Here is a 288,358-nt window from a genome sequence, read left to right on the forward strand (position 1 = left end):
AGAGGGGTGAGACAAGGCTGCCCACTATCCCCCCTACTTTATATCTTGTCCATTGATCCCTTATTGTGAAAAATCAATGATCACCCCGACATTCATGGCTTCAAGAGAGGAGGGATGGCCTTTAAAACAGCGGCTTTTGCTGACGACGTCTTAGTCTTCCATACACAGCCGCTTTTGTCACTACCGACTCTTGGACATTCAATCCCACTTTGGAGCTTCTGCCGGCTTAAAAATCAACAGGGCCAAGTCGGAAGCTCTGGACATCTGCGACTCGGTGCGACCCACATGGCACGACTCTTTCCCCCCTGAAATGGGCAGCAGGTCAATTGAAATATTTAGGTATTTTCATTCCATCAGACCTAGATAACTTATATCGCCTTAATGTTCACCCGAAGATAAAACAAATGACAGCCTTGCTAGCAAAATGGGCTTCCCTGCCCTTATTATGGGGGCGGGTCCACTTATATCAAATGGTACTCTTACCAAAATGGATGTATACCCTCCAAATGCTTCCTGTGTGGCTAAAGAGGCAGGACCGTCAGGTGATTGATAAATCTCTATCCAGCTTTTTGTGGGGAGGGAAAAAAGCTAGAATATCGCTATGTTCTCTACAATTGCCAGAGAGAGAGGGTGGTCTTGGTTGCCCTAACATTTTCTCTTACAATGTAGCATGCAACCTCCGATTTATCAAAGACTGTCTATTTGGAACGACATTTTTCACTCCTTATGCTTATCTTAAGGAATGGTATGGGGTTTCATCTTTAAATGGACTGTTACATGCACAATCGGACGCGTTACCTAGAGAACTTAGATCACACCTATTTTTACAGACCTGCCGGAGCACATGGAAATACATATGTAAGAATGCAGGATTTAGACATACAACTACACCCCTGCTAAGTATTGCCTATAACACCCAGTTTACACCAGGTCAGGGACCTCGATATTCACCAGATGGCAGGAAAAAGGCTTAGTCTATCTCTTTCATATGGCACATAGAGACACGGGCATAGTTCATAGCTTCCAAGAACTTCAGGCCATGTATAAACTCCACAATTCTGACTTCTTTGCATACCTGCAACTACGACATTTCATAGATTCCGTTAGCAAAGACTTGCCACATTGGCTTAAAAATCAAACGCTCACTAATCTCCTGACCTCTACATCTAAGAAAGGTCCGACTATCTCTGCCTTCTACAAAGAAATAATGGAGAACTCTGACGTCACTGCTCTTACTACACTTTACCAGAACTGGAAAACCTGGCCGGCGTTACAACTGTCCTTTCAGGAATTCAAAGTTACCTTTGCAAACATTCGTAACCTTACTACTAACAAACTTCTACGAGAAACCCAATACAAGTTTCTGTGGAGAGGGTATATATCTCCGGCTCTGGCATTTAAGTATAAATTGTGTTCCTCTCCAATTTGTTTGAAATGTGGCGCCAATCCAGGGTCTCTTACTCACTGTTTCTGGGACTGCCCTGAGGTCACGACATTTTGGCAGGAGCTTATACAAGTTTGTGAGAAACTTTGGGGCCACTCCATACCTCCTAACCCTAATATATGGCTATTTGGCTCAACCCCAGCGGATTTCACGGTTGATGATGACCAGCTACCATTCATATCAAAAGCTGCACTAGTCAGTAAAAAGATAATTTTAACAGAATGGATGTCTGAGCGCACTCCACACCTAGATCATTGGTTCCTGAGAATGCTAAATTTAGGAACACATGAGTATCAAATTGCCAACAACTCAACAACTAAGTGTAGAGCATCAATGCACAAGATCTGGGACCCTTTTTTTTCATATCTAAGGCCTAAAACGAATGGGATGTAATTCCTTCCAGTATCTTACTTCCGTAACGAATCACTGCGATGGTATTTCTTTCCTTCTAGTTAAGGCGTTAGACCCTGTTGGGGGGAGGGAGGGGAAGAGGGGAGGGAAAGAATTTGGGTGTAGGGAATAGATGCTGATAATATGTTTGTTTGTTAGCCGGTGTATTAACAAATAGAAATACTAGGGTTATAGTACAAAATTGTATTTGTGAAGTATCCACTGGACTTGCTAGCTGCTTAATCTAATCTTCAGTGGCACTCAGTAACCACGTTTTTATGTTTTTCTTGTTCATACTTGTTGAAATATATAGAGTGTGTACTACTCTGTTTCGCCATGTAATAATATTACTGTTCTTGTTGGGTTATCCTGCTGTACTATTATTTCACAATAAAAACATATAAAAAAAACCCAAAAACTTAAAATTCTGCATACTTTATATTGGTCAAAATAACACAATATACATGACAGTCTTTTGAATAAATAATTTAAAATGTAATACAGAGAAAAGTTATCACTTAAAGATGCAGAGTTTTAAATATTTTGCGCAGAATTTCCCTAGAAGTTCACTGTAAAAATGTCTCTTCTACTCTCTCTCCCTACTCTCCTGGCCAAACTCCTTTCACTTTGCCCTCTCAGGCCCCAACTCCTCCACCTGCCACTATTTCTCCCCTCCCCCTCTAGGCTCAAACCGTTCCACTTTATCTCCACTCCCAGAGTTTGACCCCTTTCTCAGTACTGCCCCCACACAGACTTCCTCTGTCACTCCCTCTAGTGTACATACAGACCCCTCATACAGGCTCTCTCTCTCTCTCTTGCGCACGCACACACACACACCTTCATTCAGACTCCCACTCCCTCTCCCGCACACACCTCCTCCTCCTCATAAAGGCTCCCTTTCTCTCTTGCACACACACCCACCAGGCTTGCTATGTCTCTTACACACCTCTGTACACTAGATCCCTCTCTCACTCACACATCCCCTATACATTCTCTCTCTCTCACACACACACATCTCTTCACAAAGGGTCTCTCACACATACACACATCCCTTCACAGAGGCTGCCTTTCTTACACATACATACCCCCTCACAAGGCTCCATCTTTCACAAACAAGAACCCTCAAATGCACACAATCCCTTTTTCACACACACCAGCTCCCAATCCCTCACACATGTTCAACTCCTTCACAATCTCCTCACATAGGCTCCCACTCTCTGGCACCCACACCTACGCACCCTCACACATGATCTCTCTCACCTCGCAGGCTTGTGGTCTTTCGCGCGCACACACATACAAACATAGACTCACTCTCACCAGGGCCTGCTCCATCTTTGCCACAAGCGGGATGGCCTTCACTTGCGGCACACCTGAGTCTGCCAAATTCTGCACAGAAAACAGAATTTCTGTGCAGCTGCGCAGGAGGGGAATTCCATGCTCCACAGTAGCACGGAATACCCCCCAGGATTAAACCTGCAGGGTGAAGCTCTGCAGGTCCTCACCATCATCTGGCAGAAATGAATGAGGTAGAGGCCCAGCTGGTGCTTGTCCTATCCCAACCCTCATAGGTTGAGCCTTCCGGTGCCAGGGCTGGCAGGCCTTAGGTTGGGGCCTCTGCTGAGGAACTGGAGATCCATAAAGATGGTCGGTTTTCAGGCCAGGGTCTGAGACAGGCAGAGATCAGACATGGTTGAAGAGCAGGCAGTGGTCAGTGGCAGGTGGAGTTCAAACGTGGTCGGAGAGCAGACAGTGGTTAGTGGCAAGCAGAGTTCAAACAGAGTTCAAGGCAAGCTGAAATCAGAATTGGAGATTCATCCAAGTGAATGAAGGACGAGTAGGCAGGCAGGGAGGCATGGAACAGCACAGGCAGACAGACAAGGCAACAGAAAACACTGAAGCACTGAAAACTGACCACAGAAGAAAGACAAGGAACACAAAACACCAGGGATCAGGAACTGTAGAGACTAAGATAAGAAACTGAAGAAACAAAGACCAGGAATACTGAGGCAACTCGCTCTACTAAACAGTAGTGGACCTATTGCCGAGACAAGGAGGAGCTGTTGCAATGGTCTTTTATAGGCCTTTGATAGTGAAGCCATCAACGGGGGCCCCTGGTCTTTTCCCATCACAGGCCCTTTAAATGAGTCAATATATTATAATGACATATAAAGCAATTATTCAAAAATTCTTTATTAAATACAAAACATCGATTCATCAGATATACATAGAATTAGTTCAGGAACAATATATACCCCACATTATACATAAAACAAACATTCATACATCCATTCATACAAAATTTAAAAAGAGAAATTACAACACTTCTTTGTTAAATATCCTTTGCTTTTCTACAACACTCCCAACATGTTTCACTGTAAAGGCTTCTTCAGGGGAGTATACATCCAGTTCACACAGTTAATGTTCCCGAATGTTTAAATAAGGCATTTCCATGTCACTTCTTCTTCAAAACTTATAGTTCTTCTAATTATAAATCATACATGTGTATCCTTTCTACAAAATATTCACATTTAAATAAATTTTTCATTAAACTTACTTCTCAAAAAAACATTATCTATATCTATATATAAAAAAGAGTAGCTATATATATATTTATTTTAATTATTTTATTTTAACATGTTTTATATACTGTATATTCAGTTTTGCCATCATAACGGTTTACATTAGGAGAGTGACATTAGAGATTTAACAAATACAATTTAAAGATAAAGTTGGGTAGCATTGGGGAGGTAATGGAGGGGTTAGATTATAAGGGACAAAAGTTCTTTGAGCTCTGTTGTTGTTATGAACACTGCCCGCGGAGCTAACCCCTGCGAGCAGGCACTCACCTTCCCCCCATGCTGCTCCCGACGCGGCCGGACGCTGCCGAAGTTGGGCCTTCCCATGCGGCTGGAGCCGCAGACTTGCCTTCATCACGCGGCCCGGAGGCCGCTCACCTTGCCTTCTTCACCGCAGCTGAAGCCGCGGATTTCTTTGCGTTTCTTTGCGGCTGGAAGCCGCCGCCATTATCATCTTCGCGGCAGGAGGACACATCCCCAAGCTTGATTGGCAGCTGGAGCCGCCCTTGGGGCTTGCCTCCAGGCCCAGCTCTGCATCTGCGTCCTCATCGTCGGTGCAGGACCGCTGTCCACGGTCCTGCACAGCACTGCTTCCTTCCTCCTAGGCGCGCGGCCGCGCCTCTCTTCTGAATTTAAAGGGCCCACGGCCGGATATGCCCTGGGCCCCACCTTTATGACTGTTTCCTGCTTCAGCCCTATTGAAGGGCTGTTCCTGTATTTCCTCGTTGCCCTGCATCGGAGTGACTTCAGTCCTGGAGGCTCCTGCCTGCCAGAGCTCCGTCAGGTCTTCTTCGTGGAGCTCCTCGTCTCGTCTCATCTTGTCGTCTCGTCATGCCATGTCTTGATTGCCTGAGGTCTCCGTCCAGGTGTCCTGGTGTCTCATCTCCTGATGACTTGCTTCCTGTTCGTTCTTGCTCTGGAGCCTTCTGTTCTGCCGGCCGTGGATCTCTGGGTGACGCAGCTTCGTCATGGGAGATGCCGGCAGTGGACTGGTGTCCTGTGCTCCTGAGCCATCTTGTCCTGCCAGCCTTTGTGGTGCTTCGGATGACATCTGGCTCTGTCGAAGTTCTGCCTCGGCTGGATTCTTCCCTGCACTTGTCCTGCTCTCCTCGTGTTCCGTGACCAATCTCCTTGGGCTGTGTAGGGAGCATAGTGGGACAGGGTGGTCCGCGACCAGCCCATTGGGTCCAGCCGTGAAGGTGGGCTGAGTAGGGCGCCCTGAGAAACAGTGCCAATGTCTACCTGCCCAGCTTCTTGTCTCGTCTGGACTTTGTCAAGTTCCTCGTCTTGCCTCTGATGCCGTTGCATCAGCCCTGGTGTCATGTCTTCAACAGCCCTGGTGTCATGTCTTCGCTTCAACCCTCGTCTGTGATGCAGTCGCATCAACCTTGTTGTCATGTCTTCGTGTCAAGGCCTCCGTCTGCCCTCATCCTCAGGCTGGCCTGCTGCTCCATGCCGATCCAAGCGACAGGTCTGAAAGGGCTTTGAACCGTCGGAGGACCGTTCTCCTACCAACATCATCTTGTTGTTGGCACTAGGAGCTTGCAGGCCCAGCAGAGGGTAAGACTGTGTCTCTGCCATCCTGGGACACGACACCAACCCTCGGTTCTGTCCTGGATCCGTCTGTGGTCGGGCTGAGGCCCATGGGCACACTAAAACAACCCGTTGTAACAGTTGTAGAGTTCATGGTTTTATTGGTCCAATCTAAGTTGATAGGGTGGTGTCTCTGTTTTCTTTGGAGTTGTCTGGTTGGGAGTTTGTTGATGTTGGTAGTTAAGATAATCTGAGAAAGCTCTGGTAAAAAGCCATGTTTTTTAAGTCTTTCTTGAAAGTTTTGGTGTCAAATTGAGTTCTTAGATTTAGGGGTAAGGAGTTCCATATATATAAATATAACTACAAACCTCAACTCCTGATCCTGAGATTTTAGGTACGTACACGGAGAAAATACTGTCCTTCAATTTTCACATATTTCGATTCTGAAAATAGTTAGATTTTACCCACAAAATTAATGTACTACACAGACCACTAAAACATACAATATACTTCATAAAACTTTGAGGGAGAAGTTTAAAACTTACCACAAATGTATAAGAACAACCCGCATACTTTACACGTACATTACGTCAAACCTTTCAGCTGTTCAAATCAAACCACCACATAGACTTCCCAAGTTAGCCTTAAAGGGCAAAAGAGCCAATCAAATGGCACCAATTCAAAAACACGCCACCCAATCAACTCTCTCATTTAAACCTACCGGTGCCAAAGTTTTTAGAAAAAATATCCATTGTTGTTCTGCCCGTAATAGAATCTTATTAATGTCCACATCTCCTATTATTTATTTGTTGAACCACAAAAAAATCGCAAATCCTCCACCAAGTGCTGATACCGATGCCAATGTTCTAGCAGCGGAGCTTTTTCCACTACATTCTGATTTCGACTACAATGTTCGGCAATACGTGTTTTAATTTTTCTAGAGGCCTTCCCCACATAAAACAAACCGCATGGGCATCAAACAATATAGACAACTGACATTGACTGGCATGTTGTTTTTGATTTCAAAAAAATTTTTGGTCCGGATATCAGGTGAGCAAAATGCTCTACTGATAAAAGAAAGTTTACATACTCCACAGTTGTTTCACGGACCATGTCCTTTAAATGAGTCAGCACTGGGCACGTGTGTGTCCTAGGAGGGTCCAGGACGAGTGGCGGCAGCAGAAGTAAGCTAAGCACAGCAGCCTGCCACGTGTCCATACGTGGGCCTACCCCAGCATTGCAGTTTGTTCCCTCAGGCTCTGAGCTGGAGGTAAGTGTGGCAGCAAGCCCGCAGACTGCCAAACACAACAGCAAGGACAACCTAAGCATGAGCACCGTGGAGAAAGAAAACATAAAGCAATTGAGAAACTGTTTTGGTCCCTATCCCTGTGAGCTTAAGGCCCTGGAGGTTGAATCCTCCTCCCTGCAGGATAGAACCCTGGTACCACGGAGCCTTCAGTGGACTGAATGGATTGGGAGTGGAGAGACAGTGAGTTGGGTGAAAAGAGGTCCCGGGGACAACAGTGTGCGCCTGCTTTCTGGGAGATCTCTGAAGAGGGAGTTACAGATGTTACACAATGGGGTAACAACGCTTAGGTACTCAGGCAGACTTGCCAAAAGAAATTTACTCTAGTCTCTCCCCTCAGAAATGCACTGTAATTGTTAATCACGGACACTGCTGCTGCTTTTTCAGGTTGCTAAAATCCAGACGGGCATGTCTAAGTAGAAACTAAGGGCTAGATGTATTAAAGATTTCTTTTGTTCCATTTGGGCCTGATTCATTAAGTCTTTTCTACCATTCTGTGTCTATGGAGAACACAGTTTAGTTCATCTGGCCCTAGGTAAGAATTAGTGTTAGGATTCGTAGGTTCGTGGGCCCTTGGCCCGAGGTGAGGGTTGGTACCACCTGTGAGGAGGAGCCCCACAGGTCCCCACTGTCGGGAGGCGAGATCAGCTGTGATAGGAGATTCAGTAGTGTAGAGGAATGGAGCAGCCTGCGTCACTGCCACGTGATCGTACGTGCAGTAAAGGGAGTACTGTGGGGGATCCCGAGGAGCGGAATGAGAGACACAGTATACTCGCTGAACTGGAGAGGCATGTACCAGAGCAGGAACCTCTGAGAGAGAGAGAAGCACTGGGCAGGCTCCGAGGAGCGGGGAGCGTGAGACAGGAACTTCTGGAGGTCTGCAGCGGAGAGTGACCTGCGGGGTGAGTCTCTGCAGCAAGAAAGGCTCTGGCATGGTGATGTAGGCCAAGCCGCGGAGCGAGGAAGCTCGGGTGAATCTCTGCAGTACTGACGAAAGCAACCCCGGGGAGCGGGGCTGCGCACGATGGAAACTCTGGCAGAGAAACGAGAGCACTGCCCTGAGTAACGGGGGTGCTGAGTTGAGTCACTGAAGCAGAACTGAAGCGCTGCCCTGAGGAGCAGGGAAGGGCAGGCACAGTCTCTGTGGAGATCGTAGGTGCTACCTGAGAAGCAGGGAGGTGCAGGTTCCGTCGTTGTAGAACGTAGGCACTGCCCCGAGGAGCAGGAAGCCCGGGTCCAGACTCCAAGCAGAAGGTGGTTCCAAGGGGCGACCCTGGGGAGCAGGGAGGCCGGTAGGCAGGAGCTCTGGGAGGCGCAGGGTTAGCCCAAGGAGTGGGGGAAGCCAGGAGAACACCGCAGGGCCCCCGAGGAGCGGGTACCCGAGCAGAGTCCAGAGGCAGGTAGGACCGATAGAGGAACCAGGGGTCCAAGAAGCCAGGAGTAAGTATCAGTAGCGAAGGAACTCATTGCCAAGTCAGCTAGCAAGGGGCGAAGGTGGTGCTTAAGAATCCCGGCCTGTTGACGTCATCAGCCGGAGTCGCCCCTGAAGTTCCCGCCCTTGGGTCTTCAAAGGAGAGGTTGGTGGCGCGCTGTGCGCCTAGGAAGGCCCGGAGCCGGCGTGGGTGGTGGTGGCATCCCGGACGGCATGAGAGGTCCTGGGAACCCACAGGAATGTGGCGGTTTCGGCTAGCCTCAGCCAAGAGTAGGCCCGGAGACGAGAGCAGAGCAGTACATGAAGTGAGTTGCATCGTGCGCAACTGTCTACAACCAATGGTCATAACAATTAGTACCTTAATGTAATCCACTTTGAAATGCCTGAAAAGCAGAATATAACTTAAATAAATAAGTAAATAATCTGAGGCAGAAAAAAATTATGAAGTCCATATTCAAAACTAAGCATTTAAATGGATAACCTGGAGTTAGATGGATAACTCACAAGTTATCCATCTAAATAGCTTGAATATTAACCTCGATGTGACTTTGGGAAAAACATTCAGAGGTCCATGTTTAAATGGGTTTGTCTGAGTAACTTTTCAGTTATTTGGACAATAAAAAACTTTAATTGAACATTCCTCCCCCCCCCCCCTCCCAGCAGCTACACTTTTACCCTAGTAACGTTTTACCTGGGTAAAATTTCATCCGATAAAAAGAGGACGAATGGGGGACAGGGCTTAATTTTAGCAGGGTAGCACTGAGATTGAGCACCATCCAGCTATGCAGTTAAGCCTGGTTGGAAAAACTGTGGCCTATTCAGCAGCAGAATTACCCTCCTGATTTCTCACCTAACTCCCCAATCCCTGCACTGCTGAATATGGGCCTCTCCTAGTTCTGGGATTTTAGGACACTTCAGTAACAGGTAGAATGCCCTCCATTTCAGGATTTTGACAATTCTAAACAGCATGGCAACATGCAAGAGACGAGCATCAACCAAAACATGCAGCAAGTTAATCCCAGACGGTATAAAAATGAACTCTTTTGGAGTCTGAGCCCAGTGACAGAATTGTTACAAAGAATGGGGTCTGATTTATATATATAAAAAATAAAATAAAAATACCATTCACATTGGAACAAAGTGGGAAGGAGTTTCTTTCTTTAAAGAACTTACAGTCTAAATGGGTGGAAAGGGTATGAAATGATATGCTAGGAAGGGGTATGTTGTGTGAGCACTTTGATGATAAACCACAATTAGAAAGGCAAGGATCACACGAAATGGGAATTCTGACTCAGTGTGATGAGATAATTGGAGATGAACAGCTGGCGTGCTGTAAAGAAAAGGGAGTTCCAAAGCAAGGGTACAGCAAGTTTTAGAAGTGACTGTGCATACGGATGACAAAAACAAAAGTGGGAGAGAGGATGAATAGAGAGAACCAAGGACTGAGAAAGAACATAAGAACATGCCATACTGGGTCAGACCAAGGGTCCATCAAGCCCAGCATCCTGTTTCCAACAGTGGCCAATCCAGGCCATAAGAACCTGGCAAGTACCCAAGAACTAAGTCTATTCCATGTTACTGTTGCTACTAATAGCGGTGATTATTATATAAGTCAACTTAATTAATAGCAAGTAATGGACTTTTCGTCCAAGAACTTATCCAATCCTTTTTTAAACACAGCTATACTAACTGCACTAACCACATCCTCTGGCAACAAATTCCAGAGTTTAATTGTGCGTCAAGTGAAAAAGAACTTTCTCCGATTAGTTTTAAATGTGCCACATGCTAACTTCAAGGAGTGACCCCCTAGTCTTTCTATTATCCGAAAGAGTAAAAAACCAATTCACATCTACCCGTTCTAGACCTCTCATGATTTTAAACACCTCTATCATATCCCCCCTCAGCCGTCTCTTCTCCAAGCTGAAAAGTCCTAACCTCTTTAGTCTTTCCTCATAGGGGAGCTGTTCCATTCCCTTTTCTCTTTCTTGGGTAGTAGAGATCTAGGCGTCATAGTGGATAACACATTGAAATTGTCAGTTCAGTGTGCTGCGGCAGTCATAAAAGCAAACAGAATGTTGGGAATTATTAGAAAGGGAATGGTGAATAAAACGGAAAATGTCATAATGCCTCTGTATCGCTCCATGGTGAGACCGCACCTTGAATATTGTGTACAATTCTGGTCGCCGCATCTCAAAAAAGATATAATTGCGATGGAGAAGGTACCGAGAAGGGCTACCAAAATGATAAAGGGAATGGAACAGCTCCCCTATGAGGAAAGACTAAAGAGGTTAGGACTTTTCAGCTTGGAGAAGAGACGGCTGAGGGGAGTTATGATAGAGGTGTTTAAAATCATGAGAGGTCAAGAACGGGTAGATGTGAATCAGTTTTTTACTCTTTCGGATAATAGAAAGACTAGGGGGCACTCCATGAAGTTAGCATGTGGCACATTTAAAACTAATCGGAGAAAGTTCTTTTTCACTCAACGCACAATTAAACTCTGGAATTTGTTGGTTGAAAAGTGCAAAGACTCTGGAATTTGTTGGTTGAAAAGTGCAAAGACCTGGGAGGAAAGAAAGAGAAACCTGAATTTAATGCAGACCCCCCCTCAAAGGAAACCAACAGATGAATTTAATAAGAAGTTGCACTTATTTATTTTTATTTATTTTTAATTTTTATATACCGACATTCTTACATCCGATGTAAATCACACCGGTTTACATTAAACAGAATAGCAGGAAATAAATTTCCATAGTCTAATACAATGAACATTTCTAATTAAAATTGTTAACAAGCGAAAAGAAAAGGTAAAGAATTGGAATAAAGGTTAAATTACAGAAAAATATAAAAGATTTTCTTTTTTTTTTTTTTTAGAAGCACAAGGGTTGCACGAAGGGGTGCACAAAGGGGAGAGCCCCTTTGTCACGCCCCTTCGGTGCGCGACGCACGGCGCGAGGTGCCTGATGGTGAGGCGCTCTTCAACCGTCGCCATGGCTCCCAGTGATGTCAGGGGGGGCGTGGTCACACATCGCATCGCAGTCATTCATTTTCCTCACCTCCTGCTGTTGGTTCCGTATCTTTTTTCCCCCTGCCATTCAGTTTGGTGTTCAGTTCTCGCGGGGGCCCAGAATGGAGGGTGGCCTCCCCGCTTGCCAGCGCTTGATGGTGAGGCACTTTTCAACCATCGCCGGGGCTCCCAGTGACGTCAGGGGGGGCGTGGTCACACATCGCATCGCAGTCATTCATTTCCTTAGATCTAAAACTGCCTACTCCCCAAGACGTGCACATGTGGCATCTGCTATTTGTGAATATGCATGGATCTGAATAAAAAATACCTGTCAGAATCCTCATGTTCCCCCTGACTTGTCCTGAAAATTTGGTGTAGATAGGACACTAATCAAGAAATGTATTAAATAGACACAAACACTAACATAAGCATACACACACAGATCTTGTCTTCTTTTCTCTCAGAAAGTATGCCAAAAAGAAGTCCAAATAGACATATCAGAAGGAGAAAATTTTATTCTCACAACTCTGATCTGGATGGATTGTGAGAGAGAAAAGTGGGAAGGCCAGACCTGTGAGAACGGTACAGTAAATGAAATGGAAGCAGATCAAGAGTGGAGGAGTAGCCTAGTGGTTAGAGCAGCAGGCTAAGAACCAGGGAAGCCAGATTTCAAATCTTCTGATCTTGGGCAAGTCACATTGTGTCTAGGACAAACTTAGGGCCTGGTTTACTAAGACTTTTCTCCCATTCTGTGTCTATGGGAAACCTGCTTAGTAAATGAGGCCCTTGCAGGCTGATGCAATAAAACCATATGGTAAATGGGCACTTGTGTTGAGCGCCCATTTTACTAACGTGCGCACAACCACCTCTCCTGGGCGCCCCTTGCAATAATCAAATGAGCTGCCACGCTAAAAAGAATGAACTAGGAGAAATTCTGCGTCCCTAGTGCTCCAAAGCATTGGGCGCCCAGGAGACATGGCTGTGCACAGGTTAGGAAAATGGATACTCAAAATGAGCGTCCGTTTTATCCCGCTACTTCAGAACTTCATAAACTGGCTGATCCAATGTCACTTGAGAGAGGACACCTTGCATACTTGCATGAGGAAATGGCTGGCAGAAAAATTAAGTAAACCGTTTCATGATTTAAGGAAAAATAGCAAAATGGACAAATTCTTGTCAGTTTAGTTATGATTACTGCCTGCGGAGCTATTTCCCACGAGCAGGCCTTTCACCTTGCTGTGCTGCCTGTTCCTCGATGCGGCTGGACGCCGCCAACACCGGGCCTTCATTGCAGCAGGAGCTGTGGACCTTGCTTACCTTCAGCGGCCAAGAGGCTGCCGCTGCTGCCATACTCCTGCGGCTCGGACCGCCGCATTCGGGGCCTTCACTCGCAGCTGGGAGCCGCGAGCCAGCTTGCCTTCAGCGGCTGGGAGCCGCCTACACCTTCCTTGACAGTGCTAGCGCGCTCTAGTGCCACCCCTTCCTGTCTCCCGCGGCAGGGACACCGCCATCAGGCTCTCTCTGCTCCTGCCTGTGTCTTTGCGGTGGCATGGCTGCTCTCCAAGGTCCTGCCCCCTTCCTAGGGGCAGGCCCGCGTCTTCTTCCCCTTCTTAAAGGGGCAGCGTAAGTGGGGTCCTCCTGGCTCCACTGGAAGTCAGCTCCACCTGGTTTCCTGTGCCAGCCCTATTTAAGGGCTTCTTCTCCACTTCAGCCTTGCTTTGCATTGGAGTTCTTTGCTCCTGGAAGTCTCAACTTCCAGCGCTCCATCAGGTCTTCGTTCTTTGTTGGAGCTCCATGTCTCATCTTGATACTCTATATATATTTGTAAATTTTGCTCATAAGTTTTGTTTGATTAGTTCCCGCCTTTTTTCTCCCCTCCTCATTTGTTCATATGTTAATTCGTTATATCTGTTCGATGTAAACCACCATCCCAGGTGCCTGTTTCAGTTACACTGTAAACCGATGTGATATCCCTGATGAACGTCGGTATATAAAAATTTTAAATAAATAAATAAATAAAATCTTGCTTCCTGAGTCTTCGTTGCTTCCTGTCACTTCCTGATGTTCCAGACTTCCTGATGTTCCAGACTCCTGGCTTTCCACTTCCTGATGTTCCAGACTTCCTGATGTTCCGAGGTTCCGTTCCTCCTTCGCTTGTTCCAAGTCCTCTTGACCCTCTAGCTCTTTTGGTTCTCCAGATGACACCTTGTTGGGGTAAATCCGTCTCGTTGATTCCTGTTCTCGTCATTGGAGTTTCGTCTCAGCTGGATTCCCTTCCTGCGCTAGTTCCATTCTCTGCGTGGTCCGTGACCAGCCTCTTCAGGTTGTTAGGGCATGCCACAGGGACAGGATGGTCCATGACCAGCCCATTGGGTCCGCCCGTGTCGGTGGGCTGTGTAGGGCACCCTAAGAGATAGTGCCAATGTCTGAACCTTCCAAGTTCCTTGTCTCGTCCAGAGTCTTCCAAGCTCCTCGTCCATATCCAGAGTCTTCTCATCCATGTCTTGAGTCTTCTGTGTCACAAGACCTCTGTCTGCCCTCATCCTCAGTCTGGCCTGCTGCTTCTTGCCGATACCCAGCGGCAGGTCCGAAAGGGCTGAGAACGGTCGGAGGACTGTTCAGTAACCAATATTGCGTTGTTGGTCTTCCAGAAGCATGCAGGTCTAGCAGAGGGTCAGACTTTGTCTTCGTCCATGCTGGGACATGCCTCGCCAACCCTCGGTGCTGTCTTGGATTTGTCTGGGGTTGTGCCGAGGTCCAAGGGCACACAATATCCTCAAGTTGGGATTGCTCTCCTAGCGGTCCCTCTCACAACATTTATTGCTGCAACAGGCCGAATCTGCAAAATAAAAAAGGCTTTATTTAAATGGGAACCACAGAAAGCAGTACTGTTTTGGTTTTTAGTTGAGTCCTTGATGTGCGATATGACTTAACGCCAGATCCGGGGCTGGCATTAAATTTGCTGCAATAGAAAAGGTGCATTAGCCGAGCGGTGATTTTCTGCATTGTGGTAATAGCTAATAGCCTCATCTACATAGCATTTACATGCAATGAGCACTATTAACGATGCTTGAGTTTGGACACGTGTTTTGAATGTGCTCATCCTTTTATTGCCTCAGGTGTTAGCCTCGTGCGTCCAAAACAGACGTCCAATCGCTTGCTAAGCTGTGCGCTAGGCTGAGCGCACTTTATTTTATTGGCCCAATTGTAAGATCTCTGGGGGACAAGGAAATATCTACTATATCTGAACATAAGTTGCTGTGAGCAAAATATAGACTGAGGTTTTGGAAATGCAAAATATAGAAAGGAATGGATCTTGAAAGAGGTGACAAGAGATTGAGCAAGGAAGGAGAAATTACTACTTACCTGATAATTTCCTTTCCTCTAGGAAGGGCAGACCAATCCCCACAAGTCGGTTATGCATCTCTACCAGTAGATGGAGACAGAGTAAAAGTGGACATCACGGATATATAGCCCTGCCCTGACATCATCCTGCCAGTATTCTCTGAAAAAACAAAATGTGGACAAATTGATTATACTTGAACACGATTATGAACAATCAGTCACTCATGCTTCCAACCAATAAGGAACTTAGTTCAGCCAAAAGAGTGAACAATCCCTAACCTGAAGGCTGGTTAAGCCATTTTCCAGTCTTCAAATGAAGAGCAGGAATAACACTCTGAAATGTCCACACCTGAAAGGCGAACTAATGACAAAATCGGAAGCCGAGGGTGGGTCTGAGATTGGTCTGCCCTCCCTAGTGGAAAGGAAATTATCAGGTAACTAGTAATGTCTCCTTCTTTTGCAATCCCCATGACTGCGATGTACCAAAACTACACCCAAATAGGGCAGGAGGATGCCCGTGATCCAGTCAATACTGCCTGCGCAAACGCGATGTTCTCCCGAGTTTGAATATCCAAGCGGTAATGCTTAGAAAAGGTGTGTAAAGATGACCATGCCACCACTTGGAAAACTTGACAGGAGACAAATTAAATTTCCGCCTATGATAATCACCTGAGCCATCGTTGAATGTTGTCTAATCTACTTCGGCAAAGAAATCTCGGCATCCACATAAGCAGTTGAGATGACTTCCTTAACCCAAGTACCATAGCAAATGACGCTGAATTAAAAGGTATGCAAAAGACGATACTCACTCTCATCTCTATCCCTGCCCAAAGTGGGCAGGGAAAGAGATTGATTCAAATAAAACTCTGAAACCACTTTTGGCAAAAAGGAAGGCACAGACCAAAGCTGTACTGCACCTGGAGTTATACATAGGAAAGGCTCATGGCAAGAAAGAGACTACAGTTCAAAAAGACCAATAGGCAGAACAGATTGCCCGCAGAAAGACCATCTTCAAGGTAAACAGCTTCACGGAAAAGGCCACGCAATGGTTGAAACTGTAGGGAATTATGAGCTAATACAGTGGGCCAGCAAGTCCTACTCACTCAGCCCTTTCACTTCCCCATCTCCAACATGCAGGGCACAGCAAGATCCAACTGCCGTGAACTCTAAGCTTGTAGACAGCCCCCATTGCTTAAAGACAGGATGTTTGTCTGCATGCACGCAGCTGCTTGCATAGCAGCCCCCGAAACTGCTCTAGACACATCCCTACTTCCTCTTATGCAGCTGTCACACTTAGGCAGCTAGGTTAGCACATCTCAACTGCCTCATGTCCAGCTTGTGACATCCCCCCTCCCTGCCTGAATACACTGTTCGCTTGCAAGTACTCAGCAAAAGGCCAGGACAAGACATATATGGTATAAACGCTGTAGCAGCCAATAATATGATGGGCATGTATTTACAAGAGCCAATGATGTTATGGCACATCTGTATGCTATGTATTATGTACAATAAAAGGAGAGCCCCGGTGGGTGGGGGGAGGAGAGAGATCTGACCTTCCCGGGAGCCTTCACCACGAATCCTGCCTGATGTGTCTTCATTGCCGCAACATGAAACGACGGACCCGCCAAGAAATTCAGGACCAGATAAAGAACCCACAGAGGCACTGGTAATCACAAGGGAGGCCGAAGATGCTTAACTCCCTTCAAAACCCAGGACACATTGGGATGGGAAGAGAGAGGCCCACCGTTGACTCGGTCCCTATAATAAGTGAGAGCTGCTACTTGAACCTTCAAGGTTTTAAAGGCCAACATTTACACAATCCTTGCGGTAAAAATTCCAAAATCAAAAGAATATCCAATTTGAGATGCAGAGAACCTCGCTCCAAACAGCAGGCCTCAAAAATCCACCAAATTCTCACATAGACCAGAGATGTAAAAAATGTCCTGGCCCCAAGCAAAATAGAAAGCAAGCAGGTGAATCATGCCTCAACCACCTAGCCCTTACAAGGACCAAACTGTTAGACAAAATTGACTCAGATCTTTGAGAAGAATGGGGGGTGCTGTTCTGCCGGCGACTGTGATGGCCGCATAAAATTGGGCTCTCCCTCCCAGATCTAATTACTGCAGCTCGCACCCAACCCGAATCACAGCGACTACTTCAGATTGTTGGATATTCGTCCCTGAAGAGGATATTATGGCGGCAAAACGGAAAACAGCCGATTTGAAGCAGTTTTCCTTCTCCAAACTCCCACTAAAGCTGGCGGAAGTGCCCGCGGACAGGCTGGAACAGGCAGCCACGGAGGGCCCCGAGGTAAATTTGGCAAAGCGAATACAGGCGCGGTAAGCGCGGCAAGTGCAGAAATCGAACTCCCTGCGCTCATCACACAGCTGCGGGACGAAATTCAAGGGTGGTCTGTAGAATTCCGAGTGGACCTCAAGACGCACAAAAAGGAACTTTTGGCCTCCATATCAGATCTGCGTGAGGATTTTGCGGTGCTTGGGCAGAGGGTCGATGAGGTGGATCTCAGAACTGAGTCTCACGCGGCAGCACTGAACACGTTAAACAAACAACAAGATCACTTGGAAACTGAATTTTCAATGATGCAGGACAAACTTGAAGACCTGGAAAATCGCACCAGGAAGTGCAATATTCGCATAAGGGGAGTACCAGAATCTCCTGCTTACTCTAATGTTTCTGCAGTGGCTGAGCAGATCTGCAGCTTTATACTGAACGGAGGCGTAATCTCTAATAATGAGCCGGAGGAGCAACCCGCAGGCATCAAGCTTGAGAGAGCGCATAGAGCCCTAGGACCCAGAACTGATGCCAAACCGAGAGACATAGTGCTATGTTTCCATAGCTTTACCCAAAAAACTTCAGTTCTGGATGCCGCAAGAAAACAAAACGTCTGGATGTGGGAGGGCCACTCTATAACCCTTTATCAGGATTTAGCCTCTTCAACGCTACGAAAGAGGTATGAACTGAGAGAAATAACCTCCTTTTTGCATAATGAAAACATCAGATCTTTGAGAAGAATGGGTCCCTGCCTCCACAGAACATTCCAAGGAGGCAGCCGGACGGGAATGCCCAGTAGCAATCTCTGCAGATCAGTATACCACAGCCCCCTGGGCCAATATGGAGCCACCAAAAGTGCAGTTTTGGCCTGACTAGCAAATTTCTGGGAGATCCTTCCTAACCTAGGCCAGGGCAAGAAGGCATATAGCATGCTGCCCCGTGACCACACCTGCATGAGGCATCAATGCACAAGGTTCAGATCCTGGCAATGATTGAAAAACCACGGAAGTTTCACATTGCCGGGAGTTGTCAGCAATTCCCAAAAGTTTGATTAGCAACTTTGTTGCTAGAACTTCGGTATATAAAACTGTTAAATAAATAAATAAATTCTAGGTATAGACGGCCGCAGCACTCCACTATGAGCTAAAATGCTTCATCCACTAACTCCCTTTCTCCAAGCTTTTCCTTCTGAGAAAGTTGGCACTCACTTTGTCCTTTCTGGCAATGTGGGAAGTGGACATGTCTAGGAAATGCTGTTCTGCCCAGACCATGAGTGCATCTATCTCCTCTGATACCTGACTTCTGACGCCAATCTGATGATTGATGTAGGCCACAGCTGTTGTATTGTCTGACATTATCTAGACCGCCTGAGCCTCTAGACCCGTGGCAAAATGCAAGCATGCAAGTCGAACTGGCCATGCTTCTAATTGGTTGATGCTCCACTGCCATTCCTTGACATTTCAGCAACCTTGCACCATCAACTCCTGACAGCTCTACAACCCAGAAGGCTCACATCTGTCGTCAGCACTAACCAATCCAGCATCTCCAAGGAAACACCCTTTTGGAGATGATCCATCTGCAACCAACATTCAAATGTACGCTCACGTCCAATGGTAAGAGAAGCCTCACCACATAATCCTGCGATGGAGGACTCCAGCAGAAAAGCAACGTACATCGAAGAGACTGCATATGCATTCACACCCAGGGAACAACCTCTGATGAGGCTGCTATCAACCCAGAAACTAAAGATAAGACCACACTGTTGGGTAAATTGTCCTTATCAAGGCTGAACTTGAGAGATCAATTTCTCTGGCAGAAACATTCTTCCCTGTTTCATATCAAAATGAACACCGAGATACTCCAGAGTCTGAAATGGCTGTAAGTTGCTCCTGGACAAGTTCACCACCCAGCCTAGATCCTGCAGCAAGGAGACCACATTGCGAGATGTCTGGTGACTTTCTTCCATGTTCTTGGTTTGAACCAACCAGTTATCCAGAAATGGGTGTATTAGGATGCTGTCCTTGCTCCAAACTCTCGCTAATACCACCATGACCTTGGAGAAGGTCCTGGGCACAGTGGCCAGCCCAAAGGCAAGTCCTGAAAATGATAATGACGTCCCAGAATGGCAAACTTCAGGAACCGTTGATGTTCCTGATGAATGGGAATATGCAGATATGCCTCCAACAGAGCCAGAGACATGAGGTATCCCCCTGATTGCACCACCATTATGTTGGAGCACACAGTCTCCATTTGGAAATGGGTGCCTCACAAATGATGATGGACTCCTTCTTGACTCCGACAAAATAGATGGAATAGCGGCCCGTATTTTGTTGCGATTCAGGAACAGGAATTATAGCCTTCAGATCTAATAGTCTTTTTCAACGTAGATTCCACTGCTACCCTCTTCTGAGGGAGTTGGATCACAAAAGCATCCAGAGAAATGCAACAGAACATAGAGCATAGCCATCCTGAATCACTTCTAGGACCCGTTGGTCCAATGTAATCTGGATCTACTTTTGAGAAACGGAAGAAAGGCAGCTGCCTAACTCCTGCACCAGCCGGAGAATCAGTAAACCTTAAATGGGAAGATTGAGAGGTCTGCCCTCAGAGCCCGCATCCTTCTAAAGCCTTCTGGGGTGAAAGAACTAAGACCTAACAAAGAAACTGGGTCTCTGAAAGGAAGCTCCCCGATAAGGCCTGAAATCTTGAGAACAGCCAGTAGCTCAAAAAGTCCGTGAAGCCAGCTTCTGATCCTCCGGCAAATGAGGGACCTGAGCTTCCCCCCATTTATTTGCCATCTTTTCCAACTCACTGCCAAACAAAAGAGATCCCTTAAAGGTCAGTTTGGTGACATTGGACTTAGAAACAGTGCCAACCATTTGCTCAGCCACAGAAGATGTCTAGCCACTATAACAGAAGTGCAAACAAGGTCATATCCCACATCAGCTAGAAAGGCCACCCCAAGACCTCTTCGCCATCTCAAACCGGTCCCTCCAGACTTCTGAGAGAGATGCAGAGTAGCTCAAACACCAGGGAACAACAAGCAGCTATTGGTAAATTCAAAGGCTTACTTAAGGACAGCTTCAATCCTTCTATCCCATAGAGCTGCACCTTCTGCAACAGATATGGTGGCTCACTTAGTGACAGAACACACCAAGGCATCCATCTTTGGGAAACGCAACTGCTTTCCAGCCTGTGGATCCAAGAGATATAAACACAACAAGGAGCATCCTCCTTTAAAACTCGCCTCTGGCACAGTTCATCAAGGTCAATCAACTCATGAATCTCAACCTGGAGGGGATTGAAACATGGAGCATTGTGGAGAGTGACCAATATGGGATCCTTCTGCACACATGAAGAGACAGTCCCAGCTTCTCCAAGGTCTGAGAAATCAGACCCGGCAACTCAGCTCTATGAAAGAAATGGAAAAGAGTTCTATGTGGCTCTAAATCCGGGGGATTTTCACCATCCTCAAGAAGGGAGCAACTCAAATCATTATCACTGTTATCCTGATCCATTTCCACTCAAACATTGTCAATGACTGTTGCGCCATGGCGTTTGCATGCGGTGGCAGACGCAGGAGGATCTTGACTATGTGACTCTGATTTAGGAGACATTACTGTCTCTGCAGGGTGCCCCTGCAGAAGGCTGTTTTCCCTTAAAAAATTCCACGCAGGAAAGGAGAATGGCGCCATACTAGGCCTCAAATTTCCAAACCTGATGTCCTGGGAATGAGAATCTGCGGAGGACATCTCTATTAGTGGATCAACTGCAGAAGTGGACACCTTTGATATGTTGCCTTCAGCCCCTCTCCCCTCAAATTGAGGGGTTGGACTAGCAACAGCAAAACAATTGAAGGCAATTCCCTCGAGCATCCAGGCAACGCTGACACAGACTTGCAGAAGGCCCCAGCTGTTTCGCCCTTATATAGCATGCAGCAAAGATAGTCAAGTGCTTAGTCTTCTTTGGTACTGACCCCAAGGCATATTGTGAACTCTGAAATTATGCAGCCATCTATGCACATAACTACACACACAGCTACACGCTTAATTAAACGCACTATATGCGTTCAGTCCCACATGCACAACATGCACTTAGCTACACGCTTAACTGCATGCAAATATACATGCAAAATGAGCGTAATACATGCACTGTGAAGCGCCCATACCGACAGGCTTCCCAAGTAGACGCACAACAGGAGATGCAGAGCTAGGCGCACAAAAAGGTGTGCAGGTACATGCCGACATCACACACAAAAAAGCTGATGGGGCGGGGCTATATATCCGTGACATAAGCTTTTACTCCATCTCCATCTGCTGGTAGAGGTGCAAAACCCACTCATGGGGATTGGTCTGCCCGAATGCAGAGGAAGAGGATATTTAGGACCGTTATGGTCTATCATGCAGCTAGCGAAAGGAAGCCTGGAAATGGGGCCTAGCCAAAAAGGCTGCTCAACCCGCTGAGTCTGCGCTGCCACCATACCTCACTAAACTTCTCTGAGATGTGAAGGAGACCCGGTAGGAAGGAGAAGAGCCTCAGTAAAACTACTCTCTGGAAAATAAAAATTTTCTGTATTACCTGAGCTCAGCCCTCCCTGGCTGCAAGCAGGAACGGGAGAGCGAAAGCCTTCACCGCCGAGCCTCTCTCAGCCTGCAACTGCTTTTTGTTTTTTATTTTTTGATGTCCACGCCAGAATCAGACTACTGGACTCAAAGCTCTCAACTGAGGGAGGGACCCATTGGTATCACTTCAGGAGGCAAGCAGTGCAATCCAATCGCTCGTCTTTTCAGAAATTATCCATTGATTTCTTTCTTCTTCTTCTTTTTTTTTTATATGCAATCCCCAGTAGGGAAATGCATGTCCACCATCTGCTGGAGAAAGAGAATACTGGTGGGCTGATGGGGCGGCGCTATATATCCGTGACATCAGCATTTACTCCATCTCCATCTGCTGGTAGAGGTGCAAAACCCACTCATGGGGATTGGTCTGCCCAAATGCAGAGGAAGAGGATATTTAGGATTAAAGTCAAGGAACCCTAAACAATATTCCTGAAAATGTGCACAAAAAGCTGAGAAAAATCCTAGAAAATATTTCCAAGAAAGAACAACTACTCTTTCAAGTTAGAAATTATATGTTAGGATTATCAGATTTCAGTCCATCCTGAAAAGGCTGCTTCATTAAACTTAGATGCCATTACGTTAAGGTATATGCCATCTTTTACCTACTAAAAAACAGAATTGCAAGTCTCAGAATATAGTGAAAGAGGAAGAAAAAAAAAAGGCAATGACTGAGTCTGTCCAATAAGACCTAGATCACTGATGGCAAATCTATGACAGCTGGGCCCAAAGAGACAATTTTACTGGCACCTGAATAAACACCCAAAATGAGCAAAGCATACCTACCAAACTGGTAATTCTGGGTAAGGTGTGGTGTAATTTGTGTGCCACCTAAGCTCAAGAAGATTCCCTACTGCTAGTCTAAATGAAATAGTAACCTAAAGCCAGCCTGTCATTCTGAGAAAATATCCAATATGAAGTGTGCTATACTATCTTTTCAATATGATCATCTAATCTAATGTAATTCAGTATGAAACTACAGGATCCTTTATTTCTCAGAAATTTAGCATCCAAGGTTTTTTCTTGAGCTGTAAAATATATATTCAGATCTTTGAGCTGAATGATCTTATGACAATGCATAATTTTGAATAAAAAATTTCCATGTTCTGCTGCATTGCTTATCAAAAATAAATTCAAGCTAGTTTTAGCTGAGTGCAATCCAGGAGCTGAAGCTCTTGTCCTCCAAAATGAACTTCATGTCTTTCTCAAATATGTGGGTATCAGATGGGATTAAGGCAAAAAGATCAGGCCTGCAAAGTATTCTCATCTTTTTTACTGGTGGACAAGGGTACGGGAATGGTAGATGTGCATGTACTTGCCCATGTCATTTTTCAGGGTTATGTTTATATGCTTGAAGTATAGATAATAACATGTTCCATGCAAAGCTTTGCTAAGGCTTTGCAAACAGCAAACTTCAATTTTGGATTTTTTAACAACTACTCATACAAAATTAAATGCTAAAACCTTACAGGGTTGAGACTGGAAAGGGTGGTAATGATCTTGGCTCCCTAAGCAGGTACTTTAACAAACCTCAAAGCTCTTATTTCATCAGTATGGGGAGGTCAAAATTCCCACTCAATGGCATAAGAAAATTGCTAATGTCAGGAAGAGTCTGCACTTGCTGGCAGTGGGAAATCCCAACTATGCTGAAGAAATAATGATAAATCACAATGCCAAGGACAAGATGAACATCATTACAGGTTCCTCATCCAAGATTCATAAGTGATAATCTAGTACAAGCCTGCCACTCAAGTAAGGCTCTATTCTCCCAAATTATTATCAGCTGAATAATGGCTGATATTTGGGTTTTGAAAAATAACTGTCATAAAAGGAGATGGTCCAAATCAAAAGGTCCCCTCCTCCCACTCATTCAACAGTAAAATGATATCCCCCACCCTCATCATGGATCCCCTTATATTCTATTTCCTTTTTTCCTATTAATGGTTATGATGTTCCTGATTTGTAACTTCCTGACAATTTGTTCTGCATCATTTTTCCAATCATTGTACGTCCCTACAGGATGTATAGGACAGCTCTGAAGAATTTTCAAGCAGTGGCTTCTGAAATCATTTGCCGTATTTGGTACACGCTATTGCGTGGCCTTCTGAGTCAACTTCTTCCTTGGCTGTTGTTCAATCTTCCTTGGGGGCTGATGTGATCTGTTGAGAGGTGTTTGAAGATGTGTGGTGTGTTTACAAGGGCAGAGTTGATATTTCATGCCTTGGCTTGTAAGAATTGGTTAACAAGGACAGCCAACAAGAAATTCTTGGCTTGGCTAACATATACTGTATATCCATTAGTGGTGATTTTATACTTGCTTTTTAGAATTGTACCTGACCCAAATCTCACTAGTAGATCATTTACAGGACAATCGCAGGACAAAACAGTGCCCAGGGCAAAGGTTACTTTTGGAGCCTCCCTACCTTACCTTCCCTTTTGGGTTTGAAGGCTCGCAAACTGATTCAGAAAGGCAGTGTGTCTCCTTCCTATATATAGAAGAATGAAATTCTGATTTCTGCAAAACAAATGGCATGATCAAAGTAAGAAGCATGCACACGACAGTACTGTGAAAGGCAGAAGATTAAAGGCAAACTTAAAAAAAAAATTGAGTAATATTGAGAAAAATCAAAGGACTTTAGTCCTGTTTATGATAAGAAAACAAAGGCATTTTCAGCTGCAATTAGAATGAAGGTTGAAAATTATTAATATAGCCCTTCTCTCCCTAGAAATGAACGGTGCTGTGTGGTATCAAAGCCAGATAAATATATTCAGCTCTGAGACGGAAGGAAATGGTGCTTGTATGTGTGTAGGTGAATCAAACCCAAGAAACAGATCCCTGGGTAGAGCTGAGGGCACTGGCGGAGTGCCTACATGACTCAAATCCCTTTCTTTCTCGCTCTCTCTGGCAGGTAGCTTGCTTTTTTTTTTTTACTTTTTCCCTGGCGAAATAGCCCAACGTTACAATATTGCCGGAAAACAATCAAGTATAAACCACAGTGGAAATAAAGGCAGTTGAGCTTGGAAAGGTGTTGCAAACTGTATCCAAAAGCAAACTTTTGCTATGTCAACAAACTTTAAAATACAGGATTTTTTCAAAACTGCTTAACATGCCTATTTTTGTGTAGCTTTCTTCCCTCTGACTTACTTTTTGTTAAAAACAGCTGATAGTACATATACAAGAATAAAAAGAAATCATAAAAGTTGATAAAAGGCCTGTTGGAATAAGAAGGTTTTCAACATTGCCTTAAATGTCTTATTTATTTATTTATTTATTTTAAAAACTTTTGTATATCGCTTATACAAAAAATACAGATCTAGGCAGTTTACAATCATGGGTATGTCCCTGACTTGTCAGGGACATACCCATGACTTGTCAGGGACAGCACTGCCTATCCTCTCCTCCATGAACCTGATCCCCCTAGTTCTCCATTACTGCTTGACAAAAATACTGTTCTAAACAAAGTCACAGCACTCACTGCCTAAACCAAAACTCCTACCTTTATTTTTTTTTCCTGGATTTTTCAGTCAGCAACTATGTACATTTAAAAAAAAGGGTAAAACAATCAGTACTGAATAATTATAGATCATGGGATACACAGTTAGAGTAAAACATACACTATATGAAGAACCATCTGGTACCCTAAGGTTTGGAATACTCTACTCCTAGTCCACATTTGAACAGAATTAAGATCCTTCAGTCCATCCTTCTCATTACCAACACCCCTTTCCATCCTCCAAGTTTCTCTCTCTTTGGGGAGACATGGAGCTCAAATCCCCAATTTCCTACTAAGGCCACTCACATTCGACCCCATGAGCTACTCACAACCTCAGGCACTTGTCTCCCATTCTCATGGATCTCTTCCTCCACCAATGTGGAGTGAAGGAACTGCCTCTTCTCCAACACCTCACTCCTGCCAGTTCCTCAGGGGGAGAAATCTCCTTCTCTCCTATCCTCAGCCTTGGCCCTTTTCCTTTGGGGGAAGAAGTAAAAGCCCCTGCAGGACACACTTTTCACTCAAGGGGTCCTCAGGCTCCACCAGCCCACAGGCTGGCTACTCCAGGACTCTGCATCCTGGAAGTTCCTCTTTCCCAAAGTTCCAACCTAGAAAGGGAAAGTCCTTCCAATTTGCCCCAGAATTTATATTTTCCTGGAACACATCCCCACCAATCAAGCCATCACATTACTCTTAAGGGGATCAACTCACTAAAACATTATCATATTTTCAAAACCACAGCTTATTGATGCAACATTTCACCAAATGCCATCTAGTGGTCACGTACCAATTCTGCATGTTTAAACATTATTTTATATAACGCTTTGAACAATAAAAATCCTGGGGTCTCACCACCCAAAATATCTTGAACTACTAAATTAGAATGAGGCAAAATCGAGGTCCCTCCCCCCAGAAACATATAAATCAGAAGGACCACTTGGTTAACCCAGCCTGCTTATTTGTGCTTGTCTACTGTGCTGTCACAGGTTTTACTCTATCTTGGTCTTCCTCCCTTGCCCATTAAAGTCCTTTAAACCCATCTTTAGCTCATTCTGCATTCACATGATGAAGAAAACATAGATCTCCAAACCAAGTCACATAGGTATTAAAATAATCCAATAAAAAAGGTAGCTGCTAGAGTTTGTTGATTTTTTTTTTTTAGATAGCTAAGTGAATTAACATAGCAATAATGCTAATATTTCCAACTGGAATTTTCTCCTCTTTCCATCCTCAAGACCCATCCAAAGCCATTATTTTTCCAGCAAGTAGTCCAAGAGGTCAAGCAGCTGTCTCAGTCCTGGAGAAAACGGAGTTCTTTACAGACTCTGATAACTTATTGAAAGATGCTGTTGTACCACACAAGCCCTTCCTTCAGAAAACGAAACCCCTTACTCCCCACCCCGAAACATCCTGGAAGCCTCTGCTGCTTGGGCGGGCGGGGGAGGGGAGGAACTACACAACAACCCCCCAGCTAAAGCCATGCACTGAGCATTTTTTTTTTTTTAAATCCCGTACACACAACATCGGAAAACATTTTGCTTTCGTACTTCAGGCCCTCAGTGAGGGAAATCAGAGCAATCAGTACTGGAGAAGCAGCAGGAAGGGAGGCCGAGCGAGCCAATCACAAGTCCCCCCTCCCGGCGAGCACGTGAACAAGTTCCTGGAGCGGCGGCCGGCAGCTGTCAAAGTGCAGGTGAAGACAGGACTAACTCCGCGCGCGCTCACACTCGGCCGAGCCGCAGCCCTAGGAGGGCGCGGAGGGATCTCCTTCCCCGCAGCCAATCCCGAAGACCACCCGGAAGCGGCGGCGCTGTCACTGGGGACAGAGTTCCCTCTTTGCCCCCCGAGCCAGCCCGGAACACCCCCCCACGAAGAATAACTCTTTTCCTCCGGCCGAGGCGGCGGCCGCCTCCTCCCTTGCGCTAGGAAGACTCCGGCGGAAACTTTGGACCCCGGTCACGCCGCTGAGCGAGCCGGGGAGGGAAGCGCTCGCAGGGACTAGCTGGCTGTCAATCGGAAGGAGACCGGAACGCGGTGGGGGGGCACTGCGGCTGTCTCCGGGGAGCGGCGGGGCTCAGCAGCTGCAGCAGCGGCGGCGGCGCCACCAGCACGGCACGCGGACACCGGCGGCATCGCAGCGCGAAGATCGCGGCGGTCCGGAGCCGGCAACTATAAGCACTACATGGAGAAGAGAAGGATGGACTGCCCGGCTTTGCCTCCGGGCTGGAAGAAAGAAGAAGTGATCCGGAAGTCGGGGCTCAGCGCCGGCAAGAGCGATGTGTACTACTTCAGGTGCGGGGGGAGTCCCGGCGAGCAGGCGGGAGGGGAAACAGGGGAGGTTGCATCTGTCAGGAAGGTGAACAGGGGAGGAGGAAGGGTAACGGGGGGATAGATCACACTCGGCAGAAGTACCGTAGGAGGAAGGGATGGGGTGGTCACATCTAACGAAGTGCACGATGTCCTCGAAAGCTCATGCTTTAATAAATTAGTTAGCCTATAAGGTTCCTTGCGACTCCTGTCTTTTCTACTTGTCAGAAGGATGAGGAACTGTTATAGGGGTGAAAGGCACACCCAGGGGAAGGAGGAGGGAGGATGGGACAAGGGGAGGTCACACCTGGTAAAAGAAGGAGGTAGAGAAGCTGGGGGGTAACATCTGACAGAAGGAGGAGGAAGGGATATGGGTGGAGAGGGGGTCACACTTGGCAGGAGGAGGAGGAGGGGATATGGAGGAGAGGGAGTAGGAGGAAGAGATATGGGGAGGAGGAAGGGGTGGAGGGGGGTCACTTGACGGGAGGAGGAAGGGGTGGAGGGGGGTCACTTGACGGGAGGAGGAGGAAGAAGGGATGGAGTGGGCCGCTTGATGGGAGGAGGAAGAAGAAGGGATGGAGGGGGTCACTTGATGGGAGGAGGAAGAAGAAGGGATGGAGGGGTCACTTGACAGGAGGAGGGGAGAAAGGGATGGAGGGGCCACTTGACGGGAGGAGGAAGGGATGGGGGGTCACACTTGATGGGTGGAGGGGGTCACTTGACGGGAGGAGGAGGAGGAGGAAGAAGGGATGGAGGGGGGTCACTTGATGGGAGGAGGAGGAAGAAGGGATGGAGTGGGCCACTTGACGGGTGGAGGGGGTCACTTGACGGGAGGAGGAGGAAGAAGGGATGGAGTGGGCCACTTGACGGGAGGAGGGGGTCACTTGACGGGAGGAGGAGGAAGAAGGGATGGAGGGGGGTCACTTGATGGGAGGAGGAGGAAGAAGGGATGGAGTGGGCCACTTGACGGGAGGAGGGGGTCACTTGACGGGAGGAGGAAGAAGGGATGGAGGGGTTACTTGATGGGAGGAGGGGGTCACACGACAGGAGGAGGGGAGGAAGGGGATGGAGGGATCACACTTGATGGAGGAGGAGGAAGGGATGGAGGGGTCACACTTGATGAGGGGAGGAAGAGATGGAGGGGGTCACACTTGGAGGAGGAGGAGGAAGGGATGGGGGGGAGTCACATGACAGGAGGAGGGGAGGAAGGGATGGAGGGGTCACAGTTGACAGGAGGAGGAGGAAGAAAGGTTGGAGTGGGGTCACACTTGACGGGAGGAGGGGGAGGAAGGGATGGAGGGGGTCACACCTCATGGGAGGAGGGGGAGGAAGGGATTGAGGAAGGGATGGAGGGGTCACACTTGACGAGGGAAGGAAGGGATGGAGGGGGTCACACTTGATGGAGGAGGAGGAGGAGGAAGGGATGGAGGGGGTCATATGACAGGAGGAGGGGAGGAAGGGATGGAGGGGTCACATCAGAAGAAAGAGGAGGAAATGGGGGTGAGGGAGGTCGCACCTGGCAGATGGAGGAGGAGGAAGAGATAGCAAGAGAGGGGGGGGGGGTCACACTTGTCAGGAGGAACTGGAGGAAGGGATGGGGGTCAGATCTGGCGAAAGGTGGAGGAGGAAATGATGGGTGTGAGGGAGATCACATCTGGCAGGAGGAGGAGGAGGATGGAATGGGGGAGGGGTCATTCTTGGCAGGAGGAGGAAGCTATGTGAGGAGGTCATACCTGGTAGGAGGAGGAGGAGGAGCAGGGAGTGGGTGGTCACAGCTGGCGAGCGGAAGGGGAATGGAGGGGGGCACAGTTGGCAGAAGAAAGAGGAAACGGAACCAGGGGGAGATCACACCTGGAAAAAAGAAGAAGGGGAATGAGGAGAGGAGGAGGAAGGGATGGTGGGTGCAGGGTTCGCACCTGGCAGAAAGAGGAGGAAGGGGAGCTGGTGGGGTGTGTGCAGGCTCTGATTTAGATATAGGCAATTGCCTTAGGTGCCAGATTTTGAAGGACCCCCAAATATCCAGGCCAAATAGCAGCCCGTTTCTGCTTTCTAGTGTACACGTGCCAGCACAGCTTCAAAGTTGCACCCATTGCTATGGTACTGCCTGTGGACACCACGATCTTAAATCCGGCTCTGGGGGCGCGGAGACCACACCTGACAAAAGGTGGAGAAGGGGGAGCTGGTGGTGGGGAGGAACTTGGCAGATGCAAGGGGGAGTCACATCAGTTGGGTGGTGGAGGGAGTTTGACAGAAGCGGGGGGGGGGGGGGGGATTCACCAGGTAGGAGGGAAGGGAGAACTGGGTGGTGTATTGGGGGGAATTTACATCAGATTTGGGTGGAAGCAGGAGCTCAAGGGAGGGGTGGAATTTTATGCAGGGAATTGTAGCTTGGGGGAGGGGGTAGTTCTGTGTTTGAGGGAGAGCCATGTTCGCGGGGGCAGCAGGGATCGCTATTCCCAGAGCAAGCAGGATGTATAGGGCTAGAGGAGGGATGATCAGACTGGGTGCTGAGGAGCACAGTGTGTCAGAGCTCAGCTTGAGGTTGAATGCATGCTCTGTGCCAGAGCTGGCTGAGATGCTGCCAGTGGGCCTTCCACTGATATCACCATCTCATGGGGATAAGTGGAGGCCCTCTGAGGGTGATGGGTTGCCACCGAAGGTGGGTTACTGCTTTCAGAGCTCTTTCAGTGGTTACTGGGGGAACAGGATCACCTTGACTTGGAGATATTGAGCCATTGATGGGGTTGGCCTTTGTGGATGGAGTTGGGTTTTGTTGTTTATTTGGCGTGTTTTGATGTATTTTTTGATTATATGATGTATTATGTGTTTGAACTGGAAGGCCACTGGCAGCATCTCAGCCAGCTCTGGCACAGAGCATGCATCAACCTCAAGCTGAGCTCTGACACCCTGTGCTCCTCAGCACCCAGTCTGATCATCCCTCCTCTTGCCCTCTACATCCTGCTGCTCTGGGAAGAGCGATCCCTGCTGCCCCACGAACATGGCTCTCCCTCAACACAGAACTACCCCCTCCCCAAGCTACAATTCCCTGCATAAAATTCCACCCCTCCCTTGAGCTCCTGCTTCACCCAAATCTGATGTAAATTCCCCCAATACACCACCCAGTTCTCCCTTCCCTCCTACCTGGTGACCCCCCCCCCCCTGCTTCTGTCAAACTCCCTCCACCACCCAACTGATGTGACTCCCCCTGCATCTGCCAAGTTCCTCCCCACCACCAGTTCCCCTTTCTCCACCTTTTGTCAGGTGTGGTCTCCGCGCCCCCAGAGCCGGATTTAAGATCGTGGTGTCCACAGGCAGTACCATAGCAATGGGTGCAATTTTGAAGCTGTGCTGGCACGTGTACACTAGAAAGCAGAAACGGGCTGCTATTTGGCCTGGATATTTGGGGTCCTTCAAAATCTGGCACCTAAGGCAATTGCCTATATCTAAATCAGAGCCTGCACACACCCCACCAGCTCCCCTTCCTCCTCTTTCTGCTGTTAAGACACTTCCCGCCCCTTCCTCTCCTGGGCCCGCCAATGTACCATGCCATTCTTTTGAGATTTGCTCAATTTGAGATTATTGGGGGCTGTGAAAGAAGAGTTTCACTTAGTTTTTCCATACAAATATTAATACCAATTGCCAGGAAGCTGCAAGGACTCCTTACAAACAGGCAGATGACACCAACAAAGTGGGAAGTTTCAGAATTGCCCCAGGCCTGACCTACTGGTAGGTTTTGCCAGTAATACAGCAAACTGAAAGAAAGCCGAAATCTACTTGCAGGTTAGGGTCATGGACAGGCCCAGCACACTTCCTGGCACTCAGCATGTGGCAGTGCATCTTGTGTAAGTCCTTGGCCAGACCTCACTTGGAATGCTGTGCTCGATTCTGGAGGCCGCACCTTGAAAAGGGTATGAACAGGATGGAGTCAGTCCAGAGGGCGGCCACTAAAATGGTCAGGGATCTTTTGGTTCTATAAGCATTTGGGGTTAGACTTAAAGATCGAAACATGTTTACCCTAGAGGAAAAGCGAGTTAGGGGAGAAGTGATAGAGACCTTCAAATATCTCCAAGGTTTCCATGCACGGGAGGTGAGCCTCTGTCAACGGAAAGGAAACGCTAGTATGAGGGGTTATGGGATGAGGGTGAAAGGGGGTAGGCTCGGGAGTAAATCTTAGGAAGTATTTCTTTTCAGAGAGTGTAGTGGATGCATGGAAAAGCCTTCCTGGGAAGGTGGTGGAGACAGAAACAGCATCTGAATTCAAGAAAGCATGCGATAAATATAGGGGGAACTCTGAGGGGGTGATGGGAGTTGTAAAGCTACATTAGTTGAGGTTAGGTAGGCCATATAGTCTTTTTCTGCCATGATGTTTCTATGTAAAAGTGATGCTTGTTAATTTATGGGGGAGACATGATCTGAATCATTTTAATTTTATATCTGAGGCCTTCATGGTATTTTAAGTTTGTTAACTTTATATATATATATATATATATATATATATATATATATATATATACTTTCCATACTGCTTTATCACACTGACTGACCACCTTCAAGTCATTACAGATGATTACTCTGAGGTCCCTTTCTTCTTTGGCAGTTGCCAGCTCTCGGCCACTCTGATTAATAAGCGGCTAATGAGTTTTGCTACCCTAGATACAGATTTTTATACTTTTTTCTTTTTAAAACAAAGCGCAGCTTTCAGTCTCTTGACCCGCCTCTTCCAGTTCTTGCAAGCCACCTCTTATGTCCAGCACTCCTGTAGACGGGTGCACCGTTCTTTCAAGTCATCCTGCCACGCTACTAATAAGAGATTAAAAAGAGCCGGCCCCAGCACTGAGCCCTGGAGCGCGCCATTCCTCATACCACCTTTTCCCTCCAGTGTGCAGACTCCATTGGCCATTATCTGCTGCTTAGCCAGTTCCTAACCCGGTTAATGGCTTTTGGCCCTAGTCCCATACTGCCTATCCTATCGGTTTTCCGTCTGATAACGTGCTGTGAAACACACGGCCTGTACAGGAGTCCAGTCCTCCCCCCCCCCCCCTCCCCTACCTCAGACCTTGGCACCAGAACTAATTGACAGCAAAGCTGCCCCGGTGAAATAATTGTTCTTAGCCTCATGCTTCATGAAAGCTCGCTCCGGGACATTTGTCCCCCTTGAAGACTCCTCAGGCCTTTGGCTGCTGTTAGACATAGCTGGTAGTGCTTTTGGCTCTCCCCGGGGCTGGCCCTGTTGCACCACGCTTGTTCACGTTTATATAAGGCACGCTGCGCAGACTGCTGATCACATGGGTTCAGGTCCGTCCGTGGTGCGCAGAGCTGCCGTTATCTCCCCAGCCTCATGACCTTCAGCACCTACCATCAGCAACTTCAGAAATCAGTGCATGCCACTGACTTGGGGGTGGGATGGCAGGGATATAAAACATCTCTCCGGACCTTCGGAAAGCAGGGCATTACGTTTGAAGCATTTACTGTTTCCTTCTATTGACAAACCATGTCTGTATTTTTATGTAAAATTATTTTTTATTGAGAGAATTACACAAACAAATAAAACGAAAGCTTTGAAGTGCCTGAAAAGCGGAACATAAATCAGTCAACTAATAGAGAGCAGTTGTTTCTTCTGTACTCTATGGACACATGGAAGCATTGTTTTTATATGTAATTTCAGAGCACTGTAAGAGGACATGGTGCACCTGGCATGCCTTGGATTAACGTTAGGCAGTAACCCACTGAAAGAATATCTGCCCTGTTCAGTTTCCTTTTCGCAGTGAGAGCTGTTGGCTACGTGCAGTTTGTATCCCAGTCCTGCAGATACACTGTACGCACCTCCTCATTGTTTGCAGCTGTTACTGTAACCCCATGTCCCGCCATAACTTTTACAGCCTCTGTGCTAGTTCTGTATCCATCCAGCATCCGTGCTGACTGAACAGAGAAGGCAGTTCTGCTCTGCCCGAGTGCCCAGCGCAAGGCGTTTGTGTTATTACACATATATACACACACACACACATATACACACGTACGCACATACACACGCACGCACATACACACGCACGCACATACACACACATGCACATACATATGCACGCATGCACGCACATACACACGCACGCACATACACACACATGCACATACATATGCACGCATGCACACACATACGCACGCACACACATACACACACACGTACATACACACACACGTACATACACACACACACATACACACGTACACACGTACACACGTACACACATACACACGTACATACACACACACGTACATACACGCACATACACACACACACACGTACACACGCACACACGTACACACACATACACACACACGTACATACACACACATACACACGTACACACACATGTACATACACACACGTACATACACGTACATACACATACACGTACATACACATACACACGTACATACACACACACGTACGTACACACACACGCACGCACGTACATACGCACGCACGTACATACGCACACACGTACATACGCACACACACACACACACACTTCTCCCTACTGCCGCTGGAGTTGCTAAGGATCCCCACCTCCCTCCTGTTATTATGTCGGGTGTGATACCTTTGAGCTAAGCTTTTCTTGCCACTCCTCCAGCTTCTTTTGGGGAGGGGGGGGTCTATATAATCAGGATGCACCATGTAGTATCCCTTCTGCCCCCCCCCCCCCCTCAGGATTTGTTGATGGCGCAGGGATGGGCCTCTGCAGAGGCCTCGCCTTCTCATTTTCAGCATCGCAGCTATCGTCGGCAAGATAAAGGAGGATGCGGTTTCCTCTGTTCCTATTCCTTGGAACTTTCCAGTTGGCGGCAGATACCTCTCATCTCCTCCTTCCTCCCCTTCCCTCCATCCACCCCCACTTTCCCTCGCTCATCTCTTACCAGGCGTCCTCTTTTACTGTCATCAGATGAGAAGCAACCACTGCTTTTCTCCCCCTAACCCCCCCCCTCACCTTCCAGCATTTCTCCTTTCCCTCAAAAGATTTAGATATAAGCTAAATCCAATAAAAAAAAAAGTCAACTTGTGGCCCATGGAGGGAGCTATTCCAGCCCCTCCCCCAACTAGAGATGGGAACCTGCAATGCTTTAGGGTGAGCGCTGCCTCTGGAGCTCTGAAGAGTGCTGTGGTTGCTGATAGTGATCTGTGGTTGCCTACACCCAGCTCTGCTTCCCATGATGAATTTGCCAGTAATACAATACCTTCAGTCTGGAAATCATAAAGCGGTCGGGGGGTGGTTTGAGACCTGGAAGATGCTTTAGTTTAGAGCTGAGGCTCAGCTGAAATGTGTAAAATGGAAGTTGTGCTGTAGCTTCGTTCTTTTCTTTCTTAATAAACGGACGCCCTAGAAGAGCCACGCCGAGGATCCGTGGAAATCCTGAGCCAGAGTTAATGAATATGGGCACACGTAAAGCAATTTGTTTTAAAACACTCGCAGCCTTGAATACTGGTTTGTTGCTCTGTGCAGGAAAGAAGAATTTTGGGTATCATTTCAAAGTTCTTGAAACAATAAAAGTGCACACACTTTTTTTTTTTTTTTTAACCATGTTAAAAACAGGATCATCTGTGCAATGAAGAATACTAATGATCTCTGGAGTTACTGTCCCACCAGTTGTTTCTGTATGCCACTGGAAAGCCGATATCTGATGAATAGCTATTTTCAGATACATTGTTTGAAAATTAGAAGCAAATCTTAAGAAAGGTTTGCATGAGGCAGTGGGGTATTTGTGATTTTTTAAAAGGCTAAAATATATTAAACTCTCAGCCTCAGAAGCCAGAGCAGCAGGAGGAATCTGAGTTCAGAATTCAGCCCAGGTAGCCCCACTGGCTGCACTGGTGGTAAATATGCCAGGAAATGTTAAGATCCTTACTCACGTTTCCTGAGGAAATGGGGAGAAATGAGTAGTCATTAACTATGGGCAGTGTTGGAATGTGATTCATTTTACTGGAAAAATGCAGGGATACTTTTCTGCCTTAGATGCAGGGAAATGGTGATCATAATCTGAAGCTTTGTGAGTTTCAGGCAAATGTAGAAAGTGCCTGTTTTGGTAAGTCCACTGGACAACCAAACTTCATTTGCTTTTCTAAGATAATAACATCGTTGATGTGGGCAGATAAGGACCCTTCTGCCCACCCTGCACTGCTTTAGCTCTGGCCATCACTCTTCCTTGCCCTTTCCACCACCTTTTGGGCTGAATGGGCCTCCCAGTTGATCATCTCATCCTTTTTGGAGAAGAGTAGCCAAGCCTTCCTGCTGCTCATGCTGGGTGAGCATCCACAGCCACCCAAATATACCTAAGAACATACCAAACCCTTCACACCCCTCCATCTGTAAAAGATGATTCATCTAGGCAAGTCTGGGGGCTCATTGTTACTGCCCTGCACTGCAATGTAGAGAAACCCGGTTGTGATTCCCGGGTCTGGCTTCTGCTCCCCCCTGCTGGCCAGGGCTGGAGATGCAGCTGCAGTAACGTTCACAGATCTGAGTGGGAAGGAGTCCCAGGCATCATTCAGTGGTGACAACTAGAGGTCAAACTCGGGGTCAGTGCTAGCTCGGTTCTGGAGAGAGCCACAGTTAGTGGAGTGGAGTGGAGTGAAGGAGTGGGGATGGGGGAAGTGTGTGTGTGTGTGTGTATATATATTTTTTGTCCTTCACTAATTGTGGCTCTCTCCAGAACCAAGCTAACAAGGAGAGAGGTTTTTTTTCCTCTGACTCTTAAAAAGTTTTGACTGGTGTCTGTTTTTTCTAAGCATTTTTCCACCCCGACTATGTGCAATATTGTAGTCACCATGGCTGCTCCCAGAAGAACTCTACCTGCTCCAGGATGCTGATATAAGTTTTGGTAGTTTTGCATATTGTTCATACTTGTTTAGCTCTCTTCTGTAATGCCATCTCATGTAAATAATTCCGTTTTGCTTGCTGTGAGATGCTATCCTGGTGTCTCACAGTGCTCCTAAACTATACTATGGCACTCCCTTTTAATATCTTGGTGCTAATTCATATGAAATATTACAATTAGATTGATTTAGTGGGTGTGCCAGGAGTATGGTATCTTAGATTGTTGGGAGTCAGAAATCAGTTTTAGCAATGATTGACTGGAATATTTAGTACACAGGATCTCTAGGTCACTGGCTGGGGTGTATCATGGTAGTGGTTGAATGTCATTACCATCTGATAACCATTTCCTGACTGGTGAATGAGCTGGTAGTCTCAGTTCAGTTTCTAAGTGCAGGTATCTACAACACTATAAAAGCAGCATCGGTTTGGCAGTAATTGGCAAGCTTGGCTCTTTGGGATTTTGTATTATCTCCTAATATAGTTTTTCATACTTACCTTATTTCCCATTGTCAGGGGTTCAGAAATTCCTCCAGGATTTATTTACAGAGATGAAATACATTTGCCATGTTCTCGTGCCTGCCTCAATTTTATTCCTGAGTGGGTAGGGTGGGGTGGGAGTGCGTACTGAGTGTTTCTTCCCTGGTGAATGCACACCTCCCACTCCCCCAGCATGCAACCATCTCACTCTCCTCCTCCATTCCCACCCAGCTACAGTTCTTTCTCTCTTCTCTTCCCCTAGTCCTCTCACTCTCCTCTAGTTCCCCCCCCCACCTCTCCATCTCTGCTGCAGCTTTTTCCTCCTTATGGCCTTTTTCTGCCTCCCAGGCCCTGATTGGGGGCCAAACTTGCTGCATCAATTCTGCTCCTGGGGCCTTCTCGCCAGGTGAGAAAATCCACCAGGCGAGATGACCCCAATTTTCAAAATTCTGCCCATTATTTTCATACCAGGCGTAACCCGCATTGGGGTAACCCGCACAGAGCGTTAGATATAACAGTATCAGAATAAAATAAATACATTAAAAGAATAAATAAAGCTTGCAGGGCAGACTGGTCTTTTTTCCCCTAACATTTACTATGATGCCATACCATAGTAAATTATGCATAAGTGAAAGATTCATAAATCGACATCACAGACTTTGTGCTTTTGCTCTTGTGAGACTTGCACAAAGTAAGAAACACAGATACAAAGACCTGTCATGGCAGATAAGATGGGCTCTGTGGTTTTTAGCTGCCCATTTCCCCTTTCTCTTGCAGTACCACAGGCCCTGTTTCGTGCTCTCTTAAATTCTGTCTGCATTTCTAGCACTCTCGCTGGGAGTTTGTGCTGTGCTGGGAGTCAAACCATCACAGCACAGGTTTTTTTTTTGGTTGGGGTTCAGCTGCGACTGAAGTTGTTCCGGCTCAGTAACCAGTTGGGTGCCCATAGAACCAACCAGTTCACAAGAGAAAATTTTAAATATAAATCGCATTACAATGATCATTTGCGAAGTGGGGCAGATACTGTGAAGAATTCGTGATAACGTGTAATGAGATTCCTGTTACATTAGCGTCATAGTTTACAGTGATCATAGGGAAACACAAAAGGGGAGCATATTCAGGAGAGGCGTGTAAGACATGATATGACATAAGGGAATCTCTGTCGCTGTCTTTTGATTGCATTCCTCCTTGAGACCCGCATGGTAAAAGCAGAATATCAAATGTTTCTAAATAAATACATTCTAAGCACATAATCTATGTGAAATGTTTGTACGACCTGTCAAACGCAACCTGTACATCTTCCCAGATATTGATTTTTATCTGCTCATGGTCTTGGAGTAACCTTTTTATTTTATTTTTGTGTGGTTGAGGGTCAACAGACTTTTTCACACCATTCAGGTTGTGTCCTGATTCAGGAAAGAAGAAAAGATTTTGGTTTTGGTTCCATTTCCGAGTCGGCTGGACCCCCTGGTTCCGTGCATTCATCACCGTTTTCTGTGAGAAACTTATCTCCTTCTATGTCTCCCGAGTCTGCCCCCTTTCAGCCTCAGGCTTGGGCCTTTTCTTTCACATCCTCTTTCCATTGCCTGCTGCTTGTGCATTATTTCTACCGTGTGGAGTGTCTGTCGTATCCCCCCCCCCCCCCCTCTCTCAGGTATAAATATTTAGCTCTAGGTTTGATCTCACCTGGCTTGGGCTGCAGTTTGTGCACCATTTTAGCAGCCTTTCTCTGCACTGCCACTCTCTTTTCTTATGGCGAAGTTACCCCTCAGAACTGGACACAGTGTTCTAGATGACGTTTTGCCAGTAATGCACCTCTCCTTTTTGTACCCTAGCATTCCTCTGGCTTTCCTAACTGCCTTTTCACGCTATATTGCAGCTTTCGAGATCATCGGCTGTGATCGCCCTTCATCGTGTACTGCTAAATTGCATTTCTCTGTCCCAAATGCATGACCCCACATTGTTTTGCATTGCGTCTTTGCCAGACTTATTCATTACTTCCCAGGCAGCTTTAGGTCATTCCTAACTTTTTTTTTTTTTTTCCCATGCCATCTGCTTGTCGATCTTATTGCACATCTTAGGGCAATTTTTCAAAAGGCCATTCAGCCTGGCGAATAGGCCATCTGGAAATTGCCACCCAATAGATGGGTAAAAGGTACCTGCAGGTATTAATAATGCAGGTGCTTTTACCTGCAGGAAAATAATGTGGGATCCCAGGTGGGGAGCTGACATTGCATGTAGTTTGGCATGGAAACAGTATCCACAAGAAAAGCAAGGGCAGGGCTCTGTGGGTATTTTTTTTGTTTTTTTATCTAGGCATTGCTGAAGGGGAAAGTAGTGCAAAGTCCGCATCTATGGGCTTTTTAACTACCCGCAAAGTTTTGAAAATTGCCCCAGTTTTATCTGTGAAAAGATAAACTTCTTTCTAGCCCCTCTGTCGTATCATTAATGAAAATATGAAGAACTGGACCTGAGGCATTCTGCTAATAAAACTCCCTTATCCATTTACCCTCAGGTCCTCCGTTGTTTATCCCTCCATCAATTTCCAAGCCAGTTTACCACCTTTAGGAGCAGCTCCCAGCTGAGCTGGGCGAGCTCTTATGGGACAGTGTCAAAGGCCTTGTTCATTGACATATAAGTATACCGTATCCAGAGCTCATCCCTGCTCTAGTTTTTTGGTTATTCAGTCAAAGAAATCGATCAGACTTATTTGCCCCGATTCCCCTCTGGTAAAACCAGAGAGGGTAACTTCCAAACAACTCTGTGCAGCTGCATAATATATGCATATATAAGGCTGTGCGGAGATCAACGCTAGTATTTGATAAACTCTGGCATATCAGATATGCACGCATTATAAAATATGCATATGTCTACCCTGCAACATATGCACGCGTATGATGCTATTTTAAAAGAGACTTGCAGGAGTATATTTGGCAACTTGCGTAATTTTACACAATTATCTTACATAATTGATATCAGACTTGTTTGTTGTGTACTATTGGCAGGATGGGTGTTCTGGGTGAATGGGAGGATTTCAGGCTGAAGAACCAGAGGCATCTCCATGACCTGGAGAAGGATTGGGTGAAATGCTAGAGGAATCAGAAAACCAGTAATTTCAATTACCTACACATATTTTAAAATATACCAACTTAATGAATGTAAATCAAGTTCTCATTCAGCAAGTCCTACCTTTTTGCATGTGAAATATACACCCCCACGTTTTTACAGCTGGTAGGAAAAGTACATGCAATCAATTACTCACTTTTGATGCATTTTATGTGTTCGTGCATAAGCATACTTATGCATGTAACTGTTTGTCCCATCCAGGAACGCCCCTACTTTTCATGCATACATGTGTCCGTGAAATCTAAAGTACCCATGTACTTTTGATGTTTTTAAAACAGTAATTGCGTGAGTACAGGCTACGTACACACGTATATGCTAATTTCTATGTGCATAACGCTTTGAAAATTCACCCCTTAGTGTCTTGGGTCCCGTTTCTAAGAATATAAAATATCCCATGCTGGTGGGTCAGACCAAGGTCCATCAAGGCCAGCATCCTGTCTCTGACAGTGACCAGTTTGGGTCACAAGTACCTGTAGATTTAAAAAAATAGGTCTATGTCTTGCTGTTCCTTGCATGTAATGTGTTTTTTTTATCATATGCTGTTTAATTTTATGATTGTTGATTGTATTTATTATGGATGTTTACTTGTAACTTGCCTAGTATTGTAGATAGGTGAGCTATATGTTTAAATAAATAAATAAATAGGGACAAGTAATGACTTTTCCCAAATGTACCTGGCTAATAATAATTGTTTATGGACTTTTCCTCCAGGAACTTATCCAAATGTCTTTTAAATCCTGTTATGCCAGTCCTCTGGCAACAGATTCCAAAGCTTGATTGCTCGCTAAATGAAAAAGTACTTTCTACGATTTGCTTTAAATCTGCTGGTTCTTAGTTTAATGGAGTGTGCCCTGGTTTTAGTATTATTTGAAAAGTTTGCGGGATTCAAGATACTCTATTTTGGGGCTCTGGATGGCTCGGAGCCTTTCACCTCCAGGCCACTGATCCTTTACGGTCTGTTGCCTATGGCACAAGTCATTTCTAGCACAGGTTCTCACCCTTGCACTCATGTTTATGAGCTGCCTGTGTGGAACAGTGTCAAAGCCTTACTCATGCACTTCTCCATGTGAGTGCACACCTAGGTGTGTTCAAGTTCTGGCTTCCAGCCTTGGGCCTATCAGCATAATTAGACCACAGTGCACTCCCTATCTTGCTGCTGCAGGATAACGCCTCTGCACTGTTTTACTGTAACCTTTTACCGGGAATTGGAGAGTGGTTCTATTGCTTACACAGGACTTCTGCTGATTGATGCAGTTTTATTGTACCTTTTAATGAGCGTTGTAAAATTTGTTTCTGCTTCCATTTCAGCTACGTTTGGCAGTAGTGGGATTTAAGTCCACCTTAGTTGGTGAATGTTCTCTTCGAGGCAGAGTGTGCAGGCTGAGGCCCATGGCTGATTTTCTTTTTTTTTTTTTTTTTGCTTAAACAGTTTTCTCAGTTGACCTGGCCACTATAGCTGATTTTAAAGAGCTGTGTCATTTGCTTTAGCTCTTTTGGCTCCTGTATTGTTAGACAGTGCAGTTGTAAAAGCATCATGCTAACAGCTGACGTATAAGGCTGCTGTGTTAAAATTCCTGTAGGCCTTTAGTGTTGTGCAATTTTCACTGTGCATCTTCTGATATCTTAATGTTAGCCAGCTTTTGGCCAGCTACAGTCAGTTTGCTTTAAGCTTGCTGCTTGGGTCTGCTCGCCTTTGCCATTTCTCCAGTTTCTCTAACCTTGAAAACGTTCTAGGTGCTATGGTGTTGTTGGGCTGTGGTCAAGTCCCATGCCACAATGCCAGTTGGTCTATGCTTTGTCTTTTAAGAGAACGGCTGACTAAAACTGCAGAATACATATTGTGGAAAACAAAATACTTGCTCACTGGTCATACCTCAGGAAATGAGACCCACTAACCACCTTCATAAAATGTGTCTCTAAACCACAGTACAAATGCTACTTCAAATGTACACAAGCTTTATTCAAACAGCCCTGGTTGTTTTTTGCTTTGGCCAGTCTTAAAATGTTTTGTTTTCTTTTCCCCCTGAAATTGAAGGGATTTTCTCCTTCAGTCTTTTGTGCTCATGAAACATTTAATTATGGGCTTGAAAGATGCATGTAAATTGCTATGTTGTAGGGGGAATGGAACCCACATGTGCGTCCTTTTCTGTTTTTATAAAAATAGTACTGGAAATGAGAGCTGTAATTAAGACACAGTGGAAACACTTTTGAAAAATGATAGAACAGAGAGGAGGTGCAGAAGGGCTGGATAACTCGCGTGATCAAGGGACATATGAGGTTTCAATTTGTTTGAAGATGTAGGACCTAATCCTGAGAAAGAGAGAGAGAGAGTGTATGAGTGTGTGTGTGAGTTTCCCGGTAGCCAAGGGTTAAAAATATGGTGCATTTAGAAAATAAAAAGAGTTTGGAATGCATGCACTTCCGTTTTTTTTTTCCTCCTCCTGGCTTCTCAGTGGAAGAAAGTGCCCACCAGTTTAGGAGCAGCTGGTATGTAGGAAGCTTTCTGATGTGGGAACCTGAGCTAAAGCTTTTTTTTTTAAACCTTGGTCTAGATTTAAAGCTTTAGCTGGAACCAGAAGCAGCTGCAGTTGGTGAGAGTGTAGTGTTGTATGCTGGGGAAAAAAGTATAGATTTTAGTGTAGTAGAGTTAGGTCATTATAGCTATGTTACTGCACATCATGTATGACTATACATATAGCTAAACTCTCGTTCAGCTGTATACCCAAAGATAGGCCAGTTTTTAAACATAAAATCTTTATTGGGAAAACAAACTGAAAAAAACCTTCCAAATCTTTACTAATTGATGAAATGGAGACACGATTAACAGGAACAAAGTGTCTGAACTGTGCTTCTGTTGGCTTGAGGCTTTCTTTGAATGACTGTGTATGGGGAGGCTTGGAGAGACAGGTAGCAGGAGCTGCTGTGTAAAATGGAGTGTTTTACAATGAAGCCAAATTTCCCAGAATACACTGCTTCCTGCCCTAGACTTGACCAGTCAAAGCAAAGGCTACAAAACCTGTTTTGACAGATTCAGAAAGTGCAGTTTTTCAGTGCAACATAACACATCAGTACTCTGTATAAAGAGCATGTGTCAGGACAGAAATGTAACTTCATGAGACTGCGGGTCTTCCCTTTGGGTATGTCATTATTTATCTTTGGAAATAGTTTATTGGTGGAGCTTATAGCACATTAGGCCAGATAGTTAACTAAGTGAAAGACTATAACTTGGTCATAGTGCGTATGTTATGGAATATATTGCTCTTTGTTATGGTTATGAGGTGTTGAGTGGATTCTTGGGTACTGCGGTGATGGCCACTCCCATGGGGAGGAGTCCCGTGAGGAACCGCAGAACTAGGCTAGACTCTATGCATGCAGACACAGAGAAGTTGTATTTATTGGACAACTTGATGGTACTGCCCGAGGAGCGGGCAGCAGTGAAGGTAACCCAGCAGAAGTAGTCCAGGGGTCCTCAGCAGAGGAGACCAGATTCACACTTGAGTAGGTGATGGGCAGCGCGGCGTAACAGGGACAAGTCCCGGATGTAGACACAGAGCGCTGAAGCTGAAGGTGAGACAGACTGAAAGGGTTAGTACTCACTGAAGCAGAAGCTGTATTGATGAAGGTCCTGACAGGCAGAAGTTGTTCAGCAGCAGACACCAGATTAGGGAGAGCAAGCCCTCGAGGAGCGAGTACCTGGTATCACAAGATAGGTACCTGAAACAGAGCAGAAGGGCCCCCGAGGAGTGGGTACCCAGGTTAGTGAAGAAATACCCCGAAGGGTAGAGAGAGCTTCCTGCGGCAGCTGGGAAATGGCAGAGCAGCTTAGACCGGAGGCAATCCAATCTTTGCTAACTCAGTTTGTTAGCAAACGAAGGGCATTCTAAATACCAGGATGTGATGACGTCACTCGGAGGGGACGCCCCCGAGGTTCCCGCCATGACGTGGATAAAGACATGGATGGCACGTGTGCACGCACCCTAGGAGGCCCTCAGGAAAATCATGGCAAACACCGTCGCCGTTGCCGATCCGGGGACACCAGAGAGAACGGCATGAAGACGCGGCAGCAGCCACCTTCCCAAGGCTTGAGGAGAGAGAAGGAAGAAAGGTGAGGCACAGAGGTTGAAGCCGTCTGAGACCGACGGACGCAACACTCTTTATAAAGATCAGTATTTTTTAAATTGCCCTTGTGGATGTCCCTGAAGATATTTCATGTGACTGTTTCTGATGAATGCAAAGTTAACTGCTCAGTATCATAAATATATATTGCATACCTTGAAAACAATCATGCATGCTATAATGCAGACTGAGCCCCAGAGTGCAAGGTTTCTTGTCTTCACAAAGAAGGTTATACATTTAACCCTGTTAAATGTATAACACTCCGGCGTAAGTTCCTGTTCATTGTACACCGACGTGATATCTTTGATGAGCGGCGGTATATAAAAAACTTTAAATAAATAAATAATAAACGTTTTGAATTGTTCTAGGCATATTGGGAATGATCACAATGGATTGCTCCTCAAAAACTGCTTTTATATTTCTGTCTGTACAGCTTGAGGAGCCAGTTTCTTTCCATATCAAAGATAATGGTTACTAATAAAATTCTCTTGTCCAGGAATCATCAGCTAATAAGCTCAGGTTTTGTTATCTCCAGGCAAACCCTGAATAGCTTCTCAACAACTTCTCATCAACCCTGGAAAAAGAAACAACAAAATAAAAACTTTCTTGCCAAGTACAAAATTGACTAATAAAAACTGAGAGAGACTAGACTAGAGCTTCTCATACTTGACCTTAGGACCCCTCCTCCCTTCTCCTGGGTTGGTCAGAATTCTGCAGTGAATGTGCATGAGATGCATTTCAATTCGCTGGCTCTCCAGTATATGCAGTCTTGTCGCATGCATATTCGTTGTGGGTGGGAGGGGGGTCCAGAGGACAGGATTGAGAAGCTCTAGACCAAACTAAAAATTAAGCCACTTCAGTACAAAGAAATCTTTTAAAAATTAACCAGTGACAGTTTTCTTCTTTTGTACATAGCCATCTTCATTATAAGAACATGCCAAACTGGGTCAGACCAAGGGTCCATCATGCCCAGCATCCTGTTTCCAACAGTGGCCAATCCAGGCCATAAGAACCTGGCAAGTACCCAAAAACTAAGTCTATTCCATGCTACTGTTGCTAGTAATAGCAGTGGCTATTTTCTAAGTCAACTTAATTAATAGCAGGTAATGGACTTCTCCTCCAAGAACTTATCCAATCCTTTTTTAAACACAGCTACACTAACTGCACTAACCACATCCTCTGGCAACAAATTCCAGAGTTTTAATTGTGCGAAGAGTGAAAAAGAACTTTCTCCGATTAGTTTTAAATGTGCCCCATGCTAACTTCATGGAGTGCCCCCTAGTCTTTCTATTATCTGAAAGAGTAAATAACCAATTCACATCTACCTGTTCTAGACCTCTCATGATCTTAAAGACCTCTATCATATCCCCCCTCAGCCGTCTCTTCTCCAAGCTGAAAAGTCCTAACCTCTTTAATCTTTCCTCATAGGGGTGCTGTTCTATTCCCCTTATCATTTTGGTTGCCCTTCTCTGTACCTTCTCCATCGCAACTATATCTTTTTTGAGATGCGGCGACCAGAATTGTACACAGTATTCAAGGTGCGGTCTCACCATGGAGCGATGCAGAGGCATTATGACATTTTCCGTTTTATTCACCATTCCCTTTCTAATAATTCCCAATATTCTGTTTGCTTTTCTGACTGCCACAACACTCTGAACCGACAATTTCAATGTGTTATCCATTATGACGCCTAGATCTCTTTCTGGGGTGGTAGCACCTAATATGGAACCTAACATTGTGTAACTGTAGCATGGATTATTTTTCCCTATATGCATCACTTTGCACTTATCCACATTAAATTTCATCTGCCATTTTGATGCCCAATTTTCCAGTCTCACAAGGTCTTCCTGCAATTTATCACAATCTGCTTGTGATTTAACTACTCTGAACAATTTTGTATCATCTGCAAATTTGATTACTTGTCATATTTGTTTCCAGATCATTTATAAATATATTGAAAAGTTAGGGTCCCAATACAGATCCTTGAGGCACTCCACTGCCCACTCCCTTCCATGGAGAAAATTGTCCATTTAATCCTGTTCTCTGTTTCCTGTCTTTTAGCCAGTTTGTAATCCACGAAAGGACATCGCCATCTATCCCATGACTTTTTACTTTTCCTAGAAGCCTCTCATGAGGAACTTTGTCAAACGCCTTCTGAAAATCCAAGTACACTACATCTACTGGTTCACCTTTATCCACATGTTTATTAACTCCTTCAAAAAAGTGAAGCAGATTTGTGAGGTAAGACTTGCCTTTGGTAAAGCCATGCTGACTTTGTTCCATTAAACCATGTCTTTCTATATGTTCTGTGATTTTGATATTTAGAACACTTTCCACTATTTGTCCTGGCACTGAAGTCAGGCTAACCGGTCTCTAGTTCCTGGATCGCCCCTGGCACCCTTTTTAAATATTGGGTTACATTAGCTGTCCTCCAGTCTTCAGGTACAATGGATGATTTTAATGATAGGTTACAAATTTTTACTAATAGGTCGGAAATTTCATTTTTGAGTTCCTTCAGAACTCTGGGGTGTATACCATCCGGTCCAGGTGATTTACTACTCTTCAATTTGTCAGTCAGGCCTACCACATCTTCTAGGTTCACCGTGATTTGGTTCAGTCCATCTGAATCGTTACCCATGAAAACCTTCTTCGGTACGGGTACCTCCCCAACATCCTCTTCAGTAAACACCGAAGCAAAGAAATCATTTAATTTTTCCGCAATGGCCTTATCTTTATCCCTGACCATTATACATAAAGCCTTATATTCCCATCACTCCAACTGGCTGGCAGATCCCCTCCAATTTGCCTGCTCGAATCGTCCGACAAGGACCACTAACAAAGGGTCCCTCCATGTGCCATCCCTAAAGAAAGCACACCTCACAGCTACAAGGGATCGGGCGCTCTCCATTGCTGGACCTATGCACTGGAACTCACTCCCAACCCACCTCAGACTTGAACCTTGCATCACCAAATTCAGAGCCCAGCTCAAAACCTGGCTATTCAAACAAGCCTTTCCCCAACACCCTTGATGAATTTTGATGGATCATGACCTGAATTTGACTATGACCTTGTTCTTATGACATTATAGTTCACTTGTTGTTTGTTCCTATGCTTATCTGCTCTCCTTATGGCTTTTTGTATCCCTTACCCTTCCCCTATTACTTGTAATTTCCATTGCTTTTGTTCCATGTAAACCGAGGTGATGTTTCGACTAACATCGGTATAGAAGACTTTTTAAATAAATAAATAAATAAATCTTCTCTAAATGCCCCTTTAACCTCTCAGTCATCTAACGGTCCAACTGACTCCCTCACAGGCTTCCTGCTTCGGATATATTTAAAAAAGGGTTTACTGTGAGTTTTTGCCTCTACTGCCAACTTCTTTTCAAATTCTCTCTTAGCCTGTCTTATTAACTTGAAAATGCTTATGCATTATCCTATTTTCTTCTGTTGGATCCTTCTTCCAATTTTTGAATGAAGATTTTTTGGCTAAAATAGCTTCTTTCACCTCCCCTTTTAACCATGCCGGTAATCGTTTTGCCTTCTTTCCACCTTTCTTAATGTGTGGAATACATCTAGACTGTGCTTCTAGAATGGTATTTTTTAACAATGACCACGCCTCTTGGACATTTTTTACTTTTGTAGCTGCTCCTTTCAGTTTTTTTCTAACAATTTTTCTCATTTTATCAAAATTTCCCTTTTGAAAGTTTAGCAAGAGAGCCGTGGATTTGCTTACTGTCTCCCTTCCAGTCATTAATTCAAATTTGACCATATTATGATCACTTTTGCCAAGCGGCCCCACCACCATTACCTCTCTCACAAAATCCTGTGCTCCACTGAGAATTAGATCTAAAATTGCTCCCTCTCATGTTGGTTCCTGAACCAATTGCTCCATAAAGCTATCATTTATTCCATCCAGGAACTTTATATCTCTAGCATGAACCGATGATGAATTTACCCAGTCAATATTGGGGTAATTGAAATTTTCCATTATTACCGCATTACCAATTTGGTTAGCTTCCCTAATTTCTCTTAGCATTTCACTGTCCATCTCACCATCTTGACCAGGTGGACAGTAGTATACTCGTATCACTATAGTCTTCCCCAACACACAAGGGATTTATACCCATAAAGATTCAATTTTGCACTTATCCTGTTGGACTCTATACCATCCCGGACATAAAGTGCTACACCGCCTCCTGGGTGCTCCTCTCTGTCATTGCGATATAATTTGTACCCCGGTATAGCACTGTCCCATTGGTTGTCCTCCTTCCACCATATCTCTGAGATGCCAATTAAGTCTGTCATCATTCACTGCTATACATTCTAATTCTCCCATCTTACTTCTTAGACTTCCGACATTAGCATACAAACATTTCAAAGTTTGTTTTTTGTTTGTATTTTCATTCTGCTTTTTAATTGATAGGGATAAGTTAGAATTTTTTTTTAGCTCAGGTGAGTTTTTAGTTACAAGCACTTGGACTACTTTTCTTATTATTGGAACCTCACTGTCGGGATAGCCTAATTCTAATGCATCATTAGTATCCTTTGAAGATACCTCTCTCCGAACCATGCGCTGCTGAGCAACTGTCAGCTTTCCCCTTTGTTCTAGTTTAAAAGCTGCTCTATCTCCTTTTTAAAGGTTAGCGCCAGCAGTCTGGTTCCACCCTGGTTAAGATGGAGCCCATCCCTTCAGAAGAGACTCTCATTTCCCCAAAAGGTTCCCCAGTTCCTAACAAAACTGACTCCCTCTTCCTTGCACCATCGTCTCATCCACGTATTGAGACTCCGGAGCTCTGCCTGCCTCTGGGGACCTGCGCGTGGAAGAGGGAGCATTTCAGAGAATGCTACCCTGGAGGTTCTGGATTCGTGACAAATTAATACATCATATTTTATTAGCCCAATCATGGTGACTTCAGTCAAATTCATCTTCTAATCTTGTTCCATTGCTGCCATCAACTGAGGCATCAGCTTTTTTTTTTTTTTTTGCCCCATAAATGTACAGCCATTGAAATTTGAGCATTCAGTCACTTTTATGGTATCTGTTTTAGGACTTTTTTCAAAAGGGGCTCTTTTCCTATGGGAAGAATAAAGGCCTTTGTGCTAAAGTGCCTTAAGGGTAGTACTGCACTATTGTTCACACTTGTGTGTTAATTCAATGTTTCCCAATCAGATGTGCCATATTCATCGCTGCCTGCTGCTTACATCTAGGCCAGCACCTGGGCTCTGCTGTTAGTCTCCCATGGCAATAAGAGACATCAGTGATGGCTCTTAAATGTGTAAGTACAGAGAAAGGTGACCAAAATGATAAAGGGGATGAAGCGATTCTCCTGTGAGGAAATGCTGAAGAGGATAGGGCTCTTGAGTTTGGAGAAGAGATGGCTGAGGGGAGCTTTGATAAAGATCTGTAGAATAAGTGGAGTGGAATGAGTAAATGCAAATCAGTTGTTTACTTTTTCAGACATTACAAAGAATAGGGAACATTCAGTGAAGTTACTAGGTGATACATTTAAGACAAATAGGAGAAAGTATTTTTTTACTCAACACATAATTAAACGCTGGAATTCATTGTTGGAGGATGTGCTGAAAGATGTTGCTGAGTTTATAAAAGATTTGGACTTGTTCCTGGAAGAAAAGTGTTAGACGGCGGAGGCCTCCCCTGACTTACCCGCAGCGGATGCCCTCGGCCCTGGGAAACTGCCATCACACGCCGTCATGCCACACTAGTTAGGCATGCTGCGGCGGGAATACCCAGCGGCTGCTTATGGTGATGTCACACGCCCTCCCCTACTTAAGGGCAACCTTGAGCGTTTTTTGCTGCCTTGGCAACAGGTGTCTGGGGAAGCATGCTCCTCAGCGTGTGTTACTCTCATACTTTCTCCTGCCTTCTGTCCTGCTCTGCTCATTCTGCTCCTTGTGCCTGTGTCTCGTCTCGTCCCTAGCCCTCCCTCTTGTGCCTACCATCCTTCTGGGATCTGCCCCCTCTAGACTCCGCTTCTTTTTTTCGACTCTGGATGACTTTGGATTCTGCTTGTTCGCTGCCTGCCGTGATCTTGGACTGCCATAATACTGGAGTCTTCTACTCTGCTGCTGGTCCTGTTTGGAGCCTACAAGTGAAGCAGATGAATACTGCACTGCTGGTCTCCAGCAAAATTACCACTGCACTATCAATGTACCTACAACTGCCAGGAGTTAAATCATCCTCACCACTCTGCTAGTTCTTCTTTGGGCCTTTAGTGTCTCAACTATTGGCTCCACTCTACAAGACATCTACTTTTACCATTTCTTCAGTGATCCTCAATGCAGTAGCAGATTCTCTTGAAACTTGTTGACAACTGAGCCTCATTGCCATTTTCTCCTGGGTTTGCTGACACCTCTCTACTTGCTCCTTCTAGAACTGCCAGTGCCTCCTAGATGGACACCACTCCTGCCAGCACCAACAAACCACGGGAGCTCCTTTCTCCAGCTCTCCAGAAACCCCTAGTACTCCGTATCTGGCACTGGCACAGTCATAGATATGGTCTTTACGTGCTACTCATGTGGATTATTCCCAGTATTTATTTATTTAATTTATCACAACTAAGATCACAACGGTTTATGGTAACAGCATTCATATTCATTATCTCCGATCTTATACTTTGTATCCATATTCAACTTCTAATTCAGCACCACAGTAAGTACATATTCTAGTTCATAGTTAAAGATATTCTAGGATATCAAAGTAGCTTCTATATAATTTAGCTCATATTGATACTTTTCTAGTTCAACACAACAGTAAATACTAATTCTAATTCTATTAGCAATACCCTTTATATCATTCATTATATATTGCTCGCTCGTCTAGCATTAACTCTGGTACTGTCATTGCTATTATCAGCATATTGGCATTTTATGTTAAATCGTATGTCATTCTGAAGAGCCATGTTTTCAGTTCATGCTTGAAATTCTTTCTTTCTGTTATCTGGCATAATGGCTCTGGAAGTGAGTTCCACAGCTTGGGGCCTGCTGTTGAAACATTCGGTCACTTATTTGCATTAGGGGTGTATTCTGAGTGGAGGGTACCATTAGAAGTCCTTGGTTTTGTGATCTTAAGTCTCTCTTTGGTGTGTAGGGTTGAAGTGTCAACAACTAATAAGCATGGATCAATATTGATAATGATGATATTGAAAATTAGGGATAACACTTTTTGTAATGAATTCTGGATTGTACAGGAAGCCAGTGCAGGGCAATCAGCGATGGAGTGATGTGTTTGAATTTCCTTGTCTCAGAAAGAGTCTTGCAGATGCATTTTGAAGTAACTGTAGTGGTTTTATTATTCATTACGGGAGGCCTAGTAAAAGTGAGTTGCAGTAGTCTAAATTTGAGAATATAAGTGTTTGTAATACAGTGTGGAAGTCTTGTATTGTTAATATAGGTTTTATTCGATCAACTTGGAGTATCCTGTTTTAATTAATTTGCTTATATACTCTTTCATAGTGAAGTTCTCCTCTATCTGAATTCCTAAGTCTTGTACTTCATCTGATGGAGTAATATTGGTAATTCCTAGGTTTAGGGTTGGCGGTTTGATTATAATGTTATCTCTCCTTAGCCAAACAATTTTGTTTTTTGGGGGTTTTTTTGGGTTTAGAGTTAGTTTCAGTTGAGAGAGTTTTTGTTGTATGGCCTTCATGTATGTTGACACTTCAGTTTTTTCAAATGTTTTGTTGAAAGGGATGTAGAATTGTATGTCATCCACATATAGGAAGAAGTTGATTCCTAGATTTGCTAGTAGTGTGCAAATAGGCAGCAGGGAGATGCTGAATACAGAGGCCAAGAGTGCTGAACATCTCTTTAGATGTTGGCGGTGTTGGTGGGCAGTGGGCGGGCCGAAGGAGGAGCCACTGGCCTGGTGCCGGCACCCATCTGCGCAGTTTCCTGTGTCTGGGCGGGGGGAGGGAGCCCTCTCGGCATGCTCCCTGCACAGCTCTGTGGTGCTGGTGGCCAGGCTGCCTGCTCCTCAGTCTCTCACTGTCTCCAACTCTTTATACTTTGGCCACTGATACAGTGATCGTGGGAGGGACATTAGCTGTTCATTTCCTGAAGGCAGGCTTGCACAGATTTTGTGAAGTTGAAAGCTGGTGCTGGCTACCTGCCAAACCAGAGTTGCTGAAGTTTAAGGTGTTTTGCCCGGCCGCCGGCACCACAGAGCTGTGCGGGGAGCGTGCCGAGAGCGCTTCCTCCCCCCCCCCCCACTGAAACAGGAAACAGCGCAGGTGGGTGCCGGCGCCAGGTCAGCGGCTCCTCCTTCGGCCCGACAACCGCCCACCAACACCGCCAGCGTCTAAAGAGAGGTTCAGCACTTTGGCCACTCTATTCAGCATCTACCTGCTGCCTATTTGCGCACTACTAGCAAATCTAGGAATCAACTTCTTCCTATAGGCGGGTGACATACAATTCTACATCCCTTTCAACAAAACATTCGAAAAAACTGAAGCGACTCTGTCAACATACACGAAGGCCATACAACAAAAACTTTCTCAACTGAAACTAACTCTAGCCCCCATCAATATTCCATCATATACTATGGTCCCTCCCTTTATGCAGTTGGTGCTCATGCCTTCAGAATCTCTTGAGGCAGAGCTTTCAGGGCTAAACACCTTAGCCTTCAGCAGCTCTGGCTGGTCTTGCCAGCGGCTTTGCAAAGAACCAGCTTAAGTGGAAGCCAATAGTTCTGCAGGCAGCCAGCACCAGCTCTCAACTTCACAAAATCTGTGGAAGCCTGCCTTCAGGAAATGAACAGACAATGTCCCTCCCACGATAAAGAACCGAAACAGTGCAATTCCTGCAGAGCTCCAGCCTGAGATATGTACGTATATCGAAACAAAATGCTATCTTTGTTTTCCAAAATAACAGAAGTGTTTGAATCCATTACATGGAGATAAGAGGAAGGAGTGCACATTGAGAAATGCAAATGAACTTAAACAAGACAAGTTTTCAGACGGAGAATAGATTGCGATAGGTATGGACTTCTGTTGCCTAGAAAGAGCAAAATACAAATAAAGTTTTACGTGTTGGAAAAAACTGAATTAGATGTGCATTAAAAATCCACCCTGGGTATTTGCTTTGCTTTTTTTATTTAATTTTTTTTTTTTAAATTATGGAACAGCATTTTGGACAAAGCAGCAGCAGAAGTCCTATTGAAAAGTGAATGTCAAGTCATTTAGACATCTGCTTATCAAAACTGGAGGCGAGATCAATTTCTATTGTCACGCTTGACGTTCTGCCACAGTATTTCTCAAGTTTGGTGATCATGTGGCTAAGTGGTGACTGAATCTTCATTTGTTTATGGTAGCTGCCTGTTTTTCTGTCCTGAATCTGTATTAGGACACTCTGAGCCAGTAATGGTGATGTTTCTTTGGGGACAAAGAAGCCTGCCTATTCTTTTCTTCCAAACTATCAGTTCCTGATTTGGATTTGATATGGTTTGTTGCTTCTTAGGTTATTCATAGACAGTAGCCCCTTAATTGTGAGGCTGGGATGAGTATTCCAAACAAGTAAGAAGAAAACATAACCCTGGAAACCTGCCGTTCCGTTTCTCTAGAGGCAGTGACTCCTAGACTGTACTTGATACATTTTTGTGACATTTTAATAATTTTCTTTGTATGCATGTTTGAAAAACAAACTGTGTGGAAACATATTATATCGTTTATATCCTTCTGTAAAAAGTGTTGCCATATGCTACAAAACCCCCCAAACTTCAGGAATGTCAGTTGAAAGAGTAACTGCTTCCGAACATGCGAAGGTTTAACTTCACTTCCTGGCTGTGATTGGAGCTTGTTGTTTTTGTAATTTTTTTTTGTTTTTTAGTATAACATTTTATTTTGGATTTAACTGGCAGGTGAGAAATGTCGTTGAATAAATATCTAGATATGGCGGGGAGGATCCAAGATGGAAGGAAGGCAGAGGCAGGAAGCTCCAAGCTGTCTGTGAGCCAGCTGGATATATTTTTTTTTCTTCCATTATTGGTTGTTATTACTGGTTGTTGTACTTTTATTTTATTTTAGATTTATACTCTGCTTTTCAGCACCTCAAAGCGGATTACATTCAGATACGGTAGGTATTTCCCTATCCCCAGAGGGCTTACAATCTAACCCCTAGATTTATCAAAATGCTATAAATATAGCAGAGAGAGAGAGAGAACTTTAATAGGGTGCGTAGGACTCTCTCTATAAGTACCACTATAGATAGGCAGGTTCAGCTCAGGGTGGGTTTGGGAGGTTAGTGCTACATACACAGAGGAATTAACTGCACATTTGATATCACTGAAGAATTTCTATCATTTGAATTGATGAAAGGTACAAGAGGAGCTGATTTGTACAATGCTGTCTCTAGCTGAGATGGCATTGTACAAAGCTAGAGTCCTGTTCACCCTATTTATTGTGCGATAAGAAAACATTTTTGCACCAGTAATGCAAGGACAACACACAGAAAAAAGGTGTAGTTATTTCAGACATTAAATCCCGCGTTACTGTGCAATACTGTACCGCGTTCTGCGCTACCAGACCCTCGTTTCCATTAACTCCTCCCAAACTCCTCCCACTTGCATACCAAATGTAAAATCTACAAACTAAGGTGCGTTGCACTATTTATCGCACGGGTTAGAGCCATTTAACGTGCATTTGGGCCCGGTAAGTTTCTACCTGAGGCAACGGAGGGTAAATTGACTTGCCCATGGTCACAAGGGATGGCAGTGGGGTTTGAATCCTGGTTTGTAGCCCGCTGCTTTAACCACTAGGATACTCCTCCAGATGGAAAGGGGAAATTAGGGTCTCCCCTCCCCCTCCACTAAGTTTCAAACTTCCCAAGTAAAAGGTCAGAAAGACAAGTTTGTGTATTATGTAGCCAAGGAAGCCTCTGTCGCTGGCATTGATGCTGCCGGAAATGTCAACAGGGAAAAGTGAGATGTCTTGGGTATGAAGCTGATCCTGGAGTTGCAGAATCTGCCCGCTGTCGTTGTCCTTGTACAGGGCCCTGCCGATGAGCGATGAGGCCAAGTTTGCTGGAATGATGGGAGGAGGAGCACTGAGGCCTGCGCTGCTTATTGTCTCTGAATGGTAGATAAGGTCCAGTATTTTAGAGAACTTGTGGGATGGTTTTTTCTTCTGTATCTGGGCTAGCATCAGATGAAAGTTATTTGCCCCTGCATCCTCTCAGATTTGTACTTGCAAGGCCTAAAGCTTTCGGTCTGGAGGAAATCTTGAAAGCCATCGATGGACTGGATGAAACCCTCTCTGTATAAAATTTCCATCTGTCTTTTGAACTTCAGGAGTCCTTTGTTAAGCCTGTGGGTCAAGATGTTAAAATTATGAATTGTAAGAAGTGTTTGGATGGATTGGAGAAAGAAAACCTGTAAAAATTTGCAGAGAAAAATTATTTGGTTAGAGACAATTTTATATCTGAAGAATAAATTGGAAAATGTGGATAATGTGGTGAGACTTTTCAGTTTGCACCGCCATCATTTGGCTGCCATGAGTATGTTTAAAAGATATATTTAACAGAAGTTCTGGAAGTTTTTAGCCGACTCTTTCTTTTCCTCCAAATTCTAGGGTATTATCTCTCCTGTCCCTTGTGAGAAAAAGAGTAAAGATGAGAGGGGCAGCTGGAAATTTCAGCTCTCGTTTGATAGCCTAGACATAACAGCAGGCCTAGAACGGTTGAGGAGAATCGAGAGAGAGAATGCTATAAACAGGGTACCATCATGCTAGGGCGAGAGAACATTGTACAAAATTTCATCTTTGCTAGACTTTCCTCATTCCAAATGATGTCAAATCTTCACTAAGGTGTACTGTGTGAACCTGGCCCCTAAATCCGAAACCACCACTAACCTCACCTCGACCTATTAGGCGGCCTTCCTATAGAGATTTAAATAGGTGCACACAGGAACGGCCCTCCCCGAGGCTCTCTTTCTCTCTCCACTCCACTCTCCCTTTTCCCTCTCCAAGCCCAGAAATGGTCAAAATTCAAGTCCAAAAATGTATCGCATATTGCGTTATGGCCATTTCAGTCATATTGCACAACTTAACGCCAGGGAAAAAGGTGTCGTTATTTCTGGCATTAAGACCATGCTATCGCATGCGTTATGCTATCGCATGGTGCGATATGTCCCCCGATTTTACTAATTCCCGCCCAATCCTGCCCCCCCCCAAAAAAAAATTTGCATTCGCCCTGTGCTCTACAGCATTTTTCGCATGCGTTATGGCGTTAATGCGTTATCGCGCGTGTTAACGCCATTAACGCATTTTGAAGAATGATGCAGATTATTTGAAAGTGTGAATTATTCCTAATCTCGAGACTATGGGATCTCCACTAGATGGTCCTACTTCCCAGCAGCAAAAGGACAAATCATTCAAATCAGCACCTCCCCTAGAGGTTGACTGGATTTGGAAGTCCTTTAGGCACAAAGGGCTAGCCTGAGTTAGAACGTGGCAGTGTAGATTTGATTTGATTTTGAGAGAGAAGGAGTGATTCAAGTGTGCTCTCTGTTAGGCCCTAGAACAGAAAGGAGGGACTGGAGGGAAGAGACAGAAATGTAAGGATTTGGGCTGCTTGTCGGGATTTCTGCAGTTTTGACCTGCACCATTCCTGACAGGCTGCATCTCCTGCACAGGATGGTCAGGGGGGAACTGTGTACCTCTTCGCCCAGCTCAAGAGGTGGTTACAGTGACCAGTTAGAAAAGAGAAGGTTTTCCCAGTTTGAGGTTTTGTCTACCTACAGAAGGAAGGAAGCTGGTTTTTTTTTTTTTTTCTTTTTCTTTTTCTCTGTCACCTTTCCTTACCCAGAGCCAGAAGCTGGAAGGACCGCTTTCAGCTGTGGCATAGAGGGTCTGCTGAAGTTGGTGGTGCTCCACAAAGTTTCCTGCTGCCATGCGATTGACCCTCTTGAGTTGCCTCCCCGGCAACCCTGGCAAGTACCCAGACTTAGTTTTTGGGTACTTGCCAGGTTCTTATGGCCTGGATTGGCCACTGTTGGAAACAGGATGCTGGGCTTGATGGACCCTTGGTCTGACCCAGTATGGCATTTTCTTATGTTCTTATCAATAAAGGCCGGGCCTGAGTTGTCCCCTTTGGTGTTCTAACACATTCGACAGTGAGCCGGCCTCTGACTATGAGGTCTGTTCTGGTGGAGGCAGTTGAGTGTCAGCAGCCTGGAGCAGAAGCAGAACTTTAATTTATCAGTAGCTGGTGTCAGCAGTCAGGGGTGGCTCGAGGCAATCTGCTGCTTGAGGCAAGGGATGGGATAAGCCCCTCACCCCCTGCCAAGGTACCCAAAAGGGATACACTCTCCATCACTAAAAAAAAATAAAATTCAGATTCTGCTATCACCTTAGTAACAGCCACACAAATGCCTTTCATTGCCAGAAACTTTGTGAAGTAAAATAAAAATCCTGAAAAAAAGACTCAGAACCTATATAGCAAATCTGCCATACCAGAACACGCTAATTCTCACCAGTGTGCACTCTGGGTGCAATGCCCCTGGCTTTCAGGGCTTGGTTTTTCCCCATGGAAGGTCTGAGCCTATCTTTTGAAGAGGAGAAGGACATCTGGAGACCCCCCCAATAGTTACCATCCCTGGGACACAGGACACTGCCAGGTTGGAGTGCAGGGTTCTTCATGGACCTCAGGTACCGTGGTAAGGGATCCAGTCGTGGTTAGGACAGTCCAGCCCATTTGGAGGATAAGCAAGTTTCACATCCACAGAGGTAGAGATCAGTTAAATCCTGGCTCATGTAAATCTAAGGACTATGGATGCCATTGGACACTTTATTTTTTTTGCATCTCAATCACAGTAAACTTTAATACGAACACCAAGCCAGAGAGTCCAGCCTGGTTTGTAAGTGTACCTGTGCTGAAGAGCTACGGTAACACACTCACATGGGAGAACAATACTGCCTGGGCCAAGAAGGTCAACCTTCCCCCCTACAGAAATGAGGTCAGAAAAGTTGGGGAAGTAACAGAGAAGGTAGCCCCCCCCCCCTCAAGAAATTCTTGTGCTTGCCCCACGCTTTCTTGAATTCAGATACTGTCTTTTTCTCCTCTATATCCAATAGATCAGTACAAACTAAGTTCTACCATCAACACAGCAAAAGGCTAGTGACGGTCTCAAAAATAATAGTGTGGCAAACCGTTTTGTAGCAGCACATTTAAAACATTTGAGGTGATGCCTTGAGATATTCTGTAGTGAATTCAGCATCTTTGAGTTCCTGGATGGGCCTTAAAGTCCTGACAGAAGAGCCAGGCTTTTATTTGCTTCCTGAAGTGGGGGAGTAGTCCTATACTGTTGTTTGTTGGAGCTCTTCTGCGAGGGAGTTCCAGATGGCAAGTGCTGCTCCCGTGACGGGTCAGTTGCGGGTGTCTGATTATTTTTATTTAATTTAATTTTATTTTTTTGATGATGATGGAATTGACATCGAGGATCTGCGTGTTCTGGAAGGCATCTATAAGGGCAGCCAACATCGGGATCAATGTTTTGAATTTTGTTCTGTCTGGTATAGCTAACCCGTGCAGCTTGTGTAGGATGGGTGTGATGTGGTTGCACGCTTTGCATCCTTCTATCAGTCTTGCAATGGAGTTTTTTCTTTTTCTTTTTTTTTTTTATTATCTGAAGTTTGGGGAGGGCCTTATCTATTACACCTTTACAGACCATTGCAGTAATCCAGTCATGTAGTTACTGGGCCATGAAACACTGTAGGTATTCCAGACAAGCAGGCATAGTCGTTGGAAATTATACAGTTTGAAAATGGCAGCTGTTCACTCTCTTGACCGGATTCTGGAATAGTTAATTCAGAATCCAGCGGTATGTGCAGAAGAAACCATCGTTGGGATGCAAAGTCTGTAAAAAAAAAAAAAAATAAAATATATATATATCTATATCTATATCTATCATCCATGCCTTTTTATTTTTTAAATTCTTGTGATCTTTCTTGTGACTAGATACCTATCAAGTGGGCTGATGTAATGAGCCATGCATTAAGAACGTGCGCTGAAATTCAGTGTTCGGTTTTTTAATGCATGTGTTAAAATAAAATATGAGCTCTGATGCAGTAAGCAAATGGCTATGCTAGGGCATCTGGAGAACCCCCCCCTCCCCCACGCAAACCTGTATTAAAATATGTGCTCAGCCTTTAGCAGCAGCTGAGTGCACATTTTAACTTTGGGGGGGGGGGGGTAGACAGGAGGAGGAGGAGGAGGAGGGAGGGAGTCTTTCGGCCTCATGATTTATATGCAGATAAAACAAGCAGATCGTGTTTTGTGCACATAAATCAGGCAGTAGGAGAGAGGGGGGAGGAAGGCCTCAACACACTGGCAGTTTTGTTCTTTCCTTTTTTCCCTCGGCAGCGGCTGCCCCAGCACCCATGGATGGGGAGAAGCCAACCATGGCTTGCACCCTGGAAGACAAAGGCCAGGCCCAGCAGCTGGCAGCTGGCCATCCCTATTCTGCGAGGGTAAATATGGAGGCATGAAGTTTAAAAAAAAAAAAAAAAAAAAAGGGAGGAGGAAGGGGAAGATTTATGCTCAGAAACCACCTTGTGTGCAAATAAATCTGGCATGCGGGTCCCTTGCACCACAAACTCCTGATCAGCTTGCTAGACTAATACTAGCACTGAAACTTTACTCCACAGTTGACCCAGGAGTAAGATTTCCAGCATAAAGAAAACACGAGTTAAGCCAACGCGCCTCTCTGTATCATTGGGTAATTAGCTAATGCCGTCATTACATTTCATTTCATTTCTTAAAATTTATTAATCGCTTAACACAACAAAATTGTGGCCTAGGCGATTTACAATAGAACATCCATAAAATAGTATCACAAACAAACACCCAAAATATTACATACAACAGCATTGAATTCTAAAACAGCACAGAAACTACAAGCATTAAAAAAAAAATTCAGACCTTGCATCAAGAGCACTGAAGGAGGACATTTTTTAGGGAAAGTCTAAATTTCTTTAGATTTTCCTGCATTCGAACCTCGAAAAGTAAAGAGTTCCAGATAGAGGGAGCAGCTACAGAAAAAGCAGTTTCCCGTGTAAATGCAAAATGGGCATGACAGATGGAAGTAAACCAAGTTTTGATGACCTTAATTGCCGAGTAGATTGGTAAATCCTGAGAAGGGCATTTGCCCAGGGAGGAGAATCCGGACTGAGTAGTTTATATACAGTCATAGCAATTTTATAATGAATACGTTCATGAAATTTACATGGAGGAGCACTAAACTATGGGCATGTTGTTTTGCAAAACTCCTTGCTGTGTCGACAGTGAAGTCTGCGCACAAATAATGTGCGCGCTACTGTGCGTTAAATTTTGCGCTCTGCTGAACGCACCTTTATGACATCGACCCCCACTGCTTACGATGCCTGCATCAGTTCTTATGTTCTTAAAGACTTAGTTGTTTTTCATGTAGTCGGGTGTCACTTTTCCTAAGCAGTATCTAATGAATATTCAACCCTGAAGAATACAGTTCTTCAAATGTAAGTGATATTGTTGGATTGTGCTCATGGCTGTGCTCACCTTACTGCGTGCCTCCCAGCTGATTGGTGCTTTGGTAGAGTTGAGTGGGGCACTGTGCTTCAGAACAGAATTGCTGTCCTGGTTCTGCTGAGCACAGGACTTTTAAGTCAGCAAGCACTTAAGCGATTAATATATTTATACTATGCTGACAGTTCAGCTTAAGAGCACAGCACCCCCATAAAGCTGTTTAGGATGCCAGGTGGTGGGGAAGGAAGGGAGTGAGGGATGGAATTGGTGAAAGGGAGGAGGGGAGAGAGAGGAGAGTGGAATTGCCAGGTATGCAAGTTGGGTCTTGGTCTAATTCATGAGGGTTGTTTTATATTGTAAGTGACCTTGGGCAAGTCACTTTACCCTCCATTGCCTCAGGTACAGACTTACAGGCCGATACAGTACAGTGCGCTCCACCGCCAGCTTTATCCCTTATTCAGTAAGGGGTAATAGCGCATCGAAAACGTGCATCCAACCCCCCCGAACCTAATAGTGCCTGCAACATGCAAATGCATGTTGATGGCCCTATTAGGTATTCAAGAAAGCAAAGGGGTAGGCGATTTATGATACCGTTAGGTAAACACACAAGAGTAGATGCCTGATTCTTTTTCAAAACCTTTATTGATGCGGAGACGTGTCAACTAAAATTGCCCGACTCAGGCCGAGTTTCGCAGCTCTTTAGCCGCTGCCTCAGGGGCTACAAAATAGAGTAAACAAGCACAGATCAATAATTTACTGAATATCAATATTAATATTGTTAAGATCTCATAAATATTAAAAAGAATTTTATCTAAAATTAAATAAAACATCCTTTTTAAATATTAAGATCTAAAATCAAATATCCATATTACAGTAAAAAAATCAAATATCCATATTACAGTAAAAAATGAATGAAAAATATAAAACTATATATAAAAATAGTAAATTAAACAGTGACATTAATTGTAATTTAAAAAATCTGTTAAATAAATAACAATTATTACCTCAAATATTCAAGTCAGTAATGCTGTTTCATCCAATGATTTGCAATGATATGCAAAACGACTAAAAAGAAATCCAACCACTATTAAGATTTCTTGCAAGCAAGTGGCAAAAAATATCATAGATGTATGACTAATATAAGAAGACATAATTCCAAATCACTTTACAAATACTAACAAATATATATCTTGAATATACTAGATATCCAGTAAATATTCACTTTAATTCAAATCAGAACATTTTTTAAACCACACCCAATCAATCAATCCAAAAACGATACCTATTAGGTATTCAGAAAGCAAAATGTGCAGCCAAGCCGCACATTTTACTTTCAGAAATTAGCGCCTACCCAAAGGTAGGTATTACTTTCTCCGGGCACTGGGAAAGTGCACAGAAAAGCAGTAAAAACTGCTTTTCTGTGCACCCTCTGACTTAATATCATGGCAATACTAAAGTCGGAAGTCCCGAAAGTAAAAAAAAAAAGTTAAAAAAAAAAAAATTGAAATTGGCCTACGAGTTGAAAACTGGATGCTTAATTTTGCTGGTGTCCGGTTTCCGAACCGTGGCTGTCAGCGGGTTTGAGAACTGATGCCGGCAAAATTGAGCGTCGGCTGTCAAACCCGCTGACAGCCGCTGCTCCTGTCCAAAAAGAGGCGCTAGGGACACGCTAGTGTCCCTAGCGCCTCTTTTTGCCGCGGGCCGTCATTTGAATACAGAATCGCGCGCACAGGAGAATGGCCTGTGTGCACACTGGGAGAGCGGGCGTTCGCCCGCTCTCCCGCAACCTTTACTGTATCCGCCCGTTAGATTGTAAGCTCTCTGGGGATAGGGAAATATCTACAGTTCCTGAATGGAATCCACTTTGAAATGCTGAAAAAAGTGTGAAAAGTGGAATATAAATCTAAATAAATAAATAAGTAAAAGATCTTTACGAGATAAAATGATCCACATTGACTTGAAGATTGGGCATCCAAATGGCAGATGAAATTTAATGTGGACAAGTGCAAGGTGTTGCATATAGGGAAAAATAACCGTTGCTGTAGTTACATGATGTTAGGTTCCATATTAGGAGCTACCACCCAGGAAAAAGATCTAGGCATCATAGTGGATAATACTTTAAAATCGTCAGCTCAGTGTGCTGCAGCAGTCAAAAAAGCAAATAGAATGTTAGGAATTATTAGGAAGGGAATGGTTAATAGAACGGAAAATGTCATAATGCCTCTATATCGCTCCATGGTGAGACCACACCTTGAATACTGTGTACAATTCTGGTCGCTGCATCTCAAAAAAGATATAGTTGCGATGGAGAAGGTACAGAGAAGGGCAACCAAAATGATAAAGGGAATGGAACAGCTTCCCTATGAGGATAGGCTGAAGAGATTAGGACTGTTCAGCTTGGAGAAGAGACGGCTGAGGGGGGATATGATAGAAGTCTTTAAGATCATGAGAGGTCTTGAACGAGTAGATGTGACTCGGTTATTTTCACTTTCGAATAATAGAAGGACTAGGGGGCATTCCATGAAGTTAGCAAGTAGCACATTTAAGACTAATCGGAGAAAATTCTTTTTCACTCAATGCACAATAAAGCTCTGGAATTTGTTGCCAGAGGATGTGGTTAGTGCAGTTAGTGTAGCTGGGTTCAAAAAAGGTTTGGATAAGTTCTTGGAGGAGAAGTCCATTAATGGCTATTAATCAATTTTACTTAGGGAATAGCCACTGCTATTAATTGCATCAGTAGCAGGGGATCTTCTTAGTGTTTGGGTAATTGCCAGGTTCTTGTGGCCTGGTTTTGGCCTCTGTTGGAAACAGGATGCTGGGCTTGATGGATCCTTGGTCTGACCCAGCATGGCAATTTCTTATGTTCTTATGAGTAGACGGACTCTGAAATCTCTGGCATGTAGCGACTTAACGCTCGTGTACTATAACATCTTTATTGTTGCTCCAATAAAAGATATGACACGACCTTCAAAGATTGCAGTCTTCGTGAGGTACTCCCACAACGAACTATCTCTAACTGTGTGGGACTGAAAATGTTTTCGCAAGTAAGGATCAGCCTCACCATGTGCCACCTTCTGTATTTTCCTTTCCTTTTGATGCTGTATTTTTCAAATGATGTTGTTTAAAAAAAAAGAAGAAGAATTCTGAATATAGATAGTTTTAGATGGCATAAAGACAAAACAGTGCACAAGTAGGGGCTGGTTTAAATATATCCTTCCCTGTAGCCAACTTTCTCCCATACTAACAAACATTTACCTCACTAGTTCATCTTGGCAGGACTTTTTTTTCAAGCTAAATGAAGCTTTTTAGGAAGTTGCATGTGCTATGCACTTCTTAAATAAGCGTTTCATGCTGACTGAAGTCTGCCAAGATAAAATTCTGTCACTTGGAAGAGAAAAATAGATGTTTTTGCTCCGATTTGACGGTTAATGCTTACCTAGGACTGTCTCTTTTTTGTCATCAGCAACTCTTAACTCCTTGCTGGGCCCGTGTCCTATACTTTGAGACGTTCTCCAGTATGTCCTTCAGGGGTTAGGAAACAGCACCCGGGGCCAGACATCAATAAAGTGCCTTTTAACCTAGCTGTTTTGTGTTGGAAATGTGTAATTAAAAAAAAAAGATGAGAAATACTAATTGTTTTAGGATTTATTATTCCTGCTACATATGCCTACTTTAGATTTGAGTTTCCCCTGCATAGGCAATGACAGAAACAAGAAAACAGGCAGAATTCAAGCAGGTGTGCAGGCTGAAAGGGAAAATTGTGTATGTAAAACTATAGCTTATCTGTTTTTAGTCCTAATTTGCATTTTAGAAATATATAGCAGAAGTGCACATCTGGCTAGCATGTCACTGAATATTTTTGAGTTATGAGTAAACGCTAGTTATCTACGTGCGCCTCACTGAAGCTCTTTATTTTTGCATTATTATTACAGTTGTTTGTCAGTGATGCTGTATATTATTTGGCTCGGATGGGTACAAGTGTTTAGGGTTTGTACTGAAAATGCGGGTCCTACACATGGTTAAAGTGGAATGGTGCTCCCTGGCCTCTTGACACAATTGCCGTGATTTTGGCTTACAAGTTTACAGGGCTAAGTGATGACAGCGCTTTTGATTCAGAGTTGCCTTTATTGTTGTAAAATAGATTAACACAAGATGTTCGGATAGAAGAACACTTTCATTTACTCATTCACTGTTGTATCTGGTTTTGGAAAATTATTCTCATGCCAAATTAAGTTGTAATATAGTGTGTGGAAAAAACAAAGATTTTTAGGCTTTTTTTTACATTGTTGAATGAAGTAGTTTCATTGCTGTGTAGGTTCACTTAGATATGCAGAGACCAAGGTGAACAAACAAGATTGTAGGTGACCCCTATTTATTGAGTATGTGACAAGCTTTTGAGAGTTTATACCCACTTTCAGGCTAATGTAATAAGCTGCTTTTGTAAATGCAATAACGTGGAAAGCATGCTTTAGTGCAATTACTAAAAAGAAATAAGACGTGCTATATAGGAGAATCCTGAATGTGATCAAGTGTGCAATTACTTGCATTATTGGGGCATTTAACATGAAATGTTTTGCATTAGTAAGCATAAAATATATGCAAAATAGGTAATGAACTGAAAAGTCATGCAAATCAGCTCAATGTCTATGATTGCAAAGTTAATTTTCCATCAGAGGTATAATTTCATTTTTTTTGCACAAACTTTAATTCAAGCACCTTAACAGAATCCCAAATTGCATATCATGCAAAAGGTCCAGACTCATTTCTGCAATCTGCCCACTGGATTAGGATATCAGCCTCTTTATCAGATCACTGCAAATTCAAAAGCCAGTCACAAATCAAGTCCAATTAAAAGTTATCATCTGCAGCTTGTTCTTTTATTCCTGTGTAGTAGACACTTAAAACATGACTAAACTGTCATGAAATTGTCACATTTTTCTTTGTAAATGCTTTCAGTTTTAATCATGTTATCGGTGCATTTGCTGTTTCCTTCTAGAATCATCATGTAGGGCTGATTAAGGCTCAGGAAGGAAAGAGGAAGTCATTAAGGGCCATAACCATAGTTATTTGACTTTCAAGAGGCACTTCAAGTTGATTGATGGGGATGGTCGAGTTAAAATGTGCCCTCCCTTCCCTGAAAAAGTAGCATATAAATTTTTATTAAAAAGCTATTTATTCCTGCCATACTTTGCAGTTTTCATGTGGGGTATGGCACTCAGCTGTTTTCTAATTCCATCACCTCTCTTCCCCCTAAGCCTATCAAAGAGCTGCAATAAGTTGCTGGAGTACCGACAAGAAGAGAAGAAATCCTGTGGTGTTCTCAGCCCCAACTTGGAGAAGAAATTGCACGTTATTAGAAAGTTATTTTCTCATGGGTACCAGATGGCTCAGTGGATTGGAACAAGTTTAAAGAGCCTTTCCCTTTTGATTCAAGTTGATAGCAACCAAATTTCATTACTATCTGGGAAAAAAATTTTTTTTTGGCTTCTGTGAAATGAGTTGCGGGTTTCACTAATTTATTTCCTAATATACATGTAGCCATATCACTAAAACCCATTATCACTGTGTGCCACAAATTGACACTATTGTTGGCAGTGTCAGAGAGGGGCAAAAGATTGCCCACGCATGAATATCAAATCCCTTTTTCAATCTTTGAGGTGATTTCTCCAGCACAGCGCTCAGGCCCATTGTTAGGGCATTGTGAGGAACCTTGAATTGGGCTCTGCCTGTTCTATGGATAAGTGAAGGCCTTTGTTTTCAGCATTGTCAATCTAGACTTCTTTTAAGAACAGATTGAATATTTTCACCTTTTTGGGTTGTCTGGGTTCAACCAAGCCATTTATGGTTATAGTATGGTTACTTGTACCTTATATCAACAAATTAGCTGCAGGACTCTGGGCCAAAGGGAGCAGATGATTGGAAGATTGCTGTGGAAGGGTGCAGACACAGACTGGCTGGAAATCCTAAGAATGGAGCGAGGAGCCAGGCAAGTGAGTCATTGCACCAAATAGGCCTGTCTGCTCCTTCTGGCCTTATATTCTGCTCCTCTCTTTCTCCAAGAGGCCAAAAGAAAGAGCTGCAGAAGTACTAAAAGCCCCATTAGTCTCAAGGGCAAGAAGGAGAGGAAACATGCATGAACTTATCACAATGGATCAACTGCCTTTATATAAGAACAGGCGAATGGAAAAGTCTGTGTAGTGAGGGCATCTGGCTCTGACAGTTACCTTGACTGCTGCATATGGCTACCAGAGCTCTTTCATCGCTGCCCAAAACTCAGAGTGAGTCACGCTCGTGCTCTGTGCGCACGCTCCCTAGCTCACTCAGCTTGGGGATAAGTCGGAGGCTGGAAGGACTCCAATAAAGAGGTTCAAGAGAGGGAAGATGAGGTGATGCTGTGTGTGCTGTATAAACTGGGGCCCAGCTATCTGTGCCTTGCATGTTGCTCATTAATTACCACATTACAGAACTCATGCTATAGCTAGATAGAAGAGGAATGCAGAAAGGAGCTCTACCGCTGGTGTATGGGGTGCAATGAGCAGAGCCTGGGTGCCAGTCTGGACCTGAGCATCAGGGATTGGTGACTATTTTGCGGCACATCAGATCAGGTCTGAAGGCACACTGGTTGGGAAACATTGATTTAGAGTTGATTGAAAGTTATGTCAAATGTCTTAACTGATGTCCTAGGAGCAAATAGTTAATAAATTTGTGAGATCTTGGTGACTGAGAGAATGTACTGTGTAGCAGTGTTTGCTAAAACATTCTTAATCAAATAAAGTGGAATAAAATGTGTGCATCGTTATAGGGATCAGGCTAACTCATTGGATATCTTGGCATGTTGAGACAAAAGGCATAGCTGAGCCCTTTCATAAATGTTGCCTTACAGAGAATATTGAACAGTGACATTATGCTATGACATTGGTTGTTATTAGGAAAAAACTATATACTTTTTCAGGCTTAAAAAAATGAGAGTTGGAAATACATTGCAAAAAAAAACCCCCAAAAATATCCCCTTTCCATTTAGTCCCATGTGGAACCCTGTAACATTTGTGAAGATTTTCTGAATATAATTGTCTTTTTGTGGATGACACTAAGATCTGCCACAGAGAAGACTCAACTGAAGGAGTAGAGAAAGATAAGCGGACTTCAAGAAAACTTGAAGAGTAGTTGAAGGTTTGGTAGCTGGGATTCAATGATAAGAAGTGCAGAGTCATGCATCTGGCGTGCAGAAATGCAAAGGTGTACATGATTGGAGGGAGAGGGGCACAAATATCTGATGCCTATGGACCAAGAAAGAGATCTTGGAGTGATAGTGTCTGAGGATCTGAAGGTAGTGAAGAAGGGTGACCAGGTAGTAGCTAAGGCCAGAGGGATGCTGGGCTACATAGAGAGAGGCATAACCAGTAGGAAAAAGGACATGATAATGTTCCTGTACATTGATGTGAGGCCTCATCTACACTACTGTGTTCAGTTCTGGAGACCTTATCTCAAAAAGAATAGACACAGGATTGAAGCGATCCAGAGAAAGGCGAATAAAATGTTTTGGGGTCTGCACCAAAAGAGTTATATGATGAGATTGAAGGAGCGAAATATGTATATACTAGTGGAGAGGAGGGGCATAGGTGATATGATACTGACTTTTAAATACCTGAAAGGTTTGATTCCTGTGTTTTATTAATTTCTTTCTTGAAAAAACTGTAGAACAAGGTGTCGTCATATGACGTTCCAAGGGGGTCGATTCAGGACCAATGTCAGGAAATATTTCTTCACGGAAAGGGTGTTGGAGGAATGGATTGCCCTCCCCAAAGTAGGTAGAGAGGACAAAGATGGTAATAGAATTCAAAAAGGCATGGGATAAACACAGAGGATTTCTTTCTTTTTAAAATAAAAAATAGTTTGTTTGAATCATATATAAAACAACCATAATGTCAGAATACATATCCCAACCAAATGGATCAATGAGGAACAATGGTCATATTGCATATTCTCACATACATTTTTTTTATCAGATATTTTCACTCCTGTCACATGCTTTCATCCCCAGACACGCTCACACTCACAGCTCTCATATGCATAGTTTGACATATGTTTATACCCATGCCCAATAGAAGCACGGTAGCTTATTAACCAAATTTTTTTAAATACAGCAATATATATATGCCTTAAACAACAATTGGAAACATTCTTTTTATTTCCCCCTCTGACGTGTATTTGAAATGTTTTTTTTCCCTTTGAAGTTCAAAGAGCACAGTTTCCTGCATTAACCCAACACATATTTTAAATACAGGCACATCTGCCCCCTTCCAAGACATAGGAACAATTTTTCTGGTTAATAAAATGGTTAATAAAAGGGCTACAGATAGAAACTTTGCCCGTCCACTCTGCAGTTTCATGGTCTTGTCATACAAATGTAAATACAGAAGCTTGCCCGACCATTCATTTGGACAATCTGATATTTTATCCATAAGAGTATGCACCTCTCCCCCCAGAAATTGTAATTTATGACAGCCAGTAAACATGTGACAAAGTACCACTATGCACATTACCCTTCAAGCACATATCATTATCCCAAAGCTTCATTTTTGCTTCCACCACTCTAGTCACATAACTCCTAAGAATAATTTTAAATTGAATTTCTTTTCAATGAATTACATTTGGAGGGTTGGGGTGGGTTTGGGAGTTGTTGTTTTTTTACAACCCCCCATCTGCCCCCCCCCCCCGGGGTTTCGGGGCCCCCCCCAGGGACTTTTGGTAAGTCTTGGGGGGGGGGGGTCGGGCAAATCTTGGGGTGCAACCGTGCCGTGCTGGTACACCTATAACTAGGGCTTATTTTTGGAGTAGGGCTTATATTTCAAGCCCTACTCCAAAAATCCTGAAAATCAAGCTAGGGCTTATTTTCAGGGTAGGGTTTGTTATAGGGGAAACACGGTATAATTAATTTTTTAACCAGAAAAAGCTGTGAACCAATTATTCTCTCCCATTATAGAGTCAATACTTTGTTTGGGATTTCCCACAAAAAGCAACATATCTACGAACATACTCAATTTGCCCACAGGGAGGTCTTAAAAAATTTCCAGTTGTTGCAGCTTAATTGCCAATGGCTGAAAAGATAAGATAAATAACAGTGGAGAGAAGTGGCACGCCTGTCTTCTGCCCCAGCCCAGTTCAAATGTCCCAGATAGTGAGCTATTTACCAAAATTTGGACCTGGGGCCTATTATAGAGAAGTATTATCCAGTCTTTAAGGTCTGACCCAAATTAAATTTCTCCAACACCCAAAATAGGTTGTCATGGCTTCATCTGCAGTGCAGCCTCACCTTGCCCTGCCTCTCCACCAGCAGAGGCCTCCAGTGAGTTTTGCATGCAGCTACCTGAACCACCTCCTTACTGACTCAGCAGTACCTGCATTAATTAAGCCAGCCTGTCCAGTCCCTCAAGGCCTCTTAATGGAGTCACCCTTAGCTCTCTGACCTGGCCATGCTTACCTTGTTCCTAGCCTTGTGGGCTCTGGACCTACTCTTGCCTTATACCTTGTCTTCTGGCCTACTCAGGCTTTTCCTTGCCTTGTGGCCTCCAGGCCTCCTCTCACCTTATGCCTTGCCTTGTGTCCTTCCAGGCCTCTCGTTGCCTAGTGGCCTTCGGGCCTTATGCCTAGCGGCCTACAGGCCTCTGCTTTGCTGCCCTTGGGTCTTAGTGTTCTCTGTTCTATTCTATCTTTGTCTAGTCCTTGTCTCGTCTTCTCCTGTTCTGCCCTGTCCAGTTTCTAGTAGCTATTCCCTGCCTTGCCTTTGCTTCAACTTGCCCCAGTCTGCATCTAGTTCCAGTCCCCAGCCTGAGCCTGTGTCCAATCCCCAGCTCCTGCTCAGTATCCTGTCCAACCTGTGACTGCATCCAGCCCCACTCCCCGTTGTGTCCAGCCCGTCTCTGTATCCATCCATCAATTTCAGCCTGTGTCTGCCCAGTCTGTCCAACTTTATTCAGCATTGCCCTGATTTCTAGCCCTACTCCTGCAGGGGTGTAGCCAGAATCCAGCCTGCACCCACAATGCACGGCAATGACTGCTCTACCCGGTCAAATGCTTTTTCTGCATCCAGGCTGAATAAATCCCTTTCTTACTGTCTCTTTTAGTTAGATGTAAGGCAGATAATGCTTTAATCACATTTGTAGAAGAAAGCTTTCCCTTAACAAATCCTGATTGATCTGAGTCTATTAAGCTCTGAAATACCTCATTCACGTTTTGTGCTATTACAGAGACTAAAATTTTCTTATCTTGAAGTGAGATCGGATATGTTTCAGGATACAAAATATCTTTTCCCAGTTCCAGGAAAAAATTACTGTGGCCAAACTGTGTCCTTCCTCAAATCCTCTAGGAACTGGGGAACCTTTTGGGGAAGGGGGAGTCTTTTCTGAAGGGATGGGCTCCACCTTAACCAGGGTGGAACCAGACTGCTGGCGCTAACCTTTAAAAAGGAGATAGAGCAGCTTTTAAACTAGAACAAAGGGAAAAGCTGACAGTCACTCAGCAGTGCATGGTTCGGAGAGAGGTATCTTTAAAGGTTACAAATGAAGCATTAGAGTTAGGGCATCCTAACAGAGAAGTTCCAATAATAAGAAAAGTAGTCCAAGTGCCTATAATTAAAAACTCACCTGAGCTAAAAGATTCCAATTTATTCCTGTCAACTGAAAAGCAGAATGTAAATACAAACAAAAAACTCACTTTTAAATGTTTGTATGCTAATGCCAGGGGAATGGAACAGCTCCCCTATGAGGAAAGATTAAAGAGGTTAGGACTTTTCAGCTTGGAGAAGAGACGGCTGAGGGGGGATATGATAGAGGTGCTTAAAATCATGAGAGGTCTAGAACAGGTAGATGTGACTCGGTTATTTACTCTTTCAGATAATAGACTAGGGGGCACTCCATGAAGTTAGCATGAGGCACATTTAAAATTAATCGGAGAAAGTTTTTTTTCACTCGACGCACAATTAAACTCTGGAATTTGTTGCCAGAGAATGTGGTTAGTGCAGTTAGTGTAGCTGTGTTTAAAAAAGGATTGGATAAGTTCTTGAAGGAGAAGTCCATTACTTGTTAATTAAGTTGACTAAGAAAATAGCTACTGCTATTGCTAGCAACAGTAACATGGACTAGACTTAGTTTTTGGGTACTTGCCAGGTTCTTATGGCCTGGATTGGTCACTGTTGGAAAGAGGATGCTGGGCTTGATGGACTCTTGGTCTGACCCAGTATAGCTTATTCATACATTCTTAAGTCTAAGAAGATGGGAGAATTAGAGTGTATAGCATTGAATGATGACATAGACTTAATTGGCATTTCAGAGACATGGTGGAATGAGGATAACCAATGGGACAGTGCTATACCATGGTACAAATTATATTGCAGTGACAGAGAGGAGCAACTTGGTGGCGGGATGGTGCTTTATGTCCAGGATGACATAGAGTCCAACAGGATAAATATCCTGCATTAGACTAAATGCACAATCAAATCTTTATGGGTAGAAATCCCTTGTGTATTGGGGAAGCGTATAGCAATAGGAGTATATTACCATCCACCTTGCCAAAATGTTCTGGAGTCGGTTTTCAAGGGTGATGATTCAGATGAACTGAACCAAATCACAGTGAACCTGGAAGATGTGGTAGTCCAGATTGATAAACTGATGGGTAATAAATCACCTGGACTGGATGGTATACAACCCAGGGTTCTGAAAGAACTAAAAAATGAAATTTCAGACCTATCACAATTAATTTGTAACTATCATTAAAATCATCCATTGTACCTGAAGACTGGAAGGTGGGCATTGTAACCCCAATATTTAAAAAGGGCTCCAGGGGTGATCCAGGAAACTATAGACTGGTGAGCCAGGAAAAATCGTGGAAACTGTTATAAAGACTAAAATCACAAAATATTTAGATAGACATGGTTTAATGGGACATAGCATGGATTTACCCAAGGAGTCTTGCCTCCCAAATCTCCTACTTTTTTTGAAAGGGTGAATAAACATGTGTACAAACGTGAACCGGTAGATATGGTGAAATTGGATTTTCAGAAGGTGTTGACAAAGTCCCTCATGAGAGGCTTCCAGTAAAACTAAAAAGTCATGGGATAGGAGTCAATGTCTTTTTGTGGATTACAAACTGGTTAAAAGACAGGAAGCAGAGTAGTCAGTTTTCACAGTGGAAAAAGGTAAACAGTGGAGTGTCTGAGGGATCTGTACTTGGATCGATTCTTTTTAATATATTTATAAATGATCTGGAAAGGGGTATGACAAGTGAGGTTATCAAATTTATGGATAACACAAAATTATGCAGAGTATTTAAATCTCAAGCGGATTGTGATACCTTGCAGGAGGACCTTGTGAGACTGGAAGATGGCAGATGAAATTTAACGTGGACAAGTGCAAGATGATGTAGATAAGTAAAAATAACCCTTGCTGTATTTACACAATGATAGATTCTATCTTAGGAGTTACCAATCGGGAAAGAGATCTAGGTGTCATAGTGGATAATACATTGAAATCATCAGTCCGGTGTGCTGTGGCAGTCAAAAACGCAAATGATGTTAGGAATTATTAGGAAGGGAATGGGAAATAAAACAGTGGATTTCATAATACCTTTCTATTGCTCCATGGTGAGACCTCATCTTGAATACTGTGTGCAATTCTGGTCGCTGCATCTCAAAAAAGATATAATTGCACTGGACAAAATGCAGAGAAGGACAACCAAAAGGGAAAAGGACATGGAACGGTTCCCCTATGAGGAAAGTCTAAAGTGGTTAGGGCTGTTTGGTTTGGAGAAGAGATGAATGAGGGATCTGATAGAGGTTATAAAATCATGAGAGGACTTGAACAGATTAATATAAATCGTTTGTTTACGCTTTCAGATAATAGGACTAGGGGGCACTCCATGAAGTTAGCAAGTAGCTCATTTAAAAACAAATCGAAGAAATTATTTTTCACTCAGCGCATAATTAAGCTCTAGAATTCATTGCCAGAGGATGAGGATATGGCATTTAGTGTAACTGTGTTAAAAAAGGTTTGTATAAGTTTCTAGAGGAAAAATATATAACTGCTATTAATCATAGAAACATAGAAACATAGAAACATAGAAATGACGGCAGAAGAAGACCAAACGGCCCATCCAGTCTGCCCAGCAAGCCTCCCCCACCTCCCCTCCCACACCCATCCGCCTCTCCCAGCTCCTGGCTCCAATTCCCCTCCACCCCCACCATTAATGTAGAGAGCGGTGGAGGAGCTGCATCCAAGTGAAATATCTAGCTTGATTAGTTAGAGGCAGTAGGAGTAGTAACCGCCGCAATAAGCAAGCTACACCCATGCTTATTTGTTTTTACCCAGATTATGTTATACAGCCCTTATTGGTTGTTTATCTTCTCCCCTGCTGTTGAAGCAGAGAGCTATGCTGGATATGCATCGAAAGTGAAGTATCAGGCACATTTGGTTTGGGGTAGTAACCGCCGTGACAAGCCAGCTACTCCCCGCTTTGTGAGTGTGAATCCTTTTTTCTTCTCCCCTGCCGTTGAAGTTATGCTGGATATGCGTGAAGTATCAGTTTTTCTTTTCCCCTGCCGTTGAAGCAGAGAGCTATGCTGGAAATTCGTGATGTATCAGTCTTTCTCCGATGCCGTTGAAGTAGAGAGCCATGCTGGATATGCGTCGAGAGTGAAGTATCAGGTACATTTGGTTTGGGGTAGTAACCGCCGTAACAAGCCAGCTACTCCCCGCTTTGTGAGTGCGAACCCTTTTTTCTTCTCCCCTGCCGTTTAAGCAGAGAGCTCTGCTGGATGTGTGAAGTAACAGTTTTTCTTTTCCCCTGCTGTTGAAGCAGAGAACTATGCTGGATATGCATTGAAAGTGAAGTATAAGAATGGAGTGATCAAGCTAGTTGAAAGGCATCAGGAATAGAGGAAGGTGGAGGTAGTAATCTGGATATTTGGTTTGGGGTAGTAACCGCCGTAACAAGCCAGCTACTCCCGTCATTGTGAGTGCAAATCCTTTTTTCCACATTTCCTCATGCTGTTGAATCTTAGAGTGATGTTGGAGTCACAGTAACCATGTGTATGTTTATTGACTAAGGGTATTGTCTCCAGGCAGTAGCCATCATTCTGGCGAGTCACCCACTCTTCATTGGCGGCCTCTTGACTTTATGGATCCACAGTGTTTATCCCACGCCCCTTTGAAGTCCTTCACAGTTCTGGTCTTCACCACTTCCTCCGGAAGGGCATTCCAGGCATCCACCACCCTCTCCGTGAAGAAATACTTCCTGACATTGGTTCTGAATCTTCCTCCCTGGAGCTTCAAATCGTGACCCCTGGTTCTGCTGATTTTTTTCTTATGGTAAAGGTTTGTCGTTGCCTTTGGATCATTAAAACCTTTCAAGTATCTGAAAGTCTGTATCATATCACCTCTGCTCCTCCTTTCCTCCAGGGTGTACATATTTAGATTCTTCAATCTCTCCTCGTACGTCATGCGATGAAGATCCTCCACCTTCCTGGTCGCCCTTCTCTGTACCGCTTCCATCTTGTCTTTGTCTTTTTGTAGATACGGTCTCCAGAACTGAACACAGTACTCCAGGTGAGGCCTCACCAAGGACCTGTACAAGGGAATAATCACTTCCCTTTTCTTACTCGATATTCCTCTCTCTATGCAGCCCAGCATTCTTCTGGCTTTTGCTATCGCCTTGTCGCATTGTTTCGCAGACTTCATATCAGTAAGGAATAATAGCTTGTGATCTATTTAATGTTTGGGTAAATGTCAGGTACTTGTGTGTTGGAAACCGTATGCTGGGCTTGTTGGATCCTTGGGCTGACCCGGTATGGCATGTCTTATGTTCTTCACTCTTTTGAACTACGTGAGAGTATAGTCTCCTAAGATTTAATAGAATTTAAGTCTCAACCAATCCAGGCTTTTGCTAGTTTTAATTGTATGATTGCTCACCTTATTTCTATTTCGTAATCTGGGCATCCAGTGCGGCTTTTTGCTCATCTGATAATTGAGGAATTGGTAATTGGAAGAATTTACTTCTAATCTCCTCAGAAGATGAGTCCGCAGAATATAGGTTTTTATAAAATGCTTCAAAGGCCCCTGAGATAGTATCCATGGTCACAAGAATTTTGTTCCCATATGAGAGACGAGTGATAACAGACCTTGGCATTGTCTTTCGAACCAGATTTGTCAAAAGATTCCCTGCCTTGTTCCTCCATTTTTGTAGTTTATATTTGAAGAAGAACCACAGATTTGCTTGCGTTTTTATACCTATAAATGCTTTATATGTATTTGCTTCAAGTGTGCCAATTGCTTAGTGAAGGCCAATGTTCTTCTATTGCTACTTTTGCAATTATGGGCATGATAAGAGAAGATATGACCTCACAATACTGCTTTGGCTACATTCCGAGATGCTAATGTTCTCGTGTCTGAGGGGGGGATTGAACTCTCTAGTTCTGCTATCGCTCTTTAAAATCCTTGACAAAATTATTATCTTTGAAAAGCCAGGGAGGCGTTTTCCAGGACCTATTAGGTTGAACTTCCCATTCCCAAGGAAAATATGCATGATTATTAATGCATGATCCAAAAATGCAATATCTACTCATTAGTTTGTAAAAAAAAATTAGTCTGACAGCGGTATATAGTCAATTCTTGAATAAACTTGATGCGGCTGTGAGAAGAAAGAATATTTTAAATCATTTAGATGCAAAGTACGCCATGCATCAAATAAATGTAACTCTTGCGATAAGAACCCTATCTACTCCACTTCAGCCTGGTTCTTTTTTGGAATCTTAGGTTTACAGTCTGTGAGAAGATTATCTGTTATTAAAATCACCTCCCAAAGTAAGAAATAATTTTCCTGTTGGGCTGCTTTAGCTACTAGAGTGGAGAAAAAGAAGTGTGTTTTTAATTAAGATAGCAACCACTTTTTGCCTGTCCGAGAAGAATGCAAAATGACATTACCCCACCCATTCCTAGCAGAATTTATGATATTCGTGACTTGTTAGGCTAGTCTCTTGGATAAATGCAATATTCACTTTTCTTTTACAGAAGTCTGTCATCATCTTTTTTTTTTCTTTTTCTTGGGGAATGTAGGTAACTAACCTGATCCAAAGGTTCTCACACTTCCTGGAGGGTTCCTGCTGTCCAGGGTCACCTCAAGCGCAGGGAGTTCTGTGTAAGATGCAGAACTCTTGTCCTCTGTAAGGAGGAGTACTGAGAGGGATGAGGTGATGTTTGTTGCGGAGTTACAGATGCAGGAGGAAGATAGAATAATATAATAGGGAGTTGCATTTTCCTCACAGGGAAGTTTAGGGAGTTTAGGGAAGAGCTATTTAAGATGCTGTTATCTGCATTTTGAGAGAGGAGCTGAGGAGGACTCTGGAGTGTAAGGACTCCTGAGTTTTAAAAATTGTGAAATTCCTGAACTCACTGATAGTTATCTGGAGGGAGAAGACCCTAAAGGAAAGGGTGGAATTCTTGCTGGAGAAGCTCCAGGGAGACAATAGAGTTTGTTGCTGTTGGTGAAATGCTGTCCTGAAGGCCTTGGGGTGGAAAAGGACTGTTGAAATTTATTCTACAGAGAAAGGGTAGAAGAAGTGTTGCCTTTATCTAATTTTGCTGAACTGTTATCTATTGCTATTGTTTGATGAATCATCTTGGTTTGAACTCTGCCTGATTTTATTTGGAATTACAAAATAAATTATTTTATTTTGGAACCAACTCAAAGTGAGGACAGTGGACTTTGTGCATTAGTGAGTCTTCCCTTGGGCCTCCCAGAGATAGTCTTATTCCCAGTTGGTGATGCCTGGTGGACCTTGTTCCCGGGGCTGCAGTAGTGGCCCTCACCTCCCTCTGCAGCTCTGAAGGTGATTCCAAGGAAAAGGGAGGGGGGTTACATATATTTAACAAACAGAGAACCAGGTCACTCATAGCATAACAAGCTTGAATATAATAAAGAACATGGCCAATTCCCAAGGGAAACCTCCCAGCCTAGTTTCCCCTCCATGATAACACTATTAGCTTCCACACTTTGTCTTCCAAAAATGATGAGACATTCTTTCAACTACCTATACAAACAACCATTCATACCACTCATACAACCCTCGTACATACCCTCCCCCCTCAATTACCCCCAAGTCCATCACCCCTCAACAGTGTTTAGGAAACATTCACTTCTGCAGGCATTGTACACCTTTATCTAGGTCACCTTCTGCAAAATCACGTTGCCAGACACTGCTGCGGGGAGGCTCCGGGGTTCAGCAAGGTAAACGGCACCCCATTTGAAACTATCATCTCTGCCAACTCTTAGAAGTGATGAGCTGTTAAATAGAAAAGAATCCAAAAACTACCTTGCAGCTTTCACCTCTTATTCCAAACTTTACACAAAAGCCTTGGCTTCTTCCTTAGTGTAAAACATCTTTGTATCTCTCTTGTGGAATACCTTCATACAGGCTGGAAACTGTAGGGAAAACTTAACTCCCTTCTGATAGAGCTGCGAGCAGTATGGCATCATCTCTTTTTGTGCTGCAAGGACCTTGGTGGAGAAATCTGGGATCAGCTGTATTTTATGATTGCCATATTGCAGCTCAGCTTTTTTCTGGTAGGCAGTTAGAATTTTCATTTTTTCAATACAATTTAGATATTTAACAATCACTTGCCATGGTTTCTGAGCTGTTGCCATCAATGACCCAAGTGGTTTGTGCATTCCACCAAAATTGATGGCCCTATGACTCAACACCCAGTATTTCAGGAAGGCTATGCTCACACTATCCTAGTAGTGCTTCTTCTTGTAGACTTTCTGGTAAGCCCAGAATCCTTGCATTATTCCTTCTTCTGTGATTTTCGAGATCATCAATCTTCTCTTGATGTTTTCAAAAGTCCATTTTGAAAACGCCGAACTTCAATACAGCACAGAGAGGAGTTTCTTTCACAGAGAGACACATGCCCAAGCCCCTGACGAAGTTGTTTAACAACAAAACACGCGCGGTGTCCGAAACACGCGCAGTGTCGGGCGTCACATACAGAGCATTGAAAACCGATGCCGCAGCTGATCTCTGGGCGTTTCATGCGGAACATTTAAATTCGAATCCACCGCACATCATAACGATGTGTCTTTTTCCTGTTTATACGGCGTCGAATCACTTATTTGGAAAAAGCTCACATGATTTAAAGTTTTTGAAAAAAAAGTTACAAAAATAAGAAGAGGTGTAAATAAGAAAAGGAAAAGAAACAAAACGGAATCTCCCTTACAAAAAAAATATCTTTATTGATAAACCCAATGATTATAATATAAATGGTTCACTTTACACTGAGATATGAAAAACATATCTTTATAAGTGAATCTTGTTAAACACATTGGAAGTGTATGTACAGGTGTTTCTGAATGAGGGTTTTGTCGATACAATCAATAATATTGGCAATATACAACACGTGGTTCATTTAAGTCAAAGATTTGTTATATAGATACCACGAGTCGCTTCCAGTTTATGTCTTTAAAGTACTACTGTGGCTAAAGCATCCAAGCGATTGTCATGCTGCCCAAGTTTTTGGTTGATTGCTTTGATTACGATGTGTTGCTTTTCCATCTTTTCATTTAACTTAAGGGAAGATTGCAATTTCTGCAGCTAATCTTTTACTGTGGCCAAAACTTAATTATTTGGCTCTCTCAGTAGAGATTCAGAAATCCCCTCCATCACTGGGCTTATTTCCTGCGCTATGTTGTGGTTGTGCGACACATCCTTCTCTGTGCCTACTCTCTTCCCTCTGCTAGACATCTCCACTGATTTTTTTTTTTTTTATCACAAAATTGTCCATGTATGACAGCGAGAAACAAACGTTTAGATGATTGTACTGGGATTCTGTCAGAATTGCAAGGATTGATGCTGATCCCCAAGGAGCACGGACCCTGGACATCTGCTCCTTCTTACGTCATTACCAGAAGGCTCAACACAGAGGATTCCTATTGCTAAATGAAGGAGACAAAGAAAAGGAAAACCCGTGTTGTTACCCTAAGAATAATAAAAAAAAAAAAAAAGTTGCTGGGTGGACTGGATGGACCTCTTGGATCTTTTTCTGCTGACATTTGCTGTTACTATGTTTACTATGTTGCATGACTTTCTCAATTGCAGATGCTGTCTCAGGAGAATATCTGACCCAGTTTATAAGTATTATGTATAGGCACTAGTGTAGATTAAATCAAGGTAAAAAAAAACCGACACCGTTGTATTGTCGTTTTTTTTTTTCTCAGATTAAGATGGTATTCTAATCAGGATAGCATTTTTTGTTCATGCATAAGTAAGGAACAGAGAGAGTATTATTCTTGACTGGAGAATTCCTGGGCATAAACCTGAATTCTCTCTGTGGGACACTGCAGATTGTAAGCAACTCTGTGTAGTTTTACTGGCTAGATGTTTTTTTTTTTAACAGAGCACTGGGATAGCTTGTTTGCAGTAGTGATTGCAACCCAAAAGCAACAGGGCTTCCCAGAAGAAATTGGTGTAGCCTGCATGATGGGGCATTGGCATCGGCAGATGATACCCTAAGTAAAAACTATCGATGCTGCCCATCCCAATACATTCTCCCCCTTTTTCCCTCCCTCCCTCCCTCAGGCATTATCCCCATTTCTCTCTTCCTATATCAGTTCTGTCCTATCTTTCCCTCCATCAGTTCTGTCCCTTCTCTCCCTTCCTTCACCTCCCATCCTGCCCTCCAGGCACTCTTTAACACTTCCCCTCTCTCCAGGCGTTCTCTTCCTCCTTTCTCCATCTCCTCTTCCGCTTGACATTCCCTCCTCCTCCTCCTTTCTCCTCCTTCCAGGCATTCTCTCCCAACTCTCTCCTTCCTCCAGGCACATTCTCTCCTTTTCCCAACCTTTTATCCCTTCAGGGTTCTTGCCCCCTTCTCCCACTCCTTTCAGGCATTCTCTCAATGTACAGTAAATGCAACACAAACTCTACTCCACCAGGCACTTCGGAAATAATGCAAACCCAATTAAATACATTTGAAACCTTTTTAGCAAACTTGCCATATCTAAACAGCTCTAACTCCCAGAATTCAAATAGTAAAAATACTACCTATATTACATTAGGTTTTAGAATACCGTGAGGCCCTGTTGGGCAGTTATTGTCTCCTGCCAGCAGAGGGCCTTGGTGGACTTTTTTGGACTATCTGTTTAGTCCTATGGATAAGCAATGGATTTCCTGAAGTCCACCTTAATAATTATTTTTGGATTTTACTTCCGGTAATTTGTCCAAGCCTTTTTTAAACCTAGCTAAATTAAAAGCTTTTATTACATCTTCTAGCAGTGAATTCTAGAGTTTAATTATATATTGAATAAAATAGTATTTTCTCTTATTTGTCTTAAATGTATCACCTAGTAACTTAATTGTATGTCTCCTAGTCTTTATAATATATGAAACTGTAAACAACTGATTTTCATTTGCTCCACTCATGATTCATATACCTATCATACCTCCTCTCAGCAGTCTCTTCTCCAAGCTCTAACTTCTTTAGCTTCATAGGGGAATCGTTCCATCCCTTTTATCATTTTGGTTGCCCTTCTCTCTACCTTTTTTCTTATTCCACAATATCTTTATGGAGATACTGTGACCAGAATTTTAAGCAGTACTTAAGATGCGGTTGCACCATGGAGCGATACAGATCATTATGATATTCTTTGTTTTATTCTCCATTCTTTTCCTAATAATTCTTAGCATTCTATTTGCATTCTTGGCTATTCCCAGTCATTGAGCAGAGGATTTCAACATATTATCCACGATAATAACTTATCTTGGTTAAATCTATGTTGTCTTTGTCTCATTAAACTATGATGATCTATATGTTCAGCTTTTTATAATAGTTTGAACCATTTTTCCCAGCAACGACATCAGGGTCACCGGTCTGTAGTTTCCTCAATCACCCCTAGAACCTTTTTTAAAAACTGGTATTACGTTGGCCACCTTCCAGTCTTCAGGTACTGTAGCTGATTTTAATGATAATTTACAGATTACTAATAGTAGGTTTGCAATTTAATTTTTCAATTCTTTCACCACTCTGGGATTATTGAAGGATTAAACTGGGTAAATACACTCTTCAGCCCAGTAAGGCAAAGTCCCATTTTGCAGAGCAAGAAAAGCCAAGAAGGATTTCGCCATGGCTGCAGGCCCTAGATGCCCATCTCAGTAACATATAATGTCTGTCCCATGGTAGTGCCAATAGGGGGACGGCTCTGGCAATTCTTCATAGAGTGAACCCACATTATGACAAACCATAAATATTATTCAAGAAGGTTATTCTCCAGAACTATTGACACCTTTCCCCGAGGTCTTCATGTCCTCCCCTTATTCCTCCCCAGTCAAGAAGTGAGGCAATAAGGAACACTTTGACAAAGCTACAGAATTTGCAAGTGAAAGTTCCTTTCTCTGGAGGATAGCAGGGATGGCGATGGTATTGGATCTATTTAGTGGTCGCAAAGAAGGATGTTTCCTTCTGCTCTATTCTAGATCTGAAGGGAGTCAACTGATATCTCTGGGTTCTCCACTTTAAAATGGAGACTATCTGCTTTGTCGTCATGTCTGTAAGGAAAAGAGAATTCCTAGCATCCTTGGATCTGGTGGAGGCCTAGTCTAATATTCTGATCCAGAATATCTGCTAAAATCTTCTGTGATTCTGCATCTTGGGTAGTCATTTCCAATTCCATGCCTTTTCCTTTGGGCTTGCGACTGCCCTACTGACTTTCACCATGGTGTTGATATTGGTGGCAGCTGTGCTCTGCAAACAATGCATATTGGTCTACCCCTACCTGGACGAGTGGCTTATCAGAGCCAAGTCTTTCCAGAAAAGCCAAAATGCCTTAAGCACAGTTTTCCATTTGTTAGAACAGGTAGGCTGGTTGATAAGCTACACCAAAAGCCGTTTACATCCTATGCAGTCCCTGGGATTTCTTGAGGCCTTCTTTAATACAGCAGAGGGAAAGGTTAGTCTTATCTCAAAGAGATTGGCCAGTCTAATAACTCAAATACAGAATTTCCAAGTTCAGGAGGCACCCAGAATTTTGGACTCTCTTCTTCTCCTGGGGCTGATGACAGCCACATTAGACCTAGTCTCCTGGGCCAAAGCTCATATGCATCCATTGCAACAATCCCTCCTATTTCGGTGGTCCCTCAAATCTTGAGACTGACTCGCGCCTCCCTCTATGTTAGACAGTGAGAGAGAGTTTGGAATGGTGGGCAGAGTCTTCCAACCTGTCAGAGGTCCCCGTCCTGGATTATCATAACTACAGATGTCAGTACATTAAGCTGGGGAGCACATTGCCAAAGTGATTTGATACAGGGTCAAGGGAGAAAGTTAGTTTAAACTTGATCAATAAACAGAAGAGCCATCAGAGAGACCCTGCTGTTTTCTGCCACTAATAAAAGAAGGGTGGTTAGAATGCTATCAGACAATGCCAGGGCAATAGCATATGTGAACAAAGAAAGGGGCACCTGCAGTCGGACACCAACAACAGAAACAGGTGGTTGAAACTAAATCTAACTCTATCTGCATCTCACATTGCGAGAATCGAGAATGTTCAAGCTGACTTCCTCAGCAAAAATAGGCTGGACCCTGGAGAATGAGAACTCAGCCAAGAGTCATTTCAGATGATAGTGCACCAATGGGGGCCATTGGCAATGGACTTGAGAGCAACTCAAGCAGAGCTGTCCAAAAAGACCTCACACAGATCATACAGCTTCCTAGTGCTAATACCATTTTAGGAGGTGACATGACTCAAAAAATATTTAAGGCTTACAATTATTTCCATCTTTCTCCTCATAGTTTATCTCCTTGCCTGGAGTGATGGGAATCCACACCCCATAAGAGTTTCCAAAATAGGAACTGAAAGTCATATCACTTGATACTGAAAAAGATTGTAGTAGTCTTGGAAGTGGCAGGGATGGGCAGGAAGGAGAGAAAAGACTGGAAAAGAAGGATGGGTGATTTGGCCAAGCAGGGTGAGAAGAAGGATTTTGATCACTGAGGGAGATGACACGAGGTAATCTGGTGGTTGTAAAATTTGTACTTCTTTTTCTTCAGTGCCATCTACTGGCAGAAAGATTTGCATTTTTTTGACCCAGCAGTTCTTCCAGCTCCTTTGGATCTCTGGCTCAATTGAAACCGTGCTGGCATCCTGATGCCATGAGTTTTCTTTTGCAATTACCTGGGAATCTTTGTCCCTATTTTATAATCCCACTACTAATACATTTAGTCTGTTTTTTGCAGTGATGGTCCTGGACTACCATGTACCAAGACGACATCTGGAACCCTGCAGTCAAAGGCCCTGAATTCAGGCATTAGGTGTCACCCTTCTGTGATAACCATGACCCCCCACCTCACCCCCATCCTGATGCTATGAACATTTTCCTCCATAGCATCTCCGCACCTTGCCAATACTGGGAGTAGAATAAGCAACTCAGGAATCAAACTGGGGACCTTTCAAATGGCAGTGCACAGCATTGCCAGTAGCCAGCACAAGACGTCTACATTCTCTACCTGACTGAAGATAGCTCCAGGTTAGGAAGAACTTCCACTCTGCTTATTATCCTTTGAGAAGAGCCAACATGGATTCAGCTAAGGGAACTCTTACCATGCTGACCTCTTCAATGTTTTTGATGGTTTAAATAAACATATAAGGGCAAGCTAGTCAATAGTGTATATGAATTTTCAGCAATTATTTAACAAAGTCTCAGGAACTATTCAGGAAATTGTCATGGGATAGGAGGTCATGCCCTGCAGTAGGTTGATAACTGGTTAAAAGATAGGAAACAGTGTTGGACTAAATGGTCAGTTTACCTGATGAAGAGTGGAATGCCCTAGGGATCTCTGCTGGGACTGGTGCTGTCTTAACTTTTTCATGAATGATCTGGGGTAAGGGAGCTATCAAGGTGGAAGTGAAATATGCAGATGGAAAAAAAACTGTGAGGAAATGCAGAAGACCTTGCCAGTTTGGGGAACTAGGCATGTAAGTGGCAGTTGAAATTTAATGTGGATAAGTGCAAAGTGATACACACAGAAAAAAATAATCCTATTATTCTCTTCCAGTTTCTCCTGTGCTCTTTTCCCACTTTTCCTCTCTATTTCCATCTTCCTCCTGTACAACTCTTTCCTTTCCCATGCCAACTGTGTGCGCTATCCATTGTTCTCTCCTTTTTCCATCTTCCTCCAGTGCTTTCTCCCCATTCCTTCCCCCATCTTGTGCTCTCTTCTCCTCTTACTCCTGCACTCTGTTCTCCACCTGCCTTTTCTCCTCTGTCCACCTTCTGCATTCTTCTCCTTCCCCTGCACTCTGTCATCTCTCCCTTCCTCCTGGCACGGTCTCCTTTTCCCCTTTCTCCATCTGTGCTGTGCTTTTCTCCTGCATCATTTCCTCTCCCCCTTCCTTCAGCCTACTCTCCATTCCTCCTGTAGGTGCTCTTTTTATGCATTTTCCCCTTTCTTATGTAGGCACACATGTTTCTCATGCTTACACCTGCCCTCCCCCCTACTTCACCTACCCCCCCCCTCACAGCATCTGCCATCTCTTGAGTCCTTCTGCCCCTCAGTATCTGTATTTCCCCCTTCTCACACTCGTATCATCTGTCTTCCCAGTATTCTTATTGCCCCTCACACACTCATGGACCATATGGCTCCATTTCCCCCATCCTCCCTCTCCATGGCCCTCATGGTTCGTCCTCTACACTCACCCGGCTGTTCCCCTTCCCCCATGGACCTAGTGGCGCCATTCTCCTGGCTTGCATCACCACAGACCTGCCAGAAAACCTTAGCACGGAAAAACAGGGTCATCCTCGAACCCAGCGAGTGCCGCGGAAGTGAGCAGTGAATGAGAGGCTAAGCTAGCACATGTCAGAACATAAGAACATAAGAAAATGCCATACTGGGTCAGACCAAGGGTCCATCAAGCCCAGCCTCCTGTTTCCAACAGTGGCCAATCCAGGCCATAAGAACCTGGCAAGTACCCAAAAACTAAGTCTATTACATGTAACCATTGCTAATGGCAGTGGCTATTCTCTAAGTGAACTTAATAGCAGGTAATGGACTTCTCCTCCAAGAACTTATCCAATCCTTTTTTAAACACAGCTATACTAACTGCACAAACCACATTCTCTGGCAACAAATTCCAGAGTTTAATTGTGCGTTGAGTAAAAAAGAACTTTCTCCGATTAGTTTTAAATGTGCCCCATGCTAACTTCATGGAGTGCCCCCTAGTCTTTCTACTATCCGAAAGAGTAAATAACCGATTCACATCTACCCGTTCTAGACCTCTCATGATTTTAAACACCTCTATCATATCCCCCCTCAGTCGTCTCTTCTCCAAGCTGAAAAGTCCTAACCTCTTTAGTCTTTCCTCATAGGGGAGTTGTTCCATTCCCCTTATCATTTTGGTAGCCCTTCTCTGTACCTTCTCCATCGCAATTATATCTTTTTTGAGATGCGGCGACCAGAATTCTACACAGTATTCAAGGTGTGGTCTCACCATGGAGCGATACAGAGGCATTATGACATTTTCCGTTTTATTCATCATTCCTTTTCTAATAATTCCCAACATTCTGTTTGCTTTTTTGACTGCCGCAGCACACTGAACCGACGATTTCAATGTGTTATCCACTATGACACCTAGATCTCTTTCTTGGGTTGTAGCACCTAATATGGAACCCAACATCGTGTAATTATAGCATGGGTTATTTTTCCCTATATGCATCACCTTGCACTTATCCACATTAAATTTCATCTGCCATTTGGATGCCCAATTTTCCAGTCTCACAAGGTCTTCCTGCAATTTATCACAATCTGCTTGTGATTTAACTACGCTGAACAATTTTGTGTCATCTGCAAATTTGATTATCTCACTCGTCGTATTTCTTTCCAGATCATTTATAAATATATTGAACAGTAAGGGTCCCAATACAGATCCCTGAGGCACTCCACTGTCCACTCCCTTCCACTGAGAAAATTGCCCATTTAATCCTACTCTCTGTTTCCTGTCTTTTAGCCAGTTTGCAATCCACGAAAGGACATCGCCACCTATCCCATGACTTTTTACTTTTCCTAGAAGCCTCTCATGAGGAACTTTGTCAAACGCCTTCTGAAAATCCAAGTATACTATATCTACCGGTTCACCTTTATCCACATGTTTATTAACTCCTTCAAAAAAGTGAAGCAGATTTGTGAGGCAAGACTTGCCCTGGGTAAAGCCATGCTGACTTTGTTCCATTAAACCATGTCTTTCTATATGTTCTGTGATTTTGATGTTTAGAACACTTTCCACTATTTTTCCTGGTACTGAAGTCAGGCTAACCGGTCTGTAGTTTCCCGGATCGCCCCTGGAGCCCTTTTTAAATATTGGGGTTACATTTGCTATCCTCCAGTCTTCAGGTACAATGGATGATTTTAATGATAAGTTACAAATTTTTACTAATAGGTCTGAAATTTCATTTTTTAGTTCCTTCAGGCCCTGCCTCTTACAGGAAAGCCGGGAGGGGGCATGATCAGTCAGGGGGCATGATCAGTCAGTACGTGCTCAGTCCTTCCCTCACCAAGTGCTGCAGCAGTTGACTGAAGACCACCCATCCCAGCTTCCACTCGTCCTTCTGCAGCGCTTCTGTTGGGAGAGCAGGCTGATGTGCATGGTGGGGAGGAGGGAGAGGGCAAGGGAGAGCTTGGTGGTTTGGCTGATAGCTGAAGGGAGCTGGCACCCAGGCTGTGTGAGGAAGTGAGACTTCAGCGTCTAGTGTCTCAAGTATTTTCCAACATGCCTGACAGTCCTGTGCCTTTAATTTCCAATGCAAGATTGATTTACGGGCAAAGGCCTCTGTTTAACAGTACCCCTCGGCTAATTCTGACTGGTGGCACCCTAGGTGTCTGCCGTGCTCACCTTACCTTAAAGCTGGTACTGAGCAGTGTCACAGATTGGCTTTTAAACTGGGTTCCAAATAATGTCATATGATCTCCATGAGCCAGTCAGATGCTAGTGGGTGTCATTTGTGATACTATTTGCTCAGAAATAACAGAATGGCAACTTAGAGAAATATAAAAATGACTTTTTTCAACATTTGGATTCTGCCTCATTGACACTTCTTAGGATTCAGCTGTACCCCAGTCTCATGAAGGGCACACACCAACGTGATTCAAATAAATTGAAATAGTTCTTGCTGGTAAACAGTGCTGTGCACTTGGAAGGCAAAAATAATGTATAAGATAGCTATACTTTCCATTATTGTGGGGGGTTTGGGGTCCCTGAATCTGTTCAAATTCCAGATGGGACCACCACACTAAGGATACAATCAAATAGGATGGTGGAAAACAGAAACCAGGCAAAATTCACAAGAACACAGTCTTTTCCTCCTAGTCCCAGCTGAGCTGTCAAGGACTCGGCAGTTGCCTGGCTGGCTGTGGGGAGTCGGGGGGGGAGCAGAGGTGCAAGGGAGAGTATTGGAGGTCATGAGGTGCGTGACACTAAAAGCAAAACCTAAAATTAAAAGAAGAAAAAGTTTATTGAAATGATCTTTTGCTTTTAATTGTGTACTTTTGGCATTCTTGGGGAAGTTTTCAACCAAGATAATCATTTAGAATGCTTATGTGAGAGAGAGAGAGTACACACTAAGATACTGAAGTATTACAGAGCTGTAAGAGAACCGTTTTATAAGGGGCAGGGACATGGAGCCTTTTTCTAAGACAAAAGTGGTGTTCTTTTGAAGCATGCTGAAGTATTTTCTTCTTTTTAGTCCAAGTGGCAAGAAGTTCCGAAGCAAACCTCAATTGTCAAGGTACCTGGGGAACACCGTTGATCTCAGCAGTTTTGACTTCAGAACTGGAAAGATGATGCCCAGTAAATTACAGAAGAATAAACAAAGGCTAAGGAATGACCCTCTCAATCAAAATAAGGTTTGTTAGCAGCTCCTCTGGTGCCTTTACTGTATTTTTCCTATTATTATTTTAGTTAAGCGACCTTCCCTGTGGAGCATTTTGCAATTTTATTGCCGCTATGAGCAGTTCTATTGCTGCAGTGTGGAGTTTTCCTAGGGGCAACTGTAATAGCTTACTTTTCTTTTTTTTATCCCTTATAAGAATATAAAGCCAGGCAGAGCTGAAGCATTGAAGCAATAGTTCTCTGGTAGCTTACATGCATGAACTACAAAAAAACCCGACCTGCCAAGTGGAAATGCCAACTGCAAAAACCATGTACCATTTTGAAAAAACGTTTTAGGAAGCCTAACAATCAACAGTAGTTAGAGAAAGGTCTTCATAAATGGCTGCTGTTGCTTTTGCTTTGCTTTGCAAATGTAACCAGTGCTTTCATTATAATCATAGATCGCCCATTTTTAACACACAAAGTCCACAATTTGTTTTACAATTTTTAAAAAATGCGTGATTCAAAAATACCTATCCTGGCTACAACTTCTAAGAGAATATTCTTGAGTTATTTCACCAAGAAACTTAATGTAAATTCACGTTTCAGACGTTTTCTGCTTCTGGGGTGTGCTGATGTACTTGTTTACCTCACCTCATATACTTCATATACTTCTGGAGCCCTGTACAACGTTTTAAAAAATCTGTAAAATAAATTGTGGACTGTATGGGATGGCAGGTGGGAGAGAGACTGCTTGTAGTGGTGAGAGAGAGGAAGCCTGGTGTGTGGGAGTTGACTGGTAAGAGGGTAGTGACTGTATGAGGTGACAGTTTGGAGAGAGATGGTGACAGGTGAGAAAAAGGCAGCTTGGTTATGTGGAGGGTGACTGGTGCGAGGGCGAGTGATTTGGGTTACTGTATGGAGTGACAGGTGGGGGATAGAAAATGGTTGAGGTGGTGACTGGTAAGAGAGAGGCAGCCTGGTATGTGTGGGGAGTGATTGGTGAGATGGTGACTGTATGGGGTGAAAAGTGGGAGAGAGACTGGTTGGCTTGGAGACTGGTGAGAGAGAGGCAGCCTGGTGAGAGGGGGAGTGACTGGGGTGACTATAGGGTGACAGGTGGGCGAGAGACTGGTTGGGGTGGTGACTGGTGAGAGAAAAGCAGCCTGGTGTGTGTGGAGATGACTGGTGAGAGGGTGAGTGACTGCGGTGACTGTATGGGGTGACAGGTAGGAGAGAGACTGGTAGGGATGGTGACTGGTCAGGGAAAAGGCAGCCTGTTATGTGTGTGGGAAAATAACTGGTGAGAAGAGAAGTGACTGGGGTGACTATGGGGTGACATGGGGGGAGTGAGGCAATCGTGTGTGTGAGGTAATTGTATGGTGTGACAGGTCACCGCCCACACATACACCAAGCTGCCTCTCTCTCACCAGTCACCACCCCAACCAGTTTCTCTCCTACCTGTCACCCCATACATTCATCCTAGTTACTTCCTGTTACACCATTCACTCCCTACCCCACTCAAACACACGGACACACACCAGGGAAATTTAAAGTATGCATATCCCAAAATGCCAGGTCCCCTTTCTTAAAATACAAAGGGATTGGCAAATTCAAAATATGCATTTGCATTACATGCTTTTGCTGACTAGAACTTGATGCTATTATTACATCACTTGTTTGTTTACACTTGTTGCTAGGCATTGGCTATCCCCCAACAAACACCACCTTGCAATCTTGGCAGCACAAACAAATAACTAAGGAGACAGCCAAAGGGAATACAGAGCCATACCTCTAGCTAACGAATTGTTCTCCAATTGACACTTTTTAACTTATTAGTAACATTTTCAGTTAGTGCGCACTAACATCCAGTTAGTATGCGCTTAGTCCCATTAGTGTGCACTAACTCTGAAATTAGGGAAACTCGAGATAAACGCCCCCTAACCATTATAAAACAAAATCAAACATATAATGACCAAAAAAAAAAACCCAACCCAAAACAAAAACAATACAAAAAAAAAAATTAATGCACACCCCTATTCCTTTGTACTCCTCAGTCTGAGGGAGAGTAGTTACCATGCCAGTCAAAAGGATGACACATCCTCTCTCCCTGTGACTCCCCAGTGTTGTACTTCTCGTTATGTATTTTAGGCCACTTTACTGTATTTGTGCAGATATTTAGCCAATATAGTGCAAGTCAGTGTGGCCAAGATTTATAATGGTATGGAAAGCACAGGATGTTGGGTATACAGTATTGGTAGCATCATACTTTTTATGAGGGAGGGGGTGAGTTAGAAGCAAGGGAGAAACATTTAAGAATTAGAGAAGAAACACTACTTCTACATTTTCTGTGATCAAGGTTTATGTCTGACTGTCCTTCTTTCTCTATATTCCCCATTGTGGACCCGCTCAGAGAATATCTAGTAGAATAGATAAATAAATTTGAAGGTCACATTTCACATATTACAAAACAGAAGAATATTCCACATTTAGGGCAAAAGGTAAAATATTGAGCCTTAAATGAGGGATATTTTGCAGATGATGCCAGTCCTCTAGTCAGATAGAAAGACATATATGAAAATCAGGCATAGGAAGTGAGATCATGAGAAATAGTATTTGCAACACGCAGGTGCAGTGTTAGCCTTCAAATATTTTTAAAACTGCAAATGAATCAAATCATTGGATAGACATACCTTTTATTTTTTTAAGGGACCTGTTGTTGGCATGAAAGAGTGCATTTTGAAATGATCCTTAATCTCATAAAGCTTTTTTTGCCTAATTATTTTGGTTTATTTTCAATAATTATTGTATCAAAAGAAAATGTGACACAAGTCATCTATTTGGAGAATTTGTCTATTAATTGTCTGTTGAAGAAAACCAGAAGAAACTGTATGTATGGTCTTATATCACTCACACATAGATTGTTTGTTTGATTTTTACAGAATATAAGATGTAATGTGCACTGATAATAGGAAACCTTTCCATTCTAGGATTTTTAAAAAATATATTTATTCAAATTTTAAGATAATAACAAGAACTACTTGCATCGATAAATTAAGCATACTTCCAGAAAAACTAAAAACATGAAACATAAACACTAAAAACAGGCCTATCCCGAATAGTCACTCGCACTTATATTCCTTGCTGCATTAATGCTTGACCGGAACCCATGTATAAAGTTAGGTTACTCAGTTTTTACTCAGTTTTTACTTTGTTTACTAGGCTTTTGCCACTAGTTACATTTCTTATATTGATTCCCTATTCTATCGCTCATGTTCCTTCTAGTCCCATACCCTGCACCTGTTTATTGTAATTTCAACCTGCAGTTATTATGTAAACCGGTATGATGTCGCTACAAATACCGGTATAAAAAAAGTTATAAATAAATGAGAGACAGGACAAAAAAAAAAAGATCCAGGAAAAAAGGCTGTTATCTTATAGCTTATCACAACAGGAATGGTTGGGTGGAATCTAAGAAAGATAACTCTCTCCATGTGAAGTATACATACACAAGAAAAAGGCTGTTTGAATTTTTATATTCTCTTTTGGGAATGGTAGCAGTTATACTTTACAATGTAATTTATGGTAATGGTAATAAAAGCAAAACTACATACTGAATAAATCAAGCACAGTTAAATAAAACCATAGAATTTGGCGGCAGATAAAGCTCCTAATGCCCATCTAGTCTTCACCAGGAATGAAATTCAGGCAGTGTTGTAGATCCCAGTTGATCTCTGGCTTTTTTCTTCACAACTTAAGATCCACTGTGCTTATCCGAGGCTTTCTTCAGTTCTGTTACTGTTTTTTTTTTTTCTCCCCTCCCACCTCACATCTGAAAGGCCATTCCATTCAGCCCCCTCCACCTTTTCTGTGAAGAAATAGTTTCTAATCTTGCTGCTGAGGCCTCCCCCCTTTGAGCCTCATACTGTGATCTCTTGCTGCTGCTAATTATTATTATTATTATTATTAATAATATATGCAGTGTCATTATTTATAGAGCGGTGTTTCCCAAACATGTCCACAGTGAATATGAATGAGATGAATTTGCATGCACTACTTCCATAATAGGCAAATTTTGTCTCATACATAATACAAACATTTTTAATGTCATATGGCTGCTATTATTAATACCTGAAAACCTGACTGGATGGGAGTCCCCAGGATAGGTTTGGGAATCTCTGTTACAGAGCTTGTCCTCCATGGTACTGTGCCAGATTCGTCTTTTGCTTTTATGCCTGTGTAGCTTTTTTATTTTTATTTTTAAAATGAACATTTTCCCAATACAACTGGCTAAAAATACAAACATTTTTAATGTCATATGGCTGCTATTATTGGTTTACATTAAAAACTATAGACTAACAGCAGAGCAAATCTGTTTGTTTTAAAACTAAAGGAGAATAGTCAATGATGTGCATGACTTTGCCGTTTGCACATGTTAATCTGAGGCAAACCAATCAACCATAGCTTGAAAGGTGAAGTAGGACATAGGGTATAAAATGATTTCTCTAGATAACAAGGCAAAAAAAGTTGTAAACACTTCAATAACAGTAGTCATTATGGTTTGTGGAGGGAGAATGAGTGACCTAAGATCTCTGAAACCTGTATTTATTTATTTAGTCGTTTTATATACCGTCGTTCCAAAAATAGATCACAACAGTTTACAAAATCAGCAATCAGAGTCTGGGTCCACGTTCACATACTGGGTCAGCATTCAGTATTCATGTTCTAGGTTAACACTACAGCAACTGGGTCATATTACATATTCTAGGGCATATTCATACATATTCTAGGTCATTAAAGTTCTAGGTCAACATAACATCAAAAAGATATTCTAGGTCAGTACCTCAACATCATGTATCAGTTAATTCGGGTGTTATTATACGGCCCAATTTTAAAAGGGCCACGCGCATAAATAATGGGAGTAATGCATGTGGCCGGGCCTTGCACGTGCCGTGCACATTTTTGGAAGGGCCTGGCCTTGCACGTAACCCCCAGTGCCAGGCTTCTCCAAAGGAGCGGGGGCAGGCTGGTACAGCGCCATTTTACGCTGGCCCAGAGAAGTGCGTGCTGGCAGCAGGCCGGTGCTCATAACTTTTGCTCATCAGAGCAGGTAAGTTACAGAACAAAAAAAAAAATAGGGTATGTAGGTAGGGGTTAAGGGTCGGGGTGGAGAGGGAAAAGGGAACGAAGGTTAGGTAGGGAGTTAGGGAAGTTCCCTCCCAGTCTGCTCCTTAATTTGGAGTGGACTAGGAGGGAACTGGAAAAAAGGCCGATTTTGTCACCGCTCATAATTTGAACATTCAACCTCCCCTACGCACGAGCGAGTCGCGGGCTGCCCTCACATGCGCCTGCAGATATCTCATTTTATAGCATGTGTGTGGCATCATGCACATGTTTATAAAATTGGTGCATCCATGTGCGTGCGCTGGGAACCGCGTGCACATGAATGTGTGCATGCAGGTTTTAAAATCAACCCTATAGTGGATTGTAATCCATGTTCTCCATTTCATTATCCTTCACGTAATAATCAGTCTGACGTTATGATATACTTTACATCGCTCAATAATTGCTAAGGTTCTGACAGTGAAGTTATCATTATATTGGTATTTTACTTTAAATCGTATGCATTTCTAAAGAGCCATGTTTTCAGTTCACGTGTGAAACTCTTTCTTTCTGTATCTAAAGATGACTCTCCAATTGGTGTAATTGGATGAGAGTTGAAATTCAGCAGCAATAACTTGGCACCAAAATCTCCTTTCTGCAGGTTCTCTGAAAAGGAAATTTCGGGACAGAGAATTGCAGTTGCTTCTTTTGGAGGCAGTAAAAGCATAAGCTATTATTTAAAGTTCATATCTGATAGGAAAGGATATAATTTTCTTATCAAATGGCGGAGGAAGAAGTCACTCTTGACCACAGCACTAGCTTAATATCCTGCCTGAGCCATTGGTTGCAGATGGCCTTTAAATTAAGCAACTTACTACATAGTTGCAGGTGGTTATAACACACCACTGTTATTGTTACCATCTCTACAAACTTTGCCTTGTGTTTCCATTGACTAACAAGTAGAATCTTCATCGTGTCGCCAACAAGCTGCGGGATGGACCATTTTGGTCTTTGTGTCATCATTTACTATGTTACCATATAATCAGTCTTCATCTGAGTCTCAATGTGTCTGACTAGCATTGTGGTCAGTTATCCAATATCTGGGACATCATCGGCATGTTAGTTATACATATATGTGACTATAATATTTGTTTTCAAAAACTTTATTGTGATTTTTATTAACTTCCAATAGAAGCTTAACAACCGATAGAATCAAACAATGTGATAGCTGTGTAACATGGTCTTCAAACTACAATAGTAAAACAAAATGATTCTCTTCACAGATATTTATTTATTTATTTAAAAACTTTTCTATATGACATCGGTTTACAAGGAACTCGGATAGGATAACATGGAAACAGAGGCAAAAGTTACAGTGAACAGGGGAAAATAACTTGGAAGTGGGAGTCAGATTTAATTCGAGATTAAAGTAGAAAACAGGATAGGATAGGGGTAACTAGCTAGAATATAACTGGATTAACTGGGGAGGAAAAAGGAAGTCTACTAATAGTCTAATAGATTTACATACAATGGTTATATACAGTTAGGACAGTAAAAGATACTTAAGTACGCAAAGAGGGGGAAGGGGAATAATAGGGAGAGACAGTGGAAGGCTGGTAATAGCGAGAGAGAGAATTGTGATGGGAGGGCATGGTTAAGTGAAGGCTTGCTTAAACAGCCATGTTTTTAGTTTCTTTTTAAAGGTTTGGGTACAGTGCTCCAGACGTAGATCTGGAAGCATGGAATTCCATAACGTAGGACCTGCTAAGGTGAAGGCCCGCTCTTTGGTAGAAGTGAGGTGGGACAATTTAGGCGATGGTGTGTGGAGGGATCCTTTGTAAGCAGATCTGACTGGTCTGTTAGAAGTATAGTATTTTAAGGAATCATTTAGCCAATGAGTGTGTTTGTTGTGGAGAGACTTGTGGATGATAGTAAGGCTCTTATGGATTATTCTAAAGCTGATGGGGAGCCAGTGTAGATCTTTGAGGATGGGGGTAATGTTCTCTTTTTTTAAGGGTATTAGTGAGGATTCTGGCCACGGAGTTTTGAGCATTTGGAGGGGTTTGATGGTCGTCATAGGGAGGCCTAGGAGCAGAGAGTTGCAATAGTCAATTTTTTAGAATAAAGTGGCTTGAAGAACTGTACGAACGTTGTTGAAGTGGAGGAGGGGTTTTAATTTTTTTTAGAACTTGGAGTTTAAAGAAGCCATCTTTTATTGTGGTGTTAATGAATTTTTTTAGGTTCAGCTGGCTGTCCAGAATGAACCTTAGGTCTTTTACTTGGCGAGCAGTTGATGCGGTCGAAGCAGAAGGGGGAGGGGTAGTTTTTGTCAGGGGAGATGATGAGTAGTTCTGTTCTGCTGGGTTGAGGGTGAGGTTGAGGCTGGTAAGCAGCAGGTTAACAGAATTAAGGCAGTTGTGCCAGGTCTTGAGTGATTTGGAGACAGATTCGGTTACAGGAATGAGGATTTGGACATCATCCACATAGACAAAGTGGGTAAGGCCTAGGTTGGAGGAGGAGGTAAATGATGAAAAGGGTTGGGGAGAGGGAAGATCTTTGAGGGACTCCACGAGTTAGGTTGATAGGGGTGGATTCCTTATTACCAATTCTAACCTTATAGCGTCTATAGTTAAGGAAGGATTGAAACCAGTGGTGGACGGTTCCTGAAATACCTATTTCTGTGAGACTGTTTAAAAGGATGTTGTGGTTGATAGTGTTGAACACTGATGAGATGTCTAATAATGCAAGGATGAAGGATTGGCTCTTATCTAATCCCCTGATGAGGGTGTCAGAGAGGGATATTAGGAGTGTTTCGGTGTTAAAGAATTTACGGAAGCCAAATTGGGAAGGGTAAAGGACATTGTGTTTTTCTAAAAACTCGGTCAGATGGATGTTGACTACCCTTTCCAAACATTTTGCTATAAATGGGAGGCTTGAAATCGGGTGAAAGTTAGCGAGGTCTCCTGGGTCCAGGTTGGGTTTCTTCAATAGTGGTTTGAGGGTCTCTTGTTTCAAGGCTTTGGGGACATGTCCGAGGGAAAGAGAGCAGTTAATGATTTTGACAAGGGGTTTAGCAATTAAATTAGATTTAGTCAATAGTAATTGTGTGGGGATAGAGTCGGAAGGGTGTGAGGAAGTTTTCATTTTCTTAAGGAGGGTTTTAATTTCAAGGGATGAGGTGGGCTCAAAGGAGTTGAAGGCGGCTCCAGATAAGCTGGTGGGTTTGTTAGGGGGTGGGGGGGGGGGGGGGGGGAGGAAGTGAACCGTAGCAGGAGTTTGGAAATTTTGTCCTGGAAGAAGACTGGAAGTTCTTCACATTTGCTTTTTGCTTTGTTTTCTGAGATGGGGGGTGGTGGTGTTTTAATGAGGTCTGAAACATACGAGAAAAGGGCCTTGGGGTCATATTGAAAGTTATGGATTTTGAGAGCATAGAAGTATTTTTGTTTTGAGGATAGTAGATCTGTAGGTGTAAAGGGAAGATTTATAGGATGCCTGCATAGTGGCGGATGGATCCTTATGCCATTTCTTTCTTTGGTTCTTAGTTCATGTTTTAGTTTTTTTAGTTCTGATGTGTTGAATTCTTTTGTCATTAGTGGGTAGATTTTATTGGCGATAGTTATCATGTTATAATTATCATTCCATAAAATTTCATTTCAAAATTTAAAAAAAAAAATAAATTCAGATCAGTCCCCCTCCCCTTTTTCCCTAGTGTATTATAAAGAACATAAGAAATCGCCATGCTGGGTCAGACCATCCATCAAGCCCAGCATCCTGTTTCCAACAGAGGCCAAACCAGACCACAAGAATCTGGCAAGTACCCAAACACTAAGAAGGTCCCATGCTACTGATGCAATTAATAGCAGTGGCTATTCCCTAAGTCAACTTGATTAATAGCAGTTAATGAACTTCTCCTCCAAGAATTTATCCAAACCTTTTTTAAACCCAGCTACACTAACTGCACTAACCACATCCTCTGGCAACAAATTCCAGAGCTTAATTGTAGTTGAGTGAAAGAATTTTCTCCGATTATTTTTAAATGTGTTACTTGCTGACTTCATGGAGTGCCCCCTAGTCCTTCTATTATCCAAAAGAGTAAATAACCGATTCACATCTACTTGTTCAAGACTTCTCATGATTTTAAAGACCTCTATCATATCCCCCCTCAGCCGTCTCTTCTCCAAGCTGAACAGCCCTAACCTCTTCATCCTTTCCTCATAGGGGACCTGTTCCATCCCCTTTATCATTTTGGTTGCCCTTCTCTGTACCTTCTTCATCACAACTATATGTTTTTTGAGATGCGGTGACCAGAATTGTACACAGTATTCAAGGTGCGGTCTCGTCATGGAGCGATACAGAGGCATTATGATATTTTCCATTTTATTAACCATTCCCTTCCTAATAATTCCTAAGTCTTACAGTCAAATATTATGCTGAAAGAGAAAAACAAATATTAAACACATGTGGTACTGATGAGAAAGAACTCCACCACATGTGGTCAAAAGTCCCTATCATTTCTCAATTTTATCAGCAAAGAGTATGCCCTGGGATCCCATTTACTTAATCTGAGGGTTTACCAAGTTTAGAGAAACAGAGCTTTTAAATGTATATTTCCAGCTGACCAATTTTTTCCCATATCTTTGAGATATAATTATATTCTCCAAAGCTTTATAATCATGCCTAACCCCAAAACCTGCAAACAGTATCTTCTTGAACCTCAAAGGTTGTTTCAAAAAGTATACCTTTATGCTTTGTCTAGTGGTGAAGTATCTAATCTGAAAGTATTGAAAATAAGGTACTTTTTTGCTCATATTAGCTAATTTTTCCCTTGTAACAAAAACTCTTATGAAACAATTGGGAATATATTCTTTCTCTGGCTCCAAATTGCACCTTTTCCCCCCATATCTCACATTGAAGCTTTGCTTTTTGTCAATAGTGGGGTAATTGGAATGTATTAATAAATAAATAAGGGGGAAACTTTTGCTGCATTACAAATCTTACCCCATATTGCAACATCAATATGAAAATGATCTGTATTTGCCTTTACTAATTTCTCATGAGCTGCACAAATATACCGTACACTGACAGCCAGTGTGGGTTGAATTATCATTGCTTCTGTTTTGATCCAGTTAGTAGAAGTCTGGTAGTCGCACCAGAAGTATATCGCTGTATATTGGTGGAAGCCCTCTTGGGGCACACAAAATGATAGCTTAATTGATACATGTTTGGGAGCTAAGCACCAGTCCAAAGGGTTAAAAAAAAAATCAAATCTGTTCTCGAGCAGATGATGTGGTGGAGCTTGCACAGAGGCGGGGATTGTATTTCTCAAGCTAGACAGGGAATATTCCATAACTCTCCTTTTTCCCCCCCTGTGATCTCCCCTGACTGCATCCCAGCTTCTTCCAGGAACCCACTCCAGGGGATAAAGGAGGGTCCAGAAGTCAGAGATTAACAGATATTAAAAAAAAATCATTGAGTAAATTAGGGTTCACCAGCTCTTACAGACTGAGCTAGCAGCAACAGCAAGAACTAAACATTCTTCCTCCAAATCTTTTTCGGGATCACATGGTATTAAAAATGCTTCCTTTGCCTTCTTCAACAGACAATATTATGTACTCTCATCCCTTCACAGAATTCTTCTTAATCATGGTCCCATCAGTACAGTTCACAAGACTATAGTCCATAAACATTCTAGGCACCTCCCTATGGTGGCCTCCCCTGGCTTGGCCTTTCTGTGATGAGTAGACCAGTTGCCCTCCAAAGAGTTGCGAAGGCTGACCACTCCCAGTAAATTTCCTAGCAGAAAGAACCACAATTCCCAGTCTGAACACAACCTCATATTGACCCAAAGGAACCTTCCTGTCGTGGTTCTCCCTCACACCATTCCTTAAAGAGATAAACCAAGTCCCCTTAATAAACCTCTGCCATAATGCACATAACCTCTACATTTTGGGTTATGATTAAGTGATTTCCTTTAACATTTATCTCAAGGCAGATTTCTAGTGGCAGGGGCCCCAAATCAGCTCCCAGTTACATTGGATAAATACGTCTTTCTATAAGTAGTAATGTATTAAAAGGAAAACTTTGCCAGATAAAACTCAAAAGATTTTTCAAATTATACCTAAGAAACTTCTGGGAACAGCAATAGATAATTGTAAAAATAAAAAAAAAAGGATCTGGGGAAGGATTAGCATATTAACCGTGTTAACTTGTCCTAACCAGGAAGTCACCATATCCATCCAAGCTTGCAAATCAGCTTTTGCATCCTTTAGTAGCTTCTCATAATTCAGTGAGTATAATTGTTTCAGATCAATAACTAAGTTTAAACTTCTTAACTATTGGAAAGTCATATTCAAACACCCTTGTTTCACCAATTTTAATCTCTTTTTACAAGGCGTTAATATAGACTTAAGAAAATTTGAATAATAGAAGGACTAGGGGAATGCCATGAAGTTAGCAAGTAGCACATTTAAGACTAATCGTAGAAAATTCTTTTTCACTCAACGCACAATAAAGCTCTGGAATTTGTTGCCAGAGGATGTGGTTAGTGCAGTTAGTGTAGCTGGGTTCAAAAAAGGTTTGGATAAGTTCTTGGAGGAGAAGTCCATTAATGGCTATTAATTGCATCAGTAGCATGGGATCTTCTTGGTGTTTGGGTAATTGCCAGGTTCTTGTGGCCTGGTTTTGGCTTCTGTTGGAAACAGGATGCTGGGCTTGATGGACCCTTGGTCTGACCCAGCATGGCAATTTCTTATGTTCTTATGTTCTTAATAAAAAGCATGACAAACTACTCAGAGATTGACCCAAATTCTTTTATTATAGTCCATGAGATCTGGGAACAATTTTATAGGATGTTTCAAATAAATCAGGGTGCCTTTTTCATGTGATGTATTAGGATTAGTGGCTCGCAGGAGGGCTCCATGAGCCGCAAAACTCGCCCCAAGATGCTGACGACATCTTCACAGCTTGCATGTGGCCATCAGGAGCGCAACCACTGCCAGTTCCCACACAGTGGGTTTGCTGCTGAAGTATATGCTGCTCCATGTGGTCTGAGAAGCTGCTGGCTGCTGCTCCCCTTGATCTCCTTTAGGCGTGTGCGTGCCCAGTTCGCCCATTTGTAAAGTGCCTGTGACTGATTTCCCACCGCAGCACCACTTGATGACATCCCATGCTCCTCACTACATAAGGATCCTTCCAAGGAGCAACAGATGTCTCAGCAACGGGGCTCCTGCCTAGCAGTGCGTGTTGCCAATATTCATGATTCCTGTGTCCAGCCTTGTCTTTAAACCTTGCCTCGTCAAGCCTGGTCTTCCAGCCTTGCTTTGTCTCCCTCTAGTACCTTCAGTGTATCTTCGTCCAGCCTTGGCTTGTCTCTCCATATTTGCTTGCCGCCTGGACCTGACCACGTTTGCCTGGACCTGACTATTCTTCCTAGCTGCCTGCTCTGACCTTGGCCTGTATCTGACCCTTAGTCTGCTGCCTGCCCTGACCCTGGTGTGTCTCTGGACTCTAGTTATCACCACCTCCCTAGGGACTTGCTTAAGTCCTGCTGGCCGCCAAAACTCAAGGGCTCAATCTGCGGGGGAGGTGGCTGGTAAAGGTGAAGATCCAGACTGTCCCACCACAGGGCACGTTCACCAGCTGCTGGAGTAGGCCTCTGGGTTCGCCCTCATGACTGTGTCAACTATGCTGCAGCACCAAGGGTTCACATACCTACTACCCATCGGATAATGAAAGAGAATGTTTTCCCCATCAAGCCTAATCCCTTGTATCCTGTCTATATGCGTTATTGAAAGGGAAAATAAAAGGGGAGATAGTGGACATCCTTGATGCATGCCTTGTTCCAAAGAAAAAGGAGCCTAAGTCTACCCATTCTCCCATACTGTAGAGGAGGTGACAGAGTGCAGAGTCTAGGTGAAAAGAATTTCCCCAAAATCATACTTGGATAAGACACAGAGCAAATAAGGCCATTTGATTTTGTGGCAGGCTTTCTCTGCATCTAGCAGTAAAATCCAGCATTAGCATCTCTAACTGTATAAGTAACTGTTATGTTTTTGGCGGCTGTGCAGCCTCCCCTCCACCAGAGGATGCCAGTGAGTATTGTTCTGAAATGTGCTCTCCAGCACATCCCTGGTTTCTTGCCTCAGGCTGTGGTACAGCCTCCACTCCACCAGGGACCTCCGGGACCTCGCTCTCCTGACTGGCCAAGCCGCTCTTGTCTGTCTGCACCATGCCCAGACTCCAGCATTACTTAATCCTAGTCTTCTCCTTGCATCAGTGTTTCGGCATCGAGCTCCTTTGAACTCCTTGCTCTAGCAATTTCTGCCTTGCGGCCTTCTAAGGCCTTTCCTTGTTTTGCCTTTTGGCCTCTGGGCCTTTTGACTTATGTTTTGCCTTGTCTTGTCCCTTGGCCCCTGGGCCTTCTGATTCTTGTCTGTCGTGACCTCTTGGCCTTCAGCTCTGTCTGGCCCTAGTCCTAAGGCCTCCCTAGGTCTCTTCCTGACTCTAGACCTCTCTCTGTGTCTCCTTGAACCCTGGCCTAGCCCTGAGGCTTCCTTGCTGATTCTAGGCCTCTCTGTCTTCCTGACCTCTGGCTTAGCACTGAGGCCTCCCTAGGTCCTCACTCTAAACCACTCCCTGCCTTGCCCCTTGGTGCTTTTCTTGCCTTTTACCTTCGGGCTCTCCTGTTCCATGTTCTGTGTTGTCCTTGTCCTGTTCAGTCCTGTCTTAGTCTGTCTATGCCCTAGCCTTTGTTCCAGTTCCATGCTTACCTGCACTCTCTTCTTGTGTCCAGTTCACTCTTAACCTCCACACAGCTGCAGTCTGTTCCATTTGTTCCAATTCACTCTCTCCTCCACGAAGCTTCAATCCATTCCTGAGCCCCAACCCAGCCTGCACTCAGTTTCTGAGTCCCAGTCTGCACAGTCTGCCTTGCTCCAGCCTCACCAGTTCACCAAAATCTAGTGCTAGTCTCATCATGCCGTCCTGCAGCACTCCTGATGCAGTGTCCACCACGCTCGTGCATCGGTGGAGCCACAAAAGTAACATTAGTTACATGCCTAATATTATTAAATGCATCTATACTTTATGAACCTTGTTTGATCAGGATGAACCAATTACATAATGTAGTTCTCAATTCGCAGACTTTGCATTTTAGCAAAAATCATATAATCTGTATTTAATAAAGAAAGAGGCCATAATTCACTTGCATACAATAGTGCATTCTTCTCTTTTTTTAGGGAAGACTGAAATTATAGCTTTATAACCTCATTAAAAGCTTCCAGCAAAACCTGTGCCATTTAGTGTTTCATATACTTTTTATAATTCTACAGGCAAACAATCTAGCTTGGTAGTAGCTTTCCTAAGTAACTGATTTTCCCAGTAATCACTTTCCTAACCTTCTCAAAAGAAGATGGCCAGTTAATACTCTTGTTCTTTCTAATTACCACAGTAATAATGTGTTCTTTTATTGGCATGTTTGTAGAAATGCCTCTTGATTAGCGTCATATAATTTGCAGATTGCAAGGTTTCTATGAATCAAGGTTACTTATCATATTGCTAAATCTCTTTTTTTTAAAGTATTAATCATCTTTTACTTTTTTTTATACACCTCCTCGAGATATTCCATCTCAACTTGCAGTGCTGCAGTCTTGTCTTCTCTTTTGTTTTTTTTATAACTGAGGATAGTGAGGTAATTTGTCCTTCCAATGTGGTGTATCAGTATCCCATGCTGTAAATAAGGAAACATCATCATTATAATTATATCTAAAATATTCTTTCTATGCTACTATAATTATTTCTAGAAGGAATGTATCTGTTTGTTTATAGAATATATATTCTGTGTTTTGTCCTGCTGTAACCCCTCCTAATTCCAAAATAATTGGAGTATGGTCAGAAAGCAAGATAGTATCAATATTATAAGACTGTAAATTACATTGTAATTTACTAAAGGTAAACCAGAAATCAATACAAGAATAGGAGTTATGTACTACAGACAAAAAGTATAGTCTGTTTCACCCTTATGCGTTATATGCTAAGCATCACAGAGCCTTAATTTTGGTAAATTAAATTTTAATGATTTTGTCTCAGACATGTTTGAGTCTGTTTTCTGATCGATCAGTAGATGGAAATCTACAGTTAAAGTCTCCCCATAAACAGACTGGGCATGCAGTTTAAAATATGATAAATAGAGGTGGCATTCTCATTAGGCACATATAGATTTTCTAGCATTATTGTGAGATTATTCATTTTTTCTGTTAGGATAGGAAAACGGAAACCATTTTAAAGCAGGCCTTATCCACGGAAGCCACAGCAAATCAGGCCTCAGTTTGTAGAGGCTGTATAGTCCAGCCGGTATTCAGAAGACTGCATAGCTGGAGTCACCAGTGGCCTTTCTGGCAGATGCAATGTTATGACCTAGTTAGGCCATCTTCTAGGGCAATTGTCTCTGGAGTGGTGGCCAGGAGACTTATCTAGCTCCAAACTAGGTAGTGGATTCTGCATCCACGTCACACTTTAGTAAGCTTCCTTCTGATGAGGATGCTGTTCATAGAAGGTAAAATAAAATATATATATATTTTAGGAAATCCCAAGCCCCAAAGGCTTCCGGAGGATAGAGCTTGGTTGGGTGCACAGTCTTAAATGATAGTATTTCAAAGACCAACGCAAGGGTAAGATGTCGGCCTCACATAGGGCACAGAATAGATCCCAGTCTTTTTAAGAGATCAAGATGCCAAGGGCAGACCCACCTGCAGCTGCAGATAGCAGTTGCCCTACACAATCATATCCAGTGAGACCCTCCGACAGGAATACCAGTAGGCGAGTGCCTATTGTGAAATTGTGTGGTTTGTACCTAGATCACAACAGACCAATGGGTTTTGATATAATTTTAAGGATGTATGCATCCAAGTGTGTCTCCCTGGTACCAAATGCCTTTATGATTTCTCCATGATCAACTCAGAACAAAAGAGAGGCAGTAAGAATGACCCTTCAAAAGCTGAGGGATTTGGTAGCCATAATCTCAGTCCCTTTCAGGAAATGGGGCAGGGGACATACTCAATTTATTTCAAAGGAGGAAAGTATCATTCATCTTGTCCTAGAATATACCCCACTTTAGAATAGAGACTCCCCGCTTAGTCATGGCAGTGATAAATGGGAGAATACATGTTGTCACTAGATCTGGCAGATGCCTAACTCCATAAGCCTATAGGGCACCTTGCCAAAACCTCCATTTATCCATTCTAGGTCATCACTGTCCGTTCCCAGTCTTACCCTATGGGCTTAAAACTGCCTCGAGTACCTTTACCAAAGTCATGGAGGTAATGGTAGCAGCTCTGTACAAGCAGGGGATAATGATTCATCCCTATTTGAATGGACAGGTTCATCAGATGATTAAAAAAAAAAAACTACTGGCATGCAAATTGGCGGTCTTCGCCCATGGTAGTCTGGCTTCTAAACAGGCTAGGCTGGGTGATGAATTAGGCAAAGAGCAACCATGAACTTCGTGCACCATTAGAGTTCTGAGTTGCTTTCTTTTGTATGGGAGAAGGATGTGGATCCCTAATAGGGCTAATGACAGTTGCCATAGATTTAGTATCCTGGGCCAGGCACATGTATGCCTATTGCAACAGGCACTTCTAGCCCGTTGGATTCCAGCCTCCTAGAATTATGAACATCACCTACAGGTTTCCTGGGTGACAAAGAAGAGTCTGTCTTGGAAGCTGAATTTCTCCAACCTCAAACAAGCCAAATGGGTCATTTTAACTACAGGTGTCAACATGATTGGATGGGCACACATTGCCAGGGACAACTGACCTAAGGGAGTTGGTTGTCGTCATTATAGGTCCTGTAGCCAGTAAACTGGTGGGAAAAATGAGCCATCAGGTTGACTCTTCATGCCTTCTTGTCAAGGATAAAGTGAAAGGGAGTCAGAGTCCTCTCAGACAGCACCATGGTGGTGGCATACATAAACAAGCAGTACTCCTGGGAGAATTCTACACTACTGCAAAGCACAGAATTTGCGCAGAAATTCCCCTCCTGCACAGAATTTCCATTTCTGTACAGAATTTGGCGAAGACTGAGCAGGCCCTGGCGTGCCACAAGCAGTCCCTGTCCCGCTTACGGCAAAGATGGAGCAGGCCCCACATGCCATGAGCATAGCTTGTCCTGCTCACGGCGAAGATGGAACAGTCCCCAGCGTGTCATGAGCACAGCCCATCCCGCTTGCGGTGAAGATGGAGCGGGCCCCACAATCCATAAGCGTAGCTTGTCCTGCTCACAATGAAGATGGAGCAGTCCCCAGCGTGTCACAAGCACAGCCTATCCCACTCGCGGTGAAGATGACGCAAGCCCCAGCATGCCATGAGTGGAGCCTGTCCTGCTTACGGCAAAGAGATACAGGCCCTGTGAGAGTGTATGTGGTGTGTGTGTGTGTGTGTGTGTGTGTGTGTGTGTGTGTGTGTGTGTGTGTGTAAGACTGCAAGCTTGGGGGGGGGGGGGGCGCGGATGAGAGAGATCATGTGTGATGGTGCGTGGGTGTGGGTACCAGAAAGAGGGAGCCTGTGTGAGGAGATTGTGATGGAGTGGGTATATGTGTGAGAGATTGGGAGCTGTTATATGTATAAAAAAGGGATTGTGTAAGGAGAGAAAGTGCTCGTTTGTGAGACAGGAAGCATGTGTGAAGGGATTTTGAATGTGTAAGAACCTGTGTGAAGGGATATGTGTGTGTGAGAGAGAGCGAGAAAGAGAGAGCCTGTGTGAAGGGATGTGTGTGTGTGTGTGTGTGTGTGTGTGTGTGAGAGAGAGAAAGAGAGAGAGAGGGAACCTGTATGAGATGAGGTACTGAGAGAGGTGTCAAACTCTGGGAGTGGAAATAGAGTGGAAGAGGTTGAGCCTAGAGGGAGTGGGAAGAGATAGTGGCAGGTGGAGGAGTAGGGGCCTGAGAGGGCAAAGTGAAAGAAGACTGGCCAGGGGAGTATGGAGACAGGGTGGAAGAGATACTCTTACAGTGAACTTCTAGGGAAATTCTGCTCAAAATATTTAAAACTCTGCATCTTTAAGTAATTTTTGTCTGTATTACATTTTAAATTAATTACCCTAAGACTGTCATGTATATTGTGACCAATGTAAAATATACAGAATTTTGTACAATTTTAAATTTTTTGTGCAGAATTTAATTTTTGTTGCAGAGAATTCCTACAGGAGTAAAGTAGGCACTCACAGCCCTAGGTTTATGGAGAAAGCGAATGGGATACTCAGTTGAATAGAGAGGAACTTAACCCAATTGTCTGCATTGCAGAAAGGGAAAATATGCAAGCAGACTGGAACAGGCTGGACCCAAGAGAAGGGGAGTTTAGCCAGAAGGCATTCCAGATGATAGTGGAGCAATGAGGGGCCACTCTCTATGCACTTAATGTCAACCCAAGCCAATAATAAGTTTGGCTGGTTGTTTAGTCAGTGAAAAGAAGCAGCATCCAGTGGGATAGATGCCTTGATCTGACCTTGGCCTAAGAGCAGGCCTCAGAATGTATTCCTTTCTTGGCCTTTGATAATCAAGGTGATAAAGAGAATAGAAGCTCAACCCTCAATAGTGATATTTGTAACCCTGGATTGACCAAGGAGGCCATCATATGCAGACCTAATAAGGCTCTTAATGCGGATCCTTCTGCAGCTCAGGCAGGGTCCAGTAGTGATGGAAGACCCATCTCCATTTTATCTTATGGCTTGGCTGTTGAAAGGGCACAGCAGCGAAGCAGAGTGTACTGTCAGACGGTAATGGCAACCATACTGAAAGTTCAAAAGAACCCATTTTCATTAGCCTACATTAAAGTGTGGAGGCTATTATAAGATTACTCCTGGGAGAATAGAATTTCTTTATGGAAGGGTGGACATCTTGCAAATCTTGGACTTCTTTCAGAATGGTTTGGACAGAGGCCTAGTCCTCAATTTATTGAAGGTGCAGGTAGTGGCTATATCCTGTGATAGGGGATGCATTAAGGATGCCCAGATGGCTGCACACTTGGATATGTTGTGCCTTTTAAAAGGGGTGACTCATGTTCAACCACCCTTCCTCAGTGGGATTATAAAAGGGTTCTTAAAGCATTAATAGGTGAATCCTTTGAACCAAGCAGACGTATATCGAAGTTGCAGGCGCTGTCATGCAGGGAGCCCTACTTAGTATTCTCTCCTCACTCAAACACTTTAAAATTAATGTCCTTCCAAAGGTGGTGTCTCTATTCCACCTGAATCAGACAGTGTCACATCCAGCATTCAGGAGGGATGAATGTAGGGGGAAGGACGTGCACCATGTGATAGTAAGATATTTGAAAGTGATGAACCCTTTTAGGAAATATGATAGGCTGTTCATGATTATTGGGTATGAAACCCCCCTCCCAAGGGAAAAGGTTAGAGCATGCTACCATTTAAGTGGACTGTAGCAGAGAAAACAAAGAGGACAATGCAGCTATGTAACATGAGCGACCAGCCCAGGAAACCCAGAATGAGATTGAAAAGGTTGCCAGAGCCCTTAAATGACCATTGAATAAATAAGTCAGAGACTCCAGGAGAATTTGCATTTCACAGTCCCCTTGGCTACTGTTGGTAACTTGCAGTGAAATATCACCCTAAATCATACAGAACTATGGATTGGAAAAGTCCTACATTGGATAATTCTGAATGAGAAAGGGTTTTATGAGAGAAATGTACTGAGAAAACAGTTCTAGGAAGCAAACAGATTCTCACCCTGACTAACAAGGGGAGTCAGATCCTTGGATGTCCAGTTCTCAGACAACAGAAAAGAAAAAGGGCCAGACAGGATGGAAAGGTGTGCACACATTCTCTTTCCATGGTCCTATGTGGGTCTTGGCCTTTTGGCTCAAAGAAGGTAACCCATCTGGGCTGGTTAACAGCGAATAACTGGCCATGATCTTAGCAGCGCTAAAATCACTGAAAACTGAGACTGCAGAGGTCCTGAATCACTGAACACTTACCAAGCCCTGAGCGCAGTGGAACTGTAAGCCCAAGCCAGGAAAAACCCTCCTACCAAGGGAGAGGAACTGAAGGACAGCAGCAGATCCTGAGGCGGATCGTTCCCCAGGAGGAAGGGGACCCCAGCGGCAGATCAGGAGGTGACCCTGGGTCCCGATTGAGCAAGAGGACCCCCAGCGGCGGATCGAGCGGCCCCTCCCCAGAAGGAAGGGGATGCCAGCTTCAGGTTGGGAGGTGACCCTGGGTCCTCTTTGAGCAAGGGAACCCCAGCAGTAGATTGAATGTCCCCCAAAAAGGTCATGGACCCCATCAGCATTCCAGGGGGTGGAGTCAGTTCCACTAGGAGGGCATGGATCTCAGCTGCATTCCAGGAGGTGGAGTCTGGTCCCCCAGGAGGGCATGTTCCCCAGCATTGGACCAGATCTTTCAGTAGACCGGAAGAAGCACCGAGGAGATGGCAGCGGTTTAGATACAATGGACCCCCCAGGCCAACACACTGCCCACCAGCCCAGTTGCATCTTTTCACATGGGTGAGACTTAGAAAAAAAAAAAAAGGAGGAGGATAATAATAATACTTGATTAAGCGGGAACACAAGAGGCCCCTTCTATTCTATATGGTGGTATAATGTAGGAACCAATAACCTCAAATTGCCAAATATTAAATGTTCTGCCTATCTTGTAGAAATGTATATACCGTAGTTGCATGGCCTGAGACTACTAACCGGAAGTAGATAAGTGTGCTGTTTGATATCCTATTAGCGATGTACATAGTCATGTAGAAATGTATATACTTATATAGTCTAATAAATCTGTATATATTTGTACATACTGCCAGCCTTCTGAAGGGAGGGAAATCCCACCTTCTTCCCCAGGTGGAGGCAGGAGCACCAAGGCATGAGGACAGACAGAGTAGAACACCCCCGCAAGGTGAGAGCGGTCGAGGGGCTGTTACAGGTATGAACAGCTTTACCACCTTCTTGATTATGTATTTAGAACTTGATTTTGTAGAACCTGTTTCATTCTTTGAGTCCATTATTTATCCAGAGATTATAAACTTCTGCTGATAAGTTTCATCTCTGACTCAGGGCCCAATGTATCTTGATGCAGTAAGAAAATGGTATGCTAATGTATCAGGCATTAAAAAAAAGTGCATAAGCATAAAGGTGTGCACAAACCCAAGTTAAAATGTGTGCTCCGCCTTCTGCATTGGTTCTGCCTACATTTTAATTGGAGGGGTGGAGGGCGGGGAAGGAGTCTTAGACTCGTGACTGTAAGTCAAGAAGGAGCCATGACAAACCTTCATTCTCTCCCAGAGTGTCTCACCCAGAGACTGCGAGCTGAACCACAAGCTGAAACAAAAGTTTCAGTAAGAAGGACCTATATGCACTGCTGATACCCCAATCTGCAAACAAGGAAGAATGCAAAATGATCATAAAAAAGAACAGAAAATTGTCAAGTTAGAAGAATTCTACAACACTTAAGTAGAATAACGTTACACTGTGAGCGAGAGCTGTAGCTACTACCACTACCGATCATGGTGTGTCAGCTTCAGCAGTGCCAACTGCATGCTGTGCCAAGCAGTGAAGCTGCACAGATGGATCAGGCGCACCTTGTTGGGCTCTGGGTCCTACCCATATTTTCCAGTGATAACCATCAACCTGCTTCCTCCAGCCCAGAGTCTCTAGAGAATGTGCTGCTCTTCACCCTGCATTTTGTCTCATGTAGGCATGGTTCGAACAGTCACTGGGTTGGGTTGAGAGTGGCAGAAGCTCCAGGTAAGGCCTTTGGATGTGATCTTGGACTTGCCTCTAAATGGCATTGAAAGAAAGAGAGAGTAGCCCTGTGGGGGCATTTTAAAAATAATTAAAGGAGAGAGGGAAGATTTATATGCACAAATCACCTTTTTGTGCACATTAATCCAGCACCACAAACTCCCAATCAACCTCGTATACTAACACTGGTGCCTGAAACTTTATTCCCACTGCTGACCAATATTAAAAGTTAAATATTGTAAGTATTAATAATTGTGTGTTCTGAGAAAATAAACTTTGGATTAATTCTGTGAGCTAGTAAAAGTTAGTATTTGTGCATCTGCAAAAGCCATTTACTTGAACTGAGTAATGGTTCCTAGGCAATTAATCACTCATTTGATTTCCACCCACCCAGTCACATTTTTGTTAGGAAGAAAATTTTCAAAATGTCAGTGATTTAGAATAACATACAATTAACTGAGATCTTAGTGATTGACTTATTTTAGCATTGTTGCTGGTCATTCACAAACTTAACAGGCACCTAGAAATGTAATTACATTTAAAAACCCTTAAACTGAGAGACATACCATGCCTTGATCAACTTTTATAAGTTCAGCACTCAACAAAATTAAGATGCAGACAAAAGACCAGGAGCAAGTTGAAGACTATCCACTCTTTTGTACAGAGTGCCACATGTATGATTATCTATCTGTTGGTGAGAGGTTGTATGTGTGTACCTGGTACAAAGAGCTACTGGCTTGCAGAGAACAAGTCTGATCTCTGGAGGCCAGACTGGTAGAGCTGGAGGTGGGAGGTATATAGAGGAGATATTCAGGGGCATAGAGAAGACTCAATTCCAGACAAGCAGCCCTTGTGCTGCTTTGGATGAGCAAAGTTACCTGGTAGGAGTCCATCACCTTGGTGAGACAGGAAATGATCCTGTAGCTAAGATCTGTCCTCCATGAGATACTTTATCCTCTAGCACTGTGATTGTGTCTCCAAGGACATGTCCGCTGGAGGAAATATTAGGATGACCATTGAGTTGATAATTCAATCAACTGGAATGTAGATAGCTGGATGGCTGGTGGGCATGAGGATCGCTTGGTACCTTGCATACCTGGTGTGAATATAGCACATGAGGGCCTCTATCTAGTAAGAATGTGCATTTGTTGCATCCATATTGGGGGATACGTGCATACCTCGCCGACTTTTTAGTACACATGGGAAACGGAAAGCATGCATGTATTTTTTTAATAATGCGGTACACACATGGTGCAAGGAAGAGGGATTCAGTTTGTAAACAACTGGGAAACCTTTTGGGGAAGGGGGAAGTCTTTTATGAAGGGATGGGCTCCACCTTAACCAGGGTGGATCGAGGCTGCTGATGCTAACCTTTAAAAGAGAGATAGAGCAGCTTTTAAATTAGAACAAAGGGGAAAGCAGACAGTTGCTCAGCAGTGGTTCGGAGGGAGATATCTTCAAAGGATACTAATGAAGCATTAGAGTTAGGGCATCCCAACAGAGAGGTTCCAATAATAAGAAAAGTATTCCAAGTGCCTATAATTAAAAACTCACCTGAGCTAAAAGATTCCAATTTATCCCTGACAACTGAAAAGCAGAATGTAAATACAAACAAAAAACACACTTTGAAATATTTGTATGCTAATGAAAGAAGTCTAAGAAGTAAGATGGAGAATTAGAGTGAATAGCAGTGAATGATTACATGGACTTAACTGGCATCTCAAAGACATGGTAGAAAGAGTATAATCAATTGGATAGTGCTATTCTGGGGTACAAATATATCGCAATGACAGAGAGGAGCAACTTGGTGGTGGGGTGGGTGCTTTATGTCCGGGATGGCATAGAGTCCAACAGGATAAAGATCCTGCATGAGACTAAATGCACAATCGAATCTTTATGGATAGAAATCCCTTGTGTGTTGGGGAAGAATATAGTGATAGGAGTATACTACTGTCCACCTGGCCAAAATGGTGAGTTGGAGAGTGAAATGCTAAGAGAAATTAGGGAAACTAACCAAACCGGTAGTGCAGTAATAATGGGAGATTTCAATTACCCCAATATTGACTGGGTAGATAAAACATCAGGGCATGCTAAAGAGATAAAGTTCCTGGATGGAATAAATGACAGTTATATGGAGCAATTGGTTCAGAGAGGGAGCAATTTTAGATCTAATTCCCAGTAGAATGCAGGGTTTGATGATAGAGTTAATGGTGGAGGGGCCACTTGATAGTAGTGACCATAATATGATAAAATTTGAATCAATGACTGAAATAGGGACAGTAAGTAAATCCAAGGCTCTAGCACTAAATTTTCAAAAGGGAAACTTTGATAAAATGAGAAAAATAGAAAAGAAACTGAAGGGTGCAGCTGCAAAGGTAAAAAGTGTGCAACATTTGTGGACATTGTTTAAAAATACCATCCTAGTAACACAGTCCAGATGTATTTCACACATTAAGAAAGGTGGAAGGAAGGCAAAAACGATTACTGGCAATGGTTAAAAGGTGAAGTGAAAGAGGTTATTTTAGCCAAATGTTATTCATTCAAAAATTGGAAGAAGGATCCTTCAGAAGAAAATAGGATAAAGGAAAAGCATTGGGCAAGTTAAATGTAAGACATTGATAAGACAGGCTAAGAGAGAATTTGAAAAGAAGTTGGCCATAGAGGCAAAAACTCCAATAAAAACTTTAAAAAATATATCTGAAGCGGAAAGCCTGCGAAGGGATTCTGTTGAAACCGTTGGATGATCAAGTGGTTAAGAGGCACTTAGAGAAGATAAGGCCATTGTGGAAAGATTATACAATTTCTTTGCCTTCAGTGTTCACTGAAGAGGATGTTGGAGAGATACCCGTTCCGGAGACGGTTTTCATGGGTGATGATTCAGATCAACTGAACCAAATCACAGTGAACCTGGAAGATGTGGTAGGCTTGATTGACAAACTGAAGAGTAGTAAATCACCTGGACCAGATGGTATACACCCCAGGGTTCTGAAAGAACTAAAAAATGAAAGTTCAGACCTCTTTCAATTAATGTTTAACCTATCATTAAAATCATCTGATGTACCTGAAGATTGTAAGATGGCCAGTGTAACCCCTCTATTTAAAAAGGGATCGAGGGGTGATCCGGGAAACTATAGACCAGTGATCTTGACTTCAGTTCTGGGAATAATCATGGAAACTGTTATAAAGAATAAAATCACAAAACATTTAGATAGACATGGTTTGATGGGACACAGCCAACATGGGTTTACCCAAGGGAAGCCTTGCCTCATAAATCTTCTACATTTTTTGAAGGGGTGAATAAACTTGGACAAAGGTGAACCAGTAGATGTGGTGTATTTTTGGATTTTCAGAAGGCGTTTGACAAAGTCTTGCATGAAAGGCTTCTAAGAAAACTAAAATGTCATGGGATAGGAGGTGATGTCCTTTTGTGGATTGCAAGCTAGTTAAAAGACAGGAAACAGAGAATAGGATTAAATGGTCAGTTTTCACAGTGGAAAAAGGTAAACAGTGGAGTGCCTCAAGGATTTTAATATATTTATATATGATCTGGAAAGGGGTTCGATGAGTGAGGTGATCAGATTTGTGGATGATACAAAATTCTATAGAGTAGTTAAGTGGATTGTGATGAATTGCAGGAGAACCTTGTGAGACTGGAAGATTGGACTTTCAAATGGTAGATGAAATTTAATATGGAAAAGTGCAAAGTGATGCATATAGGGGAAATATAACTCTTGCTGTAGTTAAATAATGTTAGGTTCTATCTTAGGAGTTACCACCCAGGAAAGAGAGATAGGCGTCATAGTGGATAATGCATTGAAATCGTCAGTTCAGTGTGCTGTGGTAATCAAAAAGGCAAATAGAATCTTTGATATTCCCTTCCTAATGCCTATGTATCACTCCATGATGAGACTGCCCCTTGAATACTGGAGAAAGTGCAGAGAAGGGACCAAAATGATAAGGGGCATAGAATGGCTGCCCTATGAGGAAAGGATAAAGAATTTAGGGCTGTTCAGTTTGGAGACCAAACGACTGAGGGAGGATATGATAAAAGTCTACAAAATCATGAAAGGACTTGAACAAGATAATCTAAATTGGTTGTTTACTCTCTCAGATAATAGAAGGACCAGGGGGCACTCCATGAAGTTAGCAAGTAGCTCATTTAAAACAAATCAAAAAAACTGATTTTTCACTCTGCTCATAAGCTCTGGAATTCATTGCCAGAGGATGTGGTTACAGCAGTTAGTGTAACTGGGTGTTTAAAAAAGGTTTGGATAAGTTTCTAGAGGAAAAATCCATAGACTGCTATTATGGTAATTAATAAGCAATAGTAGCTTGTGATTTATCTAATGTTTGGGTACTTGCCAAGTACTTTTGAATTGGATTGGCCACTGTTGTAAATAGGATACTGGGTTTGATGGAACCTTGATCTGACCCAGTATGGCATATCTTATGTTCTTATTTTCCCAAGTGTTCTAGAAAGTCAGCGAAGTAGACACATATCCAATATGGATTCGACGAATGCACATCCCTGCCGGATGGTGCATGAGGTCCGCTACGCTAAAATAGATGTAACAAATGTACATTCCTACCACCTAAAAAAGATTTTAGAGAGTGCTGAGGAGGAGCTGATGTTTGAAATGTGTGGTACCAATGACACAGGAGGGTGCAAGAAAGAGAGTCTGGAGGTTAAATATAGGCTTTTGGGTAGGAAATTGAAATTGAGAGCCTCCAGAATTGCATTTTCAGAAATGTTCTCTGCTGGATCTCTGAGGCAGGCTGAGCTTTGGATTCTCAATGCAAAGACAAGACAATGGTGCAGGGAAGAGGGATTTAGATTTGTTAGGACCTGGAGAAGGGAGAACCTATTCCAACAGGATGGGCTTGACCTTAACCAGAATGGAAGCAGGCTGTTGGCATTAGGGGTGGTAGCAAAAAAAAACTTTGTCTTGTTTATCCTATCGTTTTGGGGATGGGCCATTTTGGGTCTCCCTTGGATCAGAGGATTATTTTGTTTCATTTTGTTAAAAAAAAAAAAAAAAAAATAAAATAAAAAATGCATATAAGACAGGGTCTCAATTTTTGCTCACTAAGTGCAATAATACTTATTTAGTTCTTACAATTGTTCTTTTATTCATTTATTTATATCTTTCACCGTGTCAATACCTTAAACATAAATAATCTTCACATTTTTAAACATTTTTAAATATTTTAAAACCCACACAACATTCATACATCCCGATTCATACTACACACCCATCACATTTCTCCAACCCTATAAACCCTTTGTCCCCAAAACCTTCAACATTAGAAATCTATCCTTTGAATGAACAAATCAATCAATTTTTCAGGCTGTATTATCGCGTGTTATCTCATCACTTTCAATGATCTCTTGTAATTATCAAAAAGCGTTTTGGAATGTGAAATGACATGTTCGTTTATAACCATTGTACTTGCACTTGTGCAGGTTACTGATCACCATTAATGTTCATTCTGTTCGTGTCATCTGTCTCGACACACCACTGCTTCCTTGTAGAGTCTGCACCAAGAACCATATCCGTCTCTTATACAGAGATTATAATCCTTTTTATGAAAACATCAACATAGTGCCTTTTTTTGGTTGAAAGATTCACAACGGTTCATGTGGAATCATACTCGTGGAATCATGCCCGACGTCATGGCGTTTCGGCGGCTCATTGCCACCTGCATCAGGGGAAACATTATATGAAGGCTCACACCATTTCCGATATATATCCAAAATTTTTTTCAAAGTGACTCTCACTTAAACATTCAGTTCCAATGCTCATGTCATAGGAGTCCGATCGTATTCAGTTGTTCACCTCCACACCTCAGACGCTCTCTGTTAATGGCGTCTGAGGTGTGGAGGTGAACAATTGAATACGATCGGACTCCTATGACATGAGCGTTGGAACTGAATGTTTAAGTGATTCTGATTTCAGGACCGGTGGCTGCCATTTATACAAATTGACATGGGCCACCCTTTTCTCCATCATGTGATGGGTCTACTTGTGCCACTGGGTAGCCCCTGTCTCATGACCCTGTAAAGCTGGTATTGTTTGATATGGGTTTTTTTTTCATATCCTTTCTCAATTTCAGGGCCATTTTGAAGCTCCCTCCCAAAAATGATGAACAGCATACTTGAACTGAGCTAGATGACAATTAAAGTCCTGTTTCTCATACTTTAATCAAGATTAAGTAGAGATTAGATTTTTTTTACAAATTCTCTAGCCTTTCACATTCCCTTGTTGGTACCTACCGACTCTTCTCCAGAATATCTTGGAGGTGATTCATGTGGCTAACACAAGATGGATGCCTCTGCTCTCCTTTCCTTCTTCCTTCCACTTCAAGGATATGATTGGATGTCCCAGTCTTCTTGGAATTCTTGTACTACATGGGGGTCTAAATTCTTTTGGCCAGGGAATTTAGGTGGCAACCAGTCTTCAAAAATCTGAACTACCATTACAAAAATAACAACTCAAGTTCTTAAACAAAAGGGAAGGGATGACACCTTTGATCCTCTTTCTGTACTCAAGCTTTAAACCATAAGGCCCAAGGTTTCCTCATTTTCTAAAATAAGAAAGGAAAAGGGAAAACAGATGCAGAAGAGAAAGCATTCTGCCTCCTGAAGAACTAAACTAAAAATCCACACATCCAAACTCTTTTGAGTTTTATAGAAACAGGGCATCGCTACTACAGCAACCCATGGTGGGGGAGCTGTGAAATAAAGAATAGACCTGACCTCTCCCTACACTAATGGTATATTCCTTAGTAGAGACCATTAGGCCCCGATAATGCCAGTATGGTAATGAACTGCTTTGCACGTAAAGCAGCTCTTTATGAGGCTATACTGTTTAAATAAAATAATACGGTTTGCCTAAAAAATCTTAAACTGCATTATTTTCTGGAAAGTTAGCTTGTTCACTCCTTACTGGAATTTCCCAGGTGTTCCAGTGGAAGCCCAGAGTGGCCCCTATAGTTTCCGGCCCAGCATCACCAGTTTTCAAAAAGACAGAGGCCCGCCGATATCACTTTGAAACATGGTGGTACCAGTCCTGGAGCCATAGTGGGTACTCTGGGCCACCATGGAATGGGGTAGGTGAGGCAGGGGTGTCTTGAGAGACCCTCAGGGATTTGATCTGTACTGGGGGAGGGGGTGGTATTGGGGCCACAACTCTCTTTCAAGAAGTTGCCAGCCCTGGACTCTGGCTCTGCCATCATGTGGAAATTTTGCTATTTTTCCCCGCTGTATTTTTTTCCCCCATGAGGTTTGCTAATATGTGGTACTTGGTTGGTACTGCAGCATAGTAAATCCTACAGTATTTTCTCCCTCCAAGGAACTTACTGTGACTTAGCAAATGACTCCCTAAGTTTGTACCCGAGGCAATGGTGGGTGAAGCAACTTGGCCAAAGTCTCAAGGAACTTCCATAGGATCTGAACCCTGATTTCCTTGGTTCGCAACCTGCCGCTCTAGCCATTAGGATACAGTTTTTACATCTGTTTGACGTCCATCTTAAGAAGCGCCTCAGGAAATAAAAACGTTATAGAATAGGATGTTATGCCTTATTGTGGATTGGTAAGTGGTTGAAGGTTAGAACAGTGGTGCTCAAACCAGTCCTACAGCCCCCCCATGAGATTTATTTGTGTGCTTGTGTATGCAGATATCTCATGCATATTCATTAGGGGTATCCGGAAAACCCAACTGGCTGGGGGTGAACGTAGGACTGGTTTGAGCACCCCTGGGTTAGGACTAAAGGGTCAGTTTTCCCAATGGGAAGAGGTAAGTAGTGGAGATCCCCAGGGATCTGTACTGGTACCGGTGTTGTTTAATTTATTCATCACTGATCTGGAAAGTGAAGCAATACAGGAGGTGATCAAATTTGCAGATGACACCGAATTTGTTTTATTTACTGTATATACTACTGTCTTTGAAAGGAGATCAGACACGAGCAGACAGAGAATGCAGGAGATCTTTGGGAGACTGGGGTCTTGGGCATGTAAATAGCAGCTGAAATTGAATTTGAACGAGTGCAGTGTGAAGCACAAAGGGGGAAAATATCCTAACTGTGGGAGTCATTTTACAAGAGGCCACGTAGGACTGAATTCCACAGGTGGAAAGTACATGCACACCTCGGCCCAGAATTTCCAATGTGGACTGAAGCACGTAAGTCCATTTTGAAAGGTAGGGATAGGTTACGTACCCCTGTACGGCATGTGCGCATATTTACGCCCTCTTGTGGCTGCATACCACTTCCGGGCATACTTTCCATTGTCAACGATAGAGCAGAAATATAACTCCCCCGCCCACTAGAACATCTCTTTCTAGTACCCATAAAAGTATGCCTAAAATCACTTTTGTGCCTACTTTAACACGCACAATCACCTGGACAATTTTTAAAACGCCATTTACATGTATAAAATTGGGACTTATGCACGTAAAACCTTTGCAAATCAGGCCCTATATGTACACTATGCTGGTTTCCATATTATCATTACCACTTAGGGAAAGGTCCTTAGCGTCATTGTGGATAGTACATTGCAATCCTCAGCTCAGTGTGCAGCAGCAGCAGCAGTCAAAAAAGCAAAGAGAATGTTAGGAATTATTTGGAAAGGAATTTGTGGGAATTTCGGAATGCCTCTATATAAATCAGTGGTATAATCACATCTTGAGTACTCTGTGCAGTTCTGGCTAGCCCATCTCCAAAAAGATAAGGCAAGGCAACAAAAATGATAAAGGGGATGTAATAACTCTCTTTTTAAAAAAGGCTTGATGGTTTAGGGTGAAGAGCAAGTTAATAGGGAACAGACGTTTACCTTTTTACAGGACTAAGGTACCGTCTACGAAACTGTTAGCAGATTTAGAACACATTTAAAAGAAATTTGTTTTTCATTCAGTGCATAATAAAGCTGTAGGATTTGATGCTGTGTGTGGTCAAGGCAAGTAGTATAGTTTATGGGATTGTTCACAGATTTCATCTAAAGGGTAAAAGGGCAAAGTGCTTTGGAAAACAGGAAAAGTGCTAGCCTGTAAAAGCGTCTGACTCCACCTCTGTAGTCACTTTCATGGTCTATCAATGTAAAGCTGATGGTGACCATTGAAGAACCTCCGTGAAATAGAGGTTCATATTAGCGCATATTTCGGTGAAGTTTTGGCACTTAGCCAGACAAATGCCTGGATTTAAAAATCCAGCCGGTCTGACTGTTCTGAATTTAGCTGGCTAACTTCATCTATCTAAAAATTATCAGGATAATTCCAGGGCGGGGCATGGACACTCCACTATAGGGCCTGTTATCTGGCTAAGTAGCCGGAGAAGCAACAAATATCCTGCCTGAGTTAAATGGATAACTTTATCCAGCTAATTTTCTTAGCCGGCCAGTGGCTGAATATGGACCTCAGGGTTTTTGTTACTTGTGGAAATACTGTTTTTTTCAAAGGAAAGGAGTTGGCTTTAGCTTAGTTAGTAATTTGCTCATGTTAGAGGAAGGGAAGAGAACCTCTGACATTCAAAGAATCACAGAAAAATGTTCATTTGTTCAATAATAGGTAATCAACAGAAGGTACTTATAGGCTAGCAATCAGCCTGCTCCGGCCAAGGACCAGATCAAGTACTCCAGAATAGCAACCAAACACACCAGTAGATAATGTAATTAAATTTTCTCTGTCTTTTGAGAGTACATAATTAACTTCTATTTCTATGTTAATGTGAACTACTGGGCTTCTGCTTCTCAAAAACATTGATCTCCTTCCCATTTTTTTTTCTTTTCTTTTTGCTGTGAGAGGTTTTGAAATTGAAGATATTTCTTTTCATTATTAGAACAGGCCAGCTATTTTAGCTGCTTTCATGGTTTCTCTCGTATGCCTGGTGCTGCTTTTGAATAATAAGTTGATTAGACCTTATGGGTTCAGAAGCAGTTCTGCTGCAAAGGGAGATCTTTCCAAGAATGTTGGCTTGATCTGTTCAGGCAGGGTTGATCAAAGGGTCCTCACCAGCTTTGCCAAAGGGGGCCCAACTCTCTGCCCTAAACTGAGCCCTTTTTTCTAGACTAAAGGCCCCAGGTCTGTGAAAGGATCCACTGACAGTTGTGCCCTTTTTGAAGCAATCCTCAGTTGCTTTGATTCCTCGAAGGGAGGACTTATCATTTCCACAAAAAGCTAACTGCTTGGCAAGGTCTTCAATGCTTTTTGCACAAGTTGGAGCTTTGATGATGATGATGAGGGCCTTCGGCATATGTGTCTAAATGTTCAGTTTCATGGTAGACCACTCTGTATCGGGGATCTGTACTCAGCAAGAGGTAACCAATCCCTGCATGCCAGTCCCATTGTCCAGAGAGCTGCTCTTGCATGCTAGTGCTGTAACAGCTTTAGTCTTGGCCAGATGTTACTGGATGGCTAGGAATGATTACTGTCCATTGCACAGTACACTAATATTAAAGTGGAATTATTGTACTGTCATAGGGGGAACTATTGCATAGGTAGTGATATCACAGTGCTTTTCTGCATTGGTTTTTGTCCCTACATTTTACAAACACTGATGTCACTACTTTTGCAACAGTTGTTCCTCCTTAAGGTACTGAAGTTTGCTTTGATAGGATAGTATTAGCTAGCTTATTTCAAAGAGGAAAGGGTAAGTAGTGCGCAGTATTTTCATTTCGAGAGAACACGTTTGGTACTTCTTTAAAGTAGCAATATTATGTAGTTTTTGAAAATCAAATTGTTTCTGCCTTGATTGCTTCCTCTAAGAATCGTTTAACTAACTCTGCTTTCTTTTTTGAAGTGTTATCTAGGCTTTTGTATTGTTTTAAATAGAAATTGTGCACCTTTTGCACAATTATTGCCACACTCCGTGTTTTTGAAAGTCTCTTGTTCAAGAGTCTAGTCTTAAGCTATTATATTATCTCCATACTTTCATTTATCAGAACTTGAAGGGGTCAGTACATTAGCTCTCCGACTTAACAAAAAAATCATAATAGTGAGAGTGGTGGCACAGAGAGTAGCTTTAAAAAAACCCCCCAATATATATATACACACTTCCTTGGGAGGAGAAGTAAAATCAAAATAAAATTAAAGGGGGCTTCTTTATAGAAACAAAGAAGATACTGGCAGAACAGGACCCCCTTGGCCCACCAGCTTTCCCATTTGTACCTTTCTCCAGTGCCACCACAGTTCTTATTTAATCTGTGGTCTCCTTTTCTCCACGTTAAGATCCTCCTGTGCCTATTCCATGCATGCTTTATTTCTTTCTGTACCTTCACAGGAAGTCACTTTCAGATGGCCACCATACTCTTGGTGAAAAAGTCTTCATTCTTTCCCATTCCTTTTGAGTTCTTCCTTTGACCCTTTGTCGCTAAACTTTTCAATTTATGGAAAAATGTACCTTTCTGGTCCTTTATTGAAGCCTGCTAGGTATTTAAATATTTGTATCTTTAATTGACAATTGAATAAAAAAAACACAAAAAACACAATCTTGTTTAAGTATTGCTGTTTAAATATGGCAGGAAATTCATAATTTGTGCTCCTTCTAATATAATTATGTTTATGTTAATAATTTAACTTTTATTAATGTTATTTAGCTTTTTGCTTTGTTTAAAATTATTTCATTATTGATGTTTAAATGTATTAGACTAAGGAATTTTACTTCCTGCTCATTCTGTTTCATTGTAAACCGGTTTGATATGCATTTTATGCAGGAAAATCGGTATAAAAAAACTTAAATAAATAAATAAATAATTTGTGATACATGAGTTCAAAAGCTAGAGCTGGTCAGATATGTAGAAAGTGTTGTAATATTCAGTTAAAACATGGTCATCAGTATCTTTATGCTGATTGATTTGTTCAGATTTTTTTTGTCGGATCATTGTTTTTTGTTTTTTTACAGACCATTCCGTCACAAGTATGACATCACAAACTACCTTTGTTGATCTCTGATGCAAGCCATATTATAATAATAATCAATCGATTTGAGCTAATATGCCATGAAGTATCACTGTTATTGGCTCTTAATTCATATTGAAAGTGGAGTTGTATTTGTCAAATGGCAGTAGACTTGGCTAGGTGTGTCACTTTGGCACTTGTGCCATTTATCACTGCTTCTTGTAGTAGGTTGTATTTAAATGAGGAGATCTTATTGGCTCAAGAATAAACAGGTTTTAGATATCTATCTAGTTTAAAAAAACAGATCTTATCAGATCTCAAGGGAAATTGAGAGTGATGGCTAAGGTGGCCAACTATCCTATATTTGGAAGGTCCTTTCCTCATTTTTTGTTTCAAAAAATAGACTTTGTTCTGCTCTATTTTGTAAAAATATTTTTCCTGACCACTACTTTTTCTTGGTCTTTAGGGCCTGTTCCTCATTTCCACCATACCTGTCCCATTTTGATCCCCAGAGTAGCACCTTGATATTAGCCTTATACTACTAACAGGAGAGAAGAAAAATTCCTCTTCTCTGATTGATACTACTGCTGCTTTTAATTTAGACATTAATATAAATTTTATACTTTTTTCACAGTAGAATATAGTTAATTTTTGTTGGTTATTTCATTCCAATTTTGGAGTGACTAAAACAAGAGCTCTGGAGTCATCAGATGATAACAGACTTTTTCTTATGTGTAAATCACTAGGGAGTTTTTTTTCATAGTAGGTTCAGCATTGTAGTCTTTGAGTAGCCCAGCAACCACATTGATTGTCACTTGTCCAAGCAAAAACGTTAGGTGAAAAAAATCACCACTTGCGCCATTAGATTAGTCTGTAGTTGTTCCTGAGTGTATGCTAGGGTCTCCCTTTCAGCTTTGCAGTGGAGCTACTAGCTGCCCAAAGATCAAGATCTGAGCCTGGAAATCAAATATGGGTTTCCTGCACAGCAGTGAAGGCTGCTGTCTGCTTGACTAATGGCCTGGCAACTTGCCCTCTTCTTTTAGCACACATGTTGCTTATTAAATCGCTTCATACTTTGAATCAAATACATCATAAAAAAATGAATATGCAAGTCATGTGGGTGCGAGGGGAGAATGGGGCAAAGGCAATGGGGCTATGTTGTTGTGAAGCATTTGTAGACACCGAGCCAAATGTTGCATTTGCAAACCCACACAGGTTTCTCCTGCTCCTAAAACTTATCTGTGGCCAATTAAAAAAAAAAAAAAAAAAGTGATCTAACGTTGGAATCAAACCAATATATCTTTTAGAAAATCTAGAACCTGTGAGGGGCATTTCTGGAAGCGCTTATTTTTGTCCGTTTTGTGTTTTTGTATTTCACTGAACGTGAGCAGAGCACAGAGCAATGCAAGCATTGAGAGGTCAGGACAAGGAGGCAGTGAACCCAAGTCATGCAGATCAGAGGCCGAGGGAATTCTCTGCCCCGATTGTCCTCAGTGGAAAGGAAACGTGCAGGAAATAGAATGGCAGTCTTTGGAGTACCTTTGCTAGCAGCCCACAAAGCACGGCTTTGCAGTTCTTATGCATGACATGGAGAAGACAGATGATTTTGGCACTGGATAGAATTCCAGTTTTCGAATGTTTCACGCTGGGATACATTGGTTCTGTTTGTTATTTACAGGGCAAACCAGACTTGAATACAACCTTACCAATAAGGCAAACTGCATCTATTTTCAAACAGCCAGTAACCAAAGTTACCAATCACCCAAGTAACAAAGTAAAATCGGATCCCCAGCGAGTGAATGAACAGCCACGTCAGGTAGGAGTTTGGTTTTCTTGTTGTTGTTTTTTACCCTCCTCCCCCCCCCCCCCCCCACCACACACACACATTCCGCTCTTTTTACCTGCCCTGCATTTGCTTGTAAAATTTAGCCTTTTTGTTTCATCCCGCAGCATTTTGAGGCCTGTCGTACGCATGTGCTTTCTGACTAAAACAATGGGATTTTAGGGTAAACAAGATCTGTAACAGATCCGCCATGTGCAGAAAACTACTATGCGCGTTCTTAGCATGCATCAAGAAAACCTGAGAGGTTTGCAGCATTGTTTTAGTAAAGCGTGCTGTGCCTTCTGCCCCAGCCATATGAGGGCACGCTTGCTCTGTTTGTGTGCTGATCCTGCATTTCTCAGAGTAACTCTTGGCCTTTCTCCTCAGGTAGGTACGTTCTCTTTGACAAATGCATCACGGCCCAGATGTTAGTGGTGGTTCCCTGGATCCATCATCTTCCTCCTCCTCTCTGCTCCCCTGAGCTTTCCGTGTGATGGCTGTTTTTGTGCTCTTTCTTTTGATGGATTGTTCCTGGGACTTCTCTGTATCTGATGCTCCTGTTTTATTAACTTTTGTTTACCATAAATTCTCAGTGACGTGCAGCGCTGGGCACGGTGGGTCATCCTACCCTGTCACATGAAAAATGAGCTCGGATACAGCAAAACCTCTTTTGATATTTTGCAGCATGCCCAAACCATTCACACCACACATCCATTTATTAGTCTGCCATAAAACAACGTAGTCGTCTGGGTGCAGCAGCGTGTAATTATTTACTAGACCACGTTTAACACGACAGAACATTTTTCACAGCTAAATGTCAGAAGATCTACAGTTTCAAAAACAATAATTTAGGGGTGAAAATGAGCCGCGCACAGCTTCCAGTCAGCCTGCAGTGGAAGCCTTCATTGCACAGATGCAACAAGACAGAGCAGCAGTACAGGCTCCTAACTTTTATAATTCCTTTTTTTTTTCCCAGGGCAGTGTGATGTTTGGCGTCATGCTAATAATATATGTTGTGTTGGGGGGTTCTGTTCTTTCGTGGAAGCAGTGTTTGAACTGTGAGAGCTTTTGTGAATAAGAAGTACTGTTGTGTTCACATGGCACGTTGGCGTAGTTTATCTCAGATTGCATAGAAACTCTTGAAAGTGGAATGCACCATGTGTGCCTGTGCACGATTGTGATATAGAAATGCTGATGTCCTTCCAAGTCTTCAGGAGGTGGGACTTTTGACACTGCTGTAGCGGTCTGAAATGTCCGGGGAAGATGCTTTCAGTCGGCAATAGGAATCTCGCTTGCAATCTGTATTTTGGGCAGTTCTCTAAGCTGTCAAAACACCTTAAATCATGGGAGGAAAGCATGTATTAGTAACATTTCTTTCTGTAATATGCATTTGCTGGAGTTTTCTTCTCCAGGAAGGATGGAATCTGTCACAGCTTTGGTCCACCTTCCTGTTTTGATCACCAGCTGACTGGTTATTAATTATAAGTATGTAGCTTTTAATAAATTATATCTCTGACACTTGTCAATATATGATGGGCTAGATTTTGTTCTAGTAAAGTCATTTTGATGCTTTTTTTTTTTCTGCAGCTATGTTATAATGGATGGACAAAAGAATATACGCCACTCATTAATTCATAATTACTTTTTATCCCCATACTGTGCTAAAACTGAATCTTTGACAGAGGATACAATTTACTTTATTCAACTTTTGAAGCTAACTGCATCATTCAGAAACTGAGTTTCAAATTGTTAAAGGACTTGAGAAAAACCTGGATCAGAACTCTAGTTTGTTTTTCATCAGGGATGATAAATACTATGTTTCTGGGCCTTATTGTAAACCAGAAGTTTGATTATGTCAAGTTGATGTACGTCCATGCCCGGGCCCCTATATAAACATTTTATTTAAATCGAAGAATTAAAAGTGACAGTGCCAAGCCCCATAATTTCAAACATGGTTATCCAAATGCAAATATATATATACATATACGTATATTCGCAAGACAGCCTCAGAGTTTAATCACTGTTTATTTTAAGTTGCCAATTTGATATGGTTAGCTAAATTTAAACTAAATGCTGAAAAATTTGAAGCTGGGGGGGGGGGGATACTGTTGAGCTCACTCAAGATGGCACATTGATTTTGTTGCTTCTCCTTACCGTGCCTTTTTTCAGTTTATTTACCTTTCTGACTGGGCTTGCTGGTTTTGTTTTGGCTCCATACGTCTTCTATGATGGCTGTCACTAAAGGAACCAAACCTGAGATGCAATACATGAACTCCTTTTGGCACTAAACATACCAAGATTGATCTTCCTATGCTGGAGAAGGCCAGGCCGACAAAAGAACAAGGAGAGGCACTGGACTCTGTGCTTGCTGTGATATACAGTCTACGAGGACTAATAGAAGCTCATTTCATTATGACCTGGGAGATTAAAAATGATGTCGCAAGACTGGTAGATCGATTAACTTCCTTAAAAACTGAGGTAAGCATTGCAAGGGATAACTTGAGTCTCTGGATGGGATTTTGGAGCAAATGAGTCATGACTGCTCTCCTGAATGCAACAGAAGATCTCTAAAATTGCATACTTGGAATTTTAGAAGGCTCAGAATGTTCTGATATGATTCAGTTTCTGGAATCCATGAGTCTGAAGATTTTGCACATTCATTTCAGTAAGCCCTTTGAAATAGAAAGGCCCACATGGTTCCATCAAGGCTGCTTCTGAACACAAAATATCTGAGACCTATTGTTGACTAAGATCCTATGGTATCCCCAGGCGCTCACTTCCTAATGGCAGCAAAACAAAAGGCCACTGAAACATGATGGCAAGAAGGGTTTTTATGTTCCGGACTTAGACAAATCTACGGCCCAGCAACGCTCTTGATTTGTGGTGCTTTGACCACAGCTGAGGGACCTTTGAGCCAAATATAGGCTACTATACCCGGCTCGAATGTGCAATACACATATTGGGCTTATTCCAATAAAAGCTACTTTTACACCGATCACCTTTGTTTCTTCGCTCATCAGCAATTTGGATTGGCTTCCACTTTGTTTCTTGGGTCCATTACACATAACTGCCTCACCTTCTTTTATGATAATCCTGGAACACTTGAGGCATACATTGCTACTGCGAAAGAGGTCCATACCATGACCTGAGTTGAAGCCTTCAGTCTTGAGGACTCCATCCTACTTTTCAGTTTTCTGTGCCTGATCAGCAAGCAAATTTATTCTCTGCAATGTTTAGTATTGGTTGATACAAACAAGCCTAGTAGCTCTTAATCTTTTTTTTTTTTTGGTCTACTATTTTTTTATATTTTCTGTTCCATGTTTCACTTACACTGCATTGTATGTTGTTCCCAGACTTTTGCATTTGAGTGACCAAAACTCTATATTCAGTTATGTTCTTTACAGATGCTAATGTTGCGGTAATGTGTTTTATGGAAGGTTATTGCTAAGCATTAAGCTTCTAGTGGTGGGAGTGTAGCACTTTCTGTTGCCATTTGTTTACTCACAGAATCCTATTTGTTTCATCGTTTTGCAACACCACAGGTCTTTTGTTATCTTCTATATAGACTTGTTTGTGTGTGTGTGTATGTATGTGTGTGTGTATCCTGTTTCCCTTTCTAGAAGGAAGTTACTTTTTCAATATGCGTTCTCCTCCACTGAATTATCTTTTTCCTTGCCATAGAATTGCCCAACGTACTCGCTCTCTCCAATTGAACTATCTATATACTGATCCTAACTACTCTTCAGGCTAGTACTTCCATTATGGTGGGAAATTCTGTTTCCCTGAAAGTCATCAGCTTTAATGTGAATGGTCTTAACCATCTGATCAAAAGAAAAAAGTACTTGATTATGTTAAAAAAAAAAAAAATCTAAAGCAGATATGCTTCAAGAATAATTTTTAACTGGAAGTGAAATATTACAACTTTTTTTTTCCTTGTTTTGGGTAAATTAAACTTTATGCTTCCAGTCTCTAAAAGCATTTGTTAGACACCTGAGCAGGTTAATGTGGCATATGTAAATACATGCTCACAATTTTGGTTCTTTATTGTTTTTCAGGATCAGTTTGTGATGAAATCCATTACAGTTTATACCTGTACCTGTGTATAATGATAGGGTAACTTGCTAGCGACCACCCCACAGAGAGAGGTGATGTTGGGGGTTGTGGTCCCTTGGAGCAAGTTGGGGGGGATATTTTTTGATAATTCTAATATTTGCTTTTGGTGAGAGTGTGAATGGGTGGTGTGTGTGTGAATGGATGTTTGGTTTGGGAGGTGTATGTCAGTCCATGAGAGAGCTAAGATTAACATGGATTTTTATTTTTCAGACACTAAGGGTTAATATTTATTGCTATAACTATATGTGATGCCATGCTATTACCTGGAGGTTCTGGCTGGGAGATATCCAGGATATACCAAGTTTTCAGAGGCGATTCACCCCGATGGAATATGGCTACAGTATTATGCTAACATCACAGGGAGATAGGGAGGGTTAAGATGAGAACATTGAAAGTTGATGGGCTCCATTCGCCTCTGAAATGCAAAAGGCTGCTGATTATGTTTAAGCAGATAAAATCTCAGATTGTTTTTCTACAGGAAACACACTTGTCAGATGTGGAACACACTAAATTAAAGCGTGACTGGGTCGTACTCTAGCAAAAAAAAAAAAAAAAGAGGTGTAGCCATATTAATTCATAAGCAACTGCCCTTTCAGGTTGATCGCCATCGCCAGGATGATGAGGGCAGGTATGTAATTGTGCTAGGTACATTGTACAGACAAAAATAGCCCTTTGTAATCTCTACGCACTGAATATATATTCCCATGATTTTTGTAGCAATAACAGCCAAGTTAAGTTTCCCAGAGTATACGTTATTAGTTGAGGAGATCTCAATATTGTGATGGATCTGAGTAGAGATTGCAAACTTGCGAAGGAGATCAGGAGGAGAGATGAAGGTCAGAGAGTGAATTTTCTTTGTAAAGAAGCAGGGTTGTTGGATATCTGGAGGATTCTTCACCCTGGATTGTGTGAAGTCTTTCTCAAATCCACATAAAACATACTCAAGACTTGACTATTTTTTAATTTCTGAAAGATTCTTCTCTAGGGTTCAGGAGTCCACGATAGGAACAATCTGCCTCTGATCATGCTCCTGTTTCATTTTGACTAGATCTGGGAAACTCTTATCATACGTCATTTTCTTGAAGAATGGGCCTGGAATTACTTCAAAATGAAGTTTTCCATGAGTATCTTAAAGGTAAATGGTCCAAATATCTAGAAACCAATAACTCCCCTGACATATCTGTATCTCCAGTGTGGGAGGCGGGCAAGAGTAAAATGCGTGGACATATCATAGCATACGTGACTCAGGTAAACAGAATTCTAAATGCAGTTATCTTGAAACTGACTAAGACATTGAAAACAATCAAGCTAAGCACACGGCTGATATGTCAGACCAACATAAAAATGAGGTGGAGCAGGCCCGTTCAGTCCTAAATCACCTGCTATTTCAAAGAGGAGCAAAATCTTGAAGGTTTTACAAAAATCAGCTTTATTGCTTTGGTAACAAGCCAAGCAAGCTAATGTCAAACTTAATCCTTTTCCAGGGACCTCGCTCATACATTACTGGAATCAAAGATAAAGGGGGTGGATACAAACATTCATTAGAAGACATTACAAATAGTTTTTTAGAATACTACCAGGAGCTATACAATCATAAGGATGTAGATGAGGAAGTACAAAAGGTTTCAATGGCCCAGCCTATCCCAAGCACCTGTAGAACAATTAAATCAGCCGGTTAGAGACAGGGAAATATTTCAGGTTATTCAGGACCTTAAGCTTGGGAAGGCAGAAGAAATAGATAGCTTGGGATTGATTTATTTATGTATTTATTTATTTTAAAGGTTTTTCTATACCGAGGTATGGCAAAGTGCCTTCACCCCGGTTTACATGTACAACAACCAAATACATTTGACAGTAGAAATTTAACATTAAAACAGGTTAACATTTAACAGTTTAACATATAACACTATAACATTTAGCAGTAACTGAGTCAGATAAAAGGAAACTTGATGCAGTAAATCGTAGCATTTTGACCAGGGTCAGACATATTGGTCAGTGAGGTAAAAAGGGAAAGTAAAATTGTAAAAAGCAAGAATTATCAAAAAAGTCTTGTTTATAGGGACAGGAGTCTTAGTTTATAGGGATCAAAGTTTTTCAAGATCTTAAAAGTTTCCAGTACTCCCTGCCTTAGTCAATTTTTAAAATGACTTACTTAGATGGGAAGCTATCCCACCAGATGTAAATCAGTCAGTGATTGATGTCTTTTTTTTTTTTTTAATGTTTTTATTTGGTTTTAGCTATTATGTACTCTGTAGTGATAGAAACATGTTTCTGTACAACGGTATAGAAGAATTGTACAAATAAATAAATTATCTAAAAAGGGGAAAGATCCACTCGAGGTTGGGTTGTATCGCCCTATTTCATTTATAAATGTTGATATGAAAATTTTGGCCATGGTTTTAACAAATAGAATTAGTGTGGTCCTGTCTCATTTGATTAAAGATGACCAAACGGGATTTGTTAGGAGGCTCCACGGGATTAGAAATGTGCGACATCTGATTGCAGCCCTACGGCAGCAGCAAAGCAAACAAGCGATGATCCTTAGCCTGGATGCTGGAAAGGCCTTTGATTACTTAACATGGGATTTCATATTTTGGGCCTTGGAGAATTTTTACTTCAGTGGCCATACATTGGCTGACAGTGTTGTACAAAATCCCGAGCGCATTCCCTCATCCCAGTTCCAGATACAATGTGAGGTTAGACATGGCTGCCCTCTCTCTCCTTTTGTATTCATATTGGCAATAGAGCCATTGGCTATAAAATTGAGACAGGAGAAAGATTTTTGGGTTATCTCAGTAGGTGGACACTTGTTAAAAAATAGTCGTGTTTGCCGATGATATTTTACTCTTTGTAGATCGGCCAAAACATAGTCTCCCCCAGGTCGTAAGCCTAGTTGTGCAATTTCAATGGGTTGCTGGGTTAAAAATTAATTTTACAAAATCTGAAGCTTTGATGTTCAATCCAAACATTATGCAATCTTGGGAGGGCCCTTTCCTGTTTGCTTGGGCAACAAATAAAATAAAATAGGGGTTCCTCGGGATCCACGTTATACACTTTGAACATTGAGGATGTCATACTGAAAATAATTGTAACAGTTGCTAATTACCTTGAAGTACAATTGTATTTATTTATTTATTTATTATATACCGACATTCGATCTGAGATATCACATCGGTTTACATTCAGGTACTGTAGGTAGTTCTCTATCCCCAGAGGGCTTACAATCCAAGTTTTGTACCTGAAGTAATGCAAGGTGAAGTTCCAGCAGGATTTGAACCCTGGCTTCTCGAATTCTCTGCCTGCAGTGGTAGTCACTGGGCTGCTACTCCGCTCCATGACAAGCTTCACACAATTAGTCTTAGGTTCTCAACCAGGTCACCTCTACTTCCCCCCTCCCCCATTTTTTCTCTCCCCTTTCTCTGGCCCCTGCCACCCTGTCCTACTTTTCAGAAATCTCAGGGGAGGAAATTTCTTCTCTCTTCTTCCAAATTATCTTCCTGTTCCTCTGACCCCATTCCCACCCAGTTCCTCAGCTCTATTTCCTCTGAAGTAATGCCTTCTGTGACATTTTCATTTTGTCACGTTCCACTGCAGCTGCCACCACCACTGTAAAACCTGCAGTAATGACATCTCAAACAACTCTTACTGAACCCTACTTGCCCTGCTAACTGGCATCCAATCTCTCTTCCGTTTCTCATCCAAACCACGTGAACATTTATTTATTTATTTTAAAACTTTTCTATACCATCGTTTCGTGATATACCATCACAACGGTTTATAAATAGGCACATAAATAAGTTCGAAATGGATTTTACTTTAACCAGAGGGTGCCGTAGTTGTTCAGATACATGATTCGATATTATAAGCTATATGTAAAGTGTATTAAAGTTCTCTTTATGAGCTAACGGTAGATGCGGTATACTGTAAGTCTTAAGTGTGATAAAATAAAAATAAAAACACACATATGTTCTCAGGTGACTTTTGCCTGTGTGTATAAGTCCTTTTCTTGTTTCTTAGTACCACCTATTTCCCATTCTCACTTTGAAAAGTCTTTTTGAAAAGCCATGTTTTTAAGCTTTTTTTGAAAAGTTTTAGATCCCTCTTTAGTCTTATTTCAGGTGGCATTGAGTTCCATAATATAGGGCCGGCTAATGACAGTGCTCTCTCCCTTACTTGTGTCAGTTTAGCTGTCTTTACAGAGGGTATGGTTAGTAAGGCTTTATTTGCTGATCTGAGATTTCTTTGGGGAACATGTAGTCTTAATGCAGTGTTTAACCAGTCAGTATTTTCTTCATTAATTAACTTGTGGATTGTGCAAAGTGTTTTAAATTGTACTCTTTGTTCGATTGGCAGCCAGTGTAATTCGGCAAGAGTTTGAGTGATGTGGTCCCTTCTGCTTTTTCCAGTTAGGATTCTTGCTGCAGAGTTCTCTAATATTTGGAGTGGTCTTAGTGTTGAATGTGGTAATCCAAGGAAGAGTATGTTACAATAGTCTGTGCTAGCGAAAATAAGTGCTTGAAGAACAGTTCGAAAGTGCGCTTGGGTTAGTAGTGGTTTTAGCCTTCTAAGGACCATTAGTTTTGCGTACCCCTCTCTGACTTTCAATGATATGTGTTTGAGGTTGATTTCATTGTCAATTATTACTCCTAGGTTAACATGCTGTTAACCTATGCTGTCTTAACATTTGGTCATCTAAAACCATTTTCAATCCACTCCAGTCAGGTTTTCATCCTCTACAGTCCACAGAAACAGCCCTTGCCAAATTTTCCAATTACCTATTTATGGCTAAAAGCAAAGGGGCAATCTTTAAACTTACACAAGGGCGCAGATTTGTTCGCGCAACCCGGCACGAACAAATCTATGCCCAATTTTATAACATGCGCGCGCTGCCACGTGCATGTTATAAAATCCAGGGTCGGCGCGCACAGGGGGTGCACAGTTGTGCAACCTGCGCGCGCCAAGCCGAGCAGCCTGCCTCCGTTCCTTCCGAGGCCGCTCCGAATTGGAGAGGCCTTGGAGGGAACGCCGACTCCCTGCCCTGGCACAGGCCCCTGTGCCGGAGCACTCGGCCCCGCCCCCGGACCGCCGTCACACCTCTGTCCCTGCCCACGGACAGCCGCTACGCCTGTGCAAGATAGGCTCGGCGCGCGCAGGGGGAGCTTGGGGCAGGTTTTCAGGGGTTATGCGCCTATCCCTTTGAAAATCAGCCCCAAAGGTCTTTACCTGTCTGTTTGACACTGTTGATCACCACCTATTCTTGATACTCTATCCTGTCTTGGATTTCAGGACTCCATCTTTTTTGGTTCTTTTCTTTCGTCTCCCATTGCACTTTTAGTGTGTCCTCTGATGGTTCCTCCTCTACTGCCATCTCACTGTCAGTTGGTGGTCCTCAAGGCTCTGTTCTTGGCTCTCTTCTCTCTCTGTAATAACTTCCATGGTTCTGTGAATTCTTTCCATGGCTTTGAATATCACATTTATACTGATGATTCCTAGATTTACCCCTCTAGACCAGAAATGTAATCAGGAATCCAATCCTAAATCTGTCTGCTTGTCTAACATTGCTGCCTGGATGTCCCACTGCCACCTCAAACTCAGAATGGTCAGGGCAGAACTGTGTATCTTTCCCACCAAACCCACTTCCTCTTTTTCCTTTTTCTGTGGCTAACAGTCATCTTCCCAGTTTCCTCATCCCATAATCTTGGGGTATTCTTTAATTCCTCTTTCTCTTTTTCTATACATATTCAAAAAACTGCTAAAATGTGGTGTTTCTTTCTCTCTAGCATCACTAAAATCAGTCTCTTCCCTTCCGAACACACTACCAGAACCCTTATCCACGCTCTCATCTCCTCCCACTTAGAGTACTGCAACCTGTTCCTCACAGGTCTCCCATTAACTATTTCTCTTCACTATAATCTAACTAAAATTCAGCTGCCTGACTTATCTTTTGCCATAGTTACTGTACCTATGTAACCCTTCTTTTCATGTCACTATATTAGCTCCCTATCTGATTCTACATATGGTTTAAGCTTCTCTTACTCACCTATACAAGCTTTCATTCTGCCGCTCCTCACTACCTCTCCTTTTATCTCTTCCTATACCTCTCTTCATGAACTCTCTTCATCAGGTAATTCACCCTTATCTGTGCCCTCAAATGTTAATTCCGACTCTGTGCTTTCCATCTTGTTGCACTGCTCTTTCTCTTGCTTTATTCACATCCAGTCTATAAAGATTCACCTTTTTGAGGCTGCTTTTGAATCTTAACCCCTGATTATCCTGCTTGACAGCCTTACTGGATTTAAGTATTAATAAATGAAATTCTCAATTTTGCCCTATATGTTTATTTTAATAAGATTGCAAGCTCTACTGAGGAAGGGTGGTCTCTTATGTGGCTTGTACACCACTGCATACATCAAGTAGCACTATAGAAGTGATTATTATTAGTAGTAGTAGTAGTAGTTTAAGTAGATATCTAGTTCTACTACAGGGTAAAGATTCAAATATGTCAATAATTTACTTGAAAACAGTAAATTATTGCTGGATAGAGGGCTGATGCTTACAAGTCATAAAATGGAGTATCATGGAGTGAGTCCTTGGGCTGTAGTGTAGTTGGTGCTACGCAGCACGTGGACACAGCTGGGACTCATGCTGACAGCAGGCGGGCATGCTACTGGCTGGGACTGAGGAGAGGGCCTCCCTACTAAGCAAGAATCCCAGATCCAGTCGCTAACTACACATTCCCATCTTTCCCCCAAAAAATTCATTTTCATTGCCCTTGCACATCTGTAGTAGTGAGATGTGCCTTATGCACAGGGACGCACTGTCCAGCACATGTTCATCAGTCTTGCTCAGACACCACATAAGTTAGGCAAGATTACAATGTATTGTGAAAATGGAAATAAAGGGGTAGATTTTTAAAAAAAGCGTGATCGCGTACTTTTGTTTGCGCAGCAGGCGCAAACAAAAGTACGCTGGATTTTATAAGATACGCGCATAGCCGCGCGTATCCTCTAAAATCCTGGATCGGCGCGTGCAAGGCTGCCGATTTTGGGCAGCCTGCGTGCGCCGAGCTGAGCAGCCTGCCTCCATTCCCTCCGAGGCCGCTCCGAAATCGGAGCGGCCTCGGAGGGAACTTTCTTTCGCCCTCCCCTCACCTTCCCCTCCCTTCCCCTACCTAACCCACCCCCCCGGCCCTATCTAAACCCACCCCTTACCTTTGTCCCTAGATTTACGCCTGCGAGAAGCAGACGTAAATCTACACGCGCCAGCAGACTGCTGGCGCGTTGTCTTCCAACCCGGGGGCTGGTCCAGAGGCCTGGACCACGCCCCCGGGCCGGCGCCACGCCCCGGTCCCGCCCCCGAAATGCCACATCCCGCCCCCGAAACGCCGCGTCATCCGGTCCCGCCCCGACACGCCCCCTTCAAAAAACCCCGGGACCTACGCGTGTCCCGGGGCTCTGTGCGCGCTGGCGGCCTATGCAAAATAGGCGCGCCAGCGCGCAAGGCCCTGCTCACATAAATCCGGGCGGATTTACGCGAGCAGGGCTTTTAAAATCCGCCCGAAAAGGTGTTTTGTTTTGTGTTTGTTTTTAAGGGATGGGGGAGAGAAAAAGTGCCCCTTCCAAAATGGATTCCTGACAGCATTTTATGGTGATTTGGTGCTCCGTCCTCATTGTTTTCTATGGCTTCTCCAACAGGATAACCAGTAAGGTGTATGGAGGCAGAAAGAGAGAAAAAAAAACCCAACAAATTAACCCGTGTTCCATATTGTTTCATCATAAAGCTGTGCAGAACCCCCGAAAAACCATATTAGATAGTCCATAGCATATATAGCTCTATATCTAAAAAAAAAAGCGCTCGGTATCCATTAGATACTCAGTGCATTTATTTAAGCATCCACTGGAGCCAAACAGAAGGAAAAGGTAGGGGAAAGAAGGAGTAGCAGTGTTAGATAAGAAGAAAGGGTTAAACAGTAAAGGTAGAATACATAGACTTATTTAACAGGGGAGTGGCGAGTGCCTTAGTTTTTGGGTACTTGCCAGGTTCTTATGGCCTGGATTGGCCACTGTTGGAGACAGGATGCTGGGCTTGATGGACCCTTGGTCTGACCCAGTATGGCATGTTCTTATGTCCCGTTTTATGCAGGAGCCGACCATGCCCAAAATAAACACTGTAACACAGCACACACAGAGTAGCACAAAGGACAGAAACACAAGCAAGCAGCATACAGTGCTGAACAGCTAAAGTTGAGGCACACACAAGTACATAAAAAACAAAATAGCATCTGCTGCATCAGCATGCCTGGCAAAGATCATATCAAAAGCACATCTTCTGTCCTATGCTCCAAAATAATTAAACAAGCTCTATGTGCTCCCCGGGTCCTTTGGCAACCATTGAGGAAGTAGCAAAGGGATAATGTGTCTTGGCTAATACCCTGGAGGGAGGGTTTCCTGTTGGTTGTCTTGGGTTAACCACATTTTACAAAATTTTCCTAATTCACCCTGGAAAATATACAAAGGAAAACAATATTTAATACGTGCTGTGCTAAACATTTTAAATTGCTCTAAATCCAACATTCCTGTTTACTCTCACTGTCCTATCAGTGGGCTCCTAAACAATGTTTGTTAAGCCCAACAATCAAGAGTTTTGAGCGTTGATGATCCTCCAGCACATGTACCTCCAGCATGTGCTGGAGGTACATGTGCTGGAGGATCTGGTACATGTCCTCCAGCACATGTACCAGTTTCCCAGTAGATGGCTAGGAAGGGGAGTCTGATGTTTGGCTTGGTTGATCTACAGCTTGCTGATGTCAGCATTCTTCTGGTCAGTCAGGCAATGACCATCAGTAAATGACATCAACATAATTTATATTATGTATTGTGTCCATAAAGGTGGCACAGCTAAATAATTTCAAAGGTTCCCATCAAGTATAGCAAAGATCACAGTGTCGATACACATCATGCTATATTTGTCTTCAGTATACAGCTGTTTTATAGTGGGGTAGTGTAAAAGTTAATGGTATCCTTCCGCTGACATCTCCAGATGCGTGCATGCCGTGTTTGGCAATATGTTTTAATGCCTGCAATATCTCTGTACAGAGCTGTAAAAAGGAAGATAAGAAGGGCTTCCTCTCATCTATGGCACTTTCTCAATGTGCATGATGGATATTTTGTGTTGCAAAAGATGCAAGGTACTTGCAAATGTGAGTGTAGGGTCTATTTTACATTATCATTAAGCCCTGCGTAATTCCTGGTTCAGAAAATCCATATAGATTAGTGAGTGAGGGGGGAGGTATCATTCTGGACAGCCCTTCCCTTTGAGGGTGCTGGAATGGCCATCTCCTTTGAGAGGTTCTTTAAAGCATCTTTCTCCTGAGAACTCTGGGGGCAGTGTAGCTTGTTTTTTTTGACGTCATAGGAGGCATGTGGAGTTCTTCTAAGTTGGATTTTGGGCCTGCTCAAAGGACTCCAGCAAACCCTGCAGGAATTCTAAAGCTGACTTTGTAAACCATTGTGATCTCCTTTTGGAATGACGTTATATAAAACACTGAAATAAATAAGCTGGGTCATGGATCTGGTGGGTAAGGGTTTGTATCCCTGGTTGATTTTTGGACTTAAGAGACTTTATAATTTAGGAAGCCTGGTGAAACCCCCTATGTATCTCCTGGACACAGGACGTGAAGAGCCCTGTGTCTGGAGCTGCCCATTTTAGGGAAGTCCTACACCTCTACACCCTCGGTGAGGATGGAGGAAGGTGGTGCCCCTGAGGCCAGGACCTTTTGTTGTTTATCTCATTTTGGGGAAGATTTTTTGTAAAAATAAAAAAAAACTGCAAAGAAGTTTGGCTGCCTTCTTCCTGCTCATCCGAAGAACATCGGGAACTGCTTGTTTCCAACTAGAATCTCCTCTCTTCAGGGATCCCAAGATAAAGAAAACTAGAACATAAGAACATAAGAACATAAGAAAATGCCATACTGGGTCAGACCAAAGGTCCATCAAGCCCAGCATCCTGTTTCCAACAGTGGCCAATCCAGGCCATAAGAACCTGGCAAGTACCCAAAAACTAAGTCTATTCCATGTAACCGTTGCTAACGGCAGTGGCTATTCTCTAAGTGAACCTAATAGCAGGTAATGGACTTCTCCTCCAAGAACTTATCCAATCCTTTTTTAAACACAGCTATACTACCTGCACGAACCACATTCTCTGGCAACAAATTCCAGAGTTTAATTGTGCGTTGAGTAAAAAAGAACTTTCTCCGATTAGTTTTAAATGTGCCCCATGCTAACTTCATGGAGTGTCCCCTAGTCCTTCTACTATCCGAAAGAGTAAATAACCGATTCACATCTACCCGTTCTAGACCTCTCATGATTTTAAACACCTCTATCATATCCCCCCTCAGTCGTCTCTTCTCCAAGCTGAAAAGTCCTAATCTCTTTAGTCTTTCCTCATAGGGGAGTTGTTCCATTCCCCTTATCATTTTGGTAGCCCTTCTCTGTACCTTCTCCATCGCAATTATATCTTTTTTGAGATGCGGCGACCAGAATTGTACACAGTATTCAAGGTGCGGTCTCACCATGGAGCGATACAGAGGCATTATGACATTTTCCGTTTTATTCATCATTCCTTTTCTAATAATTCCCAACATTCTGTTTGCTTTTTGACTGCCGCAGCACACTGAACCGACGATTTCAATGTGTTATCCACTATGACACCTAGATCTCTTTCTTGGGTTTGTAGCACCTAATATGGAACCCAACATCGTGTAATTATAGCATGGGTTATTTTTCCCTATATGCATCACCTTGCACTTATCCACATTAAATTTCATCTGCCATTTGGATGCCCAATTTTCCAGTCTCACAAGGTCTTCCTGCAATTTATCACAATCTGCTTGTGATTTAACTACTCTGCACAATTTTGTGTCATCTGCAAATTTGATTATCTCACTCGTCGTATTTCTTTCCAGATCATTTATAAATATATTGAACAGTAAGGGTCCCAATACAGATCCCTGAGGCACTCCACTGTCCACTCCCTTCCACTGAGAAAATTGCCCATTTAATCCTACTCTCTGTTTCCTGTCTTTTAGCCAGTTTGCAATCCACGAAAGGACATCGCCACCTATCCCATGACTTTTTACTTTTCCTAGAAGCCTCTCATGAGGAACTTTGTCAAACGCCTTCTGAAAATCCAAGTATACTATATCTACCGGTTCACCTTTATCCACATGTTTATTAACTCCTTCAAAAAAGTGAAGCAGATTTGTGAGGCAAGACTTGCCCTGGGTAAAGCCATGCTGACTTTGTTCCATTAAACCATGTCTTTCTATATGTTCTGTGATTTTGATGTTTAGAACACTTTCCACTATTTTTCCTGGCACTGAAGTCAGGCTAACCGGTCTGTAGTTTCCCGGATCGCCCCTGGAGCCCTTTTTAAATATTGGGGTTACATTTGCTATCCTCCAGTCTTCAGGTACAATGGATGATTTTAATGATAAGTTACAAATTTTTACTAATAGGTCTGAAATTTCATTTTTAGTTCCTTCAGAACTCTGGGGTGTATACCATCCGGTCCAGGTGATTTACTACTCTTCAGTTTGTCAATCAGGCCTACCACATCTTCTAAGTTCACCGTGATTTGATTCAGTCCATCTGAATCATTACCCATGAAAACCTTCTCCATTACGGGTACCTCCCCAACATCCTCTTCAGTAAACACCGAAGCAAAGAAATCATTTAATCTTTCCGCGATGGCCTTATCTTCTCTAAGTGCCCCTTTAACCCCTCGATCATCTAACGGTCCAACTGACTCCCTCACAGGCTTTCTGCTTCGGATATATTTAAAAAAGTTTTTACTGTGAGTTTTTGCCTCTACAGCCAACTTCTTTTCAAATTCTCTCTTAGCCTGTCTTATCAATGTCTTACATTTAACTTGCCAATGTTTATGCTCGACTAATTGTGAGTAAAGAGGCAATTAAGAGCATTGAGGACCCCCCATCTGGAGACTTCACCCCCTGGGGAGAGAGGTTTGGATTCCCTGGGCGGAGACTGTCATTTTTTCATTTTTACCGGTTTTGGAAGGGTGTGTTCTGTTCAGCTAAAAGATACCCTGCCCACCTGGGAACTCCACTCATCCAAACTCTGGAAGGTGGATGTCTCCCTTGCCCTGCTTTTAGAGAGTCCTGCATAGATTGAGGAAAGAGACTGTTACCGGCAAAGAAATCTTTGGTGGTGTGGATTGAGTTGAATTGCGTCATATTTCATTTGCCTTTTCTATCAGTAAAAAACAAAAACTGCTGTTGGACACTGGTTCCAGAGTGTTTCATTGACAAATCCAGCACACACAGTGAAGACCTGTATCTCTCTCCCAGGGAAAACACAGCAAATGCAAAAATGTGAGGAGACGGTCACCCTTGTCACACTGGGCCCTGAATGTAAATCTTTCCCCTCACCAACAAAGAATCCCAACCCTGGGGGAAAGAGTGAGTGTGTAAAAAGTAACCTGAGTAATCCAGTCCCTAAGAGGCTATCGACGTCTTTTGTGGCCCCACCAGAGTGCAGTAAGCTGCCTGGGGTGGGGTCAGTACAAGAATGGAATCGATGAAGTACGTGTCCCCATCTCTATTCCAGTGTGAGTGCTGGGGATGCAGGTCAAGTGATGCAGTGATGGTGCCTTTGTGTGTGGGACATGAGACTCCAGTGGCTAGAGCTCCTAGCCTTCTTGATCTATATGGAAGGGGGCTGTGGGTTGTAAAAGCCACAGCAGCAATACAGAAGATAAGGATTGCTTGGTGTATGTATTTAAGAGAAAGATCTGAAAATAGTATTCAGTAAGTGCTGTTCCTTTGTGGAGAGGACAGCTGTGAAGGAAGAAGGCATAATAATTGTGTAGGTGGAGAAAAATGTTTGGTTGGTTTGTGGAGAGAAGGCCAAATGCCTGCCGGCTTGGTTAAAAGGTGAAGGATATTAGACTTGATGGACCCATGTTCTGACCCAATATGGCATATCTTATGTTCTTATGAAGTGAAAGAGGCTATTTTGCGCCCCCCCCCCAAAAAAAAAAAGTCCTTCAATAATTGGAAAAATAATCCATCTAATGAAAATAGGAAAAAACAGAAGCATTGGCAAATTAAATGTAAAACACTGATAAGATAGGGTAAAAATGAATTTGACAAAAAGTTAGCTGTAGAGGCAAAAACTCATTATAAAAGCTTTTTAAAATATATCTGAAGTAGGACTGTTAGGTGATCGAGGGGCTAAAGGGACAATTAGGGAAGATAAGGCCATCACAGAAAGACTAAAGGAATTCTTTGTTTCGGTGTTTATTAATGAGGATGTTGGGGAGACACCCATTCCAGAAAAGGTTTTCAAAGGGGATGATTCAGATGAATTGAAGATGTAGTAGGCCAAATTCACAAACTGAAGAGTAGCAAACCACACAGACCAGATTGTATATACTCCAGGGTTCTGAAAGAGCTCAAAAATGAAATTTCAGATCTATTACTAGTAATTTGTAACCTATCATTAAAATCATCCAGTGTACCTGAAGATTGGAAGATGTCCAGTGTAACCCAAATATACAAAAAAGGCTCCAGGGGTGATCTAGGAATCTGTAGACTGGTGAGCCTGACTTCAGTGCTGGAAAAAAGATCATGAAAACTATTCTAAAGAAAAAACACAGAGCCACATGGATAGGACAGGATTTAATGGGACTCAGCCAGCACGGATTTATCCAAGAGAAGTCTTGTCTCACAAATCTGCTAAATATTTTTTAAAAGGTTAATAAACGTGGATAAAAGTGAACTGGTAGATGTAGTTTATTTGGATTTTCAGAAGGCGTTTGACAATGTTCTCCATGAGAGGCTTCTAAGAAAATTAAAAAGTCATAGGAGCAAAGTACTTTTGTGGATTGCAAACTGGTTAAAAGATGGGAAATGGAAAGTAGGATTAATTGGTCAACTTTCTCAGTGGAGAGATGTAAACAGTGGAGTGCCTCAGGGATCTATACTTGGACCGATGCTTTTTAATCTATTTATAAATGATTTGGAAAGGAGAACGACCTTGAAAGATTGGACATCCATATGGCAGATGAATTTTAATGTGGACAAGTGCAAGATGATGCATATAGGGAAAAATAATCCATGCCGTAGTTACACGATGTTAAGTTTCATGTTAGGAGTTACCACCCAGGAATAAAATGTTTTCATCATTTTGGCCAATATATTGAAATTGTTGGCTTAGTGTGTGCAGCGGTTAAAAAAGCAAACCAGAATGTTAGGAATTATTAGGAAGAGAATGGTAAATAAACCAGAGAATGTCATAATGCCTCTGTATTGCTCCATGGTGAGGCTACACCATGGAGCGATACAGAGGCATGCTGTGTTCTGGTCGCCGCATCGCTAAAAAGATACTGATGTACTGGAGAAGGTACAGAGAAGGGCGACCAAAATGATAAAGGGGAAGGAAAAGTTAAAGAGGTTATGGCTGTTCAGCTTGTAGAAGAGATGGCTGTGGGAGGATATGTTGGAGGTTTATAAAATGTGAGAGGACTAGAACGGGTTAATGTAAATCGGTTGTTTATGCTTTCAGATAATACAAGGACTATGGGGTAGACTATAAAGTTAGCAAGTAGCACATTTAAAACAAATCAGAGAAATTGTTTGTTACTCCGTGCAAAATTAATCTCTGGAATTCATTGCCAGAGGATTTGGTTAAGGAAGTTAGCTTATCTGGGTTTAAAAAAGGTTTGGATAAGTTCCTGAAGAAGAAGCCAATAAACCATTAGTCAAGTTGACCTAGGAAATAGTCACTGGTTATTTCTGGTATTAGTAGCATGGGATCTATTTAATATTTGGGTACTTGCCAGGTACTTGTATCCTGGATTGGCCACTGTTGGAAACAGTGTTCTTATGTTTTAAACTTTCAGACACATGCTAGCCTTGCATGTCAGAAATTCTGCAGGCCATGAAGTTTGCTAAAGCAGTGATGGTTGGTTTTGTGAATGAAGTATGTATTTTTTTTTTTTTCATGCTTGCGTGTGTGAATAATTCTTGTGGAACAGAGATGAGTGTTTCAGAAAATATGCACATCATAAGGCAGTATGACGATTATGGGAAGGTACTTTTTGGCTCCTTGGCTTTCGGTCATGCTGACATGCTCAGTTGGTGTTTCTGCTTTTTTTTCTATAGGAAACAGATATATGAGCACCTTTGCATGTCCAAGACTCATGAATATGTATGACCGGCTATGCCTGTGACTATACTATTGCTCTATTGTTTTTTACCATATTAGGGGGTGGGCAATTTCTGGGTATCCTCCTTTGCACTTATTCCCACCTCTTTATGGGAAGGCTTAAGGGGACTATAACATTTCCCCCAGCATGTGATTTGGGTCTTTGGCATCCCCCAGGTGGACTGACCAGGAGGAGGGAGGGTTTCTTTGCTTGGTAATAGAGGAGAAGATTTGGAGTTTTGAGGATTTGTGCTATTTTGAGACTTCAAAATCAAGTTTACTTAGGGAATAGCCACTGCTATTAATTGCATCAGTAGCATGGGATCTTCTTAGTGTTTGGATAATTACCAGATTCTTGTGGCCTGGTTTGGCCTCTGTTGGAAACAGGATGCTGGGCTTGATGGACCCTTGGTCTGACCCAGCATGGCAATTTCTTATGTTCTTTTGCAACCAGTTCCTACAGAAGGGATTCTCCCCGAAAATCTGGATGGACAGATGTCTGTTTTCTTGCCTCTGTTGTAGGAGTAAATCAAGAGGTGAAGAGATCAAAGGATTTGTGCATTCCAGAAGGAGTGACTAGAGTCATTTTGATTTTGAGAGACTAGTTTTTAATGCTGGAGTTGTAACAGGAAAGAGAGAAGATTAACTGATATGGGTGATTGTGCAAGGGAGCAAAGAGCTACAAGGAGGAGAGGCACGGATACAGAGACAATGTTTTTTTTGACACTTATTTTCATAAGAGGTTGCCATACTGACTCAGACCAAGGGTCTATCAAGCCCAGCATCCTGTTTCCAATGGTGGCCAATCCAGGATACAAGTACCTTGCACCAAAAACTAAGTATATCCCACATAATGATGCTAGTAATAGCAGTGACTGTTTTCTAAGTCAGCTTGATTAATAGCAGGTAATGGCCTTCTCTTCCAAGAACTTAATCAAACCTTTTTTAAACCCAGTTACACTAACTGTACTAACCACATCCTCTGGCAGTGAATTTCAGAGCTTAATTGTGCATTGAGTGGAAAATAATTTTCTCAGATTTTTTTTTTTAAATATGCTACTTGCTGACTTCATGAAGTGCCCCTCTAGTCCTTGTATTATCTGAAATAATAAATAATCAGTTCACATTAACCCATTCTAGTCCTCTCGTAATTTTATAGACCTCTATCATTTCCCCCTCAACCATCTTTTCTCCAAGCCGAACAGTCCTAACCTCTTTAGCCTTTCCTCATAGGGGAGCCATTACATCCCCTTTATCACTTTGGTCGCCATTCTCTGAACCTTTTCTAGTTCTTTTTTGAGCTGCGGCTATCAGAACTTCACACAGTACTCAAGGTGCGGGCTCACAGTGGAGTGATACAGAGGTATTGTGACATACACCATTCCTTTCCTAATAATTCCTAACATTCTATTTGCCTTTTTGACCGCTGCAGCACACTGAGACCATGACTTCAATTAATTTCCACTCTAATACCCAGATCTTATTCCTGGGTGGTAACACCTAATGTGGAACCTAATATCCTGTAACTACAACTTAGGTTTCTTTTCCTGATGTGCATCACTTTGCACTTGTCCACAGTATATTTCATCTATCATTTAGATGCCCAGTTTTCCAGTTTCACAAGATCCTCATGTAATTTATCACAATCCACTTGCAATTTAAGGACTGTAAATAATTTTGTGTCATGTGCAAATTTGATGACCTTCCTCGTTGTTCCCCTTTCTAGATCAATTATAAATATATTAAAAAGCACCAGTTCAAGTACAGATGCCTGAGGCACTCCACTGTTTACCTTTCTCCACTGAGAAAACTAATCATTTAATCCTTTTCTCTGTATACTATCTTTTAGCCAGTTTGCAATCCACAAAAGGTTATTCTTTTATCCTATGATTTTTTTAAAAGTTTTTTAGGAATCTCTCATGGGGAACTTTGTCAAACACTTTCCAAAAATCAAAATACACTAAATCTACTGGCTCATCTTTATCCACATGTGTATTAACCCCTTCAAAGAAATGTAGCAGATTTGAGGCAAGACTTTCCTTGGTTAAATCCATACTGGCTGTGTTCCATTAAACCATATCTGTCTGTCTGTTCTATGATTTTGTTCTTTAGAATAGTTTCCATGATTTTTCCTGGAACTGAAGTCAGGCTCACTGTTCTATAGTTTTCCGGATCAGCCCTAGATCCCTTTTTAAATATCGGGTTATATTGACCACCTTATAGTCTTCAGGTACACCAGATGATTTTAATGATAGGTTACAAATTACTACTAATAGATCTGAAATTTCATTTTTTAATTCTTTCAGAACCCTGGTCCGGGTGATTAGCTAATCTTCAGTTTGTCAGTTTGACCTACTATATCTTCCAGGTTCACCATGATTTGGTTCAGTTCATCTGAATCATCATCCTTGAAAACCGTTTCTGGAAAGGGTATCTCCTCAGCATCCTCCTTAATAAACACCAAAACAAAGAATTTGTTTAGTCTTTCCGCGATGACCTTATCTGCCCTAAGTGCTCCTTTAAACCCTTTATCATCTAATGGTCCAACTAATTCCCTTACAGGCTTTCTACTTCAAATATGTTTAAACAAGATTTTATTATGAGTTTATGCCTCTATGGCCAGCTTCTTTTCAAATTCTTTTACCCTGTCTTATCAGTGTTTTACATTTAACTTGCCAGTACTTATGCTTTTTCCTATTTTCTTCAGATGCTTCCTTCTTCCAATTTTTGAAGAAACTTCTTTTGGCTAAAATAGCCTTTTTCATCTTTCCTTTTAACCATGTCGGCAGTTGTTTGGCCTTGTTCCACTTTACCATTTTAAACAATGTCCACACCTGTTGTATACTCTTAACCTTTGTAGCTGCATCTTTCAGATTTTTTTCTATGTTCTAACTTTTTAAATCTCTCATTTGAAAGTTCAGTGCTACAGCTGTAGATTACTTATTGTCTCCCTTCCAGTCATTAAGTAAAATTTGATCATGTTATGATCACTATTGCCAGTTGGCCTCACCACTGTTACCTCACTCCAAATCTTGTGTTCTACTAAGAATTAGATCTAAAATGGCTCTCTCTCTCATCTGTTCCTGAACAAATTGCTCCATGAAGTAGTCATTTATTCCATCCAGGAATTTTACCTATCTAGCATGTACTGATGATACATTTAACCAGTCAACATTGGGGTAATTGAAATCTCCAAGTATTACTATTCTGCCAAATTTGTTAGCTTCCCTAATTTCTTTTATTTCATCATCTACCTGATCATTTTGGCTAGGTGGATGGTACTATATCCCTATCACTATACTTTTCTCTAACACACATGGGATTTCTACACATAAAGATTCTACTGTGCATTTAGTTTCCTACAAGATGTTTATTCTGTTGGACTCTGTGCCATCCCGAACATAAGTGCTATATCCAGGGGCAGCTAAATGCAATGTGCTGCCTGAGGTGGAGACCACATGCTGCCCCCCCCCAAATTTAAATAAAATAGCCTCCCCAAGACCCACAAAAACCCCTGGTGGTCCAGCGGAGGGCCCGGAAGTGATCTGCTCCCTGGCCGTTGGTTGCCACTAACCAAAATGGCACTGGTGGCCTTTAGACCCTACCATGTGAGAGGGGCTACCACTGCTAGAACCACCCCTGGCCATCCCCCACCCAGTTGATCCATCTTATCACTGTGATATAATTTGTACCCTAGTATACCACGTCCCATTTGTTATCCTCATTCCACCAGGACTCTGATATGACAACCTACCTCTTCATTTACTGCTATACACTCTCCTATCGTACTTCTTAGACTTCTGGCATTGGCATGCAAACATTTCAAAGTATATTATTTGTTTTTGTTAACAACCTACTTATCATTTCACAGGGATAACTTGAAATCTTTTAACTCAGGAAGTTCTTTACTTGCAGATGCATGGATTACTTTTGCTTTTATTAGAACTTCTCGGTTGGGGTGCCCTTACTCTCCTGTTTCATTAATATCTTTCGAAGATAACTCCCTCCAACCATGCTCTGCTGAGTGACTGTTGGCTTTCCCCCTTGTTCTAGTTTAAAAGCTGCTGGATCTCTTTTTTTAAAGTTAGTGCCAAAAACTTGGTTTCACCCTGGTTAAGGTGGAGCCTATTCTTTTGGAAAAAGACTCCTCCATCCCTAAAAGGTTGCCCAGTCCCTTACAAAACTGAATCCCTCTTCCCTGTACCATTGTCTCATCCATGCATTGAGACCCCACAGACCTGTGCATAGAACAGGGACCATTTCAGAGAATGCTACCCTGGAGGTTCTGGATTTCAGCTTTCTACCTAAGAGCCTAAATTTGACTTCCAGAACCTCCCTCCCACACTATCCTATGTTGTTGGTGCCCACATGTCCCACAACAGCCGCCTCCCCCCCAGCACTATCTAAAATCCTATTTAGATGATGTGATATTTGCCACTTTTGCACCAAGCAGGCAAGTTACCAGGCGATCCTCATGTCTACCAACCACCCAGGTATCTACATTCTTAATAATCTAATAATCAACTGCTGGCCTAACCCTTCCCTTCTGGGCAGTAGCCCTGGGAGAATTGACTCGGTGCGAGAGGATAATGAATCACCTGAAGAGCAGGCCCTTGCTTCCGCCTTCCTCCTCCAAGATAGCACCAGGGCTGCCAGCCTGGAGTTGGGACTTGGCTGTTATGTCCCTAAAGGAATCCTCTTTATACCTCTCTTTCTGCTTCAGCTTCTCCAGGTCTGCCACTGGAGCTTCCAGAGATTGGACTTCTCCTCTGAGAGTTAGGAGCTCTTTGCACTGGGTGCACACATACAACTTCTCGTACAGTTTGCGAAGTGTACTCCAGATCACTGGGAACATGTACTTTAGGGAGATGCATCTCAAATTTTTGAGTCGGGCTTATCTGGCTCCACAACGGGCTTACAAAGCGGGAATCGTCAACACTGCCCAATGTATGCACTGCCGGGGGGAGCTGGGGACCTTGGCTCACGTCTTTTGGGGGTGTCCCACGATCGTGAACTATTGGAAAAAAATTGCTATGTACTTAGGGGTGCTAGTGGGCATTCAGTTACCATTGTCCCCATATCTTTGGTTATTACATTGTATTACTAGATTCTTGGTGGCGGCCCCTGGCTCACGGATGTTGCTCCAGAAGGCGGGTCTGGTGGGGAAGAAAGTCATCCTATTACACTGGTGCACTCCGGAACCACCTTCATTCTGGGCGTGGAGGATTCATTTCCATAAACTGATGCAGATGGAGGCGTTGCATGCTCGGACTTCCCCCAACAGACGGAAGACTTTCCTGCTAACATGGGAGACTTATCTACAAGCTCTGCCCCATCGTGCTCGTAGCCTGGCTCTTAATGATGGACTGGGACCTTGAGCCATGTCTGGACAGTCCTTGTTTTGGACCCAGGTCTATGGGGGGGGGGGAAGGGGAAGGGGTAGAGGGGATTGGGAAAGGACTTTGCTGGGGAAATGTTGGGTTTAGTTTGAAAAGAGTGTTTAGTTGTTTCCTGGAACTTTACTGTGAATTTATAGTGTCCCTCTTTATGGTTTGTTCTGTTCTTTAACGTATACACTTGTATGGTGTGCAAATCACTCAATAAAATATATTGAACATAAAAAAAAAAACCAACTAAATAAAAAATCATACATGTGACACTGTGCAAAAGACTGGAAGGCACCCATCTCTCTGCTGGACTGCTGCTTTCATCTTTAATATTGTTGAATTTTTAGTTAAATTTAGGTTGCTAAGGGAATAGGGACGAGTAAATCAGTGTCCTTTAAATTAATATGGTATACTTGCTGTTAATCTGGTAGTGACTTGTAAGGGCTGAAGCAATGCTGTATTTTAGATAAAGCCCTGGTTGATTTTAAATGTGATACCCTTTGATTTTAAATCAAAGAATGATCTAAGGAGGATGGGAGTTGAGATGGGGAGGGATGGAAAGATAGACATTAGAATTACCTACCTTCTTCTAGCTTTTTATTTCAGACATACACACTAAAGAATATACCGCACTCTTTCACCTCTCCCCCAAACTTTTTAGGTCCTATAATTTCCTAAAGCAATACTCACCAATCCTCTTCAACCAGCAGCAAACTTTTCTCTCTTCAATACTCCCACAGGATTCTTCTTGTTATTTTTGATATTTACCATTTTTGCTTAGAATTCAAACTACAAACTGAAGTTAAATTTTGTTTTGAACACCAAGTGGACTCAAAGACTCATTTATTTCTTGGACTTAGGATTTTTAAGAGGGAGAGAGAATGTTGCGGTGTGTTGTTGCTTTTTATTATCCTGTGTCCTTTGTCCCCGTCCAGCATCCCGCTTGCCACCAATTCAGAAGATGCAGTGAGATCAGAAGGACTGGTAGTGACCACAGAGCATGTCTACGGCAAGGGCCAAGGAAGTCCAGCTTCCCCCTATTGGATGAACCCTGGCAATATAGCCCTCCGAGTACAACCAACGGGGGGTTCTGCTTTATATTTATTTTTATTTTATTTATTTATTTAAAATCTTTTCTATACCGTCGTTAAGCGGGTGCCATCACAACGGTTCACAATAGGGCACAAAAACTATGTTGTATAAAGTGTCTGGAACTCTAACTCTTAAACAGGTGCCATTAAAATACTGTAACACTGATGCACTTAATGCATTGTGTGGCTCAGAGAGGGATGGATACAAAATGCTTCATTTATACCTTCATTAGCCAATTTTGACATTGTTCAGCTTCCCACGCAGCCCCTACTCAGTCTCTGAGCAGCAAATGTTTAATCCATTAGCAGGCTTGAATAACTAGTACCCTTTAGCAGCTAAATGGGTAAATCAGCCCCCATATATATGTAAAACTTCTGATTTCCTACTGTAGTTAAGGGCAATTATGCAGCAATTCTAGTGATATACTTCCATAAATCTGCATTTACATTAACATTACTTAATATTCACATTTTTATTGTAAATTAGTCCGTTAAATATTTCAATTTCAAAGCTTTTGAGATCACACGGATCCCTTTTTAGACTCCAGTATTTTCCAGGACCAATATGGGAGGTAGAACTGCAGTACTGATTATATCGAGGAATTAAAAATAGAGGACAAAGAGCAGAATGTTGCATTCGAGGATATATAATATTGAGAGAACCATACATGATAAAGGGCCGAGCTCCATATGACCAGAAAGAAGATTGGGATCTCGGGGTGCCCATATCCAGTGACCTCAATGAGGCCAAACAGCGTGACATGGTGGTAGGGAGAACCAGTAAGATGCTGGGATACAAGGGGAGAGAGAGAACCAGCAGAAGATGGCAGTACACCTTTTTTTGAGGTAACTCCCCTGTTCTAGCATTGAGCCTAGTTTCAGAGTCCGTATCCTCAGAAACACAAATGAGAGGCATTCTGCAGGCGTGCTGCCAAAATGGTGCATGGGGCTCATCAATAAGTCCTGTGAGCTGAAAGATAAAGACCTGCATTTGTTTAGTGTAGAGGATAAGGGAATATGATAATAGACATTCACGACAAGTAGGCCAAGGGTATAACTAATGCATAAGAGGCAGGCAGTTTTCACTGGAGATAATGGTTGCCCAAGAGATGCCCTCTCTGCATTGATTCAGGCAGGAATACAGGTGCATATAAATGGCAGGCTTCAGATTTGAAGCATAAAAATATTTTTCATATTGAGAGATGTTCTCCAGTTTTTATGCAGAGTTTACTCGCCAGTAGAAGGGAAGTCATGATATGGGATGAGGGGGTGGGGGAGGGGGAGTCATACTCCAAGGTTTGGAGACCAGTTTTTCACCATTCTTCAGGACAGGCATCGGAGGGATTAATAGACATAAGAAGAAACTATATGCAGTGCAATTATTTCACTACTGAACTTTGAATATGCTGGTAAAGTAAATAAAGTTCCACAAACAAACAAAAAAGTTGATACCTTTTTATTGGATTAACTTAATACATTTCAAGGGTAATTTTCAAAGGTATATCCACTGCTTTGCCTGTTACAAAATTGCCTGCCCAATATGCAGCTAAACTTACACACATAGAGCCTATATGAGCACAAGTTCACCAGCAGTGATCAGAGACCTTTCTGGGAGTAGGGTTTAGGAGGAGTTTGCATGCTTTTGCATTTTCAAAAGTATGTGCCTACAATTTCCCCAGAAAGATCTGTGCACAAATGAGCAGGTGTAATTGTGTGCGCACAGATTTGATCATGGGTTTCGGAGAGGAGTGGGCCACCCCGGGCACCGGTCTGCCCACATTTTGGACCGCTGTCACAGAGGTGGCATCGCGTGGCTTTCTTCCTGTCTCATGCTGGTCTCGCACCCACGTCAGTGCCTATGTTCTCGCACTGCTCTTCCCGTCTCACGTAACCAGCTTGAGACAGGAAGAAATCTGCGCGTTGCCTCTGGCAGCAACATTTCCCAAGTCGATGCAGAGTGAGTGCCTGCACCTGCAGTAGGTAAAGGACTGGCTGGAGGCAGGGAGAAGCTGAGGAGATCGAAGGCTGGCTTGATGGGGGTAGGGGTGAGGATGTCTCTGAAACTGGTGGCTGATTTGGTGGGGGTGGGTCCCTGAATGTGGGAGAGGGTGTTCTGAAGCTGGCCTTAGGGGCAGGGCTGAAGCTAGAGGCTGACTTGGTTGGGGGGTTGGGGGTGTGGTCTGATGCTAGAGGCTGACTTGGTTGGGGGGTTGGGGGTGTGGTCTGATGCTAGAGGCTGACTTTGTTGGGGGGGGTGGTCTGATGCTAGAGGCTGGCTTGCTGGGGGGGGGGGGAGAGGGGTCCCTGAAGTTGATGGTTGCCTTGTAGAGGGTGAAGCTCCCTGGAGGCGGGAGGACCTTAATGCTGGAGACTGACTTGGTTAGGGTGAGGAATTTCTGGAGCTGGGGGCTGACTTGGTTTGGGAAAAATCTAAAGCTAAAGGGTGACCTGTGGATACTTGAGGCTGACTGCCCGAGATGGAGTCAGGGCTGGAGGCTGGCTAGCTGGCTTCTGGGCACAGGGGAAAGAGAAGGAGTCTGAGATACTGGTGCTGGGCTGGGGAAGCAAAGAACCACAAAGGGGAGGGGGCCATGGGAAGTGTTATGTAGGGCCACAAGCCCTTGTTATGGGTGATGGGGTTGTGAGTTATGTAACAACACCCCATTCTTCATAAGAACAATGATGGGAACTCAGCAGCTCCAGTATAAGACCCCCCATTCCCCATAAGAATGATGATTATACTTTGCATTACGTATAGGAGGAAATGCACTTTTGTTTTGAGTTTTCCAATTTTCAGCTGCATACAGAGTCTTACCTGTTGGTTTTCCATTTCAGCTTTTGCCTGAACATTTGTAATTTGTAGTCAGGTATTCTGTATTTGGTGAAAGTCTTTCTGAGTTCTACTTCTGCTAGCATGTAGGGCCTGTAGCAGTCTTGTTTAGTGTGTTTTCCCAACAGGACCTGGTGTAATATCTGTAGTGCTACCTTTTCCATAGGTAGGATTGTTGCTGGTGTAATCCTGTGAATTATTGTGCCATCATGCTATATAGGTTTGCTACATAGGACCTGAGTGATTTTTATTTTTACAGGATTTTGTATTTTACAATGTACCTGGTAGTGGAGGGAGTTTGTGTTATTGTTATGTAACCCCTAGGCTGATGATCCCAGATAAGGTCCCATCTCAAACACTGTCTCTTAAGGTTTGCGTCTTCCCTTGTTAATTCATCTGAGTGTCAATGATTCTCTGAGCATGGGGAAGAATAATCTTCTAGGCATTCAGCACTGCATTCAGTTAAATCCTAGCTGCAAAGTTTTTGTATGTAGCACTGATGACCATGTAAGTGTAGACAGCAGCAGGAACCATACTGAAAGCTAACATGGTTTCCAACCTTTTACTGATGAATTGTTGAAAGTTCTTCACAGTTCACATTCTCCACAATTTGATGTTATGTTTTCCGTTCTTAATAGATTTGTAACTCTACCATTGATGAAAGCAGTTTGGGTAATAAAGTGAATTTCAGTTACATTTGTCAGTCCTTCCCCCTTCCTATGGATTAAGGCAGTTAAGGACCTTCCCTCCAACAGGGTCGATAAGTATCGTCTTTATTACATTTCAGTTGCTGTTTAAAGTATAATACCAGTTCTCCTACCTGTCCTGTAGTTCTTCATCCTTCACCTCCTTACTTCTCCTGGTGCCTGACGAGCACTGATACTACGTTGCTTCTCCTGTTTTTTCCTTTGAGATGAAAGTGAACCTCATAGAGGGTCCATGAAATCTTCTTCAACTCCCTCCCTTTGGATGACTCCTGTACCTCCCTTCCTGTGGATGCTGATGGTCTTTTGGTCCTCTCTCAGTGAAAAGCACCTCTCCTTTGGATATTAAACAAACCTCTGAATTGCTGCGTAATAGAACACTCGGTTCAAGCAAAAAAAGAACAAAATCTACAGATATCGGGGAAAACCAAAATTATGCAACGAGGGCGGAAAAACTCTTCTCTCAAAAGAAAAAGTTTCCAAAAACATGGTCCTTAAATGAGCCCAGGTCTGAGCCTTAGAGACCCCAGAGGCCTTCCTTCTTAAAAATAAACAAAACCAGGGAGCAGCCATGAACATGCTGTCCCCAGAAGGGTCAACTCCGAGCTCCACACAGTAAAATGGTTCCTGCGGTGTGCTCCCATGTTATATAGACCTTTCTCTGTCTTCCACAAATCCACACTGACCATTCTGCTCCCTCGCCCTAGTAGTTGGAACATTCCTTCTGTAGAGATCCATTGAGATCTTTAAAGTTAGAGGTGAGGTGTATTGGGGGAAAATATTTATTTTCATATTTTTATGTATGTATGTAATCCTCTTTGAACTGTGGAATAGAAATCATTTAAATAAATAGATATCTTCCTCTGCCCCCTTGTAGAAGGGGTGTGTGTGTATGTAGGAAGGGGTGGTTCTTTTGATGCAGAATATATTACTGAACTGCCGAGGTACAGCATTTCCATTAGGGTTGTCTTGCACATAACAACAAGAATAAACCTCACTCTCCAGTCTTGCAAAGATACTGCTAATGCTCTTCTTAACCCATTATGTCCTGGTGACCTAATTAGAGGATAGCTTTCTTAAAACATTTGGGACATAATGGGTTAATACTTGCACTGTGCCAAGCATCTTTCTGAAGCCTGTACGGTGTGATATATGCAGGCAGCATATCAAGGTGAGCTTACGTTTTTAATCAGGTAAGTGGTGCCCAACCAGTTAGGGCTGTTTATTTAGGCCACATTTGCTTGGTCTTTGATTTCAGCTCTTGGTACTCGAGGATCTTCTCTCTCTCCATATGTAGTACAGAACAGAACTTCAATTACTAATACTGTTTTTAACATTTTCTCCTCTACCACTGTGTCTGGTTTTCTAGCATCAAGCACTTTATTGGTTAGTCTGGGAATGAATAATTATACTCTGATTTACACACATAACGTATGTAAGAAAAAATTATATTAAATGTAAACATAAGGTAAGAAATTGGCAGAGGGAGATGGGGGGGGGGGGCAGTGCTCGGATGGCCCCCACCCCGCCTCCATCAAAAAGACATTTTGCTGCCCCTGGATTTGATGGGATAACTTTCAAAGGGAAATTATGCATGTACTGGTGTAACATGCATTTATTTAATAATCCTTAAGATTTTAAACTTTGCACAGTCCTCTTAACTTTTATATAGACCCTTACTTACAATGCCGTAGCACCTTCACTATTATGAGCAGCAGCACTTGGATAACACTGTTAACTTTTCTGCTCGGTCTAACATAAGAAACATACGGGTAGATTAAAAAAAAAAAAATGGGGTAAATTTTCAAATGTACGCGCAGGCGTACATGTGCACGCGCTACCCGGCGCGCCCACATGTACGCCCGATTTTATATGCACGTGCATGTTATAAAATAGGGGGTCGGCGCATGCAAGGGGGTGCACAATTGTGCACCTGGCGTGCGCTGAGCCCGCGCCAAGCCGCGCTGCCTTCCCCGTTCCCTACCCTCCCACTCTACCTTCCCTTCCCCTATCTCCCCCGCCCTTCCCCCCTACCTTTTCCTTTTTCTTTCTTTTATTTCCAAATCTACTTCAGCCCTGGGGCTGAAGTAAGTTGCGCGCGCCGGCCAACTGCTGGCACATGGTCCCCAGCACAGCAGCAGATGGCCGCTGTGCTGGGAGCCTCTGCCCTCGCCCCTCCCCCGGACCGCCCCTTTAGTAAAGCCCCTGGACTTACATGCATCCCGGGGCTTTACGCGCATCGCCGCGCCTTTTGAAAATAGGCCCGGCGCATGTAACCCTTTGAAAATCCGGCCCAATACACGCACAAGGGGGGTTAAAAATAGCAATTTACGCACAGCAATGAGATCGGGCCTCCCCTAGTTCCCTCCTACTCTGCTCCGCCCTTCCCTGCCCCCCGGACCTCCCCTTTTCTTCAGCCCAGCTCTTGTGCACGTAATGTGGGGTAAGCACGTGGCTTGACCCCTTTTAAAATGTGCGAGGCGTGCGCAAGGCCCGGCCGCATTATCCCCATTTTTTTTTATGCACGCTGGGCATTTAAAATCGGGCCAACAAGAAATTGCTGTGCTGGGTCAGACCAAGGGTCCATCAAGCCCAGCATCCTGTTTGCAACAGAGGCCAAACCAGGCCACAAGAAACTGGCAATTACCCAAACACTAAGAAGAACCCATGCTACTGATGCAATTAATAGCAGTGGCTATTCCCTAAGTCAACTTAATAGCAGTTAATGGACTTCTCCAAGAACTTATCCAAACCTTTTCTAAACCCAGCTACACTAACTGCACTAACCACATCCTCTACTATGAGTTATTTAAAGCTAGCAAATCCCTTATAGGCATTCTCTGTGTTCCTATTCTGTAACCTCGTGATCTTTATATACTAGTCATGTAAACACTGTAACCACCTTTATCAATGATTTGCATGTCCAACACACCTTGAATACTCCAGCTGGAAAGGCATGAAACAAACAATGATGAAGATTATATTTCCGACGTTTCTGGAATACTAAGATTGGCTAGTTGGAGGAAACTCCTGTCATGACAGAATGCAGTGTTGTTTAACTGTGAATGTTACATAGATAAGAGGGGGTGATTCCAAACAACCAATAGTGGTTTTCAGCAATGGTGAAATAACTTTAAACTTGGGCCAGCCTGATGGCTCAATAGCAACGCACTGCTCTAATCATATTTTTGGAAAGTGGTAGATGAATGAAATTAGGAGAACTTCTTAAAACTATTTTTGCCAGCTTTCTCTCCAGTATTTCAAAGTACACTCAATAGAAACAATTCCCTCCCATAACAACCACTGTTTCTTCTCTTTTAAGATAGACTATGCTTTTCACAGTCTTAACTTCAGTTTCTTCCACTTTGTTCTTCAGTACTCAACTCACTGGACACTTAGCAGTTCTCTCCAATTCTCCACAGAAACTCTGTAATCCTTCAGACGTTTCTCCTACCCCATCCAAACAGTCACAGAGGACCGTCCTCTGAGTCCTCCGCTCTCACCCTTCAATGGCTTCCTCACGCCATCTTTGCCTCCAGACTCTCCTCCACTTCCGGGACTCAGGTCGGGTCCCCTGATTGCTTCCCCTTGAGGAGAAACCCTTACTGTGCCTCAGTGCTTTCCCCTTGAGGGGGGGAAAGCCCCATGCAGGGCACCCTTTGAAGAAGGGGAGCCCTGGATAAACCCAGTCCTCAGCTGGGCTCTCTCCGACTCCTCCTGCCAAATCCTCCACCAGCTCTTTTATACTGGATGAGCCCTCCCCGCACAGGACCTCGCTCCCCATTCTTCTTGAAGGGAAACATTCTCACTTAGACTCCGAGCCACCCCTCCCCACTGACACATTGCAAATACATTTTGTACATTTCCCAGAATGGAGGCCATCCTCCAATACAGTTGGCTACAAGCAGCTTCTGCTATCCTGTGAATATTTCCACGCTCCCCACAAATTTCCACAAGAGGAAATCCAAGTCCTAGCTGGGGCCAGGTAGCCTCTCCCACCCAGAATCTTCTCCAAGGGTTACGTGTGTGATGGCAAAGGGTCACGCTAATATTAGAACTGATAGATATTATCGATAGGGCCTGGGAGAGAGGACAGGAGAGGTCATGAGTGTTGTGCTGCACTTTTATGTACAAATTCTACAAACCGTAGTCTCCTTGGGGTTGTGTGGCATGAACCTTTGTACCAGAATTTTCAGCATTCACCTGCCTTATGTGTTTAGATGTAGGTGAGACAAATGTTTCTGGTATGTTTTTATTTACAGAAAAAAAAGGAAAGCCTGTGATAACTAGAGAGCTGTGAGCTTGCACCATAAATCAGACTATTTGCCTTCTTCCTTAACAATATTGTATAGTTTCAGTGGCACTCAGATTTTTTTAATTGTTGTATTTACTGTATTTTCTAATTGCTTCAGTATTTTATTATTTCTTTGTCAGGTATTCGTATAAGAAAGCTCCCTTTTAAGAAGTATAGATAAGTTTGATCAGTCTGATTTATTATTTGTTTCTTTTAAAAGCTGCTGCTTGTATTTTATGATTTCATAAACAGGCAATGTATTGTTTATATGCTTACATTCTTATTTTGGCTATTTTGTGTAGTGGGATTGTTAACGTTAGTTCATTGCACAGAATACTATGCTATTAATAAAGCACAGACCATTGGTGTGAGGGATGTTATAGAGGCAGTGTTCATAGCATCAGGGGGAGAGGGGAAGGGTGTGAGAGGAGGGGAGGGATACAAATCATCACTCAACATTGATATCTAGTGGCCAGACTTGGACTGGCACACTGGATTTTGAGCGAGCCTGTGGCTCTGCGCCAAGGAATCAGTGCTGTGATGTTTGCAGCTAAACAGGAAATTAGTTAAAAATAACAGAAAAAAAGCATTGGGGTAGATTTTACAAATCTACGCGCGCGTGTACTTTTGTTCGCACACCAGGTGCGAACAAAAGTACGCGATATTTTATAAGATACACGCGTAGCCGTGTGTATCTTATAAAATCCAGGGTCGGCGCGCACAAGGGGGTGCACATTTTGTGCATCTTGCACGCGCCGAGCCCTGCGCATGCTGCCCGTTCCCTCCAAGGCCGCTCCGAAATCGGAGTGGCCTTGGAGGGAACTTTCCATTAACCCCCCGCACTTTCCCCCTCCCTTCCCCTACCTAACCCACCCCCTCCCTACCTTTATCTTAAAAGTCTACTACTGCTCTGGGCAGTAGCAACTTACACGCTGCGCGGGCAGGCCCCAACACAGGCCTCTGTGTCGGGGCACTCGGCCACGCCCCCAAAATGACCCTGAGCCTGAAACACGCCCCCGGACACACCCCGAAAACGCTGTGTCACTCCCGACACACCCCCCGACACGCCCTCCCAGGCAAGCCCCGGGACTGCGCGCGCCACCGAGCCTATGCAAAATAGGCTCGGCGCGCGCAGGGGTTTTTTAAAAGGGTTACGCGCGTACCTTATGCGCGTAACCCTTTTAAAATCCGGCCCTAGGTGTATTTGCAAAAAACAATCCCTGGTGCTGCAACCCAGTAAAAGCTTGTTCTGATTGAGCTGGAAGCCCAAATCAGCAGCATGAAACTGCTCTATTAAAAAAAACAAAAAACAAATAACCCAGCAGCCCATTATTAAATAGTATCATTTTCACACTATGTTCCTTTTGAATAAGTCAGCAAGAAATTTCCCACACAAGCTAGCAAGTTCCAAGCCCCACACGCGTCTGTTTATGCATGCAATGTGCTGTCTTTTTGTTTTCGTTTAAATGGCACCACTAACGAGGCATTCCAATCTTTCAGCTTTTCTGGGAGAAGAGGCTACAAGGGCTCAGCGCATCCGACGTAACGGAACAAATAATAAAAACCATGGAGCTTCCGAAAGGTCTTCAAGGTAGGCCGTTTCCAGTAGTTCTCTGCTGCTCGCTAAGACACCCTGGGTAAAATAATGCTCACCATCCGCCTTTTGGAGAAACTCTGTGCTGGGGAAAGCGCTAGGGATAAGAAAGCTCCGTAGATCTTCACCTCTTTCACAGTGCTCCTTGGAGAGCACTCTGCGTCCTCTGAAAGTAACAAACTTTCTTCTTACCCTGCTTGTCCAGGGGATTCTTACAATTCATAAAAGAACAAGTGCCGGTGATTTGAATTTCAGTAAAGGTTACAGGTCATGTTTTGTTTTTTTTTCTCTCTCTCTTTTAAGTATGTGGTCTGTCACATTTGCAGTGTTTGAACCGATTGTAAAAGCATTTGTTCGGCTAATCCTCATGTTGGCTTCTCACCTTCTAGCAGAAAAAGTAAAGAAGTGTTGAGATAGTGGTATGGGCCACTCTTGCAGGCTGCTAAAAGACACTGAATTTCCAGATGAGGGGAACAGGTTAATCAGTGGGTTGCAGGATAATATAAATTGTTAGAGAGGAAGCCCAGTTCACCAAATTAGTTGACTTTTTGCTTGAGGAAATTCTAGCCGACTTTGGTAAATGTTTATCTAATCTATATTGAAACACTGTTTAAGATGCATAGCCGTTCACCAAGAAATCTGCATTTCACTGTTCTAGTTAGGACTTAATTATGTGCTGTAACTGGTTTTCATTAGAATCCATTGTTCTGAACAGGAGTTGGGATAAAGAATTTTGCTGATTTAACTGATGTTTCTATGGTGCACGGTGACTGATTTGGGGCAGCTGAAAACAGTAAGAGTAAGAGTGTGCGAAACCTTAGGATTGATTTTTTTTTGTATTTTATGTTGCATTTGGATAGGCCAAACACTAAAAAGCATCTTGATGTAATCTGGTAAAATGCAGTAGTTCTTGTGTTCCTCAAGGATGGATAAACCCCCCTCCCATTTCATTGCGCAAATTGTCATTGTCTAAAATATTTCCTGATTTATTCACTGCGTTCTGTGGTAGGCACTTAAATATATTCGAAAAGCTTATCAAGAAGCAAGGCGAGTACGCACTTTTGTACGCCTGTTCCTCAGGTAATTTCCTTTTGGAAATTAGATATGCAACGCAAAGCACGCACATAAAAAATAAAAAAAGATGTGTGTACTTTGCATCTGTTATTCACACTGGCAGCCGATCAAGGGCAAAATAGTGTGTGTGCACTTGAAAATCAAATGGCTGTGCGCTGTTTTCCTCCCTTGACCTAAACGTGCCCCTGTCCTCTCCCCTGGGGGTTCATTTTTTAATAATCTGGCTGAAAGTGCATGCACTGTGAAAACCCGTACATTGGATCACTCTGGCCACTAAGTATTCAGTCCAGCAGGAGACTTTTAAGGGTTCAGTGGTGGGCATTTGCAACTTAGTAGGGGATGGAGGTGGGTGTGACCCACCTGCTTCAACTGTGATATTTTTTTAATTCTCTTGGGGGGTGGGGGGAGCACTTGGTCCCACACTATATTTATTTATTTATTTATTTATTTATTTAAAATCTTTTCTATACCGTCGTTTAGTAATGCACCATCACAACGGTTTACAGGGAGGCACGTAAATTTGTATTTGGTTAAATTCTTACTAACAAAGTGCCAAAACATTTATCAGTAACATGTTTTCATAATATAAGGTATATGATGCGTGATCTGGATCTTGTCCTTTTATATGATTAATAGGAAAAACCATACAAGAATTGTACTTTATACTGCAGATCTCTTAAATTATTCTATAATAATGATGAGTAAAAGTAATAAAATATACAAGTACGCTACTAGGTGACTTTAGTTGTGTGTAGATGTTCTTTTGCTTGTTCATTTAAACTTCATATTCCCCATTCTCACTGTAAAATGCTTTTTTGAAAAGCCATGTTTTTAAACTTTTTTTTAAAGAGTTTTAAATCATTCTATAATCTTGTTTCAAGTGGCAATGTGTTCCATAATGCTAGTCCGGCTAATGATAGGACTCGCTCTCTAACTTGGGTCAGTTTCGCTGTTTTGACTGAGGGGATGGTTAGTAGAGTTTATTGGCTGATCTAAGATTTCTTTGTGGGACGTGTAAGCGTAGTGCTGTGTTTAACCAGTCTGCTTTTTCTTTGTTGATCAGTTTGTGAATTGGGCAAAGTGTTTTATATTGCACTCTTTGTTCTATCGGCAGCCAGTGTAGTTCGGCAAGTGTTTGAGTGATGTGTTCTCTTTTGCTTTTACCAGTAAGTATTCTGGCAGCCGAGTTTTGTAATATTTGTAGAGGTCTTATTGTTGAATATGGTAGTCCCAGAAATAGTGTATTACAGTAGTCTGTGCTAGTGAATATAAGTGCTTGTAGAACTGTTCGGAAGTGCATTTGGGTTAATAGGGGTTTAAGCCTCCTGAGGACCATAAGTTTGGCATAGCCTTCTCTAACTTTTTGTGATATGTGTTGCTTAAGGCTGAGTTCAGTGTCAATTATTACTCCTAGGTTTCGAGTTTTCTCGGTTAGTTCCACTTCTTGATCGTTTTTAAGTTTGATGGGGTTTTGAATTATCTCAGAGCTTTTACGTTCTAGGTGTATAAATTCAGTTTTTTCAATATTAATTACTAGTTCCATTTGGTTTAGTAATTGCTTAATTATTATTATTATTATTTTTATTTATTTAATTTTATATACCGGCAACCGTTTGCACATCGTGCCGGTTCACAAGTAACTTACAACAGAAAGTATATAGGCATAGCCTTTACAGAGAACGGTGTATAACGTAAAACGCAGTAACAGAACAAATAACTAAGTAACTGGGGAGGGATGAGGGGGGGGGGGTCGATACAAAGGGGGGGCAGGGGGAGGGTGCAAACAGATACATGGGGATAAAATGTGAATAGGGATTCGAGGAAGAAATATGTACAATGGTTATACATGGGGATACATGGGGATACATGGGGATGAGGGGGGGGGGGGTCGATACAAAGGGGGGGCAGGGGGAGGGTGCAAACAGATACATGGGGATAAAATGTGAATAGGGATTCGAGGAAGAAATATGTACAATGGTTATATACAGAAGTTGTACACTGGATATATATACAGATATATATACATCATTGCTAGGTTTAATGTCTTATCAATTGTTTCCTCTATGGGTAATATTAGTTGAATGTTGTCAGCGTATATGTAGTGTATGATACCAAGTCCAGCCAGGAGGTGGCATAGATGTTAAATAGTGTCGCCGAGTGTGTGGATCCCTGGGGTACTCCTGTTTTTAGCTCAGTTCTGTCTGATATTGTGTCTTTAATCTCTACTTGGGAAAATCTATTGTTTAGGTAAGATCTGAACCATTTCATTGTTTTGTTCTGTAGACCTATTTCTTCTAGCCTTTTTAGTAGTATGTTATGCTTTATCCTGGTAACTTTCCCGCTCATCATAAGATGATGAGCGGGAAAGTTACCAGGATAACTTTATCTGGGTACGTTTGGCAAAATATATGTATGGATCATTTATGTAGATATGTTCTTCTGCATTTTCAGCTAAAGTTATTAAGGTGACTTTACATGCATAACTGTCCTGATCTCTGATTTACTTGTAAAGAATCCTTGGTTTCCTTCTCAGTAGGAGTAAACTAAGTGTTTAGGGGAGAACAAATGCAAGGTGATGCATATAGGGAAAAATAACCCATGCTGTAGTTACACAATGTTAGGTTCCATATTAGGAGCTCCTACCCAGGAAAAAGATCTAGGTGTCATAGTGGATAACACATTGAAATCATCAGTTCAGCGTGCTGCGGAAGTCAAAAAAGCAAACAATGTTGGGAATTATTAGAAAGGGAATGGTGAATAAAACGGAAAATGTCATAATACCTCTATATCGCTCCATGGTGAGACCGCACCTTGAATACTGTGTACAGTTCTGATCGCCACATCTCAAAAAAGATATAGTTGCGATGGAGAAGGTACAGAGAAGGGCAACCAAAATGATTTATTTATTTATTTTATTTATTTAAGGTCTCTTTTATACCGACATCCGTTGACACATCGCATCGGTTTACAAAAAACAAAAACTTTTGGGCGGAGCCCTTACATATAACAGCGGAACAAGATTAACTTTTGGGCAGGGCCCTTACGTATAACCAATAGAGTAATAAAGTGATAAAGTAATAAAGTGATAAAGTGATAAAGGGGATGGAACAGCTCCCTTATGAGGAAAGACTAAAGAGGTTAGGGCTGTTCAGCTTGGAGAAGAGACAGCTGAGGGGGGTATGATAGAGGTCTTTAAGATCATGAGAGGTCTAGAAAAGGTAAATATGAATCAGCTATTTATTCTTTCGGATAATAGGAGGACTAGGGGGCACTCCATTAAATTAGCAAGTAGCACATTTAAAACTAATTGGAGAAAGTTCTTTTTCACTCAACATACAATTAAGAACATAAGAACATAAGAAATTGCCATGCTGGGACAGACCAAGGGTCCATCAAGCCCAGCATCCTGTTTCCAACAGAGGCCAAAAACCAGGCCACAAGAACCTGGCAATTACTCAAACACTAAGAAGCACCCATGCTACTGATGCAATTAATAGCAGTGGCTATTCCCTAAGTATAATTAATTAATAGCCATTAATGGACTTCTCCTCCAAGAACTTATCCAAACCTTTTTTGAACCCAGCACACTAACTGCATTAACTACCTTCTCTGGCAACAAATTCCAGAACTTTATTGTGCGCTGAGTGAAAAAGAATTTTCTCCGATTAGTCTTAAATGTGTTACTTGCTAACTTCATGGAATGCCCCCTAGTCCTTCTATTATTCGAAAGTGTAAATAACTGAGTCACATCTACTCGTTCAAGACCTCTCATGATCTTAAAGACCTCTATCATTTCCCCCCTCAGCCGTCTCTTCTCCAAGCTGAACAGCCCTACCCTCTTCAGCCTTTCCTCATAGAGGAGCTGTTCCATCCCCTTTATCATTTTGGTTGCCCTTCTCTGTACCTTCTCTGTACCTTTTGAACTCTGGAATTTGCTGTCAGAGGATGTGGTTAGTGCAGTTAGTATAGCTGAGTTTAAAAAAGGTGCCAGCGCACGCTACTTGGTACTGCTCTGGTTGAGGAGCAAAGGGTAAATTTAAAATAAACGGGGTTAGCTAGGATAGGAATAGGGGGTAGGGAGGAAAGGGGAAGAGAGGTTAGGATGGGGGTAGGACTGGGATGGAACTGGGGAAGGCTGGAATTTATTTATTTTATTTATTTAATATATATTTCTATACCGGACTTCACGAATAGAATTCACATCAGGCCGGTTTACATGGAACTTAGGGGAAAAAAACAAGAGTAACCAAAAAACAAGAAGGCTGAATCAAGCAAAGTTACATAAAACAAGGGCATAGAACTTGGGGGCTAAAGTAGCCAGGAAGAAAGGTAGAGCGGAAATTAGCAACAAATAAATAATATATAACTGGTTATGAGATAATTTCTTATCTCATTCCTTAAGCTGAGTCCGAAGTGTCATTTTGACTAGGGGAAGGCTTGGAGGAAAAGCCACGTCTTCAGTTGTCTTCGAAAGGTATGAAGGCAAGGTTCCAGTCTTAGGTCAGTCGGAAGTCTGTTCCAGAGGACAGGGCCTGCTGTGGAGAAGGAACGTTCTTTGGTGGTTTTTAGACGGGTGTATTTTGAAGGTGGGACTTGAAGGGTCCCTTTATAGGCTTCTCTGATGGGTCTTTCGGACGAGCGGTGTTTGAGAGGGTTCTGAAGGTCTAGTGTGAGCTGTTGGTGAATAGAATTGTGGATTATCGTGAGAACTTTATATAGAATTCTATATTTTATTGGCAGCCAATGCAGGTTTCGAAGGATGGGGGTAATGTGAGCACGGCGGTTGGTATTGGTTAGGATTCTAGCTGCTGTGTTCTGGAGCATTTGTATAGGTTTTGTGGCTGAAATGGGGAGTCCCAGGAGTAAGGCATTGCAGTAGTCTGTTTTCGAAAATAACGTGGATTGAAGGATGGTTCTAAAGTCCTGGAAGTGGAAAAGGGGTTTGATTCTTTTTAAAACTTGAAGCTTATAGAAACAGTCCTTGGTGATATTATTAATTGATTTCTTTAGATTCAGATGATTGTCTAGTATAATTCCTAAATCTCTAGTTTGAGAGATCTGTGAGTCCAGAGCCGTAATGTCGGTGTTGGTCGAGTGTTCGGGGGATATAAGAAGGATTTCCGTCTTGGAAGCGTTAAGCACCAGGTTCAGGCTAGAGAGGAGGCTTTTTATGGACTTCAGGCAATTTTCCCAGTAGTCAAGCGTTTTTTGCAGCGAATCTTTTATGGGGATCAATATCTGCACATCATCTGCATAGAGGTAATGTGTTAGTTTTAGGTTTGTGAGCAGCTGGCAGAGGGGCAGTAAGTAGATATTGAAGAGGGTAGGGGATAGAGAGGAGCCTTGTGGAACGCCTAGTGTTGCTTTATAAGTAGGTGATTCTCTGTTGTTGACTCTAACCTTGTAGCTTCTATTTTTGAGGAAAGAGTTGAACCAGCTAAGGGCGAGTCCAGCAATTCCAGTGTCAGATAAACGGTTTAGAAGTATGGCATGGTTTACCGTATCGAAAGCCGCTGAGATATCTAGGAGGACCAGTAGGTATGAAAGCCCTTTGTCAAGACCCAGAAGGATGTGGTCTGATAGGGAGATGAGGAGGGTTTCTGTGCTGGAGGATTTCCGGAAACCGTACTGTGAGGGGTATAGAATTTTATGTTCCTCGAGGTAGTCAGAGAGTTGTGTGTTCACAATTTTCTCTGTGAGTTTTGCTAGAAACGGAAGGTTGGATATAGGTCTGTAATTGGAGAGTTCTTTTGTATCCAAATTGTGTTTCTTCAAGAGGGGTTTGAGAGATGCAGATTTTAGCTCATCTGGGTAGTTTCCTTGAGTTAGGGAGCAGTTTATGAAGTTGGTCAGTGCTCTAGAGATGGTGCTGGGGATGAGGAGCAGAAGTTTAGTAGGAATGTGGTCCGTCGGATGGCTGGATGGTTTCATTTTTTTAAGGGTTGATTCTATCTCCAAGGTAGTTGTAGGTTCGAAGGAGTCGAAGGTGGCTCTGGGATGAAGGGTGGGATTGGGTTGGAGGGAAGGAGTGCCAGAGTGTTTGTGATTTTATCTTGGAAGAAGCGTGCTAGTTCATTGGCTTTTGATTGAGCCTGTTCATCTGGGATAGTAGGGGCAGAGGGTTTTGTGAGTTGGGATACGAAGGAAAACAGGGCTCTGGCATCGTATTGTATATCATGGATTCTGCTTGCATAGAATTTCTTTTTTGTCTGTAGGATAGAGATCTTGTAGAAATGAAGGGTGGGAATGTGTCGCCACGCAAATTTTGCATAATTGTACCCCACCCCCTTACACGAACATGTTATAAAATCGGCGTGCCGATGGACGCGAGCGTGCACCTATGAAAATCTACCCCTTAACTCTTTTAAATATTCACTCCATAGGGCTGAATTGTCTAAAGGTTTTACGAGCGTAAATGGGCTTTTGAAAATTGCTGTGCTATATGCTAGTTTTACGCATGGAACTCCTTTGAAAATTACCTCCATAGGCGGTAATTTTTATTCTCCTCATGGGGCCTATATGCCAGTTTTCTAAGGGAAACTCCCTGTGGAATTGTCCTTTGAAAATTTGGTCCAGGAGGGTAATGTGGGTACTTTGTACCTGTGGACTTTGCACCTGCATTGAGATCTGCAATTCTAAATTACACTAGGGCCCGGATTTTCAAAAGCCTACGTGTGCCGGGCCTATTTTAAAAAGGCCCGGCCAAGTGTGTAAAGGCCCGGGATGCATGTAAGTCCCCGGGGCTTCGGGGGAGGGGATGGGGCAGGGCGGGGTGGGGTCAGAGGCTCCTGGCACAGCGGCCATTTGCTGCTTTGCCAGGGATTGCGTACCAGCAGGCTGCCGGCACACGCAACCTGAGCCTGCCCCAAGGCAGGCAAAAAAGGTAAGACGAAGGTCGGGGGCGGGGTGGGGGGGGTCTAGGCTAGGGAGCGGTAGGTTTGGGGAAGGGGATGGGAGGTTAGCAAAGGAGGTTGGGAATGGGGGAAGGCCGTGGGTGTCTGCACGTGCAAGTTAGCTAATGTGCACTCCCTTGCGTGCCGACTCCTGATTTTATAACATGTGCGCACCTGCGCGCGCATATTATAAAATCGAGCGTCCATGTATGCGCGCCGGGTCTTAAAATCTACCCCTAGGTATGGTGGTGTTGGGGAATAAAAGGGATGTCCTGTAACCTTGGGGTACGGGTACCAGACAGTTCTTTAAAGTTTGGCAGTTATGACTTTTAATAAAAGATCTACAGTTTTGAAGCACTGACGTGCACGTGTAGAATTAATACCTAGAGCAGATTTTTTATTGATGTGGCACTCCTCTGGATTAGCCACTAGATGTCACTAATATCCCACAAACCAGTCAGCTCTTCCTCCAGAAGCTGTTTGAGTAGATGGACCGGTGAAGCGCACTGTTAGCCCTGGTTTGGATGCGCATTTTCGACGTGCTAGCTTTACCCCTTATACAGTAAGAGGTAATAGTGTGTCTAAAACGTGCGGCCAACCCCCCCGAAACTAATAGCGCCCGCAACATGCAAATACATGTTGATGGGCCTATTAGACATTCCCACGCAATACAGAAAGCAAAATGTGCAGCGAAGCCGCACATTTTACTTTCAAAAATTAATGCCTGCCCAAAGGCAGGTGCTAATTTCAGCCAGCACTGGGGAAGTGTACAGAAAAGCAGAAAAAACTGCTTTTCTAGATACCCTCTGACTTAATATCATAGCGATATTAAGTTGGAGGCCCCAAAAATAAAAAAAAATTTAAATTAAAAAAAAATATATTTAAATGTGCCCGCGGGTCGGAAGACCAGATGCTCAATTATGTTTGCGTCCATTTACTGAACCCGTGGCTGTCAGTGGGCTCGAGAACCAACGCCAGAAAAATTGCGCGTCGGCTGTCAAACCCGCTGACAGCTGTCGCTTCTGACAAAAAGGAGGCGCTAGGGATGCGCTAGTGTCCCTAGTGCCTCCTTTTACTGCAGGCCCTCATTTAAATACTTGATCGCGTGCCCAGGAGAGTGGCCTGGGCACACTTTAGGAGACCAGGCGCTCGCCTCTGAGCACCAGCTCTCCTGTGGGTTTTACTGTATCGGTCCGTTTATAGGTAGGAACTAGAGCAATAGGAGTTGTGGTATTTGAGTTAGGATTTTGTTCAGCGAGGAGCTCTTAGAATTTGTTCTTTTAAACTGAGGCCTACTCCTCACTCAATACAGTTTTAGAGGGAAAGCCTTTTGAGCAATACCTGCTTATTAAGGAACTACCTCAAGTTTGACAGAAACTTTAATTAAGAAGATCTTTTATGCAGAGAATTATTTTGCTGGCATGCAGCCTGGTTAACTCCTGGAGAAGGCCATCCTCCATATCTGGAGGCCAGGACACTGAAGCCCCTGCCAGTTTCCTTCTGTGTCAGAGAAGGGCTGCAGTGACAGTAGCAGTGCCAGAAGTGCTTTCAGGATAGCTGAGTGAATTATTTTTTCCTCTTTTGTTGAGGGGAGGTTTTTGTCACCCCCCTGCTCTCAGTCTGAGACTGGGCAGTGTGTCTGATCTCTGCCAGCAACAGACCTTTCCCTCTGGACGGTCACAAAGGAGTGAGTTAGAGGAAGAAGAAAAGAAATTGGAGACCCGCCATTGGATCTCCCCCCTGGGACACAGGCACAGGCTGGGTAGAAGAGACGAGCAGGAACTCGGGTAGGACTGTTTCATGCTGTAAGGGGATCCCAAGCAGAGCAGGATTTCCCCAGGAGTTGGGGCCTCCCACACACTCAGAGCAGGAGTGTTAGGAATCACCCCCAGCATCCCGAGTTATCACAAAGTACACAGAAAGATGACTCATCCAGTTGCAATCTCAGCTATTTGCAAGTTGGACATGGAATCATTTTTGAAAAGACCAGTAAATTAAAATTTGAACACCCAGGTCTGGGTCCTGTTTCATCTGTCCCTGTCCATAGCACTACATCGTATTAGCTGATTTACAGGCACACCTCACCGCCTGGGTCATAAGCTACAGCTCCCCCCCACCCCCAGAAAGCACTCACCCCTGGGGTGGAACCAGCCAGAGGGGACAAGTGGCAGTGCGGTCAGCCCCAACTAATAAGTACATTTATTTATTTCAGTAAGTGCATTTACTCGTACAGTGCACCAAAGGCAGTTAGTAGCTTTTGCCAGGCCTTTCCTTTGTAATTGCTCTGCATCAGAATCCTCAATCGGTGGTCATGACCTTTGTTACTCCTGCAGCTATTATCAGCAGTAAGCAGCATCTCAAAGGAGCACAGTCAAATAATATCTTCTTGTAATCTTTAAAGTTAAGTATGGGTTTTGTTCTTTGTGCTGTCAGTTTTCAAAAAAATCACACTGAAGGCCACAAAGAGCTACGTGTGACTCACTGGAATTAAGAAACTTTGGTGTAGATCAGATTATGTCTCTTTTTTTTTTTTTCTTAAGACAAGAAATATATTTTCTCATGGAAATTCTGTAGTAAAAAGGTGTTTTTTTTCCCCTTAATAAAGGACTTGTTTGTTTTGAACTGAATTATTTTATTGGAGCAACAAGAGAAGTATCCAAATGTGATATGTGAGCGTATGAGACACACAGATCCCTTTGCCATTTACGTGGACTCAAAAGCTTGTGCTCAGCATAATCTATAGGTAATTCTTATGTTCCATGCAAAGTATCAAAACCTGGGAAATAATCCGAGGCAGTTCTGATGGCAGGACAGGTTTCAGCTTCAGTATGACCTAGATGCATTGTGATCATCTGTGCTTGTTTTTGATCACGACGATGGGATTGGCCAACCAAATATATTCATTATTGTGCATGCAAACCCTGCCCATTCACCCCCAGGCTCATGTTAACTATCTGTGCAGAAAACGGAAGACACTTCAGCATTTCTGTGTGCTTGCACAATAACATTTTTTTGCACATTTGCAATTTTATTTAGCAAACGTAATCAATCCCATTTCAATTGAACTAGTGCTCTAATAATTATGAAAGTGGCTTAACGTCAGTGCATAGGATGCCAAAACTGCTCAGTTATGTGGCCCTCACATCCAAAGATACATCAAATATATTTTACAAGAATGACCCAGCGCCTTTTAATCTACAATAAAGACCATTCAGTGAGGAAGACCTGATGGTGGTGAGCTTATTTATTATACTGATTATCTTGTGATATGCAGTGGGACTGATGCATTTGTTTGGAATGGGATGCAGAGCTTCTGTTCCATACCATTTAAAAAAAAGAATTTACCATTATTAAATGCAAATTATAAAGCTATGCAGCAAACGCTCTACAGGGTTGTTAATGAGAAATTCAATATAACATGCTTGCAGCATTGGTTTATACTGCTGAGGCTCGGTTCATTGAAGGCCGAGAGGTACAGAAGCTCTTTTAGACACAAGCATTGAGGCACCACTTTATTTTTATGTGTCACCCTCTTGGTCCAGACTATGAATTACCCCATTCCTTGGGTGGGGAGTACCACATGAGAAATTATATTTACTTAAATGATTTATCTTTGGCTTCATAGCCTGAGTGGGGTCTGAGACAGGGTCATGGTAACACCAATTCCACAATTCTGTGCCCTTCCCAAACATCCTCTCACTGGTGGCACCCCCGGACCAGATAAACTCATCACAGCAGAATAAAACAGTAATTATTAGTCTTTTTACTAGTATTGTGTAAGTAGGCAGGAAATCCAACCAGAATATTGAATGAGAAAAGTACAGAAGTGAAATATAATATAAACTGGCAGTTTTCTTATTTTAAATCAAGCAATGCACAAAAATAACACTGGGTATAGCCTGCTAACCAGGATAGTTTAAAAAAAATAGAGAAAGGTTGGGGGGAAAAGCAGTGAAATACATAGCTTTCAAAATTGTCTTTACCCCTGAGTACTCAAAAAGGGAGGGGGAGGGAAACAGATCCACCCCAATGTCACCAGTTTGTAAAGGGTGCACCCTGTCCCCAAAAACAGGGTGCACCCTGTCCCCAAGGTACAAAAACTTAGATTGTAAGCCCTCTGGGGATAGAGAAATACCTACCGTACCTGAATGTAAACCGGTGTGATATCTCAATTGAGATGAATGTCGGTATATAAAAATAATAAATAAAATAAATACAAAATTGTATGAAAAAAAACAATCAGCTCATGGTGGAGCCGGCTAGATGACAAATTAAATAGATGAGCACTGCAGTGTGTGAAAGGTCTCTCTCTCTCTGGGGAGCTCCCCCAAATGGTTTACTTGGTACTAAACAGAAACCTGGCCTAGGTTCAGTCTCTTACAGAAAGATGATGGTCCATCAGCTTCTCTTTCCCAGCGCTATGTTTTGTGGCTGTACCTGCCAGCTAGAGTTTATGCTTGACTTCGGCTGAAGCTGTTAAGACGAGATACTGAATTTGTGACAAAAAGCAAGGAAATAAACCTTCTCCCTCCTCTGCTAAGATGCTTTCTGTGCAAAATTTAGATTATTTAACTGTTTCTCTTAGGAGGGTGATCCAGCCATGTGCTCCTGGGCTGAGATATCTCTGGAGAGGAATTCTCTCAGCTTGTGGCTCCTCTGGCCCTTGTTGGGGATTTTACATGTAGTTCGGCTATGAAGCAAGAACAGCTGTCCATCTCTCTATTTCCTGAGACTTCTGTCTCTCCCTCTCGATAATTAGCTCTTTCAGGAGAAGAACTGATTGCAGGGCTGCCAGATGCACTTCTCTCTTCCTGGCTCCAACTCCTGGCCATCCCCCCCTTCTCCCCCCCCCCCCCCCACACACTACTAAGGATGGTGGTGTACAAAGGAGGAAGACCAAAAATCTGTCCTGGATAAGGAGAAACCTTGCCTGCAGTCACACACTGGGCTCACAGCCAGGATTAGCAGTGTGGACAGAATAAATGGGCAGACTAGATGGGACAGATGGTCTTTTTTTGCTATGATCTACTAATACTATATTGCAATGTACTTAAAATCCCTAGTGTAGCTGTTAAAATCTCAAAGCTATCACTCTTTGAGCTCCCTCATAAATCCATGCCCTTTGGAAGCATGAGATGAGTAAATACAGTATTTTCTCACAAGACAAGCAGGATGGTAGTCCTCACATATGGGTGACATTACAAGATGGAGCCCAATCACGAAGCACTTTTGTCAAAGTTTCTAGAACTTTGACTGGCCCTACTGGGCATGCCCAGCATGGCACCAACCCTGCAGCTAGCAGGGATCCCTCTTCAGTCTTCTTTTTTCCACGCAGCAGTAGCCACGCAGTTAAGGAGCTCCCCAGAGATTCCTGACAGGAATTTTCTTCATGGAAATACTACAACTTTTCTTCCCCTACAGGGGTCCCTCCTTCAATTTTTTCAAGCTGCGGTACTTCGGTAAGTTTTCTACCCGTTTTCAGTCGATTCCCGTCGAGTTTGGCCCTCGCGGCCTACTGGCCGTTGACCGTACCGCGGCTCAAATTTTTCATGGCCATGGCATCAGGGGTTCCGTCGGTGCCCAGACTGCAATCGCACCATGTCCATAACAGACCCTCATAAGGTCTGTGTAATGTTTCTTGGATGTGAACACGATGTCCTGACCTGCATCAAATGTGCCCTAATGACACCAAAAGGTCACAAGGCCAGAATGGAGAAGATGGAACTTCTCTTCCATGCTCAAACCCCGACGTCATCTATTGCATCGATGTCGTCAGAACCGGCACCGTCAACTTCACGCCAGTATCGACCACTGACTGGTGACTGTCCGGCATCGACGACTTCTCGGCCTTCAACCATCTCTACTCCCCCTCATGACCTAGGGGATCGTAGAGAGAAACAGCGCCACAGACATCGGAAGTCTCGGACCATCGAGGGAGCGAAATCATTGACCTCGCCATTGTCCGAGCTGCCATTGAAGAAACCCCATCCAGAAAAGACACCGACCTTTTCGGCGACCGGGTCACCGAGGGAACCCTCACCCGAAAGGGGATTGGGAGCCGCGACTCCTCCTTTAACGGTGGTCCCTCCGGCTATGCCTCTGCCTCCTTCATCTGTTCCAGAGCTGGGGCTGCTTGCTCCAGGTCTCCGAGAAGAACTGGACCGGCTGGTTTAGGAGGCCATCGACAAGGAAATGCATCGACTCCAAGTTCCTCAAGCACCGACACCGGTACCGATCGTGGAACTGACCACTGACCTGATTCCGGCAGCATTGGCACCGCTGCTCTCGAGGATGGAAGTGCTTATTGCTGCTTTTCCACCGATGGATCCCAGGTCACCGATGGCTCCGGAGCCCTCTCCACTTACCTTGTCATCGGGAGGAGAAACACCGTTCCACATCCCTCCATCGGGAGTCCTACCGATGCCTCAGCCATCGATGCCAATACGTCCATCGATGCCGATGCGTCCATCAGCGCCACCGATCCATTCATCGATGCCCTCGATGCCTGCACCAGTGCCTTCGATGCCTTCATCGGTGCCTCCAATTATTCCTTCGGAGCCTAGACCAGGACCTTCAGGGATTCCACCATCCCATCCCCCTCGGGCTCCTAGAGGGGCAGGTGCTGATCCCTTCGATACCTGGACTGATGATTCTTCACCAGACACCGATGACCTGCCTTCACCACCTTCTCCTACTGAAAGCAGAAAGTGTTCTCCTCCAGAGGACCTTTCCTTCATAAATTTTGTGAAGGAGATGTCTGAATTGGTTCCCTTCCAATTACAGACCGAACAAGATGACAGGCATCAAATGATGGAGCTGTTGCAATTCTTGGATGCTCCCAAGGAAACCTCCATCCCTATTCACCAAGTTCTTCTGGATCTCCTCAAAATGAACTAGGAACACCCTGGCTCTTTTGCTCCAGTCAGCAGAAAGGCTGACACCACTTATTTTGTACAGTCAACCCCAGGTTTTCAAAAACCTCAATTGTATCACCAATCTGTGGTTGTAGAATCTGCCCAAAAGAGGGCAAAGAGATTAAAACCCCACACTTCCTTTCCCCCAGGCAAGGAGCAAACATTTTTAGATGCCATTGGTCGCCGCGTCTTCCAGGGCTCAATGTTCATCTCCTGAATCGCCACTTATCAGCTCTATATGACCCAATACAACAGGGTCTTATTTAAGCAGATACAAGATTTGACAGACTCCCTGCCTCAGCAATTTCAAGATCAGCAAGGGTTTTGAGGTGGACAAGCATGAGATAAGATCATCTTACGAGATCTTTGACACTGCTACCAGGGTATCTGCAGCTGCTGTCTCGGCAAGAAGATGGGCCTGGCTCAAGTCTTCGGACCTTTGCCCTGAAGTGCAAGACAGATTATCCGACCTGCCCCTGTTCGGTGAACAGATCCAACGAATGGTGGCGGAACTCAAGGACCATCATGAGACCCTGAGACAGCTCTCTCTGATGCCTTCTGAGTACTCCTCAAAACAGCCTTTCCGAAAAGACACTAAGAAGTCCTTCTTCCGTCCGAAGAAATCCTACCCGCCACTGGCTAGAACTCGCTCTACGAGACCATTTCAAAAAACCCTATCTCGTCAGATACGAAAACAAATACCGCAAGCAGCTCCTCAGCCGGGCCCTGCTTCCGGTTTTTGACTCTTGCGTAGAGAGCAGCAGCCAGCTTCCACTGCCTCACATACCAGTGGGAGGTCGATTGTGCCATTTCAACAACAGGTGGCACTCAATCACCTCAGACTAGTGGGTCCTGGCGATAATCGCTCAAGGTTATCATCTCAACTTTCTCTCCATCCCACCGGACTCCCCACCTCTACCAACGTGGAGAACATCTGATCACTCCATCCTTCTGGAACAGGAGGTCTCCCTCCTTCTCCAGTCCAAGGCAATAGAACTAGTGCCCTACTCTCAGCACGGCCTAGGGTTCTATTCCCGGTACTTCATAATCCCCCAAAAATCGGGAGGCGTTCAACCAATTCTGGATCTACATGCCCTCAACAAGTACCTCCAACGAGAAAAGTTCAAAATGGTAACTTTGGGTTCTCTTCTTCCTCTTCTACAAAGAGGAGACTGGCTCTGCTCTCTAGACCTCCAGGAAGCATACACTCATATTGCGATAACTCCATCTCATCACAAATACCTGAGATTTCTGGTAGGCCCCAAGCACAATCAGTACTGAGTGCTTCCATTCGGCCTTGTGTCTGCAGCACGAGTAAAATGTCTCGTAGTAGTTGCAGCCTTCCTCAGGACTCAAGGTGTTCATGTCTATCCCTATCTAGACGATTGGTTGATCAGGGCTCCCACTCTACAAACTGCTCTGTCGTCCCTACATCTTACCTTACACACTCTGATTTCGCTAGGATTTCTCGTCAACTACGACAAATCCTACTTAGTCCCATCTCAAACCTTATCATTCATAGGGGCAGACTTGGACACCTTGTAGGCAAAAGCTTTTCTATCTCGACAACGAGCTCTTACTCTCGTCTCTCTCGCACACCAGCTGCAGTTTCAGCGCTACACGACTGCACGCTGCTTTCTCATCCTACTGGGACACATGGCGTCCTCAGTTCAGGTTACCCCAATGGCCCGCCTAGCCATGAGAGTCATGCAGTGGACTCTAAAGTCACAATGGACTCAATGCATTCAGCCCCTGTTGACCATTGTCCACATCACGACTCACTCCATCAGTGAGTGAGTCTCTCGCCTTGTGGAAAAATCAAATCAATCTCCTCCAAGGCTTGCCCTTCCAGGCTCCAGACCCTCAAATAACTCTCACCACCGATGCTTCCAACCTCTGCTGGGGAGCCCATGTGGCCAATCTGCAGACACAAGGAACTTGGTCTCCAGAGGAAGCCAAACACCAAATCAATTTCCTGGAGCTTCGAGCAATCAGATATGCTTTCAGAGCATTTCAGGATCGCCTCTCCAACCGAGTCATCCTTATTCAGACGGACAACCAGGTGGCCATGTGGTACATCAACAAACAGGAAGGCACGGGCTCTTACCTCCTGTGTCAGGAAGCTGCGCAGATATGGGAGGAGGCCCTCTCCCACTCGATGTACCTCAGGGCCACCGACTTGCCGGGAGTGGACAATGTGTTGGCAGACGAGCTAAGTTGCACCTTTCAACCGCACGAGTGGTCTCTCAACCCCTCAATAGCGGACTCGATCTTCCAACAATGGGGTTACCCTCAAATAGGCCTCTTTGTGTCACCTCAAAACCGCAAAGTAGAGAACTTCTGCTCTCTCACTCGCAGCCAACATTCTCAGCTAAGAGATGCATTCTGCCTCTCATGGGCAATCGGTCTCCTATATGCATTCCCTCCACTTCCACTTCTCTCAAAGACTCTCATGAAGTTACGTCAGGACAAGGGAACCATGATCCTGATAGCACCTCACTGGCCACGCCAAGTGTGGTTTCCATTACTTCAGGATCTCTCCATTCACAGGCACATTCCCTTGGGAAAGGACCCACTTCTGATTACGCAAAACGACGGGTGCCTGCGCCACCCCAATCTTCAAGCCTTGTCCCTGATGGCATGGATGTTGAAAGGTTAATCCTTAAGCCACTTAACCTTTCTGAATCAGTTTCCTGTGTCCTGATTGCTTCACAGAAGCCTTCCACAAGAAAATCCTACCTTTACAAATGGAACAGGTTTCAGTCTTGGTGTTCTTCTCAATCCCTTGACCCCTTTACCTGTCCAATCACGAAGTTTCTGGACTATCTCTGGCACTTGTCGGAGTCAGGTCTAAAAACTTCCTCCATCAGAATGCATGTTAGTGTGGTGGCCGCCTTCCATAAAGGTGTAGGGGATGTTCCCATATCAGTACAACCCCTTGTAACATGTTTTCTGAAGGGTTTGCTTCACCTCAAGCCTCCACTGCGTCCTCCGGGCCCCTTCTTGGGACCTTAACCTGGTTTTGGGTCGGCTCATGAAACCACCATTTGAGCCTCTCCAATCCTGTGAACTTCGCTATCTCACATGGAAAGTGATTTTCTTTTTGGTAATCACATCGGCTCGCAGAGTTAGTGAGTTACAGGCCCTAGTTACCTATTAGCCTTACTGCCCAGTCCTGCAGAAGTTTAGTGTATTCCACACTCACCCTAAGTTCTTGCCTAAGGTAGTATCAGAGTTTCATCTCAATCAATCCATTATACTACCTACCTTTTTTCCCAGGCCCCATTCCAATCCAGGAGAGCAGGTTCTGCATACCCTTGACTGTAAACGGATTCTAGCGTTCCTCCTAGACCGTACAGCTGCCCACAGGAAAAGCACTCAATTGTTTGACTCTTTCCATTCCATTAAATTGGGGCAGCTTGTGGGTAAGCAGACTCTCTCCTCCTGGTTAGCAGACTGCATATCCTTTTGCTATCAGCAAGCAGGCATTCCACTTCAAGACCATGTTAAAGCACACTCTGTGAGGGCCATGGCGACTTCAGTAGCACACCTACGCTCTGTGCCACTTCCTGACATTTGCAGGGCTGCCACCTGGAGTTCTCTCCATACCTTTACAGCCCACTATTGCTTGGACAAGGCCGGAAGACAAGATTCCATCTTCGGCCAATCTGTCCTGCGTAACCTATTCACAACTAGACGTTCCAACACCCTTCCGCCTGCCCGGTAGGGTTCAGGATGCCCTCGGCCAAATTTCACCCCAGTCCTAGTGCCTTGCACACCTGGGTACATTTGGTGCATACTCGGACATCCTCAGCTCGGTACTCACTCATATGTGAGGACTACCATCCTGCTTGTCCAGTACATTGGAAGCAAAAAGCCTGGGAGGGGGAGTTAGCTTGGTGGCTGGATGACCAAGGGGTGCTCAGGGAGGACTAGCAGAAAAACTGAATGAATTCTTTGCCTTGGTCTTTTCTGAGGAGAACGTTGGGAACATGCCCACACCTGAAACATTCTCTGATGGGGAATGATTCTGAGCAACTCAGACAAATATCTGTGAAAATGGAGGCTATAATAGATCTAACCAACAGACTAAAGAGTTAACAAATCATCGGAACCATATGGCATCCACCTCAGAGTCCTAAAAAAAACAAATCACCTCAAACATGAAATTGCCAATCTGTTACTAGCCTTCTATAACCTATCATTTAAAACAGTCACAGTACCTGAAGACTGAATGGTAGTCAATGTAATGCCGGTTTTTAAAAAGGGCTATCAGGAAAACTATAGACCGATGATCCTGACATGGTGCTGGGCAAAATGGTAGAAGCCATTCTCAAAAACAAATTGCTACTAAATTAGATAGACATAGCTTAATGAGGGAAGAGTCCAACATGGTTTTAGCAAAGGGAAGTCTTTCCTCACAAATCTATTAGCTTTTTTTTAAGGTGTAAATAAACATGGAGGAAAAGGTGAACCAGTTGTTATAGTATATTCGAATTTTCAGAAGGCATTTTACAACGTTGTCCATGAGAAAATCCTTGAAAAAAGTCATGGGATAGGAGGCAGTGGCCTATAGTGGATTGTTAATGGGTTAAAAGACAAGAAGGACTAAACAATCAGTTTTCCAAATTGAGAAAATTATTTAGTGGAATACCACAAGGATTGGTACTGGGACCTTGTACTGTTTAACATTCAGAAATGATAGGGAAGAGCGAACAAGTGATGTGATCACATTTGCGGATGACACAAAATTATTCAGAGTTATTAAAATAGCAACGGATTGCCAGGAAATGTTGAAGGATCTTGTAAAACTAGGAGACTGGGCATCTGAATAGCAAATGAAATGTAATATGGAAAAATGCAAAAATTAATTCATAAGGGGAAAATCCCAACTACAGGTACACAATGCTGGGTTCTGAAATTGGGAGAGAACACCCAAGAACATGACCTTGAAGTCCTTGTGGACAATACATTGAAATCCTCAGTTCAATGTGCGGCGGCAGTCAAAAAAGCAAATAGAATGTTAAGAATGATTGGAAAAGTAATGGACAGTAAAACAGAAAATATTGTATTGCCTCTATATCAATCTAAGGTGCAACTGCACCTTAAGTATTGTATACATTTCTAGTCACCACATCTCAAAAAAGACAGCAAAACTAGAAAAGCTGCAGAGGAGTGAACGGCTCCCCTCTGATAAGAGGCTATATAGGCTAAGGCTCTTCAGTTTGGAAAAGAGACGGCTGTTTCCTGTCTTTTAACCAGTTTGTAATCCATGAAAGGTCATTGCCTCCTATCCCATGACTTTTTAGTTTTCTTAGAAGCCTCTTTTATGAGGGACTTTGTCAAACGCCTTCTGAAAATCCAATTACACTACATCTACCAGTCCACCTTTATCTACATGTTTATTAACCCCTTCAAAAAATGAAGCAGATTTTTGAGGTAAGACTCCCCTTGGGTAAATCCATGCTGACTGTGTTCTATTAAACAATGTCTTTCTATATGCGCTGTGATTTTGATATTTAGAATAATTTCCACTATTTTTCCCAGCACTGAAGTCAGGCTCACTGGAGCCCTTTTAAATATTGGGGGTACATTGGCCACCCTCCAGTCTTCAGGTACAATGGATGATTTTAATGATAGGTTTCCGCTTGGAGAAGAGACTGTTGAGGGGGGATATGATAGAGGTCTTTAAAATCATGACAGGTCTTGAGCAAGTAGATCTGAATCAGTTATTTACACTTTCGGATAATAGAAGGACTAGGGGGCACTCCATGAAGTTAATAGAAGGACTAGGGGGCACTCCATGAAGTTAGCAAGTAGGACATTTAAGACTAATTGGAGAAAATTATTTTTCACTCAACACACAATTAAGCTCTGGAATTTGTTGCCAGAAGATGTGGTTACTGCAGTTAGTGTAGCTGGGTTCAAAAAAGGTTTGGATAACTTCTTGGAGGAGAAGTCCATTAACTGCTATTAATCAAGTTGACTTGGGGAATAGCCACTGCTATTAATTGCATCAGTAGCATGGGATCTTCTTGGTGTTTGGGTACTTACCAGATTCTTGTGGCCTGGTTTGGCCTCTGTTGGAAACAGGATGCTGGGCTTGATGGACCCTTGGTCTGATCCAGTATGGCAATTTCTTATGTTCTTAAATTTTATCTAATAGATCTGAAACTTCATTTTTTAGTTCCTTTGGAACCCTGGGATGCATACCAGCTGGTCCAGATGATTTGTTACTCTTTGTCAATCTGGCCTACTACATCTTCCAAGTTTACAGTGATTTGGTTCAGTTCATCTGACTCATCACCCTTGAAAACCATCTCCAGAACTGGTAACTCCCCAACATCCTCATTACTAAACACAGAAGCAAAGAATTAATTTAGTCTTTCTGCATTGTCCTTATCTTCGCTAATAGTGGGATTTAAGAAGTTGGAGCAAGTTCTTAGAAGGAGAAGTCCATAATACATTATTAGCAAGGTAAAATTAAAAAAAAAATCTATTGCTCTCCCAGGGAGTGAGTAAGAAATAGATTTACTTTTTGGGATCTGATAAGTACATGTGAGCTGAACTGGCTGCTTTTGGAGAGAAGATGCCCTCCGAAAGTGGACTCTATGGACCTTGCTTTGACCCAGCATGGCATTTCTTATGATGTTATATCCTGAACATCTGTGAACCCACAGATGTTGCGTTGTGGATAGATATACACCTACATAAGTATAATCATTCTTCATTGACAAATTCTGGAAGGCTTTCGTTATTACCTTCCTCTGCCTAAGAACTATGCTTTAATTACTCCTAGGTTTATTTTATTTTTCTGAATCACCTCATCTTAGCCATTCCAAAGGTGGTTTATGCATAAACATTTTCAATAACATACACTCAATCAGCAATATATATTTCATTATATTACACAATATGACTAAAATTCCCTGTGTTTGTCTGTTCCTTTTCCATCATATCCAGCTGTCAAATTCCTTGCCAGTAACCACTGATTGCTTAGAATGATATCATTCTCTCCTCCCTATAATATTAATAACGCTGAAGCGAGGGAGTTCCCTCCCAAGATCATGATATTAAAAAAATAAATAAATAAATTCCTGCAATGTATCTTTCAACCAATGATGTCAGTATGCACAAAATATTCAGCCTAGTCACATCATAAGTGATCATCTAAGCGATTATACGTAATGTTACCTGGAGCTCAGGACCAGTCTCTGATTTTCCTAACCAGAGAAGTTCAATTTATTTTCATTCAACTTTAGTATGTAGTCCTTAAACTATTCTATAACTTTTTTTTTCTAGACTGCTATTAATGTTATTGCATTCTTTCTCTCCATTACCAACTATTAGACAAATTATTTGCATATCATTCGGAAATACATGTTACTTCAATCATGCCTATTGAATTATTATACACACACAGGTAGATTTTCAAAGGGGTACGCGCGTAGGATGCGCGCGCAAGCCCCGGGACGCGCGTAAATCCCGGGGCGTGTCGGGGGCGTGCCGGGAATGACGCGACGTTTCGGGGGCGTGTCGCGAGTGACGCGGCGTTTAGGGGGCGGTGCTGCGGGCGTGGTTTCGGCCCGGGGGCGTTCCGGGGGCGTGGCCGCAGCCTCCGGACCAGCCCCTGGGACCGGAACATGGAGCGGGGCAGCCGGCCAGCGCGCACAAAGTTACGCCTGCTTCCAGCTGGCGTAACTTTGCCAAAGGTAGGGGGGGGGTTTAGATAGGGCCGGGGGGGTGGGTTAGGTAGGGGAAGGGAAGGGAAGGTGCGGGGGGGTGGAAGGAAAGTTCCCTCCGAGGCCGCTCCGATTTTGGAGTGGCCTCGGAGGGAACGGAGGCAGGCTGTGCGGCTCGGCGCGCGCAGGCTGCCGATTTTGGGCAGCCTTGCGCGCGCCGACCCTGGATTTTAATGGATTAAAATCCCGCGTACTCTTGTTCGCGCCTGGTGCGCGAACAAAAGTACGCGCTCGCGCTAATTTATAAAATTTGGCCCACAGGTTGCAGGTATTTATTTATTTATTTATAATTTTTATATACCGAGGTTCTTGTATGAAATACAAATCACTCCGGTTTACATAAAACATTTAAATGCCCAAAAGGGAGGGGCTTTACATATAACAATAGAACAAATAGATACATATTACATGTAACAATAGAACAAAGTACAAATTGAACATAGTATGGTATAGGTTCCATATTAGGAATATATTAGGTATATATTTTAAATAAATATTTCAACAAAATGGATCCTTGTGAAAACCCACATATAAAATCCCTCAGTTTAGAATCTGTTTTTTCCATGGTTTTTCTTTGATCTATCTGCAAAAATGATTGGAACTGTGATGTAAGAACTTAATCTGCATGAATTTAACCTGGCAATGTATAGTTGACAGTGTCAAAAGCAGCTAATGACCACTGCATTGCCATCTTCCTCAGCATATATCTGAGTAGCTCATCTAATAATGAGGTTGTTATTGTCTTCATCCCATACTTATTTCTAAATTCTGATTGGAATGGGTTGAGATTGAGAATATTCTGAGTCCATATAGTTAAGTAGCTGTATAGCTTCCACTAGAATCTTCCCAAGGTGTAAGGTATATTTGACACTGAACTATAATGGGCCTTTCCCTCCAATTTCCTTTGAAGGTTTTTTTAAAGTGGAGATTGTACCAGTGTTTGTTTCATTTGATCAGGGGTGGAGTCCCTCTTCCAGTGAGGTGTTCATTATTAGCTTCAATTTGTCCACAAGTTTACGTGATAAAAAATGAATGACATAAGAACATAAAATCAAAAAAGTAGTACCACCGGTCAATTAATAAATGATAGAATATATGCCAGATATATATGTGGGCCGCTCACTCTAAGGGTCTGTATAGTGACACAGACTCATATGGTATGGGGTCACCTTACTTTAATTTTAAACATCATATTTAAACATCATATTTTTTAGATATTTTTCTTTATATATATTAAAAATCCTTCAGACTCAGTCAATTCTTATAAAGATACAGGAGGAAGATTGATACTCATCTATTCCGAGTTTAACGTCCCGACACGCACGTGTTTCGAACCAGGGGTCCTGCTTCAGGGGATTTCCTTCAGTATCTATCTCTCAATGAAGTTTCCCATATCGAATGATGCAATTTTCATCCTCTTTCCTTCATGGCTGTTATGTTCTTCAACTTTCCGCGCCGGCCACTTCGGGCCGCGTTCCCTCTTGAAATGGCGTCTCTCAGACAGTGAGCCCTTTATACCCATACGTCAGACCAAGGGTCCATCAATCCCAGCATCCTGTTTCCAACAGTGGCCAATCCAGGCCATAAGAACCTGGCAAGTACCCAAAAACTAAGTCTATCCCATGCTACTGTTGCAGTGGCTATTTTCTAAGTCAGCTTAATAGCAGGTAATGGACTTCGCCTCCAAGAATTTATCCAATCATTTTTTAAACACAGCTACACTAACTGCACTAACCACATCCTCTGGCAACAAATTCCAGAGGTTAATTGTGCTTTGAGTGAAAAAGAACTTTCTCCAATTAGTTTTAAATGTGCCTCATGCTAACTTCATGGAGTGCCCCCTAGTCTTTCTATTATCCGAAAGAGTAAATAACCAATTCACATTTACTTGTTCTAGACCTCTCATGATTTTAAATACCTCTATCATATCCCCCCTTAGCCGTCTCTTCTCCAAGCTGAAAAGTCCTAACCTCTTTAGTCTTTCCTCATAGAGGAGCTGTTCCATTCCCTTTATCATTTTGGTCGCCCTTTTCTGTACCTTCTCCATTACAACTTTATCTTTTTTGAGATGTGGTGACCAGAATTGTACGCAGTATTCAAGGTGCGGTCTCACCATGGAGTGATACAGAGGCATTATGACATTTTCCGTTTTATTCACCATTCCTTTTCTAATAATTCCCAACATTCTGTTTGCTTTTTTGACTGCCACAGCACACTGAACCAACGAAATTTGATTACCCCACTCGTCGTATTTCTTTCCAGATCATTTATAAGTATATTGAAAAGTACGGGTCCCAATACAGATCCCTGAGGCACTCCACTGCCCACTCCCTTCCACTGAGAAAATTGTCCATTTAATCCTACTCTCTGTTTCCTGTCTTTTAGCCAGTTTGTAATCCACAAAATGATATTGCCACCTATCCCATGACTTTTAACTTTTCCTAGAAGCCTCCCATGAGGAATTTTGTGAAATGCCTTCTGAAAATCCAAATACACTACATCTACCGGTTCACCTTTATCTACATGTTTATTAACTCCTTCAAATAAAGTGAAGCCGATTTGTGAGGCAAGACTTGCCTTGGGTAAAGCCATGCTGACTTTGTTCCATTAAACCATGTCTTTCTATATGTTCTGTGATTTTGATGTTTAGAACACTTTCCACTATTTTTCCTGGCACTGAAGTCAGGCTAACCGATCTGTAGTTTCCGGGATCGCCCCTGGAGCCCTTTTTAAATATTGGGGTTACATTAGCCCCACCCTCACATCTTCAGGTACAATGGATGATTTTAATGATAGGTTACAAATTTTTACTAATAGGTCTGAAATTTCATTTTTTAGTTCCTTCAGAACCCTGGGGTGTATACCATCCGGTCCAGGAGATTTACTGCTCTTCAGTTTGTCAATCGGGTCTACCACATCTTCTAGGTTCACCGTGATTTGGTTCAGTCCATCTGAATCATTACCCATGAATACCTTCTCCGGTATGGATATCTCCCCAACATCCTCTTCAGTAAACACTAAAGCAAAGAAATAATTTAATCCTTCTGCGATGGCCTTATCTTCTCCAAGTGCCCCTTTAACCCCTCGATCATCTAATTGCAGAGATCTAATTTGCAAAGATGTCACATTTATCATTGTTTTTTGACCATGCCCTGCTACACAAACCTTTTTCCATGCAATATCCATTTCCTGGTGGATTTAATCTAAATCCCTTATTGTGACAGCTGCAGTATGGAGCTTTTTTTTGAACCAGAACTGAGCTCCTCATAGATGATACAAATGTTTTCTTGGAAATAATCAGCAAAGGCATTACACTGATCAACTGACATGCATATTTTCTGCCTCTCTGATCTACAGGCTATGAGTTCCTTAATCAAAGCAAACATTTCTTTTGGTTTATGTAAATTTTGAATTATCTCTGAACAGAATATTGTCTTTGCCTCCTTAGTTGCTCTCACATATGTTATTGCTTGTACTTTATATTCAGTTCTTGATTTATGCCATTGACACTCTCTTCTTCTACCTTCTTATTTCAATTTCTTCAAATCTGAATTAAATCATGGGGCAGACTTTTCCTCTCAGAGAGATCTGTTTTTCAGTATTAACCTTATCTAATTCAGATTTCACATTTGTTTTCAATAGCTCAAGGAACTCTGTTAACCGTTTGTCATGATATCCTACAGGCATAGCACATATTTGAATCACAAAGTCACTAGGGACTCCTACTTTTTTCATAGATCAGATTGTCTGCTCATTAAGGGGTTGATTTAAAAAATGCACGTGGACGTCCATGCGCTGATTTTATAACGTGCGCGGTGACACATGCATGTTATAAAATATGATTTCCATGTGCGCATGCGCGCCCGATTTTAATATCTGCGCATGCATGTGTGGGCTGGTCATGACTAGCGCACGCAAGGAGGAATTTTTTAAAGTATGTGTGGTGACGAGATCGGGCGTTTGCCCAGTTCCCTCCCAGTCTGCTCCAATTAAGGAGCGGTGGGAGGGAACTTTCTTATATCACTACCTGCCCTTCCTCCCTTTTCCCATCTCCTCCTTGACCCCTAAACTAATGCTAACTAATCACATTTTTTTTGTTTTTTACTTTGCCTCCGCAGCTGAAGTAAGTTGCGTGCACCTGCCGGCATGCTTCCCCAGGAGAGGGCCTAATGGCCGCTGTCCCGGTCGGCCCCTGGCCCGCCCAGACCTCACCCCCTGGCCTGCCGCTTTCACCAAGCCCGGCACTTCTGTGTGTATTGGGAGATACGCGCTTGGCTGGGCCATTTGTAAAATGCTCTTGGCGCAGCCACGCTCTTATCCCCCAGTTTTTACGCACACAGGCTTTTTAAAATTAGGGTTTTAGAGGACTATCCTGCACTACTAGAGTTCTCCAACTCAAAACAGATTATTGAGTGATTATGGACTCCTGGATCAGTATCACCCTCCCTCTATTTAAGCAATAAAGAATCAAATCCCCAGGATGTGCCGTACTTGATGTGTTCCATTGATTCTCTGGGTAAAGCCCATCATATGGATAATATCCATAAAATAGACTGTCATACTGTGGAACGCAGTATCCCAAGGTGTATTAAAATCTCCTAACCAAAAAACAGATGAAAAACAATCCACCAACCAAAATTATCCAAAAGAACCTGCTAGTTGAAATGTGTATTAGGGAGATGCCACCTATTTTCAGGTATCATAAAAGTGCTTACTGATAGTCACTGGGCACACAACCTTTTGATGAAAATGAACAATTAAACACTAGATTTTAATCATTTGCTAAGACCAAGTCCATACTGAATTGTGAATTCTTTTCTATTATTTTTTACATGTAAAATCTCTCCAGCACAACGTAGAAAAACCTCTGACAGTCAGCACATATAATGCTCAAAAAGCGTGAGAATACACCACTTGATACTTGAAAATGTAGAAATAGACATTTATATTGTTCAGTGCAAACAAACATTGTACAGTTGGCACATATATAATACTCAAAAATATTTGTAGTACTTTGCTTGATATTGCAGATTGAAGAATGTCGAAATGAACTGAAGAAATTGGAGCCAAAGGCATCTCATAAACTTCATCAACAAATCTCAAACAACCCAAAATAAGCAAAGTGAAGCACAACCATGATAGTCAATGAATATGTGACACAGTGCAGTACAGAACTCAACAATGCAGTGTTTTAGCATTAAGTGCCTATACTGGAGTGAAGAAATGTTGCCGGGATATAAAAAAAGATACATTTGGGTACAAATGTTCCCATACAGTTTGCTACTATAAAAAAAATAGATGTGATATCACCATCCATCTCGTGAAACTTTGGCGGACAGTCATCTTGTACTTGGGCATAGTTGTGTAAATGGTCTACCGTGGAGATGGCTGTTAAAGACAACGATAGCATCGCCATTGACCAATCATAAATCAACACCCAGAATTCAAAAAGCAATAAAGCGTCCCAAAGTTCAAACCATTGGTTGTGGACATAGGCTATATAATTTGCCTACCAAAAGTCCACAGTAAAATCACGACTTAATACAGTTATCCCAAGGGACTTAGCACTAAGAATACATATGTCAAATGCTACAGCATATAAATGCATTTCAGAGTAAACCAATGGAAAAGCATGAGGTATAAAACAAAAAACATATCTGAAAAATACCATCTAGTCAATCTGTTTTATCCAATTCGTTTCACTGTATTAAAATGGAAAATCCACTCCTGTTCACACTGCAGTAAAGTCCATGCATGGTCACTACCACATTACACATGCCATCATTGTCATTAACAGCCATTGTCTCCACAGCATGCCGTTTAGGCAACTACTACAAAGTACATGAGACAATTATCTGCCAATAAGCTTTGAGTTGGTTATTGTCGGTTTTTTAAAAAAACTTTTAAGTAGTAGATTATGGGAATATTTTATATGCAAATAATGTAAGTTTTTTCTTTTATCCAGGCAACATTTTTTTTGCCCCTAAATATGCTATGACTTTATAAAGTCATAGTATATTTCCGGTTGGTCAGCGTTTGACACTGCATCTTTTATTCCCGACTAATGTATACACTCAAGTTGTGTTAAGTCTGAAGAAAAATCACAAGATTGCAATAAGGAGACAGCCTATTAAACTGCATTACCATCATAGTCCCTGAAGTAGGTCACGTGTGAGTGAAACTCTGCCTGAGTTGGGCATTGTATGACAGTTTTGTTTTACCGATTTTCTACTTTTGGTTGCGACTTGCAATATTGGATCGGTTTCCGGTTTGTTTCTTCTAGCATTCATTGGCCATCATGTCTATACTGCATTCTACTTATTTTGGGTTGTTCGAAATTTGTTGATGCAGTTTGAAATACCTGTGACTCTGATTTCTTCAGTTTATTTCAGCATACATCAACCTTTGCAATATCAAGTTAAGTACTACATTTATTTTTGTGAGTTTTGTATATGCCAACTGCATGACATTTGTGATGAACAATGTACACATCTTTATTTCTATTCCTTCAGTATCAAGTGATGTATTCTCACTATTTTGAGTCTTACATATGTACCAGCTGAGATGTTTTCCTGTGTTGTACTGGAGAGATTTTATGTGCACTAAAAAAAAAATATCAAAATAATTGACAGGTCCATATTAACTTGGGGGGCCAATGAAATAAAGGCGCGTAGAAAGCGGGGCACCATGCGATATTTAAATTAAGGGGTCGCTCTAGGAAGGAGGCACTAGGGTCGCTTGCACGACCTTAGCGCCTCCTTCCTAGCGTGACCCACCACGGCTGCCTGTCTGCCAGTAATGAAAATGGCTCCCGAGTTTCTCTTTATTTTGCCGAGTGCCGTTAAAGTGGAAGTTAAAGTCTGTTTTCTGCCATGTTTTATTGTTTGTTTTTATTATATATGTTTAATATGTAATATAGTTAGCAAATATTTGTGTATGTGAAATATGTCAGATAAATATATAGGGATTGATTTTAAAAAGTCCACGCGTGTACATGGACGCAACTATTTTATAATATGCGTGTGCTGGCATGCACATGTTACAAAATCCAATGACCGCGCGCATATGCTCACTGGATTTTAAAATCCGTGCGAGCAACCTGCAACTCATGCGCACGGGGGGGAGGAGGATTTTATAACCTACGCGGGGTGATGCAATCGGGCCTCCCCCGGTTGCCTTCCAGTCTGCTCCAATTAAGGAGCAGACTAGGAGGGAACTTTCCTATCCCTAACCCTACCTATCCCAAATTTTTTTTTTTTTTTTTTTTTTTTTAATTCTGTTGCTTACTGCTCCTCTGGAGCAGAAGTATTCTGCGCACATCAGCCGGCTGCCGGCGTGCGCTTCCCCAGGACAACGGCTAATGGCACTGTCCCGGCCGGCCCACCCGCCCCACCCCACCCCATCCCACCCATACCAATCCCCCTGGGCCGCCCTTTTTCCCTCAGCCGACACTTCTGCGTATACCAAGGTTTACACGCGTGACCAGGCTTGTTGTAAAATGCGCACTGTGGGGCGGATTTTAAAAGCCCTGCTCGCGTAAATCCGCCCGGATTTACGCGAGCAGGGCCTTGCGCATCAGCGTGCCTATTTTCCATAGGCCTGCCGGCGCGCGCAGAGCCCCGGGACTCGCGTAAGTCCCGGGGTTTTTTGCCGGGGGCGTGTCGGGGGGGCGGGGCCGATTGACGCGGCATTTTGGGGGTGGGACACGGCATTTCGGGGGTGGGCCCGGGGGGCGTGGTTTCGGCCCGGGGCGGTCCAGGGGCGTGGCTGCGCCCTCCGGAACCGCCCCCTGGGTCGCGTCTCTGCCTCCGGGAGGCGTAAATCCGTGGACAAAGGTAGGGGGGGGTTTAGATAGGGCCGGGGGGGTGGGTTAGGTAGAGGAAGGGAGGGGAAGGTGAGGGGAGGGCGAAAGAGAGTTCCCTCCGAGGCAGGCTGCGCGGCTCGGCACGCGCCGGCTGCCCAAAATTGGCAGCCTTGCGCGCGCCGATCCTGGATTTTAGAAGATACGCGCGGCTATGCGCGTATCTACTAAAATCCAGCGTACTTTTGTTTGCGCCTGGAGCGCGAACAAAAGTACGGGAACGCGCCGTTTTTAAAAATCTACCCCTGTGCGCACAAGGCCCAGCCACGCGCATAAATCCCGGTTTTTACGCGTGTAGCCCTTCGTAAATGTACTTGACAATGCACACACATGCACACTTGGTCCGGCTTTGCCTGTCACTAAGTTTTGCTCTATTTTCTAGCATAGTAGGAAGTGGGCAATTTTTTAAATTCCCTAAAGCTTTTTTTGTGGGAGGCTATAGTGGACTATAAAAATCCCCCAAGTATGTGATTTGGGTCTTTGTCATCCCCAGGTGGATTGACCAGGAGGAGAGAAGGTTTTCTTTCTTTGCAGTAGAGTTCAAGGGAGAAGATTTGTGAGTTTTGAGGACTTTTACTATTTCTGGACGTCGAGAGAAACTAATTCCTAGAGAAGGGATTCTTTTCCAGTATCTGAACGGACTAGATGTTAGTGTAGCTGGGTTTAAAAAAGGATTGGATAAGTTCCTGGAGGAGGTCCATTACCTGCTGTTAATCAAGTTGACTGATAGAATAACCACTGCTGTTACTGGCATCAGTAGTGTGGGATATACTTAATCTTTTGGGTACTTGTCAGGCACTTGTAGCCTGGATCGGCCATTGTTGGAAACAGGATGCTGGGCTTGATGGACCCTTGGTCTGACCCAGCATGGCATGCTCTTATGCTTTTGCCTTTGCTAAAGAAATTGAAGCAAGGGGTGAAGACAGTTGAGATTTTTGGATATCCCACTAGGAGCTGTTAGACTTGTTTGACTTTAAAAGATTAGTTTTGAACTGAGGGGATTTTCCTACCTTTTTAAATGCTGGAGTTGCAATGGGTGGTGGGGGTGGGGGTGGGGGGAAACCTACCCTGAGAGGGGAAGGACTACTTGATATGGATGCTGGTGTAAGGGAGAAAACAGCTGCAAGGAGGAGAGGCATGGATACAGGGACTATGGCTTTTATGATGCTGATATTCACCATTCTTTCTTGGATTTTGATTTACATAAGACAAGTGCAGAGGATCTCTGAGGGAGAGGAAGGGACTAAATACCTTCTGTGTTGTAATGCAGGTCTGTTACCTGTGTCCAGCCTGGACAAAGGGGCCTATGACAACTGGAAAGCTCATGTACTCCCTTGCACTGCAACGAAGAGCAGTGATTTGGGACTGAATTGTATTGACCATGGGTCATGTCCATGCCAAGGGCTCAGGGGGGGGGTCGAGCTTCCCTCCCCCCCCCCCCACTGGGTGAACTCTGGCAATGTAGCCAGGGTTGCCGCTACACACATGCGTACACATTTACAAGAGGGGAATTAATAAATAAGATGAATTTAAATATAGTATCAAAACATTTCTTGAAAACTTTAATAACTTGCCTTATTGCTGTTAGCGCTCAGGGTGTGCTGCATTGTAATTTGGAACACGTCATATATGTTCTCACCATAATACAGTTACATTAACAATCAATAAAATCATTACCTCGCATATTATTAACTAAATATATATATATATATAGTCATATACAGTGTGTGTGTGTATATATTTTTTTCAGATCTGTAAACATTTGGAACAGTATGTATAAAATCAGTGTTGAATTTTTGTCTGTCTGTATTTATTTATTTTTTACTTTTTACTAGGGGTTGGTCCAGGTAACAATGATGAGACCCTACTTTCTGCAATCGCAAGCGCTTTGCACACCAGCTCTGCACCAATCACAGGGCAGCTCTCTGCGGCAGTGGAAAAGAACCCAGCAGTTTGGCTTAACACATCCCAGCCTCTCTGCAAAGCATTTATCGTTACGGATGATGACATTAGGTAAGAAACCTAAACTTTCTCCTGAAATCTTCAGGAGGGATGGAGGCAAATACAGCAGAAAGTGATGGTAAATGGGATTTTCTCCAGGGAGATGAGGGTGATTTACAGGGTGCAAAAAGCATCAGTTTCTTGGGCTGGTTGTAATCCTTGTATTTGGCTCTTTGTAGATGATACAAAGATCTACAACAAAGTTGACACATTCTAGAGGAATTATGGAAAATTTTGCATGGATCTAGGATACCTTCAAAAAGTAACCAATAAAGCAACAACTGAGATTTAATGCAAAAAAAATTCAGAAGCCGGGGGGAGCTAAACATGATGTGGCACTGATGGCTGCCAAACAGGAGAGATCTAGGGGTGATCATATTTGGTGACCTCAAAGTCACCATACATTTTGATAAGACAATGGAGAGAGCCGGTAAAGTTCTGGGAAACAGAGGAAGAGGTATAATTTAGGGTAAAAAAAAAAAAGGGGGGGGGGGGGAGTGGGGGTGATAATATCTCTGCGCACATTTTGGAAATACCTCACATCTAGAATTGTGTTCATTTCTAGTGGCCACATCTTCAGGGAAGATGTAGGCATCCTCCCTGTGGAGGTAGTGGAGAAGAAGACTGTATCAGAATTCAAGAAAACATGAGACATATGCAGAGGATCTCTGAGGCAGAGGAAGGGACTAGCTACCTTCTGTGTAGTAATGCAGGTCTGTTACCTGTGTCCAGCCTGGACAAAGGGGCCTAAGATAACTGGAAAGCTCATATACTGCAACATCTTTTTTTGGTTGGTTCTTTAAAACTCAACTAAATATCTTCTGAAAGATAATATTTTAAAGGAAAGAGAGCTTGGTAGCTTGGTAGCTATGAAGATGTAGTTAGCAACAAATGGTGATGAAGGGATTTGAGACCTGAACTTACCTTTTTTTAAATAAGTGCTGAAGGATTGGCTACGGGCAGATAGAGATTTATTTTCCCCATCCTTGGATTACTGCATAGAGACCTAATCCTTTTCCCTGTAGACACAAAATGGGAGAAAAGGTTAGGAACTCAGAAAGAGCAGTTCTACACGGACTCTGTAGATCTCTAGCCTCTTTTAGCCTAATCATCTGTATTACTATATATAATCATAAGTTTACCTATTCTTGGCAGAATTTGTAAGATGTGTAACGTTTTAAGAAAACATGAGTGATTAGACAAAACACATCTGTTATTTTTAATGTGTTTCGAATTAAACTACTTTATGCATCACAGACTAATACAATTCATTAAGCAAACCATAGCAATAAAGGAAATAATAAAGTGGTCCTGTTCAAACGTTTACATATCCTTAGTTCTTAATATCGTGCATTGCCTCTTTGTGCATCAATGACGGCTTGCAGTCTTTTGTGAGAGTTGTGAATGAGGCACTTTATTTTCTCATGTGGTAAAGCTGCCCATTCCTCTTGGCAAAAAGCTTCTACATCCTGTCAATTCTTTGGTTGTCGAACATGAACTGCATGTTTGAGGTCTCCCCAAAGTGGCTCAATGACGTTGAGGTCAGGCGAGTGCGATGGCCTCTCCAGAACCTTCACTTTTTTTTACTGCTGCAGCCACTGAAGGATTGACTTGGCTTTATGTTTTGGATCATTGTCATGTTGGAAAGTCCAAGTATATGCCGCATGGGCAGCTTCCTGGCTGATGAATGCAAATTCTCCTCTAGTATTTTCTGCTAAAACGCTGAATTCATCCTGCCATCAATTTTGACCAAATTCCCTGTGCCAATATAGCTCATTCACCCACAAAACAGCAGAGATCCACCTCTATGCTTCATAGTAGGGGTGGTGTTGACTCCTCTCCAAACATAGCATTTATGGTTGTGACCATAAAGTTCAATTTTGGTCTCACCACTCCAAATTATTTTGTTCCTGAAGTTTTGAGGCTTCTCTAAGTGCTGTTTAGTGTATTGTAAGCGGGCTGTTTTGTGGCGTTGGTGCAGCAAGCGCTTTTTATCAGGCAGCTCTACCATGCAGCCCATTTTTGTTCAAATATCTCCTTATTGTGCAGGCTGAAACACCCACACCACTTTGTTTCACAGAAGCCTTTATTTCAGTAGAAGTTTGTGGGTCTTTCTTTGCATCCCAACAAATTTTCCTGGCAGTGGTGTCTGAAAACTTTCTTGGTCTGGCTTGGTATTAACCAAACCCATCACTTTCCACTTCTTGATCAGAGATTGAACAGTACTGATTGGCATTTTCAAATCTTTGGATATCTTTTTATATCCTTTTCATGGTTTATAAAGTTAAACTACTTTTGCTTGCAGTTCTTTTGCTTTCCTCATACTTCAGTAATCAGCAAAGTGCAGCCCTGGATGAAATGCACAAGGGTTTCTCAGCAGCTATGAAAACTCATTGACTCTGCACAGACGCTAATTACAATCAAACAAGGCACAGGTGTGGATATCTTCCCTTCATTTCCATCCCAACCTGTGTGTGTCAACTTGAGTGTATATTACCAGCCCAAATATTCAAGGGCATGTAGACTATAGATCAGGATCATTTGATTATTTCCATTATTGCTATGGTTTGTTTAATGATTGTGCTATTCTGTGATGCATGAAATAGTTTAGTTGGAAACATAGGAAAAGTAATAGACGTGTTTTGTCTGATCACTCATGTTTTCTTAAAATGCTACACACCTTACAAATTCTGCCATGGGTCTGTAAACTTATGGGCACCAACTGTAGCATGCATCAGTCACGAGGTAGAACTAGCTTAATTTACTATACACTATTTGAAAGAATTATTTTGTCTTTGTGAAAGCAGTTTTTTTATCACATATTAATCCTGTCCTTCCCCCTTCCAAGCATCCAATGTAAATCATGCATAATATGTATTATACAAGACAAATTCTTCTGTAATGAACGAGAACAGCTTCTAAATTCCAGTGGCTACACATCTTCCTAAGACCAGGCTGCTAAGAATTTTTAGGTTTTTTTTTTGTGTATTGCCAGAAAACACACAACCTTGGCATCCAGCATGGATTTGCACAGTGCACGTTAATAACATGGATTGACTCCTCAGTTCTGAGAAAAAGATGTTCAGTGATTTAAAGTATCAACTTACATTAAATGTGTGGGAAATGTAGAGGCTGAAATTCTGTTTGCTCATATTGGAGCTTGGTTTGCTTCATTGTATGTGACTTGTAGTGCAAGGAAAACTTTTGAAGGCTTGAGCCCAGCCCCTGTCACTGTTTATTGTACTTAGACTATCCATAAGTGGTCAAATTAGGTCGCTGCCTCCTCTTACTCACCTATTGCCATCCACAGCCTGTCTCCACCTCTGTCTCTTCCACGTGTTTCCCCGACATCTCATTATCAGAGCTATGAAGCACCAGCACCTCTCTGCTGTTTTTGTTGCATTTACATAGTAAATGATGGCAGATAAGGGCCAAATGGTCTATCCAGTTTGCCCAGCAAGGTGTATGGGGCTGTAACTGCCACTTTGTGCAAGCTACTGATATTCAGAAAAGTTACCATGTTATCCCCAGTGCTTTATTTCTATCCTGTAGCCACTAGGAATCCTCTGTGTTTATCTCATGCTCTTTTGAATTCCATCACTTTTTTTTTTCTCTTCACTATCCCATCCAGTGGAGTGGGTGTGGGGGACCCTTTACGTGAAAAAATATTTCCTGATGTTGTCCCCCCTTGGAGTTACATTATGTAAGCCCTAGTTCTACAGTCTCATATCCGTTGGGAAAGATTTGTCTCTTGTATTATTTTTAATATCATTTAGACATTTAAAAGTCTGTATCATTGAGAGATCCAAGATGGCAACTAGCAACCAGTAGGCATCCCTCTTGTTCCTCAGTTTTTGTTTTCTTCAAATTGCTATGGTTCATAAAAGGAAGTCCCAGTATAGTTCTTACCCTGCAGAGCCTACCATGTCTTCACTTCGAAGACCGATGGACGCTCATGCTACTTGGGAGTGTCATTGCTGCCGCAACTCCCGTTGGGAAGTATTGGAGGGGAAGGCTCGTCTCCATCTTCCCCAGGGTCTTGTGCCACTCTTAGCCCAGCAGCTCCAATGACACCTCCTGATCCTGCTTTCAGCAGAACTCTTTTTGTCGCAGCTTAGTGAGTAACATGCCCATGACATGGGTGAGACTATCCCAGAAGCAGAGAATGCGGATAGAGTTGTTACTGCAGATGCAACCGCCATAGTAGCGGAGACAAACTTTACAGAAGTTTCTGGCACTCCAGTGCAGGAGGAGTTTGGATTTTTACATAATTCATTTGGAATGGCTGGTTCTACTTCCGCTGACCTAGGTTCAGTAGGGAGCTTCAGGTTGGTGAGACCTTCAGAGTTTACTCTAGAATCTATTTGGGTTGAAATAGGTAGCTTAGGTAAATCTATAACTTCTTAGCTTGTGCCCTTAACTGTTAACTACAAGAATATTGAATCACGGCTCGATACTGTGGACAAATCTGAAGCTGTTTGATTCAGCAGGTTACAGATTTTCAGCAAGAATTATCCCATGTTAAACTGTTGCAGGAGAATTTGGTGAAATATAATATTTTATTATCAAACCAGGTGCAAAATTAAAAAAATTCATTACAATGCAAGAATCTGCAGTTTATAAATTTTCTTCAAGTCTAACTGGTTTCTGCTCAGGACATATTTAGAAGATACCTATTGTAGGTTTTAAAAATCTTGGAATCTGCTCTTCCATCTATAGCTCTCCTTCTAAAAGTGGAATAGTGAGACTGTCCATTCTCTCTCCTATATCAGATAATTCCTTAGCAGTATCAGCATTTTTGGAAACCTCTGAATCATCTTTGGCCAAACCATCTACTTTAATAGTATCTTTGATATTGGACTCTGATAGAGATTGGCTTCTTAAAATATATTTCAGACATCGGGCTTTGGTTTTTTCTGCAGTGTAGTTAATAGTTTTTCCTGATGTTTCTAGACCAAACCAGAAGAACGGAAACAGTTTCTTCTTTTGAGATCTAGGGTTTTGCTATTGGGAGCACAGTTTTTTCTCAAATTTCCTTGTAAATGCTATGTTAAATATAATGTCAATATGTATGTTTTTTGTTGGGTTTTTTTTAGCCTAGCTAACTCTGTTTTCCTTGGAGATAAATTTATCTGTTCTGACTTGGATTTGTAGATGTATTATGGTATCTCTCTTTCATTACTCCCTGGTTCTAGCTGCTATTTTTGTTTTCTTTTCCTTCATTGATTAATTGCTTTTTTGGATTGTGTGTTTGGACCTCCCAAATTGTGGACTTGATCTGATTGATGAGTATATTATGTTTGTTTTGTTCTTTTTTTCTTCTTTATCTGCATGATACTCACATTGAATGGCAAATCTCAAGTATATCTTGAATCTGTATTGAAAATTGTATAAATAAAGTTTTTTTTAAAAAGTCTATCATATTCTCCTGTCTCTTCTCTCTTTTAGGGTATGCATATTTATTTCTTCAATTCTCCTCTTATAAGTCTTCTGGTGTAGACCTCGCACTATTTTGATTGTCCTTCTCTGGACTGCTTCTGTCTTTTCCCTATTTTTTTTGAGATTCGGTCTCCAGAACTGAATGCAGTATTCCAGGTGCGGCCTCACCAGTGACCTGTACACTTTTTTTTTTTCCTGGTTATGCTTTTTTTATTCAATTTAGCATTCCTCTGGGTCTAATCCCTCTGGGTCTGTCGCAATGTTTCTCTATCTTCAGATTATTAGACACTATCACATTGAGGTGTTTCTCTAGGTCCATGCTCAGAAGACCCTCATCCTCTATCCCTTAGAGTTCTTTTGGAATTTTGCATCCCCAAAAGCATTGAATCCTAATTTCTAAGCATTCAATCAAGTCTCCTTTGATCACTTCTCATTCTCTGTACTCCTTCAGGGGTGACCACTCTGTTGCAGATCTTAGTGTCATCAGTAAAAAGACAAACGTTTCCTTCTAACCACTCTGCGATATCACTCACAAAGATATTGATCAGAACCAGCCCCAGAACTAATCCCTGAGGCACTCCACTAATCACATTTCTGTGCTCAGAGTGACCAATTTACCACTGCCCTCTGTCTGTCAACCAATTTCCAATCCTTGGAACCCACTCCCAGGCTGCTCAGTTTATTCATGAGCCTCCAATGTGGGTCAGTGTCAGAAGCCACATCTAGTGCATGCCTTTAATCTAATTCTCTAATTACCCAATCAAAAGAATTGATCAAATTTATTTGACCAGATCTTCCTCTGGTAAAATCCTGCTGCCTCAGTTCCTACAACCCACTGGATTGTAAATAGGTCTTTCATTTCATTTCATTTATTAAAATTTATTAATTGCTTAACACAATGAAGGTCTAAGCGGTTTACAAAATAAATAACATACATAATAAAAACATAAATATATAACAAAAATGAATACAAAACAGGTAAAAGAAACAAATTAAAAAATATAAAACATAACAAAATCTCAAGCTGCAGAGTCATAGACCAAGAAGTTAGGCCTATAGATCTTAATAAAACCCTTGTTTCAATAAAAAGCTTTTTTAAAAAAAGTCTAAATTTCTTAACAGTCCACCATCAGAAGTTCATTGGTAAAGAATTCCAGAACATAGGTGCTGCAACTGAAAAAGCAGAGGAGTAGATTTTAAAAACCCTGCGCGTGCCGGCATACCTATTTTGCATAGGCCGCCGGCGCACGCAAAGCCCCGGGACGCGCGTAAGTCCCAGGGCTTCATAAAAGGGGCGGGAGGGGGCGTGTCCGGGATCAGGGGGCAGTCCGGGGGCGTGGTGACGGTTCGGGGGCGGGCCAGAAGGGCGGTCCCGAGTCCCCCGGCACTGCGGCCTGTGCCGGGGGATGCCGAGGTGGCGCGCGCAAGTTACGCCTGCCTCAAGCGGATTTCTTCGGGGATAGAGTTCCAAAGGGTTAGGCCTGCTACTGAAAATGCTCTACTATAAACTATGACCCTGCTAATGAGTGGGACTATGGATTATCTGGATCCAACCTAGCAGGGAAAGAATATCACAAAACAGTGTACAATGTCCAGAATGAATATCAGAATTAAAAGGCAAATTAAAATCACTGAGAATAATCATGTTTTTTAATTCACTTTAGCTAAAAGAAATTGTTTAAAAAAAGGAGACATATTTGCTTGTAACACTTTGGGAGGACAATAGGTAAGGCAAATGGGAAAACCAGCAGTATACATATAATCAGTAATTCATAAGAAGAATTGCAACAGATATTTTCAAATTTCGGATTCCAGCTTGCCTTGAAAATAATCAATAAACCCCCCTCCTCTGCCCTTTGCCTGAGGTTGGGAATGATAAGAATAATCGGGAGGACAAATTTGATTGAGAGTAATTATGTCTGAGGCAAGAAGCCAGCTCTCAGTTATGCAGAAAAAGTCAGGTTTTTCCATTTGTATTAAATCATAAACAAGCTGAAATTTCTTCCTAATAGCTTGGATATTAATCAACATAACTTTAGCTTTGATAAGAGCAGGAACTGGTGAATAAGCAGAAGGCAAAATATTAACCAAACAAGATGGCTGATGTGACATATATGAGTGCCTAACATTTGAGAGGGCGTCATACCTACCACAGCCTAGAATGACGAGAATGGAATAGTTCGTTGAATGTTCAAACTCCATAGGTGATTGTGTAAAATCTATAACCTCATCCACACTCATCGTGCATGAAGGCGCGCACAAAGGAGCTCCTTTGTCATGCTCCTTCATGCACTTGACGAAGCACAAGCCACACCTGCGTGCGGCGCCTTTGGCATTGCTCATGGGTTCTTCACCCCCTGTTGTATTAACATCACTGGGGGGCATGGCTTGCATCCCTAGCTGTCAGTCAGGCTGAGGTGAGTGGGAACAACCAGGTGCCATCTTGAACTCCTCTCTCGGCTGGGCCAGATAGTCTGGGCAGAGGAGACAGAGCAGTAGCAGCGAGACTTCCTCCGGCGTCGCTCACGGGCTCTTCACCCCCACGTTGTGGGATGTCATTGGGGGGGGAAAGGTGGCGCGGCTTGCAGCCCTAGCTGTCAATCGGGTCGAGGCAAGTGGAAACAGCCAGGTGCCATCTTGATCTCCTCTCTTGGTGGAGCCAGAAGCTGGTAAGGGGCAAAGATAGTCTGGGGAGAGGAGACAGAGCGGTAGCAGGAAGATTTTCTCTGGTATCACTTGCAGGCTGTTCACCCCCCCCCCCCCATAGTAGTGATGTCATTGTGGGGGCGTGGCTTACAACCCTAGGGGCAGATTTTAAAAGCCCTACTTGTGCCGAGCCTATTTTGCATAGGCCCAGCGATGCACGCAAAGTCCCGGGACGCGCACATGTCCCAGGGCTTGAAAGAAGGGGTGGGGGGCGGGGGCATGGCCAGAGGCCTCCGTAGGGCCGCTATGCCAGGGGATCGCGCGCCGGTACTTGGCCAGCACGCGCAACCTATGCCTGCCCAGAGGCAGGTGCAACTTGTAAAATAAAGGTCAGGGGGGTTAGGTAGGGCTGGGGGGCGGGTTAGGTAGGAGAAGGGAGGGGAAGGTGGTGGGGGGCGGGGAAGGAAAGTTCCCTCCCAGGCCGCTCTGATTTCAGAGCGGCCTGGGAGGGAACGGGGAAAGCCATCGGGGCTTCCCTAGGGCTTGGCAAGCGCAAGGTGCACTAGTGTACACCCCCTTGCTTTGTCCCTTGCGCCGACTCCCGATTTTTTAACATGCGTGCGGCTGCGTGCACATGTTATAAAATTGGGCGTACATTTGTGTGCGCCGGGTTGCGCGTACGTCTTAAAATCCGGTCCCTAGCTGTTAATGCCTTCAGCAGAGTCTCCATTAATTTTTTTCCACCACTGAGGTAAGGCTGCCTTTACCCTTGCCCAGCTGCCCTTCTCCAATCCTGTGGCACCACTCCCATTTTTAAGTATCAATTGAGCGTGTCCTTCAGCAGACATGCCAGAACCTTTCTAGCTCCTTCAGTTTCCTAGAACGTAGCTCATCCAGTCCCCTGGCTTTGTCCACTTTGTTTTGCTAGCGCCACCCAAAACAAACACTTCTGTACATGGAATGGTATCTACCCCGCTCTCATAGGTATCTTTACCAACCAGAAGCCGTCCTTCTCCAAGGTCCTTTTCAGGGAATCCCGAGCAGAAGTATTTGTACAACTTTTCTGCTTTTTTCTCATCGCTGTCCACACATTACTCGCTTTTGTCACCTTTTAGTTCCACCTCTGGTCTTCCTTTTTCTGATTTTCCTGAAAAATGTTCTCGCCTTGCTTTACTTCATCATGTGACATGGACTTGTTGACTTGTACAGTTTGGTGGGAGGTATTTGCAGGCTGCTGGAGTCAGTAAGGGAAAAGAGAATGAAGCTGCTGACTATAGGAAAAATGAAAGAGTAAGACATGAGGGGATGAAGGGAAGCAGCTATTCAATAGGAGGAAGGAAAGAAAGGAAGGAGTCGGAGAGAAGGAGACAAAATAGTTTGGGCTCGGGGGGAGTGAAGGAGAGAGGAAATAGGTTGGGGAAGGAGGGACAGGGAAGTGGGGCAGATGGGTTGGGCTAAGGTGAGTGAAGAAGGGAAGAGAGGGACAGGCAGTCTGGATTGAAGGAGGGGGTAAAGGTAGAGAGATAGCTGGGGCAGAGAGAGAGAGATGGAAGGATTAAGAAAATGGAAAGAAGTGAACAAAAAAGTGAAAGAGGATGACTGCAAAATCAGGAACATTATAAAGGGAAGAAGGAATGGATTTGAAGGTCAAGAAAAGGAAAAAACAAGCAGAGGAGAGAAAACTACACTGGGAATGCAGAAGGGGGCTGGAGGATCGTTTATTTTAATTTCAGTGAGGTTGTTTGCTTCTTTTTTTCTTTCAGTGCTGATTACTGTGGCTTGGGCCATGTTTGCATCTTGTATCCAAGCCAGGCTCTTAGGCTTGGCTCTGACTCTGCTCGACAGTCCCATTTTCTGGCATGCCTAATTCTAGTGACTTGTAAGCCACAGTGGTGATATGGAGTTTATCTTCCAAGCTAACACAGTTTTTTAATACAGGCTCAATATTTCTGCTGAGATTTGGTTTGTGCACACAACTAGTGCAATTTGCATCAATCCATAGCATCACTTGACCAGTTTCAATAACTTTCAGTGGTGTGCACAGAAGGAAAGCTTAAAAAATAAAACCCAAAGTGTGTCTGTGTGTGTGTGTGTATGTGTGTGTGTGTGTGTGTATGTATATAAGGTGATACTTTTTAATTGGATTAACATAATACATTTCTTAACTAGCTTTAGAATTTGGCTAGCATTTTCATTTTGACCCGAAGACAGTATTAGCTCTCGAAAGCTTGGCAAGAAATGTATTGTTAGCCTTATATATTTTTTTCTGTTTTTATTTGTTAACCTTTATTTCTGTGTTTTCAAATGGACTAACTACTTCTTTCAATGGAGTTACAGTGGGTTGCAGAATGCTTGGGTATTGCCCACATTATATATAATACATTTGCATTGAACAATTTTGATATATGTTCTGAAGCATAATAGCAAAAGCTGAATGTCTTAGTTACCCATGAACTGTGCTGAAATCCTGTACCTAAGGCTTCTGTTTTATTGCAATTCTGTGTCTGCAGCATCTTCCTGTTGCTACTAAAACCTCTTGTATGTTCTCCCCTAATTTTTCATTATCCTTATCACCCTGTTAACTAAATCTGAGCTGCATGGTGGTGTTAGTATCGGTGCTGTTTACAAGGCAAGAACTGTGTGGGTTTTGCTTTACTGCTGACAACAGAGCAGCTAAGACCTGGTAGATACCGTATTCATGCAGCTGAGGGCAAATGGGGAAAGGACAGAGGAAAGGAGATGAACAGGCAGTGTTGAAGTGGAAAAAGAATGGGAGGAATGATTTTTTTGTTGTAGGGAACAGGAAAGGCAATAAAATTACCATAGAGGCAATAATAGGATGAGAGCGACAAGTGGGGTTGAGAACCAAGAGAGAAGGATCCTTGGCCAGGGGATGGGGAGAGAAACTTGGAAGCAGGCTTTGGTGAAATAAGAAGCCAGGGAGAAAGATTTATAACCAGGCTGGGCTCATTTCAACTGGCAAATTATTCCATGGTTTTAACCAGAAAGTTAACCAAAGAGAAACAATCTTATTTTCTTACTGGTGGTAGACAGAATAGCAGTTCCCATATAGCAAAGAGAAACTGTATTGGTGCCTCTAACCTGACAAACTGATTCGTGAAGGTAGGGCAAACTCTAATTATGGAAACTTTGACCTTCCGGATCGGGGATGAGTTCTTAGTTTTCGATGATTATAGGCCCCCTTTGGCTGCTGTCTCTCTAACCTCTGTTAATATCCATCTGATAAAATGATTTTTGAACCGTAACATCTTGAGCAATGAGTGTAATTCCAATATTGCTTAACCTTGTGTATGAGAAATGAATTATGTAAATTCTCTTAAAGGAATTGATTTTTGCAATCCTCAAGGCCATGTGTGCACTGTGTTGTAGAGCACCCCGTGAGAAGTGGCTCACGCTTTTCATATGTCCTTGACACACACACTTAGAGTGCCTGGTTGTGCCTCTTGTTTCTCACAGTGCACATCTAAAGCTTAATAATATAGTGGGAGGGGAGGTGGAGAAGAGCTCATCATTCACTAGTGCAACAGAGACTATTCTCATAGGTTTTTTATTTAGTAGAACTGCTTACAATGAAAACAAAAATTAAAATCTTTTACACTTTCTTTTGGAAAAAGTTTTTTTTATTGGTTTCCTACACATTAGATCAGATTAGTTTATGTTGCCAAAATTGTCACAACTGCACAAATTAACCAGAAACCAGGGAGCCTAACTTTCAAACCTATTTGCAGTACAGCATTTCTATGTTTAAGTGGCTGCATGGAGATTATCCTTGTATTTTAGAAATTGTATTTTTATTTATTGATTTTTTTTAACTTACACCTCCTCCATAGTAGAAGTATAGTTACGCGGCAGTGGACCTGGGTGCATGCCCAGACGCATAGGTACTTGCGCATACATCTCTTGGCCCTGCCCTGGAACGCCAACACCACATGCCTTTTTCTTCTGATGTGAGATAGAGTGCATCGGCACTTCTGCACGAATCTACCTGCTTTATAAAATAGGGTGGATACTTGCTAGTGCTAGATGTGCACACATCTCTAGATTTCAGCACGCATTCAGCTTTTAAAATTCACTCTATGTGCGTATAAAATAGAGAAAGTAAGCCATTTCTTGTATTGGAAATATTTGTGCATACTGAAACATAAGCACATACTTTCAGAGCAGAACTACATGTGCAAGTACCAATGCGTCTGGACATGCACCCTATGAATTTAATATCTTGACAGATTAGTAAACCAATATGACAGCTTCTACTCTTTCTGATGGGTGTTTCTTTTGTTCTTAAATTTATTTTACCTAAATACAGCATTTACTAAATGTGGTGTAAATTATAACAATTTTTAAACCCAAAAATGTATTAGCAAGGGCCAGGATTGCAAACAGTAACTGGGTCATGGAAGGTAAATATATTTTTGCATTCCATGTTTAAAATATACTCCATCTTGAGCAGAGAATTGTGGTTGTCAGCTTGGATATGTGGAATTAAGGGTTGACAAATTGCAGGTGATACCTTTTTTATTGGACTAAGTTCATCGGTGACCAGCTTTCGAGAGTTATGCTCACTTCATCAGGTCAGTGAAGAAACAGCGTCATTACACAGCGCCATTACACAGGGTTTGAATATCGCAGAGCCTAAGTCCTAAATGACTTTCATATAGAAAGACAAAAACATGACAGCAGAAAAAGATTGTATATCTCATTCAGTCTGCCCCATCTGTCCAATTAATTTAGCATTATAATTCTTATATAGAAACAGAAACATCTAAGAACATAAGAACATTCCATACTGGGTCAGACCAAGGGTCCATCAAGCCCAGCATCCTGTTTCCAACAGTGGCCAATCCAGGCCATAAGAACCTGGCAAGTACCCAAAAACTAAGTCTATTCCATGTTACCGTTGCTAGTAATAGTGGTGGTTATTATCTAAGTCAACTTAATTAATAGCAGGTAATGGACTTCTCGTACAAGAACTTATCCAATCCTTTTTTAAACACAGCTATACTAACTGCACTAACCACATCCTCTGGCAACAAATTCCAGAGTTTAATTGTGCGTTGAGTGAAAAAGAACTTTCTCCGATTAGTTTTAAATGTGCCACATGCTAACTTCATGGAGTGCCCCCTAGTCTTTCTATTATCTGAAAGAGTAAAAAAATGATTCACATCTACTCACTCTAGACCTCTCATGATTTTAAACACCTCTATCATATCCCCCCTCAGCCGTCTCTTCTCCAAGCTGAAAAGTCCTAACCCTCTTTAGTCTTTCCTCATAGGGGAGCTGTTCCATTCCCTTTATCATTTTGGTAGCCCTTCTCTGTACCTTCTCCATCGCAATTATATCTTTTTTGAGATGCGGTGACCAGAATTGTACACAATATTCAAGGTGCGGTCTCACCATGGAGCGATACAGAGGCATTATGACATTTTCCGTTTTATTCACCATTCCCTTTCTAATAATTCCCAACATTCTGTTTGCTTTTTTGACTGCCGCAGCACACTGAACCGATGATTTCAATGTGTTATCCACTATGACGCCTAGATCTCTTTCTTGGGTTGTAGCACCTAATATGGAACCTAATATTGTGTAACTGTAGCATGGGTTATTTTTCCCTATATGCAACACCTTGCACTTGTCCACATTAAATTTCATCTGCCATTTAGATGCCCAATTTTCCAGCCTCACAAGGTCTTCCTGCAATTTATCACAAACTGCTTGTGATTTAACTACTCTGAACAATTTTGTATCATCTGCAAATTTGATTACCTCACTCGTCGTATTTCTTTCCAGATCATTTATAAATATATTGAAAAGTAAGGGTCCCAATACAGATCCCTGAGGCATTCCACTGCCCACTCCCTTCCACTGAGAAAATTGTTCATTTAATCCTACTCTCTGTTTCCTGTCTTTTTAGCCAGTTTGTAATCCACAAATCCACAGTTTGTAATCCACAAACTTAATTCCACTTAATCCAAACTTAATCCACAAACTTAATTCCCAAAGTCAACTTAACTAACAGCAGTTTATGGAATTCTCCTCCAGAAACTAATCCAAACCTTTTTGAAATTAAGCTACACTAAATGCCCTAACCACATTCTCTGGCAATGAATTCCAGGGCTTAATTGTGCATTGAGTGAATAAGAATTTTCACCATAAAGTTAGCCCTAGTCCTTTTAGTATCTGAAAGAGTAAATAACTGATTCATATTTACCCATTCTAATCTTCTCATGATTTTATAGACCTCTATCATATCCTTCCCTTAGCTGTCTCTTCTCCAAGCTGTCCTGTCCCATGACTTTTTACTTTTCCTAGAAGCCTCTCATGAGGAACTTTGTCAAATGCCTTCTGAAAATCCAAGTACACTACATCTACCGGTTCACATGTTTATTAACTCCTTCAAAAAATTGAAGCAGATTTGTGAGGCATATTGCCTTTGGTAAAGCCATGCTGACTTTGTTCCATTAAACCATATCTTTCTATATGTTCTGTGATTTTGATGTTTAGAACACTTTCCACTATTTTCTCTGGCACTGAAGTCAGGCTAACCAGTCTGTAATTTCCCAGATCTCCCCTGGAGCCCTTTTTAAATATGGGGGTTATATTAGCTATCCTCCAGTCGTCAGGTACAATGGATGATTTTAATGATAGGTTACAAATTTTTATTAATAGGTTTGAAATTTCATTTTTTAGTTCCTTCAGAACTCTGGGGTGTATACCATCCGGTCCAGGTGATCTACTACTCTTTAGTTTATCAATCAGGTCTACCACATCTTCTAGGTTCACCGTGATTTGGTTCAGTCCATCTGAATCTTTACCCATGGAAACCTTCTCCAGTACGGGTACCTCCCCAACATCCTCTTCAGTAAACACCGAAGAAAAGAAATCATTTAATCTTCTTATCTTCTCTAAGTGCCCCTTTAACCCCCGTCATCTAACGGTCCAACTGACTCCCTCACAGGCTTTCTGCTTCGGATACATTTAAAAAAGTTTTTACTGTGAGTTTTTGCCTCTGTGGCCAATTTCTTTTCAAATTCTCTCTTAGCTTGTCTTATCAATGTCTCACATTTAACTTGCGAACATTTATGCATTTTTCTATTTTCCTCTGTTGGATCCTTCTTCCAATTTTTGAATGAAGATCTTTTGGCTAAAATAACGTCTTTCACCTCCCCTTTTTAACCATGCTGGTAATTGTTTTGCCTGCTTTCCACCTTTCTTAATGTGTGGAATACATCTGGATTGTGCTTCTAGGATGGTATTTTTTAACAATGACCACGCCTCTTGCACACTTTTTACTTTTGTAGCTGCTCCTTTCAGTTTTTTTCTAACTATTTTTCTCATTTTATCAAAGTTTCCATTTTGAAAGTTTAGCATGAGAGCCGTGGATTTGCTTACTGTCCCTCTTCCAGTCATTAATTCAAACTTGATCATATTATGATCACTATTGCCAAGCGGCCCCACCACCATTACCTCTCTCACCAAATCTTGTGCTCCACTGAGAATTAGATCTAAAATTGCTCCCTCTCTCGTCGGTTCCTGAACCAATTGCTCCAAAAATGTATCATTTATTCCATCCAGGAACTTTATCTCTGTAGCGTGTCCAAATTGGCAGATGAAATGTAATGTGGACAAGTGCAAGGTGATGCATATAGGGAAAAATAACCCATGCTTTAGTTACACGATCTAGGCATCATAGTGGATAAAACATTGAAATTGTTGGCTCAGTGTGCTGCAGTCCATAAAAGCAAACAGAATTTTAGGAATGAAATGGTGAATAAAATGGAAAATGTCATAATGCCTCTGTATTGCTCCATGGTGAGGTTGCACCTTGAATACTGTGTGCAATTCAGGTCACCGCATCTCAAAAAAGATATAATTGCAGTGGAGAAGGTACAGAGAAGGGCAACCAAAATGATAAACAGGGATGGAATGGCTCCCCTATGAAGAAAAGGCTAACGAGGATAGGTCTGTTCAGCTTGGAGAAGAGACAGCTAAGGGAAGGATATGATTGAGGACTATAAAATCATGAGAAGATTAGAATGGGTAAATATGAATCAGTTATTTACTCTTTCAGATACTAAAAGGACTAGGGCTAACTTTATGGAGAAAATTCTTATTCACTCAATGCACAATTAAGCCCTGGAATTCATTGCCAGAGAATGTGGTTAGGGCATTTAGTGTAGCTTAGTTTCAAAAAAGTTTGGATTAGTTTCTGGAGGAGAATTCCATAAACTGCTGTTAGTTAAGTTGACTTTGGGAATAACCACTGCTTGTTACCAGTGTTAGTAGCCTGGGATCTATTTATTGTTTGGGTACTTGCCAGGTACTTGTAACCTGGATTGGCCTGGATGCTGGGCTTGATGGACCCTCAGTCTGACCAAGTATGGCAACTTCTTTGTTCTTAAGTTTTTCACAGATGTATTAAGTTAGTCCAATAAAAAGGTATCACGTATAACTTGTTTGTTGATCCTTAATTCCACGTAAAATATACTGCAAACCTCAACTGTAATAGATCACATGTAATATTTTTGTCCTCAGTTTTAAATAATAATGAAAAGTCATTGATCAGGAAGTAATTACTAGTATTCAGTAATATGGAGCAGCCAAAAACTATAGTACGATTGACTGCCAATGTTCTTTGCAAAATGTAATGTTCCCTGGAATAACCACCAGATGGCAATAGAATCACATTGCTGTTTAACATATTTATCAGCAGCATCATGCTGCTTATTATTCTTATGTTTAGAACTTGCTGTAGCAAATATATACAGTAAAAGTAATCCCCCAGAATACTTTAGTTTACAATGTCTGTAAGAATTATAAATGATAAATTGGAGATTAAAGGACCCATATGTTTTGCACTACAGTGAATTGTAAAAATGTAGCCTGGTTTTAGTTTGTAGTTAGATAAACAATGCAGGATATGCATTGTAAATGTGTTATTTATTCATGTCACATGGTAATGAATTCTAAAGAGGCATTTCAATTTCACTGATTCAGAAAGTTATTGAAGATAAAAATTGCTTCCAAAGAGTGTTTAGCCCAAGACTACGCTGCTGTGCACCTTCTAAAATAGAAAGTGTCTAAATTAAATGTTTCTCTGAGTTGTCGTACACAATACTGGTAACAGTATTAAGCCTAGGGAAATTAGAATTCTCTGCTGATTTTTTGATTCCTTTTAGTAGAGCAACATCAGAATTAGACAAATAAAATGTGCATGAATCTTTTAAGACCATGCATGACCCATCATTACAGCTGAAGAAAAGACCCATTTTGAAAGCCCATGCACATCATCCTGGAATAATGTTTCAGTCCAGCAAGAAGTCACAGTACCAGCAAGGAATCGTGTTTTGCCTTGAGCTGTGAAAGGCTGCAGAACCTGGCTGCAGGCTGAAGCATCATGGATCTTACATAGCTAGTACGTGATTGCCTGAGAGGTTCTCCCGGCTTATATCTAATCAGGATGAGCATCCCTGAGAGCTGACTGTGGTGTTGTTTTTTTTCTTTGTAAAGATATGAACAGTCATGGCTTAAATCTACTAGCCATACCAGCTTCACTCATCTCCTGCTAAATCAGTACTGAGACACCCAGTGGTTAACTGAAGATTGCCCTTAGGCATACTTTAACCACCGACTGGCTGCTAGAGTTCAAAAGATTCTTCAGAAGGCAACCAACACATAGCAGTTTGGCATTGTCTGAGACAATGGTCTTGAGGTAAAGAAAAAGCTAGAAAAGACATTCAGAGGCATAGAGATGGCTTTTTCTCATATTTTGCTTCAGCAGTGTCTCTGTGAGCCTTGTTTTTCTGCAGAACAGGAGGCTGCATTTACACATAGATAATCTGGGGAGTAACTGCCTGCCACCTGGATACCCCTATCAGGGCGATCTTTGCCTTAGCAGTGTCCCAGGCCCCTCATATTTGCCAGTTTGCCAGCACCGGATCTGGAGCTGCAACCGTATGCCACGCTCTTATCCTCTGCACCACTGGGCCGCGGTCTGTGATTTTTGGAATGGTTCCAGAGGACTACAGAATGCTAGTTTTGAATAACAGAGGGCAAATAACCAACACAACAACACAACCACATAACACTAATTGCTTGAAAAGTTACCAGTACCAATATATGATCACATCTCTGCAATTGAAAAACGCTGGCAGGCTCGTAAAGTAAATAAGTAAACACTGTTTGCTGTTAGATGTTGGCAGTCATGGAAGAAATTGTGGTAAATATTTCAAACTATTGAAAATATTTCAGACTATGTTTTTGTTGGGAGGGTGGGCAGAAAACTGGCACAGGACTTTCAGTAGAGGTTATATAGGAGCCAAGACAATGGCAGAATTCTAGTATATAGGGGACAGACACAGAGGAACTTTAGTGGTGGGAGAAGACAGAACAGAAGACCGGAAGAGATGGGCAGACCAGGTCAACTATATGATCCTTTCCTGCTTACAAGTCACAGGGACATCTTTTAAATTAGGTTCTACCCCTGGCTTCTCACCCGATATCTGGTTTCTGTTATTTCTCAGAATCTTAAGAAGCTCAACCTTGTGTTTTCTGCTGAGACTATAAAACCAGAGTCTTCAAAATTAAATATTTTTTCTATAGAATTACTAACGTGGATTAGTATGCCCCTGGAAATAAGACTACAAAAAAATTATAAACTATTTAAAGGCAGTTTAAAAACTTGGCTCTTTAAACAGGCTTTTCAGAGTGAGTTTGATGAGAAGTAAAGAAGGGCTGTGCATATTAGAGGCAGACTATTTGATGTTATTAAGCACCTTGAAGAGATCTGATTGTATAGTATGATAGCTGTTTTATATATTTTTTTATTTTATATCTACTTTTTAAAATAGTTTCAATTTTTAGATGCAGTATAAATTTAAGAAATGGGTTTAGTTTTAGCACTTTTTTTGATTGGCACTTTTTAACATTTAATAATATTTTTTAGATATTTAATACTATTTTTATGTGCCTTACTGTAAACCGTCGTGATGGTTATTAACTTAACAATGGTATATAAAAATTATTAAATAAATTAAATAAATACTTCAGCACAACTCACCTTCTACCTGTTACTCTCTAGGGACAGACATGGCTCAGCATTAACCCCTTGTGCAGTAACCCCTCTGTTACTTCTTAATGACACACAGTGCATGACTTATAGCTTACAGAGGACTTGTTTTCTGTTAACTCTTTCAGCAGAGCTCAGAGTTAACCAAAAAATGAGGAGGCTGTATCTTCCATCATTCTCTAGTGCAGATAGGACAACTCATGTGTGATGGGTGGTGTGGGTGTAAGCCTTGTTGCTGTGGCATAGTTGACCCAGCCTCGAAGGTGAATCTACAAGGCCTACGCCAACAACTGGCAAATATGCCCTATAGCAGGATAGGCTGGAGCTTCAACTATAACAGCTGCCTCTCCTGCAGGTTGAGCCCTTGGGTTCTGGTGGCTGGCAGGGCTTAGGTTGGCTCATGGGGCAGCTGGTAAGCAAGAGCCTGGGGTATGCCAGGGTCAGGGCAGGCAACAGACTGAAGAAGTCAGAGTCAGACAAAGGTCGGAGCAGATCCAGGCAATAGTAGTCAGGTCCAGGTGGCAGGCAATCGTGGTCTGGACCAAGCAAGAGGTCAGACTCCAGAAGTCAGGCCCAAGGGAGGATGAAGACACACACAAGACACTGGACAAGATGAATAGGACAAGACAAGGCTGGATGAGGCAGGAATGCAGGACAGCAGGAACTAACACACATTACTAAGGCAGGAGACCTGTTGCTGAGGCAGTGATGCAATGTTCTAGGGAGCCTTATATACTGAAAATCTGTGATGTCATCATAGAGTGCCACGGGGTCTTTTCCCACCTAGAGGGGAGCAAGATGATGATGGTGTGCTGGGGCCTGCATGGCTGTGGTGGCATTGGGGGTAAGTGCGATGGCTTGCGGGACCAATGTTGCATTCAGATCGCGGGCCCATTCCGTGGCCTGCTGCCCTTACCTACTGGCTAAGCCCGGCCATGCGGCCTCCCGACACCACATCTCCTGTTCTGCTTTTGGTGGTCCAGCTCAGCATCATCCTATGGACGTGGCAGGAAGCCATGCCACACTGCTCCAGCTGGACTCTCTCCAGCATGATAGGATGCCACTGAATCATCAGGCCCAGGACTGCCTTCTAGGAAGTCTTCCTTCTGCTTCTCTAGGTGTGTGCACAGCCAATTCCCCCTCATTTAAAGGGCCAGTGGTGGGGATGGCCAGGCAGCACCCTCTGATGATATCACTGGCTGGCTCTTATGTAAAAGCTGCTCCAGACACCTCTCCAGTGCCTCAGTAATAGATAAACTCCTCCTAGAGAAATGCTTTGCCAACATTCCTGACTCCTGATCCTGCTTTTTGGTTCCTGTCTCCATCATGATGTTCCTGAATCCATGTCTTCCGTCCTTGTTTCCTGCATTTGATCTGCTTTTGGATCTCCTCGTCTGTGGTCAGTTTTCCCTAATCTGTCTTCAACATCTCCTTGTGTCCTGTGGTCCCTCGTCTTCCTTCTCTTCATCATCCTCCTTGGATCGATCTTCTGGCTGACCTTGGACTGGACCCTACACTGCTTGACCTTCGCCTGCCACTGACCACTGCCTGTACTCTGTCTTTGATTGAACTCTGCCTGCCTGCCTCCGACCACTGCCTCGTCCAGACTCTGCTGCCTGTCTCCTGTCCGTGGCCTGACCTGACTGTCTTGCTGTAGCAGCCTGCCTCATTTGCCAAGCTTCATATCTTCTTTTTCTCCATGGATGCCCATGCCTAAGTCTAGCTGGCCCCGACACCCGAGGCCTCAACCTAAGGGGAACGAGGACTGGTAGTGGTGAAGCTGCAATTGGGTCTCTGCTCTGGCCAGCTCCACCTACCAATGGTGGGGACCTGCAGGGCTTTTTCATGCAGATTGCGCCAAGCCCGTCTCAGGCCAAGGGTCCACATCCACAACAACCAACCCATGAGCTGAGAATCTTAACACAGTGTATCAGAAAATGTAAATATCAAGACATATCAAGTTGGTGGATGATAGTCATTTTCTGTTAAAGCTATACCTAGTCAATTGAATATATGCTCCACTGTCATTGTGGTAGCGGCAAGTACTCTGCAGTTCTCCTTAAGGATTCCTCCAGCACCTCTGTAGTTTGTTTATGAAGAGTTTCCTTTAGGAATTTATTGAAGTTATGCTTTTCCCTAAAAGCAGCTATACTAGTTTGCCCAAAAACCTCACCAGTTTGGGCAAGTATACATGTTAGTTTTCCATAGGGTAACCTTTTTTTTAATTAAATCGTTTACATAATAATTGAACTTGAATTATAATTAAATATACATTACAAGGAGGTCTGTTCACAGTAAAGAATTGAAGGGAGGAGGAGCCAAGATATTGGACTAGTGATTTGGAGTGTTGTCAGCAGAGGATCTGGAATTGAGTATGATGAAACAGAAGGGAAAGCCAAGTATTCCCCTCTGTATCTGGGACTATGGAGTCATCACCACAGCGTCCTCTTGATACATTCATTACTCGTGAGTTGGTTGATACTTCTGGTTTGTCTTCGTTGGAAGAGTCGCTGGTTGTTGGGAGTTTGGCGCGCTCCCCAAAAGCTGTTATCTTTTTTCCCGAGGAGTGATTCCCCCCCCGCCCCCCCCGATGGAGCAAGTGAAGAAAGGAAGTCTTCCCCTTATGGAGTAGTCGCTCTTAGATGATGCAAGCAGACTGTCAACGGCAGAGGGAGAAGTTGCTGCGATGGTGGCATATATGGAGAGAGGAGTGGCAGCAATGTCTTCTGGACAGCCTGAAGAGATAGGGGAAACTATTGGGATTCAGCTAGGAATGAATAAAGAATCTTTGTTTGTTTCTCTCAGCTTTTTAGTTTTCAGTGCCCTGGTAATATTAATTTACTATTTCTCTGGGAGGCTTTTACTTCTATGCAGATGTCTTTGATTCTCAGCCTAAACAGTTGTCTGACCATTTTAAAAGGGTTTCTAAAGAATGGGTGTTGTATAATGCTCAGGTTGATCAGAAGTTGGATACTTTAGAAACACAAGTGAAACAGTTGGAAGTTAACAATATGTTAGTGAGAGATAAATACATTTTACTTGTTAAGTATGAGAATCTTGAAAATATGGTCAGGAGCAGAAACTTGCAATTGATTCATTTTCCTAAAGATTCCATAGTACCTTCATAGGATATATTTAAGAAATATGTGCTTGAAGCATTGAAGGTTCAGAGGCAGTGTTTCCTCCAATTTCCAGGATTTATTACCTTCCCCCAGGGTAAGAGGGGGGAAGGTAATAAATCCTTCCCCCCTCTTACCCAGTTTGATAATTTGAATGTTTCACAAATCCTGTAAAAATCAGATTCAGATCTGTTGAGGACCGCAGCTTTGCTTGTATAATTGGCCCTTGTTACAGACAGAGATTTCTTTTGTGAAATTTTTTTATGTAACCCCATCCCGGTGTGCAATCCTAGAACAGATGAAGCCACAAACTAATTTGTACTCTTCGGGGCAGGAACCCAGTCGATCTGTACTATGTCCCTTCCTTCCCAGGATATAGGTGCGATAGAATTGGGGATGAAAGGAATCCTCTCTGTTCCCAGTGCAAGACGGCTAATTCTCTCTAATTCCTGATTTCCTTTGGAGATGTAATAATTAATCTTACTCTTTATGCTGGGATGCCAAATAATGACTGGAGTCACTGTATTAGTGTCCAAAAACAATCCTTCACTAATAACACTGCTTGGAAATGGCGCAACTCTTAGTCCACAGCAGTGCAGTGTAAAGTCTGGTTACAGTGTCTTCCTCAATCTGTGCAGGAATGTCTAGCGCCAGACCAGGGGAATCCTACCCTCCCGGACATGGAAAAATAGGGTCCTTAGGTAGCAAGGGCAACCTTTGTATGGGCAGAACCACCTTTTCCAACTGGCAAGGATATAAAGTTACTGTCTCTGCACAGAGAGATAAAACTGTCTCTCTCCCTGGAGTTTAAGCATCACCAGATGGGTGTCCTTTTGAATCTTAGGCTTTGCCTTTACTCACTGTTAGATGATTCAGACCTTCTTTGTTCTTATGCAGAAGGCAGGTACAGGACAAAAAAAATTGCTTTTTGTTTTCGGTTTGTTTCTGGGAGGTTTATTTTTTTCCCCCCCATGAATTTCGGTTAATGGATTGTTTGATTTGTTTTTATTCGAAAGAAAAAAAAATCAAACAATTAAAAAAAACAAACCTTAAAATGATGAGAACATGAAAATGAGAACTCCCGCCTGCCCCCCTGCCTGAAAAAAATGCCAGGGCCGGGATCCCACCGGACCCCACTTACCCAGCCCAGTGGGAATCCAATCCGCAGGCTTCGACCTAGGCCCAGGCCAGAGCCTCAGCCTTGTGTAGCCTTGTGTAGACACAGTATGTTGCTGTGAAATTTGCTTGAGCCAGAGGTTGGGTTCCAAAGTCTTGGCCGGGGCCTAGACCCAGGCCCGATTCTACAAGCTGGAGGACGGGTCCCAACGCCGGGGCCTTGGCCCGATTCTAAAACCTGATCCAGAGATCAAGTCCCAATGATGGAGCCCCAGCCCAGACCCAGGCCTGACACTGAGACCCTTCCAGGAGACCAAGTCCTGGCGCCTGGGCCTCAGGACAGGGACTGGCCCAGCTCTGGGAGCCTCTTCTTATTCTTCTTCCTTCTCTAGCATTTGCAAGCCAGATGACACTGTCTGCTGGGTTTGGGCCTCTGCATCGGGCCTTGGTCAGCATCAGGGCCTGGCCTTTGTCGGATATCCAAAGGATCAAGTAAATTTGTTTTTGTTTTTTTTTTTGTTTAATTTTCAGGGGTATCAGCTGAGGCCTTGGCATCAGCCTGTACTTCCACCAAGACCCCAGCATTGAACTTGGGCCTAGGTCATAGTCCCTGCTTTGGGTCTTGTCCTATGCCCTAAGCGAGTGTCTGACTTCAGGCCTAGACCTAGGCCCAAATGGTTAGTTTGAAACGAAATGAATGAATAAGATTCATATTCAGGGGCCCCCCAAATGAAACAAATTAGCCTTATTTGTTGCATTTTCCAGTTTCATTTTAAACAACTGCACATCCCTATTATGCAGTCTTTGTGCTTTTATTTGAATCCCTGATGGGAGGGATCCCTGTGCGCAGGCTTTCTGGGCTTCTGTCAGGCCGGAAGAGCAGTCAAAACAAACTTTTTCCTGGATGGTAAACTTAATCTTCTCAAAAAATTGAATATTACACTGGAGTGTACGCTTATAGTAGGTCACTGGCACCCCCTTCCTCATTGAGGGTATGGAAGGCAGGTCTTCCCTAACCAGCCCCGACCCATGTTTCCCAGTTCCCTGGGCCAAGGAGCTGAACAGGCTCCAGTAAGGCTCCTACCACTGAAACATTAAATTTAAAAAAATACACTCAGAGGGAAACTTTCACCAGACAGGTTGTGTACTAGCTGGGCAGAAATCCCTCCGGACTCTGGCCAGGACCACCAAACAGGGCTTGCTTGGCTCCTCTGACTGGGCCTGTAAAATAACAAAAACTAACCTCTCACTCTGCCTCTGTACTAACCCAAAGGACTGCCTTTCAAGCTGTAGAAAGGGCACGGTTATTTACTTTTACAAGTGGGACAGCCATTCCAGAATCCACAAGAGGAGGGTATGAATTTGAATGGAACCTCCTATTAACCATCCTACTCTGACTAGAGGACTGATATTAAACACCCAGGGCCGGATTTTATAAATTAGCGTGATCGCGTACTTTTGTTCGCGGGATTTTAATAGATACGCGCGTATCCATTAAAATCCGGGGTCGGTGCGCGCAAGGCTGCCCAAAATCGGTAGCCTGCGCGCGCCGAGCCGCACAGCCTGCCTCCATTCCCTCAGAGGCCGCTCCAAAATTGGAGCGGCCTCGGAGGGAACTTTCCTTCCACCCCCCGCACCTTCCCTTCCCTTCCCCTACCTAACCCACCCCCCGACCCTATCTAAACCCCCCCTACCTTTGCGCAAGCCGGCCGGCTGCCCCGCTCCGAGTTCCAGTCCCGGGGGCTGGTCCGGAGGCCACGGCCACGCCCCCGGGACGAAATCACGTCTGCGGCGCCGCCCCCGAAATGGTGCGTCACGCGCGACATGCCCCCAAAACACTGCGTCACTGCTGACACGCCCCCAACACGCCCCTCCATGCAAGCCCCGGGATTTACACGCGTCCCGGGGCTTGGCGCGCAACACCAAGCCTATGCAAAATAGGCTCGGCGCGCGCAGGGGGGGTTTGGGGTAGGTTTTCGGGGGTACGCGTGTATCCCTTTGAAAATCTACCCGCCAGTGCTTACTGGTACAGAACTGAGTATCTGTTGCATTTAAATATTGTGATGTCTTATTCAAGGGTCACAAAAATGGAATGTTTCCTTGTGTTGTTCTTGCAATACAAAAAAGAGAGAGCAGTTTTTAATCTTGAGACCTAACCCGTTGCAAATGGGTGCAACATTTATGTTAAGATATTTATGTAAATGTGTTGTTGAAAATCAAGGGTGAAACATCTCTTCTTCAAACCTTCTTAACTTTCCTCTTTTATATCTGGGAAAAGTGTAGTTGGACCTCCTTAAAGCTGCCTCTGCCAGGGATGCAGGATTGATTTTGTCCCCTCAGTAGCTGGCTGCTAGTTTTAACTGTGCTATTATGCTCCCTTCTCCCCCTCCCCCCCTACACACACACACACACACACACACACACACACACTTTAAACTTTGGACAGATATTCAAGATGAATGTTATTCGTTTAGTTCAAATCTTTTTATTGTAGCTGGAAGAAAATTCATACAATGAATAATGAGAGCATAAACATGAACACAGATGGGTAAATATACAGGAATACAGGAGATAACTATCTCATAAATACCAAATGAAGTGCTAACACTCTATGAGAAACATCACAGTTTGCAGCTATGAGTCAAAAAAGGAAAAGGGGGGAGGGGAGGAGGAGGGATGAAATTCAAGAAAGATGAAAATAATGGTCCACCAATCTTCACATTGCTTTCCAACTTGTGACCCAACAATATGGGATCACTGCTTCCTTTTCATATTGACAGTACATGCAGACAGTACGCCACCAGAAATGAGTTTACATGTTTTACTGCAGTATCACAAGCTTATTAAAGTATGTGCTAGATATTATTGCACAGATGTTCAAGGAGGATGCATAGCACATACAATTGTGTGCAAACATTTAGGAAACACTGGTCAAATTGTATGTTTTCATTGAATCTCTAAGTGACACAACCTCTTCATAATACAAATATAAACAAAACATCTTCCTTCTGAAAATTTTAATGCAAACTTAATATTTATTTGCTAAATTTATCAGCTTCAAACTATAGTGAGTATGGTATGTACAAAAGTTTGGGCACCCATCCAGTTTGTTTCATTACTACTTTTTTAGAAAAGAAAAGGTATTAAGGCCCAAAAGGTTGATTGACTCATTAAGAATTCAGTTAAGTAAAGACAATTCCACTCTTCAACAAATACTTTGGTCCGTTTAACGACTAGGGGTTGCGATTGTTGTTCTTGTGTCTACTTTCAACAGCTCCTCTAAGCAGTTGTCTGAACATTTGGAAATGAAGATAATTCACTCTTACAGAAGCAGGGGAAGACTATACAAAATTATCTAAACATTTCAGCTAGCAGTTTCAATTGTCAGAAGCATTGTTAAGAAATGGAAGTTAGATGGAAATGGTGAGGTCAAGGCAACTGGAAGATAAAGAAAAATATCTGTAGAACCGCCTGAAAACTGGTCAGATGTGCAAAACAAAACCCAAAGAACATTGCAAATGACCTGATGAATAGTTTATCTGGGGTAGTTTTCCACAGGTCCAAATCTTAACCATCATTTGTGTAGGGCAAGACAAGTGATCACCTGGGGGGGGTCACCCTGGGTGCTGCCAGCATCACCCATTCTGCCTTGACTGAAAAGTCCCATTGTGACTGTGGCACATCCCCTCCTGCCCAGTATGCTACCTTACCTAAAAGAAGATTCCCTGGTAGTCTCATGACAGCCCAAAGTGACTCCTAGTTCTGGACCAGGTGTGTGTGTGTGTGTGTGTGTGTTGGGGGGGTGCTTTTGCCCAGGTCACCATTTGCCCTAGAGCCAGCTCTATTCCATAGTACAGCATTACTTGTACAGCAATGATCCTCATGGGAGAGTTATCAGAAAGAAACATTTTCTATGACCTCATCACAAAAGTAATCTAAAGAATGCAAAACCAAAACCTTGATAAATCTGAAACTTTTTGTTACAAACTGCTTTTGACTGATGAAAAAAATATTGAACTGCTCTGCCACAACCACACAACACACAGTTGCAATTGTTAGCTGAAAGCATTTTGAGATTTTTTGTTTTTTAATAGTCAAACCCTGCTTTCTCAGAGTGAATTATCTTCATTTTCAAATGCTCAAACAGTCATTTAGAGGAGCCCATAGTTGTTAAAAATAGACAGAGCAATAATCACAATTTCAGAGGTTAATAAATGTAGAGTATTTGTTCAACAGTAGAATTTAAATCCAGTTTAAAAGCTCACCTTTTGGAAACTGTTTTCACCTGACTAATTGAAGGCCTAATATGTCAATTAAATTTTTGGGCCTTAACTTTTTTTTTTTTTTAATTAGTAATGAATCAGCTGGAAGGGTGACTAAGCTTTTGCGCTTTCCATATTCACTGTTTTATTATTTTCAATCTGTTAAAAACAGCAGATAGTAATTTTGTATTAAAAATTGCAGAAAGATGGCTGTTTAACGTTTTACCATGTAGAAGTTTCCAGCTTCTGTTCCCTTAGAGATTCAGTGAAAAATACTGTTTGATCATAGATGCCTAACCTTTTGCATACAAATGTATGTTACTTTCTGGTCTTCTGCTTTCTACAGTGAAAGGCTGTTTAAGGGGAGAACTTCAGTGGCAGAGGTGGTCCTTCTTCTAGTTATGGAAAATGCAAGACAGGTCAGGATAACACTTGGATCTCATCAGTTTTACTCATGCTCCCCCTTTGATTCTCTGTAACCTTGGGAAAATCACTTCATATCTCTGCGCTTCACTTTTACCTAGCTGTAGTTTGGTATTAAGAAGAATAATAGCACTTTTCTTTTTTTCGCTCACCTCTGTGAAAGCTGGCATTCATAATGGGGATCAATCCTGGTAATCTGAGTGTAGAGCACAGAAGTAAGCAGCATATGTTTCCAAAATATTAAATTATATTTCCTCATAGTAAAGATGTTATACAAACCAATTATTAGTTTGTAATATATAGAATAATTAACATAAAGGCTTAATAAGTGTGCTCCACTATCAGTCCTCCCCCCTCCCCCCTTCCAATAATACACTGAGACATTATGTGGTATTAAATTCGGTGGCAGTTTTATTACCGACATGTAACCCGAGCCCTCACAAACAACAAGTTTAACCTATAACATGTTGGCCCCTCCCCCTTTCCCCCTCCCCTTCCTTCCTCCACCACCTTGAACCCCGGTGGCGAAGATAGTCCCCTCCTCTCCTCCCCCTGCCTACTCCGCCTCGCACCAGCGAGAGCAAGCTCGAACCGGGAACTTGGCCCCTCCGTTCGCCGGCCAAGTTCCCAGCTCCACGAGGCACAGCTCCCCTCCTCCAACCATCAACCCTACAGAATTTCAATAAACCTGGGCTCGGGTTAAACCTCCACAACTGCGACAAATGCATTTACAGACAAAGCTTCCTCCATACTTAAACAAAACAAAGGGTGGGCGGGCAGGACAAAGTTAAGTGCACCTTCTGCTCGCTCTGCCTGACCCGATGTGGCTGTCTCCCTCCTTAGCGTCACCACCTCCCCACCACTCCTGGCCCCGGATTTCAAATCTGCCACTTAACCGTCACTCCCCTGTTACCTGCTCTTGTCTTCCCGCCCTTGTGCATCCCCTTCTCCTTCCCTTAGCCTTCTTACTGACTTCAGTTACCGCTCATTAATCTAATGTTATAGTCGCAGTGCTGGATGAACCAGCACCGCTGCTGTTTAACATAAAGGCTTAATAAGTGTGCTCCACTATCAGTTCTCCCCCCCCCCCCCCCCTTCCAATAATACACTGAGACATTATATGGTATTAAATTCGGCTGCAGTTTTATTACCAACATGTAACCTGAGCCCTCACAAACAACAAGTTTAACCTATAACATGATGGCCCCTCCCCCTTTCCCCCTCCCCTTCCTTCCTCCACCACCTTGAACCCCCAGTGGCGAAGATAGTTCCCTCCTCTCCTCCCCCTGCCTACTCCACCTCACACCAGCGAGAGCAAGCTTGAACCGGGAACTTGGCCCTTCCGTTCACCGGCCATCCCCGTGTAGCGGCCCCCCCCCAAGCTACACGAGGCACACCTCCCCTCCTCCAACCATCAACCCCACAGCATTTCAATAAACCTGGGCTCGAGTTAAACCGCCACGGACAAGCCGACCCTTGTCGACTTGTTCCCCCTACTGTGGCCTTCTACCACTTGGCTATTTCATTTTCCAGCCCTTCTTGCAGGGAGTTATTGAATAAATCCATCCCCACTTCGCATAAATTGATACTGTCCCCACTAAACAACCCTGCCTCCCCCACCCAGGACCACTGATGTCTCACCCAGAATCCCCCTTCCCATCCCATCCAACTCCCCAACTGCCTGTTCAATTTCTTGACCCCGGATTGCCAAATCGTGTCATCCCTATTTTTTAAATGTATAATGACATCTGACCACCCTAGCCAGACTTGTGGCCAGCGGATCATAATTTGGGAAAAGTCTTTCTTCATACATGTGAGCAATTCCCAACAGGACTTGCCCCAATGTCATTGCCCCCCAGGTGGATGAGCAAGATATTGGGCGGGCCCCACATATCAATCCTCTCCTGCATGAAGGGAAGGAGGGTCATCCCACATCATTCCCCGTTGACTGAACCACAACAATCTCCAACTCAACCGTTCCAGGTCTATGAATTCCCCATAAGGGTGCTTCAATGCATGACGCTGAGCTTGATGGATATAGGAATGGCCCACGATCCAGGCACATCCTGATGTATGCGACAACCCCAAATGCCCTGAAACAGAGAAATAAGCATTAGAATTCAAATTGCTTGCCCCACCCTCCCCCTTTCTTCCCTTCTATTGCCCTCCTTAATAATGCACATATGTCCTGAATGCATTGGACTTCCATCTTCCCAAACGTTTTATGCCTTCCACAGGCATACCTGCCTCCGCTGCCAAAGTCGCTGCTCCAATTCGGAATGAGTGAGAGCTGTATTCTCTCCCCTCCTTTCTTACTGCCGTAATGACCATATTTAAAACCCTGCCAAACTGGAACCTCATCAAAGGCGAACCGTCCTGGTGCACTAAAAAGGAACCATGGACTTGGGGACGAAGGCATATATACTCTTGTGTCCTTCTCACTGGGCAGAATGAGGCATGAGGGGTGGGGACCAGCTTAATGAAAGATCCCTTACCTGCCTGGTCCATCTTTGATCTGGGAACACACAAGGTCACTTCGTGTTCCCTGACTTGAACACAGTGAACGGGGATCCCTATCTCTCTGCTACCACGGCTGGACTTGGCCACCAGCTCGCTTGATCCTCAGGGCTCCAAAGAAGGCCCATAAAAAAGCGACCCAAAATAATGCTGTCTTGCAGCCTGACCAGCAAATGGATGGCAGCTGGTGGATCAGCTCAACCAAATCATCATACCGAATTGGTCTGCGCCTATCTTCACTGGTGCCCGTCCCCTTCTGCCAACCAGCTAAGATCCTTCTCAACCGAAAACTAGCCATGGGGTTGCCCCATCCACTCAACTTTTGGAAAAATGAAAAACCGGCTAAGTGCGATCGGATAGTGGCAAAGGTTTGGGTACCCCCTTCCATAGCTCTGACAGGGAGGCCAGGGCCGGATGCCCCTTGTCCATGAGAGGCCCCTGTCAAGAGAGGCCGGCTGGTCTTTCTGTAAAACTCTCCACGGAGGAACTGGTAGTGGACGAACTGCTATCCGAACTAGAAGTGTTGCCATAACTACCCCGCTTCTTCCCTTTCTTATGTGTACGTTTAATGGAATGTAAGTCCTCAGTACCTGGGTAACTCTGTGTAAGGAATCCGGGAAGGTGGCGCCCCCTCCTGGTCCTGGTCTCTCCCTGCTTTGGAAACTGTCCCGTCCTGTATCTCGACCTGTCCTGGGGTCCGTGCTAGGGTTCCACGTAAAAGGCCCCTGTGGCTCCATCGCTGTGGCACCTGAAAAAGAAAAAGAGCCAGCCACAATACCCATCCTAGATTCAAAATACCGCAATCCACGTCTATTCTCTCCCCCCCGCAGCTGCCGCTCGCGAGTCCTGTGCCCAGGGGAGGCTCTCTCTGAAACCATCCCTGACCTGCAACCCCTCTCCCGCGTGGTGCTCGCTCCCCGGCTGGTAAGGTGGGAACTGTATGTGCCACCTGAAGGCAGGGCTCTACCCTCGGACACAAACGAAGGTTTGGCAGGAAAAGGTTCTCTGCTCCTCCCCCTCGACCCGGGCGCTCTGGGGCCCATGGGCTGCCCCCCGAACTCACTGCCTGTCACACTCTGCTCCCTGCCGACTGGGCCTTGCAGGCTTGCTTCCCAGGCTGGCGTGCAGAGTCGTCCTCTGCTCCGGCCTTGTAACCTCCGTGCACCCTCCAGTCTACTCGCTGGACCAGCCGGCCGGCCTCTCCGGCTGGCGCTGGGCGATGCTGGTCTGCACCCGGCTGGGCCCCTGGTTTTCGGTGCTGCTGCAGGGCCGCCTGCCCGCGAGGATGGCACCCCCGGCTCGCTGCAGGTATCTTCCGTTTGGGACGCTGCGCTTCTCTGCTGCACGGCGCCCTCTCCTCGTGTCTGGATGGGAGCCTGGGGAACCTCTGGGAGGGGGCCGTCCGCATCCCGGGAGGGATCAAGCGGGAGTTGGCCTGTAGGCACGGAAAGGGGTGGGGGGCCCCACCGGTGGCAATGGCTGCTCAGGCTGAGTGGGGCTGGCCGCAGGGGCAGCCATGGGAGGGCCACTGTCCTGGCCGGTACTTGGTGTGGATGCAGGCTGGGGAGGGGGGGGGGGCAGGGCCCACCGGTACAGGCCTGGGAAAATGGGCGGTGACATGTGCGCGCCTACCCCTCTTGATGGATAGGGCAAGGGCCCGGTCCGACTTGCCTCCTCGGTCTCGGTTTCTCCGCATATCCTAGCTGGGAAAACGTGCTAGGGATGGATGAAGCTGTAGTGACGCGACAAAGTTAAGTGCACCTTCTGCTTACTCTGCCTGACCCAATATGGCTGTCTCCCTCCTTAGCCTCACTACCTCCCCACCACTCCTGGCCCCGGATTTCAAATCTGCCACTTAACCGTGACTCCCCTGTTACCTGCTCTTGTCTTCCCGCCCTTGTGCATCCCCTTCTCCTTCCCTTAGCCTTCTTACTGACTTCAGTTGCCGCTCATTAATCTAATGTTATGCTCACGGCGCTGGACGAACCAGCACCGCTGCTGTTTTATCATTGCATCTAGTTAGGATAAAATCTAAGCTGCGTTGATCAACATTCTTGGAATTTACAGGATATAAGACTGTACAAATCTGTTCTCTGCTGGCAAAAAAGAGCAATGAGACACACTTCAGGGTCACATAACGTGCCTGACCAGATCATGAGTCATGTATGTGATTCCATTGAGCTGCTGCTATTGTAGCAAGACAATTACAGGTAAGTAGCAAGCAGTTTTAATGGTCATGTATCTGGTTCACCTGATCAGATCATGTGCTGCATCGATGCAAGTCATGTGACCCACAAGTACAACTCATTCTGCTGTCATCAGAGAATGACTGTTAACAAAGTATCAGTGCCCATTTTCTGTCATTAAAAAAGATCCCTTGTCATTTGTTTTTCACCATTCTTATTTGCGTACCTGCACAATTGGCCTAGTTTAAATATCTGTTCTATTAAACATCTCATCGTGTTAACAGTTTGATTTTGTCAAAAAAAAAAAAAGATTTGCTGCATTTGAAGCTTTTCGTAGTGCCACTGCTAATTGTCACTGCAGTCCATATGGAATTGAAGTTTAAGCCGTGTGTTCTGTAAATTAATTATAGGAGTTATCCCTCTAAAGCCAGCAATACCACATAGGAAAACTGTGAAACTGTATGTGGTACCCCTAAATATTTGTTTCTTTTGAGCAATTTTCCTTTCATGATTATCAAAACATGGCTCTAGCCAGCAAAGCGTACGCCGTGACGTCATGCGCTTCGCTGGCTAGAGTTCCCAAATTGACGGTCGCTCAAACCAATGAAAGCACATGAACGCGCGTGCATGACGTCAGTACGTCACGCACGCCCGTCCATGTGCTATCATTGGCTTGAGCGCCCGTGCACTACGGGCGTGCGTTCGTCCATCTTCGCCGGCGGGGGCCGCTGGAAGCCGCTTTCGCCGCTGGCTGCCCCCTCCGGAGGACGGCAGAGAAGGCTGAAAGGGCTGAAAAAGAAACAAAAAGTAAGTTGGTTACACTTATTCACATATTTTACATGTCGAGTTGCTTCGGGAGTTGGGGATTTTAGGTTTTTAGGTTTTACATATTTTACATGTCGAGTCGCTTCGGGAGGAGGGGATTTTAGGTTTTTAGGTTTTCTTTGGTTAAAGTTGGGATCCACTTCCTGGTGCCTGTCATTTCAAATGTCATTTGAAATGACAGGTACCAGCGCATCCAGGATACTGTATAGGCGCTGTATAAAGCGCCTATACAGTAAAATGGGTTGTGCGGGCCTAACGCTTCACGGACGCTTCTTGGACGCGGCTTGCATTTGCATGCAATTTTAATACAGTATCGAGCGGTAGGTGAGCCAGACTGTGTGTGCGGCAAACGCGGGTGCGCCCGGCACTAATGCAGCTCTTCCTACCGCTCCTTACTGTATCGGCCTGATAATGAGCTATTTAGAGAGATGGGTGGAGGATCCTAGAAAGTTTCACTCAGATTCAGTCAAAGTTGAGTGAGTATATTTCACTGTTGCTTTAAATGTGAACTACTGATGCTGACTATGTATTTCTCAAGCTGCTCCTGGAGTACTCCCTCAACTGGTATGATTTTCTGGTTACCCACACTGAATATGCATGTGAGAGATTTGCATGCTCCACCCTCCACTGCATGCAGATCTATCTCTTGTATATTCCTTTGTGTGTATCCTGAAAACTAGCTTCTGGGGTACTCCAGCATCAGCTTGAGAGATATTAGTATAATAAACTGTTGAAACCATATCCCTGTTCAGCTAAATTAACTTGATATAGAGTAATCTTCATTGCCATAAGATTTTACTTTTAGCGCCTCTAAAGCCAGGAGTCATGCCTTCACTCATGATATGTAGCATGTCTGTTTCAGTTAAATTAATTCATTTTCCAGAAAACAAGAAGAACGGGTGCAGCAGGTGCGAAAGAAGCTAGAAGAGGCACTGATGGCAGATATCTTGGCGCGGGCCGCTGAAACGACAAGAGGCACAGATGTGGAGATGGAGAGTGGGGATGAAGAATAAGAAGATGATTAGGTACTACTAAATGACAGCAGATGGTAATGCTGTGTGACACCAAAGTTGTGCAATTATCTCCAGATTAGCACCTGGCTGCTGCCACTACAGAGCCAGTCAGGCTGTCAAGGGGTTAAGTTTCCAGGGAATAGAACTGGAAATTGGAAATGAGCTGTTTGGTCTTCTGAAGCAAGTTCACTTACTAGAGACCTGGGAGAAGTCTTTAATTACAAATGTTCAACCGTAAGAGGACTGCTGCAGAAAACCACTAAACGGGTTTTTATTTTTATATTCTAATACCAGAAAAGAAGTTTAATGTGGACTTCTTAAGATAAATTGCACTAAATTTATTTTTATGTCTGTCCATTATGAAAATTGTGCTGCCTTTTACAGCCTCGCCAGATGTACACATCCTCAGCCCCTTCTACTTTCATTAAGTTTGTGGCAAGCTATTGAGGATAAAGCACAACAGAAAATAGAAAGCTGAAATATCTTAGAATTAATAATAAATAATAATAAATAGTGACCTGGTTGGTTGTATGCAGACAGAATTGACCTTTGTGTAAATAAATACACATCCAACCATGACTGGAAAAAATGACTTTATGAGCTTTAGATGTTGTGAGTTATGAGTATTTAACTAAATTTGCTACCCATCTGTGGCAGGGTAGTGTGACAAGGAGATGAGCAATATGACTGAAGATAATAGAGAACCTCTCTTAGCTCGGGCAGAAGAGCAGTGGGCTACAAACCAGGGAAGCCAGGGTTCGATTCCCACCGCTGTTCCTTGTGACCTTGGGCAAGTCACTTCACTCTCATTGCCTCAGGTGCAAACTTACTGCCTGATTCACTAAGGCTTTTCTTCCATTCTGCGTCTATGGAAAAATATCTTGATGAATCAGGCCCTTAGACTGTAAGCGCTCTGGGGATAGCGAAATACCTACAGTACCTGAATGCAATCTGCTTTGATGAGTTGAGAAACAGAATATATATTTAAAAAAAAATATATATATATAGAGAGAGAGAGAGAGAGAGATGCTCTTTCAGCTTAGTGGTAGAGTCCCTGGTCTGGAGTCAGAAGATTGCACTTTCGAATCCCAAAGCACCCAGTTGCAAAAATGGGCTGCATTACTGCACAGTGAGTATAGAATCTTCAAACAGCAGCTTAGTAAACATTTTTAAAATTATCTTCTTATTTCCTAGATGGCCTTTTGCATTGAATTACGCATAGTAGCTAACTTTTAGCCAGACAAAATTGTGGATAAGCTTTAAGCTGGCCCATTTACAAAAGACTTTATCTTGCGTTTCTTCTTTCCTTTTGTATGGATACCATGTTGGCTTCTAGTCCATAATTGTCCCCAAACTCGGTCCTTGAGGGCCACAAACCAGTCAGGTTTTCTGGATTTCTACTATGAATGTGTGCGAGATCCTTTCTTTAAGTACTGCATCTTTATTTATTTTTACACATGTATAGCCCATGCATATTCATTGTGGAAATCCTGAAAACCTGACTGGGTTGGGACCTCCCCCCCAAGAACTAAGTTTGTGGACCCTCCTCCAGGTCTGGATTTCAGGGTATCCACGATGTATGTTCATGAATGTACATTTTGCCTAAGAAGTGGTTTAATTTTCATATTTTGTTTATTCTGAAAACCAAGACAGAGTTTGAGAGACTCTGTATTTTAGTGCAGGGTTTCTCAACTCAGTCTTTGGTACACACCTAGCCAGTCAGGTTTACAGGATATGCTCAGTGCTGTACAGACACACGTAAGGAAACAGTCCTTGCTCTATAGAGCTTACAGTCTAGTAAAGGTGAACATAAATGTCACACAAGAGAGTGTGAGAAGTGCTTAGGATTTAAAAGCAGTTTCACAAAGGTGAGTTTTTAAACTGGACTTGAATACAGCTATAAGAGGGAGCAGAACACACCAGTACAGGACGTCTACTCCAGGCACGTGGCACAGCAAGGTGGAAAGTTCGGAGTCAAGAGCTGGCAGTGGAGGAGAGGGCACAGATAAGAGTGACGTGCCCAGTGAATGGAATTCACAAGGAAGGGTGTAAGGAGAGAGAAGGTAATGAAAGATAATGAAAGCTGCAGCGTGAATGCATTTATAGGTGAGTAATAGAAGCCTGAACTATATGCAGAAGCGGACAGGGAGCCAATGTGGCAGCTTTAGAAGAGGGGGTTACATTGTCATAGCGACACTGAAGAAAAATAAGTCATGCAGCAGAATTTTGAATAGATTGCAGTGCAGAAAGACAGTTCAGTAGGAGGCCAGCAGAAAACAAGTGTCAGTAGTCTAAGCAGGAGATGATAAGAGAGTGCATGAGCATTTTGGTAGCATGCTCAGAAAGGAAGGGATGGATTTTAGCGAAAGGAAGAACCAAAATACTTTAACAGAGTTTTGGATCTGCGTAGAGAAGGAGAGAGAGGTATCAAAGATAACCCCAAGGTTATGGGCCAAGAGGACTGGAAGGATGAGAGTGCCATCTACAGAGACAGAAAAAGGGGTAAGAGGAGATACGGGTTTTGGGGAGAAGACGAGATGTTCTTTCTTGGCCATGTTAATGTTAAAGTGACTGCGGGACATCCAAGCAGCAATGTCAAACAAGCAGGCTGAAATCTGAGACTGAATCTGTGGTACATTTTCTGACATAGAGAGTTAGAGCTGGGAGTCATCAGCATAAAAGTGGTCCTGAAAGTTATAGGAGAAGATCAGAGCCTCGAAGGAAAAAGTATAGATATAAAAGAGAAAGGGGCCTAGGGAACAGCCTTGAGGCACACCTACCAATAGCGAAATAGCAGTAGATGAAGAACCACCAGAGCATCCAGTAAAAGTATGATGAGAAAGGTAAGAAAAAACCAGGATAGAGCCAAGTCTCAAAATTCAATTGAATACAGTATGTCTAGGAGTAGATGGTGATCAACGGTGTCAGAAGCAGTGTACAGGTAAAAGAGAGTAAGGATCAGGCAAAAAGAGGTGATAATGCCATTGTACAGGTCCTTAGTAAGGCTTCAGCTGGAGTACTGTGTTCAGAGCTGGTGCCCGTATCTCAAAAATGATAAAGACAGGATAGAGGCGGTCCAAAGAAGAGCAACCAAATTGGTGAGGGGTCAGCATTGGAAGACTTATGAGGAGAGGCTGAAGGATCTGAATATGTATACCCTCCAAAAGAGGAGGTGCAGGGGAGATATGATACAGAGCTTCAGATAACTGAAAGGTTTTAATGATGCTCAATCATCAAACCTTTTCCACTGGAAAGAAATCAATAGAACTAGAGGTCATGAAATGAAACTGCAGGGAGAACGACTCAGAACCAATGTCAGGAAATATTTCTTCACAGAGAGGCTCGTGAATGCCTGGAATGCCCTTCTGGAGGAGGTGGTGAAGATGAAAACAGTGTTTATTCCATGGGCATGGAATAAACACTGTGGATCCCTAAAGGCTGCTTGTTTCTCATTGCTGCTGGTCCTTTTCTGCCATCATTTCTATGGGCATGGAATAAACACTGTGGATCCCTAAAGGCTAGAGGATGGAAATAAAGAAAAGAGGGGAGTAATTGGGGGTAACTTGCTAGTGTGGCAGTTGCTACTCTTAACAAATAACAGTATCAAGGCTTAATGCAACTCCATCATTGCTCTCTGCTTCAATGGCAGTGGGAAAAGGGGGTTTGGATTCAGACAGCAACCGATGAGGGCCACGACTTTTACAGCTGGGGAACAAATAAACTTGGGGGTAACTTGCTGAGGTGGCTTTTACTACCCTTAATCATTAAGTCTGATACTTTTGATGCAGCTCCATCATTGCTCTCCGCTTGCACGGTAGGGGTTAGGGAAAACTGGATTCGGACAGCATCTGAGGGCCTTGACTTTTCCAGTCTGGGAAATTAATCATGGGGGTAAGCTGCACAGTGCAGCAGATACTGGCATAAGCTTGCTGGGCAGACTGGGTGGATCATTTGATCCTTTTCTGTCATCATTTCTATGTTTCAAAGTCCCTTGGTCTGCAAGAGCAATTTCTTTGGAATGTAGAGAGCAAAACCCAGACTGGAGTGGATCCAGAGCATCTTGAAACAATAGAAAGTCAAAACAGTGGAGTTGAATGGCACATTCAAGCTGTTTGGATGCAGAAGGGAGGGCGATGGAACGATAGTTAGCAGAGCAGGTAGGGTCCAGTGAAGATTTCTTGAGAAGCAGCGTGATCACAGTATATTTGACAGAAGAAGGACTGAGTATGTGACAGATGGAAAGGATGACTGCAGGGAAGATAGAACTGAGGAATCAGATGGGAATAGGGTCAGAGGAGCAAGTAATGAGTTTGGAAGAGGTGAGAAGATGGGTGGTTTCCTCCTCCATGATTTCAGAAAAGGAAGAAAGCATGGCAGTGGCCAACGAAAAAGAGGTGAATTTAGTGGGGCCGGAGGAGGCAGTCTATAGGAATTCACAATTCATCTTGTCAGTTGTTTTCATTGAAGAAGTCAGCCATGGGGGGGGGATGGAAGGTAGAAGCAGTTTAAGGAGAGGTAAGCATGGCAAAGACATGGCAGGGGTTGGAGGAAAGTGTGTTGGTCAGATGGAAAAATACTCTTGCTTGCAAGTATGATAGCTGACCAAAAGGAGGTGAGTATCAATTTGAAACGAATGGGATGTCAGCCAGAGGCATTCTGCAAAGTGGGCACAGGAACAAGGAAGCAAACTCTGATGCCTGAAATAGGTTTGCATGCATATTCATTGTGGATATCCTGAAACCTTGACTGCCTTAGGTGTGTCCCTAGGTTGAGAACCCCTGCTTTAGTATGTGTAACAAAAAATATATTAAAATAAGTGTAATTTGTGGTCCTTTTAAAGAAAGTGCTCTAGAAGTGCAAGAAACCAGTCAATTTGTGAAGCAAATGTGGTGGGGTTTTAAAACCAGTTTTCTGACCTCAGAAGAACTCTGGCAGGAATGACTTCCTGGCTATAGTGCTGTGAACAATCCAGTGGTTCTCAACTCAGTCTTCAGGAACTGTCAGGTTAGTCTGGTTTGCAGGATATCCACAATCCATATGCATGAGAGAGAGTTGCATGCCCTGCCTCCAATGTATGCAAATATATCTCATGCATATGGACTGAGGATATCCTGAAAACCAGACTGGTAAGGTGGACCCCAAGCACCAGGTTGAGAACCACTGGTGTACACGTTGTCCCCAAAGTTTGGAACACGGTATTTTTGTATTGCTTTCGGTTGCCCTGACATAAAAATGCTTTATATCAAGAGTCAATATGGATAGAAACAGAGAAAAGTGGATTTAAATAAAAAAAAAATACAAAAAAATCTGTTTTGAGGTGTTGATTTTGTAAGAAGCATGCTGAATTTCAGTCCTTTTCATAAAATGCACAAATACAACTTTAATCATTCCTCTAGAATATTTTTATTAGTTAGCAACTAGCAGGAAAGCTTTCTCACAAAAAGAAATTGCTTCCTTTTTTTTTTTTTTTAGAACTAACCTCCCTTTCTCCCTCTCCCTTCCACAGGTACATTGAGTGATTTTTGCACCAGAAGCAGGATAATTCTTTTCTCATCTCTTTGCTTATAAAGCAGAAGATATGGACCCATGCACATTTATATAGCTTTTTAATAGCAATAAACCAATGCCTTTCTAGACTTGTATTTTTGATGTACATATCTATATTATTATTATTATTATTATTCAAAAACAGTCTTTATTTTGTGTTTAAGAAAAATATCAAGCAATATCCTTAAAAGTAAAGCTGAGCTATTGATGCCAGGTTGCAAGCCAGGTTGTAGTCAAACAGCTCAGATTAATTTTTTTATTTTTTTTTTTATTACCTTCCGTTTTTTTTTGTTTTTTTTTATTTGGCTGTGTGAGAATAAATCAGGATGACTGCTTCCTTGCTTGAAGACTGTAGAGATTGTGTATTTAAACAGATTTTTTTTTAATACTTCTATTAAGAGAGAAGACACCTGTACATTCTTCAGTCATCACTGTAAAGATAAATAAATGACTATATTCACAGAGTGGCTGGAGATTACTGTTTTACCCTCAGATGGATGTTTCATTGGCAGCTGTCAGATTAACTGGGTCGGCTAATGTAGTGCGACCATTGCTCAAAGACCCTCATACCTGGAAAGGCTGTGATGATGCCCTCCTATTGCTGACCTTTCAAGAGCATGTTGCCTTAGGATACAGCCAAGCTTTTTTGTTTTTATTTTATTGTTAGCATATCTGTCTGAGTTCTCCGCAGTTGCTTTTACTTTTTAAGGAGCTGGAGCATTCGCCCCAATAGCATTGGTTTAGCTGAATGCTGCCGCTGGGTTTCTTTTCTGCGAAATTCATCTGCACTGCAGTCTGTCACTGAACAGGAAAAGAACTCCAGCAGGAGCAATGCTCAGAATAAGTGGATGCCATGCAGAAGGGAAATCAGGAAATTCATAGGAGTAAATCAAGGAGGTGCCCCAAAACTTTCAGTGAAAGCCAGTGTACTCCTGGAAAGGTAAAACAGAAAACATTTGAAAGGGAATTTCCCCCCCCCCCCCCATGAAATTGCAAGGCCAATCCTCCTGTGATATCACTTTATAAAAATAAAATTAAAAAAAAGCCCTTCAGGGATGTCTTTTATGTCTTTCCGTTCTCTTCAAGGCCATATCTGCTCACTGCTCATTAGGTAAAAACAAAGAACTGCAAGTTGCACACTCCGTGCATAGTGAAAAAATGTAGCTGGAACTTCAGAAACTGAAATCATCACTACATGGACCCGAAATGGTCGCATGATAAAAACATAAAAAAAAAAAATATTGTAAGCAGTAAATGGAAAAGAAATGAGCCAGATGTAAGAAAGCAGAATATGTGCAGTTTACACTGAGTTTCACAACTGGAATGACACTTTAATCGGTTCTGCCATTAAACTTCAAAAGTCTGTTTGTCAAAATACAGACATGAAGATCAGTACTGATGCATTTTGTAATGTTGTTGACATTGCATGCTACATGTATTGTTTTCTTACAGTTAGACTAGCATTAGTCCAGTAATGATAGGATAAAAATACACATCCTGTCAGGAATATTCAGGTCTGTATTCAGAGGATTTGTCCAGGTAACTTTATGGAGCACAGAGTCAGCAGCACAATACTGCCACATGCCGTGCAGCTTCCTCCTCCCCCCCACTAAAACAGCTGAAATGGATAAAGATCCAGAATTGGATCGGCAACCCAACCACTGGTGTGCTGTTCCCCAATACTTGTTTGTGCTTCTGAGCTTTGAAAACTCAGAATCACTAGTCTACAAATGTGACCAGAAGGCAAGGCTTAACCTAATTTACCATATATTTGTAGAGTCTGTTAAATAATGAATATTCATGATTCTGTAGCGCAGTCTTTGCCAACTCTGTCCTGGAGACTGACCTAACTAGTTTGGTTTTCAGGATTGCCACAATGAATATGCATAAGGTAGATTTGCATACCCTAGGTCTCCAATGGATGCAAATCGATCTCATACATATTCATTATGGGCCTGATTTTAAAAAGCATTTACTTGAGTAAAGCTGGGTTTAATTTGAGTAAATGTACTTTACTTGACAGAGTGGGCTGTTGAAAATCGCTACAATATATATACCATTGAACTGCCATAGGATTTACCCACATAAGTGCACTTTACCTGTGTAAATGGATTTTGAAAATTGCTACAATAGTAGTTACATTTATGCACATAACATCTTTTGAAAATTACCCCCTGTGGATATACTGAAAACCCAAATGGTTAGGTGAGCCTCCTGGAGAGGTTTGGAAAATACTGCCATCTTAAACTGGGAGGAGACAGCAACCAGAAGTAGAGGAAGGATAGCTACTAAGAAAGGTAATGGAAGACAGGAAGAGAACAGAGGGATATCAAGGAATTTGGTGTCAGTGCGTCATCTTGGAGAGCTGTTTATGCAAAACAGCCACCCTTGGCAGAAGGAGACACGGTTGTGGTCACAGTCACATAGACTGGATGTAATGAAATTCAGGTTTGGGATATGACCACTCTCAGTTTATGGTTCTTTTCAGACAAGAAAACAATGAGGGAGAAGTAACTTTTTAGGTTGGGTGCACAATAATAACCACAGAAATACAGGGATATTATGGAGAAACTGAATTACTATTTGCTGCCATGGAAAGCCTGAAAACTTCTCTCTACACAGAAGTAATATACAAACCTCAAGCACAAAGCAAAGAGGTGGAGTCTGAACCATCATCAGAGTGGCACACAAAGGAGATATTGCTTGCAGGAGATGTCATGCGACATGATGTGGATTCACACCCATCTGCTGCAACATCAAAGGGGCTTTTCTCACACAGCCAGCTGAAGATCCTACTGGAGGGGATACAATACTGAAGCTGGGTATTGCCAAATCCAGTATCATTGACTTCATGGTGAGAAACAATTGAGGGTCTCATGATCACCCTTTAGTGTGTTTGAATGTTAGGCTATGACCTGACCAGAACCTTGCTAGGATTAATGTCCTGAACTTCAGGACAGCTGACTTCAAGATGACGACTAATAGTGTAGAGGAAGCCCGATCTGAAATGTACAAGGGAACTATGGCCAACCATTAAACATGTAACCCCTGGGCTTGTTTAGCCTGGATAGGGTATCTAGAGGCCATATCTCAAATACAATCACTGATGGTAAACTTCCCTGCTAAGTCCAATATATTTTTAACCAGGATTCCCTGAGTGGGGGGGAGATGGAACTTTAAAGGCCCTTACCATTGAAAGAGTTAAGATTCAATTCAAAGTTATTGTATACAGCAGTGATAACAGCACTGATGAGAGTTCACTAAGCAGTAAAAGGCAAACTGGAAGCTTACTTGGTTTTCAACATTACTTTTACCAGATTGATGAGAGATGTTACAATTACTGCTGCAGTGCTATAATTTATTAAGAGATGCAAAAGCCAATTTTCCAAATTTATAAAGGTAGATTTCGTTTCTTTGTCACCATGGATTGGAGCAGTGGTAAACTTCCCTTCCATATAGATGGTGAACAGAATGATACATACATGGTAATGTAATAATGATGGCAGAAAAGGACCAAATGATCCAACCAGTCTGCCCAGAAAGCTTCTTCTAGTAGTATCTGCCATTCTGTGCAGATATTACTAGAAACAGAGGCTCTTCTCCTACCTCTCCATGCAGCTTATCATGTGTCTTAATCTCCTCACTGGACCTGAATGGCACCACTTATTATTATTTATTATTATTATTATTATTATTATTATTTATTTATTTAATGGCACCACTTAACTTATTTCCCTCTTCTCCCTTGTATATCAGATTGATACTAGTATTCCTCCTCCCAGAAATTTCCATAGATTGCAAAGGAATCTGACCTGGGGTTCTTGATGACTCCTTTTTTCTCCCCACTCTACTTTTCTCCCCAGTATGGCTAAATGTCATATGTCTCCAATGACAGGAAGTTCCCCTTTGGTAAAGGGAGCCTCTCCCATAGTTGTTAAAGCAGAAAAAAAAAAAAGAAAGTAACAGAGTCCCTAGTTAATGGGTTCTCTGAGCTTAAATAGATTAGCATTAAAAAAAAAAACAAACATGAAAAGGGATAGGGAGGGTGGAAATAAGTTCCCTTCCAAACTAAAAGTCTCCATGGAGGCATTAAAACCTAACAGAAAATTCAGGGGGCAGCCATAGCATGCTGTATCTGTAAAGGGAAACAGAAAATCCACACAGCAAAATGGTGAGCTGGCTTTTCTGTACCAGATCACCCTACCAAGCACTCTCCCCTACACAGGGGAACCCAACTACCCACACTACTGTGTTCCTCCCCACCCAAATAGAGTATTCTGCATGGTTCCTGCTATAAATCTTAACAGGATCTCTACAAACAGAAAACAGAAGAGGCAATTTATGTGTGTAAGGCAGGCTAGCAAAAAAGAGTACAGAAAGACCAATAAAAAAACCTGAGCATACTGGCTGAGTCTTTCCTTTAAGGGCTTGCATCAGGAAATATAAATATCAATATGGTACGGAGGTTTGGAAGAGAATGTGATTGGGGGGGGGGGGATGGTAGGGGAAAAGAACATTTTTTAAAAAAATAGCTAGAAAGCTGACGACATAGGGAGAGGATATAGGAAACACAAAAGTATAGATAGAATAATGCATGGTCACAGATCCTGTCACAAATCCTCATCCTATTCTGCAGGACAAGGGAAAGGAAAACACACACTTTCCCTCTCTGTAACCATCTAAACTGCTTTCCCCAGTGTGAAACCTCAACACTTCTTAGGTTCTGTTCAGAGTGCCTCTCCCTTAACAAAGGTAGCCTCACACAGTACTAAATAGTTTGAATTGATAAGCTTTATCTTCTGGGGATTATCAGCAGTAATCGCAAAAATTGAATCACAGGATACAAACTGCAGAAAAATCTGATGGACAGCCTTCAGTAAAAGCCACAACTCTCTATAATGGTGAAACCATCAAAACTTCAGACAGCTTCAGTAAACAAAAAGAAAACAGTTTCCAGACTGACCCCCCTATTAACACCAAGTAATACTTCTTAGTAGCCCTGAGGCTTTCCACTGGAGACTTTTCTAGCAGCTGACTTGAGTCCACAATCCCTCTTAGGCAGAAGTGGCCAACTCTGACCCCCGAGAGCCACAGATAGGTCAGATTTTCAGGATATCCACAATGAATATGCATGAGATAGATTTGCATACAATGGAGGCAGTGCATGGAAATCTCTCTCATGGATATTCATTGTGGATATCCTGAAAACTTGTGGCTCTCAAGAACAGGAGTTGGCCACCCCTACTTAAGGGATATTCCCAGTGACTGATTTAGGATTTTGCTGCTCCTAGGCACTGTTGGTATTGTTGTGCCACCCTCTTTTCTCCAGTCCACACCACCAACCTGGAAGGATGGACAACAGGGAGCAGAAGGTCTAAGGTATCGCCCTACAGATTCTGTAGTAGGAATTAGAAATTTTCTGAAGCATGTTAACCAACATCTCTACTTTTTTTAGGTTATATTAAAACAAAATAAAGTGGTTTTCCAAACTTGCTTGTCTGTATATTTTTTTATTGAGTGAGGAAAAGGGATCTCAAGTATCAGTACAGGGAGGAAATCTTGGGGATGCGAAGAGGAAAAGGAGAGTGAGTACTGCTGATTGGAGAGAGAGGAGTACCAGGAATTGTTAATGAGGTAAGAGGACTGGGTGTGGAGGGGAATAGTGTAAGAAGGAGAGAGGACTAGGGCTGGTGTAGGGAGGAGTGGGGATGGGAGATGGGGAAGATTGAGGAAGAGGGGAAGATAAGAGGTGGATGTTTAAGAACCTGAGATGGGTTAGAGGAGTGAGAGGGAGGGAGGTGGGAATAGAAGAGGGAGCAGAGGAGGGAGGATCTAGAGTTGGGGGGAAAGAGAGGAAAGAATGGAACTTTTAGGATCTGGAGGATAGATTCTGAAATCAACGGAGGGAAGATATGAATTGCAATTGTGGAAGGTTGAGAAAGAAAGGAGGTGTCCCTATCGTGCTCTAGTCCTGCTCCCCTTTGCATCCCCTCTCTAACCTTCTACCCAATCTGGCATACACACACACACACACACACACACACTGGTAGCAATTCCTTTTCTCTCACATATACAAATGCTCCATTCCCTCATTCCTCTCGCTCTCCCCCACACACATGCTCCCCAGCCCCTTCCCTCCCCAATGATTCCAACTCATCTCCTAACCCCCCCCCCCCCCCCATTGATCCCCTTTTGCTCTGACTACTCCAGGCTAACCATCTCCCCTCAAGTCCCTGAATGACATGAGAGGAAGGGCTGGATTAAGGAGCAGAGTAGCTCTTCTTTGCTCTGTTATGTCTGCTCCAGTCTGCCCCTTCCCCTCCTGTTTCTTGTGTACTGCCTGGGAGGGGAGAGGCTGGCTCAATATTTATTTATCTATCTATCTATCTATCTATCTATCTATCTATCTATCTATCACCACTGCTTTTCAGCCATTGCCACCTAACTTGGCCAATCAAATCCAGGCCTAAATTTGGCCAGTAAGATAATCCTCCCTGCTGCTTGCAAGTAAATGTTGTGTGAGGGGCTGCCAGTCCTGCCCGCATCCCCCTACAGGATTCTCTTCCCTCTCAGGAGAAAGTAGAAGTTTTACAGTGGGCCCAGATGTGCTCCATGGAATCCCCTTCCCTTGCTGCCCTCTGATAATATAAAAATGCCCCAGTACAATCTTGCCTTCCAATCCCGCTCCTCAATATTTAACATAAAACCCAAGTACCTCTAGTCCCCTTCCCGAATCCCCCAAAAGACTCCTAGGCCAAGCCAGGAAGAGGTACAGGCTAATAATCCCTCCTGGCAGTGTTCAGCATTGCTTTGACATAAACACTGGATGCCACACTGGGAGGATAATAAATCTGCATCTTCTCCCAGATTGGCCTGGATGTTTTTTTAGGGGAGTTCAGGAGGAACTTGGGTTTTACTTTAAATACTGAGCAGTGAAATTGAGCGGAGGGATGTGTTGGGACACTTTTTAAAAATTATCTGAGCATGGGAGTGGGATTTCTTGAGAGCTATTGGATTCTCTACCCAACTTTTACTTTTTACTGGGAGAGAGCGGGAATTCTGCATAACTTCTACTTTTTTCCTGGGAGGAGGAGGGATCCCACAGGAGGCCTGGCAGATCCCCACATCACATTTATTTGCAGACAGGAATTAGGGATTGCCAACTTGTTTTTTGAAACAAAAAGAACTAAGCTGAAGAACCTCAGCTGTACTAAATCAGATTTTGACCAACTAGATTTAGCCAAGTATGTGCAAGTGAATATCTGGCTATAGATACCTGGGTAAATTTACTGGATTATTTTATCCACTCAGCAGGTTTTTGAATATTTACCCTATATGTGACTTTGTTTTGACCAGTTTTTTTAAGACTATTTTCTCTTGAGTGACTGACTCTGCTGTTGGTGATATCACCCTGTTATATCATGCTCCAATTTGGACTGCGTTGATCAGAGGTGAGGGAGCAGTTTTGCAGCATCAGTGAAGATTCCCTTCTTTCTTAGCAGCAGATGCAAGCTTTCACGATTTTCTTAAAGAGAAATAGGTAGAATATATGAGAATAATAGTACACACTTGAACAGCCCAATTTTGTTTTGGCAAGCTGCTAAGGCAGTGTTGAGAGGTGTCATTATTTCGGACAAACAGAAGCGGCTTCCATATCCCAGCTTGATATCACATTGCCTCTCCGGCCCCTGCAGCAGGCATAATCTGTCGAAACACTGACAGTGTAAGCGCCTTCACAGAGCCTTGAGAAAATCACCCACAACGTGGCGGACTGTTTACTCTTCATGGCAAGTTGTCGGGATGACTAGCCATTCTAGAAATATGTAAAGGGCGACTTCACAGTGCTTTGAGAAAATCACCCGCAACGTGGTGGACCATTTTCACTTCATGGCAAGTTAAGTCGATATGATTAGCCGTTCTTGAAACATGTAAAGGCCCGTGATTATCAAGGAGAGCTTATTTAAGATGACTTTTCAAATGATGAGAGTACAATGACAACACACATAACAGAGCACAAGTTCACTAAGTTCATATATATAATAAAAAATAAAAACAGTATATATTAGCATTGAGGTACTTCCTATTTTTGGTCATTACCCATAATAAAGATACCGGACACTAGAGTTTATTCACAAAAATTTACATTCCCCATATTTTGGATGATTGATTGAATCCCAGCTGCCAAATCTTCGACTACTCTTCCAGCTTTCTTAAATCAGTTTTCATTCTCTCTATTCCTTCAGTCATGTCCACTCTATTGCAGATCTTAGTATCATCCACAAATAGGCAAATTTTACCTTCTATCCCTTCCACAATGTCACTCACAAAGATATTGAACAGAACCAGTCCCAACACTGATCCCTGTGGCAGTCCACTTAACATGGTTCTCTCTTCAGAGTAGGTTCCATTTGCCATTACACTATGTCTCCTTATCAGTCAACCAATTTGTAATCCACGCCACTACCTTGGTGCTCACTGCCAAACTTCTCATTTTATTCACAATCCTTCTATGCAGGACAGTATCAAAAGCTTTGCTGAAGTCCAAGTAGATAACATCTAGTGCTCTTTCTTGATCCAATTTTCTAGACACCCAGTCAAAAAAATCAATTATTGTTTTCTGACATAACCTTCCACTGATGAATCCATGCTACCTTGGGTCCAGCAACCCACCAGATTTTAGGTAATTCACTATCCTTGCCTTCAGCAGAATTGCCATTAATTTTCCCAGCACCGAGGTGAGGCTAACTGGCCTCTAATTTCCGGCCTCCTCTCTGCTACCAGTCTTGTGAAGTTGGACTACCACCGCTCTTTTCCAATCTCGCAGCACCATTCTTGTTTCCAGGGATCTATTGAACAGATCCTTCAGCGGACCTGCCAGCACATCTCTGAGGGGTCTCAATATCCTGGAGTGTATCTCATCTGGCCCCATGACCTTGTCCACTTTCAGTTTGCCTAGCTCCTCCCATACATTCTCTTCTGTAAACAGAGTTTACTCCATCCCCTTCTACGGTCTTGTTAATCAGCAATGGGCCTTCTTCAGGGTCTTCTTTGGTGAATACTGAACTGAAGTATTTGTTTAATATTTCTGCCATTTCTTTGTTACTCTCCAAACATTGCTCATTGTTATCTTTCAATTTCTCTCTACCACATCTGATCTCCCTTCTTTCACTGATATATCTGAAAAATGTTTTGTCTCCTTGCTTTACCTCTTTGGCCATCTTTTCTTCCGCTTGAATTTTTGCTTTCCTTAATTCTTTCTTTGTCTCCCTCAGTTTTAACAGATATTCTTCTCTGTGTTCCTTTTTTTTGGATCCTTTATACTTCTTGAATGCTGTTCTTTTTGCCTTTATTTTTTCAGCCATTTCCTTAGAGAAACAGATCAGTTTCTTATTCCTCTTACTCTTGTTTACTTTTCTAACATATAGATTTGTTGCCTCTGTAATAGCTCCTTTTAACTTGGCTCACTGTTGTTCCATCTCACCCATTGTTTCCCAGCCTTTCAGATCTTCCTCTAGGTATGTCACCATTTTGACAAAGTCTTTATTTTTGAAATCCAAAACTTGGGTCTTCCATGTGTCTTCTCTGTATCTTATTTGCAAAATCAAACCATACTGTCTGATGATCAGGTGAGCTACTACCTGAACATTAGAGACAATATCACCATTAGTAAGCAGTGAGCACTAGATTGAGTATCACACCTTCTCTAGTGGATTCCATTATCATTTGTTTGAGCAGAGCCCCTTCTGGGGCATCTACTATCGCTCTACATCTCATAGATTTCACAGAAGGGATACTACCATCCACATCCGGCAGATTAAAATCTTCAACAAGCAAAACTTCATCCTTCTTTCTCACCTTTAGGATGTCTTCTATGAGTTCTCTGTTCAGTTCTTCTGTTTTGGGGGTTTTTTTTTTTTGTTTATTGCATTTTAACATAATTACAAGTATTCACTTGTTGTCGAAATCTTATTAAGTACAGTTGTAGAAAATATATCCAGATATGTAATATAAACAAGCATTGGTTAAATGGACTTTATATAAAATAAAAGAAATAAAGGAGAGCTTGGCGAAGCATTTAAATATCAAAGTAATAATTCTCATTACATAAATCTGGTTTCCCAAACAGAACCACCACCATTTATTTCAATCACACCAAACAGCGGGTCTAAATAGGAGAGGAGTGTGTGTCCAAGAACGACCTAAGTTGTTGCGGTTCGAAAAAAACATATCTTTGCTCTTGAAAAAACACACAGCACTTACAAGAGAATTGCAATTTAAAAGTTGCACCTTTTTGCACTACTTCCCCACGCATATTCAAAAACGATTTTCTTCTTGCTTGTGTTTGTTTCACCAAGTCCGGATAACACCATATCCTTTGGCCAAAGAATAGGGCTTGATTATTTCTGAAATAGTGTTTGAAAACATTATTTTTATCCATTAAAAAAGCAAAGGATACTAATAATGGTCCTCTATGGGAAACTACCATCTCTTGAGATGATTTCATTATAGTTGCTATATCTGGTAGCAATTGTTCCTGGATATTTTCCTGATTTAAATCAATAGGATTAAGGTAATTGGCCTTGGTAATCACAGGTTTTACTTCCTCTGGTATCTTTAGTATTTGAGATGAATACAGCTTGAACAAATCCATTGGGGAAATATTTCTAAATATTGGAAAGTTTATAAACCTCAAATTGTGCGCTTTCATGCTGTTTTCAATCCTCTCCAATCTTTTATTTACTTCGCCATCATTCTGAATTATAGCAGTTTGTACTTTTTCAATTGCTACTATCTGGCCTTCCATTTTCTCAATCTTGTTATTCTGTAAAATTATTTCTTTTGCGTTTAATTTTACCTGGTTTTTAATTTCAAGCACTTCCTTCATAAGCCCCGTTATTGCCCTTTCAAGAGACTGAAGGGCTGACCATATTGTTGAGAGCATTATTTCTGTAGTTGGAAGCAATATTTTCTCAATTTTTGGCAGTTCTTGTTATCTTTCTCCTCCTCCTCCACCCTTTGTGATGCCAGTGCCATTTCCCGCGCCGAGGAAATCCAGCATTCCTGCGGTCCAACCACTCTCTTCCATTACTCCCTCGGGGGTTTTACCTTCACTTGTTGCTCCAAGTTGAGCTGTCCTTGAGTTGTTAAACTTTGTCCAACCGCTTCTGCCTCACCGCGGGTTCCTTAGGGTGGACCAGCAGTCTCCTGCAAACTCCATCTGTCGTCTCGGCCCAGTGGCGATGGCCTCAAAGGTGAGCCGGAGCTAAGCAATATCTCGGTCAGAAGGGAAGACTCACGCTCCTCAGTCGGCCCTTCAGCGACCCATTCACCCGGCGTTGGCGGCGGTACCGCTGGAAAGAAGCTTCTTATCCGGGGTTGTGAGGTTTTCAATGGGGTGGAGGAACCTTCCCCCCCCCTCCCCCCGGTACCCTGGCTTTTCTTTTGGTATGGGGCATGGAGGCAATTGAAAAATAGGTAATAATCGGGAGTCTCTCGCCAGCGTGACTGTTCAGGTCTCCAACTTGGAAGCTCTCCCTAGTTCTTCTGTTTGAGTCGGAGGCCTGCAGAACATACCAGTAAAAATGGGAGTACCATCTTTTTTTAGGACAGTCCACAAATTTTCTTCTCTAACCTACGTCCCCTGCAATTCAGTTGCTTGGATATTGTTTTTGAGAAGACCTATGAGGAAAGGCTGAATGATCTGAATATGTATACCCTGGAAGAGAGGAGGTACAGGGGAGATATGATATAGACCTTCAGATACTGTAAAGGTTTTAATGATGCAAAGTTGACAAACATTTACTGTTGAAAAGAAATCAGTAGAACCTAGGGGTCACAAAATGAAACTCCATGACTCAGAACCAATGTCAGGAAATATTTCTTCATGGAAAGGGTGGTGGATGCTGGAATGACCTTCTGGAGGAGGCGGTGAAGATGAACAAAGTGAAAGAATTCAAAGGGGCATGGGATAAACACTGCGGATCCCTAAGGCTAGAGATTGGGCATGAATAACAGAGTGCATAGAGGTACCTTGTTGGTGCAGACGTTAGTACCCTTAACCAATAAGCCTTTATACTCTTGATGCAACTCCATCATGGCTCTCTGCTTCAATGGCAGGGGGAAAAAGAGGAATTGGATTTGAACAGCAACCGAGGGCTCTGACTTTTACAGGGCTGTTATGTTTAGGGAAGGATGTGAACCCCTGGGCTGAGATGAGCGATGTCTCCGCCCACAAGGAGGAGCCCTGTGAGCCTCACCATCAGCAGGCACTGTCTCAGGAAAGTAATGTCCACAGTATTAGCAATATAGAAGTTCAGTCCTGGGCAATGGGAATTACCCAGAATGAGACAAGGTGGAAAAGATCCGGTAGTGGCCCGTGGGACGGGGTACGCTGTGGATCCCCTCTGGTGAGAGTAGGCACCTCAGTATACAGATCCGGTAGTGGCTCTCAGTGTGGGGTATGCCAAGGAAGTCTGTACAGTAGATGTTGGTAGCGATGCCCTACTCGGACGTGGTCCTGTGCAGATGATGAGCAGGAATACTGTAGAGTAAGAAGGCTTTCACTGAAGAAAGGCGGTAGTGGCCCGAGGATCGGGGTATGCCATGTAGGCTCCTCAGTGTTGTCCAGAAATGAAGATGTCTGTAGAGGTATTCACAGTAGGTGGTTCCTGGAGCAAGTAGATCAGAGAAGCAGATCAGCAGCAGACAGGCCAGGAAGGCCTTCCGAGGAGCAGATAGCCGTGAATGCAGGGGAGCCCCGGAGGAGCTGGTACTCAGAGCGTCCAATTGCCAAAGCTGTAACAGGAAGACCCTGATTGAGCAGAGTACAGCAAGAAGGAGCTCCTTGCTAACTCGAGGAAGGCAAGGGCTGGCTCCATTAAATATGATAGTGGGTTGACGTCATCGGGTGGAGATGCCCCCGAGGTTCCCGCCATGACGTATTCAAATAAGGCCCTCGCATGCGCCTAGGTAACTCCAGGTCCAAGATGGTGGCCGGCAGTGCCCACACTGTCTCAGGAACGCTGGAGAGGTCAGCGTGAACTGGCAGACAGTGCCATTTTTCCTAGACTTGATGGAGCGGAGGAAAAAAGAGGTGAGCATGAGAAGTCACAGCCGTCTGCGACAGACAGGTGTAACGAGTGTGGGGAAACAAATAAGTATAGAGAAAACTTGCTGATGCAGCGGTTACTACCCTTAACCAATAACCTGATACTCTGATGCAACTTCAACATTGCTCTCTGCTTCAATGGCAAGGCGTAACAGGGAATTGGATTCAAACCGCAACCAATGAGGGCCATGATATTTATGGTCTGGGAAACATACAACCCAAATCAACCACATGAACCCCTATGAGACATCAGTGGTGCCTTCAATATGGTTTGCCTGGGGGTGGATAGCATAGGAGTTCATCTGGTTGATTTGCGTTGTTCGGGGGAGGGGAGGGGGTTAATATAGGACATGATAATGTTTGATTGTTTTTGCTTTCTGGATTACTTTGAAATGCATAAAGAAAACTACACTTTGAAGGTCTGTGTACATGGTTGTTTTCTACTAAAACAGATTGAACTAACATAGCATTTTTCAGCATGGATGGAGGGGGGCCGATGATGAGAGCATGGCTAACCTGCAATTCAGCGATATGTTAACCTAACAATATGAGCATTATCTCTCACATGCATATCTTTTACTTATTGCACAGATGATCCAGTAATTTACACTAATGTCAATAGGCAGGATCATATTTAGCTAGTAATCAAGGCCCTCCAATGGCTGCCTGTTACCTATAGAACAGAATTTAAGTTGTTCTGCATAATACTCAGTATTTTTCATAACTGCACCACACTACTTGATTAAGGTTATCTCTTATTGTCAGCCTGGTTGAATCCCTCACTCCACATAGCATGCATTACTCTATTCCTAGAGTTAGATTAGCAGAAATCAAACAAAGGACATTTTCATGTGCTGTCCCTACTCTAGGGCAGAGCTTTCCAAACTTTTCATGTTGGTGACACACTTTTTAGACAAACATAATTTCGGGACACAGTAATTCAGTCTACTAGCAAACCAGAGGTTAAAGGTTAAACGAACAAAATGTATTTCGACAATTTATGTATGTTTCCTTAAATATATACATAATAAAATGTTTCACGACACAACCTATCTTGTGAAAATCTTTCATTTATATTAAAAATATATAATATTCCAAGATTAATGTTATTGTTATAATTTATGAGTAACAATAATAAAACAAAGTTATTGTGTTATTCAATTTACCTCTTTAATGAGATATATGAGCTTGATGGGATGAACACAGATTTGAATATTTGGTGTTAATAAGAAAGTCCAAAGGGTCTTCTGCGTAATTTTAAAAAGCTGGCCAGTTTCACACTATAAAATTATTTGATAGCCTCATTCAACTAATTCTATATGGCTATGAGAGTGAAGACTGGAATTTATAGGAAGGGACAGAATGTCAATATAAATCCTGCACCTCCAGTTCTGTAACTCTGTGCATCCACTGAAATTCCCCCAAACAATGAGCTTGAATGTTTCCCTTACAGCTCATCATACTGAAAGATGTTTTCAAATTCTGGTGTCACCTCACAGTAACAGCAGCACAAACACCTTCCACTACCAGGCACATTTGATCGAAAATAAAACCTCGCAAAAAAAAAAGACACTCAAAATCTATACTGCAATCCCATCATAACATAACAGTAATAACACCAAGGACTCTAACAACAATAACCCTACCTGTGAAAAAGCAAGGGTAAATATTATACTGGGTCCTAGAATACCAATACACCACCTACTGAGGAAACAATTGCTATAGATCCCTATGCTAGCGAATTTCTCATCATGGTCACACACACAGAGCAGAGACAGACCCTCACCAAATACAGAATACAAAATAAAGGAGCACAAATTAGACAAAAACTGAAATGGAAACCCCAAGAAGCCAGACTCTGTGCATTAATAATGGAAAAACAGAACCATCATTCCTCATAAAACAAATAAAATCAAGAAACATAAAGCATCAGTTATAATAGTAAAACCATACTAATAAAAGAATATTTTAAAACTACTGATAAATAGAATTTCTATTCATTAAAATCATATACATTTTTTACAATTTCCTAAACACCAATAAAATATTTCAAAACAGCACATATATCAAATAACACCCAATAATTAAAACTAATAAGGATTTTAAAAAGCCCCTGCTGTCCATACGTGGGAGCTCTTGATTTCCTGATATTGTCAAGGATTAGGATGTTATCCTCTCTCTCTCACACATACTCACATTTCCATTCTCTCTCACACATATACTGTCACATACATACACATTCATGCTCTTATACCCACCATAACCTCTCGCTCTCACAGACACTGACACACTCTCAAGCTCTAAGACACTCTCTCTCCCTCCACACACACACACCCACACAAACTCTTACTCCCCTAGATTTTCTCATACATACTCTGTCTGGCTCCCTCACATACACACAAACACACACACCCAGGCAAGCTCCCAGTCATTCTCACACACTGAAACTGACCCCCAGGCAGGCTTCCATTCAATTTCACACCACTCCCTCAGGCATGCACACATTCATTCTCACACACACAGACCCCCAGGCAGGCACCAATTCATTCTCACACACACATACACCACCATACAGGCCGGCACCTATTCTCACACATACAAACCCCAGGAAGACACCCATACATTCTCATACACAGACACACCCTCAGGCAGGCACACACTAAAGGCAAACCCCCTCTCTTTCTTTTGCCAGCAACCTCGGAGCCTCTCTCATTCCTCTGCTGCCACTGTCACTGCTGCCGCATGGCTATTGGGGAGGTGCTGATTGCTGCTATTGGCACTGAAGCCCATTCTGCTGCCTCCTCTGTGCAGGACCCGTGGGTTTCCACTTCCTCCATGTTGATCTCGTACATTGTGAAATCAGCATAGAGAAAGTGCTACTCTTGCACATTACCAAAGATTACATGTGCCAATCAGTAAAAAGTAATTTATTTCTTTTTTTTTTACCTTTGCTGTCTGATCTTAGTTTTCTAATCGGTTGGTCACAGGCTTTTTTGTTCCACCTCCCCTTTCTTATTTTTTTGCCAATTCCTTTCATATTGTCTTTTTTTCTATTTCTTTTCTCTCCATCTATCTTCTTCCCTCAAACATTCAGTCAGGTTCTCATTCTCACATACTTTCTCTCTCTCACACACTCACAGGCTCTCTCTCATACAATCATTCATACAGTCTCTCTCTTGCACATGCTGTCTGACTCTCACACACCCACATGTTGTCTTGCTCAAGCACAGGCTCTCACTGTCACATGCTCTCTCTCATACAATCATTCATACACAGTCTCTCTCTTGCACATGCTGTCTGACTCTCACACACCCAGGCTCTCTCTCACTCCCACATGCTGTCTTGCTCAAGCACAGACTCTCACTGTCACATGCTCTCTCTCATACAATCATTCATACACACAGGCTCTCACTGTCACATGCTGTCTCTCTCACACACACACACACACACACACACAGGCTCTCTCACATGCTGTCTCTGCAAACATTCAGGTCCTCACTCCCACACACAATCTCTCAACTCACCTCATACACACACACAATCGCTCAACTCAGCTCAGAGACGCACACAATCGCTCAACTAAGCTCACAGACGCACACAATCGCTCAACTCAGCTCATACACGCACACAATCGCTCAACTCAGCTCACAGACGCACACAATCGCTCAACTCAGCTCACAGACGCACTCTACGGGCCCTCAGCCGCTCTCTTACCTCTGGGCCTCCTCTTCACGGGTCGCTGCAGAATGGGCTCTGCAGCGGCCCTGATCTTCTCGGGCCGATCGCGGCGGCGACCCTGCTACCGGGCATCCTCCTCTTCTCTCCCCGCTGCTGCTCCTTTTCTGGACGCTGCTGACGCTCCTCCCCCTTTCTGCCCGTGCGGCTCCGGCAACATTTTTCTTCCGGGGCCGCATGGGCAGGAAGGAGGAGGAGCACCTGCACGTCTCGACGTGACCTTTTTCTTCTTCGGGCCGTGGTGAGGTGAGCTCCACCACGGCCTTGCCGATCTTCCTGCCAGCGATATTTTACTGCTCAGCCGCCAGTGGGATGAGCTCCACTGGCGGCTGCATTGGCTCCCACTTGCCGGTGTGTCACGTGCACCGGGCTTGCGCGACACACCAGCACACCTCAGGCGACACACCAAAGTGTCACGACACACACTTTGGAAAGCTCTGCTCTAGGGAATGCTTTGCCACTGAATCTCAGATTGTTGGCTGGTTACACAGTATTCAAAAAGCAATGAAAAACCTGGTTATTTTTAAGACCTTTTGTTTAATTCATATGTATGTGTGTTACTGCTTTATCATATTTTCAGTGTTTATGTTTTATTTTACACCACCTTGTAGTCTTTGAGAAGAGGTGGTTTATAAATCAAATAAATAATAGTGGTATGTCACAGGGATTGGTCCTTGGACTGGTTCTTTTCATCTTTTTTGTGTGATTGCAGAAGGATTGTATTTTGCGGATGATAACAAAATTTGCATGAGGATAGAAAACCAAGAAGGTGTGGAAAACAGGAGGTGCGATCTAGTGAAGCTCAGGGAATGGTCTAGATCAGTGGTTCTCAACCCTGTCCTGGGGACCCCCCCAGCCAGTCGGGTTTTCAGGATATCCACAATAAATATGCATGAGAGAAAATTTGCATACACTGCCTCCATAACATGCAAATGTTCTCTCATGCATATTCATTGTGGATATCCTGAAAACCCGACTGGCTGGGGGGGTCCCCAGGACAGGGTTGAGAACCACTGCTCTAGATTCTGGCAGCTAAGAAGTAATGCCAAAAATAGTGAGTCCCATGCCTTTGGGGGGAGGGGGGCTTAACGAACAAAACAGTTTTACCCCTTCCATTTTGGTTGCCCTCTTGTTAGACAGCTACACTCTTCCTGTCCTCATCTTGAATCACGTTCCAGAAATTCCAGATTTTGAGAGGGCTCTAAGTTGCTTTTTGCAAAATTTACCACCCAACCCAGCTTTTCCAACAGCTAGATTAATGTGACTGATGCTCTTGGATTTTCCTGAACTGTCTTTGCTTTGATGTGAGTGTATCAAGATGCATTGCTTGTGCAGATATGCTGTCAAGACCATCCTGACCACGGTAAAGGTCCTTGGAGCTGTTGTCAACCCAATGGGAAGGGTCTGAAACTGAGAAAGCTGGCCCAAAACCCAAACCAAAATGAACTTTTGAAAACTGGGTCTCATTGGAAAGTGGAGGTAAGCTTCCGCCAAAACCTCTCCCTTCTGAACAGAGATTCCATCCTGAAATGGGGAAATTCTAAACACTTGTTCACCCCCTTTAAGACTAGCCCAGGACAGAAAGTGCCATTCTTCTTTGGTACTACAAAATAAATTCAACATGCACCCAGCTCCTTCTCTTGGGCTGCTATAGGCACTATAGTCTCTAAGGAATATAAACTATGGAGGATAAACTCGATTGCTTCCCTTTTGTATTGTGAATTGCATGGCAAAATCATGAACCTGTTTGGCATTGGGGAAATATATTCTGGGACATACCCACTTAGCATTATCTCCAGGATACCGGGATCACTGAGGTTTGGACTCACTCCGTGTAAAACCTTCTAGGCATCTGCCTACCAGGATTACAGGCAGAAGGGCTCCCTGAATATCAATGCTATGGGCCTCTGAGTTTGCAGGGGGTCCATTGTTAGTGTTTTTGCACCCCTTGGGCTGCCCATATTGCTGCCCTGTTTTTACGGTGGGTCTTATAGAATTAGTGCATTGGTACTTGTGTAGGCAACCATGCCTTATCCACTGGGAGTCTCTGATGCTTTGCTTCCCCCAGTCTTTCACCATTTTCTCCAACTTGACTCCAGACAGCAAGCCCTCTTTAAAGGGCAGTTTGGATAGCTGTATTTTGGATGCTGAGCTTGCTGCCCAATTGTGTAGCCATAGAAAGCCTTCTTCATTGCTATCCCAGAGGCCACTGGCCTAGAGGATACTCTTATCAAATCATAAAGAGCTTCTGCCAGGAAGGCCACCGCTGATTCCAGCTGAATCGATTCCTAGTTTTGGGGGAGTTGCTGTACCCAGTGCAGGGCTTCCCAAGCAACATACCCCCCCACAGATAAATTCCTTTATTGCCATGGCTCCTGTGGCAAAGGCATGTTTAAGTACTGACTCAATTTTATAGTCTTGTGGATCTTTCAGCACAGCATCCTCTTCTACAGAGATAGTTGTTCTGCATACTACTGCTGCATCCACTCTCAGAATCTTTAACAGGCTATCCTTTTCCTTGGGGGGGGGGGGAGGGGGAGTGGCAGGGGGTACAGGCTACCCATAGTCTTCCCCCCTCTGAGTGTTCCCAATGGGATGTCCAATTATGTTAGCACTTTCTGTTTCAGGGCTTCATACAGAGGAAAATCTTTGCAGTGTTTTCTAACTCCTAGCAAAATGGGGTCCCCTTCTGTGGGCTTACTGGTTCTGGATTTTGCCAGTCTGTGTTTCCTGGACTCTAGAGATGAGTGCTGTGAGCTTCTCCTTTTGGAAGATTCTAATAATCTCAGAGCTATCTTCTTTTGAGGAAAGATGATATTCTGGGAAGATAGTGACCCCCCCCCTCCCCCTCAGTTTGGATTCCCCAGGTGAAAAGACCTCCTCCCCAGAGTAGGAGTAAGGATTGGAGAGGGTCTAGGGAATCAAAAGTGGTCTTGTCCTGGAATCTATCCTTGACGTAGAGGCTTCGGGGTGCCACCTGTGCCAGACTTCTGCATAGCACAGAACACCTGGTTCATGATTAAGACAAAATATGGCAAGAAACCCAGGGGCACTGTCTCAAGGGATTTAAGTACTGCTTCTAGTACCAGGGCTAGGCCTAGGCTGCTTGGGTCTTCCTTGGAGTCTTCCTTAGGAAGGAGGGGGGGGGGGGCAGAAGGCCATTGGCTGCTCTGCTGGCAGCTGTTCTTCTACAGTTCTTCTCAACTATTCTCCCAGGAGCTCCCCTCCCACCTGAGGATTCTTCCAGGGGTAATTCAGGGGTAGCTTGGCCTGTTCACATATCGTAAGCCAGGAAGACAGAGTTATCTACTGTTGAAAGGTTTTTTTTTGCTTCCACAGGCTGCACAATTCTGTCCCACAGCATCTGGTCCTTTCTGGGTTTTGCTGCCTACTACGGGCCCGTGCAGGCTGCCACTTGAATCTGTTCCCCCCTGAAGCCCCCTGATTACTCACACCTACCAAGAGGAAGAATCAGGCCACTTTCTGTTTGACACATTCCCTGAGGTTATATCTTGCTGTTACTCCTCAGTCATTCCTACGGTTCCTCCTTTTACTGCCTCTGTTTGTGTGTATTTTCTTTTTTACAGATTTTACCGTGCCTGCCAAACCATGGCACCACTACAAGCAAGAGGGAAGGAGGGAGAAAGGAGAGAGGAAAGAGAGGAGAGACCTCGAGGCAATCTGCTTCTGCTACCTTTGCAGTTTAGCTTTTCGAGATTTTTTTTGGAGTGAAAACACAGTCCCAGGCTTACAACCTCACTGCTCCCAAGGGAGAAGGAGGTCCACCTAGGTTTCTTGACCAGGAGAGGCGTCCTGGAAGGCTGCTTCACAGGGGAAAGTTACCTCAAAGGGTAGTTGCCCCAGGAGCGTATGGGTTACCTTGACCTGGGTTGAAGCCTGGTATTAAGTGCCATCTTCTCTTTTTTTTTTTTTTTTTTGGTGTAGTCATCCATAATGCTTTTCAGCAGCTGTCAGAGACACTGAGCTACTGGTGGGGCCTACAACCACGCCCCCTTTTTATGACACAGAATGAGGTCACAAGGGGGCGTGCTCTCTTTCTCCATTAGCTGAGCAATGGGGAATCCCCAAAAGTAATGGACTGCTCTAGCAGCCGAGAAGGAAATCCTGGTTTCTGATTTTGCAGGATTATGGTAATCAGTGAAATTCTATGACAGACCATAGGAGCATATTTGAGGAAGGATGTTTTGAAAACTAATAGCTAAACCTTTACAAAAACATAGACCGATCCTAGATAAAGTTGTCCCTTAATTCTACCGTGGAATGATGATCTTGCATTCTAATCCTTTTTAATTAAACTGGGTTCGCAGGATGTATTGCTGCATGGCCTTTTGTGACTAATAACTCCAACACTACTTGAAAAAGGATGGGGGAGCTGGAATGCAATCAGAATGATTCAAAAATGAATCTAATAAAGCCAGTTTCTTCTGATTTATGACGCTATTTGATTTGTGAGTGGACCAGGCTTCCTTTTTTTTTTTTTTAATGTCATCAATGATCCCATTAAGTCTCCTCCTTTCAGTATCTTCAGACCTCTCTTCTTTCCCACCTCACCCTTCCCCTCCACCCCTCAGCACTTGTGTGCTTCTACTCCCTGATATGAATTGTGCTCTCTGGGGTGAGGCCTTTCAGTAGCAGCTCCCTGATGGATGGTTTATGTTTATCCTTTAATGAAGATGTCCCTGTATAAGCAGAGTAAGTGCCATTTTTATGTTATTGTCCAGGGTTAAAGCTTTTCATAGTTAGAGGAATCTGCAATAAAACAGTCGCTGCAGTTTGTGTCAGACTGCAAAATAAGTTATTCTGCAGAGCTGATTAGAAGCTGTGGAGCAGGAAAGCAAGCTAAAAACATTGTTTCATCTGCAGTTAGTGAAATATGCTATAAATACTTTTCTGCAACTTTACTAACGTTAACAGAAAATGAAGCATACAAAAAAGTTTTTTTTAAGACTCAGCTATAATGACAATCATTTAAAGAGACCTGTAATGGCACAAAACTAATTTTCAGTAATATCTATGTATAAAACCCTTTCTTGTAAGTATAATAACATAGAAACATGACGGCAGAAAAAGGTCATATGGTCCATCTCGTCTGTCCAATCACACAAGGGCTCAACATTACAATCCTTCCTACGCTCTCAGAGATCCCTGTGCATGCCCCAAGCTTTCTTGAATTCACGTACCATCCTTGTCACCATCTTCTCTATTCCTTGCATTCACCGCCCTTTCTGTAATGAAATACTTCTTTAGATTACTCCTGTGGAAAACCCCTTGCAGGGAACCTTCATAGGATTTCCCTGGGAGGCCCCTTTATTTGGCTTTGTACACTTTTGGCGGTACAAAGTAAAAAGCTTTAAAAGAAAGATTTGTAATAACTAGCGAACCAGAATGCAATAACCAGCTTCCTTTATACTTCTTATCCGATTGTGCACGCACACGTAAAACAGGTCACCAGCAGTAACCCAAAATGTGAGAGCTGTGAGTGGCGTAGCAAAAATTCACACCTTATAAAATGATCTTAAGATATTGATAACAAGTAATAGACAAATCAATGGTCAGTATATCATACTCTGCATGAACATTAATGATATATCAATATTCATTGAATTCCAAGAACTCATACCTAATTCGTGTAACTAATACCCAAGCATAAGCTTACATTTTGCCTTCGTGATAACAGCTTTTTGGAATAGACAACTCTAAATATTTCCATATATGGTTATATATAAATATATAAATATATATAAATATAAATATATAATTCCTAGCATGCTGTAGCTACATCATTTTCAGTACATCTGCCTTCAGCTGTTGGTAGGTAGGCCTAAAAATGCAATCTCAGTCCTTATGATGGCTACTTAGCATAACCTAAACAAGGATTTGAAGCCTGACATCCTGAAATTTAGGACACTCCCCAGTCTACTCCCTTTCCTCCCCATTCCATGACTAGAGTCACTTTTCCATTGAAAGAGACTTGCCTTCTGGGTTATGATACCTCAGAGGTATTTCAATGTTTCTATCATTTCCCCATCTTGCCTTTCTTCTAAGGTATATACATATTTAGATCTTTAAGTCTGTCACCATATGCTTTATAAAAAACAAACAATGACCATTTTATTTACCACCCTCTGGCATACTCCACCCTATTGTTGCAGATTTTGGTATCATTCAGAAGAAGGCAAACCTTTCCCAATAGTCCTCCTGCAATATCAGTGGCAAAAATGTTGAAAAGAAAAGGTCCAAGGACCAATCCCGGTGGCACATCACTAATAACATACTTTTTCTCAGAGGGAGCTCCTTTAACCAGTACCCTTTATCATCTCTGACTCAACCAGTTTCTAACCCAGTCAGTTAGTTTAGGGTCCATACCAATTTATTTATGTCACCTAAGCAGAACTGTGTCAAATGCCTTACTGAAATACAAGTACATTACATTGAATGCTCTCTTCTGATACAATTATCTGGTTACCCAGTCAAAGAAATTGATCAGATTTATCTGATAAGCAAAACCATGTGCCTTGGGTCTTGTAATCCTCTCAATTCCAGAAACTGCACTATCCTCTGTTTTAGCAGTGAGTCTATAATTTATTTAAAATGCTTATTAACTACCTATCCAGCCAAGCTTAGAGCACCAAAAGTGGTGCAGAATAAAAGAAATAAATATCCAGTAATACAATTAGACAAACATTACAAATAAAATATCAGCGCCTCCAATGAGCATAGCCATATTTTTAGTTACTGCCTAAAAATAGGGAAATTAGTTCCATTCTAACATGAGAAGGCAGCTGATTCCAGAGCTGAGATCCCCCCATTGAAAGCATCCTAATGCACCACCTAACTTTTTCACAAATTTCTCAGTTGGAACCTCATGCATTTCCAACTGAGATGACTTACGTTCTCTACCTGCACAATACCAGTCCATTATCTTCCCAAGAAGGGAGGGACCATTTTCCTGCAGCACCCTGAAAACAAGGGTTAAAATATTAAATTGACTTCTGGTGACTAAAAGAACCCAGTCTAACTGATTCAAAAGTGGCCCAGCCAAGGTCCTCTGAGAGGCACAGCTACATTTTGTGCAACTTGTAATTTTTGCAGAAGCCTCCCAGGAAGTCCAAATAACAAACCATTAAAATAGTCTAAGTGTGGCAAGACAAATGATTGTACAATTAACTGAAAAGAGTTCCTCTCCAAATTAGCCATAACTTAAAATATGTGCAATTCTGATCCATCCAAGAGCATTTACTCACTACTGAGGTCAGACTAACTGGGCTGTAATTACTAGTCTCCTCTGTACATCCACTTTTGTGAAGAGGAGCCACATTTGAGTTTTCTGCCAGTGGAGTTGCCAGACCTTTTCTAAGCTTACTTAATACTGGATGATAATGAACTTTATTGCATTTTGGGCTGCTGGAGAGAGAGAGAGAAGAGAAAGAGAGATTCTTTATAAGGCTCTCATATAAGGTAAACTATTTATACCACCATAAGAGAGGTAACTAGTAACTTGGGCTGCGGTTTTGGTGGTGGGCAACAAAAGGTACACAAAGATGAGATTTGTACATTGTACTCTCAACCTGTATTTACTATTTATATTTATTATTTAGCTATTAACATTGTTCTGTTACCACTTGGTACTATTTCTCTCCTTTACCTCAAACTCTACATGCGTGCTGCCGCGCACATGTTAAAAATTTTTTAACATGTGTTTTAACATGTTAAAATTTTTAAAATTTAAAATTTTTAAAATTTTTAACATGTTAAAATTTTTTTTAACATGCGTGCTGCCGCGCACATGTTAAAAAATACAGGGTCGGTGCATGCAAGGCTGCGCAAAATCGTCAGCCTGCATGCACCGAGCCACACAGCCATCCTCTGTTCCCTCCGAGGCCGCTCTGAAATCGGAGTGGCCTCGGAGGGAACTTTCCTTCTGGCCCCCCCCTACCTTCCCCTCCCTTCCCCTATCTAACCCACCCCCCAGCCCTAAATAATTCCCCCCACCTTTATTTTACAGTTACGCCTGCCCAAGGCAGGCGTAACTTGCGCGCGCCGGCCAGCTGCCTGCGCACCATGTTCCAGTCCAGCGGCTGGTCCGGAGGCTGCGGCCACGCCCCCGGAATGCCCCTGGGCCGGAACCATGCCAGCGGCCCTAACCCCGGAACGCCCCCGATGACACGCCAGCCGCGACATGCCCCCAGGAAAGCACCAGGGCTCAGCGCGCGCAGGGGGTGGAAGGGACAGCTTTTTGGGGGTTACACGCGTATCTTACCACGTAACCCTTTGAAAATCTGCCCCAGAGAGTCCACAATCCTCTTTCCCCAGGGCCTGAAGACTCCAAGAGAGTGTCCTCAGTTGGTGTACAGTTCTCTTCTTAAAGGTCTTCTCATTCTCTTGAATACCATGACAGAAGGGATATACTTTGGAAGACACAGCTCTCAGTGTTCCTCTTCAAATAGTAAGAGGACAGTGAAATACTTCCTCCTGGCTCTTATAACAAAATCTTTTTTCCACAAAACTTAGTCCAAAAATTCCAGAATGTCCTTGAATTAGGTCACTACCATTCCACTGGTCCCCATATGAGGTTACAGAGGGGCAGGTCTTACTTAACCTGGGCCCCCAGGGAAAGTGTTCCCTGTAGCCTCTACCTAGGCGTGTCTCAAGACTTTCTACAATATAAATGCTGAAATCCAAATACAACCCAGAGGCAAGCCCAACCAACTAGTTAGTGGACTGGTAGTGAAGCCTTCCAACCTTGCTCAGGATTCCCAAGCAGGGCTTGCCTGGATCCTCTATGTAGGCCCAAAAAATCCAAAGTAGAAAAATGCTCATGCATTGTTACCAAACTCCCAACTCAAAGATACTGCCTCCAGTCTCTCAGTAGAGAGCTGATTTTATATTCTTATAGGGGAACAGCCATCCCAGCTCCCTCAAAGTGAAGGACTTACCAAATGGTGAATCCCCACAATTTCCACTTCTCTGTCCCTAGCTAAAGGAGTTAAACTAAGAGCACTATTAATAATGAACCCCAGAGGGTTATTACAATAGTTTTATTCAATGTATCCTTGGCTTTTGACTCCTTCTTCCATTCCATATTGCAGCAGAGGATGAGCAAAATGGATATTGGGGGGGGGGGGGGTTGTGTTTCATTGGTTTGCCTCTTTTTTGGGAAGATCGCAAGCAACAGGTCCTTATGGGTGAGTGTAGTTCCCCATGGGAATTAGTGACCTCTGGTGTTCCTCAAGGGTCTTCACTGTCACTGGTATTATTCAATCTTTATTTGCTCCCTCCCTGTAACTTGTTACAAAAGTTGGGAGTTTTTAAGATCTTGGATAGTGGAAGACAGTTTTGCATTTATCAGTAAGATTTTTGCTAGAGCAAATTCCTGGATGAGTTCAAATAGCCTCCGGTTAAATGTATCTATGACTGAATTCTCTGAATCTCTAGGGATATTGTGGATAATTTTCCTACCCAATTGCCTTTAGAGGGTCTGACTCTCCCTACACTGACTGCAGTTAAGAAATTGGGGGTATGGTTGGACTCAGATTTCTCCTTTCAGCAGCAATTGGCGGCAGAGGTGATGACAGGATTCTTCAAGCTTCTTAAATTGCAACAATCTAAGTTTATTTTAAATGAAGAAGACTTCAGCGCTGTTAGACACGCTTTTGTGTTTTCCACATTAGTCTATTGTAATGCTCTAATAAATATGGGATTGCCTAACTGTTACCTGAGGGCCTTACAATTGGTTTTAAATGCAGCTGCCCATTTGCTGACTGGGACCCCACTCAGAGATCACATTACCCCAGTGTTGAAAGCCTTACATTGGTTCCCTGTCAGTCAAAGGGTTAAGTTTATGCTGTTGTCTCCAACATTTAAGCTGTCCGTGGGAATGGCCTCATTATTTAAATACATGGATATCTTGGTATGTTCCAAACCGTGCCTTGAGATTGGCTTTTAGGGTCATTCATCAAAATCCATTATGGCATTAACGCATGCATTAATGCCATAACGCTTGTGTTATGAACAATAACGCACAGTGCGAATGCAAATTTCTTGGAGGGGCGAGATCAGGGAGGCGCTTGGGCGGGATTTAGTAAAATGAGGGGCAATATCGCACAGTGAGATAACATAATGCATGCTATCGCGCGGTTTTAACACCAGAAATAGCTACACCTTTTTTCCTGGCATTAGGGTGTACAAAATTCCTCTAAATGGCCATAACGCAATTCGCGATACATTTTTAGAATTGCATTTTGGTGATTTCTGGGCTTCGGGAGCGAGAGGGGGATAAGGAAGATAGAGTGGAGTAGAGAGAGAAAGAGAAAGCTCTAGAGAGGGCCTCACTGTGTGCATCTATTTATATCTCTATAGGAGGGCCATTTAATAGGTCGAGGTGAGGTGTTGGTAGTTTAGGGGACAGTTTCGCATGTAGAGGGAAGTCCATCAAGCTGGGGTGAGATAACAGTACAAATTTCATCTTTGTGAGACTTTTCTCACTCCAAATCATGTCAAATCTTCACCAAGGTGTACTGTGCTGTTCATATGTCTCATTCTAGATGTGAAACTGGCCCCTAAACACTAAACCACTACCAACACCTCACCTCGACTTATTAGATGGCCCTCCTATAGAGATATAAATACTTCACTACTATGAGGGCCTTGTATATAGTCTGTCTGTCTGTTTGTGTCTCTCTCTTTCACTCTCTCCCCTTAGTGCAAGATGTGAAAAATAGGGATTATCACAGGGTGCACTAAGTTTAAATTTCCCTAAACACACCTCTTTTTCTTAACACGGGCATTATCAATGCATTACTAATGCATTTTGATGAATCTAGGGATTTGTTAACAGTACGAGGAGTTAAAACTGCCTGGTTACTAGAGATGAGAAACTGGGCCTTTTCATGGGCTATTCCAATTTTGTGAAATAGTCTTCTGGAGGAGATTCAGCAGTTAAAAGATTATAAAATCTTCTGGAAGCAGAGGCCCACCTATTTTGGGAAGCCTTTAAAGTAATTTAAGATGCTGGCTCGTAGTTTTAAAGTGGTTTTATATGTGTGTGTATGGCGTTGCTTTTAAATTTGTGTCATTGCTTTGAAATCCACCCAAAAGAGATGTCTGAATAAGGCAGAATATAAATAACTGTAAATAAATAAATACATACATTTAGGACCCTGGACTTAGAATGAACCATCACCGCTTGTGCTCTAATACTGAACCACACCATCTTGTGATCACTGTATCAAGAACATAAGAACATGCCATACTAGGTCAGAACAAGTGTCCATCAAGCCCAGCATCCTGTTTCCAACAGTGGCCAATCTAAGCCATAAGAACCTGGCAAGTACCTAAAAACTACGTCTATTTCATGTTACCATTGCTCTTAATAGCAGTGTCTATTTTCTAAGTCAACTTAATTAATAGCAGGTAATGGACTTCTCCTCCAAGAACTTATCCAATCCTTTTTTAAACACAGCTATATTAACTGAACTAACCACGTCCTCTGGCAACAAATTCCAGAGTTTAATTGGGCATTGAGTGAAGAAGAACTTTCTCAGATTAGTTTTAAATGTGCCACATACTAACTTCATGGAGTGCCCCCTAGTCTTTCTATTATCTGAAAGACTAAATAACCGATTCACATCTACCCATTCTAGACCTCTCATGATTTTAACACCTCTATCATATTCCCCCTCTATCATATTCTCCAAGCTGAAAAGTACTAACCTCTTTAGTCTTTCCTCATAGGGGAGCTGCTCCATTCCCTTATCATTTTGGTCGCCCTTCTCTGTACCTTCTCCATTGCAATTATATCTTTTTTGAGATGTGGCGACCAGAATTGTACACAGTATTCGGTGGGGTCTCACCATGGAGCGGTACAGAGGCATTATGATATTTTCCGTTTTATTCACCATTCCCTTCCTAATAATTCCCAACATTCTGTTTGCTTTTTTGACTGCCGCAGCACACTGAACCGATGATTTCAATGTGTTATCCACTATGACGCCTAGATCTCTTTCTTGGGTGGTAGCACCTAATATGGAACCTAACATTGTGTAACTATAGCATGGGTTATTTTTCCCTATATGCAACACCTTGCACTTATCCACATTAAATTTCATCTGCCATTTCGATGCCCAATTTTCCAGTCTCACAAGGTCTTCCTGCAATTTATCACAATCTGCTTGTGATTTAACTACTCTGAACAATTTTGTATCATCTTCAAATTTGATTACCTCACTCGTCGTATTTCTTTCCAGATCATTTATAAATATATTGAAAAGTAAGGGTCCCAATACAGATCCCTGAGTCACTCCACTGCCCACTCCCTTCCACTGAGAAAATTGTCCATTTAATCCTACTCTCTGTTTCCTGTCTTTTAGCCAGTTTGCAATCCATGAAAGGACATCGCCACCTATCCCGTGACTTTTTACTTTTCCTAGAAGCCTCTCATGAGGAACTTTGTCAAACGCCTTCTGAAAATCCAAGTACACTACATCTACTGGTTCACCTTTATCCACATGTTTATTAACTCCTTCAAAAAAGTGAAGCAGATTTGTGAGCCAAGACTTCCTTGGGTAAAGCTATGCTGACTTTGTTCCATTAAGCCATGTCTTTCTATATGTTCTGTGGTTTTGATGCTTAGAACACTTTCCACTATTTTTCCTGCCACTGAAATCAGGATAACCGGTCTGTAGTTTTCCGGATTGCCCCTGGAGCCCTTTTTAAATATTGGGGTTACATTAGCTATCCTCCAATCTTCAGGTACAATGGATGATTTTAATGATAGGTTACAAATTTTTACTAATAGGTCTGAAATTTCATTTCTGAGTTCCTTCAGAACCCTGGGTGTATACCATCCAGTCCCAGGTAATCATCTGCTATGACATCAGACACACCATCCCCATTGGTAAACACCAGGTCCAGTATCATCCCCTCCCATGTACGTACCATTACTAGTTGAAGGAACAATTCTCCCCACAGAGAATTGACATTCTCCCTGCTTCTAGAAGACATCGCAACTGGGATGCACCAATCAATAACCAACAGATTAAAATCAACTAGCCAAAGCACTTCCCCTTTTATAGAAATATTGGGCCAGATTTTTAAACATACGTGCATGGGGTACATTTGTGCGCACTACCGGCATGCACAAATGTACGCCCGATTTTATAACATGCGTGCGCAGCCGCACGCATCTTATAAAATCCGGGATTGGCACATGCAAGGGGGTGCACACTAGTGCACCTTGTGTGCCGAGCCCTAGGGGAGTCCCAATGGCTCCGAAATCGGAGAGGCCTCAGAGGGAACTTTCCTTCGGCCCCCCCCCCCCCCACCTTCCCCTATCTAACCTGACCCCCAGTACTACCTAAATCCCCCCTACCTTTATTTTGTAAGTTATACCTGCCTCCGGTGCGAGATCCCCCGACACGGCCGCTGTGCCGGAGACCTCGGTCCTGCCCCCGGACCGCCCCCTTCCCGCCCCTTTCACAAAGCCCCGGGACATATGCGCGTTGCCGGGCCTATGCAAAAGAGGCTCGGTGCGCGTAACTCTTTTAAAATCCGCCCCATTGTGAATATCCCCCATTAAATCCCTATCCATTTCTTCTGCCTGCTTAGGAGGTATGGATTTCACACCAATATAAAATGATGACCCATTCCCCTTTTTCAGATAAACCCATAGTTCCTTCTCATTTCCTCATAAGCCCTGCAGTTCTGCTGCATTAATATTTTTAACTTTTTTATTATATACATATATACATCATGCTATTAACTGTCCATATTACACTTCAATCATTAATACATATGTATCTTAAATGTACAATATAACAATATTAAACTGCAACATTTTCCTTATTGTGACACACTATTGTCTATATTAAATATTTCAGGGACAAGCAGAATCTCTCAATTCTACCACCCAACTCAAGAACAATGAAGTGATTATTCTTTGCACATTAATTTCCATAAAAACAATACACCAAACTCCCACCCTCTTCCCAATATTTTGACTGTCTACCCCAATTTGTAATAACTGATATATTATTCATGTTAATATCATTAAACACTGCTGCTTGAGGTCTCTAAATATTGTATAACAGGGATTCATTCCCTCTTTGCTTTTGCAAGTTTACTTCTGGCTTTAGCTACCAACAATTCCAGTTCTATTAATGGACTAAGTACATCTAGTCAGTCTAGCATTACTGGTGAATCAGATCTTTTCCATTTTCTTATAACACTCTTCTCCCAATCAGGATTAACTTCTTAATAGTGGTTGACTCCTGTCTGCTTATTAATGGATTTATATACTTAAAACTGGATTTTACAAATGTAAATGTACTTATGTGTAAGTGGGCATTTGAAAATTGCTACAACATATGTCTTTGAATTGTCAATAGATTTTACATGTATAAGTTCACTTTAAGTACATAAATGGGCTTTTGAAATTTGCTACAATCATGTGTTACATTTATTTGCGTAACTCCTTTGAAAATTATCTCCGGGGATGGTAACTTTGAAACAGCCACATGGGTACAGATGTACGTGCGTATGCTGGCTTATGCCAAAGGATGCATGCATATCATAACATACGTGCTTATATGCACGCATGGCATAAAATAGACTATATGCGTGTACATGTGTGCACAATTTTATATGGACATGTGCATGTGCACGCAAATGCTGCCTCTACCCAGTAAGTGGGGGGATTTTAGTAGATACACACGCTGACACAATTACCAATTTCTCCAGTTCGTTCTCAGTTAACCCAGGTAAAGGATAGGACTACCTAATGCCCCTAGTTAATTAGCCTCCCTTTTATCTTGTTAGCCCTTATCCTTAAAACCCCTCAGGCTAGCCTATTTATGTTTGTTCCTGGACTTATACGCCATCCATAGCAGAAGTAAAGTTACATGTTAGGGGACCCTGGCGGGCTTTTGCACGTAAGTATTTATGTGCACATTTCAAGTTAAAATCCTGGAATGCCCATGCCCTCTCCCCTTTTGTTTCAACTTATTTGTGCCCATACCGAGAATACGCGCTCACTTGTGTGGCTTTTAAAATCTGTGTAGTGCGCACTGGCCTGACTTCTGTACCTATCTCCCGCTTTGGAGCGCACCGGGCTTTTAAAATTCATCCCATAGTGCATAAATTCGAGAGTCATCCAATAAAGATACTTCTACCATTTGTTTAATATCTTCCCTAATCATATTCCAAAAGCTGTGATTAACTGTGTGTGTTACTAAAATATACAATAGATCTCACTTAGCACCACTTTGTCTCCAATACTTCCCTGATTTGGACCTATTCATAGCCTTCAAAAGCACTGGAATTAAATATGCTCTCATGAGTATTGCAGAAACTTAGAAACATGATGGCAGAAAATGATCGTATGCCCCATTTATAGTCTGCTCATCTGTCCAGTTAATTTTGCATTATAATTCTCATCACTTCTTTAGAGATCCATTGTATTTATCTCATGCTTTCTTCAATTCAGATACTGTTTTTGTCTCCACCAATTCTACTAGGAGGCTGTTCCACAGAAATCCACCTTCTCTGTAAAGAAACATTTCCTAAGATTACTCCTGAGTCTACCCCCTTTCAACTCATGACTCCTCGTTCTAGAGCCTCCTTTCCATTGAAAAAGGCTCACCTCCTGTGCATGGAAACCTTTGAGATATTTGAATGTCTCTATCATATCTTCCCTATCTCACTTTCCTCTTGGGAATACATATTTAAGACTATCCCCATATGCTTTAGAATGAAGACCACTGACCATTTTACCATTGCTTTAGCCACCTATTTGGCCACCTTAGGATCATCCCCCTCTTCCTTTGTGCTTAGAAGAATTTCCCCTCCAATACTGTACCTTTCCCTTGGGTTTTTGTATCCTAAATGCATTACTCTATATTTTTTAGCATTAAATCTTAGCTGCCAGACCTTAGACCATTCCTTGAGCTTTTCTAGATCCCTCCTTATGTTTCCACTCCTTCCTGGCTGTCCACCCTGTTACAGATTTTGGTATAATTGGCAAAAAGACAAACCTATCCAGACAATCCTTCCCTTATGTCTCTCACAAAAATGTTGAAAACAACTGATCCAAGGACTGATCCCTGAGACACACCACACCTCTAGTAACGCCTCCCTCCTCAGAGAAAACACCATTTATCTCTAGTCTGTGTCGCCTCCCACTCAGCCTATTTCTAACCCAGTCAGTCTCTCTAGGATCCATAACAAGGGTGCTCAATTTTTTTTGTCTTCTATGCTAAACTGTGTCAAACGCCTTGTTGAAATCCAAGTACACTATGTCCAGTGCTCTCCCTTGATCCAACTCTCCGATCACCCAATCAAAGAAATTGATCAGATTCGTCTGCCAAGATTTACCTCCGGTAAAGCCATGCTTCTACGGATCTTGCAATCCATTGGATTCCAAAAATTGCACTATCCTCTGTTTTAGCAATGATTCCATTAGTTTGCTCACCATAGAGGTATCCTATATTGTGCAGTACAATTCCTGTAGCAATTGAACATTTCCTTCTTCCCTCCAAAAATTGATCCAAGTCTTCCTGTTTGATATCCTTACCCATTTCTTTTCCACACATTGACGAAACAGCTAGCAGTTTCACATCTTTACTTTATATATATCTTTATGTATCTTTGCTTTTTATATATCTTGCTTTATATACAGTATCTTGCTTATTCAGCCTCTAAATACAGAGCATTGGATGACCAAATTTTCCACTAACATAGGTCGCATTAAACAGTGTTCCAGTCTTCTAGAATCATCATAAAACTTCAAAGCTCAAGTAAAGCAAATGGGGGACACTCCTGCAAGTTAAATTTATCCTGAAAGTGGCCATTTATAAAAAAAAAACCAAAAAACATTCTTAAATAGCTGTGGATTTTTTTTTTTTAAATTTCGATTCCTGAATCTTCATACTGAGATACTGTAGACTAATGGCATACATTTTGGGGCATGCTGACAAAGGTATTAAACTCAAGATTTACTCATCTTTCCCATGGAAGACCAACCATTTCCTTGTAGACATTATTGATCCATGAACTCTCTTTGAATCCTGAATAACTCACGGGTACCATCTCCCCCATCCCCAGCATTGTCTTCTCTAATTTCTTCCAAAGTTGACTTCAGAAAGGGTCACTATTGAAATAACATATGCAATAAAGATGCCAGATAGTATCTGTGAAAATCAGGTAGGTTTATACCTGCTTCTTCCTTAGATAATTGCAAGATCTTTAAACTAATTCTAAAGCATTTATTTAAAGAAATATAGCCTACTATTATCTTATTATGAGTTCTTAAAAATGTGGATGGGAGAGCTTTTGGCACCATAGATATAAATATAAAACTCAGGCTAACAAATTTATATGAATTATATTAGGTCTACCCAACCAAATAATATATTATCTTTTCTATTTGAGGCTATCTTCCTTAAATGCTTTATATTACAGAGCACAATTTAATTGATAAACTCCACTTTAGCAGAGATGCCTACTCCAAAGTATTTTATGCTACTATTATTCTATTTGAAGGGACATTCAATATCTTTCTTCATCTGGTTAAAGTTTCCTTTGTTAAGGGGAATTACCTCCGATTTGTTAAGGTTGATTTTATACCCTAAGATCTCCCAAAAACATGTAATTTCTCTAAAAGTAGGATGTCATCAGCATATAAAGCAATTTTCTACTCCAAACCCCCGTTACACCTTGCTACTGGCTCAGTCACCAAAGTGAATAGCAGTGGCAAAAGAATGTCCTCTCCTTGTGTCTCTCTGTAATCTGAAGATATTCCATTTACCCTACACTCTGCCCTAGGAGTCTTATGTACCATTTTCTAAAAGTCTAGCCAATCCCAAAACCTCTTCTACCAGAGTCTCTTCCATAAATTTCCATTCGACTCTGTCAAATGCCTTCTCAGGCCTCAGCATTACTAGGACAGAGTTCTTATCATTAGTATGTGACTATTAAATTACCATCAACTTTCTCAGCAAGTTATCACTGGAATATCTCTCTCCCATTTATAAATCCTGCTGACTATATATTAGTTTTCCCATCTTGCACTCAAGCCTAATGGCCAATACCTTGGCAAAGATTTTCTTATCTATGTTCAATAGTGAGAGAGGTTAATATTATGAAACACACTCTTTCCTAAACTTCCCCTCCTTATGTATCAAAGTAATGGTTGCGTCGATGTCAAAGAAAGGGTCCCCATCTCCAGAACATTTTAAAATAAATGTCCCAACAGAGGTGCAATTTTAATGGCAAACTTTTTGTAGTATTCAATGCCAAATCTATTCCACCCTACGAGCCTTCCTGGATTTTAATTTCCTTCTAACATCAAATACCTCTAATTTACTAATCAGGGCCTCTAATCATTCTCTGTCTTCTATCCCTAATTTGGGGATGTTAGCAGCAGCCAGAATTGTTTTTATTTTAACAGTATCTCCCTTTTCCTGTGATATATAAAGTTCTTCATAGAAGCATCTAAAGGCTTCAGCCATTTCCTTAGGAGTACGTTTTAATTGGATTCCTTTACTAATTTCTTTAATCCCTTCAGAGACTCTTAATTGACATGCTAGCAAGGTTTTATTTCCATTTATAAAATAAAAGCTTTTCTTCAGCTTCCTTAAATATTCCAGTTTCTCATTTAATAATGTATTGTTCTGTGCCCTCAGACTACAAATCTCTCCATAGAGAGTTTCTCCCCCAAATTTTTAAGCTTTCTGTTTTTTCCTTATATGCAGATATAAATATGAAGTGCCCCCTCATGTTTGCTTTGCTAGCTTCCCATATCATTTTAATATCCACCCCTGGCATATCGCTGTAGCTCATAAAGTCTTTCCATATGTTTATGATATCTTGACATATTTCAGTATCCTTGAGAAATGACTCATTTAATCTCCACTTTCTGCCTGCATTGACTTCCATCTCCCACTCAGCACATGTGATTACTGGAGCATAGTCAGACACTGTGATGGAGCCAGCGTTACATTCCAGAACCCTCCATACCTTTGTCTTCCTTACCCACCACAAATCAATGCTTGTGTTAAATCTGTGAGGCACAGAGAAGAATGTATAATCTCTCAGAGTTAGGTTACATCTCGGCCTCACTACCATTAACTTCACATCTTTCAGACTTTCCTTTAAAAGCTTTGAAAACCCTTTCTCTTGAGAATTGCTCTTAAATCCATCTGTTCTGTCACACTTAGATCTAAGATAACATTGTAACCTCCCCCTTTATCATCATCTCTTTTCCTTCAAAATATAATAATCAGGGGCACAGATTTTTAACGGAGTTATCATGTTCTCATTCCGTTTCATGACTAGAAGAAGAAACCTACCCTCTGGGTCACAAAGGAAGTGAATACATTTAACAAATGGAAATGCCACCACTTTTTTTCTTTTTCCCTAAATAGGAAGCAGAAACACTCAGGGAACCAGTTTGCTTTCAACCCTATGATGTTCACTATTAACAGGTTCTTGTAGAAAAATTACTTTGACCTTCAATTTGTGCAGAGTTTGCAGGACCTTTTTCCTCTTAATCAGATGATTAAGCCCTTTAACATTCCATGTGCAAAATTTAATGACCCCTTGTTGTTCTGATAATCCTCTGAGCATTAATAGGTTGGATGTTGATAAATCTCCTTCCTCTCCCCTCCCCTCCTCTTTCTCTCCCACCCCTCACCCCCACTCACTTCTATCCATTCTTGCTTTCATCACCAAAATGTCCCTTTCAGCTCCAACAAGCTGTCTGACATCTTATCCCCAGCACTGCCCACACAACTTCCATTCAAACCTCTATAGCAATTCAATCAACATTAAGCTTGTAAAAGCATAAGCAACAGACAAATAACCAGTGAAACAGTTCAAAAACATATTTAACAATAGTTTTAGAGGTGGATTGATAATGATCTGGGCCCCCAGGCAATAAGAGACATTGGCACTTAACCACCCATCCGAGGCTAGGAGAGAAGTGCAGTGGGCCCTCGGGTACTGCCCTATTGTGCAAATGGTCAGTCCGTCCCTGAGTTTTACTGACATTCACTACAACTGTCCCTTCCTCTTGAGGAGAGAAAGTAATCATTGCTCTTGAATATTATAAAACAAAAAGCAGAGGGGGGGGGGGGGGAGAGACCCTTTAATTCACTGCAAAATCAGTAATAAAGATTTATCACCCTTTAGCATCAACAAACAGTGTGCTCCCAAGGACTTGTGATTTACAGCTTCAGCACTGAGTCTCTTCTGCAGTCCTTTACCTTTTCCTATTGCGTTTCCACAATAGCCCTTCCAGATTTGCCTCCTCCTTCTTTCTCTTTTCCCTGAGCATATCCCCTCTTGCCCACTCCTCTGGGATTCCTTCCTCCCGAATCAAGATATTTAAAGAGGGGCAAGCCTCAGCAAGACTTTGAGCTGCTCCTTTTTTTCTCCTAATCTCTGACGTTATAGATTTGCTGCAACCTGAAAGAAGGAGATTCTCCTCTGAATCCACTGCATGCTCAAAGGTGCAGGTTCTCTGCCACCCATTCCCGACCTTTCTTACTCCCCCAGTGAAGGATTTCTCCAGAGAAACAGAGGTGGTGCATGATCTCGGCTTCATAACAGCATCATCATTTTCACCCTTATCTATAGCTGATTTCAGTAAGATGCTTGCATCTTTAGATGCACCGAATGTTCGCCAACCACTATCTACATTCACTGAGAGTTTTGCTGAGTGTAACAAATGAAACCTGAATTTATGTGCAAGCAGCAGGTTTTTAACACCAACATAAGCAGCTCTCTTCATAGAAGTGTCAAAGGTATCATCTGGAAATAGAGTCAATCGCAGATTCTCAAATTTCAGATTTTCCAGCTCGCTGGCTCTTTTAAGAACCCAATCTTTCATCTGAAATTAATTAAATGCAATCCGAAACGCATGTGGCCGATCGCTACTTGGCATCTGCACCGGTGTTCTGTGGAATTGGAATGTCACCCCCAACAAATACAGGAAGTCAGTAGTGACATTAACAAAATCATTCGGCTCAATAGTCCACCTCATAAGCAGAAGGGCAGAAAAGGTGACTAGGAAGTACAGGGAGGAGAGGGAGAAAAGCTGGAAAGCTATGAGCACAAATGCTTGGGCAATAAAATTCCAGATCTGCAAGCCCCAGTAGTGGAGGTGTTACTATTACAGAGACATGGTTCAGTGAGTCTCATACCTGGCTATAACCTATTAAGGAAGGACAGAAATGACAGAACACAATCTCCAAGGAACCGAAATGCAGGAGGCAAAGGAAGAAGCAATGTGGGCTGTCCTCAGAAAAGATGATGGTGCATGTACACCTGAGTGGTCTATAGGCCTCCAAATCAAAAGAACCAGAAATATATCTGGTCAAAGACATCAAAAAGGTAGGAAAGAAAGGAGAGGAATTGCCTGTCGGAGATTTTTATCTACTGGATATACATTGGAGTATCCCTGCTGCAAAATATGCGAGAAGTAGAGGCTTTGTGGAAGTCCTTCAAGAGGTTCTGCTCAGTCAAATGGAGATGCAAACGAGGGAGGGAGAGATAATGGATTTGGTGCTCTAATGTTCTGGGTAGGTGCTTACCTGAGCACCAGTGATCATCAGCCTGTATGTCTTTATATGCCATCTTTTCTATGTAAGTATGTTACTATGTCACCAACTCCAGTTCATCAGGCTTCAAAATCCCTCTTTCTGCTTTCTCTGGGATGCCAATTAATCTAACCTCATTCCTCCTTGATCTGTCTTCGAAGTGCACAACTTTCTCTTGGAGCCTTCCCCCACCTCTTCCACCCTGCCACTGCTTACATAGCTCCACAAATTAGCTGCTCCTGTTTCCCTCTTTTCCAAATCTGACACTCTCTGCTTATCCCATTTTATCCAGTTTTTCATTAACTTCTGCAAGTGAAGCTTTAATCAACTGAAAAAAAAACCTTTCAAAATCTTTTCTCATCGCTAAGGTTTCTAGTAAGATTCAATCATTCAGATCCCGATTACTTTCCAGACTTTGCAACTGCATAGGCATAATTTTCTTGTGTTCCGTGCCCGTGGACGGCCATGGGCGCGGCCCCCTACCTCACCCACGGTGGCGACTTGCGGCGGCAGCTTCTAGAAATACCCCTGGGCTGATGCCCGTCGCTCCGGCGCAGGTCCCCGGTCTGGCCGCCGGGTGGGGAGCCATCTCTGCTCCTCCCTCGTGGCGAACTGCAGTCTTTCCTCCGCGGAGGAAATCCAAGATGGTCGCCACCATCTTTAGGCATGAGGCCATGCCTCCTCATTAGAAATAAAGGGACCTGATCCCTTTAACCATCTACAGCTGTTCCCTATGAGCCAGAGCAGAGGAAGTATATAAAGAGACTTCCTTTGCTCATTCCTCGACTTGGCAACGTCCCACGTAGTCAGGTATGCTTGCTTCGGTGAGTTCTGCTACTTCGGATCCTTGTTCCTGTCTTGTCTTGGTGTTCCTGACTTCGGATTGGCTAGCGGTGATTCTTGGTGTGTGACTTCAGACTGGCAAGCAGTGATTCCTGGTGTGTGACTTCGGACTGGCAAGCGGCGATCCCTTGGTGTGTGACCTCAGACTGGTAAGCGACAACCCTCTGGCACTTGACCTTGGACTTCTTCTGGACCACCGTCTCCAAGGGTCCACCTAAGTCCCAGCGGCCCGGGTCCCTACGAGCTCCTCCCGGGGGGACCGCGGGCTTCCAGGGGTGAAGCTCCAGTTACCCCTTGCACCGAACTCTCGACTCCTTGACCTCTCAAAGGTCCACCTAAGTCCCAGCGGGCTCCTCCTGGGGGGACCGCGGACTTCCAGTGGCGAAGACTCTGTTCTTCTCCTAGACGTCATGACTCTTCATCTGCTTCCACATTCGCCTCAGTCTCCAGTGCCGAGGGTTAGCTGGTCGCATCTTCTGTTCTGCCTCGCCACCCAATGGGAGAACCTATGGATCTTCCTCCTAAGGTATACCATCATCCCGTCGGCCCAAGGGTTCACAAGCCTGAGCATTACATTTCTCCATCCTTGCACTCTCCAGCTTCCTTATAGTAATTTATCCATCAAACTCCTCATTCTCTGAGTTGACTTTTTCCATGCAGTTTATAATTTAAAAATAATTTGGGAAATTGTGTGTTGTCACCGTTTTGTGGGATAGTGGTGGGGACTCTATTGGAGCTTTAGGCAAAAGTGACCATTGCCATTTAGTGCTTACTAGTGCCCCCAGTATTATTTTTTTATATTTAATACCATTCCATCTCCCTTTTTTCCTACCCTGTCTTTCCTGAATAGATTGTAGCCTGGTATTACTATATCCCAGTCATTGTTTTCTGTGTACCCCATCTCCCTGACAGCCACTATATCCAAGTCAGTATCTTCCATGACTGCCTTTAGATCAGGGATTTTGTTTCCCATACTATGTTTCATTAATACACATAGCTTTGCAGATGTTGCCCTTTTCCCCCATATCTATGCAAGTGTTTACAGATCAATAGGGGACTTAGGGACTTATCTGGCTCACATAGCTGGCTAAGTGCCGATATTTAGACTTATCCAGTTAAGTTAGCCAGATAAGTTAGACCAGCTATTCAGTAGGTCTAAAGTTAGCTGGATAAACTTATCCAGCTAACTTTAAATGTATCTGGGTATATTCAGCGGTATGGATGCACTGCTTTATATACTGGCTAAGTTAGCTTGATGGTTATCCGGATAACTTAGCTAGCCAGCTGGCTTTTAAATATTGAGCTCTTAGTGTATTACTTACCTGAGGCTTTATACATATCTTAAGTTTGTTTTTTCCATTCCCAGTGATGCTAATTGAATGTCCTCCTTAATAGATTTGCAGTCTTTTCTGGAAGATGCTGCTCCCCTTCTTCAATAGGTGGACACCATCTCATTCAGCAGTCCTTGGAATGTCAACCTATGGTCCAGGAAGCTGATATGCTCTAGTCAACACCATTATTGCATCTACTATTCATTCACCACCAGAATGCGAGCTTCTCTGAATGGGCCTTTACCCATTACTGGATGAATGGAGGAGAAAGCCACCTGCACATCTATCTGCTTCATCCCCTCTCCCAGAGCCATGAAATCACTTTTAATATGTTCCAAGGGATACCTAGCAGTACCCTTCATGCCAACGTGGATGAGCAGTATTGGATACTAAGATATAGCAATGAACAAAAATGCCATTATCTGCAAGTTAGTTTTGGAGGGTTTTTTGTTTTATAACTTACATTCTGTCCTATAAAGAGGCCAAGACTAATTACAGCACCTTCCTGTGGCCCAGAGAGGAGGCTACAACTCATCCAAGAGCCATATTCAAGGCAATACTTTGGCCAGCCACTTGGTACCGCTATACTTGGCTATCTTTGGAAAATTTGGGTAATATTTCTTTAACATTCCCTTACCTAATCAGCCAGGAATGGAACCCATACCTTTCACATATCTGAAACAGAAAACTATGCACTAAAAACCTGGCTGTCTCCACACAATATCTTCTCAACTGAAAGCTTATAAAAATAAACATGCCTGACCTCTCACTTATCTTAGACATTCAACTATTAGCAGACTTAGTTTTAGCAATATTAAACTGAACCTACCCTTGATTTAAAGTGCAGCATTAATTACTGCTTTGGAGCCTGCAGAATCCCACGTTCTTTCTGTTAGGTCAAAAATATTACTCTAGGCACTGAAGGGTTAAGAGTTTAATTGAAGACTGCTGTTTGCAACAGAGCATTAATGAGCATAAAGCACACATTTACAAAATTCTGCATAGTCCATATACAATCAGCTTCTTACATTTGGGAGATTCCTAGTGATGGTGTGGGTAGACATTAACATTGGAAGGAAGGGAGAGATCCTCTTCTGCTGCTCATCTTCTAAAAATAATGCAGATAAGCTAATTAAGCAATACTTGTTTTCTTTTCTGGTGGTATACATGAGGAGATAAATGACTCATGAATAAATCCTCATGCTGCAGGCTCAAGATTTTGATTTACAAGCTATTTATGGTACCCAATGAAGCATCTTGATTAGACACTGCTAACAGTGATAGATTTATTTTTGTTTGCTTCTTTCTTTCTGTGCTGCTGCCACATGGCCTTGCACTGTCATCTTTGTGGATGAACTATAGAGGGACTCCAAACAAAGGATGAACAGTTCTGGCAGGGGACCGGTGACTTTTATAACTTTTGTAGGCCTGCAGAGAATCATTGGCACCACTGCTTTATTCTCGAGTCCATTGGAAGGCTCTTTCGTGTTTCTTCCAGTGGAAGTGGTGAAAACAAAGACAGCTTCAAAATTCTAGAAAACATGGGACAAGCACAAAGTATCTCTGGAGAGGAAATGATCGTAAAGCTGAGCAAGAAGTGAGGATGAGCAGATCAATAGGTTGTACAGTCTTTACTGTCATATTCTACTTGTTTATGCTTCTTTTACCTCCTATTTTCATTCTACTTCCCTTCCATCTAGAGAGGATTTGTGTTGTAGTACCTTCTAGTCACTGAGAGAGCACACAACTTAAAATGCCAGTTTTGGCCATAAGATCCACTTACTTGCTTTAGACAACCATACCATACAGGTTTGTGGTATCACAATTGATCAAAAAGTTAGTGTTGAAGAAAGAAAAGACAAAGGACCTTTAAGACCACTATTAGCATTTATTATCATGAAGTGGGTGGGGATGTTCAGGCCATCAAATTATGATGGCTGAACATTTGTACATCTTATTCTGACAATAAGATATCATTATATGTTTATTTCTAAAATGCCTATAATTTTTATTTAATTCCATCTTTCATGACACATTGAAGCAGATTATAGTCAGGTATTTCCCTATCCCCAGTTCCCTAGGAGGCATACAATCTAAGAACCTCATTTACTAAACTGTGTTCGATATTTACCGCACAGTAAATGGCTTAATGCAGTGATAATGTGTGGTATTTTAAATAGCTCATACTCTTCTGCTCCCAACAATGCTAAAATAATAAAGAGCTGCTAATGCATGCAAAGCAACTCATTACTAGCTTGTGGCATGGTAAACGAGCAGTCAAGACTTTTTTTTTTCAGTGTTTTCATTTACAGTGCATGACTGCTTATCTTCAGCAGTATTCACAAGAACCTTCAGCATTCACATGCAAGATTCACCATTAGAACAGCAATGTGGCAGGATCTGCCTTCTCCTGGAGACCTGGGCCTGGTCTGCCTATCTCCACCTGGGTCCCAGCTCTCATTCTTCCTCTGAGGGTCCTGCCTCCAGAGCTCTCTCTCTCTCTCTGGTTTTAAGGTGGAACAGGCTAGATGCCTGGTCCTGCACAGGTTAAGGAGGGGTTTTCGGGTCACTCCTTTACATAGCTAATTTTATATAAATCAAATAATGTGGCTTGCTAGAAAAAATTGCAAGCTGCATTATTTGTATGAAAGCTAAAACTCAGGAGTTGTAGCTATTTTTCCCCAGGAGGATTGAGACACTAGCATGGACCCCAATGACCCTGGGCTGTGATTTAAAGTGGTGATGAGTCCTGAGTAACCTCCCTCAAGTATCTCAAAGACACTATGTTCCAAACCCACCCTAGAGTCACTCCTGGTGACAGCGTAAATTCTCCAAACAAAGATTTACCCATTAAACACTCTCTGTGCAGGCCCCATCCCCAACTCCCTAACTCTTACGTTTTGTTCAGAAAAAGTCTCTCCAGGATATAGAGCCCCCTCCCCATTATAGGCCACCCTGTTGACCCCCAGGACTTACCAAACTTGCACTGCTAGTCTAATGGAGGATCAAAGTGCTCCCTAGGCTGTGGACCTAGCATCCTCCTTTTTTCTAAACTGGTACCAGCTGCCCCAGCAAATTATATTTAGTTAGTTAAAATTATTTATAGTCCACACTTTCTCATAATCAAGGAGGGTTACAAAAATAAATTCATAAAACCACATAAAAACAACACTTCACATCACATAATCAACTGAGTTTGGCCCTAGATGGTAACATCCAAGCATCAAGAGAATGATTATTTGGCATAGCTGGTCCAGGTATATTTTCAAACCAATGCGCGTGCGTCCACGTGCACACGGTTCCCAGCACGCAGACGTGGACACGATCATTTTATAAAATGCGTGTCGGTGCACGCATGTTATAAAATATGATATCCGCACACACATGCGTGCCAGATTTTAACTTTTGCCCGCGCCTTGCGCGCACAGGGGGGAGGGGATTTTCTAAAGTATGTGCAGCGACGCGATCGGGCCTTTGTCCAGTTCCCTCCCAGTGCACTCTAATTAAGGAGCGGACTTGGAGGGAACTTTCCTATAACCCTACCTACCTTTCCTCCCTTTTCCCCTCTCCTCCCTGACCCCTAAACGAAACCTAACTATCCCCTATTTTTTCATGCGTACCGCTCCTCTGGAGCAGAAGTATCTTCCGCATGCCGGTTGGCTGCCCGCACGCTTCCCTGGGATAGGGCCTAATGGCCGCTGTACTGGCCGGCCCCCAGCCTGCGCCCGGTCCGCCCCTTTTAGTTGGCCTGGCACTTCAGCACATATCGAGGATTATGTGCATGGCCAGGCTCTTTGGAAAATGCACGTGGCACGCGCAGGGCCCAGCCACACATGTAACCCCAAAACTTTATGCACATGGGCCTTTTAAAATTCAGGCTTATGTATTTTATGAATGTACTGGATGTAGGTCATGAGTATTACGTACAATATATAAGTTGTAACCTGCTGAGATTAGTGGATCACCGAGCTATAAACTGTTTAAATAAATCTCCTAGCCAGTACCTGTCCTTTTCATAAAACAGGGATACTGAACAGATAGGACACCGGTTAAGGTACACTTCTCTCAAAAACCATATTAAGCAGTAAAACGTTTTGGCTGCTTTTTAAAAGTTTGAGTGCATGTTATCAGTTGCTGCTGGTTGGGAAGAGAATTCCAAAATAATGTCCCCAGGACAGAAAATTCTCTATTGCATGTTTCTGTCAAATATGCCAACAGAGATGACAGGACCTCTGAAAGACAAATGTGGGTACATTTTTATTTGCTGGTGTGCGCAGCTACCAGGAGATATGCATGTGGCCGGGCTGTGCACATGCCGAGTGCATTTTAGAAATGGCCCGGCCACGCGTACCTCCCGGCGCATGCAGAAGTGCCGGGCAATTAAAACGGGGCGGGCTGGGGGAAGGGTCTGGGTGGGGGCCAGCTGGGACAGTGCCGTTTTGCGAGGAGAAAGCAAGTTAAAAGAACAAACAAAAAATAAAGATAGGTAGGGAAGATTTAGGGGTCAGGGTGGAGAGGGGAAATGGGAGAAAGGTTAGGTAGGGGATAGGGAAGTTCCCTCCCAGTCCGCTCCTTAATTGGATCAGACTGGGAGGCAACCGGGCAAAGGCCCAATCGCATCACCGCATGTGCTTTACAAAATTTCCCTCCTTGCACGTGCGAGTGGCCACCCGCATGCACATGCTCACACCGATACAAAATCGGGCACACATGTGCGCGTAGGCATTGTATTTTATAACATGCACACAGCAACACGCACATGTTATAAAATCAGAGTGTCATGTGCGCACCCTGGGAACCCCTGGCACATGGACGTACGTGCGCATGTTTTAAAATCTGTCCCTTTGTGCTTAGTACAATGGTCATGTTGGATGGTCAATTTGCAGCAGTGTGCTGACCCACAGCAACGTGTTTTTATTCGTTTATAGATTTGAATGGTGGTTTTGTACCTTAACCTTCAATACACTGGGAGCTAAAGAAGTGCTTGCGGAACAGGAGTCATGTGATCTCTAATACTGCTGCCAGATAGAATACGAGTGGCAGAATTGTGAACAACATGGAGTGCAAAAATTGTACTTGCTGGAAGCCCCATATATAACGAATTGCAGTAGTGTAGACTGAGTAGTACCAATGCTTGCAATACAGAATGGAAATCATGTCTGTTCAATAAAGGTCTCAATCAGCGAAGCAGCTGGAGTTTGTAAAATTAGGCTTTCACTACCTTTTTAATATGAGCCTGCATGGAGAAACTAGAATCCAGCATGACTCCCAAAATAGGCATTTGGTTTACTGTACATGGGTATCTTGCTGCCTTCAGATTCAAAAGTTACTGAAGGCTCACAGACAGTGTTCTACTTACAATCATTACCTCTGCTTTATCAACACTGAGGGCAAGCCTGTTCTGCCATAACTATTTTCTCACAGACGTCAAGCAAATTGAAACCATCTCAAATGTTGCCTTCAAGGTTGGCATCATAGGTACAAAAAAACTGAATGTCATCAGCATACAATTTGTAATTTATGCCTAATCTTGATAACAATTTACAGAGTGGAACCATGTATATGTTAAACAAAATGGCAGCAGAAACAGCTGACCCTTGAGAAGTGCCAGTAAGAACTAATTTCTAAGGAGAACTGCAATTCCCAATTTTTGGACAACAATCAGACAAGAAAGAAGTAAACCAGTATAGTACCATACCTGTTAACCCTGCATCCCTCAAACAGGAGAGCAATATCTGGTAACTGACTGTGTCAAAAGCTGCCGAAATATCCAGTACTATTAAAATGTATTTAACGCCCTGATCAAATCCTCATCTTACTGTATTCAAGCCCAAAAGTAATAGCATTTCAGTGTTGTAATGTTTTCAAAATCTAAATCGAAATGATCCTAAATTAGATGATGTTTCAAATGGTCATTCAGATACTGACTCCACTACCTTTGCAAGGAATGGTAGCATGACAGGAAGGCCGGATTCAAAAAGGACTTTTTCAGTATAGGTCTAATTGAAGCCTGCTTTACAACAGGAGTAAACATCCTTTGGACTACTACAGATTTACTATTGCTGTGACAAAGACTGAAATGTTGTCTTGTACTGCTTTCTGCAAAACTGTGGCACATGGATTTAGGGGATATGATGCAGTGTTCAAATGTTCAATTATCTGTGTGATCTCACTACATGTTACCGGTGCAAAATGCTCCCATTTCCTTGACTTTGTCTATTGTCACTGCTCCTAAAGGTGGATCATTTGAAAAACTTTCACAAGTCTGTACAACTTTGTTTGAGAAAATGTTCAGGAACTCAATGCAGCGACTAGGGATCTGATTTAGGATTAGCTATTAAATTTGCATTGTTCGACATAGATGTTAGAGACTTTTTACAGTAGTGAACAGCTCACGCGAGCTATTACTTACGTGAGAAATTTGAGCAGAAAAATAGGCTTTTTTTTCTTTCTTTTCTTCCTATAGCTTTTTAATGCCATCTTATTTTTTTCATATCTGAGGACTGATTGAAATGTTCTCCGCCGTGATTCGATCTATCATAAGGAGTCCTTTAGCATCATGTAGCAATAATGAAAAACATTTTGGGGCAGATTTTTAATCCTACGCGCGAGGGGTACATTTGTGTGCACTACCTGGCGCGCACAAATGTACACCCGATTTTATAACATGCGCGCGTTTCCGCGCGCATGTTATAAAATCCAGGGTCGGCGCGCGCAAGGGGGTGCATACTTGTGCATCTTGCACGCACCGAGCCCTAGGGGAGCCCCGATGGCTTTCCCCGTTCCCTCCAAGGCCGCTCCGAAATATCAGCGGCCTTGGAGGGAACTTTTCTTTCATTCCCCCCCACCTTCCCCTCCCTTCCCCTATCTAACCCACCCCCGAGCCCTACCTAAATTCCCCCCTACCTTATTTTATTTTTTACGCCTGCCTCTTGCAGGCATATCTTGCGCGTGCCGGCCAGCAAACCTCCGGCACGGCCGCTGTGCTGGAGGACTCGGGACCACCCCCAGACCGCCCCCGGATCGGCGCCATGCCCATGATCCCGTCCCCTTCTCGCCCCTTCTTCAAAGCCCTGGGACATACGTGTGTCTCTGGGCCTGCACGCACCACCAAGCCTATGCAAAATAGGCTCGGCGCGTGCAGGGGCAGGTTTTTGGGGTTACGCGCGTAACTTACTTAACCGGTTTCAAAAGTGCCAATTCATCAACGGCACTAGAGAGAGCCAGAGACCAATGTCCAGTGCTGGCAGGAGAATTAGTCGAACTAGGTGGCCACTTAGAGGTGAAGAGGCATGGAGCTGGGAAATGTGTGTGAACAGGGCGTTGGAGGTTCGTGGTGTGCAATCTGTGGGGTTTGGGCTGGAGAGAGAGAGAGCAATATGCTGTTATGTCACTGCCGCCTAGTGCACTGCAATGTCCATTTGCTGACAGCATATTCAACATATTCCAATCTGACAGATGGGACATCTGATGTATTGCAATTGGTCTGGCTTGATATGTCTGTGTTTCAACACTACTAAATTCTCTTTCTGCTTTAGACTTAAATTGGCCACATACTTGAATGACAAGGTAAGTAGATAGTGATCTGACCAGGGAATATTTCCTGTCTTAATCACAGGGAAGCAATGGAATATTCCTCTCTCATTCATTAATATCAATACCATAGTATGTCCATGCCCAATCTAAGGCACTCATGGAATCAAGAAATCCCTTATATACCATGGTCTATGGTCTTACATTTACATAGAGGTTGCAGTCACCGAGTATAATGGAGTTGCTTACCTTCACACCTGCCCTTATTAAGAACTCAATAACAGGCAAATAATTAAATGTTAATAAGCCTGATGGACAATATAATAGGCAAGCTAGCTACTGGTTGGTGCTGTTTTGGAAAATGTCCACCTCCGGGTCCAGAGCCTAGGGAGCACTTTTGATAACTACAGTAAGTTTGGAAAGCCAAAAGGAAGTCAGGAGAGTGGGCAGGCCTTTTCCTGGTGTGTGTGTGTGTGTTGTTGCGTCCATTGGTGCTAGACGGCTTCGCACCATTTGCCTCATCTTGTTCACGGCTCCTCCCGCTTCCCTTGGGAAAATGGCTGCCACCGCATCTTCAAGCCGACCTCTCCGCCGTCCCCAGTATGGCTATGGTGCTGCATCCCACCATGATCCTCCCAAGGGCCTACTAGGGTGTGTGTGCGCATGCCACCCAGGTCTTTATTCCAGCATTGGCGTGAACCTCGGGGGCGTTCCCCTCTACTGATGTCACGCCATCCAGGTATATAGCCTGTACTAAGTTGTTAGCTCGTTGAGTTAGCAAAGGATTGGTTTCGGCCCGTCTAAGCTACTCTGCCGCTTTCGTGCTGCCGCTGGAAGCTCTCTCTCTACCCTTCGGGATATTGCTAAACTGGGTACCCGCTCCTTGGGAGCCCTCTGCTTTATTTCAGGTACCTTACAGGGATCAGGTACTCGCTCCTCGAGGGCCTGCTCTCCCTGCCTCGGTGCCTGTACCATCTTCTTCACCCTGGTGGAATCGCATACCTACAGCAACCATCTAGTGAGTAATCTAACTCTCATTCTATCTCATCCACAGTACTGCCTTGCTGGGAAACCTACACCGGAATTCCCCTATACCAACGGTGTGAGAAGGGTCCACTCTGCCGAGGGTCCTGAGACTGCTACATCCAGACTACCTCACTACTGCCACCTCTGGTGGTATACTTCAAGCTGTATAAATAAAAAACTAACTCTGTGTTTGTGTGTCCTGTGTTTAGCCCAGTACTGTGGCGCCTCACGGGGCTCCTCCCCGTGGGCGTGGTCATCTGCCACATACCCAAGAATCCACCCAAACACTGCTTAACCATAATGTGTGTGTGCTGTTTTAGAACAAAGGGGTTTTGGGGGCAGGGCCTGCACCCGGAGTGCATAAATGGGTAACCCTTTGTTTGGGGAACTTCAATTGCCTCCATAAGAACATAAGAAATTGTCATACTGGTTCACACCAAGGGTCCATCAAGCCCAGCATCCTATTTCCAACAGTGGCCAAACCAGGCTAGAACCTGGCAAGTACCCAATCACTAAGAAGATCCCAGGCTACTGATGCCAGTAGTAGCAGAGGCCATTCCCTAAGTCAACTTGATTAATAACAGTTAATGAACTTGTTCTGTCCCCAGCAGTGGGTACATGTTTGTATCTGTATATATATTGTAGTTTAAATGTGTTTAGTGCAGTCCTCCCCCCTTCTGAGGATTCTTAATACTGAAACAGTGTTTGTAACCCATGATAAAAATCTGTGAGCCTTTGCTTTTAAGAGGAGCCTTTGCCCTTAAGAGAAGCTCGCTTCCCCTCCACCTTCTCTCACTATCGGAAGAGCTTGAATCCCCCTCAATCTAACTTGAGTCTTCCTAGGTGCCTTATAGGCTCAAGGGACTGCCCTTCATGCTCCACTTGTGTTACATGGTTCTTAGGCTCGCTGCCATTGGACCTTGCCCTCTGCCACCAGCTTATGGAGGCATTTCCTTTAGCAGCTCTCGACGAGAGTTCAGTCTTGCTCCATGCGTGCTTCTGAGCCAGCAGCGCTCTGTAATAGCCTGTGAAACAATTGGGTTTTTACCTTCTCTCTTACTGCCTTTGTCTGAAGACTAAATCAGCCTCATATCCCTACCTCTTCCTACCTCTACCCTACCGCTTCCTACCTCTACCATAAACTAACTCCTGCAACACAAGAGACCTCCGTCTCCCTCCTGCTACCCTATCTCCAGTACCAAAGATCCTTGCCTTGGAGCTTGCGATTGAATTGCAGCTATTGTAAGTAGAATTTACCTGTACAATAAATAATTTCAAACTTACAGAATCTTTGTCTTAAGGACTGATTGGAAAGAAAGTTTAGCTGCCTGAATAGGAAAAAGCATGGATGTTTACCTTATTCACAATAGAACTTATCCGAACCTTTTTTAAACCCAGCTACACTAACTGCACTAACAACATCCTCTGGCAACAAATTCCAGAGCTTAATGGTGCATTGAATGAAAAAGAAATTTTCTCTGATTAGTTTTAAATGTGCTACTTGCTAACTTCGTGGAGTGCCCCTAGTCCTTCTATTATCCGAAAGTGTAAATAACCAATTTACATCTACCCATTCTAGACCTCTCATATCCCCCCTCAGCCGTCTCTTCTCCAAGCTGAACAGCCCTAACCTCTTTAGCCTTTCCTCATAGGGGAACTGTTCCATCCCCTTTATCATGTTGGTCGCCCTTCTCTGTACCTTCTCCAGTGCAACTATATCCTTTTTGAGAATCGATGACCAGAACTGTTCACAGTACTCAAGGTGTGGTCACACCATGGAGCGAAACAGAGGCATTATGACATTTTCTGTTTTATTCACCATTCTCTTCCTAATAATTCCTAACATTCTGTTTGCTTTTTTGACTGCTGCAGCACATTGAGCTGAAGATTTCAATGTATTATCCACTATGATGCCTGGATTTCTTTCCTGGGTGATAGCTCCAAATATGGAACCTAACATTGTATAACTTCTACATGGGTTATTTTTCCCTATATGCAACACCTTGCACTTGTCCATATTAAATTTCATCTGCCATCTGGATGCCCAATCTTCCAGTCTTGCAAGATCCTCCTGTAATTTATCATAATTTGCTTGTGATTTAACTACTCTGAATAATTTTGTATCATCTGCAAATTTGACAACCTCACTCATCGCATTCCTTTCCAGATCATTTATAAATATATTGAAAAGCACTGGTCCAAGTACAGATCCCTGTTTACCCTTTTAAACTGAGAAAATTGTCCATTTAATCCTACTCTGTTTCCTGTCTTTTAACCAGTTTGTAATTCACGAAAGGACATTGCCTCCTATCCCTTGACTTTTTAGTTTTCTTAGAAGCCTCTCATGAGGGACTTTGTCAAACGCCTTCTGAAAATCCAAATACACTACATCTACCAGTTCACCTTTATCCACATGTTTATTAATCCCTTCAAAAAAAAAATGAAGCAGATTTGTGAGGCGAGTTCTTTTGGGTAAATCCATGTTGACTGTGTTCCATTAAACCATGTATTTCTATATGCTCTGTGATTTTGATGTTTAGAATAGTTTTCACTATTTTTCCCAGCACTGAAGTCAGGCTCACTGGTCTATAGTATCCCAGATCACCCCTGGAGCCCTTTCTAAATATTGGGGTTACATTGGCCACCCTTCCATCTTCAGGTACAATGGATGATTTTAATGATAGGTTACAAATTGTAACTAATAGATCAGAAATTTCATTTTTGAGTTCCTTCAGAACCCTAGGATGTATACCATCCAGTCCAAGTGATTTGCTACTCTTTAGTTTGTCAATCTAGCCTACTATATCTTCCAGGTTCACAGTGATTTGGTTCAGTTCATCTGACTCATCACCCTTGAAAACCATCTCTGGATCTGGTATCTTCCCAACATCCTCATTAGTAAACACAGAAGCAAATAATTCATTTAGTCTTTCTGCAATGGCCTTATGTTCCCTAAGAGCCCCTTTAACCCCTTGATCATTTAACGGTATAACCAACTCCCTCACAGGTTTCTTTTCTGATATATTTAAACATTTTTTTATTATGAGTTTTTGCATCTATGGCCAACTTTATTTCAAATTTTCTCTTCGCCTGTCTTTTCAATGTTTTATACTTAACTTGACAATGCTTATGTTTTTTCCTATTTTCATTAGATGGATCCTTCTTCCAAATGTTGGAGGATGTTTTTTTGGCTAAAATAGCCTCTTTCACCTCATCTTTTAATCATGCCGGTAATCATTTTGCCTTCCTTCCACTTTTCTAAAGGTGAGGAATACATCTAGACTGTGCATCTAAAAAATTTTTTTTTAAACAATGTCCATGCCTGTTGAACACTTTTAACCTTTGCAGCTGCACCTTTCAGTTTCTTTCTAACTATTTTCCTTACTTTATCAAAGTTTCCCTTTTGAAAATTTAGTGTTAGAGCTGTAGATTTACTTATTGTCCCCCTTCCACAGTTATTAGTTTAAATTTGATCATGCTATGATCACTATTGCCAAGTGGCCCCACCACCATTACATCTCTCACCAAATCCTGCATTCCACTAAGAATTTAATCTAAAATAGCTCCCTCTCTCATTTGTTCCTGAACTAATTGCTCCATGAAGCAATCATTTATTCCATCCAGGAATTTTATGTCTCTAGCATGTCCTGATGTAACATTTACCCAGTCAATATTGGGATAATTGAAATCTCTCATTATTACTGCACTGCCAAATCGGTTAGCTTCCCTGACTTCTCTTAGCATTTCATCATCTGTCTGACCATTTTGTCTGGTGGATGGTCCTATCACTATACTCTTACCCAACATACATGGGATTTCCCTACCCATATAGATTCTACTGAGCAGCATTTAGTCTCTTGTATGATCTTTATCCTCACCAAGTTGATGCTCCTTATCATTGTAATATAATTTAGCCACACCCTCACCAAGTTGCTCCTCCCTATCATTGCAATATTTATTATTTATTTATCTATTTATCTATTTATTTATTTACTTCTTTTTACTATATTGATCTTCAAGAAAAAGTCTTATCACACTGGTTTACATCAAACCAAACCTGGGAAAGTTACATATAACAAGGGATTAATCAAGATAAAAACAAGATAGAATCAGGATAACCTAGTAAGGATAACTTAGAACTTAACTCAGAACTTGACTCAGAACTTAAAGAGGGATAGGGCTGCCTGAGGTAGAGGAGCTAGGAAAGGTAGGGAGGGAGTGTAAACAACTAAGTGACAAAGGTAAAGGGGAGGTAGTAATTAAGCGCAAAATGGCTTATTAAGAGAGGGAGGCTGGGGCTGGAGGGCGGGGTGAGGGGAAAAAAATATAATTTGTACCCTGATTTAGCATTGTCCCTTTGGTTATCTGCCTTCCACCAGGTCTCTAAGATGCCAATTAAGTCAATCTAATCATTTACTGCTATACACTCTAACTCTCCCATCTTACTTATTAGACTTCTGGCCTTGGCATACAGATATTTCAAAGTGTGTTTTTTGTTTGTATTAACTTCCTGCTTTTCAGTTAATAGGGATAATTTGGAAATCTATAGCTCAGGTGATTTTTTAAGTACAGGCACATGGACTATGTTTGCTTTTATTGGAACCTCTCTGTTGGGATGCCCTAACTCTCCTGTTTCATTAGTATCCTTCAAGAATACATTCCTCTGAACCTTGCACTGCTGAGTGATTGCTGGCTTTCCCCCTTATCGGGGGCTTGGGACAGGCAATCTTCAGAGACCCCCGGGGTATTTGCCACTTTATTGGAGGGGGGGGGGGGTTAACTAGTCAGGCTGATTGGCCCTTTTAAGGCAAGATTGTCCCCTACTCCTGGGGCCACCATTGCACAGTATTTGTGAAATTAGTAAAGTTATGGTATATTTTCTGGAAGTATTTAACCCTGGGGAAAATACCATAGGATTCACCAGGCTATGGTACTGAGCACCGCAACTTAGTAAACCCTGTGGTATTTTCCTCTCCTGGGAAAATACCGTGGCTTATTAAATGAGGCCCTAAGTTTGTACCTGAGGCAATGGAGGGTGAAGTGATTTGCCCAAGGTCACAAGGAATGTCAGTGGGATTTGATGTCTATTCTGCAGATCCAAAATAGTTTGTAATGGGGCAATAATGGGGCAATAATAATAGACTCTGTATGTAACTCCCTGACCGGGGTCCTCTCATAGCATTTCATGGGTACTTAGTAAAAACTGGGGCTAATATTCTCTTCACTATTATAAAGTTTTAGTAGCCCACACTTACAGGAACCACCGTAAGGAGGAGAGGGATAACCTCTGGAGCCCTGGGCATTAAATTACTGTCTTTCGAGTCAGTGCCATTAATCATTCTTGAACCAAATTGCTGTTCCAACACAACTTTACTGATGAGTTTTTTTAAAAAGTGAAACATGGCACTATTTACAAGTCCATAATTTCCATAAAATCCATAACACAAAGTTACGTTTGGTAAATCTGTGAATCTGTGGTTGCTTCACAATGAGGTACCAGCCAGGTCTGTCCCTGCTCTGGGAGTAGTTTGAAGGTTCCTTCTGGGATTTCTGTACTGATGAGGTATTGATCCAGTTTATCATACCTTAGATGAGATGACTTGGTGTTAAATTTTTACTCCTTCCCTCCTTTCTTTTTACTTCTTTGTACCTGAGGGGTACCTTGTGAATTCTTCCCTGGATGGATATCTGTAGTGGTTATGCACTGGATGGGTGCACTTCTCTCTTCCTTACTTCTCTTATTCCCTTGGATACTGGATGCAGGTAGAAGCCTCCTCCATGATGCCTGCATTTCTCGGGTTGAGAGAAACAGATGAGGGAAATAAAACCATTCTAAATGTTCAAAAAGGGAAAGAAGGGTGGAAAACCTTCTTTCAGGGTAACTCCAACCCATCCTCCCTTAAACAAGGAAAGTTAGCAAGAAGCCTCTTTACTCTTCCCAGCTCCTGGTCCCACTGTACTGAGCCTAGAATGTCTCCATAACAAAAAGGAACTCAAAAGAAACACTCCTCTCCCTCTTACTTCCAACTAAAAGATCCCTCCATTCTCTAGGGGTCTCTGTCTTATATAGAACCAGGCAGCAACCAACGCGGCAGCCTTACGTGGGGATGATGTGGCATAATTGGTATGTCCCACTCTCCTGCTCTACCTGCATAGCCTTTGTACAAAGCCAAACCTTGGTAGGGATTCCAACGGGACCCTGCATGTATCTGAAACATCATAAGATATAGAGGTCAATATTGAAAGCCCTTTCCATGGGTAAAAACATAGTTTAGTCATGGAAGTGGAGGCTTTGAATATTGTCCAACTTATCTGTGGGTAAACGTAAGTGTGTGGTTGAATACCACTCATACTTTTCCTCATGTACTCTGAAGGCATTCCCGAGGGTCAAGAGGGGAACACAGACCTCCGTGTGTGGATTTTAATCACAAAACTGCCTGCAGAGAAAGCAGGTGCAATCTTTATGGGTAATATTTCTGGAGACAATAATTACAGCAAAGGCCTCTGCAGACATTTGCTTTCATTACTGCTGTAAACTCTGTGAGCAAAAGTACTTGCAGGATTTGGACCAATGTGGACTGTTTGCATTATTTTTCCTATAGTAATTTAGAAGATGGCAGCAGGAAAAGACCAAATGCCCTCCTCCCAAGGATATACCCCAGCTGCCAACCATAAAGCATGACTGCTTGTAAGATATCCCTCTGTTGTACTCTACTCTCTTTGGGATGAGAGTCCCACAACTTTCCAGGAAGTGGGACACTGCACTATTTCAAAACATGGAGCTGAACAGGAAAGCCATAGTGACTCTTCCTGCTACTCCTTTTCCTTGCTGGTGTGTGCTTTAGATCAGTGGTCCCCCACCCTGTCCTGGAGGCCCACTAGCCAGTCAGGTTTTCAGGATATCCACAATAAATATGCATGAAAGAACATTTGCATGCACTGCCTCCATAACATGTAAATGTTCTCT

General features: G+C 42.9%; 1 protein-coding gene across 2 annotated transcripts; it reads left to right on the top strand.

Annotated features, from left to right (window-relative positions):
* Positions 1-27,105: 27,105 nt before the first annotated feature.
* Positions 27,106-232,666, top strand: MBD2 (methyl-CpG binding domain protein 2). Of its 2 annotated transcripts, XM_029579948.1 has the most exons (7): positions 27,108-27,724; positions 88,606-88,765; positions 124,154-124,291; positions 159,444-159,534; positions 191,857-192,034; positions 226,525-226,666; positions 232,161-232,666. In XM_029579948.1, exons 1-6 carry the CDS (start codon positions 27,615-27,617, stop codon positions 226,652-226,654), a joined length of 807 nt encoding a protein of 268 aa, XP_029435808.1. In that variant the 5' UTR covers positions 27,108-27,614; the 3' UTR covers positions 226,655-226,666; positions 232,161-232,666. The 2 variants fall into 2 exon arrangements, with proteins under 2 accessions (XP_029435816.1, XP_029435808.1); XM_029579956.1 differs by lacking the exon at positions 124,154-124,291 and having other exon boundaries at positions 27,106-27,724.
* The last annotated feature ends 55,692 nt before the right edge of the window (positions 232,667-288,358 follow it).

The sequence above is a fragment of the Rhinatrema bivittatum genome, chromosome 1 (assembly GCF_901001135.1).
Source record: "Rhinatrema bivittatum chromosome 1, aRhiBiv1.1, whole genome shotgun sequence".
NCBI classification, from domain to species: domain Eukaryota; kingdom Metazoa; phylum Chordata; class Amphibia; order Gymnophiona; family Rhinatrematidae; genus Rhinatrema; species Rhinatrema bivittatum.

Excerpts from the sequence above, each read along its gene's own strand:
- MBD2 (XM_029579948.1), top strand. The coding sequence starts at position 27,615 with ATGGAGAAGAGAAGGATGGACTGCCCGGCTTTGCCTCCGGGCTGGAAG. Across the intron at positions 27,725-88,605 it reads AGCGATGTGTACTACTTCAG|TCCAAGTGGCAAGAAGTTCC; the intron begins GTGCGGGGGGAG and ends TCTTCTTTTTAG. Across the intron at positions 124,292-159,443 it reads TGAATGAACAGCCACGTCAG|CTTTTCTGGGAGAAGAGGCT; the intron begins GTAGGAGTTTGG and ends CCAATCTTTCAG.